Source organism: Delphinapterus leucas, chromosome 15, assembly GCF_059928025.1.
Source record: "Delphinapterus leucas isolate spDelLeu-1000000601 "Yukka" chromosome 15, BTC_Dleu_Yukka2, whole genome shotgun sequence".
In the NCBI taxonomy this organism is placed as follows: Eukaryota; Metazoa; Chordata; class Mammalia; order Artiodactyla; family Monodontidae; genus Delphinapterus; species Delphinapterus leucas.
The window spans coordinates 9,643,142-9,872,847 of record NC_143143.1 but is presented as its reverse complement, the minus strand read 5'-3'; the positions used below and the strand labels follow the sequence as shown (position 1 = coordinate 9,872,847).

General features: G+C 50.9%; 5 protein-coding genes, 2 non-coding genes and 1 pseudogene across 29 annotated transcripts; 3 read left to right on the top strand and 5 right to left on the bottom strand.

Moving 5' to 3' along the window:
- Nucleotides 1-26,319: 26,319 nt before the first annotated feature.
- Nucleotides 26,320-48,532, top strand: RFC2 (replication factor C subunit 2). The gene is made up of 11 exons (XM_022588091.3): nt 26,320-26,448; nt 29,096-29,165; nt 31,318-31,359; nt 31,659-31,765; nt 35,321-35,422; nt 36,718-36,818; nt 43,976-44,133; nt 44,383-44,448; nt 45,173-45,253; nt 46,449-46,562; nt 48,139-48,532. Exons 1-11 carry the CDS (start codon nt 26,342-26,344, stop codon nt 48,247-48,249), a joined length of 1,059 nt encoding a protein of 352 aa, XP_022443799.2. The 5' UTR covers nt 26,320-26,341; the 3' UTR covers nt 48,250-48,532.
- Nucleotides 48,455-66,162, bottom strand: LAT2 (linker for activation of T cells family member 2). Of its 5 annotated transcripts, none has more exons than XM_022588094.3 (13): nt 65,097-66,150; nt 60,592-60,720; nt 60,090-60,129; nt 56,490-56,533; nt 56,245-56,305; nt 55,979-56,049; nt 55,653-55,688; nt 55,542-55,572; nt 54,923-54,978; nt 53,786-53,848; nt 53,423-53,494; nt 52,844-52,964; nt 48,455-49,705 (listed from the first exon to the last, which is right to left on the bottom strand). In XM_022588094.3, the coding sequence occupies exons 2-12, from the start codon at nt 60,689-60,691 to the stop codon at nt 52,861-52,863; spliced, it is 678 nt and encodes a 225-aa protein (XP_022443802.1). In that variant the 5' UTR covers nt 60,692-60,720; nt 65,097-66,150; the 3' UTR covers nt 48,455-49,705; nt 52,844-52,860. The 5 variants fall into 5 exon arrangements, with proteins under 5 accessions (XP_022443802.1, XP_022443804.1, XP_022443800.1 ...); XM_022588096.3 differs by lacking the exon at nt 48,455-49,705 and adding an exon at nt 50,358-50,647 and having other exon boundaries at nt 52,844-52,928; nt 65,097-66,162; XM_022588092.3 differs by lacking the exon at nt 48,455-49,705 and adding an exon at nt 50,358-50,647 and having other exon boundaries at nt 65,097-66,144.
- Nucleotides 66,163-71,729: 5,567 nt separating this feature from the next.
- On the bottom strand, nt 71,730-96,617 carry EIF4H (eukaryotic translation initiation factor 4H). Of its 2 annotated transcripts, XM_022588089.3 has the most exons (7): nt 96,315-96,616; nt 80,857-81,044; nt 78,754-78,818; nt 78,574-78,670; nt 78,198-78,257; nt 73,747-73,884; nt 71,730-73,656 (listed from the first exon to the last, which is right to left on the bottom strand). In XM_022588089.3, exons 1-7 carry the CDS (start codon nt 96,371-96,373, stop codon nt 73,517-73,519), a joined length of 747 nt encoding a protein of 248 aa, XP_022443797.1. In that variant the 5' UTR covers nt 96,374-96,616; the 3' UTR covers nt 71,730-73,516. The 2 variants fall into 2 exon arrangements, with proteins under 2 accessions (XP_022443797.1, XP_022443798.1); XM_022588090.3 differs by lacking the exon at nt 78,198-78,257 and having other exon boundaries at nt 96,315-96,617.
- Nucleotides 82,359-82,431, top strand: TRNAR-CCG (transfer RNA arginine (anticodon CCG)). The gene has a single exon. It is a non-coding gene; the product is annotated as a tRNA-Arg (tRNA).
- A 266-nt stretch (nt 96,618-96,883) lies between the features above and the next one.
- On the bottom strand, nt 96,884-158,379 carry LIMK1 (LIM domain kinase 1). Of its 11 annotated transcripts, none has more exons than XR_016387764.1 (19): nt 158,216-158,379; nt 156,419-156,515; nt 149,846-149,984; nt 149,416-149,525; nt 147,722-147,928; nt 142,976-143,081; nt 142,722-142,888; nt 141,447-141,630; nt 140,525-140,611; nt 140,069-140,200; nt 138,695-138,754; nt 138,256-138,321; nt 137,749-137,905; nt 135,669-135,724; nt 135,290-135,447; nt 134,971-135,212; nt 133,383-133,492; nt 97,612-112,573; nt 96,885-97,209 (listed from the first exon to the last, which is right to left on the bottom strand). XR_016387764.1 is itself a non-coding variant. In XM_022588086.3 (16 exons), the coding sequence occupies exons 1-16, from the start codon at nt 158,268-158,270 to the stop codon at nt 135,050-135,052; spliced, it is 1,944 nt and encodes a 647-aa protein (XP_022443794.1). In that variant the 5' UTR covers nt 158,271-158,379; the 3' UTR covers nt 133,844-135,049. The 11 variants fall into 11 exon arrangements, 1 of the variants encoding a protein (XP_022443794.1); XR_016387766.1 differs by having other exon boundaries at nt 96,885-111,837; nt 112,346-112,573; XR_016387765.1 differs by having other exon boundaries at nt 96,885-112,154; nt 112,445-112,573.
- On the top strand, nt 116,198-116,270 carry TRNAG-CCC (transfer RNA glycine (anticodon CCC)). The gene has a single exon. It is a non-coding gene; the product is annotated as a tRNA-Gly (tRNA).
- A 12,548-nt stretch (nt 158,380-170,927) lies between the features above and the next one.
- On the bottom strand, nt 170,928-171,684 carry LOC149747386 (uncharacterized; annotated as a pseudogene).
- On the bottom strand, nt 171,678-203,425 carry ELN (elastin). 8 transcript variants are annotated; one of them, XM_022588081.3, is made up of 36 exons: nt 203,253-203,424; nt 196,981-197,031; nt 195,978-196,004; nt 195,094-195,126; nt 192,915-192,944; nt 191,027-191,122; nt 190,737-190,781; nt 190,582-190,644; nt 189,840-189,887; nt 188,778-188,849; nt 188,471-188,500; nt 187,909-187,980; nt 187,038-187,079; nt 186,570-186,629; nt 185,923-185,976; nt 184,463-184,543; nt 184,318-184,377; nt 183,567-183,749; nt 182,345-182,398; nt 181,648-181,758; nt 181,392-181,430; nt 180,914-180,991; nt 180,005-180,061; nt 178,934-179,029; nt 178,791-178,850; nt 178,135-178,239; nt 177,415-177,453; nt 175,940-176,011; nt 175,795-175,854; nt 175,407-175,490; nt 174,835-174,873; nt 174,569-174,622; nt 174,144-174,188; nt 173,728-173,757; nt 173,056-173,106; nt 171,678-171,919 (listed from the first exon to the last, which is right to left on the bottom strand). In XM_022588081.3, the coding sequence occupies exons 1-36, from the start codon at nt 203,332-203,334 to the stop codon at nt 171,876-171,878; spliced, it is 2,247 nt and encodes a 748-aa protein (XP_022443789.1). In that variant the 5' UTR covers nt 203,335-203,424; the 3' UTR covers nt 171,678-171,875. The 8 variants fall into 8 exon arrangements, with proteins under 8 accessions (XP_022443789.1, XP_089751900.1, XP_089751902.1 ...); XM_089895774.1 differs by lacking the exon at nt 195,978-196,004 and having other exon boundaries at nt 203,253-203,425; XM_089895776.1 differs by lacking the exon at nt 174,569-174,622.
- Between the last annotated feature and the right edge of the window lie 26,281 nt (nt 203,426-229,706).

Genomic DNA, 229,706 nt, shown 5'->3' with positions numbered 1-229,706 from the left:
CTGGCTGTGGTCGGCCTCTGTGCCTTTGTTCCCCCTTTTCCCCTTGATGAGCTAACCTCAGTTCCTTTGCCCTTGCTTGTTCCTCGCCACTTTCTCGGTTTGACAAATCCTATTTCCCCTTCAAAGCCCATCTCAAATTCACCTCCATCTCCCTTGCATATGGGAATGTGGGTGTGTCGTGGGAGGTGTGGTCTGTACAGTGAGACTGGGGAGGGCAGGCACCAGGCCCAGTCTTATTTATATGCCCTGTGAATAAGTGCACGGCCTGGCCAAGGGTCGACATTCAATGACACTTTTTGAATGGATGAATTTGCTAAGTTGCTACCAACCATCTCTCCACTGGTATCCATAATCTCTGAGAAATGAATGAACCTCTTTTTTTTTGGCCACGCTGCCTGGCATGCAGGATCTCAGATCCCCGACCAGGGATGGAACCCGTGCCCCCTGCAGTGGAAGCGCGGAGTCTTAACCACTGGACCGCCAGGGAAGTCCTCTTCACCTCTTGAGCTGAGTTTCCCCACTGATAAACTGGAGATAGTGTTTCCCTTCAGTTCAGCAAATGGGTCATGATATTGATGATGGAGTGTGGGCACTGGACCAGCCCTGAGGAGGTCTCCGCTGGTCAGGGGAGCCAGACCTGGAGACCAAGGTAGGAGGAGGGTGCAGAATGAGCTCAGTGGAGAGCAGGCTTCTGGAGGAGGTGTCAACAGGGTGGAAAGGGAGTGGAGAGGGCTGAGCTCAGGAAACATGGAGTGAATTGTTCCATGTGGCTGGGATGGACGGTCTTGATACTGAGACATAAGACCTTAGGCAAAGTGCAGTGGTAAGAATCCAGCTCCATCACCTACCAGCTCATGGGCAATCCTCTCTGGGCCTCAGTTTCCCCCATCTATAAAATGGAGCTAGTGACACACTTACCTCCTAGGGCTGTTATCAAGGTTGAATACGTTAATCTAGGTGAAGTGCTAACAACAAGTAGTGCCTGCATTCGCGAAATGTTAACTTTGTTTCAAGTGGCTGGGTTAGAAAAGAACTTGAGTGCCTATTAGGAGTTTGGATTTTCTCCTGTGGGCAATGTGTTCTAACAGGGACTTCTCTCACGGAGAGGAGGAAACACAAAGAGTAAAGGGGCAGGGCTTTTGCAGGTTACTCTCCTCTGAAGATTCTGCCTGGGAATTAGTGTGGGATAGGAAGGGAGCCCAGGATGGCTACAAAGGCCAGGGGGGTCCTGATGACAGAAAGCAGACAGGACTCAATCAGAAACTACTCAGAAAGTTCTGGGACTTCCCTGGTGGTCCAGTGGTTAAGATTCCGCACTTCCACTACAGGGGCGTGGGTTCGATCCCTGGTCGGGGAAGTTCCACATGCCTTGAGGTGTGGCCAAAAAAAAAAATTATTAAAAAAAAAAAAGGAAAGTTCTCCTGGCAGCCCATGGGAGCAGGCTGAAGCCCTAAGAGACCAGCTGGGAGGCTGGGAGGTTCCAGGCTAGAGCTGGGGGTCTGGAATTCTGTTGGGGAGGGGAGACAGCACAGAAAACAAAGGGAGAAGCCCAGGCCAGGGGTTCTTATAAGTTTTTAGGGCCACACATGCCTTGGAAACTCTGAAATCCATGGGGACTCTCCCCAGACACATGCAATATGCTTACACACATACACGCATGCACACATGTATGTGCACACGTGTGTGTGCGTGCACACACACACGGAGTTTTGCAGACATCTTCAGGCAGTTCACGTATCCCTGAAGCCCACCTGGTCTGTACACCCAGGTTCTAGGGCAGGAGAGAGAGCTCAGAACAGACAGGGGGTAAGTGGGGTGTAGCAGAAAGTGTGATTTGCCCGAACTGGGGCAGGGCCGGAGAGGGGGGTTGACCCAGATCAAATGGCACCTGGGCCCTGTGGGCACCTCTCCCTTCTTCAACACCTGAGTCTTCTGGAACCAGGAAACTGGATAAAGTTCCCAGGACACCAGCCCATCAGGGATGGGCTAAGAAGCTTCCTTGTTGGAAACAAAACCACCATTTAGTGCTGGCCCCTCCTTGCACAGGTGGGGAAACTGAGGTCTAAAGAGAGACAGGGATTTACCCAGGTGCTGCTGTGACGCACCTGAGCTCACCTGTGCCACCTGGCAGGTTCAGTCACCCTTCTCCTGCCCTCCTCCCACCCCAGCCCCCACTGGCCCCCCTCCCTCACTGACAGCTGTTCCCCCCCCCCAGTTATTCAGAGCAGCAGGGAACATCACAGAGTCCTAGCTTCCCCTCACCTGAACGGTGGGCGGAGCTGCAAAGGGGCAACTCACCTGAGAGGTTCTGCCCTTGCTACTGCCAGGCTCGTTCTACGTGAGAGAAGATCCGCTTCTACCTTGCTGAAGCTTGGACTGGGGTTTTCTGCTGTAGATGTGGAGGGTGGAACTGGGCACGATGCCCTGGGCATCAGGCCTGGGGATGGGGGGAGGGGGGAGGACTGGGGGAGGGGGCTGTCCCCATAGACCTCTCACCCAGCTCTTTTGTCTCCACAGAAAGTGCTGATTTGGCCATCTTCTTGCTGACACTGGCCACGACGGGCAGCACCACGGGAGGGGGAGTTTCATGGGAAGAGCACGTTGGGAACAGCTGGGGGGGCCGGGGCAGCGCTCTCGCGGGGGCCTGCGGTGGGGCGAGAGGCCTGGCTGCCCTGCAGGTTGCTGCCTCCCTGGGATACTTTTTATTGTATAATTTTTTAGGACCAATAGCACATTCACATGATAGAATATTTTATAGCTTCTGAATTGCTGTTTACAAGGAATTTGTAATAAATAACATGGGAAACACTCCTGGATTTATGTCAAATGAAAAAAAAAATGTACATATGGTACAATCTCAGCCTTGTAAACCGTCAAGGGGGAAAAATGTAACCGTGGTAGCCTTTGGGTAGGGGGAGCCAATGGGATTTTCCTCTTCCCTTTTCTGTGTTTTCCTACAGGCATGTGTTACTTTTAGAACTAACAAAAGAAATGTAAACCCAAACCCGTGTCTGTTCAAACGGTTGTTTGGATGTTGTGTCTCTGTTAAAAACACACAAGACATTGTTTGGATGTTGTTGTGGCCTTGAGCTGGGAGTCACATCACCATGGAGACAGGAGCTGAGGCCACATCACTCTGAAGGCCACACCCTTACTTTCGAACGCAAGGAAGATGCCTGAGCCCAGTTCTTCCTCAAGAGGAAGCCGTGCCCGCTCCCTCCGCTCGGTACAGGCTTGATACAGCCCGTACCCAGGCTCGCTGAGTGACCCAAAGTTGGCATTTCTGACTACTTATTACAGAGTAGTTACATGGATTATGGAAATCCACAAAGCCCACCCAGAAGAGAACCAGCCAGGGCTGTTTATGCAGCGCTCGGTCTAGCGAGGGAGTCAGATGCAACATTCGCATTTGGCAAAGACGCACAGGCCAGGAGTGAGAGGGCTTCAGAGAGGACCAGAGGGAAGGTTCGGATGTGGGGTTTGTTTTGTTTTTTTAATAAATTTATTTATTTATTTTTGGCTGTGTTGGGTCTTCGTTGCTGCACACGGGCTTTCTCTAGTTGTGGCGCGCGGGGGCTACTCTTTGTTGCAGTGCGCAGGCTTCTCATTGCGTTAGTTGTGCCTCGCGGGCTCTAGAGCGCAGGCTCAGTAGTTGTGGCGCACGGGCTTAGTTGTTCCCCGGCATGTGGGATCCTCCCGGATCAGGGCTGGAAACCGTGTCCCCTGCATTGGTAGGCGGATTCTCAACCACTGCACCACCAGGGAAGTCCTTGGGTGTGTTTTGATTGGAGGCTGTTGGCTGGGGAGGCTGGAGGCTGGGTAACTAGAGAGGGATGAATATCACCTCTGTGATTGGTGAGGGTAGCACATTTGGCTTTCGGGGATTGGCCCTAAGCTGGAAGTAGAGGCAAAAAACTCAGGAAGCCGGCAGTTCTTGATCGAGCCTTGGCCATTAGGGGCCCATTGCTCCGGGGGTTACCATTTGTCTTCCTGGACTGGAGGTTTCAGGCTGTGAGTCAGTTGCTTTTTATATATGGTCTGGCCATTGTCCATTTGTCTATGCAGCCTGTCAGTATCAACTCCTGTGATCCTCACCAAATATTCTACAGCTGGTGAGATTACTATATCATTTTAGAGAAAAGGAAACCGAGTCACAGAGAGGTTAAGAGACGTGCCCAAGGTCACACAGCTTGTGAGTGCAAGGTTAGCCAGGCCCCCGGGGTTCAGAGCCAGGCTCCCTCCGGCCTGTAAGGAAAGAGCAGGGAGATAGATACCACCTTAAACTCCAGCCTGAGCTCTGTTTGCTCCCCGGCTTTATGACCCTGGGCCGGTAACACAGGAATCCTGCCTGCTCCACAGGGCTGCTCGCAAAGTGCCAGTTCCAGGCGTACACTTTGAGTGCCTATTGTATATGCTGCATTGATGATTCGCTCCATGCCAGGCACCCTTCTAAGCACCTGAGATTCTGTAAACTCACGTAATCCTCAGGACGCCCCAGGAACAGGGGCTGTACCCGCCCCATTTACAGGTGAGGTTCTGAATCTCGGCCAGGCTCACAGGCAGGTAGGGAGAAGCACCCTGTGGGATCCAGGTGGCTCAGGGCCAGAGTCTATGTTTTAATCCCTGAATTTCCTGCCTTTCAGATGAAGCAGTGGCTGTGAATACGCATCGGGGGGGGCACCTGTGACCCTGGGGTGGCACAAGTCCTCCGCTGAGGCCTGATTGGCGGGGGAAGGCGCTTCTCCTTGGGCAACTCCTGAATGGGCTCCTTCAACGGGGGGCCTTGGAAATGGGGGACTGTGGAGGGAAGAAGCCACCCCCTGCGTGGATGGACAGCACCCACAATCACTGAGAATCGGGTGACGTGCGGCTAAGGACTTTGCTGCTGACGTGGTTCCCGCTGGGGTGGAAATCTGCCTCTGTGGGTAGAGGCCTTAGGTGCCTGTGCCTGCCTCACCCCTGGGGTTACTTCCTCCCTGGGTCTCCAGCTGGGCCACAAGCACCCAGCCTCCTCTCGCCAAGGGAAGCCTCTAGAAGGTGCTGCCTACAGGGCCGCTCTGCAGTCCCTTGCTTTCCAACCGAGGGAAAGAGCCTTCCTTCCCAGCTGCTATCCCTCATTCCTCTCTCCACGTCCCCAAGTTTGCAAATCTGTGCATTGCATCATTCGGCCGAGGTGGTAACACACCCTGGAATCATGTTTATTCCGTCTCTGTGAGCCTCTTGCCCGGGAAGACTGCCAGTGTCCTTCTCCCCAGGATGCCAGCTGCTGGCCCCTGCCCCCTCCCGGGCCGCCTGCCCCTCACAGGCTGCACCTTCTCCGCAGCCCCCGCCTAAGGGGTCATCTCTTTTGGTTTCGGTCTTTCGGGTCCTTCTGAGAAGTCACCCCGATCACCAGTCACCCCACCCCACCAGAAACACAAAACTTGAAACTGACAGAAGGTTACCAGTTTGTGATTTTACCATAAAAAGATGCTGGAAAAAAAACAACTGGGCTACCACCATCATTGCCTGCGAGAAAGGACATTTTAGCACCAGAAAAAGGTAAGAACGCCATTTTGGAATAAAAGACAGCCCTTTGAATTAAGTAAACCTGGCTTTCTGGAAAACTTGCATTCACTTTGCGGCAGATGGAGGTCAAAGTTGGCAGCTGTTCCTGGAATGTTTGGGAACCAGTGTCCTAAGGAGGCTCACGCTGGCCCAGGGCAGTGATGTTCCTGGTCCCACCCCTCCTGGGGCTCTCGGCCACCTTGATCGCCTGACAGAATTGCGCTGCCTAATCTGGCTTTTCTTAGACCAACCCACACACCCTTCCATCCTCCCCACCCTACCTTCTGGCACGCTCTGAGCTTTGGTGTCATTCCACCCCCAGTGTCTGTGAGCCAGATGTTTGGGGAGAAGCTAGGAGGTCATTTGTCCAACCCCTGTTGGTTTTCAGCAGGAAAGATAAAGTGCATTAGACAAAGCATCATTAGGAAAACAACTGGCAGCCTCCTTACTCTACAGCTCACCCCTGCAGCTTCATCATTCTTAAACATCCCACAGATGTGGTCCAGGTGTGCATAACATACAACAGTTAGAGCTCATATTCAAAATGCTAGTGTCCCAGCAACAAAACCCCTTTTACTGCTTTTAAATACTTTCACCACTTTTCTGCCCAGTGTGCGGCTACAAAATTCCTTTGAAAAGATGCAGACACAGTTTCTCAGTATAAAGTGATAAGAGCTCTGATGAAGTTGTGGGCAGAGTGATTTGGGCCACATCTAATTCTCAAGGGCAGCTTCCTGGAGGAGGTGACAGCCCCGATGTGTCTGGAAGGATAAGTGTGGTGCGCAGGCAGAGGGGGCAGCCCAAAAGTGATGTTGGGAGGAAACTTGAAGAGCTCAGCCCGCAGAGCACCAGGGAACTGGGACTGAGGTGAGGGTGGAGGGGCAGCCTCAGTCTCCTTGTCCGCAAAATGGGAATGACAGGCTCCACCTCCACCTGCATGGACAGACAGACAGACAGGGTTCAAAGCCTAAGTGCTCTGATGGAGTCATGGTAACGGTGCTTGGGGCCACGTCTCCCTCTCAGTTGTGGGGCTAAGAAGACAGGGAATTTAGGGCAGTGGGGCCGTGTTTGTAAAGCATTGCCACGCCTGTCTTTTCCTGTTGGTTGGGCAAGAAGAGGCAGAAGCAGCGATGCTGGCTCAGAGTGGGCAGCTCTGATCGAGATTTAGCAGGGAGGAGAGGAGGAGGGGACCAAAATGAGCATTGTCCGTGTTTGGCAGGAGGGAGGGCGTCTGTGAATGTCATCAGTGAGCTGGCTCCTCTCCTCCGCCAGCCTGGAGAGCCGAAAGCAGCTCCTGCACAAACCCTCCATGGGGCTCTGAGAAAGCCACCTAACAACTTCCTGCCTCAGTTTCCCCACCACACGCCACTGCTGTTTCTTCTCATGGCCAAGCTCCCCCAGCCCTCGCCACAAGGTCCCAGGGCTGGTGCCAGTGCAGGGAGGAGCCCAGGTCCTGCAGCCCCTCCGATGTGCTCCTTCTTCTCTCTGCAACTCCATCCTCCCAGCCAGCACCCCGAGCTGAAGTGTCCAGAGGCCCCAGGGCAAGTCAGAGGGGCTGTCAGAAATCAAGAGGGTGTCATTGACCAAAGGCTCCCCAGAATTATCCACCAAAGGGCCTCCATCTATCAAATCAGGAGGTGCCCGCCTGCCCACACCCGGCCTACAGCTGCAGTCTCCCCAAGTTTCTTATCCACAAGGATCTCTGTCTGAGGCCCGGCGTGTTGCTCGAGGCCACCCCTCCACCTCTTGTGCCTGCCAGCTCCCCGCAGGTGAGGGTACACTGGGGACAGATCACCCTCTAGCCCCTTTGCCCTGGGTTTGGGATCAGCACACTGACCCTGGTCTCCTCCCTGGAGCCTCGTGGAAACACCAAGATCAGAGTCACAGCAAGGCCCCTAGACTGGGGTGGGGGTGAGGGGTGGAGGTGGGGCTGTCTCTAGATCAGGGTGGGAGTAGGGTGGAGGGTCTCTAGGTAAGCGTGGAGGTGGGGTGGGAGTGTCTCTAGATCAGGGTGCAGATGGGCGGATGGAAAACAATAGAAAAAATATATTGGTCTCTGTCCCCCAGCCCCTGGCACAGAGCTCCTAAAATTCTTGCAATTTCCTAAGTGATAAGAGCACCAGGGGCATTTTTGTGCTGTTCTTTGGTATTTGACCCCCGGTTCCTGACACAGGGCTCCTGAAACCCTTGGAGCTTCCTGGGTGACAAGAGCATCTTCTGTTCTAATGAGCCAGCTCTGGGTGGGCTCCTGGATGGGGTGGCTGGTCACCAGAAAGAACAAACCATGATTAAAGGCTTAGAACTTTCAGCCCCACCCCCGTAATCCTCCAAGAAGGGGAGAGAGGCTGGAAACGGAGTTAATGATCGATGGTGCCTACATGATGAAACCTCCACAAAAATCCCCAAAGTATGGGGTTCAGGGAGCTTCTGGGTGGGCGAACACATCCGCATTCCAGGAGGGTGATGCACCCCAGCTCCATGAGGACAGGAGATTCTGCACTTGGGACCCCTCTGGACCTTCGGCTATATGTACCTCTTCAAGTGGCGGTTCATCTTTATCCTTTACCATATCCTCTATTATATAATAAACCAGTAAACATAAGTGTCCCCCTGAGTTCTGTGAGCTGTTCCAGCAAATGACTGAACCCAAGGAGGGGTCGTGGGAACGTCCAATTTACAGCCAGTTGATCAAAAGCACAGGTGACAACCTGGACTTGTGACTGGCATCTCGGGGTGGGGGCTGGGGGACAGTCTCATGGGACTCAGCCCTTAACTTATGGGCCAGATGTTTGGGGAGAAGCTAGGAGTGCTAACTCCAGGTAGAGAGCGTCAGAATTGAGTTAAATTGTAGGACCCCCGGGAATTCCCTGGTGGTCCAGTGGTTAGGATTCTGCACTTTCACTGACGAGGGCCCCGGTTCAATCCCTGGTCAGGGAACTAAGATCCTGCAAGCCACGCGGTGTGGAGAAAAAAAAAAAAATTTGCAGGACCCCAGCTGGTGTAGCAGAGAAAATTGCTTGGTGTGGGGATCCCACACATCGGGTATCAGGAGTGCCGTGAAGTATCGGGTGGGAATAAAGGAGACACATAGGGGGTTTTGCCTACAGTGGGGAGTGTGTAGGTCAGGGTGGGGCTGGGAGGGTCTTTAGATCAGGGTGGGGCTGTAATCTTGCGCTCTGCTCCCAACTCCCTGTGTGATTTGGGGGCAGAGTTCTTTTTTTTTTAAATAAATTTATTTATTTTTGACTGCGTTTGGTCTTCGTTGCTGCGAGCCGGCTTTCTCTAGTTGCGGCGAGCTGGGGCTACTCTTCTATTGCGGTGCGCGGGCTTCTCATTGTGGTGGCTTCTCTTGTTGCAGAGCACAGGCTCTAGGCGTGCGGGCTACAGTAGTTGTGGCATACGGGCTCAGTAGTTGTGGCACATGGGCTCAGTAGTTGTGGCGCATGGGCTCAGTAGTTGCAGCTCACGGGCTCTAGAGCGCAGGTTCAGTAGTTGTGGCACATGGGCTTAGTTGCTTCACGGCATGTGGGATCTTCCCAGACCAGGGCTTGAACCTGTGTCCCCTGGATTGGCAGGCGGATTCTCAGGCACTGCACCACCAGGGAAGCCCGGGGTCAGATTTCTGCCCCTACCATCCTGGTCCTTGGTTCATAAGATGGGAATAGGGGTGGGGAGGTGGGTGGTAAATTGCTTTTGGTTTTGATCATAAAATATCATGCATATAAAGCACATTTGTAGACATGGCTTAAATATAATAAAAAGAACAGCTATGTTAGGAACCCCTGGCTTAAGAAAGTAACGTTCCCTGGACCTTTGAACCCCCTACACCCACCTCTCCAGCCCATCCCCTCCTCAAAGGTACGAGATGCAAAAAGCCCAGAGCAGGCCTCCAAAAGATGAAGAGGTTCCAGGAAGCAGGAAGGCAGGGGCAGTGAACGAAGCCTCTCCACCCAGATGGGCTTCTCAGACCTGAACGGCTGCATGTCGGGGTGTGGGGGGCGGCGAAACTGATCCCTGCCTTGCTGGTGGGTAGCGCCAGCTCAGCCTAGGACCTGGGCTCCAGCGCCCCTAGCAGGGAGGTGAGGGACCCTGCCAGCCCCACCTGGTCTCCCCTTCCACCTGGGCCCTGTTCCAGCTGTCTGTTAAAATCTAAGTATGGCCATTTGTCCTCCAGCTGAATGGTTCAGACCCCAGTGGTACTGAGGCAGGTGGGCTGGGGTGGAGAGGGCATCGCCCTGGTGCGGGGCCCGCTTTCTGGCCTGGAGGCCCTAACTCAAGGAGCCTGGAACTGAGAAAGAATCCATGGATCCTATTTCCCCTCCCATGGCTGCAGCCCGTTCTCTGGTATATTCCTTCCTACCATCTAACCGGACTGAGGCCACAGACATCTGGGGCCCCTCATCCTGGCTGCCCCCTTTTTGCCTCAGAGAGGAGATCAGATGACACCTCGGACCCAGGTCCCGGGTACTTCCTGGGAAAGGGGACACAGAGGCGGTCCAAGGTGTCTAGACAGAGGCTGCGGGCAGAGGGGTAGGAGGGACGTCCGGGGAGCAACAGCCTCTCTTCAGATCCCGGTCCTGCCACTCACTGACTGTGTGACCCTGGATGACGGACCTTCACTGCTCCGTGCCTCAGTTTGCCTCTCTGGGAGAGCAAAATAAGACAGCATTTTCTCCAGGACTCTGCACGCAGCGCCTGGCCCTGGCACCGCTGCAGGTCCTCTGGAGGGGGTAGTAATTATGCTCTCAAGGAGCAGGGGTGCCAGGGATTTGTACCAGCAGCCCAGGGGGAGAGAACGACTCCAGTGCACTGCAAGGGCCCACCCAGCTCCAGCCAGGCAGGCTCTCCACACGCCCCCGAGGTTGATTCATCCCCCCACCAGCCCTGGCGTCTGCCCCCCCCCCCACTCCCTCCACACCTCCCCACGGCACTGCCTCCCCATCAGCGGCAGGACTTCCGGTGTTCCTGTCCTTCCCGCTTCTCTCCCGCGCCTGGTGTTTCAGCTCAGATGTGGCCACCCCCTCCCTGACTCCCACCCTCGTGGGAGGGCAGATCCGCCCAGGGCGGTTTGCAGACTCGAGCCCCTCTCCTCTCCTCCGAGCCAGGGGTGAAGCGCGCGCAGACTGGCCTCCGGCAGGACTAATTCTAGTAGATTCCCAGATGGTCCATTTAAGCCAGGAATGCTTGACTTCCTGTTTTGTTTTCGGTCAGCAGTTCTAAACCAGAACTTTCTTTCCCACAAGTAGTATTTCCTCAGGTTACTAACATTGTCACCCCACTTTGAAAACGGGGGAAATTTGGGGGACTTTTTACTTGGATCCGAATTAAAATTAAGGCCGTCCAAGGAAGCAATGTAGGTTTAAAGCCCAGATCTGGACCTGTGACCTGGGTTCAAACCCCACCCCCGCCTTGAGGCACTTGCTGGCTGCCAGGCTTTGGGCTAATTGAGCAGGGACTTGTTCAGTTCTCTCCTGTATAAAAATAGGAAGAAGGATTTCTCTGCTACAGACTTGTAGAGATTAAATAAAATGTTCCAGGAAATATCTTCTAGCACAGAGCCTGGCGTAGGAAAAACACTCCATGTCCAAAGAAACAAAACTTCTCCCCGACCCACTCCCAACTCAGGTTTTATAGAGAAGTCAGAACCGAGAAAAAGACCACGTGAGAGGCAATCCCGATGAGAAAGGCTGGCGAAGAAATTTTTTTAAAGAGAAGGTATCTGAAAGGCAAGGGAGAAAAATTGCTGAGGCTCAAAGAAGCAAGTCCAGGCACCAACCTGAATCCATCTCTCTAATTAAGGAAGAATTTTGCGTCATTTTCCAGGAATTTCCACATCTTTGGAAGGAGCAAAGAATGTGAAATATTCAATCAACCTATAAGATCTCTATTACTCATGAGGAAGTTTCTATGGGTATTAAAAATATATGTATATATACTGCATATTGCCAAGTGAAAGAGCCAGTCTGAAAAGGCTACATACTGTATGATTCCAAATATATGACATTCTGGAAAAGGCAAAACCACTGCGAAAGCAAAAATGTTAGTGGTTGCCTGGGACTGGGAGGGAGAGGGAGAGAGGAGGATTGAATAGGTGAAGCACAGGTGATTTTTAGGTGCTGAAACTATTCTGTTAGATACTGTAATCGTGAATACATGCATGACATTATGCCTTTGTCAAAATCCATAAAACTGGTGAACATAAAGAGTGAACCTTGTAGGAATTCCCTGGCGGGTTCAGTGTTAGGACTTCATGCTTTCACCGCCGAGGGCCTGGGTTTGATCCCTGGTCAGGGAACTAAGATCCCACAAGCTGTGCAGCGCGGTCAAAAAAAGAAAAAAAAAATCAAAAACCAAAACCCAAACAAACAAAAAAGAGTGAACCTTAATGTAAACTGTGAGCTTTACATAATAATAATGTATCCATGTTGGTTCACTAATTATAAGTAATGCACCACATTAATGCAAGATGTTAATAATAGGGGAAGCTGTGTGCCAGGGAATAGGGTATAGGGGAACTTCTCTGTATTATCTACTTAACTTTCTGTAAAACTAAAACTGTTCTGAAGAATACTGTATTAATTTAAATTTTTTGTACTTGCCGGAAGTGTGATGCAGTGGAAAGAACATCGGACCAGGTGACAGGGAACCGCAGCAGATTATCACCGATTCGTTGAATGGCCCTGAGCAAGCTCCTTGCCCTCTGAGCCTGTTTCCTCATCTTTAAAATGAGGGCTTTGGGCTAAATTATCTCTAAATACCCCCCTCTGGCTATAACATGCTCAGACTTTAGCATTTCTGAAGGATAAACAAGCAAAAGTCTTGAGTTTCCAGGGAACAGCCTTATGAAAAGAGTTCCGGGTTCCAGGAACCCTCAGATAGTATGGAAACTGCTAAATCTCCCGCTCCGGGTCACCTTGACCGGGCCAATTCAAATTTCCTCCAAATACCACGCGGGAGGCGACAGCAACCGAAATGCTAAACTGCCTCTGGTCCCTACCAGCTGGCGGGGGTTTCTTCCCTCCTTGGCTCGGCCTGGAAACTCATATTTTATTCATGAAAATTGAGGCCCTGGGAGGCCTCGGCATAAACAGGATGTAAATATTTGCGGGTGGTTGTGGAGAGGTGGTATTTGATAGGGACTGTCCAAAGTGGGGACCTCCTGGACAATGCTTACTTGGGACCCGCCCACCTCCGTCTCCTCTATAGGTTGGGAGTGGGGGGCATGTACAGGCTCCACCCCCTGATTGGAGACCGGGTTTGGGACTCCAGTGCCCTCCAAGTGAGTCGGGATGCCGCCTAACCTTACGGTGCATCCGGTTCCCCTAATCCCTTCATGGGCCCCTTCATCCCCTCTTCCTCGGTTTGAGACAGAATTGGCTTTCTGGCACTCGCAGAAGTGCATGGCCTCCTCTCCAGCCCCTCACCTGCCCTTCCTGCAGCTGGGCATCCTTTGTCTCAGCTACTTAAGAGTGTCCCTAACAACCGCCCCCACCTCCCCCGTCATTCCCCAAACTGTACTTTCTCAGGGTGCTGTCCCTTTGTTTTTTCCAATTGCTCCACCCGGTGCGAACTCACCTCTGTGAGCTTCAACTGATCTCTAAGGCACCCCCTCCAGATGTTTGCATGGACTACACCCTTTCCTGAAACCCAGGGCACCCCATCTCTTGGGCTCCCCCAGGAGGATAACTCCCTCTCAACTATCAGGTCCCGGCCTGGGTCCTGATGCTTCCCCTCCAAATCTGGGTTCGAGTCCCCCTCCCTGCATCCATGGCCTGGGATTTCCCTTATTGTAGCACTTGCAATGCTGAGCTAAAGCTGTTCCTCATCCGTATCCCACACTAATAGGGCCCAGACTTTTTGTTCCTGGTTCACTAAATAAATACTTGCTGAATAAATGAATGGATGGATGGATGGATAGATGGATGGATGGCTGAAGAGAACTCAATTACCACCTGTGTCTGTGGCCATATCTTCTTTTTTTAAAAAATTTTATTTATTTATTTATTATTTTGTCTGATTGGGTCTTTGTTGCTGCACGTGGCTTTCTCTAGTTGTGGCGAGTGGGGACGACTCTTCGTTGCGGTGCGTGGGCTTCTCACTGTGGTGGCTTCTCTTGTTGCAGAGCTCGGGCTCTAGGCGTGCGGGCTTCACTAGTTGTGGCTCGTGGGCTCTAGAGCGCAGGCTCAGTAGTTGTGACACATGGGCTTAGTTGCTCCACGGCACGTGAGATCTTCCCGAACCAGGGCTCAAACCTGTGTCCCCTGCATTGGCAGGCAGATTCTTAACCACTGAGCCACCAGAGAAGCCCTGTGGCCATTTCTTCTTGCTACCACCCTCAGGTGGAACCCTTCACTCCCGCGCATCTGCTCCATGGATGTCAGACCCTACTCTTTTAGGGCCTTACACACTGTGCACCAGCCTTTCTTGCTGTGTCTCCTAACCGCCTCACCCTTCAGCCTGTGTACTACACATCCCTGCACCCAGGACACTTCCTGGAGCATAAGAAGTTATAGTCTTGGTGGAATCAGGGTACAGAGGACTTTTGCAGTTACACCCTGCACCCAAGGGCCTCAGGTATGAAGAAAACATTTCCACCTGTGAGACACATCCTTCACGGAACTGATGCCCTCGGGGCTTCCCAAGGGATGTGGTGTGCTTGTGTGAGCGTGAGCGGGCATGCTGGGACTAAGCTTTGTTTAAAATGTACATGATGTCTTCTTCAGATGAGACCCATGCTTGGCTATTTCTGGGATTAGGGGAAACATAAAATATACCCCCCAAATTGGAGCACCAGCCAGCTAGACCGGACCAACATGAACCATTCGCAGTGGATGTGGTATTGAAATGGTGGACATGACCTCAGATTGAGAAATAATGTCCTGGGGAGGCTGTTACTGAAAGAAATGTGAAACTGTTTAGATGAGGTTTTTTGAATGCAGTTAATCAACCCCTAATTGATCCTGTGAGGACACACAGTTTTCTTCAGTATAGGCCTTTTTTTTTTTTTCCTATTAAAAAAAATTTGTGGGGGGGCCAGGTGGCTTGTGGGATCTTAGTTCCCTGACCAGGGATTGAACCCGAGCCCTAGGCAGCGAAAGCACAGAGTCCTAACCACTGGGTCACCAGGGAATTCCCAGGACTTCTTAAGTGGGTTTCCTGATCTGGCAGTCCAAATACCCATGCCACAGAGTGCCCAACAGGAAGCAAAAAAAAAAAAAAAAATACCCCACAGATCAGCCTAAAGAGCCTGCCCTGGCTCTCATGTTCCTGCTGGGAGAATCCCCCCACCCCTACTCACGCTGCTTCCCCCTCATTTATTGACGCCTTAGCAGAGGTTCAGCCCAGCTGCATGCCCAGGCCCCCAGACCTACTACATCAGAACCTCTGGGCCCTCTGCATTTGTGTAAAACTCTCTAGGTGATTCTCTGCAGCCAGGCTTGAGCAAAAACATGCTGTCTCATTAGTCATCCTCATATGTTAAAATGTAGTAATTTTAACATTACTGATAGGGACAGAGTAAAGGGACAGAGTAGGTGATTGAATAGTTAATCCCACTAGGGGATTCTAAGTAAAGAAAAGATTATGGGTGACCCTGTAAGTTAATGATCACTCAAGAAAGCAGGTTTGCTTAACCACAAAACCAAGCAGGCTTGCTTAGCAACAAAACCATGCAACAGAAGCATGAGACATGCCCCAAAACAATAAATGGTGGAATGAGACCCACATCCTGCCCAGGGAGCTCAGTAAGTTAATGATCTCTAGAACATGCTTCTCGGTGCCCAAGAAAAACAAAAATATAAGGAAAAGGTGACATTATACTGAAACCTGAGATGATTTACCATATTTTAGTATATGTTACTGCCTCTTGCCTCTTTTCCATTGCACCATGACAGTCCCGGCTTGACCACGTAGGGACCAAAAAACTCCCCTACCTGACGTGGAGGCGGAGCTGATGATGGAAGCTTGACGTCTACTCAAGAATGAGGGAGAGGGCTTCCCTGGTGGCGCAGTGGTTGAGAGTCCGCCTGCTGATGCAGGGGACGCGGGTTCGTGCCCCGGTCCAGGAGGATCCCACATGCCACGGAGCGGCTGGGCCCGTGAGCCATGGCCGCTGAGCCTGCACGTCTGGAGCCTGTGCTCCACAACGGGAGAGGCCACAGCAGTGAGAGGCCCGCGTACCGCAAAAAAAAGAAAAAAAAGAATGAGGGAGAAGGTGGTCTTCTCCCTCTCCCCACTTTTCCTTTGATTATAAAACTATAGCCCACTAAATTCTCAAGGTGGCACTCCCTTGCCCACCTGCTTGTATCTCTCACAAGTGTCTTATACTAATAAACTCTTTCCTTACTTGTCACTTTGCCTCTCGCTGAATTCTTTCTGCCCTGAGACAGAAGAACCTACGCTCTACTGAGCACTGAGACGCGTTCTGCCGGTTTCATTACTGGTGGAGAGATTCCTGAGAGCCTGCATTTCTAACCTGCTCTCAGCTGGTGCCCATGCTGCTGGACTCTGGACCACAGCTGATGTGGCAAGACTTTAGACAGAATAATTTTCATTTGAAATGAGATATTTCAGACACAAGTAGCTCACAGGTAATTCTTGCTGTAGGAGGTTACCACTAACAGAAGTCCATGAGAGAAAGAGTTCCTTCTCCAATTCACCAGCAATGCCTCCACACCACTGTCCTCCCCAGAGGGAAACACAGCTAACGTTGGTTGTTTCAGGCTGAGATATAGTTTCTTTTTAAATGCATTGGATTATGCTTTTCCTGTGAGTTTTTTTTTTCGGGAGGGGGCACACGGAGATCTTTCCATTTCAGTATACGTAAATGGCCTTCATTTTTAAGTGACTGTACAGCATGAATATACCATAATTTACCTACTCATTCAACTACAGATGGACATTTCTATCATTTTCTGTTTGTTTCCATTCTAAACTGCTGCAATGAGGGAATTCCCCGGCGGCCCAGTGGTTAGGACTCCATGCTCTCACTGCTAATGGCCCGGGTTCGATCCCTGGTCAGAGAACGAAAATCCCATAAGCTGCTCAGTGCGGCCCCCCAAAACAAAACAAAACAAACAAAAACCCGCTGCAATGAATATCCTAGTGCATATATCTTTGTGAATATGTGTATTTCCTTCAGACAAGTTTCTAGAAGCAAATTCTGGGTCAAAAAAATGTATAGTTCTAAAGCATTGGGACTTCCCTCGTGGCACAGTGGTTAAGAATCAGCCTACCAATATAGGGGACACAGGTTGGACCCCTGGTCTGGGAAGATCCCACATGCCGCAGAGCCACTAAGCCCTAGAGCCACAACTACTGAGCCTGTGTGCCACAACTACTGAAGCCCATGTGCCTAGAGCCTGTGCTCTGCAACAAGAGAAGCCACCACAATGAGAAGCCCACCACAATGAGAAGCACCGCAACGAAGAGTAGTCCCCACTCGCCACAACTAGAGAAAGCCTGTGCGCAGCAACGAAGACCCAACGCAGCCAAAATAATAATAATAGAGATAAAAAACAAAGCATCCCTAGAAACCGACACATTGCTCTCCAAAAGGGCCTTATAATTTGTACAGAACAGAAAAATGGACAGACAAGTCACAGAAGAGGAAATGTCAAGGGTCAACACACATATTAAAAGGAGCTTATCAAGGAAAAAACTAGGGAGTCTTCTTGCAGTCCAGTGGTTAGGACTCCACGCTTCCGCTGTGGGGGCTGGGGGCACAGGTTGGATCCCTGGTGGGGGTACCCTGCATGCCTAGCAGCGTGGCCAAAAAAAAAAGAAAAGAAAATGAAAATTAAAACAGTAATTATACATACGCATATGTTATCATTTATAGATAATATGTATATTACATGTAATATATGTGTGTGTGTGTATATATATATATATATATATATACACACACACCAGATTGGCAAAAAAACAAAAGTAATCTCTCTCATCTCTCATTTGCATAATGTTAAAATGTAGTAATTTTAACATTATTGGTGGAGGGATAGCCGGGACATAACTGAACGAACTTCATGTTCTGGTCTCCCATCCACTAGCAGATTGAGAGGTAGCCACACGGAGGCCAGGGCAGACAGACTGAGAGCAGGAAGAAGGGAGAGCTTGGATGAATAAACAAACAGAACAAAATGAGAAGTAAAAAATCTAAAGAGACTAACGAACCGGACTGTCAAGTGTGAGGACAAGTGGTCCAGCACACCCCCCAGCCCTGGGGTCAGCCCCCCACCACAGCACACAAGTCACGCAGCCTCTGTAGTGAAAACCCTAAGGCACCAGGAAACATGCATCCGCTTTTATTTTAAGAAGGCAAGGAAGTGTGTAAAGCAGTTTTCAAAATTTCCCGATTGTTAAAATGTAACGAAACGGTTAAAGTGAAAAATTTACATACAGAAGGCACTGAACTGGAACCGCATTTTTGTAGACTAGCTTGTTCTCTGGGAGGGTTTTTAAAGGATTGTTACTGGGGATTTGCCTAAAGCAGGGTGGGCTCTCTGAAATCCCCAGTCCCACTCCCTCTAAAATGCCATTTTTCCTTGTGAGGAAAAATGAAGGTCTTTTAAAAGGTGCATCTTAGGGTCCTGTGTAGGCATCTTCCCCCTGCCCCTCAAAATGGAGGTGTCTGGGGGCCCAGGACCCAAGACTTTCCTCTGAGAGGTGTAGACGTTTCAAAATCAGGCTTCCTCTGGACACTCTTGCTCAGGAGCATCGATTTAAACTTGAGCTGTGCTTCCTTTGAAGGCTGAGCTCACAGATCATCTCCCCATGGGGCCTGGGCCACTCCAGCCGCAAGTGCTCTCCAGGTGCGAGGACGTTCCAATCATGAACTTCTCGTCGGGCTTATTTTTGCATCTCCCACTGTGGTCAGAACAGTGCTCCCAGAACAGAGCTCACACAGGGCCGGCCCTTTGTGGACTGACAATGTGAGACTCACATCCTGGCTCAATAGCTAGGACTGTCCTGGAAAGATGGGCTGCCTTCTCTGGGGCGCCTCTGGAGAGAGCCGGCTGGAGGTCACTCCGTGACCTCGTTATCCGGAATGACAGGAGCAGCTCGCAAATTCAGAGACACCAGATTCAGGGAGAGACTCCAGGAGAGACAGAGGCAGGCACGGAGGGAGGGACTTTCAGATGGCCAGTGCACCTTCTCTGCGGGTAGATTGACGTTAACCCCAGGCCATCAAGGCCCCCAGGATGCCACGATGTCCTCAGAGAGGCAGACTGAATCTCAGTGACCCTTGTGGTTGTCTCATCTGTACTAACAATAGTACTCAAGCATTGATGAGCACTTAACAAAACTTACCTCCTGGTACTGCGGTAGGAGCTATGCTGGTACACACTGCAGGATACAGTGACAACACCCAGGGGAAATGGGGGTTTTCTGGTGGGCCCTGAGACAACTTCTGTGCACTGAAATTTTATTTGCAAAGTTACTTAAGTTTTTTTTTTTTTTTGATTTTTGGCTGCGTTGGGTCTTCGTTGCTGCGAGTGGGCTTTCTCTAGTTGCAGAGAGCGGGGGCTACTCTTCATTGCAGTGTGTGGGCTTCTCATTGCTGTGGCTTGTCTTTGTTGCAGAGCACAGGCTCTAGGAGTGCAGGCTTCAGTAGTTGTGGCACGTGGGCTCAGTACTTGCGGCTTGCCGGCGCTAGAGCTCAGGCTCAGGAGTTGTAGTGCACGGGCTTAGTTGCTCTGTGGCATGTGGGACCTTCCCAGACCAGGGCTCGAACCTGTGTCCCCTGCAATGGCAGGCCGATTCTTAACCACTGCACTACCAGGGAAATCCCCCTTAAGATTTTCCTGACTTGTGAAAATTATGCATTTGAAAAACCTTGTCCTTCCTTAAGCTTTCAAGTTCACTTTACAAATCTTATTTTTCTTTTTATCACTCTAGCTAATTTTTTGGGTTTTTTTGGCCTCACCGTGTGGCTTGTGGGATCTTAGTTTCTTGACATGGGATCAAACCTGGGCCCCTGGCAGTGGAAGTGCAGAGTCCTAACCACTGGACCGCCGGGGAATTCCCAATTCTAGCTCTTATTTATTATTTATGGCTGCATTGGGTCTTTGTTTCTGTGCACGGGCTTTCTCTGGTTGTGGCGAGCGAAGGCTACTCTTCGTTGTGGTGCGCGGGCTTCTAACTGCGGTGGCTTCTCTTGTGGCGGAGCACAGGCTCTAGGCACACGGGCTTCAGTAGTTGCAGCACGCAGGCTCAGCAGTTGTGGCTCACAGGCTTAGTTGCTTCGTGGCATGTGGGATCTTCCCGGACCGGGGCACGAACCCGTGTCCCCTGCATCGGCAGGCGGACTCTCAACCACTGTGCCACCAGGGAAGCCCTCCCTCTAGCTCTTTTTGACAGTGACTTTTAAAGGTCTTTATAGATACAATACATTTTATCTGTCAAACATTTGGAACTACATTTATAAATTCAACATATTTGATTCCCTTCTTAAGTATCTCAGTTACCTGACAAACCTTCCAAGTATTTAAATATATCTCATAAATCTAACAATTTGAACGTCTGTACTTCCGAAACTCCCTGAGATTATTCATTCTTTGGAAACAAAGTGCCAATGTCTGCCAAGCACCACTGGAGGCACTGGCAACAGCAGTGACTGAGATGAAGAGAAATCCTTGCTATCATTAAACATTCTAATGGGGGGAGGGGGGTTGCACACACAATACATACATAATACCTATTTATCAGCTAGAGTTAGGTTATAGAGAAAAAAGAAAAGCAGGGTAGGGAGGAAAGGAATTGGTGGGAGGAGGGAAGCAGGGAAGCCTTGGTGAGTAGATGACACAGAGCAGAGATCAGAAGGAACCAAGGAAGCAAGTGGACATTGGAGGCAATAGCAAGTGCAAAGGTCCTGAGGTGGATGTGCTTGGCCCTTTTCATCAAGAACTAGGAGGCCCATGTGTCTGGAATCGAGTGTATGAGGGAAGAGTGGTAGAAAGGGAAGTCAGAGAAATGGCTGCATGGAGGTAAGACATATGGGGCCCTACAGGGCTTGGGTTTTTACTCTAAATATGCTGTGAGGTTTTATCTGGAGACCTTCTCCAGAAAGTCATTCTAATGACTCTTGTTAAATTAAAGATGCCCTTACCCGGGGCACAGTAGTTCCATTTCTAGGTATACACCCTAGAGAAACTGTCTCAGAATGGAATACTCTGCGGCAGAAAACAAATTAATTCATTCAGCAAGTTTTCCTGAGCACCTACTTTGTTCCAGGCAATGAAAAGAAAAGAGACAACAATTCCACTCTCGGGGAGTTTACATCCTAGAAGCGGAAACAGACCTATCTAAATAAAGCTCAGAAACATAACGCTAAGTGAGAAAAACAAATTGCAAAATTATACACAGCATGATTCGATTTATGGAAAATTTTAACCCCCCCAAACAATATGTTAACAGAGAATCTATGCCTTAACCAAGTTCAAAAGCATATAAAACATCCAGGCCCTGGGCTCAGACCACCTAGTCTATAGTCTAGATCCAGACTCTACCCCCTCCTCATGGAGAGACCCTGGGAATCACAGCTTGACCTCTCCGTGCCTCAGTTTCCTCTTCTGTAAAGTGAAGGTGGAAAAGGGAAGAGGAGAGAACAGGATGGAGTGCTTTGGCTGTATCCATAAAATTTTCTTTCTTTTTTTTAAAATTTATTTTTGGCTGTGTTGGATCTTCGTTTCTGTGTGAGGGCTTTCTCTAGCTGTGGCAAGCAGGGGCCAGTCTTCATCGCGGTGCGTGGGCCTCTCACTATCACGGCCTCTCTTGTTGTGGAGCACAGGCCCCAGAGGTGCAGGCTCAGTAGTTGTGGCTCACGGGCCTAGGTGCTCTGCGGCATGTGGGATCTTCCCAGACCAGGGCTCGAACCCGTGTCCCCTGCATTAGCAGGCAGATTCTCAACCACTGCACCACCAGGGAAGCCCTCTTTCTTTTTTTTTAAAAGAAGGCAAAAAAAATTTTTTTTATACAAGATCATTTTATTTTATTTATTTATTTTTAATAAATTTATTTGTTTGTTTTTATTTTGGGCTGTGTTGGGTCTTCGTTGCTGTGCGTGGCTTTCTGTAGTTGCAGCGAGCAGGGGCTGCTCTTCATTGCGGTGTGTCGGCTTCTCATTGCAGTGTCTTCTCTTGTTGCGGAGCATGGGCTCTAGGCTTGCAGGCTTCAGTAGTTGTGGCACACGGGCTCAGTAGTTGTGGCACATGGGCTTAGTAGCTCCGCAGCATGTGGGATCTTCCCGGACCAGGGATCGAACCCACGTCCCCTGCATTGGCAGGCAGATTCTTAACCACTGCGCCACCAGGGAAGCCCAAGGCAAAATGTTAACATCTGTCTTGGCGGCGAGTACATGAATGTGGATATTATTTTCAGTCTATTTGAAATGTTTTACAGTTTAAAATTTAGAAATTGGGACTCCCCTGGCAGCCCAGTGGTTAAGACTCCACGCTTCCACTGCAGGGGGTGCAGGTTTGATCCCTGGTCAGGGAACTAAGATCCTGCAAGCCGCTCAGTGCGGCCAAAAATAAAAAAGTATCATCATTAGAAATTAAAAGATCACAAAAAACCACAAACAGTTCTGCACGCATTTCCTCCACATGCACGCTTGCCTCCCTCCAGACCACCTGAGGCACAGTAACCAGAGTGATCGAAACATAAACTGGGTCGTGTGGCTTTTACCCAGCCTCCTCCAGGGGCTCCCTACTCTTGTCCTGCATGCTCTGGTCCCTGCAGGCCTCATCTCTCTCCAACCCCAACACCCGCTCATCCCAGATCCATCTGTCCGTCACTCATCCCTTCAGGACAAATGGAGCACTTACGCTGGGCTAGCACTACAGGCAACGGGGAGAAATGATGACCAGGACAGACAGAGTTCCTGTTCTTAACAAGCTGTCATTCTAGGAGGGGAAACAAACAATAAACAAGGCAATAAACCCAGATAATCGTGGGTAAGTACAATAAAGAAATAAACAGAGTGAGAGGGAAGACAGTCATGGGAGAGAAGGAGGGGGTTAGGAGGTGCTTGCCAGGCAAAGCCAACAGAGATTCAGGATTCAGATCTCAGGTTAAATGCTTCCTCCCCAGCAAAGCCCTTCCCGACCTCCCAGGTGAGGTGGTACCCTAGGGCTGATATCCTAACAACCAGTCAGTGCTTTTTCTAACACATCATAATCACAGCTAAGTAAACGTATGATTGGCTGCCTGGTGTCCCTTTCTCTCCCTTCAAGCTCCTTAGGGACTGAGGCTTGCCCTGTTCATACATCCAGTGCCCATAACAGCGGCTGTAGGCTCTCAATCAATATTGTTAGACAGAAACCAAGAGTCAGGCTAAATGGTTTCCAGCTTCCAAATCCCGCAAATCTAATCAGAGCAATTCCCGAGAACAAATCCTTATACTGTAGATATGTTTAGGATGTATGCTTTTTCACTACATAATGAGCGTTAGTTTTAATATTGAAAATGCTAATGAGAATGTTAGAAAAACTCTACCGGTGATGGAAGACTGCGGTGTCTGAGGGCAAACAATTATTTCAGTGATAGTATCACTATTAGCTAAAATTCATAAGGAAATCCACTAGAAAACAACAAATGAATTTTTAAAACTTCAGTGTAAACAAAGCAAACAGCATCAGGTAGGTTCAACATTCTGGGCCAATGGAGGCTACAAGTGGGTGGAAAGCTGGAATATCTGGCAGTCCTGGTCCTGAGATGCCACCAGATTTCCAACCCCACATCCTGCAATGTCACGTGAGAAGTGAGCTGTACTTTAATGGTCAAAGTCAAGGTGTCATCTTGACCAAGACTTGTTGCCTGTCCCATTTGATAAATTTGACTGAAAGCTTCTGGCTTTAGGTAAAGGATTTTGTTTTCAATTTTATTTCCTTTCGACATCTTTCCTCTTTTCTCTAATTTTCGTCTTGTGATAAGAGTCTGGGAGCCTAGCCTATATGTGAATTCAATTTCCTGGGATTTCACAGATTTGTCAGGAGAGAAGTGGAAGATTTGCTTGGACTCCTCTTGCCCTTTTACAAGAGCCTGTGGTTTCCCCAACACTCCTTGGTCCCCCCATGTGGCTGCTGTGTGGCCCTAGGGGAGTGGCTGGAGCTTTTAAGATCTAAGCTCTGGGGCTTCCCTGGTGGCGCAGTGGTTGGGAGTCCGCCTGCCGATGCAGGGGACGCGGGTTCGTGCCCCGGTCCGGGAGGATCCCGCATGCCGCGGAGCGGCTGGGCCCGTGCGCCATGACAGCTGAGCCTGCGTGTCCGGAGCCTGTGCTCCGCGATGGGAGAGGCCACAGCAGTGGGGGGCCCGCGTGCCACAAAAAAAAAAAAAAAAAAAAAAGATCTAAGCTCTGTCTGGGCCCAAGTCCAACAAATCACAGAAGGCTCAGACTAGAAAAAAGAAAAAAATGTCCTGATGGTGCAGTTCTGCCTCAAAGGTCATCTCCTTCTGATTCTCCTGGTATTCCAATCACATCAATGAACGCGGGGTCCTGGGAACACCAACAAGCCCCCTCTAGAGTGGGGTTTTTGGAGAACCAGGAAAGAGGAAAGAATTATACACCACTTTCTGCATTTACTGAAAATGTTTAGTTTCTAAACTGTGTATGTGGTGGGACATGTGTGTGTGTGAGTGACAGCTGACTCTCAGGAAAATATGAATATTACCACATGGGAACAATCCCAAGGGAAAACCACAAAGAGACATTTCAAAAAACGTTCATATTTCAAGAAAATTTGTATTTTCTCCTCCAGAGAAATAAAGGACCTGTGAATAGTAACTCTAAAAATACACAGGATGGCTCTGTTAGTTTAAAGGGGAATGGATGAGATATAGCCAACTTCAAGTATTTTTTCCCAAATCATATAAAAGGGGAGAAGAAAAACACTGAGTTAGTTTTGAACCTGGAGACTTAAATAATTACCATCATTAAAACAAACTGCTTCAGAATCTGAGTCATTTGAGGTTCCTGCCCAACTGGCAATAGCTTGAAAAGAATGCGGAAGCACATGTTTTCTTCCAGCTCATAGAACACAATTGTAAATTGTGCCCACTGTCTTGAGCTTGCTAGCCCGGCTGCATACCTGGAAGAAGCAACTGGCAGACATCAATTCCATGCCGTTTATATACAAGGGAAGAAAATAGGAATCGAGGGGCAGGTCCCATGTCCTCAAGGAGCTAAATAAACACTCAGGTTGGAAAGATGAAGCACAGAGTTTACGCATGAAAAATGAATAGAACAGCAACACTGTCTTCCCCAATAAATTTCCATAATGGGCTGGGTTTCTTGAGGGAAAGAAAATTGAAAAATAAGGATAAAAAGAGAAAACGAACATTACTTGCAGTATATATTCTGGAGCACATATTTATTTGAAAGACCAATCAACTGCCTAGAAGAGAAGTCTTCTCCCTGTAATATATACATATTTTAACTGATGATGAAAGGAAAACATTCGTGGGGCTTTCATCAGTTCTCCGACGGAAGCAACCCAGTTCCTCACAGCTGACCCAAGCTGGTCTGGAAACATGGATCCCTACTGTTCATTAAAGATACTCATATTGAACACTTACAGAGCACCAGGCCTTGTGCTAAGCAACAGGGTAGAGATGAAGAGGTCCCAATCCTTGCCTTCAATTCAGACGTTTTTTTTCTTGGCAGCTTGCAAGATCTTAGTTCCCTGACGAGGGATTGAACCTGGGCCCTCGGCAGTGAAATCACAGAATCCTAACCATTACAGTCAGATTTCATCCCGAAATTATGATGCAATACGGTATGTGCAATAAAACAGAATTTTATATGAACTGTATTGGCAACATGGTGGGTTGGCTCCACCACTTACAACCCAAATGACACTGGACAAATTAGTCATTCTCAAGCCTGTTTCTTCATCTGTAAAACGAGGGTAATGTGAGTATCCACCTCGGGTCTAGTGTATAGTAGAGGATAGTAAATATAGTCACCATTCGTTATTTTTATTAGTTGTTATTATTATGTTAGCTAGGCAATGGGAGGAAAGATTAGTTCAACAGGTAGAAAACCAGCCCAAAGGAATACTCAAAGCACTTGTGAATATGCAGTATCTATTTTTCTGGAATGAAACTGATTCATATTTTACAGAGGGGCAGTTCCTCCTCTGCAAAATGAGAGTAATTCCCATTTTGTAGCATTATGAGAATTTCCTGATAATAAACGTCAAGTTCCAGGGTGCAGGAGCCCACCCAATGGGAGCTAGTGTTCCGCATGGGGACATTCTGAGCAATCGGGAAAAGTGGGCAAGGGCTCGGCTCCGGCCTTCCGCCGTCCAGGACCGCTGGACATCAGTCCCTGTCTGTGTCCGCCGTCAGGTCCTGCGTTTGGGCGGAATGTCCACAGGCTCCGGCTTCTCCCTGCACCGGGCAGGAAGCTCCTACCCTGCCAGGCCTGTCTGGCGTGCGGCCCCGCCTCCGTGCAGCGGTTCCCCACGGGCCGCACAGAGAGGGCCTCCCCGACAAATCTCACAAAGACGAAAACCAACAAACGTCCCTTATTGGAGCGACCAGCCTTCTCGGAAGGCGATGCGGTCCGGTCTCGCCTTCCACTCACTACCCAGACCGTACACCAGGTCTCCCATAGCAACTGCCGTCAATAGCAACTAGCGCCCCCGCCAGGCCAGTGCCCTCTGCGCAGGCGCAGAAAGGGGCGGGCAGAAGGCTTCCGCTCGCGCCCAGAGTCCCTCGCAAGCAAGGGGCGGTGCCTGCGTGATGGCGTCATGGGGTGAGGTCTCTGGAGGCGGGAAGAGGCGGCGGGAGAATGGAGGCGCAGGAGAGTGGCGGTGGCAGTGGCGAGTGCGGGGCCCAGGACCCTGACCCGGCCCCCAGCAAGGCCCCCGGCAGTGCCGGCCAGTACGAGCTGCCGTGGTGAGGATCCAGGCCATCAACGATGGGTTCTCTGGACATGTGGGTGGGCGAGTGGCGGGCCGTGTGTCCCGGGGTAACCAGGGGCGGGAGCTCATTTGGCGGTCACCTGAGAGGAGCAGGAGGCCCCGGGGTGGTGTCCAGTAGATTATTATTTGAAGAAGGCAAGGGATGTGGGTCGCTAAGCCCGCCTGGTGTGGAGAGTGACCAGTCTGAACTCTGGAAGCGGGGTCTTGGTCAGAACAATGCTAATTGTGATAATAGCCGCTCGCTGCGACCACCCACGGTGCACCAGGCGCTGTGCCAGCCGCGACTCTGATGGTCGCTCGGCGGGAAGTGTCGGACGCAGATCCGGAATCGGGATGGTGTGAAGGCACCCGCCTGTTTTCCGTGGCTAGCTCACTTTAAATAGCAACATCCTGGGCAGCTGGGAGGAAAGGTGACTTGGGAAGTCACCTGCCAACAGGCGCAGGTGTAGGGCAGGCTCTCCACTCGGTTTCCACTCCCTGTGCGCACCTCTCGGAACTCTCCACCGGGCGTGGGAATGGTTTCCTCCCTGTCCGCTGCGTATTCCCATCCCTCCAGCCCACCCCTCTTCTTGGCGAGACCAGATACCTAAATGATGGGCAGTATAGCTTACTGGAATATCTACGCTGCGCTATCCAGTCCCCCCGCCACTAGCCACATGGGTCTGATGCTAGTCCGAATTGAGATGGGCTTGTAAGTGTACAATACACGCCGTATTTCAAGGACTTAGTTTAAAAAAAGCTCATTAGTAATTTTTATATCGATTACATGTTGAAAATGATAATATTTTGAATATATTAGGTTCTCTAAATTATATTAGTAACATAACTTCACCCATTTTCTTTTTACCTTTTTAAATGTGACTGTGAGAAAGTTTAAGGTTACATATGTGGTTTGCATTATAATTTTCACACGACCCGATTTTAGATGCTTAAGATACTTCAGTGTGCGAAACAAATCCTGTTGTCACAGAGCTTACATTTGATAGAGAAAGACAAAGTAAAAAATGAACCAGTAGACATAGAATATATTTGATGGTGACAGCTTCTGTGGAGTAAATCGCTATGGTGGTCAGGGAAGGCCTCTGATGAGATGATATTTGAGTAAAGACCTGAATTGAGGAAAGAAGCCATGTGGCCATGGAGGCAGAGAGAGCTTTCAGTCAGGGAGCAGCTATGAAGGTCCTGAAGGAGTAGTATGTTTGCCTTGTTCAAAGTCTAGCTGAGAGGGACTTCCCTGGTGGCTCAGTGGTTAAGAACCTGCCTGCCAATACGGGGGACACGGGTTCGAGCCGTGGTCCGGGAAGAACCCACATGCCGCGGAGCAACTAATCCCGTGCGCCACGACTACTGAGCCTGCGCTCTAGGGCTTGCGAGCCACAACTACTGAGGCCGTGTGCCACAACTACTGAAGTCCTGGCGCCTAGAGCCCGTGCTCTGCAACAAGAGAAGCCACTGCAAATGAGAAGCCCGTGGACCACAACGAAGAGTAGCCCCCGCTCACTGCAACTAGAGAAAGCCCGTGCAACGAAGACCCAATGCAGCCAAAAATAAATAAATAAAATAAATTTATTTAAACAGAACAAAATCTAGCTGAGATTTCAGCTCCAAACATTCCCAGGTGGCGATTCCTCCCTCCTCTGGGCTTCCACAGGCCATGGTTTCCATAAGCAGTTTAGCATTGTAGTGGGATTTGCCAAGCTGTATCTCCCCTCTAGTGGGAAAGCCCTTGAGAGCAAGAACTATGTTTTGCTCATGTCTGCACCTTCTACCTTCTTCCCGTTGAGTGTGCTAACTCCTTACACACCGCTTGGCACCTGGAGGGGGCTGAGCATGAAGAATAAATGAGGAGGAACAAGCATGCTCCATCTGCAGACCTTGGAAGAGAGCTGTCTCTGTTTTCCGCAGTATGTGGCAAAAAAGCTTTGCATGCAGCTCCTTCTGGTGCAAAACCAGTACCTGGAGGGAGTACAAGCTAAGAGTAAATCAGGGACTATAATAAAGGCAGAGGAAGTCTGATGGTCAAATCATTGCAAATCTAGTTCCACTTCTATTCTCAGAGCCAGAGAAAGTCACTTTCTCTCATAGCATAGCTTGCTTAGTAGAAGTATTGGTCTGAAAAGGCCACTAGGCTGTCCAGTCCACACAGCCTAGTAGGATCACAGGATAGGCCTGCGGTTTCTGTCTAGTCAGCCATGCTGGGCACCTGGCACAAGTCTGCAGACACTGGCAGTTAAAGGATGAGAAGGGGCCCAGTTGCATCCATGTCTGTCAGAACAAATGGTTTCAGTGCTGCGTGCGCTGGACCTCTGTTGTGATGGGCAGACTGTGTGGCCACACAGTGTCACATTTCTCCAGATGGCCTGCTCTGGCCCTTCTCCAGCACCAGCAGGTGTTTCTCTGCTGTGGCGGGTTTGAAGTCTTTGGTGCACAATTCTCATGCGCTTGACTTTTCAAATGGCACTCGGGCATCTCTTTAAATTTAAAACCTGCAACCATTTGATGTATTTTTATTGAATGTATATCATCTTTTGACAAAGCTCCCAGAATTGCCCTTTAGTGCTTTCTTTTGGGAAGCGTGAAAATAGCCGTGCCAACATCTTTATGCATTTTCTTAAAAACAGGGTTGAAAAATATAGACCAGTAAAGCTGAATGAAATTGTCGGGAATGAAGACACAGTGAGCAGGCTGGAGGTGAGTTTTTAAAAGAGGATCTTACATCTCATTATTGTGACTTTGATAAGCTCAAGGCATTTGGAGGAAGACAGCCAAGGTAGCGAGCTGGGGGCTGGCCACAAATCCAGAAGAATTAAGGGAATGGGAGACATTCAGTTTGGAGAGGAATCTAGAAGACAGGGTGGGAAACTTCAGATGTTTGAAGGACTGGCTCATTGGAGAGGGCTTATCAGACTTGTTTTGTATTCTTCAAGAGCAGAGGTGGCAAACTTTGTCTGTAAAAGCCGATGAATAGATATTTTAGGCTTTGCAAACCATATAAAGTCTTTGTCAAATATTCTCTGTATTTTTTTTGGCCGTGCCGCGTGTGCAGCTCGTGGGATCTTAGTTCCCCTACCAGGGATTGAACCCGCGCCCCCTGCAGTGGAAGCGCAGTCTTAACCACTGGACCCCCAGGGGAAGTCCCTTTGTTTATTTTTTAAACAACCCTTTAAAAATGTGAAAACCATTCTTAGCTAGGGAGCTTATAAAAACAGGTCTCAGGGTGGACTACCCCCACTCCCCCCACCTTCCTCTCCATCATAATTGCTGAGCCCTGCCTAAAGCAACTAAGTGACAAGGCAACCGACTTCAGGATGACACAAACCGGGAGCAAGCAGAAACAGTCAGCAGTAGAGGAAGCTTTGAATTCCCAGCCCTAGAGGTCTTTAGGCAGAATCTAGAAGCCCAGCTATCTGAGACATGACAGAGGCGGTCTCTGTAGTAACTGGGGCTTAGACTTCAATAGCTACCAAGGTATTTATTTATTTTACAGACTTATTCATTTGGCAAATATTTGAATATCTTCTCTGGGCTAGTTACGGTGCGGTTTTAGGAACTGTTGATATAATGGTGAACAGACTAAACCTGAGCCCAGTTCTGCGTGGGATTTACAGTTGAACCGGGGCAGCATTAAAGTCGGCAGGCCATGTGATAAGCACTCTGCCAGGGGACGTACAGGGGCTTTGGGGGCATGTGGGTTAGTTCAGGGAAGAGTTAACCTGCTTACAGAGTCCTAATTCCCAAATGGAAGAAGTGACACCAAAGCTAAGTGAGTGGGAGTCAGCCAGACTTGGGGGGTCGGGGGTGGAGAGAGGGGAGGCAGCAGGAACAGCATGTGCAAAGGCCCGGAGGTGAGAGAGAGCATAGCTTATTCTATGGCGGTGGGGGGTGGGGAATGCCATCTGAGTGGAATACAGAGTAGTGCTTTACTGACATGGATGGCATACGAATCGCCTGGGGATGCTGTCAAAATTCAAGTTCTGATCTGGTAGTTCTGGAGTGGGGTCAGAGAGTCTGCATTTCTGACAAGCTCCCAGGAGATGCTGATGCTGCTGGTCTGTGGAGCCTACCAAGTAACGAGGCTGTAGAGCACATGTACTGGGGGGTGGGAGGGGTGAGCTGGTGAGGTGGGCAGGGCCTCGCGAGCGAGGTTTAAGGGTTTGAGTCATCCAAGAGTTCCAGTCAGGTAAGAGTGTTTTCAGAGATGTGTATTTTAGAAAATTGGTTATGTTACTGTATGGGAAATGGATTGGAGTGGGGCAAGATTAGATGCAAGGAGACCAGCCAATGGCCTGTTGAAAGCAATGCAGGCAAGAGGTAATGGGCTAAGAAGAATCTAAAAAAGAGTGGATATATGTACATGTATAACTGATTCACTTTGCTGCACACCTGAAACTAACACAACATTGTAAATCAACTATACTCCAATAAAAATTTAAAAAAAAAATAATTTTTACAAAAGAAGTCACGGGCTAAGAAAGTGGCAGTGGGCTGAAGAGAAGGAAGTGGTCTCCAGATAAAGGAGAAAGAGGGGCCCAGCCTTTGTCATTGAGGGGCTGCATGGGGTGAGGGAGAAGGCCAATCAGGGATGACGGTGACCTCCAGGTTCCTGGTGTGGGCGGGAGGGTTGATGCCGTTGACAGTGCATGGAAGGGGAAACATGGGGGGACCTCAGGTTTATAGGGGAAAGTGTTGAATTCAGTTTTGAGTGTGTTGACCTGAGTGTTCCACGGGGCATCCACATGGAACAGGTTGTAGCCATGTTTGCTACACGGGCCTGTGTGGTTGGGGAGACCTGGCTCCTCAAGTTTGCAGATGAACCAGTTTTAACGAGCATTTCTTCCTTCAGGTCTTTTCAAGAGAAGGGAATGTGCCCAATATCATCATTGCTGTGAGTACTGGGTCCTGGCCCTGTCGGACATCTTGGAGGCTCGTTTTCGCCCCCTCTTAAGCGCTTTCTCATGTACAGAGCTTCCTCCTCAGAGAAGCCCATGACCACCAGAGCCCATACCATTCCCACCTCCCACTGGTCAGGCCTGCGGGTTGGTTGCTGTACTGATTTGGTGTGTGCTATGGGTTGGGAGGGCTCTAGGCAGGGGCTGAGCACAAAGAGTGGTGAGCAGTAAATCGGGAGTTCTCGTTTCGTTCATTCTGTTGGCTTGAAGCACTTACTGGAGATCTCATTCCTAGGGCCCCCCAGGAACCGGCAAAACTACCAGCATCCTGTGTTTGGCACGAGCCCTGCTGGGCCCGGCCTTCAAGGATGCCGTTTTGGAGCTCAATGCCTCAAATGACAGGTACACCTGGGAGTTAGGCCTGAAGGGTGGCGAGTGTTTTACATTTTGAGCTGTTATAGAAACAACATTTTTCAGGTCTCTGTAGCACTTATAGAGCTTGTTTGGCTGGCTTTGTGTTTTCCTTTAATCTTTCCAATGAAAGAGAATGGGGATTGCTGGCTTGTTGATGTGGCATCGTAAGCACTTGACTTATTGGTTTAGTTTTTTTTTTTTTAATGGAGATTTTAAAAATTACTTTTAATTGTGCTGAAATACACATCGCATAAAATTTACCATCTTGGGACTTCCCTGGCGGCGCAGTGGCTAAGAATCCGCCTGCCAATGCAGGGGACACGGGTTCAAGCCCTGGTCCGGGAAGATCCCACATGCCGCGGAGCAACTAAGCCCGTGCGCCACAACTACTGAGTCCGCGCTCTAGAGCCCGTGAGCCACAACTACTGAGCCCGCGTGCCTAGAGCCCGTGCTCTGCAACAAGAGAAGCCACCGCAATGAGAAGCCACCGCAATGAGAAGCCTGCCTGCCGCAACGAAGAGTAGCCCCCGTTCGTTGCAACTAGAGAAAGCCCGTGCGCGGTGATGAAGACCCAACACAGCCAAAAATAAATAAATAAAATAAATAAATTTATTTAAAAAAAAATTTACCATCTTCACCATCTTTAAGTGTACAGTTCTGTGGCGTTGGGTACATTCACGTTGTTGTGCAACAGATCTCCAGAACTGTTTTCTTCTTCCCAAACAGAAACTCTGCACCCGTTAAACAACAACTCCCCATTCCCCTCCCCCAGCCCTTGGCACCCACCATGTGACTTTCTGTCTCTATGAATTGACTATTCTAGGAACCGCACACAAGTAGAATCATACAGCATTTGTGCTTTTGTGACTGGCTTATTTCACGCATATTTCAGGTTCCTCCATGTTGTAGCACGTGTCAGAATGTCCCTCCTTTTTCAGGCTGAGTGGTATATACCACTATGTTTTGTTTATCCATTCAGCTGACAATGGACACTGGCGTTGCTTTTATCTTTTGAATATTATGAACTGTGAATAATACTGCTATGAGCAGGAGTGCACAAATATCTCTTTGAGACCCTGCTTTCAATTCTTTCAGATATAGACTCAGAAATGGAATCACTGGATTATTTGGTAATTCTATGTTTCAATTTTTGAGGGACCGCCGTACTGTTTTCCTTAGTGGCTGCACCATTTTACATTCCCATCGACAGCACACAAGGGCTCCCTTTTCTTCACATCCTCACCAACACTTGTTATTTTCTGTTGTTGTTAGTAACCATCCTAATGGAGGTGGGCTGCTGGTTTACTTTTTTTTTTTTTAATTTATTTTTGGCTGCGTTGGATCTTCATTGCTACACGCTAGCTTTCTCTAGTCACATCGAGCGGAGGCTACTCTTCATTGAGGTGCACGGGCTTCTCACTGTGGTGGTTTCTCTTGTTGCAGAGCATGGGCTCTAGAGCGCAGGCTCAGTAGTTGTGGCACACGGGCTTAGTTGCTCCACGGCACGTGGGATCTTCCCGGACCAGGGATCGAACCTGTGTCCCCTGCATTGGCAGGCGGATTCTTAACCACTGCGCCACGAGGGAAGTCCCTACTACTTTTATTTTTTTTAACATTAAATTTACCATCTTAACCTTTTTGCTTTTATTAATTAATTAATTAATTTATTTATTTTCGGCTGCACAGCGTGGCTTGTGGGATCTTAGTTCCCCGACCACGGACTGAACCCCCGCCCATGGCAGTGAGAGAGCCGAGTCCTAACCACTGGACTGCCAGGGAACTCCCCCAGTTTACTTTTTAGACATGGGATAGTAGAGGATTATAAAATGAGGACCTGTTGAATAAAATGTCTGCAAAGTCTGCCTTTGGTTATTCCCTGAGGACGTGGTTCTCTACTCTGCAACGTTTTCCTGGTTTTGATGATGTATACAGACCTGAAATGGGCTCTGTCGTGTGAATACAACTAACAGCTCATCGGATGCCATGAACACGCCTGCAGTTGAGCCGTTTTGTAAATGCCGATTCCAGATAGCAGATACCAGCAGAAAATTTTGGTGGCTCTTAACTTTGTTGAAGAGAGAATGGCCCATAATTGCAAATATTTTCAATTTTAGATTTATTAGAGGGATCCATACAATGGCTTTTTTTGGTTCCTTTATCATCTATTTCCTTCCAGGAACCTTATTATACACACCTGCCTTCAGCTTTTGATCAGTTACAAACTGTACCCTGTAAATGTGGATGTTCGAATATCAAAGATGAACGAATACTGTCACATGTTCTTTTTTTTTTTTAATACAGTTATTTATTTATTGGCTGTGTTGGGTCTTCGTTGCTGCTCTCAGGCTTTCTCTAGTTGCGGCGAGCGGGGGCTACTCTTCATTGTGGCACTCGGGCTTCTCATTGCAGTGGCTTCTCTTATGGAGCACGGGCTCTAGGGTCATGGGCTTCAGTAGTTGTGGCACGCAGGCTCAGTAGTTGTGGCTTGAGGGCTTAGTTGCTCCACGACATGTGGGATCTTCCCAGACCAGAGCTCGAACCCGTGTCCCCTGCATTGGCAGGCAGATTCTTAACCATTGCGCCACCAGGGAAGTCCTGTCACATGTTCTTTTAGCAAAACAGGATGGTCCAAGTTCTTGTCACAAGACATTGGAGAGCTAAGTCCTTCCTGTTGAGTGACTAACTGGGTGAAAATATGTTTCGTTTTTGTCCTTAGAAATATGTTCACGCCTTGATTCTTAAGTTTGAGAAAATTCATGGAGGATTTTGGCATCTGAAGACTCGTAGTCTAAAATTTTGTTTATGTGATCTATTTCACCATCAGCATCATCAGAGTCTAGAATCCTGCTGTCTCTCTACTTCATTTTCTGACTTGTCTTATAATGATGAGACATCTTCCACTGTCATTTCTTTTCTCTGTGACATTATGGGTAGAAAATGAAAAATTTTTGAATTTTTGGCTGTGGTCAATGAAAGCTTTCAGATGGTGTATCTGAACTACTTTTGTATCTTCCAGAAAGATAATGTAGTACCTCACAAAACAATAAAAAACCGAAGGATGAGGCAGTAGTAACAGTTTTTCCGAATATTGCATCGATCTTCTAAGCATTTCCATCATTCTTTCATTTTATTATTTTAGTCTTTTTTAGCATAGTTGGGAATAATTGATGAGTAATGATGAAATAAGTACTAGGATGATGAAGTAGCAAACATTTTAAGATACAGGAAGCATAAGATTACTGAGACCCCCAAAATGTATCTTAGATTATAAAGAATCCAATGGACCCGTATGATAATTGCAAGATAAAATGAGTTTCATTCTGTTTTTAAAAAGTAAGTAAATTTTTTCCTTTGTTCTTCTGAAGACCTCCAAGAAGGAATAAAAGTAATGAATGACAATCCTTATAAATAGTTAGATTGCCCAAAAAGAAACTTAAAAACTAAAGTTGGGTCCATGATGGTGTCCTGAGGGTTAAAAGTCCCCGTGAAGGTGAGTGAATTGGTCTCAGAAGGTGACAATAATATTGTGGCTCATTGTTTCAGGGGCATTGACGTTGTGAGGAACAAAATCAAAATGTTTGCCCAACAGAAAGTCACCCTTCCCAAAGGGCGACACAAGATCATCATCCTGGATGAAGCGGACAGGTAGAGTGCTTCGCCAAGAATTTTTTACCTTGATCTCTAAGTCTTTTATCTGGCTGTATTAAATCAGGAGGAAACGCTCTCACCTTTGCACTTCTGTGACAGATTTGCTTATCACATCTTCAAAAGAGGTTTAATAGAGGCCTGAGCCCTAAACCTGATCTTAATTAAGTAATTTACAAACATTTGTCTAAGACAGTCAATGTGTTTGTTCCAGCATCACTTACATGCATAATTTAAATGAATTTTTTAAATTGTGGTGAAATATATCTAACAGAAAAGTTACCATTTCAGCCATTTTAAAGCGTACCATTCAGCGGCATTTAGTACATTCACAACATTGCACAATCATTATCAGTATAAATGAAAAAATGTTAAGCGCCGTTTAGAACAATAACAGTAACTCATGTTCTTTGAAGAAACTTTTAAAGGTATGGGTAATTTCTTGCTTTATTTTATCTCCTGTTTTTCTACACTGTGCATTTTTACATAGTTGAGATCATAATAATTATAATTTTTGTATCCTGGTTTTGCGTTTTAACGCAAAAAGCAGAGTTCCATGTTATTGTAATCTTGTTGTGAACATAGGTTTTGTTTTTTTTTTTTGCGGTACGCGGGCCTCTCACTGTTGTGCCCTCTCCTGTTGCCGAGCACAGGCTCTGGACGCGCAGGCTCAGCGGCCATGGCTCACGGGCCCAGCCGCCCCGCGGCATGTGGGATCTTCCCGGACCGGGGCACAAACCCGCGTCCCCTGCATCGGCAGGCAGACTCTTAACCACTGCGCCACCAGGGAAGCCCTGAACATAGGTTTTAATTGCTGTATTCTGTTCCATTTTGTTCCATAGTGGGGATACACCTTAACCATTTTACTGTAACATTATTTACAGCAGTAATAGCCGCTAACATTGATCCAGCACGTATCTGTAAGCATTTGCATTATGCTAGGTGCTCTGCTACACACTTTACATGTTACTGTTTTATTTAATTGTCATAACAACCCTCTGAGGTGGGCAGTAGCATTATCTCCTTATAGGCGATGACATTGAGGCTCAGATAATTTGCCTAAAGGTCCCACAGGACTGGATGAAGGAGCTTTGAGGTGAGCCCAGGCAGCCTGCCTGCAGGGCCTCTGCTCTGTCCGTGTGCAGCCTGTCTGCGTGAGACCCACACGGGGTCCCGGAGAGAGACTGAGCATGCCCAATCAGGAGTGTAGGCTTCCCAGGGTCCGTAGGAGGGGATTTGTGTCCTGTGGACCTTGGGTCCCAGCTGCAAACCGCCCCTTGTGTTTTTCTTCTCAGCATGACTGATGGAGCCCAGCAAGCCTTGAGGAGAACCATGGAAATCTACTCCAAAACGACCCGCTTCGCTCTTGCTTGTAATGCTTCGGATAAAATCATAGGTGAGGGTCAGCTCTGCATGGCTCGGGGTCCACGTGCTGTTCACGTTGGCTCTTTAGCAGCAGAAGAGAAGGGGCTTTTTGATCACCTGCCGTGGGCTGAGCGCTGTATAGTCCGCTTTCTCATTTAATCTTATATAATTCTATGAGGAGGTATTATTAGCTCCACCTTAGAGATGAAAAAAACATGGAGCTCAGAGAGGTTGAATAGTTTGCCCAAAGTCTCACAGCAAGCCGAAGAGCTGGGATTGGAACCCCAGGTCTGTCTGACTCTTGGATCACAGGCAGGTGTGATGTTTTGGTATCCCGTGCGCAGTGTCACGGTCACGGCCCCCGCGCAGATGTGCTCTTGCGCTTTCTGTGTGTCCGGAGCACTTGGCACACAGTGTGTCTGCATGCTGGGTTTTGTCGTTACCAGGAGTTGCCTCCCCTGTGAAACCTCGCACGCTCATCTTCCTGACCTGGCGTTGGTCCTTCCAGCCCCCTCCCTCCCCCCCTCCTTCCCTCCCAGCAGTCTGTCTTCTTCCTCACTGCTTTGAGCCCTCCCGCCTCAGTGTCTCAACTTCCTGCTGGTTTCACATCCTTCCCTTTCTGATACAGACTGTGAGCACAGCCCAGCTTTTTTTCACTCTCTCTGACTATTTCTCACAGCTCTCTTGTCCCTCTGTCCTTGCCTCACATCCGCCCCGCTAACCCCCAGCCTGTGTAAGCTCAACCGTCCGGCTCCTCCACCCAGACAAGCGTGGTACCGACCATGATGCCCCCCAAAGTCATTGACTCCAGCCCCAGTGGGCTCGTGGCCCTTGACCTTCCCCAGGTCATGAATCTATTCCACAAACATCTACTCTGTTCCTAGTAGGTGTCGGGCACCGGGCTAGTGCAGAGCAGACAGAGTTTAACAGGAAACGTTCTCTACCTTCAAGACACCCATGGTGCAGTGGAGGAAACTGTGCTAAAAGGTCTTGATTTATGGCCGCGTATGTTGCTTGTCTCCTTACCAGTGGTAGGACAGGTCTGGGAGGGCGGGAGCCGTGTTATACTTAAAGAACTGCCCCCACCCCCCAGTGCATTTTTTTTTTAATTTAAATTTTTATTATAAATTTTACTGTAAAAGTGAAATGAACAATATCCTAGAAGTCAAAATTCTATCTACAGGTAATGGCAAGAGTAGGGAAACTACAGAGTCCAGATTTTACCAAATAATGTTCAACTTTCCAGATCAGCAGCTTAACTGGAAACAACATGAACTTTGTAAGCAAACAGATTTCAAATCAAATCCCTGCTCCCCTAACTAACAACTGAGTGGTACCAAACAAGGTAGCTGTGCTATCTTTTTTTTAAAACATCTTTATTGGAGTATATAATTGCTTTACAATGTTGTGTTAGTTTCTGCTGTATAACAAAGTGAATCAGCTATATGTATACATATATCCCCATATTTCCTCCCTCTTGCATCTCCCTCCCACCCTCCCTATCTCACCCCTCTAGGTGGTCACAAAGCACGGAGTTGATCTCCCTGTGCTATGCAACTGCTTCCCACTAGCTATCTATTTTACATTTGGTAGTGTATACATGTCAATGCTACTCTCTCACTTTGTCCCAGCTTACCCTTCCCCCTCCCCGTGTCCTCAAGTCCATTCTCTACGTCTGCGTCTTTATTCCTGTCCTGCCCCTAGGTTCATCAGAACCATTTTTTTTTTTTTTAGATTCCATATATATGTGTTAGCATACGGTATTTGTTTTTCTCTTTCTGACTTACTTCACTCTGTATGACAGACCCTAGGTCCATCCATCTCACTGCAAATAACTCAATTTTGTTCCTTTTTATGGCTGAGTAATATTCCATTGTATATATGTGCCACATCTTTATCCATTCACCTGTCAGTGGACACTTAGGTTGCTTCCATGTCCTGGCTATTGTAAATAGAGCTGCAATGAACATTGTGGTACATGACTCTTTTTGAATCATGGTTTTCTCAGGGTATATGTCCAGTAGTGGGATATCTGGGTCATATGATAGTTCTGTTTTTAGTTTTTTTAGGAACCTCCATACTGTTCTCCATAGTGGCTGTATCAATTTACATTCCCACCAACAGTGCAAGAGGATTCCCTTTTCTCCACACCCTCTCCAGCGTTTATTGTTCGTAGATTTTTTGATGATAGCCATTCTGACCGGTGTGAGGTGATACCTCATTGTAGTTTTGATTTGCATTTCTCCAATGATTAGTGATGTAGAGCATCCTTTCATGTGTTTGTTGGCAATCTGTATATCTTCTTTGGAGAAATGTCTATTTAGGTCTTCTGCTCCTTTTTGGATTGGGTTGTTTGTCTTTTTGATATTGAGCTGCATGAGCTGCTTATATATTTTGGAGATTAATCTTTTGTCAGTTGCTTCCTTTGCAAATATTTTCTCCCATTCTGAGGGTTGTCTTTTCGTCTTGTTTATGGTTTCCTTTGCTGTGCAAAAGCTTTTAAGTTTCATTAGGTCCCATTTGTTTATTTTTGTTTTTATTTCCATTTCTCTAGAAGGTGGGTCAAAAAGGATCTTGCTGTGATTTATGCCATAGAGTGTTCTGCCTATGTCTTCCTCTAAGAGTTTTATAGTGTTTGGCCTTACATTTAGGTCTTTAATCCATTTTGAGTTTATTTTTGTGTATGGTGTTAGGGAGTGTTCTAATTTCATTCTTTTACATGTAGCTGTCCAGTTTCCCAGTGCCACTTACTGAAGAGGCTGTCTTTTCTCCATTGTATATTCTTGCCTCCTTTATCAAAGATAAGGTGACCATATGTGCATGGGTTTATCTCTGGGCTTTCTATCCTGTTCCATTGATCTATATTTCTGTTTTTGTGCCAGTACCATACTGTCTTGATTACTGTAGCTTTGTAGAATAGTCTGGAGTCCGGGAGCCTGATTCCTCCAGCTCCATTTTTCTTTCTCAAGATTGCTTTGGTTATTTGGGGTCTTTTGTGTTTCCATACAAATTGTGAAATTTTTTGTTCTAGTTCTGTGAAAAATGCCATTGGTAGTTTGATAGGGATTGCATTGAATCTGTAGATTGCTTTGGGTAGTATAGTCGTTTTCACAATGTTGATTCTTCCAATCCAGGAACATGGTATATCTTTCCATCTGTTTGTATTATCATTAATTTCTTTCATCAGTGTCTTATAGTTTTCTGCATACAGGTCTTTTGTCTCCTTAGGTAGGTTCATTCCTAGGTATTTTATTCTTTTTGTTGCAGTGGTAAATGGGAGTGTTTCCTTAATTTCTCTTTCTGATTTTTCATCATTAGTGTAGGGGAATGCAAGAGATTTCTGTTCATTAATTTTGTATCCTGCTACTCTACCAAATTCATTGATTAGCTCTAGTAGTTTTCTGGTAGCATCTTTAGGATTCTCTATGCATAGTATTGTCATCTGCAAACAGTGACAGTTTTACTTCTTCTTTTCCAATTTGGATTCCTTTTATTTCTCTGACTGTTGTAGCTAAAACTTCCAAAACTGTGTAGAATGATAGTGGTGAGAGTGGGCAACCTTGTCTTGTTCCTGACCTTAGAGGAAATGGTTTCAGTTTTTCACCATTGAGAATGATGTTGGCTGTGGGTTTGTCATATATGGCCTTTATTATGTTGAGGTAGGTTCCCTCTATGCCTACTTTCTGGAGAGTTTTGATCATAAATCGGTGTTGAGTTTTGTCAGAAGCTTTTTCTTCATCTATTGAGATTATCTTTTTTTTTTTTTTTTTTTTGCGGTACGCGGGCCTCTCCCTGTTGTGGCCTCTCCCGCTGCGGAGCACAGGCTCCAGATGCACAGGCTCAGCGGCCATCGCTCACGGGCCCAGCCGCTACACAGCATGTGGGATCTTCCCAGACCGGGGCACGAACCCATGTCCCCTGCATCGGCAGGCGGACTCTCAACCACTGCGCCACCAGGGAAGCCCCTATCATATGGTTTTTCTCTTTCAGTTTGTTAATATGCTGTATCACATTGATTGATTTGCGTATATTGAAGAATCCTTGCATTCCTGGGATAAACCCCACTTGATCATGGTGTATGGTCCTTTTAATGTGCTGTTGGATTCTGTTTGCTCGTATTTTTTTTTTTTTTTAATATTGACATATGTCGTGAATTTTTAAATTTATTTATTTATGGCTGTGTTGGGTCCTCGTTTCTGTGCGAGGGCTCTCTCTAGTTGTGGCAAGCGGGGGCCACTCTTCATCGCGGTGCGCGGGCCTCTCACTCTCGCGGCCTCTCTTGTTGTGGAGTACAGGCTCCAGAGGTGCAGGCTCAGTAATTGTGGCTCACGGGCCCAGTTGCTCCGCGGCATGTGGGATCTTCCCAGACCAGGGCTCGAACCCGTGTCCCCTGCACTGGCAGGCAGATTCTCAACCACTGCGCCACCAGGGAAGCCCTGTTTGCTTGTATTCTGTTGAGGATTTTTGCATCTATGTTCATCAGTGATATTGGCCCGTAGTTTTCTTTCTTTGTGACATCTTTGTCTGGTTTTGGTATCAGGGTGATGGTGGCCTCGTAGAATGAGTTTGGGAGTGTTCCTCCCTCTGCTGTATTTTGGAAGAGTTTGAGAAGGATGGGTGTTAGCTCTTCTCTAAATGGTTGATAGACTTCGCCTGTGAAGCCATCCCCCCAGTGCATTTTGCATAGGGCTATGCGTGGATGGGTCTGTTTTGTGATTTGAAACTGCAGTTATTGGTGGAGAAAGGTCTGGCCCTCCCTTTTCATGAAATTAATTTTTCTGGTCTATATCGGTAGCATTCTGATTATTTTTTAATTTCTAAAGGGATATAAGAACCATGTAAACCAAATCTCTAAAGAAATGTATTGCTTAGCTTTAGAGGAGATGGTTCATGATCAAATCACTGCAGAGCTGATTTTTGAAACTGTCAGTAACAACCTCACCTTAGCTCCTGGAGTTACACCAGTTAAGGGAGCGCTCTGCTTTCTTGGAGGAAGGCTGTGGCTGCTTTATTCTGACGTGTATCTGAATTCACAGCTTTTGGTACTTCTCCAAAGAGAAAAATCTATGAAAGGAAACTTCTAGTGTAGTTTGCATATTAATTGCTTTTAGATAAGAATTCCATTGTGGTTTTTTTGTTTTGTTTTGTTTTGTTTTATTTATTTTTTGGCCGCACAGCGTGGCACGTGGGATCCTAGTTCCCCGACCAGGGATCGAACCCAGGCCCCCCGCATTGGAAGTGCAGAGTCCTAACCACTGGACCACCAGGGAAGTCCCAAGAACTCCCGTTTCGAATTGGTCTTTCTCTTGTCTGTGCTGTTAAGCCAAATATGTAAATAAGGTTCTGTCATGAATCTTCCTGATTCCAGATAAATTGAAATGAGCTCTTAGGAAAGCCGTTCTTTGAAACGTCTCATCCATTGGATAGATGTTGAACACAGTATTTTATGTGCACAGCATCTCCTCTACCCAAGGCACAGTGGAGGCTACAGACCTGTATGAGGCTCTGTCCCTGCCCATCAGGGGCTCACACAAGGCGGGGGGTGCATCCCAAAGCCAGCAAGCCCTGAGCCATCTCAGGTCCTCCCTTTTCTGCTCACCACCACAGCCAGCCCCTCACCAGAATCAGATCCAAGGTCATCCCACCTCCCCAGTGTCTTGAGCCCCTACCCCTCCTTCCCTCACTCTAGGTCTGGCCTCAGTTTCTCCCCTTCACTGGTGCAGTGTCCCTGCAGCTTCTCTGCACCTGAGTCACCAGCTGGCTGCCGGGGTCTTCTCAGCACAGGTCTGACCCTGCCACTCCCCCACTGAGCCCTTCAGTGGTCCCTCATTGCCCACACAGCCACGCCCGCCCCCATCCTAGCACACAGGAGCCCATTACCCACAGCCTCATCTCCTTCTACCCTGTGTGATGCAGCTGCACAGTGCCTCACGGTTCCCCAAAGCCCCTGTGCCCTTTCATCACTCTTGCCTTTGAATGTGCTGTTCCTTTCGCCTTTCCAGCCTGGAAAGCTCGTCCCTAAAGGCCCAGCTCAGAACTCACCTCCACTGAGCTGATCGCTCTCTGGCTGGGCTCCTGGAGCCGTTCCTACAAACCTCTTCCATGGCCCTGTCCCAGGGTGTGGGAACGTCCCTGTTGATGCTCACTCCTCTACCCCGGCAAACCTAAGCTCTGAGGGGCCGGGGACTGGTCGTGGTGTTCGTCCACTGCATCCCTGGGGGAGGTAACTGGTTTCTTTAATGCAAATAAACGAACAGGAACATGTTCCTTGAAAGTGTATGTGAGAGCAAAGGAGGGGCGGTCACTTCAGTCTGGGGTGGTCTGGGCCGGCTCCACGAGGAGGAGGGTGGGAGAAGAGCTTTTTCAATGACGGTTGTGATTTAAGTGGGGAGAAGCTGGGAAAGGACATCCTGGGTGGGAAGAGCTGCCAGGAGAGTACAGGTCGATTTTTCCATGGGAGGCACGCGGGCTTAGGAGAGGAGAGACGGGTGAGGTTTGCGGAAGATTTTATGTAGGAGGGTCAGAGGTGGTCTGTACTGTGACCTTGGTGGGCAGTTGAAGGGTCTGCCTGGGCAGGCAGAGGTGATGACGGGTCAACACATTTTGAGGAAAGCCAGTGGGGCAGCAGAGCACGATGGATCAGAGACCCACTCGGGGCGCGGAGATCATGGAGATGCTGTTGTCATGGTCTGAACTGAAGGTCAGGGATAGCACCCAGAATCCGGCATTCGTCCATCTGGTGGTTCTCATGTGCATCAGAATCTCCCGTGGAAGCTTAAAGAAGCCACGCAGGTGCCCTGTTCTCACCCCAGACTGGCTGGGTCGTGACCTGCCCAGAAGGGCCCAGACGTGCCTCATACCCGGTGGTTCAGGAGTCTACCTGCGCGTGCACTGACTCTCCTGTGGGCTGTGGCACGTGGCTGTCTCTATCCTGGAGGATCTTTCCCCCTTCTGGAAGCCCTGGCCAGCCAAGGTCAGCCTGGGCAGTCCTAGCTGAGGCCACTATTGGTTGATATTTTGAAATTGAGCCCTGTTGGCCAAGTCTCTCTTGAGCACTGCTGGGCAGGGGTTGTGGTGCCAGCATGGCCGGGCCACGTGGCTCTTGCGGCTGCTTCCGAGTAACTGAAGGACCGACGGGGTCACGCCGTGCTTTGCTGGGGAGCCTGACTCTCTTCCTGTCTCGTGCAGAGCCCATTCAGTCCCGGTGCGCAGTCCTCCGCTACACCAAGCTGACCGACGCCCAGATTCTTGCCAGGCTGCTTTGTGTCATCGAGAAGGAGAAGGTGCAGTACATGGACGATGGCCTGGAAGCCATCCTCTTCACCGCCCAGGGTGACATGAGGCAGGTGCGTGCGCCACCGCTTGGGCGCCGGCCTCCCGGGCTTGCTGCACCCCTCGTCTGGGGGGAGAGGGGGGCGACTGCTGCCTGGGGATGAGTGTAGCCAGACTGGGGAACGTTGACCCGATACACTGGTGGGGCCTCGGGCCAGTGGGGAGCAGGCCTGCAAGTAGGGGGGTAAGTTCGGATCCCAAGACGGGAGGTGGGGCGGGCAGAGACTGAAGATCACCCTGGCCTTGTTTCTGTTCCTCGACAGGCATTGAACAACTTGCAGTCCACTTTCTCGGGATTCGGCTTCATCAACAGTGAGAATGTGTTCAAGGTAAAAGCTGGCGTGGGCATCACAGTCGACAGAGCATCGTGTACCTGCCGGGGCCAGCAGAGGAGGGCGGGTGGGCGGTGCTGGGAGGAGGGGCACAGGCTCGCCCCTGCGGAGAGCAGGAGGGGCTTGGCTGTGGTGTGGTGTGGGTGGCGGACGTGCCCCGCTGCTGCGGCAGGCCCGGGGCTTCCACGTGTGTCCTGTTGGGCCCTCACACATCCCTGCTCACAGACGTTCTCATCATTTTGGGGCTGAGGAAGCAGGCCCGAGATCACGCTGAGGCTGGGGGCCCTGTCCAGGGCAAGCCTGCTCCTATTCCAGGTGGGAGATTGGCCCCCAAAGACCTCCCAGTTCTTAAGTGGGTTCAGAGAGTCCACTGGGCAGGTCATCTTCCCAGTGATGTAAGACAGGTGACTCGTGGCTTTGAAGCTGCCCCTTGCGTGTACATTCCTCATTGGCTCCTGTGAATTCACCTTGTGTGAGAAATCTGTAATGATGATGTCAGAGGCTTTCCCTCACCGCACTTGGTCGACACCGAACTCTGTTTGGTGACGACTCTGGTGGTGAGAGAGGCATTCCCAAACCTGGTTCTGTTTGCTGGAGAATTCCATGTAAACAGCAAGTGAAGATGGTGGGTATCTAGGTTGCCCAGACGTGGGTCTGCCAGGGCTCCTCCTCGGATGGCCCCCCTCAGCCCCAGACCGGCCTCTCTCTTCTGTTTGGTCAGGTCTGTGACGAGCCCCACCCCTTGCTGGTGAAGGAGATGATCCAGCACTGTGTGAGCGCCAGTATCGATGAGGCCTACAAGGTGGGTCTCCTCCCCCTTTCCTGACGCTGGGGGGGAACCTCTCGCTTCTTGAGCCAGGCAGAGAGGGCGCTCCCTGTGCTGGGGACTTTGCTCCATCTCATTCTTAACTGATGCTGGGAGTTGGGTACCCTCTACAGGTGAGAAAACTGGCTCAGAGGCTAAACTCGTTGCTCTAAATCACACTGCTTGAAAGTAATAGACCTGGAATTCAAAGTCATGCCTTTCTACTCGAATTATATTCTCTGCAAGAGGAATTTGTCCTCCTAGGACATGAGGAAAGAACAGCCCAATTCCTTGCTTTGTAGAGAAAAGCCATCTTTCTCTTTGTGGAGGGGAGCCGTCCCCCTCTATCTTCCTGAAGAGGCTGGGAATGGGCATCCTGGGACCCAGAGCCTGGTCCTATGAGCAGATTCCAGTGGGCATCGTTGGGGTGTCGGTGACCCTCAAGTCCACATGGGGGGCACTGATGTGATCTGAGGCCATTGCTCTGATTGCAGCCGGTTTCCCTCCCCATGCTGCCAACAAACTAAGCTACAAGCTGAGTGGGTTTAGGGCAGAGCTCGACCTCTCGTGAAACTGGCGTGCAAGGCAGGGAGACCCAGGCACGTGGCCTGAAGGACGCAGTCAGATTTATGGATACGGGGCTAACCCCACCCCCTGCATTTGCCCCAGGGAGCCAAGGACTCCAGGCCCCGCAGTGGGGGTGGGGTGAGCGTTGGAACTGGGGCCTGGGGTTGAGAAGGCAGGAGGCTGAAACCACTGCGGTCATCTCTGCCCTGGCCAGGATTTGTTCAGGCCTAATCGTCCCGGGGGTGTTCATTAATAAGAGTGGCAGCCTAGAGAGCGTAGCAGACGCTCTGGGGTGCTTACTGGGACGATTAAAAAGTCTTTTTAAGAGCCTTGGATAAAGACGTTACAGGGTATGGTGGTAGACCGTCTTGCAGTATGGTTTAAAACATTTGCAATACTATCTCTGCCTGCTGGGAAGATCGATCACCCCACATGACCTAAAGGGTGCGGCCCACCAGCAGGGCCGCTGCGTTGGGCCGATTCTTAGAAGCACTCGTGCTGTCTCAGATGGCCTGTCTGCTCCCAGCTGTGTGACGGGCCTGAGACTGGTGTGGGTTTGACCTCACTTCCCCCAGTATCCTTGTTCACACAGTTACGCGGCCTCCGTGTGTTTTCTTTTGTCTAGATCCTCGCTCACCTGTGGCATCTTGGCTATTCCCCAGAAGACATCATTGGCAACATTTTTCGAGTGTGTAAAACCTTCCAAATGGCAGAATACTTGAAACTGGAGTTTATTAAGGTTAGTGAGAGTAGCGCAATGCTTCTCTCGTCAAGAATGTGGGCCACGCTGAGGTTTTGTTTTACTCACAGGCCAGGTGCCTGGAAGATGCTCAGTCAATGGCCGGTCATCCTGGGGGCTGGGGGTTTGTTTAAGTCAGTCCTGCCAGGCAGTGACCTAGTGTTCCTTGGAATGACTCTCTTTATGAGAGAGGTATTTATTTGTTTGTTGTTTAAGTGAGATTAATTGAGGTGTAATTTAAATAGAGTAAAATTCAGCCTCTTGGGTGCATTCTGTTGACAAAAGCATTCAGTCTTGTAAACACCACTACAGTCAAGATATGAACAGCTCTGTAATCTCCCCAAATGTATGGGCTGCTTTGTAGTCAGCTTGTCCCCCCTAGCACCTGGAAACCACTGATCTCTTTTCTGTTTGGGGGACAGAATTTTCCAGAAAGCCATACAAGTGGAATCAAGCAGAACGTAACCTTTTATGTCTGGCTTCTCTCACTTCACTTAATGCATTTTGGATTTGTTCACCTTGTTGCCTATGTCAGTGGGTCCTTCCTTTTCATTGCTGAGTCGTGTTCCCTTGTGTGGGCATCCCACTGTTGTTCACCAGTTGAAGGACACTTGAGTTTCCAGATTTTGGTGACAATGAATAGAACCACTATAAACATTTGTGTACATGAACTGGTGTGAACATGAACCCCAGTTTTCATTTCTCTTGGGTAATTTCCCAGGAGTGAGATTCCTTGGTTGAATGGTAATCGAAGGGCTAACTTTATAGGAAACTTCCAAACTTTTCCAAAGTGGCTATAGAATTTTGCCTTTGTATCAGCAATATGTGAGCATTCCAGATGATCCCCCTTCTGGTCAGCACTTGGAATGCTCAGTTGGTCTTTTTTAATCCCTTCTAATAGGTGTATAGTAGTATCTCATTTTGGCTTTAATTTGCATTTCCCAATAACTGATGATGTCGAGTACTTTTTCATGTGCTTATTTGACATCCATGATCTTCTTTGAGGAAGTGTCTAAGTCTACCCTTTTTTTTTTTTTTTTTTTTTGTGGTACACGGGCCTCTCACTGTTGTGGTCTTTCCCGTTGCGGAGCACAGGCTCCGGACGCGCAGGCTCAGCGGCCATGGCTCACGGGCCCAGCTGCTCCGTGGCATGTGGGATCTTCCCGGACCCGGGCACGAACCCATGTCCCCTGCATCGGCAGGCGGACTCTCAACCACTGCGCCACCAGGGAAGCCCTACCCATTTTTAAATTGGGTTGTTTGTGTTCTTATTACTGCGTTTTGAGAGTTCTTTATATATTCCGGTTGCAAGTCCTCTGTCAGATATGTGTGTTACAAATGTTTTTTCCCAGTCTGGCTTTTTTTTTCTTTTTCATTTTCTTAGCAGTACCTGTCAAAGAAATATCAGCAACCTTTTAGGAAATAAATTGAACTCCTCAGAGTTCATTTTCCAGCTGGAGTTTGAGTTCACTGCATCAATTTTGAGCAAACCGTTCATTTAGATGTTCAGATTTTAAAAACTAAACTTCTTCCCTCACTTATTAACCAGATTTAAATTTGATTTTTTTTTTTTCAGGAAATTGGATACACTCATATGAAAATAGCGGAAGGTGTGAACTCCCTTCTGCAGATGGCAGGGCTCCTGGCCAGGCTGTGTCAGAAGACAATGGCCCCGGTGGCCAGTTAGAGCAGAGAACTCATTCGCTGGGTTATGAGTCCTCGTCACTGAGAGGCAGGAGTCATAGCCTTCTGATTTGGAAAAAGTGCTGCCTTGGATGGCCCTGGAGTGCATCTTCCTTGCCGTCACCTTCCAGTACGTCTCCCCTGCTCCTGGAGCGTTTACCCTCAGCCTCAGACTCGTGGTGGGGTGACAGCATGGAAAGGCCCCAGAGACCCTCCAGGGCCCAGTACCTGATCTGTGCACGTGTTGGCATTTTAGTAATAAAACCGTACAGCTTTGTCAGCAGAAAGGTGGCAGTGCAAGGCCACAAGGAAAGCTGGCTTCCCGTCTCTGTGTATACGCCCCTAGCGTCCTACAGGTAGAAAGGTGATTTCGATAATAGACTGGACAGGCTAATCTCAATCTTTCTAGAAGCCTAGAGGACAGTCCCACAGGGTGAGGCAGGGTTTGTTGTAATTTATCAGCTTCTCAGAACAGCCCAGGGTCCTAAGCCCTTCAGAAAGGACTTGGCAAGAATCACAGAGGAGAATGGTACAGACAGGCATAGGGGACCCTCCCACCAGGTCGCCTTTTCTGTGCAAACGGGTGTACTCATTTGCTTTAGAATTTCCCAGTGAATTTTGCATTAATTTGTGGAATTGCTTTTTCTTTTTTGGCAAGGTGTTATTTTTTTCCATGTTTAAAAATTATGAAAAATATCAATTGTACGTAAAACAGAGAATGATACAGTGAACTTCCACATACTCATCATCCATCTTAGCAATCTTAACAACACGTGGCCAGTCTTGTTTCCTCTGTGCCCTACACCAGCACCAGCATCCTACCCCACTCCCAGATTGTTCTGGAGCAAATCCCAGGCAGGGTTAGACACGTGTCCAGACCACGTGGTTGAACGGATACAGGAAAGGCTCCAAGGTCACTGGTTCTTTGCGGTTAGGGTTTTGATTAAGAGGGGGGAAAAAAATTAAGGTCCTCAGAAACTGCAGGGTGAAGTTTTACAAAAATACTTTGGCATACCTTCTCAATTTTTTTTTTTGGTTTTGTTTTTTGGCACACGGCTTGCGGGATCTTAGTTCCCCAACCAGGGATCTAACCCAGGCCCCTGCAGTGAACGCACCGAGTCCTAACCACTGGACCACCAGGGGAATTCCCTACCTTCTCAATCTTATTTTTTGTCTGGAGCCTTGGGATCCTTATGAGGTGAAGGGATGCTCGTGCCCATTGTGCAAAGTGAGACCCCAGCTTCCCACACTCAGCGACAGCGGGGCAGGACCCCCTCCCGCTGGAGCCTCACTGCAGCCCCACCACACCTGTGCTCAGGCCTAAGCTGTCCTCTCCACGTCGTGAGGCCAGGACTGTGGGGTGTGAAGAGACAAGTGGCCAACAGCTGTGTTCTAGATGGTTTTTCTTCTAATTTCCTAACTTGCAGCATTAATTTCGTCTCATAGAATCGGTGCAGCATCTGGAAAGAGGGTTGGACTCAGGGACCAAGTTCTTGTCCCCAGCCTTCTCTCTCTCGAGGCCTCAGGGTCCCTTTCTTTGAAACAAGAAGCCTGACTTTCATTGCCTTAGAAGGTTCTACGTGAAGCAGGGAAAGCAGACGGGAGAATCACTGCCCTTGAACTGGAACGGTTTCTTGAGATGTTTCGGTTGGAGGAGGCATTTTGTTTCCCTGACTCTGGCTTCTCTGACTCAGAAGGTCCCTTGGACCCCGTCCTTCCCATGAGACGGTCCTGTTTCTGCCCAATCCGCTGAGGCTCCAGGCCACTGCACTGCACCTGCCCCCTCCCCAGAACCACGACGTGCTCTGTCCACAGCAGACACTCCTGCTGAAGGGTCGTGAAGGTGGCTGTGGCCTCATCTCTGATTCGGTCAACGGAGGGCCAAAGAAAGGAGCGCCAAGGCTCCCCGTAACTCTGCTGAAGTTAAGTACGTGTAATGCTTACAGGAGACAAGATGGACACAACCTCTACTCTGAAACGCAGAATATTAAATAAAACTCCACCTACATAACTTAACTGTACAAGCTTTTCCATCATGCACAAGGGTCCCAGCAACCAACATTAGTAAGCAATTTGGGATCAAAACCCAAAGCAAAAAAGGACACGAACACCCATGTAGTATGATGTTTTAAATGCGGTTAAGGGGATGCGACTGCCCTGAGTCCTGGGCATCTGACCACAGCGGGAGCTGCCCTCGGCCCCAGGCTCCTGCCTTGCCCGTGGGAGCCAGTCAGAGGGCGGCTCCATGCGTAACTGTCCTTTCCCGGGCTGGGTACCCCGTGGCCGGCTGGCTGGTCCTCAGGGTGCATTGGTGCCCCTCCCAGGAGTAGCCGTAGGGGGTCTAGAAGTTGAGCAGCTCTGGAGAAGGGACCCTGGGGAGGCAATATATGGTTCCCTGGCTCCTTCAATGAAAAGGAAAAGTATTTGTTAAAGAGGGAAAGGTTTGCCTGGCCTGACGCTTTGTCCCCTCAGCCCCGGACCAGCCGGCACGGGTCGGGGAGGATGCACATTGGTCAGAGTCCAGTGAGCAGAGAACCCGCCGTCAAGCAGCCTTAAGCATGTTTCTTACTCCAGGAGCGTCTGTTTTTTATTTGAAATCCTGACTGCTCGGTTCTGGCCCGAGGCCCGAGTTATTCTGACGTGCCTTGGGTGCAGGAACACCCTCTGCACAGCAGCTGGCGGCTTTCCCCCGCACGTGTCCTGGGACCAGTACCATTAAGCTGCGTCCTCTCCCCTCGAACCCAGAAGGGACCTGAAAGGGGTACCGGGCCCTAACTCCACTCCGCCTTCCCCCTTGCCTGGCGGCCCTTCCACCTGCTAGAATATAGGGATTGGGCCTCTGCAGTCTTGTCGGGCTGCTGTGGGCCCCAGCCCGTGGAGTTCAGTCCCTTCTGTGTGCGGGGTCCCGGGTGTGAATTCCAGCCAGCTGTAGCCGACCCAGACTCGAACCTCCCGTATCGTTTGTCAGCGTACAACATACTCTTAGTTTCTTTCGTCTGAAGAACCTGCACAGCCTCTCCACTCCTGCCTGTCCCTGAATCCAGGCGCAGATCTCTAACTGCCCATTTCATACATCCTCCTGCACGGCATCTCCAACTTAACAGGCCCAGAAATAAACCGGCCTTGCCCACAAAACCCGCCCCGCCTGTAGCCTCCCTGATCTCAGTTGCTGGCAGCGATGCCCTCTCATTACTCAGGCAAACGCCTGCAGGCCTCCTTGAGTCCTCGCTCTACCGGGCAGCCGACACGCCGCGCATCAGTGAGCCCCATCGCTCCACAAACACTCGCTGGATTCCTGCCTGAGGCCACCGGTCTCCCTGCCTCCACCGCGTCCCCTGTATTCATGTCTCTACGCGGAGGCCAGCGATCCTTTAGAAACAAGTCACTCTTCTGTTCCAGACCTTCGCCTGCCCCATCTCAGGAAAACCCAGGTGCTGGCCCTGCACGCCTCCCGCCGCCGCCCTCCACCTCTGCCGACGCTCCCCCATCACTCTGTCTGCCCACACACATTATCAGATGCAGATTCCTGCCGGGGGTCTTTACCAGTCCCTCTGCCTGGGTGTCCTTCCTGTCCCCAGAGGGGCGAGGAGCGGAGTTCAGAAAGGCTGCGCTGTCTCCCGGCTTGAATCACGGCACCGCCTCTCCCCACCCCACGTTGCTCCCTGCCCCTTCCCACGCCTGCAGTCCTAACGCGCTGCATTTCTCTCCTCTTCCAGCTGGTTATGTTCTCTCTCTCCCACCAGAACGGAAGTTCTAAGTGGACAGGGATTGCGTGTCTTCTGTTCATCACTGTGTCCCCAGCCCCTAAGGCAGGACTTGCCCTGGCAGGGGCCCTCTAGCTACTGGGTGAATGAATGAACCCTGGGCTCTGCCCGCTGGGCTTAAACTGCTGCCCCCGATCCTGCTGCTCGTTCTCAAATGGCCCAGACTGGCCGCCCGCTGAGAGGACTGCCCGTGTCCCCCAGATCGGGACCTGCTCCCCGTGAGGCAGGGCCTGGGCTCCGACATCTGAGCACCTGGGGGACCGTTCCCTCCTCCACTCACTCTAAATGGGACCTCGGGCAGGTGGCTTGTCCACTCTGAGCCTTGGGGGCGGCAAGAGATGGTGTGTGTGAGCGCTTGGCACCATTTCCTCCCGATCCCGCCCCATCCCTAAGTCCAGCTGGTCCTGCTTTCCGTGCAGTGCCTTGTGCGTGTTGTCTACGACACAGGTCCCAGTAGCTCCAGGTTGCAAGCGAGGAAATGGGTCGAGGGAGGTTAAGTCTCTCGCCCAAGGTTGCAGAGGCCCACCCAGAGCCCACCTTCTCACCCCATGACTCACCAGCCTGCCCTACCTGACACCCCCTGGGCCTGAGACTTGGTGTCCGCCGTGGATCTGTCACCTCCCCACACCAGCCACAGGAGCGGGGGGTGGGCAGGGACTGCTCGGGAGGCTCAGCACCCAGGGCGGCATCCCAGCGCCCCGAGGAGCCACCCTGTTTCAGCATCCATGGGTGCTGCCCCACGGTCCCTGCTGTGGCTCCTCCAGCCCCAGCTCTCTGCTTCTCCCTTGGAGTGCAGCCCCTTAGGCCTGTGCGGCCCCCCACCCTGGACCGTACCTTCCTCCAGGGCTTCTCTAGGCTTTGATGGCTGCCACGTCCCCATTCACGTAATCGGGCTCCCCGTCGTCCTCGTCTGGGCTTCCTACCGGGTAGGGAGGTGCTTCCCTCGGGACCGGCTCTGCGACCCGCGGGCAGATGGTCAGAGAGTTCACACGCACATGCCCAGCCCTGTTCCCGCCACCACACCGCCCGCAGGAAAGGCTCCACTGGATGGTGTGTCTGTCCCGTCCTCTCTGGGATTTGCCAGAGGTGTGTCCTGCCGGGAGCAGGGCGAGTGCGATGCCGTGCGTGCAGCTGGATGGGCAGCCGGCCAGGAGGACCCAACCTCAGGAAGCCATGGTGTTGCTGACGGGGGGTCCTGGCACAGTTCGAGCCTCTGCAGCCACTGATGTGCCAGAAGCTTCGCTGTGGAATCAGCTGGACTGGCCGTAGGGGAGCCCACCCGGCCTTATCCTCCCAGGCCAGATCCCCTAAGCTCCCCTCTCTCCCCCTCCCCTCGACTGTCTGTCCCAGGCCTGGCCCCTCTGAGCCTGCTGAAGGTGACCATTTGGAAGCACTGGGGCTCTGGCCGCATACCCACGACTCTCCTGGACTCCCGCCACTGCCGGATGGACGCTGAGTTCTGATAACCCTCAGACTCCTCGTCCCCTGTAGGGAGAACACCGGGAGAGGGGCTGGCAGAGGGGCAGCCACCATGACCAGTCCTTAGGCCAGAGAGGTGCCACATCCACCCCTCCAGAGGGGCAGCCTGTGTCCTCGTGCCGGGCAGGCCCCTCGAGGGAGGGAGGGAGAGAGTCCAGGACTGATGGGGACTCCTCCCGGGACACAGGGTCTGATATTGGTGAACCGTGCAGCGGGGACTTTCAGAGCTCAGCGGGGCAGGCGGGCCTGGCCTAGGAGGCCTGCCTCCCTGCCCTGCTCCGGGGAGGGCAGCCTCACCTGATTCGGTTTTCTTTGGCTCACAGATGAGCACGTTCTCATAGGAATTGGCGTCATCTTCATCTACCAGGGAGAGAGGAGAGGACGCAGGATGCTGGTGGGCCCTGCCCGACAGGCCTGGCCCTTCCTCTCTCCCTCTGCCTCATCAAGCCCCCAGCCCTCTGGGTCCCCCGGGGCCTCGAACATTCTCCTGGACAAGCTTCTTAATGGGCGCTGGCCTGGCTCCAGCAGCCTCCACCCTGGGCTCCTTCTCTGTCTTCCCCTGAATGCCCTGGGTAGGGGAGATTAGGGGGTGTGGGGGGGTGCGATCAGGCCCACGAGGGACAGTCGGAGAAGGGAGGCCCATCTCTATGGGGCAAAGAGGGGCAGGGAGAGCCGCTGGGGGCCCAGGGGACAGGAACCTGCCTAACCCTTCAGGCAGTGGGGTGGGCTGAGGATCCTTTGTCCGGGGGCCTAGGCTGGTTGTGGCATATCAGAGCCTGGTACCCCGGTATTCCCCCCCCACCCCCCAACGGGGAAGCTGAGCTCTAAACGCCACCCCACCCTGCGTCCATCTGTGTCGAAGAGGCTCTGAGAAGTGAGGGCCTCTCCCCAATTTAGAAACGCAGCGGGGAGAAAAGGACCCCCCCCACCTCTCACCCCAGCCTGGCCCAGGCAGGAGCCCAGCCCTGTGCACCTCTCAGCAGGCACTGCCCACCCTCAGTTCTCAGTTTCTGTAGAGCAAAGGTGTTAGGAGCACCTTTGCTCTTAACAAGGGTGCCAGCATCCTCGGAGCCTGGAGGGCTCAGCGTTTGTCAACAAGGCTGACCAGTCCAGGGCCTTCCTTCAAGGTCCCCTGTGTGCCCAACCTTGAGAGGGGCCTGGATGACAAGGGGACCAGCCTGCCCCCTGCCCCTGCCCTCAGCTCCCCTTCTGGCCCCCCTACCCCCTCTTCCCGCCCATCCCTTCCCTCCTTCCCTCCACAGGGCCAGCCTCCCCCAGGTCCCCCTGCCCAGCCTCCTCCAGCCACCTAAACCTAGGCCTGGCCTCCTGCTTTACATCCTCCCGCCACCTCTGGCCCCGCCCTGGGGGTGTGACTTCTGAAGCTGCACTCCCAGGCTACCGCCTCCCTCTCCCCTTCATCGACCTTTGCCTCACCTTCCGGGGGCTTCTGGAACTGCCCACAATCGAAATAGTCCGTGACGAAGGGGTGTCTGGCAAGAAAACATAGACACAGCACCAACTGCTGGGCAGGCCCATGGTCGGGCCGGGAGCTTCCTGAGCAGGCAGCGAGGCCAGGGCTGCTCCGGCCATCACTGCCCCCAGAGCCTGCGGGGGGCCCTGCCAGGGTCTCCCCCGATCCTCCCACCCTGCTTCCCTGCACCCCTGAGCTGCCCTGGCTCCAGCCACCTCACTGTGTGGCCTTATGCAAGTTACCTCCTGCCCTGGGCCTCAGTTTGCCCAACTGTGAGATGAGGAGACGTCCTGGGGGCCCTTCCTATCTGAGGGTCGGTGGAACTCGTCTCTGACCGGGTGGTGCAGGATGAGGCCCCCCGACGGCCTCCCCAACCCCCAAACAGAGCAGGGCTCCTTCCTGTCCCTGTCCTCAGCACCCCCAAAGCTACGGTCATCTGAGGGAAACAGAGCTACGGAGAGCCTGCCTGGGCCAGCGGGTTCCAGGGCAGGAGGCGTTTCTCACGTAAGGAGGCTGCGGGCAGGGCGGGAAGGGCGGGCAGCGGGGCGAGGGGGTGGCCAGGGCCCGGAGAAGCCCACTCACATGTAGGATGCATCTGATCTGCGTCTACTTCCTGCAGGAGGAGGCGAGAATCAGGCCTGAGCGCGGGCTGTATGCCCCACTGCGGCCCCCTCCTCCATGAAGCCCACCTACCTTTGCTGAAGTTCTGGTACCTGGAGGATGAAGAATCTGGAAGAAAGGCCAGGCCTGTTGGGTTGGCTCAATGCTGGTTCCCCAGCCCCCGCCCCCTCCCAGCTGTGACCACCGGAGGAAGAAGCCTAGGTGTTTCCAATCTTCACGCCCTCACACCTGCTCTCCGTCCCCTCCCCCTGCTGGGCCAGCCCCGTCAGGCCTCCCAGCCCAGCTCACAGCGTCTCTCCTCTGGGAAGGCTTCCTGCTCAGTACCTGTCCCACCAGGTATTCACCTGTCTCCGTCCCACCTCGCCCCTGCCCCCAACCCTGTGTCCCAGGGCACTCACCCTCGAGGCTGGGGGAGAACTGCAGCAGCTTGTCCTTCCTGCACGGGAGTGGGGCAGAGGCTGAGGAGGGGCTTGGGAGAAGGCTCCGGGTTTCCTGGGGGTCTGGAGGCCACAATCCCACAGCCCCCCGGTAGGGCCCTCAGAATCAGAACTGGGGCTCTGAGGTCCGAGGAAGTAGCAAGGTCGTGGCCTGGGCCCAGCCAGGTGGGGACCCTGGGGCCCACCTCATTGCCTCCCGTGGGGCTGGGATAGGGGCTCCTTCCTACCTTGCTGATGCCGCGTTGGAGGCCGTGTCCACCAGGGGCCCTGGCCAGGCCTCCCTGACCACTGCAAAGGTTGACGGGGTGTTGGCTGGGCCCCCCAGGCCAGCTGCCCAGCACAGGCCCCTCACCCCATCACCCCACTAGATCAGGCCTGGCCACAGCCTCAGAACAATGGGGACGAAAGGGACTTTGATGTGGACGCTCCCAATCCCGAGCCCAGCCCTGGACCCTTCTGTTTGGGGACTCACGGGTATAGGTCCGGGCCACTGCAAAGTTCTGCTGATTCTCTTGCCTGGAAACACATGGAGCTGTGCTGAGACAGGGCCTGGCCTCCCACAGCCCCAGGGACAGAGGGGCATGACAGACGGACAGGGAGGGACAGACCAGGGCAAGAATGAGGAGGGGCTACCAGCCCCCCAGGACTCAGATCCAGGGCTTCCTGATGCACCCCTTCTCTAGAGTGCTTCCCTGCCTGCCCACCGCGTGCCCACACTTCTCACATGGCCCTGTGCTGGAGCCAGCTGCCAGCCAGACATATGCCCCCACAGAGCCTCCCCAGGACCCCTGGAGATGCCCAGGAGAGTCTGTGGGCAGGGCTGGGGCAGCTGCTCAGGGACCTGGCAGTGACGTCAGCCAGGAGCAACAAAGAGACTGCTCCCACCACCTGCCATCCCAGGAGTGTTTAACATTCCTAAGAGAGCACGGTCCTCTTAGGCTGTTCACACACGCCATTTACTCCCCAGTAACTGGTGAGGCAACTTCAAGGCTTAGCAGACACAGCCAGGTATCTAACCATCACCTTCTTCCTTTGAAACAGAACGCTGATTTTTATTTAGACAGCCACATACCCATCCAAAGGACTGTATTTCCCAATAAATGGGACTACATCAAACTAGAAACCTTCTGCTCAACAAAGGAAATCATCGACAAAACAAAAAGACAACGTACCGATTGGGAGAAGGTATTTGCAAATAATATATCCAATACGGGGTTAATACCCCTTATAATATAATATATAATTAACTCAACAACAAAAAAACAACCTGATTAAAAAATGGGCAGAGGAACTGAATAGACACTTTTCCAAAGAAGACATACGGATGGCCAACAGACACATGAAAAGCTGCTCACCATCACTAATTATGAGGGAAATAAATGCAAATCAGAACCGTGATGAAGTAACACCTCACACCTGTTAGAATGACTATTATCAAAAAGACAAGAAATAACAAGGGTTGGCAAGGATGTGGAGAAAAGGAAACCCTTGGGCACTGTTGAGGGGAATGTAAATTGGTGCAGCCACTATAAACACAGTATAGAGATTCCTCAAAAAACTAAGAATAGAGCTACCATATGAGCCAGCAATCCCACTCCTGGGTATTTATCTAAAGAATACAAAATAACTAACTTGAAAAGATATATGCACCCGTATGTTCATTGCAGCACTATTTACAATTGTCAAGACAGGGAAACAACCTAAGTGCCCATCAACAGATGAATGGATAAAGAGGATGTGGTATATATACACACTGGAATACGATTCAGCCATAAAAAAGATGAAACCTTGCCATTTGTGACAACATGGATGGACCTTGAGGGAATTATGCTAAGTAAAATAAGTCAAACAGAGAAAGAAAAATTCTGTATGATTTCATTCATATGTGGAATATAAAAAAGAAACAAACAAAAAAGCCCAAAATAAATGAACAAACCAAACAAAAACAAACACATAGATACAGAGAACAGAACAGTGGTTACCTGTGGTTACCAGGGGTGGGGAGAGCAAAATGGGTGAAGGGGATCAACTGCATGATGATAGATGGAAACTAAATTTTTGTTGGTGAGCTCGATGTAGGGTATACAGAAGTAGAAATATAATGTCGTACACATGAAACTTGTATAATGTTATAAACCAGTGTTACCTCAATTTTTAATAAAGGCTATATTTCCCAGCCTCCCTTGCATTTATGTGTGACCATATAATTCTGGTTAATGACATGCAAAGCCAAGGTTGTTGGACTTTCAGGAAAACTCCTTTAAGGACGCACTGCTAACTGGGATGCCCCATTTCTGTCCTTCTCCTTCATTCTTACTACTTACTGCCTGGAAGGCAGAGATGAGGGCTGGAGCTCTAGCTGCCACTTTGGACCATGAAATGCCCTTGGGAATGAAAGCCACTGCTAAGGGTAGTGGATCACATTAGCTAATCATTAAACCATTTTGGGTTCCTCCCCTGGACCAGAATGGTGACCTGCCCCAGCCTTCCAGCCTGGGGGGCTGGGGGTCAGAGTGATCTGATTTAGGAATGATGCCCTAAAACCACAGAAGAGAGTCAGGCATGGCTTCCCAGAGGAAATGAAGCAGGAGCTGGGCCTGGCACACACAGGCTGATAGGACTGAACCCAAGTGAGGTGGGGAGAGCCCAAGTCTCCCCTCCCACCTCCTCCCACTTAGGCCTAGTTTTCCCGCCTCCCACGTGAGGAGGTTTAACTTGTGCCTCTGACTATCTTCAGTTCTAAGATTAATCAGGGGCCTGGAGTGGGCAGGGACTAAGGGAGGAGGGGAGAGGGAAGATACTGAGGAACTTGCCCTGGGGCAGGGGTGTGGGTGGGCACTAGGGGAGCCCAGCCCAGCCCTGGTGGAGGTTATGGGCTGGCGAGCCAGAGGACCAAGTGGCCCCAAAAGCCTTGGAAAGTCCAGCCCCGGCCCCAGGAGTGGGCATGGATGGGAAAATTCTATTTTCAAATCTCATTGTGGTTTTTCAGTTGCAAAAGGAAATGAGAGAGGGTGTGTGTGTGAGTTTGTATGTGAGTGCCTGCCCAGGCGTGCAAGCAAGTGCCGTGCGTGTGAGAAGTGCACGCATGAGCGAGTGCTGGAGGAGCCTGTGGGTGCGAGTGGGCATGCAGGCCTGTGCACGTGTGTGCACGCAGGTCTCAGAGCCCTCCACCAGGCACTGTAAGGACACCACTGGCGGCTGCCCTCCTGCCTCGAGTTGTTCTTGGGTCGCCCCCCGATCTGCAGCGCCCAGCACTGCTGACCCTCCCACGGCTCACAGAACGGCCAGCCTGTCCCCAAGGTGCCTGGAACTCCCTCCTGCCCAGGTCCTGCAACTCTGCCTGGGGTCACCCCCACTGCCCTGCTTCCAGCTCTCCCGTGGCTCCCTTTGGCCCTTAGGACAAAGGCCAAGGTCTCTCTCCACAGTCAAGACTCTTCTTCCTCCGCATTCAGCTGATCTCTCTCAAGACATGCTCACAGCGACCACCTCATCCCCAAGACAGTGTCCACCCCGGCCCGACATCGGCAAATGCCCACACCATTCCCTCTCTCTCTGGATGTCCCCTTTCGCCTTCTTTCTCTCTTAAAATCCCTCCCGCCTCCTCCAGGAGGCCTTCCCTGGTCCCCCAAGTTTCACACCCATATCCTCCCCTGAGGTCCTTTAGTGTTTTCCAGGGGAGACTCGGACACAGCGCCCGGTCTCTGTTCCCCTCACTGCCCCGGGAGGGTGGGATTCCTCTGTCGACCTCCAGCACCGGCACAGCACGCTCCCCAGGGCTGGGGTCACCGTGGGGATTTCTGGAGATGCTCCTGGGCTAGCTGGAGAGTGGCATCCCCTCCTCCCCTCCTGTGGCATCCCCAGCCCTCCCCGACCAGGCTGGGGCCGGGTCTGGATAGCCCCTGGGCACCCCCTCGCCCTCCCCTAACTGCTTAGAACCCACTAGAGCCCGGCACGGAGGAGGTGTGAGTGAAGGGTTAGGGGTGGGGTGTGGCGGTGCCCGAGGGGATGCCCACATGGACACCCATGCCCAGGGCACACAGCGTCACTGTGCTGGGGACACTGAGACACTCACAGGCTCCTCTGCTCATAGATTTTCTCGGACCTCTTTGCACCTGCAAGAACAGGACCAGATTAGCAAGCGTCCCGGGGCCGGGTGGGAACTGAGATCCGAGGCCCAACCATTGTGTCTCCCCTGTGCCCTGTGCAGACCTCAGACCGGACGTGCGGGCTAAGCCACCGATCACTGGGGGCCACCTGACACTGGCGGGGGTTGCTCACCATTTATTTAGGAACATGGAGCGTGGAGAAGGCGGACGCAGGCAGCCCAGCCCCCCTCCCCACGCTTGTCCAGCGCAGTCCATCGGCCCCAGACACATGCCCTTGACCCAGCAGAACCGAAGCCCCCAGTGAGCCAGACCCATTGTCTTCAGAGGAGAAACCCAGGCCCCTGGGGTTCACTTCTGCCTCCTGAGGCTTATCTGACTGCCCCTTCCGACTGCAGCCAGGTCTGGGCCTGAGTGGCTCGCTGGGTACACCGCATGCCCCTCCCTCGCACCTGTGACCCCAGCCTTTACCTGCGCGGGGGGAGCAGCGCACACACAGACCGGCCGCCGCCCCCAGCAGCAGCAGCAGTAGGGCCGCCCCCGGCCACAGCAGCTCCGTGTCCGCGCTCATGTCCACTCCTGGCCACTCTTCCTGCAGGGCTGCAACGTAGGGGCACTGTGAGCTGGGGTGGAGGCTGCAGGGCCGCCCCCTCCGGGAACCCCAGGTTTCTGGCCCCCACTGTCCCCTGCCAACCCCACAGCTGAGCCCAGCATCACCTCCCCTGCCTGCTCTGGGACCAGGCAGGGACAGAACCAGCCCTGTTCCCCCATCTGACCCCCAACCTGCACCCCGGGCTCCCAGGGCCATCATCAACTCTTGGTTAAGTGCTGGAAGGTTCTGGAGACCCGCCAGACAGCACCACATGTATGTGCACACTCCCACACATGTCTTCGCTTACCCCCCCAACTGCCCTTTGAGGGAGAGGCTGGAGCCATTTCACAAACAGAAAAACAAAAGCCAGAGATCCCACAGCTGCTAAAGGGAAAAACAGGATTTGAACTCCAGCCTCCAGACCCTAACGCTGGCTCCGCCCACTGCATCCTGTTGCCTCCTGCCAGCCCAGCTTTATTCCCCAACCTCAGAGTCCATGGCCCCTTCTGCCTGGGAGCCCCTGGCAGCCCCCATCGACCCTTGGGTGGTTCTCCACTCCCACCCATGGCCTCTGGGGAAGCTGGGGGTGGGATTTCCATTCCTAAAACACCCATCTGCCCAGATTCCTCCTGCCCTGGGTGACGGAAGGAGGGAGGTCAGGAAGGCTTCCTGGAGGAGGTGGGCCTGAGACCAGGAGGGGAAGAAGGGCGCCTGGGCAGATGGACCTTGGTGGCTGGTGGTGGGATGTGCTGGGAGGTGGGGCTAAAAGGCTGCTTCTTGGTCAGTGGCCGGTCCCAGCCTCGGGGCCCCGCTGTGACGGCCAGGCCTCAGCAAAGCCACAGGCACCCACACAGGGGGGCCTGGTGAGTACAGTCCTCTTGAGGGGCCCTCCAAGGAGAATCGTTACAACTATAAAGAGACTCAGCTCCCCCCTTGCAAATGCCAGTGACAGAGCTGAGGGCAGCCGGGGGTCCTGAGGGGGCGGTGCCCCGTGGTGGGCACGTGGAGCCCACGCTACTGAGTGTCCCCTCGGTGAACACCTGCTCCGCCTGCCGCGGCCCACCTGGGAGGAGGCTTCTCCCTGCTTCCCAGCTGGGGAAAGCAAGGCCTGGGGAGACCTGATCTCTGCGCTGTCCCCCTCCTGCTCCGGGCTCCCCAGAGGCCTGCACTGCACCCAGCCGTCCCCCTCGCCACTCTGAGCTTCCTGATTCCCTGTGGCAAAGATGACAAGGAATCTCCGTGCGGGGCTGAGCCCCAGTCAGGGGCCCGTCATGAAGAAGTCACCTCTCCTTCCCCCAAACTCCAAGTGAGTCAGCGGAAACATGACCATTCCCAAACCTCATGACCCGGCGGCCTCCACACGAGGAGAGAGGATGACCTGATCACCCCAGGAGGTTGTCCGAGGGGATCTACGAGCCTGGGCACTGCCCTCCCAGGCCACATACCCTCCTCCCCCCCCCCCACCTCGTTCTGCCCCGGGGCTGCCTCCCTCCCGGGCCTCCAACCAAGGCCCAAGTCCATCTCAGGCTGGTAAGGTTGGGAGCATCTGGCCTTGAAGCAGGGAAGCCTGCCTGTGCCTCGGGGTCTCTTGGCGTCAGTTTTCTCATCTGTAAGACTGGGATCAACCCAGGCCGTTCCTCAAAGAGTCGTTGGGAGGACAAGCACGTCCAGCCTGGACCACGGTTGGGGCTTCCGGAAGAGAAACTTGCTGAGGGTGTTATTTCCAGCTGGCTGGTCTGGACAGTTCCCTTGGGCTCCCACCCTTGACGTCTTTGTCCTTTGGTCAAGACAGAGACTCTTTCTGCCCCAGAGGAGGTTCAGGCACAGACACATGGGAGGGTTGCACCCATGGGACAATGGTCCAGTACTGGCCACTGCCGGGGTCTGCTTAAGACCCCAGGTTCAAGTCCACACTCTCAGCTTGGCATTCAAGGCCCTGGGACCTGGGCTGCCGACCTCTGCTGCCCTCCCTCCCAGAGGACCCCGACCATCAGAAAGCCCTCTTGCTTCCTGGCCCTGCAGACACTCGGGACGCCCCCAGCCCTGGTCCATCTCCACCGACCTGGCACTGGGTGAGGGAAGGGAGGGGAGCATGAGAACACAAATTCTGCCCCAGCTGTTGAATCCCAGTGTCACCGGCCTTCGGTCACCCCTCCGTTAAACGAGGGAAAGAATGACACTCAACACTCAGGTTGTCATCTGAGGCCCAGCATTGAGAGGATGCCTGTAAGGGGCTAGTGCCGGCCGGTGGGGCATGGTTGGCTGTGACCACTGTGACTTGCCATCATCACGGTCCCTGTGGGATGGGAAGAGACAGCCGCATCCTGTCGGGGCCAGAGCTGGCTGGACGGCCCGCACTGAGCAGTGTGGGTCAACCCTACCTGAAGCCCTCCCTGCTGGGTCCCCCAGACATGCAGGCCTGAGCCCCCCCTCTACTGCACCATGCAGGGCGTCGTGGTGGGACCCTGGGAGGGGCTGGGATCTGAAGGAGAGCAGCGCTGTTGCCCCAGCCCTTCGGTTGTCACAGACGCGGGTAGCATCACCTTGGAGATGCCAGCTCCTTTCTTCCAAGGGAGGAGAGGGAGGCCCAGAGAGGTGAGTATTCTGCCCAAGGTCACACAGCTGACCAGTCACAGAACCAAGATCTACACCCAGGGCAGGCTGACTCCAAGGCCTACACTCCTTTACGTAAATCCTTTCTTATATTATATATATACATATATATATATATATATTTGCTTATATTACATTTTTAAGAATCACGCAATATTTTTTAAAAGAGAGGCTCATTTGAGGAAAACTCTGTGGCTGCCCCCCAGACTGAATCAATCTGTCCTCTCTCCTTGCTTTCCTAACCAGGCCTGAGAACAAGTGGGGCAGGGGAGGGCGGAGGGAGAGGAGCTGGGCCCCTGGCGCAGGCAGGCCCGGCAGCCCCAGGAGGGCCCCAAGGGGGCAGGCAGGGCCGAGTCGGGTGGGGAGGGGAGGGGAGGCCGCCACAGCCCGTGGCCTGCAGGCCAAAATAGCAGAAAGGGAAGTGGGCAGTTTTCATATGAACAAGTTTTGCAACAAGCCGATGGCGGAAAAGCTCTCAGGGCTGGGCTGAGCAACCCTCTGCACCCAGCCTCTCACCCTGAAAGGCCCTTGGCAACCCTCCTGCCCAGCCTCCCAGCCCTCCTCATGTAGTACATGGGGAAACTGAGGCCCACCAGGGCCGAAGGTCAGGCTGCGGGGGTAGGGGTGGACCCAGAGGTCCCCGTCCGACCCCTGGAAAGGCTTATCTGCTGGGCTCTGCTCCGTTTTCCCAAATAACCTTGGCCTTCGGATGAGGCTGACCGAGAGGTCTCTAATGGAGGCTCTTATGCTCAGGCGGCCAGGGTAGGGACCGGGGCAGCCCTTGTTCTGGGCACGGGTGGGGGATGGTGAAGGCCAGGGCCACCCGTAGGCAGAGCAGGGCGCCAAGAGCACCCCAGGTCATTTGTAGAGACGTGGATGCATCTGGAGACTGTCACACAGAGCGAAGTAAGTCAGAAAGAGAAAAACAAATATCGTATATTAACGCATATATGCAGAACCTAGAAAAATGGTACAGGTGAACCAGTCTGCAGGGTAGAAATAGAGACACAGATATACAGAACAAACGTATGGACACCCAGGGGGGAAAGCGGTGGTGGTGGTGGTGGGATGAATTGGGAGATTGGGATTGACATGTATACACTGATGTGGATAAAATGGATAACTAATAAGAACCTGCTGTATAAAAAAATAAATAAAATTAAATTAAAAAAAACAAACAAAGAGCACCCCAGGGCCTACAGTTTCTCAGCCCCCCAGCAGAGAGCTGGTGGCCAGCCTGGGGGCTGGGTGGGGTGGCCGGGACAGCTTCTTCCTCCAGGCCAGGGGCAGGACCTGGCTCTGCTTGTCTGTAGCATCTCTCCCATCCTCCCACAGCCCTGGGGCAGGGTTGTTACAGCCCCGTTCTACAGATGAAGAAAACAAGGCTCACGGGTCTGGGCCTGGGGAGCTGCTGTCCTCAACCCTCACCGGACTCTGGAAGTGATGGAACCCGCCCTGGGGGGCTTCCCAGGGCTGTGCAGGCTGGGCCGGGGAAGGCGGGGCGGGAGAGGGGCCAGAGCCCCAGAATCAGCTGCCCCTCTAGAGCCACAGGGTCTGGGGCGAGGGCTTGCTAGCTGGGGGCGCCAGGACAGGGCTGGGGCCAAGGGAGGGGGTGCCGGGCATCCCGGCTTCTTCCCAGCCCACCCGGCGGGCAGCCAAGCGCTCCTGCTGGGACAGCAGGGCCACTCCCAACCCCGTGGGGTGTCGGGGGGACAGCCTCAGGACCCCTGCCTTGGGGGCCAGGCTCCAGGCACCCCTGGAAAAGGCTTACCTGAGAGCGGGGGGCTCCTCACTGCGGCCACCTCATCCTGAGCCCACACACCTGCCTGATCCGATGTCAATGCCACAGACACTGGCAGGCAGGATGCAAGGCGGCGAGCTTCCTGTCAGCCACTGAATCATCCCTCATACATCCGCTTCTCTGCTGGACAGGCTCTGCTCTTAACAGACAGAGGCAGAGAGACAGACAAACAGAGACAGAGACAGAGAGACAGAGAGACACACACAAACAGGCACAGAGAGAAAAGAAAGACATGGACACACAAACACACACAAAATTCACACTAAATACACACACACAAACACATGTCTCACAAAGAGGAAGAGACACACACTGCGGGACAGGGACAGAGGGAACGAAATGGGGGAGCGCACACAGACATGCATGGGCAGCGAGAGAGTAGGAAGACACGGAGAGACACACTGAAAACACACACACGCACAAAGAAATACACGTCCACAATGAAAACACACACACACACAGATATATGTGCAGGGAGAGAATGAGAAACACAGATACACACACACACACACACACACACACAACACGGGATGTGGGTGGATGGGCACAGACAGACATATATCAGGGCAGACATCACTAACGAATGGGCAGAGACAGAGACAGATGGACAGAGGAGTGGACAGTCCCTGGCAGCAGAGGAAGGGACCAAGCTGAAGGACAGAAGGAAGGACAACCATGACTCCTCTGCCAGGCCTGGGAGCCTCCGCACACCCATTTTCCAGATGAGGCTCACAGAGGCGTGGAGCCAGCCTTGGGCAGGGCGGCTAGAGCTCAGCCCCCACTCCCTCCACCTGCTGCCCTGGTGCCTGGGCCCTTCCCTCAGAGGTGAGGATGGCGCTAGCGAGACGGGTACGCAGCACGCACGCAGCAAAAATGTTCCCCAGTGCCTCCCGTTACTGGCCATTAAATAACTTGCCCAAGGCCGCTGAACTCTTAGTGGCGCCCCACCCGCTACAGACCAGGAAGTCCACAGGGGTCACCCCAACCCCCATCTGTCTGGCATCTCAGAGCCTGGGCTCCCCAGCTCTGGGCCCCTCTCTGCTGGGACAAGGTTTTTCTTTCAGCCCCAGTCCAGGGTCCACAGGCTTCCCAGACCCGGCCAGGCGACAGTGGAAGTGCCGCCAGGAAGCCCAGCGGCAACCAAAAGAGAAATGCAAGGGCTGGGCGCCCGCTGCTGCCCCCCCGCGGGGGAGAAGGGTGGTGCAGGGGCTGGAGCTTATGGGAGAGCCCGTGGGCCCTGAGCATCAGCAGCAATCCTCATCCCGGCAAGTGGTGGCACCAGGACTAAAGCCAACATCACGGTACTCCCAAGCATGAGAACCACTGCTGCCTCCCTCATCCCACGTGGGGCAGTGCTACGTTTAAGTCCCACGGCAACTCTTGGAGGGAGACCTTACTTTTCTTATACAGGTGAGCTGACTGAGGCTCAGAGGCTAAGCTGGATTTGAACCCATACTCCAAAGCCTCCAAAGCCTGTCGTCTTTTCACCACCCTTGAGCGCAGGTGCTCTCTGGGACCGCCTGCCTGGCTTCTCCTCACCCACTGGGACAAGCCTGTGTTGGTTTCCATCCAACCCTGGACTATGTACCTGCCCAGGGTTTCCTGCCCGCAGAGACGGACAGAAGCTCCAACATGTCCAGTGGGAATGGCATTCTGTTCTACATGCTGGCTTCTGTCGCGGCCTAAGCGATGGCAGGTGCTGGAGAAGTGACCGCCAACCACCGGCAAAGTCTCAGGGCCCATCTACAGTGGCACTCTAGGAGCCCTCTTGCACCCTGAGCCCATTTTCCATCTATAAAAACAGGGGCCTGTTGGGCTTCCCTGGTGGTGCAGTGGTTGAGAATCTGCCTGCTAATGCAGGGGACACGGGTGCGAGCCCTGGTCTGGGAGGATCCCACATGCCGCGGAGCAACTACACCCGCGAGCCACAACTACTGGGCCTGCGCATCTGGAGCCTGTGCTCCGCAACAAAAGAGGCTGCGATAGTGAGAGGCCCGCGCACCGCGATAAAGAGTGGCCCCCGCTTGCCACAACTAGAGAAAGCCCTCGCACAGAAACGAAGCCCCTACACAGCACAAAATAAATAAATTAAATAAATAAAGTTACTCAAAAAACAAAAAACAGGGGCCTGTCAACCTAAAGACCCTTTTTGGACTTGAGTGGAAGGAGGATCCTGCCCCCTTTTGGGCAATTCTCAAATTCCTCCAAGTTCTATTTCATTTATAGACCAGTTTTTTAAAAAAAAAAACAACCAAAAACCCAAATTAGATATATCGTGTCCGGTTGTGTAAATGCTAGTGCACTTGGGTTTTGTTTTGTGCTCGCAGCATGTGGAATCCTAGTTCCCTGACCAGGGATCAAACCTGCAACCCCTGCCTTGGAAGTGTGGAGTCTTAACCACTAGACCACAAGGGAAGTCCCAGGGTTTTTTAATTGTTTTTTTGTTTTCAATTCAATGGTTGCTGGTATATTACATTTTAAAAAGTTGTGACAAAACATATATAACATAAAAGTTACCACTTTAGCCACTTTTGTGTGCAATTCAGCAGCATTATTCACGTTGTACAACCATCACCAGTCTATTTTCAAAGTTTTCATCACTCCAAACAGGGCTAATTGGCTTTTCAGCTCACAGCTGAGTGTTAGTTATGTACACGTTACAGAAGCAAGATATCTAGGTAGTAATGCAGCAGTTCTAAGAACTCAACAACTCCAAGGCTGAGAATATTCTGGCATCATACATGCCTTAAAGGCTAGTGTGAAGTGAGGGATTTTCTTCAGAAAAATGCACCTTGAGAAGCGTACACAACATTCTAGAAGCCCCTGGAGCCTGTCTATAAAGCTGTCTGCCACCCTCAACTCTCAAGGTACAGACAAGCATCATTCCTGTCCCTCATCTCCAGCCATTTATGATTTATCTTTGGTCATGACCTCACTACCCAACGGAACCTAGAACATCCTCCCAATTCTTCTGCCTCCCCCGACCTACGTGACTTTTTTTGTCATCTATGTGTATTTCTAAAGTGTCTTTTATGTATAAAATTATCATGCTGCGTGGCTGTTACTTCTCTTGGGTACATATCTGGGAGGGGAACTGCTGGGCTAGAGTGTGGGAACATTCAATTTTCAGGTTAATGCTAATTTCAAATGAATTCCCACAGCGGCTGTACTCACAGTCTCATTTGTAACATGTTGAGAGACCCACAAACTTGCCAGCAACCAGTCTGTCAGGCTTCTTGCCATGTGGAGGGGTATAAAAAAGTATTTTCTTTGTAGTCTTGATTTACAGCTCCTTGATTGCTAATGAGGCTGACCACTGTGGGGCCATATTTCCTCTCCTGTGAAATGCCTGTTCATATGTTGCTTAGTTTCCTATTGTTTTTCTCTTACAGATCTGCGGGAAATCATCATATACCCTTCATGTATTTTTAGAATGTAATACCTCCGTTTTATCTATATTTTGATACATTACTTTAAAAAAATCTAGTGAGCATATTCTTAATTTCAAGAGTATAATGCATGTGAGAGACTTCTACCAATTCTGAGGAGTCTTGGTGCTATTTACAGAACCTCTGGGCTACCTGGAAAGCTTCTCTGATCTCCCTCCCTCCCAATCCCGTTTGGAAAGATAAGCTTCTAGGCCAGTAATTTTATTACCATTTACCTTGTCTCCCACAGTGAACGGAAGAACAGGTACAGGAAACAGATTTTTTCTAAGTGCCTGAACTGAAAACCAAAGAGCCTGCCGCTGCAAAGGAGTGCGCTTCTGTTTGTATATTTAATATTTTACAGTTAGAGTGTGGTTACAGATGGAGGAAGAGATTAGTAGGAGGCTATAATTAAGTACATAGCTTTCATTATTTTGGCTCATTTTTATGACAAAAAACTGCAAAAGGAAAACTCTCAGATACTAGATGTATTTATAACCCTGTGAACCTCTCCCAAGCGAGAAAGTAACTCAAACATCTCAATGTTGTTAAAGACTGGCCAAGAAAATGCAAAAGACAGAGCAAAGCTCCTCACCAACAAGGGCAGATGTGGCCAGGCCCAGGCCAGCTGTTCCTGGAAAGAAGCACAAGGGGCCCAGCCTGCCGTCCACACAGCCTCCCTTCAGGGGGACCTTTTAGGATGGTTCACTACCTACATGCCAGACAAACTGTTTGGGGAGGGTGGGGAGAGCCAGGAGACAGCCATCTGTGACATGCGCCACAGACTTCCGGTACAGATGATCCTTCAGAAAGTTCAGGACGTGACCCATCTCCCTTCCCAATTTCCCTACAAAAACAGTGGGGAGAAATCCCACTGTGCAGACATCAAGCAGCAGCTGAACTGCAAACAGGCCACTGACCCCATCCTCCACGGGACCAAGTAGCCCCACAGACAGCACTGGGCCCCCGCAGGTCCTACTGAGGTGGTCATTCCAAAGAGTGAACCTTGTCGCGGTACCAGTGACCCCGCATGACCTCAACAGCCATTTGGAATTTGAGAAGAGGACTGAGAGGAAGCAAAAGTGTATCTGAAGCATAACTCGTGAAGAGAGATTATAATAAGGTTGTTAAAAATCAGGCACAGGAATCTCTAGAGGCTGCATTGCACCATCTCAAGACATAGCAAAGCAATGCTGTTTCTAACGCATCTCAAGCCAGAGCGGCTTTAACAAACTCAAGTCAATCAGTTTTTCTTCTTCTAGACTTGATCTCTACCAAGTAACTTCCTTCACTGAGAAAACCAGGCTACCCCTAAGCAATCACGAATTGAAAGGGGATGCTAGGTAACAATGTCAACACCTTCCTTCCTCACCCGAACGTACGCCCCTCCTGACTACTTCCCCCTTTCTGCCTCGAGCTCGTCACCAAGACCTCCCTGAAGAAACAAGACATTTGAGTCATGATGGGAAACCCAGGCTTCTGGAAGCCTGCTGTGGAAACTTGTCCTCTCCCGGGACCTGGAGAAACAATCTGGCTTTGGACAAAATGGACTCCGAGGAAAGAACATTCTTAGAAACCTGAACCCCTTATTAAAAGGGCCTCACTTGGCACTCCACTAAAATGTTTCTCTGAAACCAGTTCAAGAATAGCAGAGAGAAACCAGATGTCAACTACCTGTCTAAACCTATCTCTGGAACACTCACATAGGTGGTACAAACTTTTATGAAAATGACCCTATTTATTTAGGTGCTTATTTGGAGAAAGACATACCTTCCCGTCTCAATTCAGTTACTTATGGATGAGACACAGGTACTAAAACACTGTGATGTCTTAATATTACGAATGTATTACAGGCCAAGGGAAGAGGTGCTTGTGAGAAGCAACCACTGCATAGTAACAGCAACATCTGGGGGAGGCAGAAAGACAGCTGCAGTCACATTTCAATCATAAGAAACCTCTGAATTACTGGGAGACATAGATGATCCTTCCAAGGGTCTGAACATTCCACAGGCCCTTTAAAACGGAATCCAAAGAACCTTTGGAAAAAAGGCTCATAGAGTTGGATTTCAAGCCTCTGACCACCAGCCCCAGGAAAACCCTCCAGGAGACCAAGTTCCAACTCCTTAACTTTGGGCAGAGGGTTTCCAGCCTCAGGAATGCTCCCACTCTTTTAAGGAAACACCAGTCGGCATCAAGTCCTCTCCTCCAAGCCCTCGGCTGAGGAGCAGCTGCAGTAAACAGTCCCTCACGCACTTGGCCGGAACAGCACCCATCCTCCCCGCCTTGTTTCTCCAGATTAAGCTGCAGTCAGGCTCTGACCGCAAGGTAAGCAACTTCTGCACCCTCCCCACCAGCCTGGCCTCTCCCACACATAGCTCAAAGCCCTGCCCCTTGCCCACTGGGTCATAAAATCACTCAACTACACAGCAGTGCCTCCTCAAACACACAATCTGCTTGCCATGAAGTAGCACCCATCATGCACGTGAGGAGCACCTAGGATTTCTTCTCAAACAAGCAGTTATTTCTAAAAGTTCCTTTACCCAACCAAAAACTATGACCACATCATGTAACATTTGTTAGAAAAATTAGTTTGGGGACTTCCCTGGTGGCACAGTGGCTAAGAATCCGCCTGCCAATGCAGGGGACATAGGTTCAAGCCCTGGTCTGGGAAGATCCCACATACTGCGGAGCAGCTAAGCCCGTGTGCCACAACTACTGAGCCTGTGCTCTAGAGCCTGCGAGCCACAACTAACGAGCCCACATGCCACAACTGCTGAAGCCCGCGCGCCTAGAGCCCGTGCTCCACAAGAGAAGCCACTGCAAAGAAAAGCCCGCACACTGCAACAAAGAGTAGCCCCCGCTCGCCCCAACTAGAGAAAGCCCGTGCGCAGCAATGAAGACCCAACGCAGCCAAAAATAAATTTTCAAAAATCCCCCCCCCTCCAAAAAAAAGAGAAATTAGTTTTTTAGGGAAAAAAAAAAAAACAGGAAGAAAGTTGGCATCCCATCTCTGATCATCACCAGCTTTTAAAATAATTTCACAAATCTTGTAACTTCCGAAAGCAAGACGCTTTGCTCACTCCGCAGTACATTCCACTAAATTTGGACACTACTTTCCAAATTTAAAATTAACTTCACAAGCAGCTAAAAAACAACTCAAAAATAAAGACAAGCATTAAATATTACGTAAGGTTTTCTTTTATTTAAAAGATCATTCACAAAATACCATATCCATAGATTTACTTTCTGTCATATAGCTGAATGTGTTAAGTGTTTGGAATTCCATTCTTACATTTAAAAGTCAACTGGATTGCCCAGAAGTTTAGATGAATTTGTTTTGTTCTTAATCTTTTCCACACTGAAGATGTAAGTAGGTCATCTGAAAGCATCAGGTTTGATTACAACCACATAATGCATGTCTTTCTTAAGGTAAGTATTGGTGTTACACAAATGGTTCTTATTTCAGAAGCAAACATGACAGGTGGAAGGAAGGAAAGGAGGGAGAGTTCTGTAAATTGCTGAGACCTGGTGACAAAGACAAAGTAAGAGGAGCCGAGGATGGCAGCTAGTGAGGAGCTACTTTCTAGGCACACTGCGTGGGCCAGCCTGCCCCCGGCCCTCCAGTCATGCTGGTGAGGGTCTCTCTTTTCCGGGGCTCTAGCTGACCCTGAACTGCTCCCAATTGGATGAAGTGGGACTCGGGTGCTCAAGAATTTGTTCACACAGAGGTGTTCAAGCTCAAAAGCCGCTGCCTAGCCTGGGTGAGTGCTGAACACTGTATGTGGCAGTGAACGTCCTAAAGCTGAGAACTAGTGACCTCAAGCCACCTACCAGTTACCTGACAGCTCTGCATAGTCAAATTCTCAATTCATCAAGTGAAAGAGAGTAATTCCAGGCCCATTCTTTCACTCTAAAATTAAGGGATGGTGGGAAGCGCAGTATCTCACTATTACTTGTATCAGGGAACAGATAAACACAGGGAGTGATGCAGAACACACGACAACAGGGGTCTGAAAGGAAGCAGCGACCGCACTAGGAAGTGAGCCCAGCACCGCGCTACCACCTGCAGTGCCCAAAGCACCTCTGCAGCCAGCAGAAAGGAAACCAGACAGCAGTTCGCTACATCCAGCCACAGAGGAGCCTCTAAAACGGCCAGTGAAAGAAGGGAACCAGTTTGGACACGGTATTGAAAGAGCAATAATAAAGCATGTGAACACAGCAGTGTATCCAATTTATCTCCTATGTGCACCCTGCCAGCAGTTCACATTATCCTTTTAGGTTTTGCTGTTTGAAATGTAAGCCTATTCTCCCATCTGGGGAGGGAGTAATGGAGTCAGGACTATCTATAAATAGTTACAGGAAGGAATTTGCAAAGATCAACAGATATTTTATCCTTGTTTTGAAAGCAATGTGTCCCAAATTCTGTACGTTGATAACAGCTGAATAAAAACAAGATGCTATCCAATTTGTGACTTGTTTTTTTTCTTGGAAGCCACAGCAATACAGAACTCAACATGCAGGTTGCTGAGAAAAATCAAAGGAAACGCCCAGTGTGGCTAAAGGAAAAACAGAAAAGCAAAGGAGAGAAATGAAGCAGCATTTCAATATAAAGAACTCCCGCATGGCAGCTGCCTCTGTCCCTCCAGAGAAACTCATGTGCTGGAAAGAAATAAGGAGCGAGAAGGAAAAAGGACAGAAGGAAAATAGGAAAGGAGTGGCAGGAAGGAAAAAAAGAAAAAAAAAAGCACAAAACAGGCACTAGGTAGATTCAGCAAAGCCAAGAATGTACTAAAAACCACTTGTTAACGGCTGACATGCACTCACGAGCTCTGTGTTTCCATTGTAAGAAAGGACAAAGGTCAGGCGCAGGAATGGTAACTGCAGGACTGCCGGTCTGGGGGACAGCCAGGCTGTGGTCTCGCTCGAACCCCCCCCACATCCCATTCCCCCCCAACCGCAAGCTCATTCTTGCTCCTTGTGAACGACTTCCTCTCTGGGCCTGGCTCCCCCGAAGATAGCAGAGTTGGGGTTGGCTACTTGATTGAGGGGCGTTGCAACTGTTCGAGGTTTAAGCTGGAGCCGTGGTCTCTGTGCTCTTTCCTCTGCGGGAGGGAAACACAACATGGCTTACAAATGTGTCACGAAAAGACACCCTTCAGAGCTCCACTTACACGTTCACGTTATCGTCATACCTTCTGTTGGTTCTCTGAAATCCATATTGGGCCCTCGAAGGGGAGGGCCATCTCTGAAACGACTTCCCATTGGGGGGCCTGTTCGCCGGTCACCTGGGCGACTCCCTCCCCTGCCTCCTAAGAAGTCATCCCTGAAGCCTGAAGGAGGAAGATGACATTGAATTATCTTTTAAACTACTGTCTCAAAGCTGATAACATAGCTTGTGTGAATTTAGTTTAATTTTAAATTCTTTAGTTTGTCCAGCATCAAAAGTGCATACAAAATGAGTCCAAACGTGAATCTGTTGGGTAATTTCAATGCTAACAGACTTCTAAAATAAAAAAAGAATCTTAGGAGAGAAAAATAAAACGAGCTGTAAATTCTTAGCTTGCAGGAAAAGTCCATAATATTCTAATATGGCTTAACACAAAAATGCTCAAAGCACGTTTTATTGTTTTCTAATACAATCTATACACTTATTAAAAAAGATAAACCTGAAATTTAGAAGTTATAATTTAGAACACAAAATCAAAAGGAAAAAGCTAGATATGAAGACAAAATAAAAATACAAAGTCACCTCTGGGTGACATTCCCCATTTTTCTGTTTCTGCTGCAATTCGGGTGTGGATCATTCTAAAAGCAAAGCACCTGTGTGTAAACAAAGCTGTGATCAGGCCCACTCCCTTCCCAGAGAGGGCGCCAGAGAGCAGGAACCGCAGACCCAACCCACACCTCCTCTGGCTGCAAAGGGTTCCCACACCCCATTCATTTGTGCACCGCTAAAATAATTACCAACAGAAGTAAATTGCATCTCATTTAGAATTAAAAAGTATGTTGCAATTTGGACTTCCCTGGTGGCGCAGTAGTTAAGAATCCTCCTGCCAATGCAGGAGACACGGGTTCGAGCCCTGATCCGGGAAGATCCCACATGCCGCGGAGCACCCAAGCCCATGCACCACAACTACTGAGCCTGAGCTCAAGAGCCCACGAGCCACAACTACTGAAGCCCGCGCGCCTAGAGCCTGTGCTCCGCAACAAGAGAAGCCACCGCAACGAGAAGCCCACGCACCGCAACGAAGAGAAGCCCCTGCTCACCACAACTAGAGAAAACCCATGCACAGCAACAAAGACCCAACGCAGCCAAAAATAAATAAATAAGTAAATTTATATTAAAAAAAGTTACAATTCTCATCAGTGTGAAGAATATCTCCTCAATGGACTTTAAGAACCTTAAGCCTTATTTAGTTTTGCATTTAACTGAAAGTCATAGGGGGAGGTTAAGATAATTAACCTTTTAACAGTATAACCAACTTAAGTTAACTTTCAGTAAAAATTTAAGCAATAAGACTATAATTAAACAAATGAGCTTGCCCCCTCTGTTTAAGCTCCTGAAGGTGACTATTTTTACTCACTCCAAGGACAGTGCGATTGCTCAAAGCTTTGCAGGAACTTATCCTTGAAGAAGGATCCTGAGCTTGAGAAATATTCTTCTACTAAATAGTTGATTCCCATTATTCATAGATTTCACGTTTGCAAATTTGTCTACTCACTAAAATTTATCTGTAACCCTGAAATCAATACTTGGGGCCTTTCGCTGTCATTCAGACATGCACAGAGCAGTGAAACGTCTGTCACCTGACACATACATTCCCAGCTGAGGTTGAATGAGCCAACACTCTGCCTTGTCTCAGCTCAAACAGTAAACAAGTGTCCTTTTCACAATCTATTTAGTGCCAGGCTTTCTGCTCTTTTGTGCTTTTTGTTAGTGATTTTGCTGTTAAAATAAAACAGCACCCAAACATCATGCTGAAGTGCTGTCTAGTACTCCTAAGTGCAAGGCTGGGATGTGCCTTGTTAGAGAAGCCTCACGCAGGCATGAGTTACAGTGCTGCTGGCCGTGAGTTCATTGTTAATCAATCAACTATATATATTAAACAAGGCGTCTTTAAATACAAACACATAAAGCAAGGTTATGTATTGAATGGCTGACAAAAGTATGACCAGCGGCTCACAGGAGCCCGTGTATTTCCTCTAAGAGCGATGGCTCCGTATCCGCCAATTTGCTGTTTGCAGTGGTTTAAAGAACTTCGCTGCCGTGAATATGCAGAACCAACTGTCTGCAATGGTGGGGTTCTTTCGTTCTTTAAGGGCAGCAAGGAATTTTTAATTAAATTGATCAAGTTATCTGAAACTCAGTTCAGAGACTAAATCGAACAATTCCAATTTTAACAAAACAAGTAATGAAAACAATTCTAAGAAGGTTTAGACCAACAGGAGCACTGCTTTGGGGGAAAACCCATTTTGGAAGCATATAATCAAGTATAAGTTTCTTTACAAAATCTTTTCTATCAACCAGAGAGGATGCACCATTCATTAAACAAGCTTAATTAGTATTCAAACATTTAACCTGACATTTCCCCCAAACTAAACTGTGTGTACCTTTCCACGCTGATTATGAAAGTAAAGTTACTTCCCTCTTAATGAGATTAGTTTTTGCTACCAGTGTTTAGCATAAAACAAATCAGCTCACACCCACACTGACAAGGCACATAAACACAACTGCTACTTTGTCCAGGTCCATGAGACAAAGTATAGTGGGGAAAAACCCCAAAACCCAGTGTACATTAACATCAAGTGACCACCTCATTTCAAAACTCTTATGATATGAGCGACGGGAAGATTATGAGGGGGGGAAAAAACCAAGGTTTGACACTAACAATGATCTTTTCATCAAGTTTGATGACAGATTTCTAGGAGGCACACTATTCATGAAAATCTTCTGAGCTTTCTTTACGAAGTTTAGTTTAACACACCGCCTAGGGACTTCCCTGGTGGTCCAGTGGTTAAGACTCCGCGCTTCCACTGCAGGGGGCGCGGGTTCGATCCCTAGTGGGAAACTAAGATCCTGCATGCTGCATGGCACGGCCAAAAAAAAAAAGATAAAAAATAAATAAAAACACACTGCCTATTTCTGGTTGACAGGGACTTTCTTATTTGTTTTCTTCTTTATATATTTTTTTGTACTGCTTGAAAAAAAATTTTTTTTACAATGAAAGTATGTCATTTAAAAAAAGGCATTATTCTAAAGAGTAAAAATGGTCTACCTATACAAATAATGTATATAGGCCGTACCCCACCATGTGCGCACTGCTGGTTTTAGATTATCACCAGAACACTGCAGTTTACACTGGTTGGTGGCAAGGTAGCTTCTCTGGCTATGTTCACTATATGTCTTGCTTCAGAGTAAAAAAGCCCAAGCTAAGCCAGTAGTAGAAAGACATCAGTTCCTTTGGTAACCTCCAAAGCTGTGAGCTCACTGTACTATTTCTACAGTACTAGGAAATGCAAAACTGGCAGATTGGAGACCACCACTCATCAAGTCACTAACTACTACACCTGAGGTGGCTTTGAGATGACATCTGTTGCATTTTTCAATCAGAGACTAGCTTATACATAAAATTACAGGTTTACTGGATTATACTGTACTTTTATGAATAAGCTCATTTCTGATTGGCTATAGGACTTCTAGGAATTAAATTATTCAACAGATATAAGCAGTAATCTGTTTAGCTAACGCAGTAGTGGAATGAACTTTTAAAAAATTTCGACTCACAAGACCAGTTCCTCCCATACTTACCAGTTACTTTCTACTGATTTTTGTTTTGATTGGGGGGGGTGATGGGGGGGGCGGGCACTAATGATCTCATCTTATGTGGTGGCAAATGCAGAGACAACCTCAAGTTTGTAGGAAAGAAAACAGACTTGTTTTTCATTCTCTACCTTATGGTTACAACGGACATTTTTACCATATGATTTACCTTGATAATTTAAAAAAAAACAAGTAAAGAGATGAAGAGATGTTTAGGAGATCAACCCTTCAAAGCCTGGCATGCAAACTGACCTCTTGAGTTGACACAAGGAGGCACCCACTGGTATGCTTTGATGAGTTAAGAAAAGCAATGATAAAGTGGATTATGTCCACTTAAGGGACAGGGGCTCCACGCCCTTTAAGAGACAAAGAGGTCATCAGGACTACCTATTACCATCTAAGAGGGAGCCACCAGGAACGATTAGTATGAGGCTTTCTGTAAGCTTCTAGAACCTTCAGACTTCTAGAAATAATAGTACTTCTATTCATGCCATACACACAAGCACCATCAAGGGGCTCCCCTGGGCTAAACCCTGAGAAAGACTCAGCATGAGACACAGGCACATATAAGAACAGTAGACTAAGAAAAGGTAACAAAATAAGGCGGATCAGTCCAACTTGCCCACGATGTGGAAGCTTTCAAGTCCTACCCCAAACACTGAGGTTCTAACAGAGGCTTATTGCATGCCTGGGTACCTTTTCGGAAAGTTTCATTTGTGAAAGGAACTAAAGTAGTCCGGCCAGGCGGGCTACTCACAAGAAATGTACAACAGCAGCAAGGCCACTGAAAAGGGTAAGTGGTGATACTTTAAATACTGATACCGGAATTGCAGTCATCCCGGGAATCCCATCCACCTCTAGATTCTTGAGAGCCACCCATTCCTGAGGATACACAAAAAAGATAAAGTTGAGGTCGTATCATTACCTTGCTGCACAAACATGGAAAAATTCATTGGGAAGACGTACAACTCATGTGATGGGAAGTTCAATGATATTATAAGAGTTTTTGCTGCCAACAGGAAGGAAAAAACCCAGGCTTGCAGAAGCATCATCCATTCTTTCTAAGATTTTACACATTTTTAAAAGCTCATAAACACCTATCAGACCTACAAGGTAAGAGTTCTTCTGGTAACCTTCAAGAGCTGTAATCAGTGGGCATACAGCAAGTTTTATGTTCAGTTGTAGAAGAGCCAATCACCTCTGTCATCTGGTCCACCTTTCCTGAATCCAAAGCCGCCTTTATCTTGTTTTCTGCCTTCTGCAATGTCCACACGAAGTGACCGGTCACCCAAGAGCTAATAAGTGGAAAACACTGTAAGTACTGGCAAGAAAAAAATCTCAACTACTACCACCACAGAGAAAACCTGAATATACTTACTGCACCATCGTATGTCAAGGCTTCCTTAAGGGAATCCACTTCATCAAATTCTACATAGCAGAATCCTGTAAGAGAAAACAAACCCCCAATTTCCTCAAGGAATTCCGGGTTAAAGATAAGGTGGAATCCCTGTCTGTACCATTTCCCTACATCATAACTACCACTTCTGTTGCATCTAGATGGTAGCAGACTTGCAGAACCTGAAAGAGCATATTTTACTTTCTAATAAATAGAACTTGACTGGTATTCCTCCCTCTTAATTATATTTTTTCCCCTCTTATTTATATTCTAACAGAAAGTGCTAATCAAATAGGTACTGAAATAGTAGCTGTGTTTTTACAAAGCTTTATGTTTTAACCATAATATTAAAACCTTCCTTGGGTCACTGAAGAGCTGTTAGTTCTGACTTCTGAATGACTTTAATATAACCTAACAGGGGCTTTAAGACACAGACTTCAAATTCGATACCAAACATGCTTTGATGGAACAGGCTGGGGGTGCCATTACTTACTACTCAGGTAGCTGGTATAAAATTTGTTTTACAAAGCTAAAAAACATACCCTCGGCCACAAGCTCATCCTCCTCAGGATGCTAATTAATTAAAGACAGATGGCCTCGGTGCAGCATGCTTTATTGACAACTTGAGTCTCTAACGCTAGATTCTGACACAGGCCTGTAAGCAGAGGACACTCCAGGGAGAAGAAACCACGCCCTCTCTCACACCTCCAACCTCTGAATAAGCTTTTCCTTCTAGCTGCAACACTCTTGTCCATGCCCTCTCGGTTATATCTGGGTTAAGCACTCCCCCTGCCCCGTATGCTCACACTGCACCCTGTATTACCACCCTCCCCCCATCCCCATCCTGTATGACGATTACACTTCACCTTCAAAGCCCACTAGACTGCAAATGCTTCTAAAGCCTGGGTCCAAACTTTTCCTGTTCGCCATTTGCTTACACAAAGAATGTACTGCTTGGCTGTAGAGTTCCCCGTCCTCCACCCCCAACCATACTCCACCTCCCCATCCATGCCTTTTCCCCTAAGTGGATTCAATGCTTAGAAGAACTGAGAAAACTACTTGCAAGTTCAAAGAGGCAACAAGAGCCTAGTCACTCCAGAGCTCCCACTCACCTCACACTCCAGAGCTGCCGAAACTAAAGATGCCCTTCTATGAGACAACCTCTGCTGCTACTGACTCAGCCCAAAGGCTGGCTTCACCCACACATTTTTACCTTAAATTTGCATTCCTAGCGCTTCCTAGCAGCGGGACTTACTGCTCCAAGCTTAACTGATACATTCTTTTTCACTGTTTGATCACTTACTATAACAAGGCTCCAGGTTCTTAAGTCAGAAGGCTTTCAGAACAACAAAACTATGGAACCGCTCTGCTGAGCGGCACCCCTGCTTCTTCTACAGCCCCACAGCCTCTGTGTGCCTTTCATGGATGTACTTCTGGGTAAATAAAGCAAACCAAATATGCCCTTGTATCTGGCATCACGCACTTAAATACAGGGCACATTTCCCTTTAGGAAGCCTTGGAAGTTGGATAATGCCCAGCTGGTTCCTCATTCTTACTCCTCTGCTCAAGAACCCGAAAGACTAACCTACAGACACTAACTTTATCTGAAATTTGAGCCAATCATTTCCCTAAACACATGCTCTGAAGTCACAAATGTACAGTGACAACGAGTACTAGGTTACCTCTTGGACTTCATAATAAACTAGATTACAGAAAAACTACCCCCTAAAAATGCAGGAGTCGGCCAAGGTGATATGCACCTGAAAAGTCCTGAGTTTTATCTGTTCATTTCTTTCCTGGTAACTCCTTTTCTGGCAGAGACAGGATTGCTATATAGGTCAGGAAAATGCCAGATTTACTTGGGCATATGCCACATATTTCTACAAACTAGATTATGTATAACACTTTCCCCCCCAAATAGAGCTGAAGGCCTATGCGTTAAAACGCTAATAAATGTTTATTTCAACTGCGTGGAGTAGGCAAACGTTCGGAACACTTTCATTGAAACACTTTCATAATTAGAGCCCTCTGGTTTAGACCCTCCTCCCCTTACAATAATGCACAGTAAAAATCTCCCAAACTCACCTTTAAATTTGTCTGTGTCTTTGTCTCTGACTAGCCGTACACTCCTTATGCTGAGATCCTTAAAGATAGCGTCTATGTCGCCCTGCACCGTATTAAAAGGTAGATTTCCTACATATGCTGTGTAGGGGGGCTCTGTGGGCAGCTCCTTCTGGCTACGGGAACCATGGCCACCAGCACTGCCACGGGACCTAGGAGGGGAAACAGACAGGATTCAACTCTGCCCCTGTGTACTTGCCCCAGAGGGCCAAGGAAAATGTCTCCCACTCAGCCACACCACCCAGGCAAAATAATCCTATATAATGTATACAGTAACAGCTCCTTGAAATAACAGAGTATTCCAAAATATTTATGAAAAACATGCTTATTTCTGGATGACAGAAATGTCCACAGAAACACAGAATCTCTGTGAACGTACATTTCCCTGGAGAATCGAATCCAAACATAACATCCTCCTACAGACAAGTGGTTCTCTCCTATTCACTAAGAATAGGAGAAAAGAACCTAAGCCAATGCCCTCCTTCACACCCGATAATACTAACACACACAGAAATGCAGTGTCCACTTATTACCCTGAAGCTGAAGTTTAACTCATTCACAATACAATTGTTTCTTGCTGATTATAGATAATATGCTCTAATAAAAATTTTAGATTTTGTGCAGCAAGTACTATGTATTGTACATATTACTCTCCACTCCCCCATGCACTACCTCACTGGGTCCTCAAACACAAGGTGCATATTACTAATTCATTTAAACGTCAATGTCATTTCCTCAGCTAAGTCAAGAGGTGTTTAGCTTGTCCATGGTTACAGAGCTTAAAAGTGGCAGGACCCTGACTCCACCATATCATGGCTAATCTGCATAGGCACTGGTTTAAATCCGAGCTCTACCACATACTTACTCCACCACATAATCTTGAGGAGTTACTCAATTTCTCTAAGCCTTATTTGGAAAACTGGGTTAATACTAAGAGAGACCTTGAATTATTGAGAAGTAACATATGGTGCGTCATACACTGCCTGTCACATAGTTCACATGTGTAGAGTAACAATGACCATAATAACTGCTGTCTAAGACCTGAGGTTTACAATGTTTTATAGATAATTTAAAAATAAATGGGACCAGCTTCCCTGGTGGCGCAGCGGTTGGGAATCCGCCTGCCAATTCAGGGGACATGGGTTCGAGCCCTGGTCTGGGAAGATCCCACATGCCGCGGAACAACTAAGCCCGTGTGCCACAACTGCTGAGCCTGCACTCTAGAGCCTGCGAGTCACAACTACTGAGCCCACGTGCCGCAACTACTGAGCCCACACGCCTAGAGCCCGTGCTCCGCAACAAGAGAAGCCACTGCAATGACAAGCCCGCGTACCGCAGCAAAGAGTAGCCCCCGCTCGCCGCAACTAGAGGAGGCCCATGTGCAGCAACGAAGACCCAACTCAGCCAAAAAAAAAAAACACACAAAAAGCAAACAAGCAAATAAATAAATAGGGCCACGGGACTTCCCCCTGGTGGTCCAGTGGTTAAGACTCCGCGCTCCGAACGCAGGGGGCCCAGGTTTGATCCCTGGTCAGGGAACTAGATCCCACATAATGCAACTAAGAGCCTGCATGACGCAACTGAGGATCTGCGTGCCTCAACTAAGACCAACTGCAGCCAAATAAATATTTTAAAAACAAACAAAAAAATAAATGGGGCCATTATACATTTGTCAAAACCCATAGCACAGAATGGACAACACCAAGAGTGAACCCTAATGTTAACTATGGACATTGGGTGATAAAGACATTGTCAATGCAGATTCATTGGTTGGAACAAATGTACTGCTCTGGTGCAGATGTTGGCAGCAGGGGAAGCTGTGCCCCTGTGCATTTGTGAGGGCAGAGGGCATATGGGAACTCTATACTTTCTGATCAATTCTGCTCTGAACCTACATTGCTCTAATATATAGTCTACTAAATTAATGAATGGGAAGGGGAGGTCTTCTTTACATCAATAAGGCTGTCAGCTAAAAAATGTAGGAGGAATCATGTAATTAGAAAACCACTACTCTGCAACCACCAACGTAGTAGTGACTGATTCAGGCAAGGCTCAAAGGATGCCAAAACACTGATAAAATGAATCTGCCAGTCACTATTGCAACCAGGTAACTGAACTTAGTATCACTAATAATGGGAGAAATTTAAATGTGCCTTCTATTTTGGCACAGATTCTTCAAATATGTAAAAGTCATGAAAGACAAAAAAGGCAGGGGAACTAATGAAATGATAACCAATGCTACATGTGATCTTTGGATCCTGGAACACACAGCCATAAAAGAAAAAGCAGATGGAGAAATCTGAATCTGATGAGTATAAATATTATTGTGAGCATTAAATTTCTTAGGAGTGATTAATTGGTACTGAAGTTAGTAGGATGCCTCTGTCCTCAGGAGAGACAAAGTACTTAGGAGTGAAGTGTCAGGACAGCCATTTATTTTCAAAGGGTTCAGCATAAAGCCATGTGTGCATGCACGAATATATAAAGATAAAGCAAGTGTGAAACTTGTGACATCTACCAGTGTCCATCGTATTGCATTCTTTCAACTTTACTGAAGACTTGAAAAATTTCAAAATAAAATGTTTGCAGAACACAGGAGAAAAAAAATTTAAAAGGGGGAGGTATTGTTTTTCTTTAAGAGACATTTAAAGCAAAAGTCTCCTCACATCAGTCAAAAATCTGCTTAAAGTCAACCTTCCTTTCTTTTGGCAGAATATATATTAATACCAGGTCTTCGAAAGTAACTTGATTTTTTTGAACTTTTTTTTTTTTTTTTTTTCGGTTTGCGGGCCTCTCACTGTTGTGGCCTCTCCCATTGCTCTGGACGCGCAGGCTCAGCGGCCATGGCTCACGGGCCCAGCCGCTCCGCGGCATGTGGGATCCTCCCGGACCGGGGCACGAACCCACGTCCCCTGCATCGGCAGGCGGACTCTCAACCACTGCACCACCAGGGAAGCCCGTAACTTGATTTTTAAAATTCATATATTGCTAGAAATATCATGAAAGAGATTCCACATCTTGCCTGACACAAATTCCAGATATCTCAAATATTTGATAATAAATACCAGTCTTTAAGACAACGCTTTCTTTTTTTTTTTTTTTTAGCAGAAGAACCAGGCTATGAAGTAATTATTAGATGGCTAAAAATTTTAAGTTTAATTAACTCAGAACTGCTGCTTCCCAACAGAAAAATCCTGCATTCTGTCTTAATACCAGAAAAATAGGCTTACAAGTGAATGTGACTTATTTTGCATTTCAATAACCATAAAACTGGGACTTCCCTGGTGGCGCAGTGGTTAAGAATCCTCCTGCCAGTGCAGGGGACTAGGGCTCAAGCCCTTGCCGGGGAAGATCCCACATGCCGCGGAGCAACTAAGCCGTGCGCCACAACTACTGAGCCCGCGTGCCACACTACTGAAGCCCGCATGCCTAAAGCCTGTGCTCTGCAACAAGAGAAACCACTGCAATGAAGAGTAGCCCCTGCTTGCCGCAACTAGAGAAAGCCCATGCGCGGCATCGAAGACCCAATGCAGCCAAACAAACAAACAAAAAAACCCACCACCAACAAAAAAAACCCATAAAACCTAAAATATTTTCAGTAAGATACTCTTTGGGACTGGGTACTGAACATATAAAATACAGTATAAACACTTGGAAAACTGTCAAAACAGGGGACCGACTATAATTAAAAACACTTTAAATTCATCCACTCAACATTTATTAAACATCTGGTGGAAAACAGCCCCTTGTCCTGGAGTAGCTTACACCTGAGTAGCACATATAAAACATAAATAACTGTAAATGCATACATGCATGTTTGTGTATATATTTACATAGATATGTAAAAAAGCAAAGGGCTACAATGATTTTTTAAAAACTCAACATGAAGGTGAGGATGAAGAAATGATAAATTTGGCAGGTGTCTGTTTGATGAAGCAAGAAAATGGAGGTAGGAAGGCTTGCTAAAAGGGCACATGAGAACTTCTGTGGGGTGCTGGACAGAGGACTGAAAAGATAGGGTCAACCGACCTCTGACTGAGTAGAGAAAGCCATGTAAGCAAGCCTTGATTAAGGACCGCTGCCCAGGTGAATGCTACTGAGGGGGGGGGGGCACTAGCAAGAATGCAGTAGGATCAGAAGCCAGCTCTGTCTTTGCAAAGATAGAAAAATCCTGCTTCAGGCAAGCAGTACTTTAAGAGCTGGAGATGTGGAAAGAGCTAACCCAAGCCCATCAACTTGCTCATTTCACCCTAGCCTCACAAAACTGCCAGTGGCTTAACACTCCAGATTTTTTCAAGACTAACCGATGCAGTCCTCAATATTGCCCTACCTGATCTGGTCAGTTCTACAGGACTTGAGTGGTTTTTAGCTTTTCGTTGAGTAGTTCACTGAAGACATTACAATGCAGTGGGACTGGGGCCAGCCTGGTAGATTTCAATTTATTCACTCTATGAAGAGTCTACAGTGTGCCAGCAACTTGAGAGACAAGAGTGAAGAAGACAAACCCCAGCGAATGCATATGGACATAATAAAAGGATACATTCTGTCATCAAATAAAAATGTCAAATGTCAGAAATTCTTTGAGCTAAAATTCTTATGAGATACTTCTGACACTAATTTAAGTTTAGAGGGGACTATTATCTAAATAAGCTATGTTACATGAAAGCACTTTCTAAAACAGGTTAAAAACACAGAAGACACACCTGGCACCTTACTTAGCTTGGTGTAGGACCTCTTCCAAATCACCTCTGTACCTCGGTTTTCTCATCTGTTACTTTATAAATATTTCAAATTTCTGTTATAAAGGAGTTTGAAATTGACCATAAAAACACTTCACAGAGACTGACTGCTTTATAAAAGTTTAATAATTCTAAAGTGTTATGGGTAAATTAAACACACTACAGGATACACTGCTTATACAGAAGGAGGCTGACTAACAAGCCATGGATGTAAAGCAGGCAACAGATGAGGCAAAGTTGCAGGCCTGGGCACACACCCCCACCTCCCCACCACCCTGCAATTCAGAATAGAGACCTGAAGGGCTGTGCTGCAAACTCCCAGGCCATATCGCTCCCACTGAGCAATGGGCTTGCCCACTCATTACTGGTGCACAAAGGGACAGTCTATTGATTAAAAAAAAAAATACGAGAAAGTTTTAAAGTAATAATTACATCCTCAGTCATTTAGGAAATCCAACTTTCAACTCCAGGTGTGACCAAAATCACACCTGGAGTTACAGACAAATCACGTTTCTTCACTCAAATCAACAAAGTATCTGAATGTCTATTAAATACAGAGCACCATATTGAGGGCACAAACCTAAGACTTGTTCCTACCCTCAAGGAGCTTATAATTCAGCTAAGGGGGTCCAGGCATCTAGAAAGGAGAAATCACATCCCAAGTAAAAGACTGCAGAAAATTCAGGAGACAGCAACAAGCACTGTCTCTGCAGGGTGGAGCAAAAGGCACTTGGACTCTATTTTCCAGGCAGCAGACAAAACACTGAACTCTTAAGATGATAATGTGTGAATAAGCAAAGATATATAGGAGTGAGAGGAAACTGGAGGAAGGGCAACTATAAGAAAAAAGAAGAGAAGAGATTATTAGGGCTGTGATTAGAGTCAGTAAGTGGATGAAACAAAATTAAGTGCTCAAGACTTGCTTCCAAAGTGTAAAAGATAATAAAAAATGAAGGCCACATGCTATTATTTCTGGACAAGAATTTTACGAAGATTTCTCGGTGCATTAGAAACTATACAGAATTTAAGTACTGTTGCTGTCATTCTTAAAACTTTAAGACAAGTGCCAAGATACCATGACTATAGAGTATTAACCTCTCTTTGGTATTTGGAACATTAGGTGCTCTCCCTCTATTACTTCTAGGTGATAACTGAGTTCGTTTCACTGGGAATGATCAACAACTTTGGTCTTTCATGTGCCACCTAGAAACGCTTATTAGCATATATCACATGGCCTGAGGCACTATCCTAGATCCTACATAAAATCACAGTAAGACTACCTTTATGAGAATAAAATCCAAGTAAGCAACAAAGACAAAATTCTCTGAGCATGCAGAAAGAAAGAAAGATCAAAATGTGTAACCTACTTGGTTTCTAGACAATAATCAAAAAAGGTTAGGCTCTCAAAAGCCAAGCCCTTATTTCATAAACACCCTTTTACACTACCTATTAACATCTTACATTAGGAAGATACACTGGTTACAATCACAGAAGCAACATCAATACATTACCAACTAATTCATTACTAACTAGTTCAGTTTATTCAGATTTTCTTAGCTTTCATCTAATGTCCTTTTCCCGTCCCAGGATCCCATCCAAGATGCCACATTACATTTTAGTTGTAACTTAGGTTTTAAAAAACTAGCCCAATGGAACTTGGATTAAAGACCCTTCAGTTCCAAGTAGATCTTCCTCTAAGTGTATGTATTTTCCAAGGCCTTCAATTAGCACTCAAAATTAAATCCCTTTATCTTGACAACTGTCATTCCTACAGGATGTACGTGAAAGCCTCTGAAAGTTTCTGGTAAACACTGGGGGTGGGGAGGGAGCAGTGTCTATGGTGAATTCTTCAATGAGCCCTATTTCAAGGAGCTCTTTTCTGCTGTGAATGGGAACTTAATAATTCAATCACATCTGTAAGATATAAAAAGCAATGCAGAGAAATGCCAAGTTGTTCTGAGGCAGGAACTCCTGTCTTGTTCACTGCTTTATCTCCAGAACTATTACAATATCTGAGACTTAGGGTGGAAGGAATGAAGCCACAGGCCTACCAACTACTTTAGGGTTGCCAGTAACTTCTTCACCAATGTGGGTACGCTTATTTGGAAAAAAATTAAGATTATAAGAGAGGGTTACATGTATTCAGAAGGCATCCCCAATTATGTACTTAAGTTTTTTGTTTTTTGTTTTGCGGTACACGGGCCTCTCACCACTGGGGCCTCTCCCATTGCGGAGCACAGGCTCCGGACACGCAGGCTCAGCGGCCATGGCTCACGGGCCCAGCCGCTCCGCGGTATGTGGGATCCTCCCGGACTGGGGCACGAACCCGCGTCCCCTGCATTGGCAGGCAGACTCTCAACCACTGCGCCACCAGGGAAGCCCTGTATTTAAGTATTTTTCAAAAAATTTTCAGGCTGTGTACAACAACAAGAAATACATTTTACATCACAACTTAATACATGCATACGTTCCCTGCATGTTAACTACACAAATTAATTTTAAAAAGCTTGCCAACAGTACTAACTCATAGTATAATGCACACTATTGTCTATTCTATTTCACCTTAAAAGATGCTTACCAGGACCCACACTAAGTTGATTTCATCATCTCCCAACAGGACACAACAGGCAGTTTGAAAGCCTTGTTTTAGATGAATAGTGAACACGAAAGGGACTTCTGGTTTACACAGTCTTTTAGGGAACTTTTCTTACTGGGAAAAGGTACTTATCATAATGAACTAAAATTCTGGACTCCTAACATGAAAGGAAAGAAATGCGCTTAGTAATTTAATAACTTCATATGGGTGAAGAAGGTTACTCAATCCAAAAGTTCCAGATTTGGGACTTCCCTGGTGGCACATTGGTTGAGAATCTGCCTGCCAATGCAGGGGACATGGGTTCGAGCCCTGGTCCGGGAAGATCCCACATGCCACAGAGCAACTAAGCCCGTATGCCACAACTACTGAGCGTGCGCTCTAGAGCCCGCATGCCACAACTACTGAGCCCACGCTCCGCATCAAGAGAAGCCACTGCAATGAGAAGCCTGCGCACTGCAACAAAGAGTCACCTCCGCTCACCGCAACTAGAGAAAACCTGTGCGCAGCAACGAAGACCCAATGCAACCAAAAATAAAAATATAAAAAATAATAAATACATTTATTTTAAAAATCTTTAACTATTAGGTAAAATGAGCAACTGGTAAATTCCAATCTAGACCATACTGAGGTTCCTCCATTAACAGAAAATCAGGTAAAGTAACAATTCTTTGCATTTTCAGACGGCCTCTAAAAGCACCAAAATGTACTTCCTTTGGTTCTGGCTCTGCCCCCGCAGAGCCAAACCTTTCTGGCTGTAGTATCCCTGTTAAGTCAAAGAGAGCAAACACATACACCGATCATGCCATTGGCCTTCACATGAATCAGGCCGGGGCACCAAACTGCACTATTACTCATGCATTTGCAGTATTAAAAAAAAAAGGGGGGGGGGTGGATTCCCTAATGGTCCAGTGGTTAGCAATCCACGCTTTCACTCAGGTTCGATCCCTGGTGGAGGAACAAAGATCCGACAAGCCTCATGGCGCAGCCAAAAAAAAAAAAAAGCCACCTTCTGCAAAGAATGTTTTTGATAAAGTGGTAAAAATGATTAATTTTATTAAATACTGACCCACTTTTAAAATATTCCGTTACAAAATGGGAATGAAGCACTTCTGCTGCTTACAGAAGTACATGGTTATCTCCAGGAAAGGCACTCCTGCAAGTGAGTTACAAGCTGAACTAGCTATTCTTTTCATGGAACACCATTTTTACCTGAAAGAACTGACAAACTATGGTTCAGACTTGGATGCTACATAGACATTTTCTTGTAAATGAAGTGAGTCTGTCACTTTAAGGAAAACAACAGTATTATCTGCTGCGAATGACAAAACGCAGGCTTTCAAGCAAAAACCAGAATTTTAGAAAACTTTTATCTATCAATATAAGCTTGACAGTCTCCCAATACCTGAAAATTTTCTGATGAAACTGATGGCGACATTAATGAACATGATTTTTGATACTGTATAGTGAAATGCTTCAACATTTGGAAGAGCTACATAACTCAGTGAACTGGTATTTTCCAAATGACCAAAGTATCATGTTACAAAAAAAAAAAAAATGTACAGCTGGGCTTCCCTGGTGGCGCAGTGGTTAAGAATCTGCCTGCCAATGCAAGGGACACAGGTTTGAGCCCTGGCCGGGGAAGATCCCACATGCCGCGGAGCAACTAAGCCCGTGCGCCACAACTACTGAAGCCCACACGCCTAGAGCCCATGCTCCACAACAAGAGAAGCCATGACAATGAGAAGCTCACGCACCACAACGAAGAGTAGCCCCTGCTCACCGCAACTAGAAAAAGCTTGCGCACAGCAACAAAGACCCAATACAGCCAAAAAAAGCACAGATCCACTCAAAATATAAGATAGATCTATGGATTTTAATGTAAGAGTATTAAAAGTTTATTGTTACAACTAACTTTTATGGAAATTACCACCTGTCAAGTTTTGGTACAGTCACAAGAGTATCTACAATTATCTGAAAAGGCTATTAAAAAGTCCTCCCACTTCCAACTACTTAGCTATGTAAGGCTGGATTTTCTTCATATATGTCAACCAAACAACCTACCTCAAGAGTGAATACAGAAGCAGCTATGAGAAACGAGCTGTCTTCTACTCAGCCAGATATTCAAAAGGCTCCAGGGGATTCCCTGGCGGTCCAGTTGTTAGGACTCCTTGCTTTCACTGCCAAGGGCCCAGGTTCAATTCATAGTCAGGGGAACTAAGATACCAGAAGCCCTGCGGTGCGGCCAAAAAAAAAAAAAGGGGGTGGGTGGGTGCCTCCAAAAACGCAACTGATTATTTCAATTAGAGAACAGTGTGCAGAGCGAGGGAGATCACCAGCTACATCTATCCTATACTGGAGTGCAATGAAGGTACTATGTTTTCAGTAGAGTATCAACATACTGAAGCACATCCAGAGGGTCCTATCAAGAAAAACATTTTAAAAACCATCATATGGTTGGCAAACTTAAAAAAAATAGGATGTTCAATTATTTAAAAAGACAACTTAGACATTACAGCTGCTAAGTGCAATCAAAATCAAGTGGTCACTTACTTCGTTCCCTGAGTATGCAGGTCTAACCAGCTGCACAAATGATGAAAAGGCAAAGATGCATGGCATGGTCTTTTGCCCAACACTCTTCCATTTCTAGCAAAAGCTGGAAACTGGAAGGTGGATCTGATCTAGGACTGACCATGCCCCCCCACACTCCCAGCCAAACATTCTGCTTTGTATGTTCCAAGTTTCTGGGAAGACTTCTTGAATTTGTGTAAAGTCTTTCCAGAACACTAAGGTTAATTTCAAACAAATATAAATTTTTAAAGTATGTGAAAAAAAATTTTTTTTTTAGAAATCTCAGAAGCATTTAAATATTCCAAGCATGAGTTCTGTTACAAACCAATAATGTACAAGAATGAATTACTTGGGCTTCCCTGGTGGCGCAGTGGTTGAGAGTCCGCCTGCCAATGCAGGGGACACAGGTTCGTGCCCCAGTCCGGGAAGATCCCACATGCCGGGGAGCGGCTGGGCCCGTGAGCCATGGCCGCTGAGCCTGCACGTCCGGAGCCTGTGCTCCGCAACGGGAGAGGCCACAACAGTGAGAGGCCCGCGTACCGCAAAAAAAAAAAAAGAAAAAAAAAGAACGAATTACTTGGTGGGACTTCCCTGGTGGCACAGTGGTTAAGAATCTGCTTGCCAATGCAGAAGACACGCGTTTGAGCCCTGGTCCGGGAAGATCCCACAAGCCATGGAGCAACTAAGCCCGTGCGCCTGCAGTCTAGAGCCCTCGAGCCACAACTATTGAGCCAGAGTGCCACAACTACTGAAGCCCATGCACCTAGAGCCCACGCTCCGCAACAAGCTACCGCAATGAGAAGCCCGTGCACTACAATGAAAGAGAAAGCCTGTGCTCAGCAACTAAGAGCCAAAGCAGCCAATAAATAAATGAATAAAAAGAATGAATTACTTGGTACTAATTTACCATACTTATGGTATTACATTATAAATGCTTTATGCCTATAAACTGAACAGCTTTCCCTTTATTGGCTTTAGAAATATAGACAGGAAAATAAAAACTCACTCCATCTAACCCTCAACAGAAATTTTCCCACTCTAACTCCAAAGGAATTATTTTAAGAATTAAAAAATTATAAATTGGACTTCCCTCGTGGCGCAGTGGTTAAGAATCTGCCTGCCAATGCAGGGGACACAGGTTTGAGCCCTGGTCTGGGAAGATCCCACATGCTGCAGAGCAACTAAGCCCGTGTGCCACAACTACTGAGTCTGTGCTCTAGAGCCTGCAAGCCACAACTACTGAGCCCATGTGCCACAACTAGTGAACCCGCACGCCTAGAGCCTGTGCTCCACAACAAGAGAAGCCCACGCACCGCAACAAAAGAGTAGCCCCCTCTCGCCGCAACTAGAGAAAGCCCGTGCGCAGCAATGAAGACCCAACGCAGCCAAAAATAAATAAATTTTAAAAAATTATAAATCAACAGCTATCAAATATTAAGCATTTTTAATGTACCAGATACTGTGCTGCACAGTTTAACATCTCATTGAATACTCACCAACAGCCCTATAGAGGAGTTTCTATCTTATATGCAGGAAAAGTGAGGCTCAGAGAGGTAAAGAAACTTGTCCAGATCATACTGCTCATACACAGCCAAGAGGACACTTAAGCTCCGGTCTGCCTGATTCTAAAGCCAGGGCTTCTGCCTGAACATCTGACATCTCAAAGATCTCTTGGTAAAACCAAGTATTTGTGGTAACAACACTTCGCAAAGAGGACAATGACTTGGAATCAAGCACTGGGAGACTGAGTGGAGAGAAGGATGACAATAAACCCAAACAACTTGCCATCTGATAGGTAAACAGGATTTTAGAATATGCCTTTCAACACCTTTACAGATCCTGTTATAAGTGAAACTAGCTAGCTTTTATACACTTTCTTCCCCATTTTAAGGCTTAAAATATCCTTAGAAATTTACACAGAGATGCCAAGCTTAAATCCTATAAGACTCAAAGATTAGAATTCTAAATCCCCTGACTGGAACCTAATAAAGAATATTTAATTTTGTAGCTTAATCAATTTTTAGCAGGTACCATTTCAGCAATATCAATTCTTGCTAATTCCAAGTTCCAATCTAATTCTCAGGATTGATGCTACTTTTAGGTTAAGCACTCAAAAGGCCTTTTGCAGTTAAAAATGTAAGATCAGTGTTACTCTCCACTTTACTGTCAATAGCAAATGAAAAACTGGAACCCCACAAAGATAATTTAGCAAAGTGAGAAACCAAATACATTCAAGATATGGTACAATCAACCCCTGATAATTTGGAATTTTGTTTTGACTTGCTTTCTGAGCAACAATGCAGTCCCTGGTTCTCTCCTCTGCTGCAGGGGACATGCCTTTATAGGCTGGGGAAATAAAGCAGTTGTTCAGTATTACTTCCTGACAACCGTACTGGTTATCACACACAACTACAAAATAAACTTACGGGGAATGTATAATTATTAAAACCCAAGTTCTTGGTTTTTGGTTTTTTTTTTTTAATGAGAAGACCCTTCTTTTTTTAAATTAATTAATTAATTTGTTTTTATTTATTTTATTTTTGGCTGCGTTGGGTCTTCGTTTCTGCACATGGGCTTTCTCTAGTTGCAGTGAGCAGGGGCTACCTTCCTTGCAGTGTGCAGGATTCTCATTGCGGTGGCTTCTCTTGCTCTGGAGCACAGGCTCTAGGCGTGTGGGCTTCAGTAGTTATGGCTCGCAGGCTCTAGAGTGCAGGCTCAGTAGTTGTGGCCCAAAGACTTAGTTGCTCCACGGCATGTGGGATCTTCCCGGGCCAGGGCTCGAACCCATGTCCCCTGCATTGGCAGGTGGATTCTTAGCCACTGCAGGGAAGCCCCTTGACTCTATATTTCAAACCTGCCATTCCTTTCACCTGTGACCCAAGTTGCTTAGAGTTGAGACATCTTATCTAGCTAAGGTGTTTTAGACTAGAGAGAAGTTGCCTTACAAAAGTACCAAACAGGGACTTCCCTGGTGGCGCAGTGACACGGTTTCGAGCCCTGGGCCGGGAAGATCCCACATGCCACAGAGCAACTAAGCCCATGCGCCACAACTACGGAGCCTGCACTCTAGAGCCCTAGAGCCACAACTACTGAGCCTGTGTGCCACAACTACTGAAGCCCACGTGCCTAGAGCCCGTGCTCTGCAACAAGAGAAGCCACCGCAGTGAGTAGCCCACGCACTGCAATGAAGAGCAGCCCTCACTCGCCGCAACCACAGAAAGCCCACGCGCAGCAACGAAGACCCAACGCAGCCAAAAATAAATATATTAAATAAAATAAATTAAAAAACAAAAAGCACCAAACAAAGCAATACAAGACCAGCTTTCCATAGGTGGTAATCGTCTATAATGCTTAAGCTTCTATCTGAACATAAACAAACAGCACTGAGACATGTACTGATGTGAACATAATTCAAAAGTCAAAATTATCATTGAAGAATATCTGGTCAACTATCCTATCACCTTGCTAAATTTCAAAGATTCCAATAACTGATAACTTTCGACCTAATGAAGTTAAAATAACATTAACTATCTGGAATAGGAAAGCTTTGGCACAGATCACACCACTACATGTCTAGTCCTCTGTGAAGTTTCCTGACTCACCTGTGACACCGCCTCAAAGAACACACAAATTCACCGACAGGTTCTAAAAACTACTTTTTGGCAGTCTGAGCAGTATTTCCTACGTACTCTTACATGAAGATGAAGTGGAAAATTCTGAGAAGGTAAGATATAGAAGGTGCTTAATAGTAAAAGGACTTTTTATGAGGAAGCTTAGGAGATGTATCATGCCAGCTACTATTCTCTTATACAAGTTTTTGGAGTACATCTGGGTAAATGGCTAACAGTGTCCTCGTCTTTTGATATTCTGATAAATAAATGGCATCTTAAAAGAGAATTTTACTTTTGATCAACTTCTATTGTTCAAGGTACTCCAACTGTCAAAATTTGATATCCACCGAAAGTCTAACTCGAACACCTCTAGTCACCAGAACAGCTGGTAAATTTGTCAAAAGGCAGAATTAAAAAATAATAATAAAAAAAAATCCCCAGGCTCTGTATAATATGACTAACACTGTAGTTCCAAACCAACTAAAATTCCTTGGAGCTGCCTTAATCTGAACTACTCTGTTTAAGAGTTTTCCTGGGTACTTCCAAATGCTTTTTGAAACTAGGAAGGAAAAAAAAATCCTAGTTATTAAATTTCGAGATGACTGAAGTACAAATTTGATGTCTAGAAACCTACCCCAAAAGCATTAACTTTACATGTAATCCAACATCTATTTCTTTTTTATTAGTAAATAAAGTATTCTCTGAAGTAACAGGTGGCTCCACCTCCCCCAACTTCCATGTCCCCAACTTTCATGAATGATACTGGGTACACTCCCGCACCCAAACAAGCTTTTATTTGAGCCATTCCCAAACCAAGGTATTAAAAGATCATTCTTCACCAAACAAAGATACTTTTAGGATTGAAACCCAGGAGACTGGACACCTCAGTAGGTACTATTGTGGTGTTATCCTGGGAAAGTAATCCTTTCTGTAAATCACACAAAGGCCAAGTGTGCCCTTGACAAACAACAAGATGTTTATAGCCTATCTTCTAAATTCTGTATGAGGTAACTTGTGGCTAAAAAGAAATAATCTAGGGCGGGTTCCTGGAATTGAACACCATAAGCTTTTCCTTCACTAGTCAGGGATCTTTCTTTTAAACAAGGTGCCTCAATTACATATAGCCTGTGTATGACCAGAATCAGAACGAAGCTAAATGCGATTCCTTCTCCAAGTCTGGAGAAACCAGGGAGAATAACATTTTCTGCCAGTAGGCACGTAGCACTTGTCAACAAGGCACTCTGATCTAAGAAAGGATAAATACAATGCTATGATGTGTATGTTCTGGTTGGTCTCCCCCGACCCCGGGGTGAATCGAACTATTCCAGGGCTCCAGCTGCCAAATCCCAGCCTCACACCCGTAAAGGGATGGGAATCGCCCCTCTCTCGGCTTTCCGATCATACCAAGCCCGCTGGTCTCCTGGCGAAAGGGGCCAGGGGGCCTGCAGCGCAGGCTGACAACAGGAAGCCGCGGCCGGGACCGGGACTGGAGCGGGGCAGGCCGCGGCTCCCACCCCCGCGCTGCAGCACAGCCCCGCGCCGGCCCCGCCGTACTGGGGGATGGGGCTGGAAGCGGGAGCTCGTCCTACCGGGCACTCAGCGCCGCTGCGGCCTGGCCCTGCGACCGAGGCAGAGGAAAGACACATCGTAGGCGGCGGGGGAGGGGTGGCACAGAGAGGGATCTGTCCTGCGAGCAAAACCCGGGGAGCCTAACCGCCGCCGCACCCTCCCCGAGCGCGCCATTTCCAGACCCCACTCCTCCCGGCGCCTCTACGAGGCCTCAATCAGCCCAGCCGGGCCCCTACCGCTCGCCGCCCATTGCTGTGCGCGCGAGAAGGCCGCGGCCCAGGGGCCCCTGACTCCGCCCGCCTCCCGCGCCCGGTCGGGGCCCGCGCACGCCCGCCTCACCCTCTGCCGCCGCCGAAGCTGCTGTAGGCCCGATCGTCGTAGGTATCGAAGTCCGCCATTTGCCGTCTCCGCTCCGAGAGGAACCAGGGTGAGCGAGGAAGGACCCCGCAATATAACTCCCCCCGCCCCGCCGCCGGGGCTGTCCGCCGCGCCGCCTGATCGCAAATCGCACGCACGCACGGTCGCGTGCGCGCACGTACGCCGCGCCGGGTCTGGGCTGGCTGGCCTTTGGCAGCCCGGCGCGTTTTGCGGCCCACGTGGTGCGGCGGCGCGTTGGCTCGGCTCCTGCCCTGGCGCTCCGGCCCATTGTGTGCTAGCTCTGAGGCTTCACCCGCGGCCGCCTCTTGCCCCTGCCCCGCCCCGCCCCGCCCCACCCTTGGACGTGAGCCTTGCCCTACCAGCCGAACCTCCTGTGGCTCCCTCCGCGCGCTGCGAAGGCCCCGCCCCGGGCTGGCCTTGGAATCTGCGCCGGGCTCGCGGTGTTTTCTGTCGCCTAGCTTCCGAACTCCAGACCTGGCAGGGACGCCAGAGGTCTCCTCCGCTTGGTGGGGGTGGGGGGTGGGGGTCCCACTCCGACACCTACACGGCCAGGGCGTCGCTTGCTAACACCAAAGAAAGGGCTACCTCCCCCAGGACGGAGACCCCGCAGAGCTGAGCATTTGTTGAGAATGCACAGGGGGCGAAGGGCCTGGAAGGGTGAGATTGGGGTCAGCATCTGAGCGTGCGAGGCAATGGGGATGCCCTTTTGAATCCTGGCTTCAAGGATCTACTTGCCGCCTGGGTATTGGTGGTGGGGAAGGGGTGTTGAGATTGGAGTATAGCTTGTCGTTGAACCTGCGAGCGAGTTGGTGCATCTTGCTTTTGGAAGAAAATTCTATCCTGACGTGAAGTCCATCTAGCAATCGCAAAGAATGGATATGCAATGAGAATTCATTACACTGGTAATTTCTCCAGTTTGTGATTGAGATTGTGGTAATATTGGATGCTCCAAACCCTTCCATGTCTAGGAAGAATTTTAGAAGAACCTCAGAATTTTTGCAACGTATGCCCAGTACTGTTATATTTAAGCACTTCTGCTACTTTATCCCAGTGCTGGCATTCACAGGGCAGCTGTTAACTCGGTGTTTGCTTTTCTGTCTCTATCTTTAAGTATTGATAATAAAACCACTTTACTATCCAATAGACCCAAAGTAATCTGGGCCCTGCCTCTTACTAGTTGTGTGACCTCAAGCAAGTTACTTAACCTCTTTAATGTCTCAATTTTATCATTTTATCATAAGAGGAGGATATCACCCACCTCCTCAGATTGTAAAGATTAAATGAGAAGCAAAGTCTCCCAGTCCAAAGTCACCCCAAGGTGAGATTCTGGAGGATAGGAACCCGTGTTGAGAGAGGTCTGTCATCCTACAGGGCCCTGCGTGAGGGAGAAGAGAGTGATTTATCATGAATGAAGTAAAAGGAGGGAAGACTAATAGGAAGGTGTATGTCTGGGGCTTTCCCAGCACCAGGCCCATCCATGGGCCATCCCCTCCCACCAGGCTTAATGGCCTTTTCTCTACTTGGGCAACACCCGGGGCCAGTCTCAGGCCACACTCTTAAGCCTTACTATCCATAGGCCCTTTCCCCTTCTGTTGGTCTCTAGCACACAACCTGTGTCCCACACAGGATCCAGAGGATTGAGACCAACCCTAGAAAGTTCCATAAATGTGCTGACTGCCTCCATGGCAAAGCTAGATGCCCAACCTCTCCTGAGATTGTCCTCATGAGCTTTGATCCTAATTTGTTCCCTAACTCCTTCCCAAGAGTGGATATCCCAGCCTTTACCAGTTCTCTTTAATCCTGGGAGTTGGGGGTGTAACCTGCTAGAGGACCCATCTCAGATGCCACTTTCTTTGAGATACCTATAGTGTAGTGAAGCTTGTGGGTTGCATTTCAAACTGCCTGTGTTTAAATCCTGGCCAACCCACTTAACTACTAGCTGTGTGACCTCAAATTGTTTAAATCTGTCAATTCTTTGCCTATAAAAGAACGATAGTCCTTGTGATAACAGTTTTCAGTATTCAGCTGTTTTTAAGTTTCGAAACGATGTTTTGTTGGTGAAATGCTGTTAACCTATCTAAAATAACCTCAAATATGAATCACTTTTATGTTGAGATTAAGATCAATGACTTAGTCAATTTATGTGAAAAGACATACTGATACTCTACAAATCTACGCAGATCTGGCCCTGCGTGAATCTCAGTAAGCATCTGTATTGAGCTACTGCAAAGCTTCTGTTACAAGCACGTGTTACTCTAGGTCAAAGGCTTTCCAAACAAGTGAATGTGAATATGAGAAAAATTAAAAATGAAATCTCTATCTATACATGATGAAAATAAAGAAGAAAAAGAGTACTGAATATGCTTTCTTTGTAACCAAAACTATAGCTTACTAGCACTAAAACTGTGCAGACTTTGTGAAGTAACTCAAAAAACTGTTTAAAAAGATCTCAAATATATCAAATAAGCGGTAAAACTATTTGAAGAAGAAGGATGCTTCAACTCTGCCCCCTTGGTCCATTTTTCACAAAGCAGTCATAGTGTTTTTTCTAAACCCTAAATCAGGACATATCATTTTCTCTGCTCCAACCCTCCCATCTTCCTGGGTAGGAGCCAGTGCCCTTACTATGGCCTAAAGGCCCTATTCTGTCCCCTCCCAGCCCCTCCTCCCTGTCTTTCCCATCACTTGTCTGCCCAGCCACCCTGTTTTCTTTCCTCTTCCTCTAGCACCCTGATCACTGCACCACTTCAAGCCTTTGCTTTGCCTGTCCCCCTGATACCCACATGGCATGCACCTTTGCTTCCTTTGGGCTTCTGCTTAAAGGAGCCTTCCTAACTGCTCTGTTCGAAATAGCAACAGCCTCCAGTTTTCTCTTTCCTGCCCTGGTGGTTCTTTCTCCCAGCACTTGTCGCACCTGACTTCTTATCTATTTATTGTTTTCTTATTTAAAGTCCATCTTCCCCGAGAGCAGGGAATTTGTTTTGCTGGCTGATGAAGTCTTGGCACCTAAAGCAGGGACTGTCTCATAGAGGAAGTTCAATAAATACTGGTTGCTTCTATGAAAACTGGGAATCAGATGAAAATATTTGGAGTTTGATTAAAACCCTTTCTTCATCATCCCATTTCCTCCCATGCCTCAACTTGGGTAGCATTGCAAAGAGCTTCCGCAGCCACTGGTGCTCTGTGGACAAAAAGACCCTGTGATTCAACAATGGCACCATTCATGTGCTTCATTAGTACTATTTTTAATAGTTTTATTGAGATATAATTCACATACCATGCCATTCACCCATTTAAAGTGTATGATTCAGTGGTTTGTAGGATACTCACAGAATTGTGCAACCATCAACACTATCAATTCAGAACATTTTCAATACCCAGAAGAAACTCTGCTCCCCTTAGCCTAACTCCCCAACCCCCATATGCTCTCCCAGAGTCAGAGACTAACTAATCTACTGTCTATAGAGTTGTCCATTCTGGACATTCCATGTAAATGGAATCATTCAATATGTGATCCTTTGTGACTGGCTTCTTTCATTCAGCATAATATTTTCAAGGTTCATCCATGCTGTATCATGTAGTACATCCATGCAGTACTTCATTCTTTGTTATTGTGAAATAAAATTCCATTGTGTGGGTATGCCGTATTTTATTTATCCATTCATCAGCTAATGGACATTTGCATTGTTTCCATTTGGGGTCAGTATGAATAATGCTGCTATGAATATTGTGTACAAGATTTTGTGTGTCTTCCCTTCTCTTGGGTATATGCCTGGAAGTGAAAATGGTGGATCATATGGTTAACTCTACGTTTAACTATTTGAGGAACTTGTGGACTGTTTTCCAAAGTGGTTGCACCATTTCACATTCTTACCAGCAGTATATAAGGGTTCCGATGTCTCCCCTTCCTCCCCAACACTTATCTTTTTGATTATGACCATCTTGTGGTTATGAAGTGGGATCTCGTTGTTGTTTTGATTTGCATTTTCCTGATGGCTAGAACATCTTTTCATGTGCTTATTGGTCATTTATATATCTTATTTGGAGAAATGTGTAATCAGAGCCATTGTTTTTAAATTGAATTATTGGTCTTGTTATTATTGAGCTGTAAGAGTTCTTTATTCTAGATACAAGACCCTTATCAGATATGATTTGCAAAAATGTTCTCCAGTTTTGTGGGGTGTTTTTTTTTCCACTTTCATTATGGTGGTGTTTGAAACATTAAAATTTTAATGATGTCCAATTTATTTTTTTTCTTTAGTTGTTTATGCTTTAAATGTCATATCTAAGAACCTGTTGCCTAAGCCAAGGAGTTTTCTTTGGGCAGAATCTAGGCTGCTTCCAGGGTGGCTGATCTAGCCTGTTCTCCCCAGAGCTCCTGTTCAAACCCAGACCCAACTTCTTGTGGCCTGGGCCAAAAGCCAGAAACTGGGGGGGGCCATAGACCAAATGTGATCCTCCTATGGAAGATCCCCCCTCCCCAAGTTCAGCCTTTCAAAGAATTGGAACATAATTCACATAAATGCCTTGATTTCTTGTTCACTTTCAAAAACTGGGAAGATCTGGTGACCCTGGGCCTTCATTTCTCCATGGTACCAGGCACTGGAGCTGAGTATGGACCCCCACCAGGCCAGCTGGGCCCCCAAGTCCTCCTGGCCTGCAGACTCTCACCACTTGCCATTGACTTAACAGTCAATCCCTTCATCTCTAAGGAATAGATATGATTATTGTTTGTATTTTACCATTTTATGAAATGTTATCAGACTTTACAATTCCTTTTGCACATGATTCCATTCCAAATTGTTTCTTACTTGTATTCGTGTGGACGTTTGTGAAACTAGTTCATTCTTTTTAGCACCTCTATGGTATTCCATTATGTGCCTAAACCTCAATTTATTTATTTTCCTATTAGGACCAATTGGTGGTTGGGTATTAAACGACCCATTTAAAAAATGGCTATAGGGGGCTTCCCTGGTGGCACAGTGGTTGAGAGTCCGCCTGCCGATGCAGGGGACACGGGTTCATGCCCCGGTCCAGGAAGATCCCACATGCCGCGGAGTGGCTGGGCCCGTGAACCATGGCCGCTGAGCCTGTGTGTCTGGAGCCTGTGCTCCGCAACGGGAGAGGCCACAACAGTGAGAGGCCCGCGTACCGCAAAAAAAAAAAAAAAAAAGGTTATAGGTTTATTAGGGGTTTCTATTTCTTCTTCAATACATTTTTGAATACATTTTGGTAAGTTATATTTTTAAGATAAATTATCTATTCCATCTAAAATTTCAAATTTAATGTTATAAAGTGGTTCACAGTACAGTCTCTGCTGTATCTATAATATGGCCCTTTTTCTTTCCAATAGTTTTTCTCCTCCCTCTCTCTCTCTTTCTTTCATCAGGGGATTTATTAGACTTTTAAAAGAACCAGTTTTGGGTTTATGGGCTTTCTATCTTGTTTCTTTGTTCTCAATTTTATTGTTTCCTTTGGGGTTTTTCTATTTTGTTTTTTTCCCTCTAACTTCTTGAGTTGGATGCCCAGCTCACTGACTTTTGGTCTTTATTTCTAACATATACATTTAAGGTTAAAAAATTTCCCCTAAGTATTAGTGTATATTTTTATAGCCACATCCTACCAGTTTTGTTACATGGTATTTTCATTTCTTTGATCGGTAAAATACTCAGAAGTGTATTTTAAAATTTCAAATGTGCGTGGACTTGCGTATGTTTTCTCTTATTGATTCCTCATTTTATTGTCATCAGAGAAGATGGTATGTATGGTATTAAATTTTTGGCATTTATTAAGGCTTCTTTCTTTTTTAAAAAATTTATTTATTTATTAATTTTTTGGCTGCGTTGGGTCTTCGTTGCTGCGTGTGGGCTTTCTCTAGTTGCAGCAAGTGGGCGCTACTCTTCATTGCAGTGTGTGGGCTTCTCATTGTGGTGGCTTCTCTTGTTGTGGAGCATGGGCTCTAGGCGCGCAGGCTTCAGTAGTTGCGGCATGTGGGCTCAGTAGTTGTGGCTCGCGGGCTGTAGGGCACAGACTCAGTAGTTGTGGCACACGGGCTTAGTTGCTCCGCGGCATATGGGATCTTCCCGGATCAGGGCTCGAACCCATGTCCCCTGCATTGGCAGGCGGATTCTTAACCACTGTGCCACCAGGAAAGTCCCTAAGGCTTATTTCTGACTTATCATGTGGTCAGTTTTTGAAAATGTTCCATGTGTAGTCTCTAATTGTTGAATATGGAGTTTTGTGAAGGTAGGTTAACTCTTCTGTGTCCTCACTAATTTTTGTCTGCTTCAGCTAGCTCTCAACTAATGGGAGACGTATATTAAAATCTCCACACTGTGGTTGTGGACTTGTCAATTTATTCTCTGTAATTTTGGCACTGTATATTTGGAGACTCTTTGTTGCTACTGCATACGAGTTTAAATAATCTTATCTTCTTGGTCTGCTAATCCTTTTAACATTATGTAGTGAGCCTTCTCTCTATTCCTAATTTTTTTGAGGGGGTGGGGAGGGCTCAAAGTCTATTTAAATGTCTTTACTAACGTGTAGGACAAACAGAAGCACACCAGCTTTCTTTGCCTAGCACATTTTCTTTCATCCCTTTATATTTAGCCTTTCTGAATCTTTATATTTTTAGGTGGGCCTCATAAATAGTATATGGTTAAACAGTATGAATAGCATGTAATCAGGTAATGTCTACCTTATAATTGGTGAGTTAGTGCATTTTCATTTATTGTGAGTCCTGCTATATTTGGATTATTTATGTCATCCTATTTTGTGCTTTCTATATACTGTGCTTTTTCTTTGCCTTTCTTTGGTTCTATCTTCTATTAAATTGGTCAAAATTTTTTATTCCTTCCCAACTTATAATAATTTTATTTCAGATATTTGGGAAATTGTCATTTAGTTTCCAGCACACATATTTGATTTCACAAAGTCTAAAATCAATCCAAAACAAAACAAGGACCCTACAACTCTTTAATAACTCTCTAGCCATCTGTAGTAAGTTGAACAGTAGTCCCCCAAAACAAGTCTTAATCCTCTGAACCAAGTGAATGTGATCTTGTTAGGAAAAAGTGTGTTTGTAGATGTAGTTAAGTTAAGGATCTAGAGATGAGATCATCCTGGGTTTAGGGCGAGCCCTAAATCCAATGACAGGGATTCTTAGAAGAGAAAGGCAGAGGGAGATGTGAGATAGAAACACAGAGGAGGGACTTCCCTGGTGGTCCAGTGGTAAAGGATCTGCCTTCCAGGGATTCCCTGGTGGCGCAGTGGTTAAGAATCCGCCTGCCAATGCAGGGGACATTCGAGCTGTGGTCTGGGAAGATCCCACATGCTGCGGAGCAACTAAGACCGTGCGCCACAACTACTGAGCCCATGTGCCACAGCTACTGAAGCCTGCGCACCTAGAGCCTGTGCTCTGCAACAAGAGAAGCCACTGCAATGAGAGGCCCGCACACCGCAACAAAGAGTAGCCCCCGCTCGCTGCAACTAGGGAAAGCCTGCGCAGCAATGAAGACCCAGTGCAGCCAAAAATTTAAAAAATAAAAATAAAAAAATAATAATAGTAATAAATAATTGATAAAAAAAAAAAAGAATCCGCCTTCCAACACAGGTTCTATCCCTGGTTAGGGAACTGAGATACCACATGCCGCAGGTCAACTAAGCCCATGTGCCACAACTACTGAGCCCACGTGCTCTGGAGCCCACACGCCCTGGAGCCCCTGTACCACAACTAGAGAGAGAAAATCCGCACACCACAACTAGAGAGAACCCTGGTGCGCCACAATGAAGAGCCCGTGCCGCAATGAAAGATCCCACATGCTGCAACTAAGACCCAATGCAGCCAAAAAAATAAAGAAAATAAATAAATAAATATTAAAAAAAAAAAAAAGAACAGAGGGGAAGGCCATGTAAGGATGGAGGCAGAGACTGGAGTGATGCAGCTACAAGCCAAGGAACGCCAAGGAATGCCAACAGCTACCAGAAGCCAGGAGAGAGGCGTGAAGTGGATTCTCCCTCAGAACCTCCAGAAGGAATCAACCCTGCTGACACCTTGATTTCTGGCCTCCAGAACTGCAAGATAATAAATTTCTGTTGTTTTAGGCCACCCAGTTTGTGGCACCTAGGTTAGGACACACCTAAAAAAACAAATACAGGGGCTTCCCTGGTGGCGCAGTGGCTGAGAATCCACCTGCCAATGCAGGGGAGAGGGGTTCGTTCCCTGGTCCGGGAAGATCCCATATGCCGCGGAGCAACTAAGCCCGTGTGCCACAACTACGGAGCCTGTGCTCTAGAGCCCATGAGCCACAACTACTGAGCCTGTGTGCCACAACTACTGATGCCCATGCGCCTACAGCCCATTCTCTGCAACTGAGAAGCCACTGCAATGAAGAGTAGCCCCCGCTCACTGCAACAAGAGAAAGCCCGTGCACAGCAACAAAGACACAACTCAGCCAAAAATAAATAAATTAAATAAATTTATAAAAAAACAAATACAACATCTCAAAAGTTATCAATTTCCAGTATTTTATTTTCAACACCAAAATTAGTCTTCTTAAAAGTCCATGCTTGTTTAGATTTGTCCACATGTGTACTAACCATGTCTTTGTTCTCATCACTTCTTGCAACTGACCACTTCGTTCTGAATTCTAGTTCTTTCTTCCTGGAGTACATCCTTTATAATACTCTCAGAAAGGATTTATGAGAGAGGAATTCTCTGAGTCGTTTCTGAAAAAAATTTTATTTTACTTTCAATATTGAATGATGACTAAGCTGGGTATCGATTCCACGGTTGGGAATTATTTTCCTGTAGAATCTAATGATGATGTTCCATTTGCCCTTTTTGTCTTCTGATGTTGCTGTTGTTTTGCTGTCAATCTCACTGTCAGATTATCAGCATTTTCCCCTCTGGTAGCTTTAAACAGTTTTTCTTTCGGCCTTTGTTCTGCCTTTTCACTATGATGGTTCTAAATGTGGACTTATTGGGAATTCCCTGGTGGTCCAATGGTTAGGACTTGGTGCTTTCACTGCTGCGGCCTGGGTTCAATCCCTGGTTGGGGAATTAAGTTCCTGAAAGCTGCAAGGTGTGGCTAAATAAATAAAATACTTATTAAAAAAATTAATGTGGACTTATTGTTTCTGAGCAGGGGTAGAGTTTCTGCTTCTTGAATCTTTAAAATTGTGTCTTTGATCAATTCTGGAAAATTAGTAATCATTCTCTCTTTAAATATTGTCTTCCCCACATTCTTTCTTTCTCCTTATAGAACCTATTAGACCTGTGTCGAATTTGTTATTCTCTTTTCTATGTCCCCTAACTTTTCTTTTATATTTTCCACCATTTTGGCTTTCTGTGCATTCTGGGCACATTTAATCTGTTCCTCAGATATGTCTCCCAGGTCAGTAATTTTCATTTCAGGTACATTTAACCTGTTACATAACTCATTTCCCTTATAAAAATTTGTTTCATTGAGTGCATTTTTCATCTTTATTTTTAAAATTTATTTATTTTAATATTTATTTATTTTTGGCAGTGTTGGGTTTTCATTGCTCTGCGTGGGCTTTCTCTAGTTGCGGCGAGCGGGGGCTACTCTTCGTTGCGATGCACAGGCTTCTCATTGCAGTGACTTCTCTCATTGCGGAGCACGGGCTCTAGGTGTGCGGGCTTCAGTAGTTGTAGCGCATGGGCTCAGTAGTTGTGGCTTGCGGGCTCTAGAGAGCAGGCTCAGTAGTTGTGGCGCATAGGCTTAGTTGCTCCGCGGCATGTGGGATCTTCCCGGACCAGGGCTCGAACCCGTGTCCCCTGCATTGGCAGGCGGATTCTTAACCACTGTGCCACCAGGGAAGTCCCCATTTTTCATCTTTAAAAATTCTCTTTGATTCTTCTTAAAACCTGCCTCCTCTGATTCCACCCCCATAATGTCTTATTCTTTAGAATTCTGATTCCTCATATTTTTCCTTTAATTATTTATTATGTCATTTTATTGAATTATAACATACATCCGAAAAAGTACACAAATCATAGGTATGTACCTCAGTAAATTTTCAAAACTGAACAAACACATGTAACCAGCACTTGGGTCGGGACACAGAACATTCAGTACCCCCAGAAGCCTCTCTCATGCCCACTCCTTCCCCCCAAAGGCAACCACTCATCTTTAACAGACTTACTTTGTGTTCTCTGTCAGACCATTGTTGTGTGTTCTGGAGACCCTGGGCCTGTTATCTTGTATTTGTTGTGTCTTCTGACTTTCAATCCTCATGGATTGTTCCCCCAGGGATTTTGACATTTCTTGCTATGAGCTCACCCTTAGGGTGGTGGGTTCTTTTATTTTTTTTCCTCCAATAGAGCCTGTTGCAGCCTGGGTCTTGGGAGCATGGCTTCAAAGCTTTTCCCTTTTTGCTTATCTCCCAAAAGTATCACCAGACTATGTTCAGTGTTTATGTCATTGCTTAGAGCTGGGAGTTTCTGGACCATTCCTGTCCAGTAAACTGACATCCCAAACCATGCAATGCTGAGTTGGGAGCTTTGGATTCTCAGGCTGAAACAGACAGGCTTGCTTGTCACCTCCTTGTAGATGGGCATTTTTTCTCCAGTTCGCCCTTTTGCCAAGAGTGCGGCTTTTCAAGGGTCCAGCTTTATACACAGATCTCAGGACCTGCCCTGACCTTAAGTGTGCTCCCAAGGCTGTCTTCTGTCCCCACATGCGCTTAAGCACAAGCCCCTGCTTCTCACCCCATCCTCACCCCAGAAGCAGGGTGAGCTCATTAGCTGTCGTCTGTCGGGGTCAGTCCCCTCTTGTTTCTGGCATTTGGGATTTCGCTTTCTTTCCTGGGACCTCAGCTGAGCATTTGATATGATTTCTGTTCTGTACACCTTGAGGAGGTATTGAGCATTTGAAAGGCAGCTCGTGTGGCTGTGGAACTGATTTTTAAATTTTATTTAATTTTAACCAGTTGACGTTGAGATTTAAATAGCCAAATGTGGCTGGTGGCTCCCATATTGGACAGTGCAGCCTTGGAAAGGAAGCAGGAGCTCACCACCTCCCCAGGCTCAGGTCAGACTAATCCTAGGGCATGGACAACCTGCATTCCAGCCTTGGTCCAGGTCTCTGAGGACCTTGATGGAGGTCACATGGGAAGCATGTGGGTTGGCCTGGATTCCATTCTGTGAATTTGGACCCATACGTGCTTGATGAAAGAGCCAGTCAGCCTGGAGGACAGGCCCTAGGGGGTGCCTCAGGGGTCTGTATTAGGCCCCATCTATTTATTTATTTGGGGGGGGTGACACAAAGTTGAGAAGGATCAGGGACACCTTAGGTGACAGGACCCTGGATGATCTCTTTTGCCCCTTAAAAGCTTCAGCTTTCCTTCTCCATCCCCTCCCCACTCCTCCATTCTGTCCTCAGCCCTTTCCTGACCCCAGACCCTCCCTGGAGAGCTCTTCCTCCAGGGGCTCCAGCTCCCCTGGGTGCCTCCGTTACAGCCTCACGCATCTTGGGATTCCCCAAACTCTTCCCGCTTTCCCAAGCCTGAAGGCCTTTGCCCATGCTAGCCATTCCCCCTTCCTCGCAGGCCCTCTCTATCACCCCCAACCCGCTTTCCTGATGGGCTCATTTTCTTTAAAAGCCAAAATCTCAAATGTCACCTCCCCTAGAAAGCCCGACGTCTATGTTCCCCAAACACTCTAATATACGTATTCTATGTGTATATGTACACACATGTATAACATTTGTTTTTAAGAGTAAGCTTTATAGGACTTCCCTGGTGGCGCAGTGGTTGGGAGTCTGCCTGCCGATGCAGGGGACACGGGTTCGTGCCCCGGTTCCGGGAAGATCCCACATGCCGCGGAGCTGCTGGGCCCGTGAGCCATGGCCGCTGAGCCTGCGCGTCCGGAGCCTGTGCTCTGCAATGGGAGAGGCCACAGCGGTGAGAGGCCCGTGTACCGAAAAAAAAAAAAAAAAAAAAAAAGAGTAAGTTTTATATGCATGACACACAATATTCAAAATTCATCCAGGGGTTTAAGGTGAGAAGTCTGTCCTCCCCGTTCCCCGCACTTCTGGGCTTCAGGCCGCCCAATTCCCCTTCCCAAAGACAACTGCTGTGCCTCAAGGCTGTGAACGCCCTTCCTCAAGGGCTATGTGGGTTTCACAGGGAGTGCCTGGAGGGCAGGATAATCTTGTTCTCTGCAGGCTCTCTGGGAACTACAGAAAGACTTGATGCTTGGGTAAACCACGGCCGCCTGAGGACAGGGATAGTAAGAGGGAATATAAAGGAGCTGTAATGAGGGGTCTGGGCCGAAACTCAAACTCATGGACCCCTGCCACAGGAATGAATGACAGTGCAACTGCAAAATGCACCCACCAGCTTCCCCAGGGCACCAAGGGTGGGAGCTGGATTTGTTCCTGGGCAGTGCCTGATCCACAAACAGCACTATTAGGTACAACCTTGGAACACACCCAGAAGCCCAGCAACAGTAGAATAGATGAATAAATAGTCACGTCATTCAACAGAGTAGCTCACAAATGTGAGAATGAATCAGCTACAACGACACACGCGGTGTGGATGAATTTCACAGACGTAATGTTGAATGAAAGAAGCCAGACACAAAAGAGAACATACTGAGTCTATTTCTATAATAAAAGTCCAAAAGCAGGCAAAACGAAACTCCAGTGTTAGAAGTCAGGATAGCGGTTACTTTTGGGGTAGCACATGCTGGCGTTGGGAGGCTGGAATCTGCCTCTTCATCTGGGCGCTGGTCTCTTGGGTGTGTGAAAATTCATTGAGCTTTTTCCCTTACGTTCACCTTTATATATGTATATTATACTTAAAAAAAGAAGTTACAGAAAAGGAATGAGAAACCTTTCCATGTAACTGGAATGAAATGATCTCTGAGATTTTGAGATGGAAAGAAAAACACAGAGGAGTACATGCCCATTAAAAAGAAGTGTGTGCTGGCAAGAGCATTAACCTCCATCCGCTGGGGAAGCCACAGTATAATTGTGTGTGCCTTCTGAATTTCCTACCATGTGAATGTATTTCTTATTCAAGAAAACAAATGAGTTTCAGATTAAGCTTTAACAAACATTATGGAGCCCCCGCCACAAGCCAGGCATTGGCTGGGCCACGCTTCCTGCAGTCCTTGTAAGGGCAAGTGGGCACTGCTGTCCCCTCACCTGAGCCTGAGAGGGCCAGCACTTGCCTGCAGGTACCCACAGCGTGAGTGATGGTGGCCATGGGGCCTGGAATGGACCACCCCGCTCCTGTGATAGAGAATTTCAGAAGCATCTGGATCTCAGGTTACCCAGCTCTGTGGTTTTCACATGTGTTCTTTGGTGCCTTAGGGTTCTGGAGAAGGGCCACAGTGCAGCCACCCCAGCTTTAAGCACCGTGATTCTATTCTGTATACTCAGTTCTGTGAAGCTATTGTTTGAAAAATAGCTCCATCGCTAAAAGTGGTTCGAAAGCCCCTTTTCTAACCAAGCCCTTGCCCAGGGTTCTCAACAGCATCTGGGGTACACAGCTCTTTTTATGCGACTGTCCCACAAGTTGCAAGGCTCTCAGCGTCCACTGTCTATCAACAACATTTGCAGTCATTGTGACGAGCAAAAGCACCCCTTAAAGTATCCAGCGGGTGAGGGGGTCTGGCACTCTAACCAAAGCTGCAGACTCCTCACCAATGTACTTGATGGTCCACCAGCGCCTGCTGGGATGCCCCTGGTGATGAGGGCTCACCACCTCACAAGGCAGCCCATGCCACATTCAGCAGCTCTGATGTCTGTACACAGCTCCCTTTTTCCCTGTAATGTCCACCAGTTCCAGACATCAGTCTAAACATGGAGACTTGGGACTTCCCTGGCAGTCCAGTGGTTAAGACTCTGTGCCTCCACGGAAGGGGGCATGGGTTTGGTCCCTGGTTGGGGAACTAAGGTCCCACATGCTGTGTGCCACTGCCACAAAAACAACAACAACAGCAGAAAACCATGGAGACTAAATCAAACTCCTTTCCCCTATTTACACCGCATCACCCATGAGATGTTCCTGTCAAAATGTTTAACTGAGCCCAGTCAAGCCTTTATATTTAACCTCCCTCCCCATTTACAGGAAGTAAAGGGGATAGAGGAACAAGTTAAATGACACCTCAAGGAAACATGACAAATCCAGAAGGTGGGATTTATACAAGATGATTGGCCTGGGACAAAAAAATGTCAGGGACAAAAGGATTGGTGGGGGCACAAGAACAAAGAGACACAACATGCAAAGTTGCCCTAAAGCCTCAACTGAATCCTGATGTGACCAACAAAACAACAATGACAACACAGCTGAGAAATGCTTAGCTGAGAAAACTGGGGAAACTGACTATGGACTAGATGTTAGATAATACTGGGAATTATTGTTAATTTTCTTGAGTCTAATAATGGTTTTGTGGTTTTGAAGAAAATGTGCTTTTAGGAGATGCATGCTTAGGTATTTGATATATTCAGGAAGTGAGATGTAATGATATTTGCAAACTGATTTCAAATAGTTCAGCAAAACCAACCAACCAACTAGCTAACCCTATACATACATCAACAAATGTTAACGATGTTGAATATAGGTAGTGGGCAGAAGGGACTCATTAACTTATTATTTCTTAGTATTTGAAATTTATCCTAATGAAAAGTTTGCCAAAAAAAAAAAAAAAAAAAAAAGCCTTTCCTCCAAGACAGCTCTCATTCATTGAGACAGTGTTTCATACTCAGTATACTCACTTTTGTGTATATGGTCCAGTACAATCATTCTTAAGTAAACTAAGTAGGAACAAAAGCCCAATTACAGGCAGAAAGGTTTGGGAAAGCAGCATGTGTATGGGAATTGTGAGACGGGTAAGCGGTGCTTCTCCAGGGGAGAAGGACTGGGGTGAGGCTGGAGGGTTGGCCTGGGTGGACCGGGGAAGGGACTTGAACGCCAGGTTAAAGAGGCTGATTTCCTCTGCAGGACGTTGGGCAAACTGCTGAGTGACAGTGTCAGCTTTGAGCTTCGGCTGGGAGCAGTGAGGATTATTACAGACCCGAGAAAAGCCTTCATCTCAAGTGCCCTGAGGGGCAAGGCAGACCGGTTAGGGGTCTGTGATCATCAGGGAACAGCTGCCACTTGGGGACAGCTAATAGCCCCTCCAAGGGGACAGCATGCATTTGGGCCCCGCAAATTACTCAAGAGCAGCCAGAATTCTTTCCTTGTATGTGAAATCTTCTAGTTTATAGTGTTAGCTCATTTAAAAGCAGAAGCAAAGCAAACCACAGTTGGAGGCAGACAAAACAAGTCTGAGGCCCTGGTCAGGCTCAGGGGCCACCAACCCCGGACTAGAGGCTGCAGGTGAGTTAGGAGGTATGATGATCCCGAGGGCCATGCTGGTGACTGACCTCAGGTGATGGTGCGGAGGGAAGGTGGAAGGCAGAGGCCTGATTGCAGACATACCCAGAAGTGGATTCCATCCAGGAGACTTGGTCTAAACAGATTTGGAAAGAGGAGGGTGGAGTCCAGGGTGACTCACAGGTGCCTGCGTGGGTTGGATGACACCCTGGAGTTGGGATCACAGAAGGAGGGTTTGGATGACACCCTGGAGTTGGGATCACAGAAGGAGGGGGTTGGATGACACCCTGGAGTTGGGATCACAGAAGGAGGGCAGGATGCTGGGGGAAAGGGGAGTCTGTGTCTGTGCACTTGGCCTTTGAAGAGCCTTTGGGTCTTCCTGCAATGGGCTGGTGACCTGGAGAGATGAGCTGGAGGCGCTGGTGTGGGCAGCCCTGCTGAAGGAGGAGTCGTCTGCAGAGAGACAGAGTCAGGAAAGGGCTGGGGACAGATTGGAAGAGTAGGGAGGGGATGGAGAAGGAAAGCTGAGGCTTTAAGGGGCAAAAGAGGGGATCCAGGGTCCTGACTGTCACCTAAGGTGTCCTGATCCTTCTCAACTCTGTGTCACCCCCCAAACAGATAAGTAGGTAGGGCCTAATACAGACCTGTGAGGCACCCCCTAGGGCCTGTCCTCCAGGCTGATTGGCCCATTCATCAAGCGCATGAGGGTGAAAATCCACAGAATGGAATCCAGGCCAACTCACGTGCTTCCCTCGTGCCCTCCATCACAGTCCTCAGAGACCTGGACCAAGGCTGGAATGCAGGTTGTCCACCTTGAGAGTAGTCTAACCTGAGCCTGCCACGCCCATGGGGTGCTGGTAAACTCCTCTTTCCTGTTTTAGGGGAAGGGAAAATGATCTTTATCGAGCAGTTACTATCTAGTTTAATCACATGTCGGACCTGCACGATGGGCGTTATGCTGAACACAAGTATCAGTCAGTAATCAGTCATGCATTCACGTATTCAGCATATCTTTACCCGGTATCTCCCGTGGGCCGTGAAACTGCTTTAGGCACAGAAGTCTAAGACACCAGGAACTGAATCAGAACACTAAGGAAGTGAGTTGTGTTGTTTTTGAAATTATACAGGAATGATCCCCACCGCCACCCCATTTCTGGTCCCAGCTCCACCCAGATTTTGGCAGACTCTCTAGGAGGTGGTATCAGAATTTTGGCAGGGGAAGAAGGACTATGAAACATGTTCTGAAAAATCTCCCCATATGTTTCTGATTTGTCAGCTAGGATAACCAGAAAACTCTACTAGCAAAATTGTTTGAAATGTTTGATTAAATTAAAAATGATTTTAGATGCACAGCTGAGTTCCCATGGAAGAAAGAGAAAACTCAGGAGTCCAGAAACAAAGAGGGGACTAAACAGCATAGATGACAGTCGATGAGTTGATAATGTGTCTTCCCTTAAGTGTCAGTGAGGGTCAATAACCAGGAGTGACAGGAGATGAGGCCCTGCACTAGGGTTACAAGAAAAAAAATACAGAACAATACAGGATGCCTATATATATATATATACATGTATATAGGCATCCTGTATTATGTGTGTGTATATATATATATATATAATACAAAATATATATGTATAAACAAGCATATATATATATTTTTTGGGGGGGGGCTAAGTATGGCAGTTGGACCCACCTACAATGGAAATTGTACCCATTATTACAATTAAAAAATGTCAAAGCCCTGACACAGTTTTTCACATATGAGACTAAAAATTACAATTAGGACAATCAGAGCCCCTAGATCTTGAGATTATACAACAACAGCATAGAAGAGAACATAAAATTCAATGTTAGAAATCCAAACTCTAAGAAAACGAACAATAAAACTCCCAGAATTTGACAAAGAAACAGTTTCTAAAAACAGAAAATGTAGTCACTAGAACAAACAGCACAATAAAGCCCTCAAGGGGTGGATTTAACAGCAGATTGAACACAGTAGAAGAGAGGATTAATGAACTGGAAAAGAGAGTTGAAGAAGCACAGAGAACTGAAATGGTGAAAAAGAAGTTAGGAGACACAGATAATAGAATCAGAATATTCAACATATGTCTAATAGAGATTCCAGAAAGAGTATGAAAAGAATGAAGTAGAGATATCTGAAGATATAATGACTAAGAATTTTCCAGAATTGTTGAGATACGATTCTCAAGAATGAAGAAACACTATGAACACTAAATATAATTTAAACTAGGTCCAAATAGATTCCCATGGTAATAAAAAGCAGACAAAGGTTAAAAAGAAAAAAGATTTTATTTCTCACAGATCCTTTCTGAAAGAATTCCTAATGGATGTACTTCAGGAAGAAGAAATTTCTACTTAGAGCATTATAAGAAGCAGTGAAGAATGAGGAGGGGAAGTGACAGAGGGAAGTGACCTTGGCAAATCCTCTCCTCAGAAAAAGCAATGATAAAACTGGCAAAATTATCCAATACAACTATTTCAGTGCTCTGGAAGGTAACTAAAGGCATACAGCAAATTGAAAGGCATTTATTCAAGAAAAATTGAACCTCAGTAATAACAGTGGGTCTGTGGCATTTTATCTCCAGGCTGCTTCCATTTCCCTTCCCCCACCCACAATGCCAAGACATGGTAGCCATGAAAACTGGTAGCCTCACTTCTGCTGCTGGAGGAGCTGACCTGATTTGGAGCTCTGCAAAAAAGCTCATGGTGAGGGGTGATGTTGAAAATAATATCGATTGGTGGCAAACAACTGGGAAAGGCCACTGTCACATTTGCCTAAGGCTACAGTGCTGCCTGGGGCAAGCAAGAGAGCAGTCAAAAGTTTGAAAAGGAGATGTAGGGCACAAGATAGCCACAGGGGGCTTTGAGAAGCTCTGACATATTCTTGGGGATCTAGAGGTGTGCACACACATGTGCGTGCAGTTGAGGACCCCCACTCCAGATCCCTGGCTGAACATCAGGCCTTGTGCAAAAGCAGAAAGTAAAAACCAAGGCAGACTTGTAACCTGCCTGAACTTTGTGTGCCCCAGTCCACACACAGACCCACTTGGCAAAGGGCGGAAGGCACGGGCTCAAGGTGTTTAAGAAAAACTTCTGACCAACCACTGGCTGGCCACTAAGCTATGCTGACCCAGGGGTGATACCTAGGAAGTCAAGCTTAAAAGTAAAAACAAGATGAAAAAACAACAACAACAAAACACCACACCAGAATAAAACTGAACAGAGACCGGTGGCTGCACACTGTGGGGAAGACAAACTATAAAGAATTAGTCCAGACAAGTCACTAAGTCAACCAACCAGCCAAGCAGCAAACAACAACAACGATAGAATCAACAACAGCAGCAAACAACAAAAACGATAGAATCAACAACAACAGTCCCTGGGAGATCAGGATCCAGAGTTACAATATATTCTCTAAAATGTTCAGTTTTCAGTAAAAAATTATGAGGCAGATCTCATTTAATCCTCCCAACAGAGCTATTTCTAACTTACATTTGTGGAAAATGAGGCTCAGACTGATAAAGTAGCTTGCTCCAAATCACACAGCTAGGATGCGGCTGCACTGACACACAAATTTCACACAGCTAGGACACGGCTGCACTGACACACAAATTTCACACAGCTAGGACACGGCTGCACTGACACACAAATTTCACACAGCTAGGACACGGCTGCACTGACACCCAAATTTTGGCCTGACTGACATGCAAAGGAACAGGAAAGTATAGCCCAAACACAGGGGGAAAAGAGGTAATAAGAAACTGTCTGAAGAGGCCCAGACACTGCACTTAGCAGACAAAGACTTTAAATTAGCTATTATAAATATGTTCAAAGAACTAAAGAAGACATGTTTATTGAATTAAAGGAAAGTATGACAATTACCAAATAAAGAACATCAATAAAGAAGTGGAAATGGCTTAAAAAGAACCAGAGAGGAATTCTGGAGTTGAAAAGTACAGTAACTGAAATAAAAAATTCACTGGAGAGACTCAACGACAGATTTGAGTTGACAGAAGAAGGCATTAGCAAATTTGAAGATACATAGGTCCATACAGATGATCCAGTCTGAAGACTAGACAGAAAATAAAGAAAAACTGTTGAGTGGAACGTTATCGAGTATATCAACATACATGTAACGGGAGTCCCAGAAGCAGGGCCAGCTATGTCATTTGTGGATCCCAGTGCAAAATGAAAATGTGAGGACTTTTTCTTTATTCCATGAAAATGTGTCGACTTTTCATGGTGTTTTTTAATTTGCTATTTAATGTTGTGCACTTACAGGCTTGGAGATGCTTGTGGGATTTGTAAGTGTTATACGGAAACCTGCTGACACCCTGATTTTGGCCCAGTGACACTGATTTTCAGATTTCCAAAACAGTGAGAGAAAATATTTCTGTTGTTTTAAGCCACCAAGTTTGTGGCAATTTGTTATAGCGGCCATAGGAAACTAATACAAACACTAAGTATCTGTAGGGACTTCCCTGGTGGTCCAGTGGTTAAGACGCTGCACTCCCAATGCAGGGGGCCCAGGTTTGATCCCTGGTCAGGGAACTAGATCCCACATGCTGCAACTAAAAGATCCCGCATGCCACAACTAAGACCCAGCGCAGCCAAATAAATAAATTAATTAATATTAAAAAAAATAAAAACTGTAGGATGTGGCTATAGGAGTTCAATGTACAACCATAAATACCTGTATTTAAAAATAAATTATATGTAAAATAAGAAAGAGCAAATAATCTCAGAAATGTAGAAAAAGAAAAATGGAGCAAATGAAAAGAAATCAGAAGGAAGGAAGGAACCTAAACAAGAGCAAAAATTAATGAACCATCAAATAAATAATAAAGAAGATCTATAAAAAGAAACCTGTGGGAAAATTATCAAGAAGAAAAAGAGGCACAAATTAACATTTTCAGAAATGATAAAGAGGACAGAGAGATTTAAACTATCTATCATTTTCTAACAATAATTTAAAATCTTAAGTCGAATGGTGAGTTTTCTAGAAAAATGCAAATTATCAAAACTGACTCAAGATGATGTAGAAAATCATCAAAGTGTAAAACAAAAATGTTGCATACCATACAGTTTTCCAAGAATCAAGTCGTTAGCCACTGCAGTCGCTGACCTACAGCGCAGCCTGAAAGGAATTCAAGACCAAGAACAGGACGAGGCACTTTGTACTTTGGGAAAACAGGAAAAACAGGCCCTTAGATACTTAGCTATACTTCGGGAAACATTTTTATGAACCCAGATTCTTGCATCTTCCCATACTTAGAAAAGCACTAGAATCATTAACTGGGATATCTGTTCCTTGTGACTAGCAGTAACTTCCTACTGAGATGTATGCCTGATTGCATGTGCTCCTTAGCCAAAATTATATATATACTGGCTTCTCCCCCCACATCTTCAGAGCAGTTTCTCAGAGCTGTCTGAGAGGCTGTCTCCTGGGCTATAGTCCTCAGCAAAACACTGAATAAAACTCAACTCACAGCTCTTAACGTTGTGTGCTTTTCTTTCAGTCAATGAAATAAATTGAACGGTATGTTAAGTCTTTAAAAAATGACAACATTCACAGCAGCCTTATAGGTGACTTCTGCCAAACATTCAAGGAATTCCACAAGAGTGTAATACATAGTCTTCTAGAGAATAGAAAAAGAAAAAACAAAAAGAATAGTACCCAAATATTATATGAGGCTAGTATAAGCTCAATGCCAAAACAAAAAAAGGATAACGGGAATGGAAAGCTAGAGGACCATCTTCCTCTGAATTATGGGTGTAAGTATGATAAAAAAATCTTAGCCAATAAAATCCAACAGTATGTACAAAAATGAACACATTATAGCAAAATTGAGTTTGTTCCAAGAATGCAAGGATTTTTAACATTTAAAAAAATTAATGTAGGGACTTCTCTGGCAGTCCAGTGGTTAAGCCTCTGCGCTTCCACTGCAGGGGGCGTGGGTTCGATCTCTGGTCAGGGAACTAAGATCCTGCATGCCGCGTGGTGTGGCCAAAATAAAATTTAAAAAATAATCTTAAAATATTAATGTAAGTTATCACATTGTCAGTTTTACAAAGAAAAACCATAAGCACCCCAATAGATGAATAGGAAATATTCCATACTTTTCAAAATCTGTTCATGTTACAACCTCTTAGCAAACAATGAAAGCAGGGAACTTCTTTAACTGGATACAGAGTATTTACCAAAATCCTATAATAAAAATAATTTTCAAAAGAGAAATATTGAAAGTATCCTTTTAAAATTAGGAACAAGAAAAGCTTGTCCAATATCCACTTCTGTTCAACACTGTAGAGGTGGTACTAGCCAGTACATCGAAACCAGAAAAATAATCTAAGGATATTGGGCTTGAAATAGGTCATGTTGGTTCACAATTAAAAAAAAAAAAACTATATATGTGATCATCTATCATTGAGGGTTTTCCTATTTATGGAAGAATTAACAATATTTGCAAAATTAGTTATTGGCATGTTTGAGCTTCTTAAAGTAGAATTTTAAACCTTTTCATGAATGGTTTTGGGCCAACCTCAGAAGGAAACAGAGCCCATTTTACATACATGTGATTGCTTTGCTGTATTAACTCAGCAGCTTACAAGAAGGAATGCACTCTAAAAGAAGGAAAGTATATAATTTTAAAAGCCATATTAATCTATATAAAACAGCTGGTTCTGCTATAAACTCTGATAAAAAGACTTAGTAATTTGATTTCATACTTAAATAGTATTTTTGTGGTGGGAATTATCGTTAAAGTGATATATGATTCCAACAAATACAACACAGTTTTACTGTATTACAAAGTACTGTATTGATTTGCCAAAATTTTGTAATTTGGAAAAGTAATTCCCTTGTTTATATTTGTATTTCCAAAAGTCTTTATGATTTAGAAGGCTGTATTAGAGGCTGATTATGTTAACTGAAATCTATTACCTACATTTTGAAGCACTCTAAGCTTAAACAGAACAGCTGTTCACATCTTTTAGCATTTTACATTAGCCTAAGTTATAAAATTGCCGTGTGTCAGAAATCACACTTCTGTGATTGCTAGAGCATGAGATATCAATTATTTGAATGTAATCACATTTTGAAGTAATTGTGAACACAGAACACTCTTTTTAAAAGGAGACAGGCATTATTTGACTTACCAGCTAACCGCAGCATCATTCCTAGGTGCATAACGCTTTTAATAATGTGGTGCCACAGCTGGGAAGAAAACAACTGACTTAACCACTAGATGCACTGCAGTGGTTCTTATTTACGGGAAATCCTTATTTCTGATTCTGCATGTATGTGTGTGTGTGTATACATATATATATATGTATATATATATGTATGTGTATATATATATATATATATATATATATATTTTTTTTTTGCTGCACCATGTGGCATGTGGGATCTTAGTTCCCCAATCAGGGATCGAACCTGCCCCCCTGAAGTGGAAGTGTGGAGTCTTAACCACTGGACTGACAGGCAAGTCCCTATTTCTGATTCTGAAGGCCAGGGGCTATCTGAAAAACAATACAGTAAGTGAATTTTGTTTCCTATTTCAGGGCATGTAATTGACAACCACTAAATAGTATTTCTGATATTGGCAATTGTTGCATACAGAGTAGTTTGCTAATAGGCAATTAGCTTTGCCTTTATTTATTTATATTTTTAATAGTTTTTTTAAATTAAAAGTTCTTTTTATTTTTTTAAAAATTTATAAATTTATTTATTTTTGGCTGCGTTGGGTCTTAGCTGCTGCGCGCGGGCTTTCTCTAGTTGTGGCGAGCGGGGGCTTCTTTTCATGGTGGTGCACGGGCTCTAAGCATGTGGACTTCAGTAGTTATGGCTCACAGGCTCTTAGAGCGCAGGCTCAGTAGTTGTGGTGCACGGGCTTAGTTGCTCTGCAGCATGTGGGATCTTCCCGGACCAGGGATCGAATCTGTGTCTCCTGCATTGGCAGGCAGATTCTTATCCACTGTGCCACCAGGGAAGCCCACTTTGCCTTTATTTTATAATGCTTAATGTAAGTGATCAATTTAAAGTTTCTTACAAAAGAGAAAGTTAATATATGCATGTAAACCACAGAAACAGATACTAACTTATTTGAAAAATAGAGTTCTTTCTACTTAGAATATTGGTTACAAAACCCGCGTGATCATCTCAATAGATGCAGAAGAAGCATTTGACAAAATTCAACACCCTGTCATGATAACACTCAACAAACTAAGAACAGCAGGAAACTTCCTCAGCCTGATAAACGGCATAAACCCACAGCTTAACATCACATGTAATGGTGAAAGACTGAAAGCTTTCTAAGATCAGGAACAAGACAAGGGTGTCTGCTCTTGCCACGTCTGTTCAACATTGTACTGGAGGTTCTAGTCAGGGCAATTAGGGAAGAAAGGCAGATAAAGGCATTCAGACTGGAAGGGAAAAATAAAAACTATATTTGCAGATGACATGATCTTGTATATAGAAAATCCTGAGAAATCCACAAAAAATTAGTAGAGCTAATAAAAGAGTTCAGCAAGGAAACAAGATTGATATACAAAAATCAATTGTATTTGCATTCACTAGCAATGAACAACCCCCCCCAAAATGAACAATTTCATTAAAAGAACAAAGTGCTTAGGAATAAATGTAACAAAAGAAGTGCACAACTTATACAATGAAAACTTCAAAACGTCACTGAAAGAAATTTAAGACTCAAATAAATGGAAAGACATGTTCATGGATTAGAAGAGTCAATATTGTTAAGATATCAATACTCCAATACTCCTCAATTGATCTACAGATTCAAAGCAATCTCTATCAAAAACCCTAGCTAGGGGACTTCTCCGGTGGCACAGTGGTTAAGAATCCACCTGCCAATGCAGGGGACACATGTTCAAGCCCTGGTCCGGGAAGATCCCACATGCCACCGAGCAACTAAGCCCTCGAGCCACAACTACTGAGCCTGTGCTCTAGAGCCGAGGAGCCACAACTACTGAACCCAAGTGCCACAACTACTGAAGCCCGTGTGCCTAGAGCCTGTGCTCCACAACAAGAGAAGCCACTGCAATGAGAAGCCCACGCACTGCGACCAAGAGTAGCCCCCGCTCGCCGCAACTAAAGAAAGCCTGCGCACAGCAATGAAGACCCAAAGCAGCCAAAAAAACACAAACAGAAAACCCCCAAAAAACAACAACAAAAACCCCAAAACAAAAAACAACCCCCCCCCACAAAACAAACCAAAAAACCAAAACAAAAAAACCCTAGCTGGGTTTTTTTTTTGCCCCAGAAACAGACAAGCTGTTCCTAAAATTCATATGGAAATTTAATGGACCCCAAATAGCCAAAACAATCTTGAAAAAGAAGAACAAAGTTGGATGGTTCACCTTTCCTGATGCCAAAGGTTACTACAAAGTAACAGAGATCAAGACTGTTGATACTGGCATAAAGATAAACATATTAATCAACAGAATAGAATGGAAAGTTCAGAAATAAACCCATACGAATATGGTCAATCGATTTTTGACAAGAGTGCCAAGATCATTCAATGGGGGAAGAATAGTCTCTTCAACAAATGGTAGTGGGACAACTCACTATCCACATGCAAAAGAATGAAGCTGGACCCCTACCTCATGTCATATACAAAAATTAACTCAAATCACAGGTCTAAATGTAAGATCTGAAACTATAAAACTCTCGGCACTTTGCAAAACAGTTTGGCAGTTCTTCAAAAAGTTAAACATAGAGTTCCCATATCTGCCAGCAATCCACTCTTAGGTATATGCTGAAGAGATCTGAAAATGCATGTTCATACAAAAACTGGTAACAGATGCCCACAGCAGCGTTATAATAGTCAAAAGGTGGAAACAATCCAAATGTCCATCAGCTCATGAATGGATAAACAAAATGCAGTACATGAATACAATGGAACATTATTCAGCCCTAAAGAGGAATGGATGAATCATGCTACAAGATGGATGAAACTTGAAAACATTATTCTAAATGGAAGAAGCCAGACACAAAAGGCCGCATACTGTATGATTCTGGAATGTCCAGAATAGGAAAATCCATAGAAATGGAAAGTGGATTCGTGGTTTTCAGAGGCTGTGGAGCGGGGGAATGGGGAGTGTCTACTAGTGTGGATGGGATTTCTTTTAGGGGTGATGAAATGTTCTGTGATTTGATCGTGCTGATGGTTGTAAATATAACTTTGTAAATACATTAAAAACTGCTTGAGGGACTTCCCTGGTGGCACAGTGGTTAAGAATCTGCCTGCCAATGCAGGGGACATGGGTTCAAGCCCTGGTCTGGGAAGATCCCACATGCCGCGGAGCAACTAAGCCCGCGAGCCACAACTACTGAGTCCACACGCCACAGCTACTGAAGCCTGTGCACCTAGAGCCCGTGCTCTGCAACAAGAGAAGCCACCGCAATGAGAAGCCTGCACACCACAAGGAAGAGTAGCCCCCGCTCGCCGCAACTAGAGAAAACCTGCGTGCAGCAAAGACCCAACACAGCCATAAATAAACAAACAAATAAAAATACCGATGGAATTTTTAAAAAACATGATTCACTTAAAAAAATGCTTGATTATCTGTAGAAGGATGAATTTTATGTGAATTATATCTTAATGAAAAATACATGTATAAAATCTTGTTTAGCTTAAGGTTTATTAGTCCATTTGTAAAAGCAGTTCAGATACATGAAGTATTTGATTATTTTTGGAAACAGAAGATTGGTTTTACAACCAAAACAACTTTTTTTTTTTTTTAATTTTTGGCCACACCTCGCGGCATGTGTGATCTTAGTTCCCCGACCAGGGATGGAACCCCTGCCCCCTGCAATGGAAGCACGGAGTCCTAACCACTGGACTGCCAGGGAAGTCCCCAAAACAACATTTTAACTAAACAAAATGTGAGTATTTATATTTGGAAACAAGTTGGTTTGTAGAATATGTGTAAGGTAGATTTGTTCCTGAAAAAGTGTTATGTTCTAATGATTATACATTTCTTAAAAACAGATAAATAGGTTGAACAACCGGACAAGCCTACAGCCCCTACTTTCTCGGGGAATTTGCTGGGTATGGGGTGAGGCTACAAAGCAGAGAGAGGTGGCACAGTCTCGTGGTGCTTAGATTCTAGGACACTACTAGAGTTAAATATAAAAGTGAAGCCAGGGCTTCCCTGGTGGTGCAGTGGTTGAGAGTCCGCCTGCCGATGCAGGGGACACGGGTTCGTGCCTCGGTCTGCGGAGCGGCTGGGCCCGTGAGCCATGGCCGCTGAGCCTGCGCGTCCGGAGCCTGTGCTCCGCAACGGGAGAGGCCACAACAGTGAGAGGCCCGCGTACCGCAAAAAAAAAAAAGAAGTGAAGCCAAAGTAACCAAGGCTACAATGCAACTCCTTCTGAATTCAGTTCCTTTTTTTCCCTTTTTTTGGCCTCACTGCATGGCTTGCAGGATCTTTGTTCCCCGACCAGGGATTGAACCCAGCCTCCCTGCAGTGGAAGCGCGGAGTCCTAACTGCTGGACCACCCGGGAATTCCCAAATTTTTTATGTTAGATATTTTATTTTTAAGTTCTAGAATTTCAATTTGCTTCTTTTTCATAGTTTCCATTTCTCCACTAAGATTTCCTAATTCATCATGAAAAAATTTTCCTTTACTTCATTGGCATAATTATAATAGCTACTTTAAAATAAAATTCCATAGTGCTAATGTCGACATTTGGATTATTTGGGGATTGGCCTTGGATGATTGACTTTCTTTTCTGTCGAGATTGGTCACATTTTCCTATTGGTTTTATATTGAAGATTTTGGATTTTATCCTGAACCTTGTGAATATTATGTTGAAGAGATTCTAGATTCTTATTTATTTACTTTTGGCTGTGTTGGGTCTTTGTTACTGGGTGCGGGCTTTCTCTAGTTAAGGCGAGCGGGGGCTACTCTTCGTTGCAGGGCATGGGCTTCTAATTGTGGTGGCTTCTCTTGTTGCGGAGCACGGGCTCTAGGCGTGTGGGCTTCCGTAGTTGTGGCTTGCAGGCTCTAGAGCACAGGCTCAGTAACTGTGGCTCACGGGCTTAGTTGCTCCGTGGCATGTGGGATCTTCCCGGACCAGGGCTCGAACCTGTGTCCCCTGCATTGGCAGGCGGATTCTTAACCCCTGCGCCACCAGGGAAGCCCCTCTAGATTCTTTTATATAACCCTGTGTTGGTTTTTTTTTTTTTTGCGGTACGCGGGCCTCTCACTGTTGTGGCCTCTCCCGTTGCGGAGCACAGGCTCTGGACGCGCAGGCTCAGTGGCCATGGCTCACGGGCCCAGCCGCTCCGCGGCATGTGGGATCTTCCCAGACCGGGGCACGAACCCATGTCCCCTGCATCGGCAGGCGGACTCTCAACCACTGCGACACCAGGGAAGCCCTTGTGTGTAGATTTTATCTAAAAATTATCTTGGCAGTTCTTTTCCCTACTTTATGTTTTAGGTTTATTAGGTCCCTTCTGTTTTTCGGTGCTAATTAATGGAATTCTGGGGAGTAGGTTTGAAAATGCTGCTAGTAAAGAAAACGTAAGAGAAGTATATGTTGCCTTGTCCTACAGCTGCAGAGATGCAGACCATCACTGAGGATCATAAAGCTCTTTATGATAGAGCATTCACCAAAGTATCAGTTCTGCACTCCTATCTGATGTGACAGCTTGCAAATGTATAATCTTCTTCTAGAAATGGTATTTGTTCGAATGAGTTTTTTTTATTTTTATTTTTAAAATTTATTTATTTATTATTTTTGCCTGTGTTTGGTCTTCACTGCTGTGCACGGGCTTTCTCTAGTTGCAGCGAGTGGGGGCTACTCTTTGTTGTGGTGCACGGGATTCTCATTGCAGTGGCTCCTCTTGTTGTGGAGCACAGGCTCTAGGCACGCGGGCTTCAGTAGTTGTGGCACGTGGGCTCAGTAGTTGTGGTGCATGGGCTTAGTTGCCCCACAGCATATGGGATCTTCCCAGACCAGGGTTCGAACCCATGTCCCCCTGCACTGGCAGGCGGATTCTTAACCACTGTGCCTCCAGGGAAGTCCCAAATGAGTCTTTTAAGACACTCAGACTTCAGGGTCTTTCACTATATTATGTGAACTGTAACCAATAATCCCTGAAAGTCTACATTCTGGTTACCTTTTTAAAATAATTAATTAATTAATTTTTGGCTGCGTTGGATCTTCGTTGCTGCGTGCCAGCTTTCTCTAGTTGCAGCAAGGGGAGGCTACTCTTCATTGCGGTGCACAGGCTTCTCATTACGGTGGCATTTCTTGTTGCGAAGCACAGGTTCTAGGTGCAGGGGCTTCAGTAGTTGTGGCACGTGGGCTCAGTAGTTGTGGCTCGTGGGCTGTAGAGCGCAGGCTCAGTAGCTGTGGTGCACGGGCTTAGCTGCTCCATTGAATGTGGGATCTTCCTGGAGCAGGGCTCGAACCCGTGTCCCCTGCATTGTCAGGTGGATTCTTAATCACTGCGCCACCAGGAAAGTCCTCTGGTTATCTCATTTAATAATTTGTTGCGCTTATAATAGTGTTTAATTTGATGTATATGCTTTCTGAAAGATATACGTAATTAATCTTTTTATTAAGTCAAGAAAGGATCATTGGCAATTTCTTCCTTTCCCTACCTGCAAAAATTTAATAAAACTCCAAACCTATTGGATTTCTTATTCAAACAGAGGGTTGCAGAGTCTGAGTCTTATTTAAATTTATTGGGCTAACCAGAAATAAACCGACTCACCTGTGGTCAATTAATCTTCAACAAAGGAGCCAAGAATATACTATGGAAAAAAGGCAGTCACTTCAGCAAGTGGTGTTGGGAAAGCTGGACAGCCTCATGTAAATCAGTGAAGTTAGAACACTCCCTTATGCCATACACAAAAATAAATTCAAAATGGCTTAACGACTTAAATACAAGACATGACATCATAAAACTCCTAGAAGAGAACATAGGCAAAACATTCTCTGACATAAATTGTACCAATGTTTTTTTAGGTCAGTCTCCCAAAGCAACAGAGATAAAAGCAAAAATAAACAAATGGGACCTAATCAAACTTGCAAGTTCTTGTATAGCAAAGGAAACCATAAATAAAACAAAAAGACAACCTACAGACTGGGAGCAAATATTTGCAAATGATGTGACCGACAAGGGCTTAATTTCCAAAATATACAACAGCTCATACAACTCAACAACAACAAAAAACAAACAACCCAATCAAAAAATGGGCAGAAGGGCTTCCCTGGTGGCGCAGTGGTTGAGAGTCCGCCTGCCGATGCAGGGGACACGGGTTCGTGCCCCGGTCCGGGAAGATCCCACATGCCACGGAGCGGCTGGGCCCGTGAGCCATGGCCGCTGAGCCTGCGCGTCCGGAGCCTGTGCTCCGCAACGGGAGAGGCCACAGCAGTGAGAGGCCCGCGTACCGCAAAAAAAAAAAAAAAAAAAAGGGCAGAAGACTTAAATAGACATTTCTCCAAAGAAGACATACAGATGGCCAACAGGCACATGAAAAGATGCTCAACATCACTAACTGTTAGAGAAATGCAAATCAAAAGTACAATGAGGTACTACCTCACACTGGTCAGAATGGCCATCTTTTAAAAAATTTACAAATAACAAATGCTGGAGAGGGTGTGGAAAAAAGGGAACCCTCCTATATTGTTGGTGGGAATGTAAACTGATGCAGCCACTATGGAAACAGCATGGATGTTCCTCAAAAAACTAAAAATGCAGTTGCCATATGATCCAGCAATCCCATTCCTGGGCATATATATGGACAAAACTATACTTCAAAAAGATACCTGCATCTCTATATTCATAGCAGCAGTATTCACAATAGCCAAGACATGGAAACAACCTAAATGTCCATCGACAGATGAATGGATAAAGAAGATGTGGTACATATATACAATGGAATACTACTCAGCCATAAAAAAGAGTGAAAAAATGCCATTTGCAGCAACATGGATGAACCTAGAGATTATCATACTAAGTGAAGTAAGCCAGACAGAGAAAGACAAATACCATATGATGTCACTTATATGTGGAACCTAAAATACGACACAAATGAACATATCTATGAAACAGGAACAGACTCACAGACATAGAGAACAGACTTGTGGTTGCCAAGGGGGAGGGGGGTAGGTGAGGGATGGCGTGGGAGCTCGGGATTAGCAGATGCAAACTATTATATATAGAACGGATTAAACAACAAGGTCCTACTGTAGAGCACAGGGAGCTATATTCAATATCCTCTGATAAACCACAATGGAAAAGAATATGAAAAAGAATGCATATACATGTATAACTGACTCACTTTGCTCTACAGCAGAAATTTACACGTTGTAGATCAACTCTACTTCAGTAAAATAAATTAAAAAAAATAAAGTTATCGGGCCAAGAGGCAGAGGCAGAAAGGCGTTGATGGACTCATTTGATGGAGTGGTAAAGAGGTTAACACAAAGAGCGGATGTTGAACGATTTAATTACTGAAGGAATAATTTAGTTGCTCCTCCTGAGAGTAAGATGGCAGCTGGGAGTCCTAGATCTTACAAGCTCAATTATTCATTATTCTGTTCATTTATCCAGCAAATATTTCTTTTTCTTTTTTTTTTTTTGCGGTACGCGGGCCTCTCACTGTTGTGGCCTCTCCCGTTGCGGAGCACAGGCTCCGGACGCGCAGGCTCAGCGGCCATGGCTCACGGGCCCAGCCGCTCCGTGGCATGTGGGATCTTCCCGGACCGGGGCACGAACCCGTGTCCCCTGCATCGGCAGGTGGACTCTCAACCACTGCGCCACCAGGGAAGCCCTATCCAGCAAATATTTCAACCCCACTCCAGTACCAAGTACTATATCAATCAGGGACTAGTCAGGATAATGGCAACCAAACCTTATAATTTACCAAGACCTAGGAGCTCTACATTGTATCTCCGTGTAGCTGGTATTCAGAACCCTGAGGAAAGGGAGCCCTTGGGTGGTACCCAGACTACTGAGGAGGCTGTGTCATGTGGCTGGTACTCAGACCTGTGAAGAGAGAGCTATGGGCAGCCTGGGCTATGCCTGCTGCAAGTAGCTGGGGGCAGAAGTCAAGTGTTTGCTGTTGCTTGAGAAATACAGACAATCCCTGGAAAGCTGGAAGGAGTCCTTTTTCCTCTTTGTCCATCTTCCAAGGTCCCTTTAGTGATTCCCGTTGTCAGAAGTTAGAAGGAAGCCAGCTGGCGAGAGAAGTAGACCTTAAAAGGTGGGACCATGAAATTGATCTGGTTACGCCCCTGACCTTGAACTGAGTGCTGAGCACCTTGCCAACGTAAATGGAATTCTGATGTCCCCTGGCATAAACAGACATCTCAGATAAACTGATTACCACTCGTGGTTGCTTGAGAAGTGCCCAGTGCCATGTGAAAACAAACAGCTATGGAAAACTATAAGAATGGTGAGGTGGGCTGGCTATTCCTGACTGCACTGCAGAGTTACAGGAAGAAAGGGACTAGCTTAGGGCTTTAATTCTCAGCTTAAGTCATGGTCAAAGAACCAGAGAGGCTTTATTAGGTATCTATTGCTGTGTAACAAATTCACTGAGAAGTTAGTGTCTTAAAATATTAATAAACACTTATCAGTTTCTGATGGTCTGGAATTCAGGAGTGACTTATCTGGACAGTTCTGGCTCAGGGTCTCTGATAAGGTTGCAGTCAAGATATTGACTGGGACCACAGTCAGCTGAGGGCTTTACTAGGGCTGGTGAATCCACTTCAAAGGTACTACTTCACATGGCTGTAAAGGTGGTACTTCTATAATATCTATTTTTCCTTTCAGTTCTAGGAATTTTTGCTTTATGTATTTCAGAACAATGTTTTTAGATGCATACACATTTTGTCTTCTTGGCTAGTTGATTCTTTTATTATCCTGTAATTCTCTTTATCCTTAATCATCTTCCCAGTTCTGAAGTCTACTTTGATTGATATTAATCTAATCTATCTCATCTAATCTAAATATAGCCAGTCCAGCTTTAAAAAAGAAACTAGTGTTTGTGTGGTGTATCGTTTCATCCTTTTACTTTATCTATATAATTACATTTCAGGTTGGTTTCTTGTAAGCAGAATATAAATTATTTTTTGAATCCCATCTGACAATCTTTTTTTTTTTTTGTAGGAACACTTTATATTCAATATATTATCGAATTCTTTGACTATTACACGGTTTGCAAATATTTTCTGTATGTTGTAAATATTTCTTCTGGCTTGCCATCTGCTTTGGTATGATTTTTAAAAAATTATTTAAAAAATGTACACAGAGTAAAATTAACTTCTTTTTCCACTTACAGTTCTAGGTGTTTTAACACATTTATAGATGCATATAACCACCACCACAATCATTGTATTTTACAGAGGAAGTGTTTTAATTTTGATGAAGTCTAATTTATCAACCTTTTTTTTTTTTGATTGTGCTTTTGGTGTCACATCTAAGAAATCTTTGTTTAACCCAAGTCATGCAGATTTTCTTCTTTGTTTTCGTATAAACATTTTATACTTTCACATTTTACATTCAGATCTATGATGCATTTAAAAAATATATTTATTTATTTATTTATTTGGCTGTGCTGGGTCTCAGTGGGATCTTCATTGCTGCATGCGGGATCTTCATTGCGGCAATGCGGGATCTTTAGTTGTGGCATGTGAACTCTTAGTTGTGGCATGTGGGATCTAGTTCCCTGACCAGGGATCGAACCCTGGGCCCCTGGCATTGGGAGTGCAGAGTCTTAGCCACTGGACCACCAGGGAAGTCCCTCTATGATCCATTTTGAGTTAATTTTTCTATAGAGTTTGAGGTTTAGGTTGGGATCTTTATTTAGGATATTATGGATGTCTAACTTTTCCAACACCATTTGTTAGAAAGACTATCCTTCCTTCACTGAATTGCCTTTGCATCTTTGTCAAAAGCAACTGGACTTCCCTGGTGGTGTAGTGGTTGAGAATCCGCCTGCCAGTGCAGGGGACACGGGTTCTATCCCTGGTCCGGGAAGATCCCACATGCCGCGGAGCAACTAAGCCCGTGTGCCACAAGTACTGAAGCCCGCGTGCCTGGAGCCTGTGGTCTGCAACAAGAGAAGCCACTGCAATGAGAAGCCTGCCTACCACAATGAAGAGTAGCCCCTGCTCGCCACAACTAGAGAAAGCCCGCGCGCAGCAACGAAGACCCAACACAGCCAAAAATAAAGAAATTAATTAATTTTAAAAAAAAGCAATTGGCTATATACACGTGGGTCTATTTCTGGACTCTCTTCTGTTCCATTGGTGCACACGTCTATCTCTTCACCAAACCTGTCATGGTTACTATAGTTCCTACAGGTCATGAAATTGGGTAGTGTGTGTCTTTCAACTTTTTCTTTTTTCAAAAGTACTTTAACTTTTCTGGTCCTTTTGCTATTGCATATACATTTTAGACTCAGCTTGTCTATTTCTACAAAAAAATGTTCTTGGGATTTTTATTGGAATTGTGTGAAATCAACAGAGCAATTTGGGGAGAATTAACATCTTAACTGTATTGAGTAATCCAGTTCATGAGCACTATGTCTATTTATTTGAGTCTTTGAGTTCTTTCTTCAGCATTTTACAGTTTTCAGCATACAGATCTTACACATATTTCGTTAGATCTGTAACTTTTAGATTTTGTTAGATCTGTTTCCTTTCGGAGGGACTATTGTGAATGGTGCTTTAAAAATATTTTGGAATTCCCTGGCGGTCCAGTGGTTAGGACTCCACGCTTCCATTGCAGAGGGCACAGGTTCGATCCCTGGTTGGGGAACTAAGATTCCGCAAGCCACGTGGCACGGCCCAAAATAAATGACAAAAAATTTTTTTTGGTTTCCAACTGTGCATTGGTAGTATGTAGACTGATTTTTCAGGCTGACTTTGACATTTTTATTTTCTGACTTTGCTGAATTTAGTTCTTAGGAGGGTGTTTGTTTGTTTGTTTTGGTAGATTTGTTAGTATGGTCTACCTAGACAATCATGTCTTCTGAAACAGGAACAGTTTTATTTCTTCCTTCCCAATCTGTACACATCTTACTTCTTGTCTGTTTCCTTCTCTTCCTGCAGTGACCAGGACTTCAGTTCAATGGTGAATAGCAGTGGTGAGGCTACACCTCCTTGCCTTTTTTTCCTGATCTTAGGAAGAAAGCGTGCATTATTTTACCATTAAGTATAGTGTGAGCTGTGGGGTTTTTTTGTTTTTTGTTTTTTGTTTTTTTGTAGCTGCCTTCACTCAGCTTAAGGAAGTTACCTTCTATTTTTAGTTTGCTGAGATTTTTTTTTTTTAAACCAGGAATGGATGTTGAATTTTTGTCAGACTATCAACATCATGTGATATGATCTGGTCATGATGGATTTCGTCGACTGATGGATTAAAAATTGAGGTAATTCACGTACCTTAAAATTCACCATTTTAAAATGTACAATTCAGTGGTTTTTAACACGCTCACGGAGTTGTGCAACCATCACCACTGCCTAATTCCAGAACATTTTCTTCATCTCCCCAATAAGCTCCATACCCATTAGCAATCACTCCCTATGCACCCTTCTTCCCCCCAACGAATCTCCTTTCTGTGTCTATGAATTTGCTTATTCTGGACATTTCATGTACACAGAATCATCAACACGTGATCTTTTCTGTCTGGCTTCTTTCTCTTAGCATAATGTTTTCAAGGTTCATCCATGTTGTAGCACGTATCAGTATTCCATTCCTTTTCAGGGCTGAGTAATATTCCATTGTACGAACAGACCAGGTTTTGTTTATCCAGTCAGCAGGTGGTGGACATCTGGGTCAGTCCCACTTTTGGACTGTTATGAATAATGTTGCTATGCATCTTCATGTACAAGTTTCTGTGTGTACGTTTCCATTTCTCCTGTTTATATACCTGAGAGTAGAATGGCTGGGTCAGAACTCTGGTTAACATTTTGAGGAACCGCCAGACTGTTTTGCACAGCAGCTGCACCATTTCATATTCCCGTTAGCAGAGAATGAAGTTTCCAATTTCTCCACATCCTCACCAACACATTTTTTTCTTTCTTTTTAAAAATTATGGGGACTTCCCTGGTGGCACAGTGGTTGAGAATCCATCCGCCTGCCAATGCAGGAGACACGGGTTCAATCCCTGGTCCGGGAAGAGCCCACATGCTGCGGAGCAACTAAGCCTGTGCGCCACCACTACTGAGCCTGTGCTCTAGAGCCCGCACGCCCATAGCCTGTGCTCCACAACGAGAAGCCACCGTAATGAGAAGCCCTGAACACTGCAACAAAGAGTAGCCCCCGCTCTCTGCAACTAGAGAAAGCCCACGCACAGCAACAAAGACCCAATGCAGCCAAAAATAAATAAATAAATAAATAAAATTTAAAAAAAAATTACTGCCATCCTTGTGGGTGTTAAGTGGTATCTCACTGTGGTTTTCCATGGATTTACTTTTGAAATACTGAAACACTATTACATTCCTGGGATAAACCCTACTTGGTCATAGTATATTATTCTTTTTAGATATTTCTAGAATGATAATGGTGTGTAATTTTCCTCTTCTTGTACTATTTCTGATTTCAGTATTAGGAAGAGAATGACACATCTGTGTACAAAGGATACTTGCGTCTTGTTAGGTGGAGGCACGAAGCTGTTAGAGTTGTAGGGATATCAAATATGGTAGAAAGATGTGCATGGGTGATGAGTAGCCAAAGGGGTGGGTTGTGCTGCTTGCTTGTGGTATCTCAGCCTCAAGCCCACTCCACTTTCTGTTCTGTGATACAGTTGCTGGACCACTGAAAACTACATTTCCCAGACTCCCTTGCAACTGGGTTCCTGTTGAGGTGGGCCTGCTAATAGGGACCAGCTGAGGGAGACTGGAATGTGAACGAGGAGGGACTTTCTACTGCCCTCCAGTCCAGCAGGAGCAAATGTTTAGCTCTAGCACTATTTCTGCATCTACCTTCTTAGAAGTTCCAGCACCAACTGGAATCCAACCCTTCCCCCCCATAAAATCAAAAATCCAAGCACTGGTCTCCCGGGGCTCCACCCTCCACGTCTCTAGCCAGTGTCCAAGAAGACCCCAGTGGTATCTCCTGGACCGTTACTTGTGGCCTTGTGTAGACACTTCCCACGTTGAATCAGGGTTGGTCTGTGTGACCAGTGAAGTACGGTGGAAGTGACCCTGTGTGGCTTCTGAGAGCAGGTCCTAAAAGGCAGTGGAGCCTCTGCTTTCGTCTCTTGGGACGCTCACCCTAGTGGATACTCACGCCTAGAGGATGCTGTAGGGACATTCAAGGAGCCTTATGGCGAGGCTCCTGACAGGGACTGAGGCTTCTCATCAACAGCCAGCATCAATTTCCGGCCATGGGTGTGAGCCACATACACAGGGCCCCTGGAAGTGGACCCTCTGGTCCCACTCAAGCCCTCAAATGTCTGTAGCCCCAGGCAGTATCTGACCACAAACTTAGGAGAGACCCCAGACCCCAAACACCAACACAACCCTAGGAGAGAACCCAGACCAAAACCACCCACCCAAGCTGCTCCCATATCCTTGACAGAGCGGTTGTGATCCATGAGTGATCACTGTTATTTCAAGCCACCAAATTTAAGGGGTGAAGTGTTACCCGACACCAGATAACTAAACTAACCTCCTCTTTCCTTAAGTGCCCCAGCCAAGGGGTAGCAGCTGCTCCCTGCAGTTCATCAGAAATGGTTATCTCAGTATCCACCTTTCGCCCTTCCACTGTGGTTTCGCCACCTGTATAAACAATTCCCTGGATTAAATGACCTATATTTGAAATAACTAGTGTGGTTTGTTTTCCTGATTGGACCCTTTACATTTTAGAAAAAAAGCAAGCATGATATAAGAGCAATCCATTCCCTAGTCTCTCCCACTCTTCCCCAATCCTCCCCCCACCACCAAACCCAGCTTTGGAAAGTCCTCACTTGTCCCAGCTGGGCCACCACCTCCAACCCCACCCTCTATGCCCTCCGTCCACACCTCCATTCCCACACCTCCATTCCTGTCTTCCCACAAGGCTTCTAATCCAAAAAGTTCCTCTCTCCTCCTGTTTCCTCAGGGCCCCCAGACACATGTCACAAAGCGGGATCTGGTGGGGAGTACAGAATTTATTTTATTATTCTGAGTCTGGGTTTTGTTCCTTAGACATCGTGATTCCTGGATGGAGGTGACTGTGTCCCACCTCCCTGAGTCATAGTTCCATGGGCCTGTTTCAATTGCTTTCCAGGTTCAAAGTGCACTGAGAAGGCTTCACAGTCTTAATACTTCCTAGATGCTCAACTGAGGCAAAGTGACAAAATGGCCCCCCCACCCCCGCCCGCCAAAAAAATAAAACCCCAAGCCCCCAGCAGCTACTGCTGCTGCAGCCGTATGAAAAAATAATACAAACTCTTCTTAAAAAATAGATTACACAGAAAGAACCCAGAGGACAGAGGGCATGGGGAGGGGCAGGGGCTGCTCTGGCCACTGGCAGGGAGCCTCGGGGAGAGGCCCGGGATGGTGCTGAGATGAACTTCAGGGGGCTGGGATGCTGGTGGACACTGCCTCGTCCACTCTGCCCAGCCTCCCTCTGCTGCTCCTCCCAGCAGCTCTGGCCCTGGGACCACGGCTCCCCTCTCCCTCCAGGGACCCACCCTTCACCCTGAGGCCTGGTACCTGCTTCTCACTAAAGTGGCTTCAATAAAGAAACAAAAAGACCCAAAGCGAGGGAGGGCTGCTGCCCAGCCACGGGGATTTCCACTCCACAGGAGACGACCTCTCTCTGCTTTGGGGGTTTGGATAATTATCAATACCTGACGCTACCTAGACACCCCCTGGGGGGGTGATGGGCCCCAGACTCCCTGTTTGGCTCCTGGGAATACAGTGATGAGCCACGGTCTGAGGCTATCTGTCCTCTGGCCCAGCCTCGGAGGAGCTGCAGACGGGTAGAGTGTGCATAGGACAGCCGGGGCAGCGGGTGTGGGATAGGGTACCGGGTAGGGGATGGGGTACAGCTCACACGGGTCCTCCAGCTCATGCAAGGAGAAGCGTGAGGGGGTGGCCCCACCAAGACAGAGGTAAGGCAGGGTGAGGTGATGGTGTCTGTGCAGCCAGGCCAGCTCTGGGGCCGGGGGCAGAGAAAGGGCAGGGGCCACGGCCCACAGGGTAGAAGGCAAGTTAGGGCCTGGCGCTGGGGAGGGGTCTGGGTGTCCGCTGCCCCGCTGAAGGTGCCACACCTGGCCACCGCATACAGAGGAATCTGGTGCAGGGTGGATTCTCCCGAGTCGGGGACAGGGGCAGCTGGGCGGGCCGGTCTCAGTCGGGGACCTCGGGGTGGGCGGGCAGTCCACTCTCGCCACGCCGGTAGGTCTCCCAGAAGCCCCTGTCTAGCTGCTCCAGCTGTGGGCCCAGTGGCAGGTGGCCAGCCAAGTGCATGCGGAGCGTCTCCAGCCACTGCTCCAGCTTCACGAAAGAGGGCCTGGGGAGACAGGCAGGGGGATGGTGGGTTCGAGCTCTGCTGGGGACCACCCCACCCTAAGCCCCCAACCCACTCACCTCTTCTCAGGGTCCAGATCACAGCAGCACACAGTAATGGGGAAGAAGCTTGGGGGGCAGTTTGGAGGGCAGTAGCGGTCCAGGAAGCCTCGCACATTGAGGCCAAAATCCATGGTGCGCGGCAGGTAGTCTGGGTCAGCGTTCACCCGCCCGATGATCTGTCCAGCACGAAGCCCAGCAGTTACCCAGGGCCCCTGGGACTGGGCATCACCCAGGTGGGTTCGAGGGCAGGTCACACCCGGGCCTGGCGCCCCCTGGACCACCACACCCCTGGGAATGCAGGTGGCTGTGGGCAGCCCCGTTCCCAGAGCCTCCCTGGCCTGGGGCCCCTGCAGACTTCAGCCTGCAGCCTGGGACTGTGAGCCCACCCCGGACCTACCTCACACAGGACGATTCCAAAGGAAAACACATCCACCTTCTCATCGTAGCTGCGGCCTGGATGAAGAGACCGCTGTCAGCAGGTGCACGGGGCCAGGGATATCAGCTGGTGAGGGTGCCGGGCCAGGGGCCCGCCCACTGGGGGGATGCCCTGGCCAGCAGGTCAGGACAGGAGGCAGATGCTGGAAACCTCTGTAGGATCAGGCCTTAGGCTCTGACACTACCCGAGCCCACCCAGTCTGAGCCAACCTGTTGGCGGGGGTAGGCAGTGGGTAAAGGTGAAAGCCCTGGGCAAGGGGTTCCAGGCCCAGCTCGGTCACTAACCAGCGATGTGACTCTGGGCAGGTCATGGACCTAGTGGTGACTCCGAAAGAGAACTATGTCAGACCCCTGGAACCTGTGAATGTTATTGGAAAAAGCATCTTTGAAGTTACGATTAAGTTAAAGATCCTGAGATGAGACAGTCCTGGATTATCCGGGCGGGCCCTAAATGCCATCACAGTTGTCCTTATAAAAGAGACTGAAAAGGAAAAGACACAGAGGAGGAGGCAGTCACATGAAGACAGAGGCAGAGATTGGACCGATGTGGCCACAAGTCCGGACACGCCAGGATCAGAACCTATAAGCAGCAAGGAATGGATTCTCCCTTAAAATCCCCGGAGAGAGCACGGCTCTACTGGATTTCAGACTTCTGGCTTCCAGAACTATAAGAGAATAAGTGTCTGTTGTTAAGCCACCTGGCTTGTGGTAATTTGTTACAGCAGCCTCAGGGACTGATACAGACTCTCTGAGCCTCAGTTGCCTCAGCTGTAAAATGGAAACAATACCCTCTCTCTAACGACGTTAAAAATAATCAGGACAGCCACTCTCTATTGAATTCTGACTAGCTTACAAACCTTATCTAATTCTCACATTACTCCTTAAAGATAGGGAATATTAACCCCAATTTACAGGTTAAGCTATTGAGGGGTGGGTTAACTTTGGTCAGAGCTGGCGTTGAGATGACCCTGGCTCTGCGGCCCTGACCCTGTGTCTGCATGTCCCCTGCCTGTGGAGAGGCTTTATAAAGCCCCAGTCTGGGCACACATGGGACCACTGTGTAACAGGCCTGAAAAAAAAAGAAATGGAGTGGGAGAAAGGGGATCTGTGGGAGGCTGAATAATGGTCCTGGAGGTGTCCCGGTCCTAATTCCTGGACCCTGTGAACACGCTGCCTTATACGGGACTTTGCAGGTGTGACTCAGTTAGGGATCTCGAGATGAGATTATCTTGGATCATTCAGCTGAGCCCTATGGGATCACAAAGGTCTTTATGAAGGAGGGCGGAGGGTCAGGGTCAGGGAAGGAGATATGACAATGGACACAGAAGTCAGAGAGAAGAGGCTACGTTGCTGGCCTTGCTGGAGGAGGGACCAGGAGCCAGGGAATGAGGCAGCCTCTAGAAACTGGAAAAGGAAAGGAAACAGATCCTCTCCCCTTGAGCCTCCAGAAGGAATGCAGCCCTGCTGACACCAGACTTCAGACTTCAGTGAGCCTGATACTGGACTCCTGACCTCCAGAACTACAGGATAATTTGTGGGGTTTTTTAAATAAATTTATTTACTTATTTATTTTGTTTTTGGCTGCACTGGGTCTTCGTTGCTGCGCGCAGGCTTTCTCTAGTTGCGGCGAGCGGAGGCTGCTCTTCGTTGCGGTGCGCGGGCTTCTCATTTGCGGTGGCTTCTTTTGCTGCGGCGCACGGGCTCTAGGCGCGTGGGGTTCAGTAGCTGTGGCTTGCGGGCTCCAGAGCGCAGGCTCAGTAGTTGTGGCGCACGGACTTGGTTGCTCCGCGCGGCATGTGGGATCTTCCCGGACCAGGGCTCGAACCCGTGTCCCCTGCATTGGCAGGCGGATTCCCAACCACTGCATCACAGGGAAGCCCTAATTTGTGTTTTTTAAGCCAAGTGTGTGACGACTGGTTGCAGCAGCACAAGGAGACCAACGACAGGACTCGAGGAGGGGCGGGGCAGGACCTCCGCCTCCTGCAGCTCCGCCTGGGACCGCGGGGCCCTGGGGGATGTGCCAGGCGGGGCTGCCGACTCACCGTGGATCATCTCGGGCGCCATCCAGTAGGGGTTGCCCACCACCGTGTAACGCTTTTTCCGGTCTGGCTTCTTGAGGCTCCGCAGGTCCTCGGGCTGCGTCTTCTCGTCCACCATAAGCCGCGCCAGCCCGAAGTCGGCCACCACCACGTTCTTGTTCTGGGGGACCCGGAAGCAGAGTCACACTGAGACACGCCCCTGGCACCACCTGCCCACTCCCTCCTCGACCACAGCCTGTGGTCCCTCAGTCACTGCCCCTTAGAGCCGGGCTCCCTGGGCCCACTTGTCCCCCATTGAAATACATCCCCCACCAAAGCTTCTTTCAGGAAGCCTGCCCTGACCACCCCAGTCCACACACCCGGGCCCTCCTCCGGGCCTGCAGCCCCTGGTGCAGCCTGGTGTGGGCGGCTCTCCGTCAAGGCCACGCTCACAGCAGAGCCCCCACCCCCGCACATCTAGTGGCGTGGTGGGCGGGGCCCCCGCTGTCCCCTCCCGGCCTGGCTGCTCACCTCACGAACCAGGCAGTTGTGGGAGTTCAGGTCCCGGTGGATGATGTTCATGGAGTGGAGGTAGGCCTGAGGGTGGGGGGCACCGGGGTCAGGGGGCAGCCATGCTGAGGGCCCCCAGCCCCGCCCTGGTCACCCCAAGGCTCCCACCTTCCCCCCTCCCACTGGATCCCCTCTGTCCTCTCTCAAAGCTTCCTGTGCCTTCCATTTCTAAACTTGTGAAGTTTAGGTGAGCGCTGGAGAACGTGTTTTGTTTTCCGTTTTTTGCCGCACCGCGTGGCCTGCGGGATCTTACTTCCCCGACCGGGGATGGAACCCGCGCCCCCTGCAGTGGAAGCGCGGAGTCTTAGCCACTGGACCGCCAGGGAAGCCCCGAGATGCTTTTATAAGTGGGGCCGGATAATCCAGCCCACACGCCCCGCGGCAATCGGAGCCTACTCACCATCCCCGAAGCGATGTCCTTGGCAAAGCTCACCCTCTGACTCCACGGGTACTGGCTGTCCTGGAGGTGGGGAGAATGACCAGGATGAGCCAACGGGGCCACAGTTGCAGGACATTGGGTGAGAGAGACAGGAAGGGGCGACTGTCCTGTAGGGTCTGATGACGCACCCCCAACTCTCTTCTACACCCACAACTGTCCTTTTTTTTTTTTTTTTTTGCCATGTGGCTTGTGGGATCTTAGCTCCCCAACCAGTGATTGAACCTGTGGCCCCGGCAGTGAGAGTGCTGAGTCCTAACCACTGGACTGCCTAACCACTGGAAGTCCCTCACAACTGTCCCCTCTAAGGGCTGTGGGTGAATAATTCAAAACAATTTTCTAACAGAACTGGTTCCAAACAGTGACGGGGTGGGAGATACTCTTCTATAGTTCCTGACCCACCTCCTCTGAGAACAAAAACTCTCTCTTCTACAACATCCCATTTTTTCGAGTTTTTAAAAAACCTGAACCTGCTTTCATGGCCCAGCAGAGGCGGGCCTGGCAAGGTCGCCTGCAGAGAGCTGCGGTGAGTCACTCTGGAGAACAGGGCTCTGGGCTCAAATCATTTGGGGAAACACCCCATTCTCTCCCCCCATCTCCTTGGAGACCTCAAGTGGGAGAGCAAGGACATCAGAACGTATTAAAGATTCAGGTGCAGCCAGGAAGCCTGCGCTGGTGCAGCCCAGCATTTCTAAGTTGCACTGGACCATAGAATCCCTCTGAGAAGTTACACCTGTCCGGAGCCCGCAGGGACCATACTCTGGTGACAGCAGGTAATCCAACCTAAGGGACTGAGGACTCAGCGGCGACAGAAGGGAACAGGGTCTCCGGGTCTGAGGGTGATGCTGGGGTGGTGATGCTGAGCGTCGGATCCCGGGGCACCGTCAGCATCCCAGGAGAGCTAGAAGCTCCCCTCCAAACGCTTCTTTTTTAGAGGAGGATCGGTAATTTCATCCAAGCTGTTACAGCAAGTTCTGAATTTTATACATCATGGCAAACAGTAAGTGACTTGGTTTTGCTTAGAAGCAAAACAAAGACCCTCTGGGAGAGGTAACCTATGGCAGGTGCACGGGGTTAACCTGACAGCCTGTGCATCCCCTCAGCAAAGCTGCCACCCTTCTCTGGGCCCCAGCTTCCCCCCCCCCCCACCTTAGATGGAGTCAGTTGCTCCCATATTTGATTCAGAATCAGGGTCTGGAGGGCCTTTGACACCAGAGGCCGATCCCCAGTGAAGAGCCTGGGAGGAGACTGGGACCGACAGAGGAGCCGCTGGGCCCAGGGTCCTAGGGCAGGAGCGGCTGGGACGGGTCTCAGGCAGGGGCTCTGCCCGGCACTCACCATGCCCTTGATGAGGCCCCGGAGCGTGCCACCCTTGATGTACTCGGTGATGAAGTTGAGCCTCTTGTCCTTGTAGAGCACCCCAATGAACTTGAGCACGTTGGGGTGCTCCAGGCATCGCATGACCTTCACCTGGTGGGGTGCAAACAGGCTGGGCCCACGTCTCCTTCTCCCCGTTTCCCACCAGAGGCCACCACGGACAGTTCCAAAGATGGAGGAGCCTTCAAGCCCCCGGGGTCACACCTGCCGGCTGCCGTGCTCTTTGCTTGGGCTGCTCCCACCCCCAGCGACGTCCTTGCCCCTCTCGCCCTCCTGGCAGACAGTTTCTCTTCTTCCAGCGTGGGCTTGAGCGACACATCCTCCCGGAGCCCTCTGCCGCCCACCCCCTCTCAATGGCGAAGGGTGGGGCAGGTCCTAGGAGTCTGGTGGAGAGGGTGCAGCAGGCCCCTCACCCACCTCCTTGAGGAACGTCCGCTGGGTCTCCTCATCGAAGCGGATCAGCTCCTTCATCACCATCACCTCGCCTGTCTCCCGGTGTGTCACCTACGTGGGGACGCCCAGGGCTTGAGACTCAGCACAGGCACGTGCTCTGCTCTAGGCCCGCCCTGCAGGAGGCCCAGCCCCACCCCAGGCAGACGGACAGACGGCTTCAAGCCCTTCGCAGACTTTTCATGGGATGCTCCCAGCCCCCGAGGGGGTGGGACTTAGGTCCTTTACAGGTGAGGAAACTGAGACTCAAGAAGGTTTCCCACCAGGGCCCACAGTCACCCAGGTGGCAGGAAGGGGGGTGGCCAGGGCTTGGGTCCAGGATCGCCAGACCCAGAGGCCAGCTCTCTTTCCTCTGCTCTGCTGGGCTGTCTCCTGGAAGTCAAATGGTAGCTCTACCACAGATTCTGACCAGGGACAGGGGCTGGGGCCTGTCTGCACACGTGGACAACCTGGCTGGTGCCTTTTGTATAACTCTGAACCTTCCAGTCTGGTCATAGCCAGGTGACATCAGAGCCAGGGAAGGGCTCGTGTCTTGCTGGGGGAGAGTGTGAAGGGGGTGAGCAGCCCAGAGGCCAGGAGGGGGCTGGTATTGGGCTCAGTAAGGGGGCCTGGGGGAGGGAGCCTTCAGGGTCAGTCTGGGCTGCCCTCCCATCCCCCACCCTGAGGAGCCACTTTTCGTGGTCTATGTATAGTAAGTCCCCTCCCCCTAACTAGCTCAGGGAGGCCCAGGTGGAGGAGAGCTCTGGCCAGCGAGTCTGGAAGCCAGATACCCGTCCACTGGGGCTTCCTGGGGACACTGGTGGGAGGAGGGTGGAGGACCAACGGGTCACACACAGACTGCCCCCCTGCTCCCACCCACAGCCCCATCCCTGCCTGGCGTGCCCTGTACCTTGATGGCCTGGCCGAAGCAGCCCTTGCCCAACACCTCCCCGTGGATGAGGTCCGAAGGTCGGAAGATGCGGTGCGGCCGGCAGACCACACGGAGGGACTCGGAGCGACCCAGGTCCTTGCGCTGGGAGGCCGGGGAGCCCAGCGAGCCGGCGCCCGGGGACCTGTCGATGCTGCAGCTCCTCCTGGGGGGACACACCCAGTGCCCGCTGCCACCAGGTGGGCACCTGGACGAGGCCCCCTTGGGGGGAGGCCAGGTCTCAGCCCTGCCCCCTTCCCCCTGCCTGCCATGCCCCATCGATGCCAGTCTATGTACAGTCACCCGTACAGCCAGAAAGGGCGGCAGAGGACAGCTCTCCCGGGGCAGTCGTAAGGCTCTTGCCCCATCCTGATGCCAGCACCCAGTGCCCTGTCTGGCTTGGACTTCCTGTTAAGGTAGGAATGTTTGCCCTAGGCCTTCTCTGCCTGGTGACCCTGGATCAGACGCTTTGTCTCCCAGCATTTGAGTCCCAGGCCTTGGAGTGCAGAGGCAGACTACCTGCCCAGAATGCCCACAGGTGGCCTTGCAGGGTAGCCTGAGCTCAGACAAATGCAGGGGAGGAGGAAACACATGCCTTCAGTATCACTGTTTCTTAGTGTAAAGGCTGTCATCCCAGGTGTCCCCCTCAAAGCCTTGACCAGGAGTCCTGAGCAGACCCCCTTAGTGAGTGGCACGAGGACCAGGCTGCTTCTGGGCTTCTTCCTGGTGCCCCCCCACCTCTCTTTAAGAGGGTACAGGGCACTTGGCCCCTCTGGCCTGGACCACCACAACAGTCCCCCAGCTGTCTCTGGTCCTGGGCACCTCCCCGCAAAGGGGACCAGAGTGGTCTCTGTGAAACACGTCACTGTGCTGCAACACCCTTCGGTGGCGCCCCGGGATGGGCAAAGCCCGAAGACCTCGGCCACGAGTTTCTGCCTCAGAGCCCATCACTCCCCAACACATCCGATGCCCCAGCATTCTGAGCTGCTGGCCAGCTGCTCCTCGAAGCCAGGGCGCTGGTCCACCCTGGAAGCGCTGTCATCCCCAGCTGGGGGTGCTGCTTTCCCCGTTTGCTCCTCATTCTCCTTCCTCTTTCTAGCCCCCTGCACCCCTTGCCGGCCTCCTTCTTTTTGCAGGGCTGACTCCCCCATCAGACTGTGAGCTACCGGAGGGTAGGGACCAGGTCCCATGCCCCCTGAGGCCCAGCGTCAGTGAAAGTACCAAGATACAGTACATCAAGGTGCAGGGCTGACTTACAGGACAGGCTTCTGCCGGCCAGAGCTGCCCGCCTCCCCGCTGGGAGTGTGAACCGGGGAGACCAGGGGGCTGGACTCAGGCCCGAGCCCGTGGCCCAGTGCGTCATGGGGGTCATGCTCAAGAGTCAGCTGGAGCAGGCGGCTGGTTTCCTGGATCAGCAGATCAATCTGGGGAGAGCAGGAGTGTGGACAGGTGAGTCTCAGGGGTGGTGCTCTCAGGGGAGCACCACCTCCAACCAGACTCAGGACCCATACCTCGTCCAAGGGCACATTCCGGATGGGTGTGCCATTGATTTCCAGGATCCGGTCTCCAACGTGGATGGAATTCTTCACATCTGGGCTCATGCAGCCCGGGTCCACTCTGTGGGCATAGAGCGGTGGTCAGACCCCTGCTCACCCCGCTAGGAAACCAAGGCCAAGGGGATCAGATGAGGAGCGTGGGGCAAACCATTCTATCTTGTGTGATCGGCAGGTGGCAACTGGCGGGAACACCGAGTTCTGGTTTGGTGGGAAGAGTTCTATACTAATTACAATGCTTGCCGTGGGTGTGGAACTGGAGAAAAGTGGCATGCCCTCCAGGTGTTTGCCCCCCTATACTAGATGCTCAGGGGCTCCTGTTCAACAGAGCGTTGTCTCTGCCATGGAGGACAGACCTCTCCTTCTACCTGGCTGGTACGTGTGGGGCAGACAAGCGTCAAAGAGTCCTAAGAGGGTCTGGACCCACTGCTTCCTACCTGACCCCCAAACTTGCCCTGCAAGATGAAGCTAAGGCTCCCACTCCTCTGGGATCGGCGGGAAGGAGCCAGTAGCCTGGGCTGGGCCACAGCTGCAGGGTGGAGATGGGGCTGGTGCCCTGGATTACTTGGCCATAAACTAACTCACAGAATGGCCAACTTGCCAAATTTACTTGCTTCTTTTAACTCCTTGGTGTTAACTGTGATTGTCATTTTGTCTTTGTAAAAGCTTTTCAAAGAATGGTCACTTTGTCTCTGACCTGAGATGGGGAAGGGCTGGGGGAGGGTGGGCAGGACAGAAAGGAGACTGAGAGCTTTAAGAAAAACAGATTGCTAGCAATTTTTCAATTATCGAGAGTATATTCTCACATGGGGGAGAAATGCTTCCTTACACAGGAAAGTCAGGTAATAAATACAGCAGGAAGAACACAGAAAATCACCACTTCGTAGCCATCACAGAATTATCTGTGGATGCTAGAGTCAGTGACAGGCTGCTGGAAACAGGATATTTACAGACTCATATCTCACAGATGACTCAAACTGGTTACATTGCAAAGGGGAAAAAAAATCCTTTACAGCAGAGAGAGTGGACTGCACTTTAACCAAATAATCGAAGTTGACATCCCCAATAAAGGGAGCACTTCACTGACATCCTGTGTCTACCAGTAAGATGCACAGAGAAGGACACAGCATCAGTTATCTGGTTAAAATGCATGACTTAAACCTAAGGAAGAGGAACCCTCTGTAGAACCCCAATGGAGGGCTTCCTTAACTGACTTGCACTCTTCACACATGTCAAGGTCATAAAGGACAATGAAAAGCTGAGGAACTGGCACAGATGAAAAGACACTGAAGAGACATGAGGATTCAATGCAATGTGTGATCCCGGATTGGATCTTGGATCAAGGGGGAAACTGCCATAAAGGACAGCGTTGAGACAACTGGCAAAATTCGCATGTGGATTGGATACTGAATAAAAGTGTCAATGTTAAACTTCCTCAATGTCATCATTACACTATAAGATACAATGGATAATTATGTAAGGGAGTGCCCTTGTTTTTAGGAGAAGGTCTGAAGTATGTGGGGGAGGATGGGTCAATGGTGCCTACAACCTCCACTCAAATGATTTAGTAAAAGATAGCAATATGTACGTGTGTGTATATACAAATAAGTATATATATGTACATACACACAAATACATAGACAGAGGGAGAGACACACATGCCTCAAGTGTGGTAGAAAGTTAAAATTGGTGAACTTAGGTAAAAGGTGTATAGGTATTCAATATACTTTTAATTTAGTAATTCTTCTGTAAATTTGAAATTTTCAGGATTAAAAAAGTTAAAAAATAGTGAATATATTTTCATGGATAAAGACTTCTTATGGATATAGCCTTAAAAATATATTCCTGGGCTTCCCTGGTGGCGCAGTGGTTGAGAGTCCGCCTACCGATGCAGGGGACACGGGTTCGTGCCCCGGTCCGGGAGGATCCCACATGCCGCAGAGCGGCTAGGCCTGTGAGCCATGGCCGCTGAGCCTGCGTGTCCGGAGCCTGTGCTCCGCAACGGGAGAGGCCACAACGGTGAGAGGCCCGCGTACCGAAAAAAAAAGAAAAAAAAAAAAAAATATATATATATATATATTCCTTAGGGAACTGCCTGGTGGTCCAGTGGTTAGGACTCGGTGCTTTCACTGCTGTGGCCCGGGTTCGATCCCTGGTGGGGGAACTAAGATCCCACAAGCTGCACAGTATGGCCAAAGGGGGAAAAAGAAGCAGGAAAGAATGCTCACCCAGTGAGGGAGGCAGGGAGGAGGTGCCATGGACCCTCTACTCCTAAAATTCTGCCCAGTTGTCAGGGACCAGCTGGTCTGGGAGTTTCCCCATCTCTCTCACCAATCTGTCTGTTCACTTGTGTATGGAAGGCAGCTGCTGGCCTGGCTGATGCTCAAGATGGGGGTGGAGATGCAGAGTCAAGCCCAACCTCCTCCTCCCCGCCCCAGTACCACCTTCACTTCTCACCAGTGCTTAGGCATGGGGCCTGGTACCTGGCAGGTATGTGAGAAACGTTCACTGAATCCAAAGAAAGCTGGCACGTGGCTCCCACACCCAGACACGCGGAACGTTTAAAACTATTTCTCAAGGGTCCATGAAGGCCCAGGAGAAATCTTAGAAGGCCCCAAGGTATCTGACTTCCTCGTTGTTCAGACAGAGACCCCAAAGACCCGAGAGGACAAGGGAACTGCTCAACATCTCATAGCATGTTATCAACTGCGTCAGCCCCTTAACCTTCATTTCTTCTTACATCTCGGACCTTTTCTACAACCTTTAAAATTTTCTTTAGGGATGATCTGCTAGTATCAAATCTCATTTTGTCTGCCTTAACATGTCTTTATTTCACCTTCATACATGAAGAATATTTTCATCAAGTATAGAATTCTAGGTTGATGGTTCTTTTTTGCTGAGTGCATTGAATATATCATTTCACTATTTCTGGCTTTCATTGTTTCTGTTGAGAAATCAGGTGTCAGCCTGTTCTGTTTTTGAAGGAAATTTTTTTTTAATAAATTTATTTATTTATTTATTTTTGGCTGCGTTGGGTCTTTGTTGCTGCTGCACGCAGGCTTTCTCTCTATTGCGGCGAGTCGGGGCTACTCTTCGTTGCAGTGTGCAGGCTTCTCATTGCAGTGGCTTCTCTTATTGCGGAGCATGGGCTCTAGACGCAAGGGCTTCAGTAGCTCTGGCACAGGGGCTCAGTAGCTGTGGCTCGTGGGCTCTAGAGCACAGGCTCAGTAGTTGTGGCACACAGGTTTAGTTGCTCCTCGGCATGTGGGATCTTCCCAGACCAGGGCTCAAACCCGTGTCCCCTACATTGGCAGGCGGATTCTTAACCACTGAGCCACCAGGGAAGTCCTCCCTATGGCTACTTTTAAAGTCTTTTCTTTTGCCTTTGGTGTAGTAGTTTCACCAGGTGGGGGAATCTACGGGTGAATTTCTTTTTAGTTTTCCTGTTTGGGATTCACTGGGTTTCAGTCTGTGGACTGGTATCTTTTATCAGCTCTGGGAAGTTCTCAGCCATCATATCTTCAAATACTGCCTCTCTCCCATTCTCTCTTCTCCTGTGATTCTAGATGGATGATTAGAGCTGCTCACTCTGTCCTCCGTATCTCTTAACCTCTCTTTCCCTATTTTCACCTTGCTGCGTTTTTGCTTCTCCCTTCAGCTGTTTAAAACCCTCCTCTACTGCTAAACCCATCTTTCACTTCTAGGGGTTCTATGTGGTTCTTCTCCAAATTCATTTGCTCTTTACTCACTTTTCCCAAGGATCTCTTTATTTATTAAAACATATGGAGCATAATTATTTTGTATTGTTTCTGATAATCCTACGATCTGCAGGTTTTGTAGGTCTGCTTCTGCCACCTGTTGTTTCCACTGGTTCTTGCTCACAGTGCCTTGTTCTCTGTGATTTTTGACCAAATGGCTCACCTTCCTTGGGACGCTTATCTCAGAGAAATTCTGTGAAGCCTGGAGGTGGGTTCCTCCAGAAAGGATCTGCATCTGATTCTGTCAGGGCCTGAGGACATTACCCCTAGCGGAGAAGTGCTTTAAACTTTTACAATTTTGCCTGGAGGTTTTCTGAACCACCCAGGCATGTGAACTTGGTTGGCAAACCCAAGTGTATGAATTCTCAGGGGAGATTCCCTCTCCCCTTCCATTTAGGTTCAAATCAGTTTATCTTCTAGTTCTGGGAGTTGGTTGCCAGGGGCGGCTGGTGGAAGGTGTGGTTTATTTCTTGTTCTTCCCCACCCTGAGAGCCCTTTGGGGGTTGCAGCTTTATGGGGTGGGGAGGCGTTCTCTTATTAGTCTCACTTTCCTTGAGCAAGTCAGGGCTTTGAGAGGTTCAGCCATGAGAAGACTCGAAAACTGAAGCCTAATTCACCCAATTCAGATTTGCCCTTAAGTCATGGCTGCCTTCCGTGCTCTGCTGACACCCCTGGGCTCCTTCCTTCATTTATTCCTGACCTGGTTACTTCTCTTTCTTGTTGGGTCATGCAGGGATTAAAGAAAACATTTAAAATATTTTATCTAACATTTGTTATTTTTTTTGGAGGAATGATTGGACCAGGCATCTGGTATACCAGTTGTCAGAGCTGGGTTCCATCTGGGCCCATGTGCTCACCCATTCTCAGGGCCCCCCTGCCCCAGGGTCGGCCACCCACCTAGAGCATCCGTGCCCACAGCTGCAGCCTCGGCAGGCCAGCCACTCACCCCTGGACGCGGACGGTGTGGGAGCGCTCTGTACTGCAGCCTGGCGGGCCGTGAGGGGGGTCGATGGAGACCGAGAGACCACGTTTGCCATGAGCCGAGGCTGGGATGGATACGAGGGTGACTGTGTGGGGCAGGTGGGAGCTGGGGGAATCAGGCAGGATCTGCTCAATGACGGGGGTCACCACGGTCTGGTAGTAGCAGTGTCCGCTGCAAGAGCCACAGGCAGTGGGGACCCAAAGAGCGGGAAGAAAAGTGTGTCAGGACAGTAACCAGCATCACCCCCACCCTGATCCCTCAGCCCCAGGCTCTCTTCTCCTCCCACCCTCCCCTCACTGCTCCCCAAGGGAAGAGTAGGATCTTGGCTGCCTGATGGGCTGGGAAGCAGGAACTGGGCATGCTCAGCCCAGCCTTGCCCCTCTCCGGGGCTCACTCTAGGTTGTCTATGCTCTGTCAGCTGGCCAAGATGAGGCCTGGGGATAAGTCCAGTTCAGCAGGAAGTCATTAAGAGTCCATTTGGGATCCTCAAAATTCATGCTGCCCTCAAATCCAGCTTTATCAGTGTTGCCATAATAAAGAATTTGTCTGGTCTTTGTCCCTTGGCTCTAAATCCTTGGAACAGGAGTATCTTCCTTTTTCTTGAGCCCTTCACACACTTGAGCTAATGTTAATGAGATGACTCAGGCAGCAGGGAGGTGGGTGCTGGTCACCAGAAAGACTGACTACGTGATGAGAGGGCTATGGCTGACCCAGCCTGACCTCGAGGAAACTGAGTTCAATCCATGCCCAGTGATTCAATCAATTATGCTACATAATGAAACCCCAATAAAAACTCTGGTGATGCCAGGGAGGACAGGTCACACGTCTTGATTCCATGGGTGGAACGCACAGAAGCTGTGCATTCGAGACCCTCCCGGACCTCGCCCTTTGCGTCTCTTCATCTGGCTGGTCCTGATTTGTAGCCTTTAGTAAAAAACTATAATTGCGAGTATAGTGCTCTCTTGAGCTCTGAGTCATTGAGCGAAGTATCAAAGCTGAGAGAGCTGTGGGAATCCCTGACTTTGCAGCCAATCGGTCAGAAATGCGAGCGGCCTGGGGACTCCCAAACTTGTGGCCGGTGACTGAAGTCAGGGCGAACTTGCTGGGGACAGGTCCTGAGCTCACAGGGTTGGTGCTAACTCTGAGGGTTGGTGCCAGAACTGCACAGCAGTGATGTCAGTAAGAAAGCTGATGTCTGTGGGACCTCCCTGGCGGTCCAGTAGTTGAGAATAAGCCTTCCAAGGCAGGGGATGTGGGTTTGATCCCTGGTCGGGGAACTAAGATCCCACATACCGCAGGGCAACTAAGCCCGTGGACTGCAACTACTGAGCCCGCGCGCCGCAACTAGAGAGCCTGTGCACCACAACTAGAGAGAAGCCCGCACGCCACAACAAAAGATCCTGCATGCCGCAACTAAGACCGGACGCAGCCAAAATATTAGGTAAATATTAAAAAGAAAAAAACAAAGAGAAAAGAAAGCTGATGTCTGAGGCTTTCTCCACCTGATTGCTGTGTCTTATATTTCCCAGTGGTTTCTACACTGTCACTATGACTGCCCCCCACATGGAAAGGGGAAGGGCCCTGGTGTGGGAGACGTGTGACACGGGGGGGGGGGGGGGGGGGGGCACGCCAGGCGCAGGGAGGGGCAGGGCACTCACCAGTAGAGCTTGGAGTGCTCCACCAGAGTGTACGTGTCTCCATCACCGATGAAGGTCCCACATGTGAGGCAGATGAAGCATTCGGGGTGGTACTTCAGCTCCCCGGCCACCTGGAAGGGGAGTTGGGGACAAGCCACCTCAGCAGCCCCTTCAGCCCCCATAGCTCCTCCCCTCGGCCTCCTCTCAGAAGGGCAGCCCCAAACCAACTTCGGGGCAGACAGAGTTGCCTCCATAACAGCGGGCTGAGGGATACAGACAGAGAAACAGGCTCAGGAGGCACAGAGGAATCAGAGAACTAGTGAAAAGAAGAACAAGAGAGATGATGGGAGAGAGATCTGGAGCAGGGAAACCTGTGAAAACACATACACATGCACGCGCGCGCACACACACACACACAGGTGAGGTGTGTGAGTGGGGGAGGGGTGCTTACCATGACCAGCCCCTTGGTGATGTGCTCTGAGCACCCGTGGCAAGACTCGCCATAGCGGGCCCAGTAGTCCTTCTTGCAGAAGAGCTGCCCATCCTTCTCATAGTACTGGTGTGAAAGGGAGGCACTGCATTCGCAACACCTGGGTGGAAGGGGAGCTGGGGCTCAGAGGGGCCCACCCCTCCCGCACACCTGGGCCCTTCCAGTCTACAGGCAGCACTAGAGAAAGGTGTACCCTCTGGACGGGAGCAGCCTGTGTTGGGGCACAGGGCTTGGCAAGTGGAGCCGGGGATGGATTCAGCGCCCACCCCCACCCCCTCTGCCGTGGCCCCTCAGCCCGAAGCCTTGGTACTACGTGCAGCCTGAACGCCCGCCCTCGGCAGTTCTGCACCCAGGGTGTCTGGCCCACTTGCTAGACCTGGACTGAGAGGTGTGACTCATCTGAGCCCCCTGTCCCTTGTCGTGAAGGAAGATGGCCAGCGAGGGCAGGCAAGTTACTCTCAGTCACCCACCAGTCAGGCCCAGGGAGGGCTGGAACCTGGGAGCCCAGGATTCAGGTCGGGGGGGGGGAGCGGGGCTGGAACAAACTGTGAGCCCCACTCTTCCAGTCTAGTCGGATTCCTCTCCCTCCCCCTCCCCCCACTCCCAGCAAAGCAGAGGCAGCTCTGGCGGCTGACATAGATGGTGGTAACCTTTCGGCGCTGTGAAGACCTACTAAGTGCTGGCACCTTCCCATTTTCTTGCTTAATAAATTTACTAATCCTCACAGGCCACCATGAGGCAGGCATGGCTATCCTCGTTTTAGAGATGAGGCAGATGAACTTAGGAGGGTCTACCCTGCCCAAGGTCACAGAGATGGGCACCATAGGCCCCATGAAGATACTCCCAGTTCCACCAAGATACAAGGCAGGAGTTCAGCTCAGTATAGACCAGTCAGTCAGTTAAGAGAGGGGATCTCCCGGCTCCCTAGGCTTCAGCCAGCCCCACGAGTGCTGCCAGTCACAAGAACGGGGTTCAGCATAGGCAGCGGGAAGGCCTGGCTGGTGGGGCCCCTGAAGGGCAGATGGGGAGAAATGACGTACAGGCTTCTTTCTATGTGCCACCCCCCAGGCCAGGAGCTGGACCTACATGCCTGACGTCTTTCCCGTCAAGTGTCCTGGTCGGGTGGGGACCAGCAGCTCAGCTAAGCCAGGGTAATAAGCAAATGCAAAAATGTGGGACCTCCAGTGACTGACACCCTCCTCAACCCCGGGCACAAGCCCCACTGGGTTCTGCAAAGCCTGACCCAGGGTCCTGGCATGCACAGGTATGTTTGGGCCGGAGTACACACTGCGCAGAGAACGGCTAGGGGACCCGTCCAGCTCTGTTGCTGTCTGGGTGCTCCGGGTGATGTACCAAGGTCGCATAGGGATAGGAGGGCCCAGGCTCTGAGCTCATGATTCAGTGGGGGAACAAACCAGGAGACAGGAGGGCAGGAAAGACTGGGGCTGGGTCAGAGAGCACTGTGCTCCAGGCAGCCGGGAAAGCCTCCACTCTACCGTAGCCTGCACAGGGCAGCATTCATTGACTGCACTCAATGACTGCTCCTGAACTAGGGAACTGGGGAGGGGAGGGGGGAGGAGGAGGGAGCGCATAGCAGCAAGAGTGCTGCTGGGACACTGTCCCTTTAAGAGGATCCAGCCAGTTCCCCATTGTCTGGTAGCCTGAGGGGAGGGGCTGGGGACCACAGCTTGGGGCTTTGGGCAGGGGGCGGGCAGGGGAACACAAAATGCCCGGGTTTTGGAAGCCAGGAAGGCGGGGTCTGATGAGCTTTCTCAAAAGGGATGGCGAGTGGGGAGGGAAAGCCTCTGGAGGCAGCGCTGGGATGCGGGAGGCTGCAGCGGAAGCAGCGGCTGGACGGGAGCCATGACGTCATCTGTTGCCCCTGCAGCCCTTCCTGCCCCCACAATCGCTGCCGACTGCAGTGGGTGGGCATCTTACCACGGGGCGGGCGACAAGGCAAGGAAGGCACCGAGCCAGGAGGGAGGACACCCGGGGACGGGGAGGTCCCCGGCGCAGCCCCCAGGGGGCTCTAACCTAGCAGGAAGGTGCGCAGCAGGAGAGCAGGCTCCGCAAAGAGGCGGGGCGCAGGCAGCGCACGGTGACCTTGGGGAGATACCCCACTCCCTGTGCAGATCGGTGATTCGCTTCGCCCTTCCGCTGACCAGACCCGCCAGACACGAAGCGCGTCACCGCGGGAGTCTCCCCCACAGCCCCAGGCTGCAGGAAGCAGCCCCCCTCCCCCACCTCGGTGGGCGGGTCAGTCGGGGCTCTGGAGCGGCAGCCTTCCTCCCGGGGAGAGAATGCTCTTCTGCCTGCAAACTCCTAGTCCTTCTCACGCACAAACATTCGTCACTGTAGCAGCCCTGGAAGACCCCACGTTGCTTCACTCAGGCTCTGTGAGTGCAGTCAGCTCCCTGATAACCACTTCCCTGAAGCCTGATCAGATGCGCCCATGGCCCCCCACGCAGCCTGCACCGCCAGCCTCTGCCATTAACCTGCCGGCTCCCCGAGGTCCCAGACCAGGCACCTACAAACGCTGGTGCCCGAAGAGAACAGAAGTGCTTCCTGCCGGACTGGCTCACTCTGTGCACTCAACCAGGGGCAGTTCCCACCCCCAGCGTCCTCAGAACTGCTCCAGGGCGCCCTGGCTCAGCCTCCATCTCAGATAGGGGATCTAGCCCAGGCTCACATAGTAGTTTGGTGGCTGGCGCCTGGGGCCTCAGTGGACCTTTGCCGATGGAAGGCACACAGGAGCCCCTGACTCTGTGCATCCCCTCACCCCTCAGGCCCGCATCGGGCCAGGAGCCAGAGGAGGCAGGTGGGGCAGGACATGCCTGGCTCTTGGGGTGCCCCCCAATGCCCCTGCCCCTACAAAGGGTGTCAAGAGAGTAATACCAGGTACAGTGTAGCCCTCTCCCAGAGCAGCAAAGGCAGAGCCAGGCTTGAGCAGGAGACGAGGGCACTGTGGGGCTGGAGGGGGGATGAACAGGCCAGGCTGGGAAGCAGTGGAAACCCCTACGGCGACAGGTCCTTCCCTCCCAGGGGTGCCCTCTGCCCAGAGCCACATCCCTGGACACCAAGGGTGAAAAAGAGCAGCTGGGGGACCAGCCTCAAGGGAGACCTGTACCAGAAGAGCCAGGAGCCTCAGCGGTGGCCTGCTTCCCCTCGACAGGCAGCCAACAGGGACCAAGGAGTTTCAGTTCTCCTGCCCCACTGCCCAGCCTCAGGTGGGTCTGTCCCACCATGGCCTCCAGCCCCAGCCCTCACACCAGGGGCCCTGCCCGAGGCCTGGGACAGGTGGGGAGGGGGCTTTCCACTTACTTAGCCCCTCGGAGGAAGCAGCATCTTCTCAGGTTCGAGGCCAGCATCCTTTATCCTTTGCTGCTACCTATCGCAGGGGGGCCCCAGAGGCCAATGGGGAGTGCAGGGGTGGGCCGGACAGGCTGTTTCCCTATTCTACTCCAGGCACTCAGGATTGGAGGCTGCAGAGGGAGGGGCCAGCGTGGCCATACGGCAGGGGAGGAGGATGCAGTGATGTGGGTGCAAGAGGACTTGGTCTTAGCTCACAACAGGAAGCAGCTGAAGGGCCTACTGCCTGGGCTCTGGTGCAGGCGGGGAAGCTTGGCCGGCACTGTGTCCTCAGCCCTGCACACCCGAGAAAGGCACCCTCCGTGCCCCCCGGCCTCTGCTGTAACAAAGGCACTGGAGCCTCTCTGGGCACAGGGAGCAGCTGCTTCTTCTGGCGCTGCCCCCGAGGGAATAGAGCTTGACTTCCATGGACAGTCCATCCTCTTTGCCTGCAAGTCCCCCAAAGAGGGGGGCGTCCCAGCCCAGGCTCCGGCCCCCAGTGCCAGCTGTGCACTCAGCCCTCCTCATCCAGGGTCAGCCCAACCAGCCTCCAGGGAGATGTTACCCGAGTTACGGCAGCCCCAGGGCTCCTGAGCTGCAGGCTTCTGGGAAGGGACCTCCCAGAGGCAGCAGCTAGGCAAAGGGAAGCCTGGACCCCCCCGGGCCTGGCCACGACCTCCCAGGAGGCTGGAACAGAGAAAGGGGCTGGCTCTGCGGTGACAATGGGCCCACAGCAACTCTGTCGCTGCAAGGCTCTCGGAGCCCAGGGGCTGGTGGCAGCCCCGCTTCACGGCACTGAGATGCTTTCAGGGGCCCAGCAGGCAGCGACTCCTCTCTGAGCTGCTTTCCTGACTGTCATGGGAGTGAGGACACCGTTGGCCTCAACCAGGTTTGGGGGCTGTTGGGAAGACCACACGCCGCGGGGCCAGAAACACTGTGTAAGTCGTGGAACCATGTGGAAGCCATGGCTCTTACTGCCTGTGGTCCCTCCCTCACTGTGGGAGCCTTCCCTGTGTCCCCACCGCCCCAGGGCCAAACCCAACGTGCCCCTCCCTGCCGCCCCCTCCCAGGGCCTCAGCCCTCTGCTGGTTAACAGGGCAGGGACCCCTCCAAAGCTAGGTTCCATGCATCCTGCCCCACTGCTGCCCTTCTGTGGCTTCTGTGGCTGCACGCCTGGCCCTCCCCCATGTCTCCCAAGGCTCTACCTCCCTCCCCACCCCATGCACCGGGGCCGCCAAAGTTCTTCCCTGGATTTCTCTTGGCCTCTTCTCAAATCCCATCCCCCAGCACTGAGTAGGCTGTTGTCTCTGCCCTTCCCACCTCTGATCGGTCTCAGATCACCTCGGCCAGCTTTCGGGAGAGCACTGCCTCCCTGGCTAGCCTACTGCACCTCCACCTCAACAAGGACAGGGCACAACTCCTCACCAACATGGCCCCCAGCTCCACCAGAGCCGACAGACCACTGGCCTCCCCTGCACCCGGGGTGAAAAACCAGACTCTGCTGTAGATTCTGCCCCTCCCACTCACCAGCCGCCAGCTCCACCCCACAGCCCCTGACTTCTTCAGTTCTGCAGTGACTTGGAGTGAGACAGACATAGGTTCGAGTCCCAGCTCTGGCTGTTCCAACTTCCAGCAAGTTACTTGACTTCTCCGAGCCTCCATTTCTTACGTGGAACTCGAGCGAATAATGGCACCTCCTACGGTTATGGTGAAGGTTTAATGAAATGACATTACAAGAGTCACCAATGAATAGTGGCTAATATGACTAATCCTTGCCAAATATCGTCCCTTCTAGGTCTGAAACTCTGTCCACTCTTAGTCACTGTCCTATGTCAGGTCTTATGGGCGCAGAGCCCCGAACTATTGACAGTCCCTTCCCTGCCATGTTACCACCATCTGCCCACTGGGATGGCATTTTTCAATAGCACTTCTGCCCACATCCCTCCCCTGCTTTCTGACCCTCTCTGCTGGCTCCCTACTGCCCTCAGAAGCTACTGATCTTGGCATTCAGGGCTCTTCACTGAATCGATCCTAACTTTGCTTCATCATCATGTCTCTCGACTCACTCTGTTCCAACCAGATGAGCTGATCCCGGGCCTTCAACGGTTTGCACTGTCCCACCTCCCTGTCTCTGCCTGTTCAGAGGCCCTTTCCTCCCTGAAGGCCTCCTTCTGAACACCTGATTGGGAACCCCAGGACACGGAGCCCGCCTCTCCTCTGGGCTCCCCAGCCAGTGCGCGTACTGTGTGTTCATTTCGCTCACTGGCTGTGTATCTTTGGTCAAGAGAATTAACCTCTCCGTGTTCCGATCCACGGAGACAACATGTATCCAACTATAAAAAGTCCTTAAAACAGTGCCTGGTCCTTCCTAAATTGTAGAAAATGTTAAGACATTTTTATAAAAGAAAAAAAAAATCCTTGTCGGAGCCTCCCACTGCCTAAATTAAACTCCTTCGGTCGGTGGTTGATGCCCTGACCCCAGCTGGGCCTCGCCACTTTACCTTCCCTCCTTTTGGGTGCTTTCCTGCCTGAACTCTGCCGTTTACTGACTGGGCCAGGCCCTGTCACCATTCTACCCTTTGCACCTGCTGGGCCCTCTGTCTGGAGCTGCTTCCTACCACACTTCTCCATGTGGGAAATCTCACATCCCCAGCTCTGGCCCTACAGAGCTATCTAAGGCTACCCCCTGCCCCTGCTTCTCAGGACGGTGCTCCTGGATTGCTGGGCCACCTCTGGGTCCCCATGTGCTCCACCACAGCTCTGGTCCTACTCTCCTACACTTGGGAGTTGGTGTCCGGAGGGAAGGGACTGGTCTTACTGGATATGCATCTTCCAAACTAGCCTGGGGCCCATGAAGGAGGCCCAGCTCCTCCCAAGGCCTCTCTCTGGAGCACCAGCACCCAGAAGGCAGGGGCGCACTACCCTCCACTCCTCCCCCAAGGAGCCAACAGGCCTTGGTATTACGAGCATAAACGCAAGTCTCGCCTTTTCTCTCCTTTTCTGTCTAGAATGACAAAAAAGAAAGGCCTCCAGGGATCTTCTAGTCCAAATGCTTCATTTCACAGATGGGGAAAACTGAAGCCAAGGACTTGCTGGAAGTCACAACCAGAGATGGCACCAGGAGGGATGGCCACGTCTCTGGCAGGCCTTGCTTAGGGCACCCGAGCTCAGGTCAGCCTGCCCTACCTGAAGCAGTCTGCGTGCCAGTCAGCATTCAGGGCCTGGAGGTACTGGCCATCGTAGATCCTCTGGCCGCAGCTTGCACACACGGGCAACTCGCTTCCTGCAGGGGTGGAAAGGGCGTTAGGAACCATTCTCAGGAGGCGCAGTTTGCTGCAGGCCTGGAGTGGCCTGCGCCAACTCCACATGCACCTCCACAAATCCTCCTGTACACACGCAGCGCCCAGGCTGAGCAGTCGCTGTACAGAGCAGGAGAGAGAATGCAGGTCTGAGAGTCTTGCTGAGACCACAGCTGAACTACCAAGCTCCTCTGGGCCTCAGTTTCTCTCTCTGTAAACTGAAGAGGAGGAGCAGATGTCCGCCAACCCCCAGCAATGGCATCCTTCAACTCAGGCACGGTAAATGCGGAGAAAGAAAGCAGCACGATTTAGAAATAAGGCAGTGGGTGACACTCTTGTCACAGCCCCCCTTCCTCTCCTGCCTGCCCAGTCCCTTCAAAGGGCAGGGACTGGACAGGGCTAGGTTGGTGCGTCCTGTACTGAAGCCCCCTGGAAGGCTTGGCTATGCCATGACCTAACATGGGGCCAGGGCCGTAGGACTGGGCTCCCAGACACCTGCTCCAGGGAGGCCCGACACCTCTTCAAGACAGCCACTAGGCATGCTTAGTCATCCCTGGGGCCTGACACCCTTGGAGCTGGGTGGGCCCTGGAAGATCTCCCAGCCTGCCCCTTCCCATTGTACAGTTGGGGAGACTGAGCCCTGGAGAAGGTAAGGCTTGCTGGGTCACCAGCCAAGCTCCAAGGCCACAGTCTGCCCCTCCATGAGGACCCAGGGACCTAGGAGCTACCATAAGGTGGGCCCCTGCTCCAAGTGGGCCTTCAAGGACCTGGGGGAGGGTTGGCAGTAGCCCCAGGGGAGGGCAGGGCTGGAGGAGCTGACATAATAGGACTTTTGTTGAACCTGGTGGACCTATGAGATTGCTCGGATAAGGAAACCCAGGAAAGGAGACCCCAGGGAGAGAATCTTGGGGTCTTCATAACCCTAACTGTCCTGCAAACCCAAGCCTTGGGCCCCAGTAGGGGGAAGGGGCAGAAGAGGCGGCTAGGATGAGAGTCATCCTCCCAGCCAAGACTGATGGCAGGCACTGGGTTTGGTGCAGGGAGAGGGGGTGGGGGCCCCAGCATACATCCAAAGGTTCCCCAGAGGCGCATCTCTGCTCTGTCCATTCTGCCCCCAGGCTCCCAACCACCAGCACCACGGGCCAACTATGTGGCCCTCAACTGTACAAACGAGGAAACTGAGGCCCAGCAGGTAGCACCTGGCTCAAGGTCACGGAGCCGGCCAAACGCTGGGCTGTGAGTCAGGGCTGAGGCTTTCCCAGCGACTCTTTCTTCCAAGGCCGGTTAGAGACGGGATAAGGGCGAGCCCCGGGTGGACACAGCACGCGGATGGAGGCCAGGACTGGGCGAGCTGTGCCTGGGATTCCTCCCGGGTGGTCGTCGGTCGGGGTATGGGAGAAGGCGGGGATGAAAGGGAGGAGGGGCCCTCCGACTGCGGGAGGGCAGCCCACCGGGGCCGAGGAGGGGGAAACAGGGTGGGAGCTTTTCAGGGAGGGGCCTGCGGGCTTCGGAAGGACGAGCTCATCCCGGAGGACACAGGGGCGCGGCCTCGCGGCAGACCCAGCCTCCGCGGCGGCCAGGCCCGGCCCCCACCCGTGCTCCCCGCTTCCCCTTCTCCCCCAGCGCGGTGCCCCCGCCCGCCCGGCCCCTTGGTCGGCGCCCCGCCGGCCCGCACCCCGCGCACCTTCCTCTCCCATACGTTCTTCCCTCCAGGTGCAACAAAGTAGCGTCAACCTCATGCACTCGGCGGGGGGCGGGGCCCGGCGGGGCTGGGGCTGGGGGCGGCCCGGGCCCCGCAAGCTCGCCCGCAGTCGCCGCCGCCGCCGCCGCCGGCCCGGGAGGCGGGGGCGGAGAGCGCGGGCCGGGCAGGGATGGGCTCGGGGCTCGCGGTGCCGCCGCCGCCGCCGCCGCCGCCGCCGCCGCCTCTCAGACACCGGTTCCGGCACCGGCTCGGCGCCGCGGCGGCCTGGGGAGCAAGCGGAGGGGCGGGCCGGGGCGGGGCCTCGGAGCTGCGGCACGGGGGCGGGGCGGGGCGCGGGCGAGCGGCCGAACTGCCCTGCGCGGCCCCGCCCCGCGCCCTCGGCGGCGCCCCACCCCGCTCAGCTCCTCTTTTCATTCATTCTTCCTGGAGTGACAACACTCTGCTCCGCGCCACTTGGCCAAGACGCCTAAGCCCAAAGCTGCGGCTTAGGTGGAATGCGTGCTCTGATGCGGCAACCTAGGGGGTGTAGAAGCGACAATTAGGGGCCTCGGTTTCCCTGCGGGGAGCCCTTAGACCCAAGCCTGCTGGATGGGGGCCAAGAACCGAGACCCGACCCGGAGGAGACGTTGTGGATGGACCCTGAGGACCATAGTGGTTGCTTTGGGCAGGGGCGCCGGCCAGGTCCTCTCCCTCTCTGAGGCCTGCAGGGAGGGCAGGCCCCAGCAGGATTGGGGGGAGAAGGCGATGGCCCACGTCTCAGGCTCTCACCAGCTAGGCAGGGCGCTAAAGGAGCAGCCTCTGGGGGAGACTGTAGCAACCTTGCTCAGGGATTTGCTCCTCCCAGTGCTGGAGGCCTGGAGCTGGCGCCGCCCTGCCCGGCGTTCCGGAGGAGGCGCGGCTGAATGGGGTTTTGGCTGAGGGAAGTGGCCAGAGGAATTGGGTGGTCCCCAACGCACAGGTGCTCAGTCCAGCACTGGAAGCGTGGAGCACCCTGCCAACAAGTGGAGAATCCTATCTCCGCGAGGCCCACCGCCCACTTCGTCGTCCTACTGCCTGGGAGCCTATTCGGGGAGAGGTTGAGCCACATGCTTAAGTTCACCCAGTGAACAAGGGACAGAACTGCCCACACTCCAGCTCCAGCCATCAAGTTTGTATAGATTTTTCTCTAGTCAGGGCTTGGGTCCAGTGGCTGGCCTACAAGGTGGGGCATTCATCCCTGGGTGCAAAACAATTACCTGGGGGAGGGAACAAAATATAATTTTTCTTTCTTCCTCCCTCCCTCCCTCTTTCTTCCCTCCCTCCCTCCCTCCCTCTTTCTTCCCTCCCTCCCTCCCTCCCTCCCTCCCTCTTTCTTCCCTCCCTCCCTCCCTCCCTCCCTCCCTCCCTCCCTCCCTCTTTCTTCCCTCCCTCCCTCCCCCTCCCTCCCTCCCTCTTTCTTCCCTCCCTCCCTCCCTCCCTCCCTCCCTCTTTCTTCCCTCCCTCCCTCCTCCCTCCCTCCCTCCCTCCCTCCCCCCCCTCCCTCCCTCTTTCTTCCCTCCCTCCCTCCCTCCCTCTTTCTTCCCTCCCTCCCTCCCTCCCTCTTTCTTCCCTCCCTCCTCCCTCCCTCCCTCTTCCCTCCCTCCCTCTTCCCTCCCTCCCTCTTCCCTCCCTCCCTCTTCCCTCCCTCCCTCTTCCCTCCCCCTCCCTCCCTCTTCCCTCCCCCTCCCTCCCTCTTCCCTCCCCCCTCCCCCTCCCCCTCCCCCTCCCTCCCTCTTCCCTCCCTCCCTCCCCCCTCCCTCCCCCTCCCTCCCCCTCCCTCCCCCTCCCTCCCCCCTCCCTCCTCCCTCCCTCTTCCCTCCCTCCTCCCTCCCCCCTCCCCCCTCCCCCCCCTCCCTCCTCCCTCCCCCCTCCCCCCTCCCCCCTCCCCGCCCCCCCTCCCCCCTCCCTCCCCCCCCTCCCCGCCCCCCCTCCCCCCTCCCTCCCTCCCCCCCTCCCCCCTCCCTCCCTCCCCCCTCCCCCCTCCCTCCCTCCCCCCTCCCCCCCTGCCCCCTCCCTCCCTCCCCCCCCTCCCCCCTCCCTCCCTCCCCCCCCCTCCCCCCTCCCTCCCTCCCCCCCTCCCCCCTCCCTCCCCCCTCCGTCCCTCCCTCCTTCTTTCTTCCCTCCCTCCCTCCCTCCTTTTTTTTTTTTTTTTTTACGGTATGCAGGCCTCTCACTGTTGTGGCCTCTCCCGTTGCGGAGCACAGGCTCCGGACGCGCAGGCTCAGCGGCCATGGCTCACAGGCCCAGCCGCTCTGCGGCATGTGGGATCTTCCCGGACCGGGGCACGAACCCGTGTCCCCTGCATCGGCAGGCGGACTCTCAACCACTGCGCCACCAGGGAAGCCCCCTCCCTCCTTTCTTAATATTCAGATTGATGCTGGTGCCCTCATTCTGTCTGCTGGTCAGATGGCCCTAAAGCACGTATAGTAAAGTGTCCCAGGGAGGTGTGGAGGTCCTTGGAGGCTGGGCAGCAACGTTTTTTGCTTGTTTGTTGCTTTCCTATAGGGTATATATCAGGCAGGGTCCTGGCAGGAAACAGAGAAGCACTCAGCAGGGATTACTGAGCAGAGTTTAATAAAGGGGATTTTACAACGGACTGGGCAGCATTAAGGGAAACCCATGAGGACACTCACGGCCTCAGGAGGTGGCAGCAGGTAGCACCCCTGGGTGAAGGGGCTTGGGAGAGGGCCCCAGTGCAGGGTGCAGGGGGATACTGAGTGGACCTAGAGGGGCTGTGGGCCTGTGCCTGGTTAGGTAGAGGATCTCACCCAGGTTTCTTTTTGTTTTTAAATTTATTTATTTTTTTAAAATTTATTCATTTATATATATATTTGCTTCATGCGGACCCTCTCCAGTTGCAGTGAGCGGGGGTCACTCCTCGCCGTGGCGCGCGGGCCCCTCACCGCGGCGGCCTCTCCTGCTGCGGAGCACAGGCTCCGGGTGCGCGGGCCTCAGCAGCCGTGGCACGCGGGCTCAGCAGTTGTGGTTCGCAGGCTCCAGAGCGCAGGCTCAGCAGCGGTGGCGCACGGGCTCCTTTGCTCCGCGGCACGCGGGATCCTCCCGGACCAGGGCTCGAACCTGTGTCCCCTGCATTGGCAGGTGGAGTCCCAACCACTGCACCACCAGGGAAGCCCCTCTCACCCACTTTTATAACACAACTAACCCTTACAGAGTAGACCTGTGGCTGCAAAAGAGTCTTGAAAAGAAAGCAGGTTGAAGATGATGCTGATACCGCAAGACGAGCGAAAAGACAGAGCTGGCACTTCCCTCTCTTGTCGGAGCTCCTTGTCAGACACGTTTCCCGTTTCCTGGTGAAACCAAGGACCAACTCATCAGATCTGACATATTCGGTCACATTGCTCATCCAAGTTATTAAGTCTTTTTTTAACTGAAAGCAAAAAAGCAATTTTGTACTTTTAATAAATAAAAGCATTCAACTGTTGTTCATTTCATCTTTCGAACATTCTTCTTAAACACTGCTTTTGCATTGTTATGTGATGAACATTTTTTATTATTTGTATAGTCAATTATGTATGTAATTTATAAGTGAATGTGTCTATGTGTGTGTTGGGGAACAAATAATAATTTGGGTGCGGGCTTCCCTGGTGGCGCAGTGGTTGAGAGTCTGCCTGACGATGCAGGGGACACGGGTTCGTGCCGCGGTCCGGGAAGATCCCACATGCCGTGGAACGGCTGGGCCCGTGAGCCATGGCCGCTGAGCCTGCGCGTCCGGAGCCTGTGCTCCGCAATGGGAGAGGCCACAGCAGTGAGAGGCCCGCGCAACGCAATAATAATAATAATAATAATAATAATAATAATTTGGGTGCAAATTAAGAGCCCTGGCTTGGATGCATTGAGTTTTAGGTGCCTGTCTGCCATCCAAGTGGCAAATATATGTGATATTTGCTCAAAAATATTTTACTGATGGGGTTCGTGATACAAGTTTTCTAGATGAGGGGTCCAGAGCCCTTTGGGAAAGACTCACTCCAGGTCAATGGTTAGGATTTGTCCAAATTGCCAAATTAATACCTGGCTGAACACAGGCTGGTGACAAGAGGTTCCGTGGGGATACTCACTGGATTAGCCCAAGACTGTGACCCAGGGCAGGGGCCAGAGCCTGAACTGTCCTAGCCTAGGGAGGAAAAGAGAGCTGGCATCATGGGATCCCTGCTGTCAGATGCAGCCTGCCCCCTCCTTGCCCACTCTGCGTGACATCACCCAGACACGTGGCTTGTTGACTCCCCTGCCCTCTCCTTGAGCTGCGGATGCAAGAACCCAAATATCTATTTGGCATCTCCACTTGGATGGCAAACGGGCACCTCAAACTTAATGCATCCGGATCAGAGCTCTTAATTTGTGCCTGGATCTGCTCCTCCCCCAGTGTTTCTCATCTCAGTAAATGACATCCCCATCCTTTAGTGGCTCAGCCAAAATTTGAAGGCATCCTCAACTTCTCTCCTCTCTCCTTATTCCTTTTCCTTGCACTTGATCGATCAATCAGCAAATCCTACTGGCAGATCCTATTGGCTCCCTGTACAAAGCAGATCTAGAATTCTACCACTTCTCCCTCCAATCTTCTCTCCTCCCTGGTCTAGTTGGGTATGACAGCCCCTGAGTCATGCACCCCTGTCACCCTCCAGAGCCTCTGAAGGGTCAAAGTGTGACATTTCCTTGCTTTCAAACCCAAAGCCCTTACTGCAACCTTTATGTGACCTAGTCCCTCGCTACTTCTTTGCTCATATTTCTTCTCTCCTTTGCTCTTTCTAGTTAACTACGGTGCACCTCTCTGCTCTTCTAACTTCCCAAGCATGTGTTCATCACAGGGCCTTTGACCTGAGATTAGGTGTCCCCAACCATCCCAGCTAACTTAACATCCTTTCTCACTCTCCGTCTCCTTCCCTGGCTTTTAATCCTCATAGCACTGATTCACCTGACGTTAGAATTATTCATTTATTCACTGTGTTCGTTTCCTGTGGCTGTGGTCACAAATTATTTTGCTCACAGTTTTGGAGGCCAGAAGTCCTAACTCAGTGGCTTTGGGCTAAAAACAAGGGCTGCATTCATTCTGGAGTCTCTAGAGGAGAAATCAGTTCCTTCTCCCTTCCGGCTTCTTTTTTTTTTTTTAAACTGTGTCATCAAAACACATAATATAAATTTATCATCTTAACCATTTTTAAGTGTACGTTTCAATAGTGTTAAGTACAGTTGACCTTTGAATGATTCAGGGGTTAGGGGAACCAACACATGCTCCCCTCCCACTGCTGCCCTCAACACACACACACACACACACACACACACACACACACACACACACACACAGTGGAAAATCTGAACGCTGCTATCTCTGCCTCAAAAACAAAGGAATTGATAAATGACTCACCCAAGACCAGGAAGCAGAAACCGTTTGGAGGGAATCAGGACTCAACCCCCTGTTCTTTTGATTCTACATATTGTGATCTCTAATCACACACAAACTTTCTCCCACACTTAAAGACCTGTAAAATGAAAATACAAGTGTTATATTTATTGGAAAAAAAATCTGCATATAAGTGAACTCTCCCGGTTCAAACCAGCGTTGTTCAAGGGTAAACTGTATATTCACAGTTGTGAAACAGATCCCCAAAACTTTTTTTTTAACCTTTTCTTTAGTTCTTTCTTTATATGGAATATAGTTGCCTTACAGTGTTGTGTTAGTTTCAGGCGTACAGCACAGTGAATCAGTTATACATATACATTATCCACTTTTTTTGTGTGTGTGTGGTACGCGGGCCTCTCACTGTTGTGGCCTCTCGCGTTGCGGAGCACAGGCTCCGGACGTGCAGACTCAGCGGCCATGGCTCACGGGCCCAGCCGCTCCGTGGCATGTGGGATCTTCCCGGACTGGGGCGCGAACCCATGTCCCCTGCATCGGCAGGCGGACTCTCAACCACTGCGCCACCAGGGAAGCCCCATTATCCACTTTTTTAAAAGATTGTTTTCCCATACAGGTCATTACAGAGTCCCTAAATTTTTCATCTTGCAAATCTGAATCTCTGTACCCATTAAACAAACTCCCTTCTTCCCCTCCCCCAGGCCCTGGTGACCACCATTCTACTTTCTGTTTCCATGAATTCGACTACTTTAGATGCTTCATATAAGTGGGATCACACAGTATTTGTCTGTGACTGCCTTATTTCACTTAGCGTAACGTCCCCTAGGTTCATCCATGTTGTAGCATGTGGCAGGGTTTCCTTCCTTCCTTCCTTCCTGTATTTATTTATTTATTTAGGATTTCCTTCCTTTATAAGGTTGAATAATATTCCACTGTAGATATACAACACATTTTCTTTATTCATTCATCTGTTGTTGGATACGTAGGTTGTTTCCACAGCTTGGCTATTGTGGATAATGCTGCAATAAACACAAGAGTGCAAATATCTCTTCAAGAGAGTGATTTCATTTCCTTCGGTTATATACCAGAAGTGGAATTGCTGGATCATATGATAGCTCTATTTTAGTATTTTTGAGGAACCTCCGCACTGTTTTCCATGACGGTTGTTCCAACTTACATTCCCACTAGCAGTATACAAGGGTGCCCTTTTCTCCACATCCTCTCCAATGCTTATCTTTTTTTTTTTTTTTTTTTTTGATAATAGCCATTTAAACAGGTAGGGGGTGATATCTCATTGTGGTTTTGGTTTGTATTTACATGAGCTGGTGACTGGTGATACGGAGCACCTTTTCATATACCTATTGGCCCTTCATACGTGTTCTCCTGAGAAATGTCTGCCCAAGTTCTTTGCTTATTTGAAAATTAGTTCTTTTTCTTTTTTCAGTGTTGAGTTTCTTGAGTTCCAGATATGTTTTGGATATTAACCTGTATCAAATGCATAGTCTGAAAAGATTTTCTCCCATTGCATAGGTGGTCTCTTCACTATGTTGGTGGTTTCCTTTGCTCTGTGGAAACTTTTTAGTTTTGTGCTGTCCCACTTGTCCATTTTCACTTTTGTCATCTGTGCTCCTGGAGTCATATGCAAAAAATCATTGCCCAGACCAATGTCAAGAAGCTTTTTCCCTGTGCTTTCTCCTAGTAGTTTTACAGTTTCAGGTCTTATGTTTGTCTTTAATCCATTTTGAGTCAATTTTTGTGTTATGCTGTGAGATAAGGGTTTAGTTTCCTTCTTCTGCATCTGGATATTCAGTTTTTCCAGCACCATTTATTTTTTTTCCAGCACCATTTATTGAAGAGACTATCCTTACCCCATTGTGTGTTTTTGGTACACTTGTTGAAAATCAGTTGATCGTAAATGCATGGATTTACCTCTGGGCTCTCTATTCTGTTCATTGGTCTCTCTCTCTCCTTATTACTGTAGCTTTGTAATATATTTTGAAATCAGGAAGTGTGATGCCTCCAGCTTTATTCTTCCTGTTCAAGATTGTTTTTGTTATTTGAGGTCTTTTGTGGTTCTACATGAAATTTAGGATTGTTTGTGGGAGGATATGGACTGAAGACCTCCTATACTGCCATCTTACTAATGTCATTTCTCTGTAGTTTTCTCTTTTTGTAGTGTCTTGATTTTTTTTCTTTAATTAATTTATTTTATTTTTGGCTGTGTTGGGTCTTTGTTGCTGCACACGGGCTTTCTCTAGTTGCGGCGAGCAGGGGCTACTTTCGTTGCAGTGCACAGGCTTCTCATTGCAGTGGCTTCTCTTGTTGTGGAGCACAGGCTCTAGGTGCGCGGGCTTCAGTAGTTGTGGCTCGTGGGCTCTAGAGCGCAGGCTCAGTAGTTGTGGCGCACGGGCTTAGTTGCTCCGCGGCATGTGGGATCTTCCCGGACCAGGGCTCGAACCCATGTCCCCTGCATTGGCAGGCGGATTCTTAACCACTCCACCACCAGGGAAGCCCTCTTCTTGTAGTGTCTTTGTCTGGCTTTGGTATCAGGGTAATGCTGGCCTCTTGGAATGAACTTGGAACTGTTTCTCCTCCTCAATCTTTTGGAAGAGTTTCAGGAGAATTGGTATAAATTCTTGTTTAAATATTTGGTAGAATTCACCAGTGGAAACCATCTAGTCCTGACTTTTCTTTGTTGGGAGGATTGACTACTGATTCATTCTCCTTTCTTGTCATTGGTCTCTTCAGATTTTCCATTTTTTCACAATTCAGTCTTGGCAGGTTGTGTGTTTTTAGGAATTTATTCATTTCTTTAGGTTATTCAATTTGTTGGCATACAATTCTTCCAGCTTCTTTTAAGGATACTTGTGATAGCATTTAGGGCCCAGCAGGATAATCTCCCATCTCAAGATCCTTAACTTAACCACATCTGCAAAGACTCTTTCTCCATATAAAGTAACTATTAGGGGCTAAACTGCATCCCCCCTAAAATTGTACGTCGAAGTCCCAGCCCCCAACACTTCAGAATGTCACTGTATTTGGAGATAGAATCTTTAAAGAGGCAATCAGGTTAAAACACGGTCATCAGAATGGGCCCTAATCCACTATGACTGGCGTCCTTATAAGAAGAGGAGAGTAAGAGACTTATATGCACAGAGGAAAGACCATGTGAGGACACAGGGATAAGACAGCCACCTACATGCCAAGGAGAGAGCCCTCAGGAGAAACCAACCCTGTGGACACCTTGATCTTGGACTTCCAGCCTCCAGAACTGTGAGAAAATAAATTTCTGCCACCCAACCTGTGGCAATTTGCTATGACAGCCTGAGCAGACTAATAACGGTAATATTTACAAGGTTTCAGGGATTAGGACCTGGATATCTTTGAAGCTATTATCAGCCTAGCACATTTGCTTGCCATTACCATCTTTCTACCAGAGTGTATAACTAATGAAAGCAGGGAGTTTAAACTTTTTATTTTTTTGCGGTACGCGGGCCTGTCACTGTTGTGGCCTCTCCCATTGCGGAGCACAGGCTCCAGATGCGCAGGCTCAGCGGCCATGGCTCACGGGCCCAGCCGCTCTGTGGCATGTGGGATCCTCCCTGACCGGGGCACGAACCCATGTCCCCTGCACCGGCAGGCGGACTCTCAACCACTGCGCCACCAGGGAAGCCCTCAACTATTTTGATCTCAAAACAATGTCCATCCTTAGGGAGTTGCATTCTGGTGGGGAAAGTCAGACAATAAACAAAGACGCAAAGTATACTGCGCTATGTGGTGACATGATGGGTACTGGTGATGGGTGCTCTGGAGAAAGAGAAGGCAGGGCCAAGTCATTGGTCTCCCAAGTGGGGGAGGAAGGTGTAGTTTGTAATTTTATTTAATTATTATTTTTATTTTTGGCCGCACCACACGGCTTGCAAGATCCTAATTCCCTGACCAGGGATTGAACCTGAGTCCTTTGCAGTGAAAGCTCGGAATCCTAACCACTGGACCTCCAGGGAACCCTCTATAGTTTGCAGTTTTAGAAAAGGGGTCAGGGAAGGACTTTCTGAGAAGGTGACATTTGAATCAAGACCTGAAAGAGGTGAGGATGCCAAGCACGTTGATAACGGAGGGAAGAGCTTTCTGGGCAGGAGAGACAGCAGATGTGGAGGCTGCAGAGGGGTGGCCTGCTGCCTGCAGGGAAGGGAAGAGGGCAGCGTAACCACACGGCCTGGTGGGGGGCCGAGTAGCAGGGTGCTGGTCAAACAGCTGGGCCAACTCAGGTAGGGGCTCCTCGGCCATTTAAAGGCCTCTGGTTTGGGCCCCGAATGAGACGGGAGCCATAGCAGGATTTTGAGCAGATGTGTGACCTGAGCTGACTTATGTTTTAAAAGGATTGTTTCGGCTGCTGTGTGGAAAGAAGGCTGAAGGGGAGCCAGGGCAGAATCAGGGAGCCGAGTCTGGAAGCTGTGTCAGTCCCCCGGGCAAGAGCTGCTGGTGGACCAGGGCCTGGGGGTGGGAGGAGTGGTTGAACTCTGGTTATCTTCTGAAGGCAGTGTCCCAGGATTTGCTGGTGAATCTGGTGTGGGCAGTGGGGAGAGAAGAGGGCTCCAAATCTGCTGGCCTGAACCACTGGAGCTGCTGTTTACTGAGACGGGGAAGGTGGGGAGGAGAGCAGATTTTGGTGGGGGTGGGCGGACCCACGCTACGCAGGAGTATGAGACTTCCAGGTGGAGATGTTAAGAACTGGCCTTGAACGTGCAAGTCCAGAGTTCAGGGGAGAGGTCTGCGCTGGGCGTGTCAGTTTGGGAACTGCCAACGCATACGTGGTATTTAAAGCCATGAATTATGAGAAATAGAAGCAGGGAGGCGCCAGGGCTGAATCCTGGGGCTGGCCAACTTTCAGAAGCTGGAGAGCTGCAGAGGGATGAACAAGGGATCTTTTGTTTTTTTTTGTTTTTTGATTTATCTTTTCTATTTTCAGGACTTTCTCCCATAGACCTGCATCATCCAATACTGTGGCTATTTACATTTAAAAATTTAAACTAAAAAACAAAATTCAAAATTCAATTCCTGGGCTTCCCTGGTGGCGCAGTGGTTGAGAGTCCGCCTGCCGATGCAGGGGACACAGGTTCGTGCCCCGGTCCGGGAAGATCCCACATGCCACGGAGCGGCTAGGCCCGTGAGCCATGGCCGCTGAGCCTGCGCGTCCGGAGCCTGTGCTCCGCAGCGGCAGAGGCCACAACAGTGAGAAGCCCGCGTACCGCAAAAAAAAAAAAAAATTCAATTCCTCAGTCTCACTAGTCATATTTTTAGAGCTCAAGAGCCCACGTAGCTAGTGGTTACACACCGGACACAGCAGATAGAGGACATTTCCGTCATCACAGAAAGTTCTGTGGACGGTGCTGCTATAGACCAACTCACACTGACTTGTAGGAAAGATACGTGCACACAAATGTCCAGGACAGCATTGGTCATAATAGCAAAGTGATTAAATAAATACAACAGATATAGTTACTGGTATGTTAACTCCATGAGGAAAGGGATCTTTGCCCATTTTGTTTACTACTGTATATTCAGCTTCTAAAACAGTACCTAGTGCATGGTACGTAACTCCATAAGTATTCGTTAAATGAATATACAGATGATAAGGAATGATCTTTGAAACATAGTTTTGATTAAAATAACACCAAGATGCTGAGTAATGCAACTAATACGTGTATATGTTTGTGTATGATGAATAGATGTCTCTGGAAGGCAGGGTGACCGACTATCCCAGTATGCCTGGGGCTGAGGGGTTTCCCAGGATGAGCAAGGGATCTTTTTGCTGAACAAGTGAATGAATGAATGAATCTGGTTTGCCACTACTCTTGGGCAGGCTGTCACTCCTCACTGACTGTCACAGCAGCCCCCCACCCCGTGGTCTCCTTTAACCTACCCCCTACCCGCTTCTGATCCATCCTTCGCCTTTCCTCGGCTCTGCTCCCTCCCACCGGGCACTGGGAACCTTCACAAGGCTGCCCTTCCTGCTGGAAAGGTCTGACCCTCCCTACCCTCTGCTCTATTCTCTACCTGGTAGATTGCTTCCTGTGCTCTGCTGTCCTCTGGGAAGCTGTCCCTGAGCATCGCCCCACCCCCTTGCTCTTTCCACAGGGTCCTTGTGCACAGGTGCACGGATACCCATACTGCCGTCTGCTGCTGTCTGCACGGCAGACTCCACCCGCACTCCCAACAAACAGCTCCCTTGCCGTCCTTCTGGCCTCCACGAGAGCCCACTGGCCATGGGGTTCGCTCTGATGCACACATGAGGCCATGTGGGCCCTGGAAGTGGACTTGGTGGTCTGGGGAGGAAATTCCAGAATCTGGTACCCAAGAGTGTGCTCTAGAAGGGACTTGTGGGCTCCAGGGGGGGCACATCCCCATACTCTGTGGATTTGTAGCCCTGCGGGGAGGGGGACAACCCTGGGGAATTGGTGCATCCAAGGGTAGTACAGAGTCTCCTGTTGCCACCCACAGAGTGTCATTTGCTTTGTTTTGTAAAGAAGTAGAGTGGTGCCCTAGTGGCCATGTGTGACAGTGAGTCTTCCTTAAAGGGGACGTTTAGAAGGAAACATCCATCTGTTTGTCTTAGGTCGGGCCATTTCTTTTCTCTCTGCAAGGCTGTTCACCAAGGCCAAGCATTTGGTCTGGACAGAAGGGTCATTTTTGTTTCCTCCATCTGTCCAGCTATACTCTCAGCATCTAGAGGCCAAGGATTTGGGCCCAAGGGGTGAGGGCTGGGGAAGGAGTGTCCGGGTGAGTGAACCCACATCCTCAGAGGAATGAGACCCACTGTGGGTGGACGTGTGTAGGGCTGGCCGCTCTGCTTCCCCTACAAAGGGATTATCATTATTAAAGGACAGGCTGAACTAGGAGAAGGATTAATTCACCAGAAGCCAATGGCAGGTAATTGGCAGCCCCCTAAATACATCTTGAACAGGTTCCCAAGGCCGAGCCCTACCCCGACCAGGAGCTGAAGGCAGATGAGGGATTACAAAGGAGGCCAAGACAGTTCCCTTAAAAGGTTTTCATTTATTAGTCTTTTCTGAAGCAGTTAATTGTCTTTTCTTATTTAAAAAAAAAATGTGTGTTTCACTCAGAGTTATACCAAAGCGATTAAAATGAATCTTCTACTGGGGATGTAGCTCCCCAGATCAGAAAAAAAAAAAAAGAAAACTTTTTTTTCCCCATAAACCACAAAAATAAAACCAAAGGAGAACATCAACAGTCAAAAATAATCCCCAAACATCCAGGACAAAAAATAAAATATTTATTGATCTATCACAGCGAGACACAAAGAGATGGGCGGGGCAGGGGGGGATATGCTCTGAAGTACAGTGGCTCCAGGGGGGGGACTGGGGATACAGTACTGCGTGGGGGGAGACCCAGTATGCGAGGGAGATTCCTGCTGCCCCAGTCGGGACAGCCCCTCACAACCTGGGCTCGGGGCCCCTACGTAGGGGTGTATGTGGTAGGGCAGAGGCAGGGCACAGGCTGCCATGACAGGTTAATCGAGTTGATGGTAGAGGCGCCCAGCCAGCTAGCGGTGCCGGGCAGCCAAATGGGGACCAGGACAGATGGACGGATGGGCATATGGGCGGATGAATTCCACAAGAGCAAGAGGGCTATTCCCAATGGGGGGAATCTTCCGACCTGAAGGTGCCCCAGACATGGGGAATAGCCATTGGTAGGGGAGAGGGGGCCAAGGGGGCCAAGAGATGGTGTGGCCGAATCCAGCTTGAGGGTTTCGATGTTTGGGTACCAACTGGACTGCAGCCAGAGGTGGGTCCTGGTGGGCAGGGAGAGGTGAGACTGCCCAGGGAGTGTCTGCACCATCTTCAGAGGAGCCCCAGGGAAGGGGTTCCCTGAGGGACTGTCCTTCCCTCCTCCCTCCCCACAGGGAGAATGAGAGCACCCGTACGTAGCACCAAGTTCCCCTGGAGATGGAGTGTGTGGAGGGAGAGCTCCTGGTGGGAAGGGGGTGGGGGCAGGGGCCAAGCCCACCCACCCCTTGCCTCTGAAGGAGGGGGCTTCCAGGAGCTCACTTGGCCACCACTCTCTTGTTTGCTTGCCCTGTGGATTTCCAAGGCCACCCTGCCTGCCCTGTTCCCTCCTGGGGTGGGAACTTAGGAGGGGGCATGGGATGGGGGGGGTCACAAAGGGTTTACATTCTCCACCAAGCAGTAGCACCAACGTTGATGAGGTCGTGAGTCAGGGGTCCTGGGAAGCTCACTTTCTCTTCCGGCCACAGGATTTCCCCAGGCAGGCCCCAGCTGGGTGCAGGGAGGCACACGCAAGGGTCAGTCTTGGTTGCTTCTCAAGCCCTTGCCCACTCCCCCCAACTCCAAGCTGTTCTTAACACCCACATCATCACAGCGGGGAACAGAGGCTCCAAGAAGCCACGGGAAGCCTGGACACGACCCCAGGCCACTCTCTGAGCTCTTCGGCTGTACAAACTCCCACTGAGCAGGTGGGTGGTAGCAGGACTCCTGCCCTCTCGGGCGGAGGGCCTGATTGGTCAACCTTATTTCAAATCATCAAGGCACAGAAGTCTGGTAGTAGGGCCTGGGGTAGCGCCTACCCCTGGGGGAGCTAGATGTGGCTCATTACTGCCACCTGGTGGCAGCGAGCACCATCTTTTTCTCTCTCTCTGTGAAGCTCATCCAGGGTGTTTGTTGGGAAAGAAAGCCAACAAAAAGAGAGCTTGTGTGACAGGGCCACAGGCACCAGCTGGTGCCTGGCTGAGAGCTGGGCGCCGTGGACGAGGTCAGGCTGCTCTTGCCTCTGCCTCTCCCTGCCCTGGCCTGTGCTGTCTCATCTGCTCAGTGGGAAGCAGGTTGGGGGGGTGGAAAGGGGATCCGCAGCCTGAGCTGGGCACAGGTGCAGAGCTGGGGCTTCTCTGGGTCTCTTTTGGGCATCATTGGGAAATGCCTGGGGGGTGGTGATCAGACCCCACCCCACACACTGCCAGAGACACATCTGCGTCTTGGAGCAAGGGTGTGGCTCTGGGCCGCCTCTGCCCATCCTGCCGGGTCCACCCCTCTGATCCCCTGACTCCAGGGCTCACTTTTTTGTCGCCTCCATCCTCTCTCTCCTTCTCTGCCCCCCCCCCCAGCCCCTCGCTCCTCCCGCAGGGGCAGGTGTGGGTACCAGGGAGGGAGGGGCGGCCAGGCCTGGCCTGGATGAGCCTGGAGGGTCCTGGGCCCACTCTTAGCTCTGCGTGTCTGTGTCGCAGGTAGAAGAAGGGGTGGGTAAGGTGTCCAGCTCTGCCCCAGCCTCCCCACTCCCTGCCAGGCCTCGTCTGACGTGCTGCCCTCTCTCCCAGGCTGATGGACCCCATCACTCTGCCTCTGCCCGACACCCACCCCCTCACCCCCCGCCCACTTCCAGGGGCTGAGTCTCTACTCACCTTGGTATCCCAGGGCTCCCAGGGCCCCTCCGTAGAGCTTGGGAGGTTTGCCTGTGGAGGGAAGGCCGGGATTGGGGAGGAGGCCAGGCCTTCCCTCCTCTCCCAGACAACCCCGCCCCCGGCCCCTCCACGCGCCTCCATCTTGTAGCAGCGGGTTCCAAAGGCCTCTCTGACCCCAGCCCGACCCTCCTGTCCAACCTCGCTCCTTGCAGATGGCCTGCTGCCTGTGGAGGACTGAGCAGCTCTGCGGCACCTTCTCCCACCACAGTCAGACCCTGGCCACGCTTCCCGGGGGCAGGCTTACGCCCACTGACAGGCTCCAGCTCAGCCTCCCTGACCGCCTGCTTGAACAGGGCTTGTGCTTCCCTACAGTTTCTTTCCTTTTCTATGGGACCTTGTCAACCTCTCTGGTTAGACCTTGAGACCCGGGCTGACCCAGGTCCCTGTCTCACTCCTGGTGCCCAGTCGAGTGCCCGGCTGGGAGCCCCAGGAATCAGGGTCCCCATATCCCCACCTCCCAGGGCTGACTTCAGCTTCTGTGATTCCCCGTGGGGCTCCCTCGGGTCCCCATGCCCAGGGCCAGCCCAGGGCCGTGGCTGCACTAGCCGCTCCCTCAGCAGGAGCTCAGAGCCCTGCTTGAAACGGGGCCCCTTGTTCTTATGATAGACTCACCGCCAACTCCCAGGCCCCCGGCTCCGCCACCTACAAGGCAAGGAGAGAGGTCGTGAGTGTGCCCACCTCTGGGGTGCCCGCCAAGCCCTCCCGAGCAGCCTGAGCCTCGTCTGAGGGGGGGCCAAGTTCTGGGCTTGGCTGTTGGAAGCCCTTGGCTCTGCCTCTACCAGTGACTGTGTGACCCTGAGCGTGTCCCTGGCACTCTCTGAACCTCAGTTTGCCTCATATGAACGTGGTGTGTTGGAAGAGCTGATGCTCCCTGGCTTGGCACAGGAGGGAGAGGAGAAGGGGAAACCCAACTTTGTGCAATCTGAGGGCGCGGGGTACCCTTCGGGTCCTGGCTCAGCCCTTCTGAGCAGGAGATGAACCAGGGAAGGAGGAAGGATGGGGCCCAGGGCGGGGGAGCCTGGTCATACCTGGGAAAATAGGAGACAGTCCGAAGCCAGGCCTTGCTGCGACACCTGCAGGAGGGGTTTGGGGTTGGTGGGGGGCAGGGCCCACCCCAGCCTTGCCACCTATTGCCTCTCTGACTAGAACCACCTCCTCCCACTGCCCCCTACCCCCTGCCGAAGCAGCTTTCTTAACACAGCTGGTCCCCTCCTGGCATCCGGGGATGCAGCTCCATAGCCTCAGCTCGTCGGCCTGGTGTCTGAGTCACATGTGTCCACCTGACCCTGAGGCCTGCCCCTCTGCCCAGGATGCCTCCTTTCCTGGACTGTCCCCTCCACCCTCTCTCTGTGTCCCTGTGCCAGATGCAGCTTCAGAGCCCCAGCTGCTAGGCAGCCAGGCCTCCTCCAGGGCCAGCCAGAGCTGAGGATTTCACAGCAGAGGTGGTCCCTACCTCCAACTGGGAATGGCCTGGTGGCACCTAGGAAACCTCCAAGGCCAGCGGCACCTGAGAAGAGGCCAGATGTGGGTGAGGACGAGCCACAGTTTAAGGGACCCTGAGCATCCCCTCTGGCGTCTGGGGTCAGGGATCTCCTGGATGGGCCTTCAGGGGTATTGTGAGCAGGACTGAGGCCTGTGCCGGGGCGGGGACAGGGCAGTGGGGGTGGGGTCTAAACAGCCTGCAGGCCTGGGCAGGGGGAGGCATCGGGAGCAACTCACCAAATTTGGCTGCTTTAGCAGCTGCAGCTGGGGGCACACCTGGGGAGATGGCGAGCGTGAGGGCCCAGGAATATCTCCTCCCTCCCCACGTCATGTCTCCCTCCTGACCTGCTCACCGGTCTGCCATTAGCCTACTGACTCATCCTTCCGCCATCCCTCCACCCCACCTTCATCCGTCCATCTTTCCAGAAGTCTTTATTAAGCTCCTACTGTGTGGCCAGTCTTGTGGAGTACACGGGGTAAGAGACTTCAGGCCAGGTCAGGTAGGGAGACACAATGATGACCCAAGAGAGAGAGAAACGTTAACATAAGGTCCACCATGATGGCAGAGACTTTGGGAAAGTAATTTCCCTCCAAACTTTGCTTTTTCTTCTCTGGAAAATGGGCATAACCATCACTATCCTAATGAATTCCCACTTGAGGTGGTTGGGTGAATTGAAAGAGAGGGAGAGTACTGGGACACCCAACTGCAAGGGGCAGCCCTCGCTAAGCCTGCTCAGGCCCCTGCAAATACTGCAGGAGCCCAGAGAAGGGGGCGGCCACGCACTCACTGATTCCAGAGCACCCCTTACCTCCAAGGACCCCGGCCCCTGGGACAACTCCAAGCCCTCCAACTCCAAGTCCTCCGACTCCGAGCCCACCGACTCCCCCCAACCCTGAGGAGAGAGCTGTGCATTAATCCCTGCAAGTGAGGGCAGCTGGTCTGTCCGCGGTGGGGTGCGGGAGGAGGTGGGGGTGGGGGGTGGGGAGATCATCCCAGGACCCAGGTGGAGCCTGAGCCCCCAGGGCCTTGGAGGGTTAGTGGGGCCAGGAGGTGGGCTGGGGCCCTGGGAGACGATGCCCCTGAGGGCCTCAGGGACAGGTCAGGGAATATGCGCTCCGTGGTGCGTGGTCAGAACCCCTCCCCTCCCGTCAAATCCTAGAAGCCTGGCGGCAGCCACCCCCCAAGCCTGTGCTCACCAAATTGGGCGGCTTTGGCAGCAGCTTTGGCGGCAGCAGCCACAGCATCGAGTCCGGCTCCTGGGGACACAGAGGGGGCTCAGGGAGGGACTCTCCATGGGTCAGTCTCCCTCCATGCCCAGCCTGTCCTGGGGTTTCAACTCACCTGCCACACCACCTGGGACACCGACTCCACCAAGATCTCCAAGCTCTCCAAGGGCCCCGACCCCTGCTGGTCCTGTGCAGAGAGGACAAAAAGTCAATCCTCCCCTTTCTGAAGGACGGGGTCTCCCGGCCCCAGGGCTACTAGGCAAGTAGACAGGTGGCTGCGGCCACGCGACCTAGTGGAAGGAGTATTGGACAGAAATCCATAACCAGACACCCGGGTCTGAGGTCCGGTTCTGCCCTGACGCATCGGGCAAGGGCACACCCCTTGAGCCTCAGCCTGCCTGTCTCCTCTCCTTCCTCCCGGGCTGGTGCTGGGAGCTGCAGGTGGTCACAGTGGTGGCTGTGGCCACAGGCCGCCAAGGGTGGAAGACTAGTCTCAGGTCCTGACAGCCCTGGGTTTGAATCTGTTTTCACCACTCATCATAGCTGTCACCTCTCTGAGCTGCAGAGTTGCATCTTTATAAAGGAGATGATGATCCTTACTCCTGCTCACCTATAGGTGTTTGGATAGTGAAAGGACCTCTGAGTGTGAACCACTGTCCAGTACAGAGCTGCCAGTAGCAGCAGCAGCAAGAGTTATAGCTAGCGCTTTAGGGGGACACTCATGGTCCGTGTGTCACACTTATCAGACTGCTCCGGGCAGCAGGAAACGTAGGCACTATTAGCCCCATTTCGCAGATGAGAAAACTGAGGCACAGCAGTGGTTAAGCAATGTGTTCACGGTTTCATGGGCAGGAAATGACTTCGGAGCCAGAGGCCTTAACTGCTCTGTTTCCCTGGCAATGGCTGACGAACTCAGGCCAGCAGAGCCGCCAGCGAGGAACAGGAGAGGGGCCTGTGGGTCATCAGGCCCGCCGTGGGCGGGGGCTGAGGAAGCTGGGATTTTCCGAGGTGGAAACTGGCCCCACGTGGACCAGCCAGGCCTGGTTGGCAGTTCCCTGGCAGAGGCCCCAGCCCAGATCCCAGGAGGCCGGGAATGCAGGGGGACATAGACAGTGTGGATCTGGCCAGGCAGGGCTGCCCGAATGCCAAGTGTGGGGGGAGGGCAGGTCTGCCACGTCCTCGTGGCTCGTGGCGGGCGCAGTCATGCTGACAGGGAGGCAGGGGCCCAGATGAGGAGTCCTGGCTTTGCTGGGACAGCAGCCCTGGCCCCTCCCTGGCCTTGGGCCCCATGAAATGGTCAGGGCCTGAGGGGTCTTAGGGACCATGGTCCTCACCAAAGTGAAACTGCCCCCAGGGGGGCTGGAACTGTGAAGGGCGGTTTTGGTTGTCCCGGGGCTGGAGGCACGCTAGGCATTTAGTGGGCAGGAGCCAGAGTCTGCTGAACCATCATTGATGCTTCCTAGAAACTGCCTTTTTCCATCCTGACCATCCCAGCCCTGCGCTGTAGGCTCCAGGCATTGGGCCCTGGCCCAGGCAGAGGGGAGCCGGGTGACCAGGTGCTGTCAGGGATGGTGTGTGGGGTGCACTCACCATACTTGGCAGCTTTAGCTGCGGGCAGGGCTCCGGGTACTGCGGAAAAGGGCAAAAGGAAAAGTGGGGTGGTCAGCAGCTGAGCTCTGTGCCTGGGGATTCTGCTTCCTCCAGGGAGCCCTCCTTGACTTCCTCAGCCTTCTTTGCTTCTCTCAAAGCCCTGAAGCTGTGGCTCTGCAGCCAGGAGCTCACCCAGCCAAGTACAGAGCTTCAGTGTCTAACTGTGCCTCTACCAGTCTGGTCTGTGGGTGCTTGAGGGCTGAACTGTGCCTCCTCCTTCCATCTGTCCCCTCCCGTCTCCTCTAGGCCCGGCATGGTCTGCCTGAGGGTGGACACAGAGCAGGCTCGGTAACTAGCAGACGAAGAGCTAGAGTTCCTAGTGGCCCCCTTGCCACAGCACACTGGTGAAGGGTAGCCAGGCTAGCCCACACACACCACTGACCCCAGGGACCTCCAGCCTCCTTCCTTGGGTGGTGGGCTTCTTCTCAGTTTGGAGCCCTGGCACCCTTCCACTGAGGAGACAGAAACTCTGAAATCTGGCAGAAGAGGACCTTTTGCCTGGCCTGCCCGCATCTGTTACCCCAGCTGTCTCTAACTGCTCAGGGGAACATAACGGGGAATTTATTGCACATCTCTGAGTGGAGGGGGCATGCTGGGAGGAGAGGTCTCCCTCCTCTGAGGTCAGGGGCGTTTCTGTTCAGCCCCTAGAAGGCCCCTCACCTGCACCTGCCCCAAATCCAGGAACACCAACACCAACTCCAAGTCCAGGAACTCCAACACCGGCTCCAAATCCGGGAACGCCGGCAGGAAGCCCAGCGGCGGCCCCTGGGGGAGATGGGGAGTGGGGTGGCGGCAGCAGGCAGGGAACAGGCCCTTTTGGGGGTGTCCGGCTCAGGGAGCTGAGTCAGACCCCAAGGAAGGGGCCCAGACCCCCTTAATCTGCCCTCTACGCTGCCACAAGAATGGTCTTCCTAAAACTCTCATTGACCACCAAGTCCAGCCCTTCCCCAGGCTGGCATTCAGGGATACACACTCTGGACACCACTGCCCTTTTCAGCCTAACCTCCTGTTCCTCCCTTTTGGATGAACTCATTTGATTCTCCTAACAAGCCTCTGTGACAGGTGCCATCGGTACCCACACGGGAGGACAGGAAACTCAGAGGTCACTCAGCTAGTGTGTGGCTCACGACTCGAACCCATGTCTCCCTCAGGCCAAATCTGCACTTCCAATCCCTCTGTCTGCCGCCTTGGGAGCCTCACGAGGCTGCAGGGCAGGCCTGAGATATGGCATGTCCTGGGGTCCAGTTTAGGCTTGGATCATGCCGGGCCAGGCCTGGGCTTGTGGGGTGAGGAGAGAAGGCAGGCAGGGCACTCACGGAACTGGGCTTTGGCGGCCGCCTTAGCAGCGGATTTGGCTGCAGCTGGGGCCCCTGCTCCTGGGAGGAGAGAGAGGGGGTTCAAGGACGGCACCCATGGAGCATTCAGAGGCCCCTCAGGCCCACTTGCTCACACTGCTTACCTATGACACCACCGGGGCCAATGCCAACACCGGGACCCACGCCGACTCCGGGACCCAGACCGACACCGGGACCCACACCGACACCCGGGACTAACCCTGCAAGACAGAGAAGAGCTCATCCTTAACCAAGTACTGATCAAGGAGGGCAGGAGCTAATGGAAGGAGCAGTGGGCTGGAGGTCAGGAGCCCTGGGTTCTTAGCTGGGCACAGACTTGCTGTGTGACCTTGGACAAGTTACTTTCCCTTGATGGGCCTCAGCTTCTTCATCCCTAATATGAGGTCTGGGCAGGATCAGGAGTTCTTAAACTTTGGAGTTACAAGGGCCCCTTTGTGACTCCTGAGGGTGATGGAGGCAGACTTATGTAGTAAGGGGAGCTCTGCAAGACAGGCAGGACTGGCTTCCAAACTCAGCTCAGCCACCATTTAGCTGTGTGACTATGGGCAAGTCTCTTAGGCTCTTGGAGCCTCAGTTTCCACATCTGTGAAATGGGCATAAGGGTACCAATTTCATAAGGCTGGTGTAATGATTACCTCAGCAAATGATAGTTTTACAAAAAAGGGTTGTTTGTCATATGTGAGTTTGGGGGTCAGCAGACCTGAAGTTAAGATTTCTCTGGCTCTAAAGTGAGCTGTTTTGCTATGCCATGCTCAGGAAGGTATGGGAACCTGGGGCTGCCAGGGTGGCCCTCAGATGAAGCAGGACATGGAGAACCTTGTCAGGGAGCAAGAACATGGCTGTCCCTTGGGGTGGGTGGGAGCCCAGAGGAGCCCAGCATTTGTTCCAGAAGCAGGGCAAGGCCCCAGCTGGACTGGGAGGCAGCAGTGGCTTTGGGAAGGGTAGGGGGTGTGTTCTGGAGGGCTCGCCAGCACCTGTTCTCACTTTGCCTTCCTAATCAGAAACTTCATCCACACCCCTCAGAGTGGTCAGATGGGCCAAAAGCTGTGAGGGAGGCCCACGCCCAGAACATGACAACCTAAGGAGGGGGGTCTGCCAAACCCCAAAGCAGGGACACGAGAGAGCAGTGCTCTAGGCTGAGGGTCGAAGACAGGACTGGCAGGGGGCTCACCTACCGAACGGGGCTGCTTTGGCGGCTGCTTTGGCGGCTGCAGCTGCCTGGATCCCTGCCCCTGGAGATGTGAAGAGTGAGGAGTGGTCCCCAGCATCCCTTCCCCCTCTTACCCACCCTCCACGGTGGAAAGGCTTCTCAGAGACCACCCCTAGGGAACTGTCCCCTCACCCAGGAAACCCAGCGTGAGGCAGGCCCGCTCTCAGATGGCCCACCGGCCGCCCTGGACACGTCCCTTCCCTGAGAAGCAGCTCTGAGACTGTGGCCTTCTAGCTCTGCCCATGGTGGAGGGCAGCCCGAAGCTGTCTCTCCCAAACCTCAGTCTAAAAGATTTCTGGAGCTTTCTGCTGAAGGTGATGTTAGTTTTTAAAAATCCTAATCACGCCTGTATCCAAAACTGTTAGAGGAAGCACCACATTTCTTGGGGGGAAACTCAAAAGGGGAATTTCCTCCCAGAAAGAAGAGGAAATGCAGAAGAGAAATCTTCTGGTGGGAAAAAAACAATCAAGGAAGGCTGTAAATTAATCTCATTGTAATTCTTAATCTCTTCCCCTTGGAGAAAGAGTGCTGGGGAAACAAAGGCTGACACAGGCCCTCCCACCTGATCAGAAACCAGAAAGGCCCCGTGAGGGGTGAATGAGGCCCCCCAACCCTGGTAAAGCAGAGTTCCACTGCCTATTGGGCTGACATCCTGAGCGTCCCCGGGGCGGGTAGGGGAATTGCCGGGTTCACTCAGCAATCTGGAATCCCATGGGGGCTCTTCCCTCCAAACTAAGGGAAATTGCTTTGTCTCTACCCTTGTCTCTGGGCTCAGTCTTGTCATCTGTAAAATGGTACACTTTACATAGGCCACCTCCAGGGTCCCTTCCATGAGATAAGCCAAACCCATGTCTGGGTTGGGGACACAGCTCACCTGGTACCCCTTCAGCGCCTGGCACACCTGGTATTTTTCCGGCACCGGGCACCAGCCCTCCCAGGGCTCCTGCAGCACCTGGAGGGGTGAAGAGCATCCAGCTCTGCCCTTGAAGTGCCCCCTTCTTGGGGGAGCAGAGGGTGGAGGTAGGGGTTGCATAATGGCACCGTGGTTGTGTATGGACGGGCACCTTTAACGCGCTGGTCTGGGGGTGATAAGCCAGGTACCAATGATCCTAATGGTGCGCAATTGAAAAGCGCAGAAAACTTCACTGTGGCTTTGGAGGATGGGCCCAGGGGCTTCCGACCTTGACCCAGGCCATTTCAGCCCTGGAGGCCCTAGTGTGACGTTGCTCTGCCCTCGTGTTGGAGAATTGCTCTGAGCTTTGAGCCTGGGCCCTGCAGGAGAGCAGGGCTGCGGTGGGGAGGAGGGAGGGCATGGCCCTGGGCGTGAGGACAGGCAGGGCTGGGGCACTTACCGATCTTGGCTGCCTTGGCGGCCGCTGCCTGGGCTGCAGCTAAGAGGAGCCGAGAAAGAAAGAGACTCAGAAACCTTGCTGGCTCTCAGCCAGACTGTGCTGACAGCGCTCCTGCCCCAAAGGCACTGGAGACCCTCCCTGTGCTCTCCCCCAACTCGTCCCTGAGCTCGGTGGCAAAGCCCAGTCTACCCTCCCCCACCCCATCCCCCAAGCCCCTGCCCCATCCCTGTTTCCCCTGCATGGAACTAAGGCTCACGGGAAAGGCCAGCCCCAGGAACACCTCCGACTCCGACACCGTAGCCAGGAAAGCCCGCAGCACCAACGCCGTAAGTGGGAATACCTCCAACTCCCACTCCGCCTCTGGCCCCTGCAGAGAGAAGAGACGCAAGTGGAAAATGATCTCAATGAGAGAGGCTGGGAAGGGCTCTGGGGGACATGCTGGACTGGAGAAGAGGATGCGAGCTTCCCCCAAGTCTGGTCCATGAAGGACAGGAAACCATGGGATACCTGGGTCCCCCACCAATTTCCTCCCTACTGACACCCCGCAGTGTGTCTCCAGCCCCTCTCTTCTCTGAGCGCTTGGGGAAGGGCCTCTTTGTTGAAGATGGAAAGACTGCGCGCAGGTCCCCTATCCCCAGCCAGGCTTGGGCTCCTCTGAGAGGGTCCTGGCCAGAGCAGGGCGGGTCAGGGACACTGTCTCCACTGGGAATGCCGTACTGGGACTCTCCTATCACCTAGTCCCTTGGCCACACGGTGGGAGACAACTGGGGGAGACATGGTCCTGGGGCCCAACAGGGCCAAGTCCCAGCTCTGCCAGTGACTTGCTCTGTGACCCTGGGCAAGTCACTCCCCTTCTCTGGGCTGTACAACGGGGACTAGAAGATGACGGTCCTTTAGTTCTGGCAAGTAAAGGCCAGAATAGGGTGGGGTGGAGCTGTCAGCACAGGACTCACCGAATTTGGCCGCTTTGGCTGCTGCTTTAGCAGCTGCAGCTGGTGGCACAGCCCCTGGAGAGATCAAGGGAAACACAAATGCTCAGGACAGAATGGAGCAGAGATGCGCTATATATATCCCTCTGTCCACCCATCTGTCTTTCAGTCCATCTTCTTTCTATCTGTTGAGCCAACACAGAGTTGTCCATCCATTTACCCATACATACCTCCATCAAGCCATCTGTCCATCTGTCTAACCAGCCACCCATTCATCTATCTGCTGACCTTCCCATATGGCTGCCCATTTGTCTATCTTTGGACCTCAATCTACCCACTCAACCACTTATCTCTCTGTCCACCCACACATGCATTTATCCATCCACCTGTCTATCTATCCATTCATCTAAATATCTCACCAACCAACCATTTTGATTTTCTTTTTTTCGCGGCGGCACGTGGGATCTTTGTTCCCCGACCAGGGATCAAACCCTCACCCCCTGCATTGGGAGCGTAGAGTCTTAACCACTGGACTAACAGGGAAGTTCCCCATCCATTTTGTGTTTGCCTTCTACCCACCCATTCATCTGCTCATTAACCCACGTACTTATCCATCCATCCATCCATCCATCCATCCATCCATCCATCCATCCATCCTTCTAACAACTTATCTTGTCCCCCACCTGCATATTCATCTCTCTTTCCATTTACCCATTTATCTCACCATCCACCATTTTACCTATATCTATTTATCCATCCATGTAACCACCCATCCTTGTATCTGTCCCTTCATCCACCCACGACCCACTCTCTCATCCATCAATTTGCCTGCTCATCCCCATGGCCATTCACCTACCTCTCTAGCTGTCCCTCTGCCCATCCACGCCCCCATCCATCTATCCACCCATCTACCTACCCACCCATCTATCCACCATTTACTGAGCACATATTCAGCTAAGGGCTGGGAACACAGAGATGAAAAAGACATGGCTCCTGCCCCCAGGAGCACACTGACAGCCAAAAGGTGAATTCAAGATGATGCTGGCCGTAGTTAATTAGGAGGTGGTTATATCCCAAGGGAGAGAAGATGACCAACGGTGTGGAGAGAAGAGGATAGGGTGGGGAGGTGTCAGGGAGAATACAGAAGTCTTGGCAATAATTTCAACATCTCTCTCTTACACACACACACACACACACACAGAGCCAAGCTCACCTGGTCTACCCATGATGCCCGGGCCCCCAATACCTGGGACTCCAACACCTGGGACCCCAACACCTGGGACTCCAACACCAGGGACTCCAACACCTGGGACTCCAACACCAGGGACTCCAACACCTGGGACCCCAACACCTGGGACTCCAACTCCTGGGATGCCGACTGCTCCTGGGCCAAAGCCTGGCCCACCAGGCACTAAGCCTCCAGCAGCTCCTGTGGCAGGAAAGGATTGTTCCCCTGGCCTGGACCCTGTGGGAACCTCAGAGGGCCTCCAGGGGCACGACTCTGGGGAACTATGGGAGTGGCAGGTCCTGAGTGCAGGATCCCAGGTGAGCGGGCATTGCATCTGCATGGATCCAAGTCACCCGAGAGAAGGGGAGGGAAGTGAGGGAACCCCGACAGAGCTCTAAGGGTTTGGATCTATGGTTGGGAAGAGCGCGATCTAGTTCTAAAGCAGAGTCAGAACGCTCCACTGGGCACCCAGGCAGTTGGCGAAGCAGCTCTGGCTGGCCCTGGGGGTAAAGTGGGAGGAGACAGATGCTCCACAGGGTCCCCGCCCTCTGCTGAGTCAGTCAGTGGAGAGCACTGGAGAGAGTCTCCCAGGCAGAGTGGCCAGAACGGGCAGAAGCAAGGAGGCATGACGGTGATGCCTGGCGAGGGACGGTGCCCCAGATGGACAAAGGCCAAGTCCATCCAGCCTTATAGGACTAGGGTCTCCAAGGCCCATGCAGAGGCCAGGGCTGGCCGGAGCCCTGGTCCTGCCCCCTGTGGGGACACTCACCATATTTGGCTGCCTTAGCGGCAGCGGCAGCAGCAGCAGCAGCATCTGGGGCCCCGACCCCTGGAGAAAGAGCCACAGAAGGTGAGGCCCTTCCCCTACAGCATTCTCAAGGACACCCTCCACACCCTGCTGGAATGGACACGACCTGCGATGCCTCCGATGCCAGGAATCACGCCGGGCCCGCCAGGAATGCCACCACCTGGGAGAACTCCGGCTCCTCCGGCACCTGTTAGGAGGGGGATAGTGCAAATGTGGCTCCCAGGGGCCCCTCCCGAAGCCAGGCAGGAGGCTACTTGGATGCTGGTGTTTTTCACAGCACAATCTCCTCTGGGAATGAGGCCCAGGCGTCTCCAGCTGGGCCGTCTTGGGAAGGCCCCCACCCCACTGTTCCTTGACTCACCCCCAAAGTGTCCATTTCAACACCCTCATTAAGGGACTTGTATGTTTTCAGACAAATCCCATTCTAATCACTGCCACATACTGAGAAACCACAAGCGGCCACTCCCCGGGCCAGGGGGGCCCCTGCAAGAATGTTCAAGACTTCCTCTCCCTGTGTTCCGAAGACGCGGCCAAGTTTGTAATCCAAGCGCCTGGCTGCCTAGCTCTGGCAGCCCCTTGCTGTCCCACTCTCCTGCTCCCACATTCCAGCCATCCCCTCCAGCCTTGGGGGCTTGGAGGGAGGGCTTGTGGGGCCTCCGTGGGGCAGGCCTCCAGCTCAGTGCTACAGGCTACAGGAAGGGCTCCCCTGGGATTGGGGTAGAGGTGAAGACTTCACCACCCATGATCTGACTCTGAACTGGGGAATCACCTGGGACAGGGGGACAGATGCCCACTTTGCTTCCCATGTGGGCATAGAGAAGGCCATGCCACATCTACTAACCAAGGGATCATGGGCTTGAGGAGCTAGTTAAAAGTTTTATAGTACATATTAAATTGATATTAAACTATTAAATTGTTTAAATGCTCATATAGGTACCACCTAAAATTATCATTCTAACCACACCTTTACCCATTCCCTCCTATTTTAACCACATGGCAAACTCCACCTATATTTTAAGGCCTGAATCAAATATTCTCTCTGAGAACGCTTCCTGATTATCCCCAGGTAGAAACAACGTCTCCCTCTTGACTCCCGCAGCAGTGCCAACATTCTCCAGCAGAGCTCTTATCTGTCCCCGGTCTCTGAAATGGATGGATGGAGGGAGGGAGGGATGGATGAATGGATGGATGGGTAGATGGATGGATGGAGAGATAAATGTGTGGATAGATGGATGGAAGGATGGATGGATGGAGGGAGGGACAGAAGGAGGGAGGGATGGATGAATGGATGGATGGAGGGATGGGTGGATGGATGGAGAGATGGATGGAGGGATGGAGGAATGGAGGATTGGAGGGTGGAGTGAATGGATGGATGGAAAAAAGAATGAATGAATGGATGCATGGAAGAAGAGAGGAACGGGTGGCGCTGCAAAAGTTGGATAAATGGGGGTGGAGTGGGGAGGGGCCCCCTTAGTTAGTTATCTGTGAGGAAGGCTCTCCGTGGTAATAGGGATGGAGAGGCTGGGGGGCTGGCAGCTAGCAGGCAGGGACTCCAGGCGTACTCACCAAGCTTTGCTGCTGCTTTAGCTGCTGCTGCTGCTGCTGCCTGTGCGCCAACCCCTGGGGGAGAGGAAGGAGAGAGACTCTGGAAAATGTGCCCCTGCATCTCCAGAGTCCACCTATTCCAGCCCCAAGAAAACCAACTGGTTCAGGGCTTCCCTGGTGGCGCAGTGGTTAAGAATCCGCCTGCCAATGCAGGAGACACGGGTTCAAGCCCTGGTCCAGGAGGATCCCACATGCCGCAGAGCAGCTAAGCCCATGCATCACAACTGCTGAGGCTACGTGCCACAACTACTGAAGCCCGCACACCTAGAGCCTGTGCTCCACAACAAGAGAAGCCACCGCAATGAGAAGCCCTCGCACTGCAATGAAGAGTAGCCCCCGCTCGCCGCAATTAGAGAAAGCCGTGCACAGCAACAGAGACCCGACACAGCCAAAAATAAATAAATAAATAGATTTATAAAAAAAAAAAAAAAAAAGAAAACCAACTGGTTCACATCTGGGTGTGGATGTGGGGTTTCATAGCATGCAGAGGTTGAGGATCCTTCTCCAGGCTCAGACCGGGGTCTGGATGTAGGGCGGGCTGGCCTGCTTTATGGAGGCTCGGTAATTAGTGCCCCCTTTGGCTGGCAGTGGGGTGAGGCTCTCCTTACCTGTCCCCGTCGGGTACCCGGCCTTGCCTGCGGCACCAGCTACTCCTCCAGGCCCGTAGCCTGCGAAACGAGAGGCTCTGGGCATCCACGTGGACCTCACTGTGGCTGCCCCCTCCCCTGCCCTTCAAGGGCCAGGCCACCCAGAGTCTCCACCTGTCTCCCACCCAGCCAGAGTTAAATACAAATGTGTATGGCATGGTTATTCCCATTTTACAGACAAAGACACTGAGGCTCAGAGAAGAAACTGGTTCTCCCAAGACCTGGTGATAAATGCGAGGGCCAGGATTGAGAGTGAGGCTCTCTGAGTCCAAGTTCCATGTCCCCTACTTCGGGGACTCCCATTCCAAGACTCCACACTCCCCTCCCTCCAGCTGGTGCTCTCTTAGCCCTGAGCTGGGGCCACAGCTCCCTTGCCAGAACCCTGCAGCTGGAGAGAGCCAGAAGCCCGCCAGTCTAAGAGGGCCTTACCAAAGGGCAGTTTCCCAGTGCTGTAGGGCAGTCCGTAGCCACCTGAGGAGATGGAGTGTGGGATCAGGGGCTGCCCCATGGCGGCCCCATGCCTCACTGGGCCCCCACTACCTGGGTAGACAGACCTATTCCCACAGGTACTGAAGCCCAAGACTGCGCCGCCTCCACCAGGGCTGTGAGCTGCTCTCAGAGGCTCTCTGGAGAGCAGAGGCCTTGGTGGAGGAGGGAGAGGACACCCCTGCCCCAGGGCATGATGGGACACCCGTTCTTCTACCAACCCAGGCCCTGCCATGGCCCCAGAGTCTGCGTATCTTCCTTACTCTCCTCCCCATCAGGAAACAGCTCATCATGTGAGCTGATTGCTGGGGTGGAGGTGGGTCGACATCAGAGGAGTCTTTCCAGTGAATGGTGTTTCTTACCATCAACACAAGCGGTTTCCCATCAGGGCTATGGGTCTCTGTGCATGTGTGTGCACACTTGTGCATGTGTGTGCACACTTGTGCATGTGTGTGCGTGTGTGCGCACACTTGTGCGTGTGTGCGCACACTTGTCCATGTGCGCGCACACTTGTGCATGTGTGTGTGCGTGTGCACACTTGTGCGTGTGTGCGCACACTTGTGCGTGTGTGCGCACACTTGTCCATGTGTGTGCACACTTGTGCGTGTGTGTGCATGGGAGTGAGACCAACACTTGCAGGATGGCTTCCCCCTGCTTCCCTTTGCTGGCGACCAGAAATGGGCTTTAATACCAGGTTTCCTGTCTACCCTCGTCCACCCCAAGACACAGGTGGCCAAACAAGTCCCCTCTCAAGCTGGCTTCCCAGTAGGGAGGCCCAGCGAGTGGTGTCTCTCGAATCCTCCTTCTGCCTTACCTGGCAGCTTGGGTGCCTTGATGGGGTACCCCAGAGGGACTCCAGGCTGCTGACCTGCAAAGGGTCCAACTCCTGTGGGAACAAGGAGAGCAAGATGAGGTCCCAGTCACTCGAGCCAGCAGCCCCTGCAAAGCCCCCAGCCTCACGCTCCACCTTCTGCTCAGACAGAATGAGCTCCCGTGGCATCCGGAATCCGGAAACCATCCTAGTGCCTAGAGGGCCTTCCTGCCTCTTTCTCATCGGCCAGCAGAGCAACCCCCAATGATGGGCCACTTCCTTCTGGAAGCTGCCGGACACTCTCCCTCCTGGGGCTTGGGCCACACTCAGGGCCTGTAGCCCTTGTGGCATCTGGCACAGACTGCTGGGCTTTCTGGGCTCATTTGGGCTCCCAGACAGAGGGTGGGGACGGGGGAAGCAGGCCTGTGATTGACGTCACTTTGTGCTGAAGCCAGTCCGAGGCCTGGAGCAGTAGGTACGCCCAGCCCCTCCCAGGGGAGGATCTCCTGCCCGGATGGCAGACCCGTTGGCCTGCCCACCCTCATTGGACCCGGCCTTGCCTTACCTGGGATTCCAGCAAAAGCTCCGCCTCCACCTGCAGTGACAAGGAGCCATCACTGCAGCCCTGCCACCACGGGCACAGGGCCTACGCACCAATGGCAGTGCTGAGGGGCAGGCTGACCCGAGCCGTGGCCACTTCTGCCCAGGCCTCCCAGCTCATGCTGCCTCGCACACACTCGGGGATTTCTGAGAGATGTGCCGCCCATCTCAGCCAGCTGAGCCCAGGGTCCCCGCCCCTCACCCCAGGACGGAGGGGACTGAGGGTGAATGGAGATTCCCACCATGGGTCCCCAGCCCAGCTGGCAACATACCTGGGGCCTTGGGCTTGACTCCTGCTCCAGTGGGAACCCCAGGGAGCACCCCTACACCAGGGAACCGAGCTCCTGAAGGGGCAAAGAGGGGGCTCGCAGTGGGCGTGGGAAGGCCGGCCTGGAAGGTCCAGCCCGGCACCACACCCGTCAGTGACACAGCTGGCCTCCTTCTGCTCTGACTGTCAGCTACTGGCATGGCTCACAGGGCGGGGGGAGGGCCTCTTTGGTAGTGACTTTTCTTCCCCATCTGACCCAAGGTCAGAAGTTTTAATCCTATTTCCTAGCCATGTGCGTCTGTGTTTCTGTTGGCCTGTCTCTAAACTGGAGCTAATTTCCCGCCGCCCTGCTCACCCTCATCAGAGAAGGCAGACGGTAGAAGCCTGCCAGAAGTGGGGAGAGCCTGCAGGTCGGGGAGGCCTGTGACCTTGGGGGGCTCTCACTGGATGTGACTGACAAGCACACAAAGCAGTCATCTGCTCTGGCTGCGTGACACTCCATTTGCCAGTGTCCAGTGCTGTCACCTCTCCTGTCTCCCCTGGGGCTGGGCCACCGTGGCAGGGAGGGGCCGAGGGAGGGACACTCTGCCAGCCAATCCCGCAGAGCAGCCCGAGTCTGGGCTTTTGGGGGAATTCAAGAGGTCACATGTTGGGTGGGGTGGCCGGGCCCTGGTGGGGAAAGGAGGTTGAGGGGGCAGCTCCGAGGGCCTCCTGCAGGGCGGATGCACTGGGTGGGGCCCCTGGTGACTTATGGCTTTTGGGAAACAGCTGGCCACACTGGGGACTTGGTCTGTCCTTGGGGGCCCACTGCAGGCTGTGATGACGTCTGGGTCTGGGCCTGGGCTCAGGGCGCTGGGGGGCCAGGGGAAGCTTGTGGATCTTCGTAGGGAAAAGACAACCAGAGATCTGGTGCCTGTAGCCTGAGCTTTGATGCTTAGGGAGAAAATGCCGGTCAGGACCCAAGGTCTCTGGTGGCCTCGGCTTCGGGGGAGGTGGGGGGCCACCGGGGAGGCTGCCAGGGTCTGCTCTCCTTGCTACAGGGTCCCCTTCTCCTGCTTGCTCTCACCTGCGCCTGGGAGCACTCCACCTGGGTATACACCTGGGAGCCCCACACCTGTGGCCAAAGAAGGAGAGTGAGTGGCAGCCTGGCCTCCAGGGGCCCCTCCAGGCCCTTCCCGCCGTGGCAGCTCTGGGGCTCCCGAGCCAGCCACCTGGGTGCCCGGCGGGAACGGCGAGGGACACATGCAGTGGCTGCAGCCCTCCTCCTGTAAGTTCCGGAAGTCATCTGCAAACCCTTCTGTGCGTGGATTTGTCCCATCTCCTGGAGCCTGTTTACATGGCCGGCCCAGCCCACCTCTGGGTTAACAGCTTCCAGATGTTCCCTCCCTGCTGTGTGGACTCAGGCAGCCTTTTGTTTAACCTGAAGTCACTTCCTCAAGGGCTTGGTGCAGAGGAACAAACACCGGATGGGGAGTCGGCCCACCTCGGGCTCACCCCCTGCTCCGCAGTGACGGGCGGGCCCTTCTGCGCCGACTCCCTATTTTGAACCTCAGCGTCCCCATCTGTCGCCTGAATGTGGGTGCCACAGAGTCTGTCTCTGAGGTCTGCTCCAAGGTCCTGGAAGAAGGGCCCGGGAGGTAGACCAGGGCCCCTCGCCCCTATCTGGGACACGGCACCATGCTCTGGGCCTGGCTATGCCCCCTGCCCTGCTGCAGCCGGGCCCTGTCCTTCCTGCCCTGTGGGCCTTAGAAGCTCTCGCTCCTCCCTGACCTCTGCCCTCCACCCCCAGGGACTCCATCCACACTGACCTGGCACCTTCCCGGGCTTCCCTGCAGCTCCAACTCCTGCTCCGAGCTGAGGTACCACCGCACCTGGTAGGGAAGGGGCCACCACAGAGTGGGCTCTACCCCCACCCCCCACCCCCACGGCCTTCGCCGGGGCCACCCAGGTCTCGCCTCCATACCTGCAGACACTCCTAAGCCACCGACCCCACCAAGCCCCGCAGCACCTACAGAGCCAGGAGTGGGAGAGGAGAGAGGTCACACCAGGAACAGTCACAGGCAGGAGGGCCCGGGGCTGAGGTCTGGGTCTGCCACCACCTCTGAGACTCGGGCACAGCTGGCTGCCTCCCCACACCCCCAGGAGATGGAGCTGAGGCTCCCGTCTGCTTGCCCCTCAGGAAAGGTCCTTTGCCAAGTGGAGAGCCTGCGGAGGCCAGAGGGCTTATGGCACGTCCCAAAGGGTAACACTCACCGGCCTTGGCAGCGGCTTTATAGGCTGCAGCAGCGCCAGCCAGGCCGCCGGGCACCAGAGCTCCTGGGTAGGCCCCTGCAGGAAAGGCCCCAAGCCCTGCAGAGAGGAGGACGGGGTGAGGTCCTGCCCACAGCCCTTCCCCGGCCCGCGCTGCCCACGAGGTACATTTGAGGCTCTTCTGCTCCACGCAAAGCTGTGACTGCTGCTTCCAGGACGGGGTGCGGTGTCAGTGGGCACTTTGGGGCAGGCTGCTCCGCCCGGCCTGACAAACCGCAGGGATCTTTCGGGGTCTAACTTCCACACCTCCCTCCTCCAAAAAGCCTTCCTGAAGCCCCTCCGAGGTGGGCGACTCCTTTGGGCTCCTGGGGCTGCTTCCCTCCAGCTCTTGTTACTAGGTTATAACAGCACCCAGGACCCAGCTGTGATTCCCTTGTGCCCTGGACAGCGGTCTCAGCACCACCCCTTACACCAGTGCCCAGGACAGGCCCGGTCTGCATCCTTGTACCCCCAACTGCCCTCCATACTGGGCAGATGCTCTGGCCCCCAGAGGGGCATCTTGCCTGGTGTCAACACTAACCTGCCCCAAGGCCAGCGCCTACGAGCCCTCCGGCACCCAGGGAGAAGAAGACAGAGCCAGGTGAGGGGCTGGTGTGGGGCATCGTTCCTGGGCTCAGGGTGGAAAGGGTCTCGTGGAGTAGGGGCAGGACCCTGGCCATGCTGTGGTCGGCGTGTGGCCGCTCAGGGCCCTAAGCTGGACTCAAACCTTTAGTACTCAGGGGCCAATCTGATAAAGTAGCAGCCACTGTTTAGCAACCAACAGCTATGTGCCATGTGGACTGACTGTGTTGACTCCGTACAACACGCCCTGACCAGACCTCACTTCCCTTAGAAGGCCCGCCACCTAACGAGGGACCCAGAGGGGCTTTCTGTGAAGGCTGGGGCTGAGCACGAGCTGCCGGCAAGATCTCACCCAGGCCAGGCCCTGCTCTGCTCCCACGTTAGCTGCCCCACCCCGGGCCTCTCACTGGCTTCCTCGCAGGGGTCCCCTGCCTCAGGCCACGCCCTCTCCCCTGTATCTGGAGCCCCTTTTGTCCATCCGTCTAGCCTGCCCTGCAGTCTGGGAGCCTCCCTGCCTGCAGACAGATGCTAAAATGTTTATGAACAGCCGAATGGGTCCCTCTGGCTCTCTCCTTCCCACATCTGGGCTCAATCTCTCCTTTTCCCCCTCCAGGAGACATTCCACGGCTTTGGCCAGGACCGATGGGCAATCAGGTTGGAGTTCACAACCGTGCTGGGTTTGTTTCCAATTATGTGAGAATCTCTCCCACAAGCACCAGTCCTGGCCACCAGGGTTCCAAGCTCAGGGGCGGCCCCTCTGGGGACCGACCTCAAACATGCAGGGCTGCTGAGCCCTGGAGAGTCCACCTAGCTTTCACTGGGTGTGGTCCCCCGACCCCATTTCCTACTTCTGTGAGCTGGCCTGTCTGAAACCCAGCCAGCCCCTCTGTAAGATGGGCCTCTGACTCCGGCCAGTCTCCCTTCCGGGCAGGTGTGGTGTGGTCTAGCTGGGCGTGGGGTGTGTCTGGGTCCACTTCCCAGGGCTGCAGGCCCTGCCCCTCCCCAACTCTGGCAGGGGTTTCTCTCCAGCCAGGCCTGTGTCCTGAGCTCCAGCAGGGCAGCGGACATGCTCGGGCCTTTCCTTACCGCAGAGGGGCTGGGATGAGAGGATGGGGACCGAACAGGAAGTGAGAAGAGGCTGGGTGCGTGGAGTGGGGCATGCAGCCCCTGTGCGGCCATCTGCCCTCGTCCCGTGCTCCCCCAGAGTTGTCTGGTCCCAGGGCCACCCTGTAGCATGACCAGCTACATGCCCTCCTTCCTGTGGACTCACCTGGCCCAAATGCCCCAAGGAGTCCAGCCCCTAGAATGGAGGAGAGAGGGGTAAGGAGAGAGGGGCTGGACTCCCTGGTTGCCCGGGGGCCTGGCTTACCCAACCATCTCTCTCCCCTGGAGTCGGAGAGCCCTGGATTCAAATCCCACTGTCCCAAGCTACTCCTTGCATGAAAGAGCAAGTCACTTCACCTCTCTGAGACTCAAGTTTCCCCACTTACAAAACGGCCAGCATGTTCCCCACCTTCCTGGGACCAGAGGGCTCGTGGGCAGAGGGTGCAGAGCGTCTGCAGCCTGCCAGGGTGACCGGTGGGTGGCCCCTCTGCTCCCCCCTGTCCTCTCACGTGGGTGACTGGCCTCCAGCCGGTGCTGGGGGTGTAGGTGGGGCTGGCTCCCAGCTGTCTGGTTCCCCACTGAGAGCCCAGGCAGGGCCACCGGCCGAGGCCCAGGTGGAGCAGCTGCCAGGCCACCCACCCTCCACTCGCCAATGGATTAGTTGTTCCCAAGCATGACATGCATTGTCTGTGCCCAGTTCCATCCCATCTGGGTAGGCCCAGGCGTCCCTGTTGCCCGGATGTGGGGAGCTGCCCTTTGTGTGTGTGGGGGGGGGGCACTGTGGCCCTGTCCAGGCCTTTGTAGCTCAGAGTCCTAAGGCTGAAAGATGACCTCAGGGAGGTCGTGGAGTCCAGCCCCTTTTCATGAGCAGATGCTCTGACTTTCCTCTCGGTCTACGCCTTCACCCTGAGCCAGAAGTTCTTTTGGAAGTCAAAACTAAATCTTTCATCAATAAAAGCTTCACTTTATCAACTACAACTGAAGGCAGTTTTCACAGTCTTCTCTTCGGTGTTTCGTCGCAACCCGCCGTGTGTCCCCTGCTGCCAATGGGATCAATGAATCCCTGTTCTAGCTCTGCAGTCACGACCGCTACCATTTGGGTCTTCACAGCTAAGCATGATCCTAATTCCACACCTTTGTTTATCTAGCCTTTCCCTGTTCTCTCTCTGCCGTCAAAGACCCTGCTAAGATCACCCACCACTCTGAGAAGGTAGGAAACAGGTTCAGGCGGGATAAGCAGTGAATCCCGAGGGCTCCAGCCTTGCAGACCCCAACAGACCCCAGCAAACCCCTTGCCCAGACCTCCTGCCCTCCTGCATCTCTCTCGCCTGGCCCCAGCCCTGTAGTTTCATAACCCAGATGGGCTTGCAGGGAAGGGGAAGCTGGGTCTTGTAGATTCACTTGCACTTGAATCATCGAATATCTGGATTTCGTAAGAGCTGTTGGACATGCAAACTGTCCTGCAGTCCCAGGCTTCAGAGCCAGGGAGACACAGATCAGGGTGGGGGGTACCAGGGCGGCATGTGAAGCGTCTCATGCTCTTAGGGCCATAAATCCGGACAGAGACGCCCCTTCCCCCACCTGATCCTTATCCACCAGGGCCTCCTGGAGGAGGAAGCCGCCCTCCCTCTTTCCTGGGGGTGTGTTCCCTGGAGCTGATGGTGGACCCTAGTGGCAGATCCAAGCCCCATGGGCAAGGCCGGGATAGATCTGGCCACATCTTCATACTGGAAAACTCCTTGGTCTGGACACAGCTGGAAGGGGCCTGGGAAGGAAGCTCATCTGGGGCCAGGGTCAGGGTGAAGCCTAGGGTTAGGTTCAGGGCTTGGTCTGGGGTCAAGATTCAGCCTGGGGTCAGGATAAGGGCTCAGATTGTCATTAAGGACAGGGACATCTAGGATCTTGGCCTGGAGTAAGAGAGGGCTTGGTTTGTGGTCAGAGACCATTCAGGCAGAGTATGGGGCCCACCATCTGTGTCTGAGCCCACAGGCTTGGTGGCCACTGGAACATCAATTCCTACCTTTGACTCCAGCGCCAGGGCTGTTTCTGGGACTCTGTGCACAGGGGACAGTCAGGGCAGCTGGGCACATAGGCACCGGCAGGGTAGGTGCCAGACACCCCTCACACATGGAGGACAGCAAGCTGCCTCCAGCCTCCTGACCCTGGATGCCCCAGAGCTTGGCCCTAGCCAGGTCATAGGTGGGGTTGACTAGGGGGCAGAGGGGCTGTTGCTGCCCACCACTTCCCTCCCTCCTCCGTCCATAGGCTGGGTTCACAGCTCTGCGGACCCTTCCCTCCCCTACCCCGTCGGCACTCACTCAGTGTTCTGAGGCCACCGGTCTTACCTGGCTTGGGTGGTTTGCCTCCAGGGCCCAGTGCTGCAGAGGGAAGAGATGGTGGTAAATGGGGAGTCCCAGCCCACCTGACCTACCACGATCCCCCAGGGTACTGCGGGGTCTCACTGTGAGGTGAGGAATGATCCTCCCCTCTGCACAGGGAGCTGCTCGGAGCCCAGTGTCCACATGCCTGGGTGGGAAGCCCAGCTCTGACCCTGATTGGGGGTTACCCTCTCTCACACTGTTTCCCAGCCTCTGAAGGGGGTGATGCTTCCCGCGCAGTTGGCTTTGCAGGGATATTACTGAGGATCAAAAGAAATATGAAAGAGGGACTTCCCTGGTGGCGCAGTGGTTAAGAATCTGCCTGCCAGTGCAGGGGACATGGGTTGGAGCCCTGGTCCGGGAAGATCCCACATGCCGCAGAGCAACTAAGCCTGTGTGCCACAACTACTGAGCCTGCGCTCTACAGCCCGCGAGCCACAACTACTGAGTCCGTGCACCTAGAGCCCGTGCTCCACAACAAGAGAAGCCACCGCAATGAGAAGCCCACGCACCTCAATGAAGAGTAGCCCCCGCCCGCAGCAACTAGAGAAAGCCCGCACACAGCAACGAAGACCCAACGCAGCCAAAAATAAATTAATTAATTTGAAAAAAAAGAGAAAGAAATATGAAAGAAGGCAGGGCCCCCAGGGAAAGAGGCCAGGGGGAGGGGCTTAGGGGACTCGTGAGTTCTAGTTCTTAGACAAATCCCTCCCCAGTGGATGCTCGGTCTGTGAAATGAGGGGTCCCTTAATGTCTGGGCCTTCTGAGGTTCTCAGATCTGAGCACGTATGTGGACTAGAGTGAGACCCAGACCCCATCGCTGAGGAACCAAGTTTGGTGTCTGAGCTCACCTCCTCCCAGGCCTCCGAGACCAGCGCCTGTGTTGAGGGGAGAGAGAGAGAGAGAGAGAAAGAGAAAGAGAGAGAGAGGACCATCAGGGTCCCTGCCAGGAAGCCATCCATTGACCCTGGTCAAATCCACCGCTGCCTAGCCATATGACCTCAGGCAAGCCTTGACCTCTGTGAGCCTCTGTTTCCTCATCCATCTCATCGGGGAAACAGCTGTGTGCCTGTGTGTACCTGGGAGTGCGCTGGTAGCTGCCCTCATTTCCACGTTGGTTCTGAACACTCAGACCCATTGTAAGTATTGAAAATATTAGGTTTGACGTTTCAATCTACTTTAAGACATTATGCTTTTTTCTAAATTAAAAGAAAAATTGTAAAGCAATTATAGTCCAATAAAGATGTTAAAAAAAGAAAATACGCCCCCCGCCACCCCCCCCATGCCATTGAGTTAATATTCTGCCCATTTTCTTTTTTTGGAGGGGGCCCAATCTCCATCTGCACCTAGTCCTTGCTTTTATATTGTTTTTACTTGAAAATCACTTTACCATGTTACCTGACAGATAGCATATTCATAATTTTTAGTAGTTGCATCATATAAGTTTATTTAATCACACCCTCCAGTCAGGTGGGTTTCTTGTTTGCATTTTTGCAAGGAACATTCCTACGAACCTTGGGGCAGATGGTTCTTTTTCTCTTCTTTTCAATTATTTCCTTTGAATGGGTTTCCAAGAGGGAGGTGAATGGTTCGAAGACTAAGACAGCAGGGATCGGTGAGGCGGCCACTTTCCGACAGTCTCACAAGCATTGCGTTTCATCTTTCAGAAAATTTGTGCTCTTAATAGTTGTAAAATAGCATCATGTAACTGCTTTTTAAAATAGGAGTAACTTATGGGTCCTCTGGGGTAGGTGTGCCAATGTTCTTCCCTTCTGCAGTGTCACAAAGTGCACCTCTCACAAATGTGATCACCATCTGTCTTACCTGGGAGTGTGACAATTTCATGTACATTACCTGGGAAGAAGACGCCTCCAGGCACTCCGCCGGGAACAGCCCCTGGGACCCCTGGAATGAAGTAGGTAGAGTCCCCCATCAGCCAGAATGAATAAAAGCATAAAAACGATAGAGATAATGGTGATGATAATAATACTGCGTGTCTGCAAAGCAATTTAGGTTGACTAAGCAAATAATGTTTACAAAGCATTTTCTCATTCATGCTCCTCAAAATGGCCTGGTGAGGCTGGAAGGGCAGGGGTTATTATCTTCATGTTAACAGATGTGAAGTCAGGCTCAGAGAGGTTAAGGGATGTGCAAGGGGGGGGAGGTCACACAGGTGGAAAGAGATTGAGCCTGGATTCAAAGCCAGGCTACTCCTCTGAGCATAACGGTTTGCACTGCGTTACCTGGAGAGAGCCTGGCATGGGGCTGGGTCTGAGCACCTTTTGCTGGGCAGCCAAGCCTCTCCAGCCCTGAGCGGCACGGGAGGGGGCCAGAGCTGTGTGAGGGCAGGCTGGACTGTGACAGTGAGCGGTAAGGAATTGTGGCTGCTGCCGACAAAAGTGCAGCCATTCCCACGCTGAGAGGACGGCATGAGGTCTGCGTCCTCAGCCACCGGGCAGCAGTGGTTGGGTGGTGCTCTGGCCGTCTGACACAGAGCTGTCTAAGGAGGCGCCGGGGCCCAGAGGGGGACACCATGAATGAGCAAAGTGAATAGTTTCCGAAGGAAAAGCTAATTCACTGGCCAGTCCAGGGGCTGTCTGCCCAGCCCGGATCACGAGTTCAGTCCCCACGGACCAGTGAAGCTCTCACCGGGGAATGCTGTGATGGCCCCAGACCCAGCCTGCACGTAGTCATGGCAACAGACAATCCTGGTGCACACCAGGCCCCGACTGCACCGCCACAGAACGGCCTCAGCCTTGACAAGCCGCCTTGCCGGTGCCCCAGCCCGGGCCCCAGCACCACCCTGCCGAATGGGGCGCGGACTGGGTTGGGGGACAGTGTCGGGCAGCTCTGCAGTGTGCCCAGCAGACATCTGGCCTGCTGGCCCCAGGGCCCTGTCAGCCTAAGCCATGGCCCAGCAGGGTGGAGGATGCCAAGCTGTCATGGCCACCCCGTGCCAAAGTCCCGGCGCCACCCCCCTACCTCCCCCCCGGGCCTGAGGCCCCCCAGGCACTGCAATCCAGGCCTGGAGTGTCCAAGCAGTCTGCTCAGAGCCTCAGGGGCTCAGGGCAGTGGCCCCAGGAGGCTGGGCCTGCTGGGAATGAGCGCCTGGGTCCTGTCATCGGCTGCCAAGTGCACACATGGTCCGCCCCAGGCCTTTGATGCCTTCTCTGGCTCTGGCCTCCGGCTCCGAGCTCTGAGCTCTGTCTCTAATGTGCCTTGCCCTGTTGTGCTCCAGGCCTTTCTCTGCCTCGGCCTCTCTCCCTCCTCCCCTTTCTCTCTCTCTAACCCTCTGTTCCAGGGCAGACTGCAGGAACGACATGGTGGTTGGAGGGAGCAAGGGGCTCAGGATAGACCCATCTGGCCTCTAATCTTGGCTGTGCCACTTCTTACCATCTGTGTGACCTCAGGCAAGTCACTTAACCTCTCTGAACCTCAGTTTCCTTTGTAGCAACGTGGGGCTGATAACTGCTGCCTTGCCAGGTTGCTGCGAGTTGTCAAAGAGTTCAAGAGACTTGTCCTACCCTGGGCCTGGCACTCGGTAACGCTTAAAAAAAAGGTGACACTTTGTTTCTACTTCACTGCACAGTACATGGCCTAAGGCCAGGTATACAGTAGGTGTCCAATAAAGGATGGGTGGGGGCTTCCCTGGTGGCGCAGTGGTTGGGAGTCCGCCTGCCGATGCAGGGGATGCGGGTTCATACCCCAGTCTGGGAGGATCCCGCATGCCGCGGAGCGGCTGGGCCCGTGAGCCGTGGCCGCTGGGCCTGCGCGTCCAGGGCCTGTGCTCCGCAATGGGAGAGGCCGCGGCAGTGAGAGTCCCGCGTACCGCAAAAATAACAACAAATAAAATAAATAAAGGATGGGTGAGTTAGGTGGAGGGGAGGCAAGGAGGTTGCCTGTGGGTCTGGTCTGACCTGTTCCATCCCCAACCAGCCTAAGGGTCTCCCCATCTCGGGCTGGCCTGGCTGAAGCCCCACTTCCTCTCCTGGGGTTCTGTTCCCTGACCAGTGGCCAGGCCCCTCCTGGGCCTGCCAGCTCCTTCTGCTTCTTCTGTCCCAAGCTCTTTCTTTTCCCTACTCTCCACCCCTATGATTCAGATCCCAACAGTGTTTGCCAAACTCCGTGCCTGAACCATGACGGCCTGGGGAGCCAGGGGTTTTGATCCCCATTTTGCACTGAGGAAATAGGGAAGGCTTAGTGGGTGTAAAGGATCCACGCCCGGCCTCTCTTCAAGTGCAGGAGAGGTGAGAATAGACTAAGACAGTAGTTGATCAAAGGCCTTCGAAAGGCAGCAGCCTCCTCTCCTGCCCCATCATGGGAAGGGGCATCCTCCTTCCCACCTCCCCTCCTTGGCCTGAGAAGTTCCTCCTGCCAGGAATGCCCTCTCCTCTATCCAAGTCCTACCCTTCCACCAAGACTGGGCTCAGCTTCTCCCCCCTGCCGTCTCTGAGCCTGTGGTTCTCACTGCTCATCTGGCCCAAAGCAGTTGGCCTGGAGCATACTTGTCTTGTTTTATGTGGGTTTGGCTTGTTTCACCGGCTAGCCCAGGGTGGAACTTGTCTCTTGCATCTTAGAATCATGATCCTATACTCTCAGGGATCGTAACTGTCTTCTGGCCTGGGCTGAAATTCCTTCTGCAAACATCCCATTGTGTTCCTGCTTGCACGCCTCCAGTGACAGGCAAATTCCCACCTCCCAATGCTGTCTGCTCTACCTGCAGAGAGATCTTCCTCCTACTGAGATAGAATCTGCCTCTCTGTCTCTCTAGTTCTGCCTCCCAGAGCCCCAAAGACTGAGGCCCACCTCTCATCCACAGAAGCTCCTCTAACATTTACCTTTTTTCAAGGTCTAACTCAAATGTCACTTCTTCCGGGAAGCCTTTCCGGATTTCCTGGGACTCCTCTAGGCCACCCCCTCTCCCAGTCTTGTCAGCTTCCTCCATTACTGCATCTCTGTTTACACACGGGCTGCCTCCCCACCGGACAAAACGTGGCGTGAGTAGCAAGAGGGAAAACTAAACCTCATAAACGTGCACGAATTACAAGGGTTGATCAGTCCAAGATAGCAAATTCTGAATAAGAGAATATACAGTTTTTAAAATTTGCATTCCCACAGTCCTCTTACTTGATACTTTATTTATTTATTTTTTTGCAATGTTCATTGCTGGAGCCTCCCACTGGCCCTAGGCAGTAAGTAGGGCAGGGATGTTTCTCCCCATTTTTCAGCCAGGGAAACCAAGAGTCAGAGAAATGAAGTGCCTGGCCCAGGAACCACATCTGACCCCAGTCACACGCAGGGCATTCTGCGTTCCAGATTCTTTGATCTGGGTTCAAAGATCTGGGAGATGGCTGTTTGGGAGCAAGCAGCAGGCCAGCAGGCCTTGGCAGGGGGCTTTGCCAGTTCCAAGTCCAGGGGGCTGGCCTGGGGCGCAGATAAGACCACACGAAGCTGTTTGTCGTTTGCACGGAGAAAGGCCGCCAAGTGTTTTCAAAAACAATCCTCCAGTGACTGACTCTGTCCCCTCCCTCCCCCGGACACGTCTGCCCTCCTGCCTTGGCCCCAGCAAACTTGGAGCAGGATCAACCCCTAACCCCAAGGTCCAGGGTCCCGGAGGCGCCTCAGTCACCTGGGCAGCTTTTTACAAGACCTACAGGTCTGGATCCCTCCCCAGACCAAATAAAGCAAGAATTCTTGGGTGAGACCCCACATCAGAATTGTTTCAAGTTCCCGGGTAACTCCAATTATGCAGCCAGGACTGAAAAATTCCTGTTGCAAACCGTCTTCAGTTCCGAAATAAGAAAACAAACAAACACCCAAAACCAAAATGATAAAATTTCTGGGGGTTTGGGGCAGCTGGTCCCAATTATAACTGATGTAATTTCTCTCTCTCGTGGCAGCTGATCTTCAAAGCTACTTTTGACCCATCTTAAATGGGTCTAAACAACTTTTACCATCACAGAGGTTTCCCGGGATGCCCCTTCCTTGTCTCCCCTGGCAACACGGTTCTTTGGAACTGGGGAACGCATGAGGGTAATATCTTCTTGGGGTGGGGGGAAGCTGGGTTCCCTCAGGACAGCCAGGCAGGTGTGTGCGTGTGTGCGCATATGTGTTTGGGTTGGGGGCCCCTCCCACGTCCCATCTCTCTAGACTTCCTTTGGGAGGCTCTGGGCACAAACCCCAGAACACATCATCAATTCACACACCCCTTATTTGGACCCAGCTACTCTACCACCTGGGACAGAGCTGAGAGTTATGTTTGCAAAGAAAGAACAGGACCAACGGAGCATTTAGCCCGGTCATTGAGGATGCATTCTTCTTAGGGCAGGCCCACCCCAGAGTACTTGGCCCCCAGCCTGCCCCTCCCCAAATGCTGCTCAGAACCTGGATCTTTGGCCAACTCATCTTTGGCCCAGGGCAGAGAGCTGGCTGGTACTAATCCCCCTGGGGCTGCCTTAGCCTGTCTGAGCCTCAGTCTCCCCATTAGAAAAGCGTCGATAAAAATCCTCTACTCCCAGGGCTCCTGTGGGGACTAACCATCATGCTCTAGGTGGGAGCTCTCTCTGGGAAGGCAGATGTTCGGGGGCCAAACTCCAGGGAGGAGGATCAGACAGGACCAGCGCTGCTACTCTCGGGCACGGGTGCAGCTGCTCCTCTGGGATTGTCTTGCTGCCCCCCATGGGCCCCAGCTGAGGGTGCACACCATCCCTTGGCCTCGCCCAGACCCAGGAGTTGACCTCTGCAGGAAGCCCCTGATCCCAGTGGTCCTGCCCAGCTGGTCAATCTCACGGAGGGAGCCCTTGCTCCTGCCCAGCCCCCTGCTCCAGCCGTCCGGCCTGGCCCTGCTGCAACCGGTGCACCTCACCACGCTGGCCGCCACTGAAGGGCCGGTTCTCATGGCGAGGAAGACTCTCCCGGAAACCAGACCCCACCCAGGCTACCCCACCAAAGGCTCGTGAGGCTGCCTGCACCTCTCTTTTCCCGTGGCCAGGAGCACCGTCAGGGACCCCTGGTAGGCCACTCCCAGGGTCCCCCAAGCTGCTAGCAGCCCTGGGGGGGGCACCCTCGGGACCCAAGGCCAGGTGGTCCAGGAGTGCCCCGAGGTCCACTCAAGCCCCTGCCACTCACCACTCTCCCTCTGCCAGGAGACGGATACCTTCCCTAGCTTCCTTGTACTCGCTTGTGTTCCATACCACACATATACACACACACTCACATGCACAGTGACAAACCACACCCAATGACACACCTGGACACCAGATCTCCCACGTATACATGCCTGTTGGGTGGTAGACTTTTACACATGCTAACAGGCACTTTCACGTACCTACAACACCCCTCCTCCCAAACACACACACATACACACACACACACACACACACACACACACACACACACACCTGTCCAAGGATGAACCTGTGAACATTCATCCCCTCGCAGAAACCTCCTCCTCTATTTGGTGACACGTCTGGGCATATACACAACATGCACACCTGTGCAAGAGCATGTAACACACTCACACATACACACTCACACGCCTACACGCGTGCTCCCAGCCCTCCTCACCAGGGACAGACCACAGCGGCAGCTTTCCAACTCGCAACCCTATAATCAGCTTAACCCTGACTTTGCTCCGAGCGCGTCCTGACTTCCCAGGGGACAAGGAACCTGTGGTCAGAGAGCTCACTGCCGCTGAGCTGTCCTCCAGCCCAGGTCCCCTGCCCCCAGGGCACACGCGCACACCCGGCAGGTCCACAGGTGTGCAAACTGCTGGTGTCCACAGACCCGACGGGACCTCGTCAGCCCTTCCCCAGCATGCTCGCGACCCCCATACCGGGAGACCCCCCAGGATAGAGCAGGGCCCATCAGCCCTCTTGGGGCAGCAGAAGCCGGTGCTGGTTTGGGGCCACCCTGAGTCATGGGGCGATCGTGTGACAGGTTTCTGCTCAGCACGGCTGGCTCCCGGGAGGGGCAGTTCCAAGGATCCAGTGGCTGAGGGGCTCCTGCCTGGGACCCCCTGGAGGATGCTGGGGGTGAAGAGCTTCCTCTCGTCCGTCCGTCGGTCCAGCCACCTGAGCGGGAGGCCCGAGGGCTGCGGGCACGTCAGGGAACAGGGTGAGGCCTACCTCCGGGCTGCGAGGGGTGGAGGATACACAGCAGAAGCAGGAGGGCTCCGGGCCACAGGGCTGCAGCTGTCGGACCCGCCATCTCGGGGAGAAATGCCCCAGCCCGCTCTCTGCGCCTCGTTTTATCCCCAAAGCGTAATTGTTGCCTTGTCGGTCTGCGAGGGAAAGAGGGAGGGAGAGAGGGCGGGCGGGAGGGCGGGAGAAGGGGGAGGCCTCGGGGAGGGGGCCGCGGGGAGGGGGCAATTACGAAAGGCCGGCTCACAGCCTCCCAGGCTGGGTCTGACTGGACTGGACTGTGCGCTTTTTTCCTTAAAACACACGTGCGTGCGCACACACACACACACACACACACATACTCTCTCTCTCACACACACACGCACACACACACACACACACACACGAGTTTCCCCCATCTCTCTCCTGCTTTCCCTCTGTGGCTGTTCTTTCACTGCTGGCCCCGTTCCCCGCCAGAAAGTGCGAGGGGGGCCCCTGCCAGGACAGCCCTCGGGAGAGGAAACGGGAGGGAGGGCCCTGCAGCCCGGCCAAAGATCCGGCCCCAGCCAAGGCCTGAGTGGCCAGGCCCCCGCCCCTGCGGCTGGGCCCCGGGCCCAGTGTGGGGAGACAGGCCAGCTGTCCCGTGCCTCTGCCCTTACCCCAGCCTCCAGACTCCCTCAGCACTCCCAGACCTGGCAAGAGACAGCCCTGCCCAAAGCTGGGGACAGGGGTGTTGGTGGATCTGGGGTCCAGGGTCCAGGCCAGTATCCGTAGAGGTCGAGGGCCTGTGGGCAGAATGGCCGGGAAGGTGAGATCATGTCGGCACTGCCCCGTGGGGCACCTGGGGAAAGGAAGGGGGACCCTGAGGCACTGCAGGGCTCCATTCTTTGTGGGCTAAGGTCACAGCCTCCTGCCTGAAGCTGGGGAGGGTGTGATGGGTCAGTCTGGGATCCATGGCTGCAGAGGCCAAGGGGCTGTGGGCAGAATAGCCTGGGAGCTAAGACTCTGTTGGTGTCATTCCCCAGGGCATCTGGGGCCATGTGGGAGACTCTGACACATCACAGGGGCTCCATCTGTCAGGGATCGAGGTGCAGCCCCATGCAGGCCTGTGGAGGCCACAGTGTGTGCTGAAGGTCAGGCTGGACCCCAGGTGCCCTGCAGAGAACCAGGGGGCCGGGGAGCCCATCCAGACTGATAGGTGGCCCAGCCCCCCTCTATCACTTGGCCCCCACCTGTCCCAATGCTGAGCATCCCTAGCACCCAGACCAGACTCAGGAGCCCCCAGACTGCCGGTTCTCTTCCTGCCCCAGAAGAACTCCCCGGGCTGACATTCCTTTGGTGGCCAGGAGGGGGCGGCCCTGAGCTAAAACAACAGGGACCAAGCATTTCCAGAAGGACTCGGGCTGTTCCCGCCTGCCTGTGCGGTATGGTGACCCTAGGGATTTGGGGGATGGGGTGGGGTGGGAAACGAGGGGGTCACGCCGCCTCACCCAAGTGGGGAAGAAATTTGGGAGCCAGAGGATAGGAGAGGGAAACTGGTACCTGCCCTCATCACAGCCTGTGAGGGGGAAAAGTCGAGGCCATGAGTTCTGAGAGCTTTTCCCTGCGCCCAGATGGAGAATGAGAGGAGGACACAGCCGCAAGTCAGAGGAAAGGGGTTAAAGGACCCCTCTTCCAGCCAGGAGCACTGAAGCAGCCTGCAGGGCCTGCAGGGGCAGCCCGGAGTGCAGTTGCCAAAGGCCAGGCACTGGACTCGGTAGGACCTAGGACTAAATTCTTGTTCTAGCACTTTCTAGCAGGTTAACCTCTCCAGAGAACTTCAGCTTCCTCGTCTGTCAAATGGTGATAAATATTCCCGCCTAGGAGGTTATTGCAGAGATGGATAAGATGTGGTCATATATTTCTGTACTGTGTCTGCAGATCCAAAATGCTCTGTACACTAGTCCTAGTCCTATAGTGCTACCGTAACTACATTAGTTCTGCAAGAACCACTCCTGTGTAGGTATTAGGCTTGGCTCTATGCTGGGTCACCTTGGGACCCTGGACCTTCCCTTCCTCTCCCTGGTCTCAGGCGGCAGCTGCTCCAAGAGTTTGGAAGGGCACGCATGCTAGCAGAACTGTCTTGAAGCTGTGCGTGCACAGCAAGTGTACAGCTCTTACTTCCTATATGTGTTATTTGGTGGTGATCTGGGGGTGGTTCATGGAGATTATGAGCCCAAGCCAGCCCTTGTTGTTGCGGGTGGCGGTGCTCAGGGTTAGGGTCTGAGGCTCAGGGCCTGACTTGTGCCTGCTGGGGGAAGGGAGGGGAGGCGGAGGGGTGGGGTGCATCTGCGTGCCTGCCCCCTCCCAGGGAGGGGGGAGGAAGGGGGTGCTGGGGAGAAGCTGGGCCCCATTTCTCTCGGAGCAGTGACGTGGGCAGGAACCGGCTTTCAGACTTTCAAACCGCAGTCTGCTCAGTCTTTATTAATTCCAGGACTGGGAGAGAGGCTGGTGCCAGCGGGAGAGGGCTTGCTGTGGGGATCAGGAGAGGTGTGGAGGGGCGCTTGCAGGGATAGACTTGAGGCTGTTGGGCCAGGTCTCTCCCCACAGGGCCAGGGCCCCGTGTCCTGTCCCCCAGCTGCATCCCCCCTTCTCCTTAGCATCCTGTATTACAGGAGCTCCATGAACTCATATCCAACAAGGCTTCTGTACACCTCAAGAGGGGGCCTCAATTCAGAATCAAACCCAGCAGACTGATTATTCAGTGCAATTTAGCCCAATGCATTCAATGCATAATGTAAGGACTGGGGGTTAGAATTTAGACCAACATTCATTCATTCAAGAAATGCAACAGTCCTCAACTGCTCAGTGCTCACCTTCCTGCATAGCTGTACAGATTAAATAAGGTCATAAATGTCGAACTGCCTGGTGTACCAAGTGCTGGAGGAGCTTGGCTTTACTGTTGTCACTGACAAGCATTACCCACCCACTTGCTCCTGGGCATCCAGGTGAGTCACTGACAGGCTCTCCCTGTCCACCAGCATCTCCAGGTGTAGCCGTTTAGAAAAAAAAGGAGCCCCAGCCTCCACTCGGCTCTCAGCATGTCATTGCTTTGCTCAGAAACCCTCAGTTGCCTCTCAGATAAAGTCCAGTCTTCTGAGTACGGCCTTCAAGGCCTTGCCTGACCCGACTCCACTGCTCTGCTGCCCTCCTTCCTTCTGGCTGGTGGAGCTGCTGGACTTGTCCTGGAGGGCTAGGTGCTAGACTTTTGTTGCTGAGGTTCCCTGGTCTCAGCTTCCTCCAGGTCTGTGCCCCTCAGCATCCCTGCCCCTGGAACCTCTCTGATGGTTCTTGAGTTGAACTTCGTGCTTCATCTTATCCCCCACTGACCGGCCTGGCCATCACTGAAGGCAGTTTGAGGACAGACCCATTTCCGTCTCCCTCGTTGTCCAAGAGTATGGGATGACAAACACAGATGGGCACGCCAGGAGACGTGGGCAGAGTTCTGGTGGTATGGACAGAGCTCCAGAATCCCGGGAGGTGTTGTTTCTGTTTTCTTCCTTGTCTTCACATGGTCCTTTTATCCGTTGAATGCAGGATGCGCTGTGTGCATGGGACCTTGGACCAGAGAGAGTAAGCGTGCGCTGCTGGGCTAGGCTGGGAAGAGCTGGGTGTCATCCAGACCTGGGACCCCTACTGGGGTCCCTCCCAGTGAGGGGGCCACTTTTGTCAGTCATTTACACCTCTGTGTGGGTGAGTGTCCCTCCAGGTGGTCCCACAGGAAATAAGGTCCAGGTTATACCAATAGGGGAAAAACATGAATTTCTCATATGGACCCAAGTGAGATTTGGGAAGGAAATGCATGCTGGTTGGGTAGTGTAGGTTCCAGTGTAGATGCTCCAAGAGAGAATTAGCAGGAAGGCAGAGTGAAGGACCTCTGGCCCGTCCCCTCTCATCCATGAGACACAGCTGCGGACATTTAAGTCCGAGCTTTCCCCTCTGATTTTAAACTTTCTAGTAGCCACATAAAATGAAAGAAAACATAAGTAAAACTAATGTGAATAATAAGCTATGTTTAACCCAATATATCTAAAAGATTATCACTTGAACAGATAACAGATATAAAAAATTATTCATGATGTATTTTGCATTCTTTTCTGTATTAAGTCTTAAAACTGGAGCGTAGCTTAACACTCAGAGCACATCTCGATTTGCATTAGTCACATTTCAAGTGCTCAGTAAGCACATGTGGCCAGTGGCTGCAGGGTGGACGGTGCAGGGCGAGACCACAAGGGGTCTGGTGGGGATGAGCCCGACTTGGGACAAGTGAGGAGGGAATATCGAGGGTGGTTCCTGCTACTAAAAGGTTACAGGTGGGATGGGGCATGAGGGTGAGGGACAGAGGGAAGAAGGGAAGTCCTTGAGGGCCCGCAGGGGGAGGCCTGAGGCGCACACACCACAGGGGAGAGGCCACCATGCTGATGACCGAGCCAGAGGGGGCGGCCTCCTACTGAGGGGTACCAGACAGCCTCGGCCCAGAGCCAACATTTCAGGCAGGAGAGGAGAAAGGCCTTAGCATCTCGGCCTCCCCAAAGGCGACTGGGCCCTCCTCAGCAGACCTCACTGGAGGTAAAGATGCTGCAGATCTGGGCGACTCACGGAATCTCATTTCATCACACGGGATCAGCCCAAGGGAAGTACAGGCTGTGCTCAGAGCGGGGTTTGGAAGTTGGGGAGGCGGGCTAGAATTTCTGCAACCCCCAGGCTGGGGTGCCGGGAGCAGGCTGGGGGTGCAAAGGGGCCAGAGGTCATCATTGTGACATGGATTAACGCTGATTAGAGTGTGAGCTTGGATGGATCACCTTGTAATTAATACCTGATAACGGTGACATTAATAGGAACTAACCCTCAGCAGCCCTCACTTTCTCTTATGGAGACAGGGGTCTTCACAAGCCTTTAAGATCGATGACTCGTGTCCATAAGAGTCTGGTATACAGCAAGTGCTCAAAAGTGGGACGGGGTCCGTGACACCATTTCAGGCAGCTGAGGCAGATGTTTGAGGCTGGGGGAGCCAGAGGCCCAGGGGGAAGGCCCCTCTCCACGAGCGCCAGCTCCACCGCTGGCCCAGGGTGTCCCAGCTCCCGAGGCACGCATCTCTGATCCAGACACCTCTGCCCAGGCCTGGGTGTTTGTGTGTCTGAGTCATTTGTCAGTCTGGGTCCTTGACCCGTGCGAGCTGGGAGGGGGGTGGGTGTCCCAGACGGGCCGTTCTGCCCCGCGCTGTTCCCACATTGCCTCACGGGCTGTCTGCTGCAGTCTGGGGAGAACATTGTGAGCCAGGTGATTTCTGCACCCCTCCCCAGGGGACCATGACAGGGGAGTGCAGAACACGCCTCTCATTGCTTTCACACTTGACAGCTTACAAAGCACATCTCCATTTTCAATCGGAGATATTATTAGCCAAGTTTATAAACACAGGGTTTAGGAGCCCTGTCTACGAACTCGGGCCACCAGAAAGAGCACTCCTATCTCCTTTAGATCTATTTAATTTTAACTCAGAGCCCTTGTCACGTGGGCGGGGGCAGTAAATTCCATCCCAGTTACTGGGTCTCTCGGCCTCCACTGTCCGTCCCCAACCAAAATCCAGGAGTCTCCTCTAAGCCCTGGCCTCAATCACTCCCTTGTGGGAGCCTCTGTGCCTTCATGCACCCTGACACAGTGCTGAAGCTGGGGAGCCTGGGGCCTGGGCCGCCTCTGGGGATGCTTGCAAGGGGTGATCCACTCATGGGACTCACAGGGGACTGTCCCAGTCCCAGAGCAGGACACCTTTCCTCTGGGTCTCCTGCTCCTCTGGGATTCTGACTCAGAGAGAAGATGACTTCAGTCTGCTTTGGCGGCAGCCTGGTGAGCTGCAGGAAGGGAGGGATACAGGACTGACACACACAGGAATCCACGACCGAATAAACTATCCTGCTCCCCAGATGGGGAAACTGAGGCTTGAGGAAGCACACCCCTGGCCCAAGGTCACCCCAAGGCATTGTGGCCTGGGGCTGAGGCCTTCGGGGTATTTCACTCCACCAGCCACACCATTCTCTGATGGGGTGATGGCGGCAGCTTTGGGGTACACTCAGCAACTGGAGAGCAGGGCCTTCTCTTCCCTGGGCTGGGTGCAGAGTAGGGCCTGGGGCCGAGCTGCCTGCCCCAGGGGGTCCCACGGGGCTCTGGGAGCTGGTGCGCAGAGCTGTCCGGGCACCCCTCCGCCCTCCTCCGTGCTGCCTCTGCCTGTCTCACAGTAGTGCTCGCTCCTGCACGTGCCCTTATCGCCCTTATTGCCTCACCTCCCCCAGCCCGCCATGCCCAGAAGTCCTTCCAAGAGACTGACCCAGGAACACTGCCAGGCAGGGAGTTCTCTTCCTCCTGGGCTCTGCCAGTAGCCACCCCCTGCCCTAGGCAGACCCCTCCACCCATGCCCGGAGCCCTCAGCTGGCCTGATCCCTGTGGCTCCGGGCAGGTCCCACGGGGCGGCCAGGGCAGCTGCCAGGGTGCAGGGTAGGAGGCAGGCGAGACCAGGCCAGGGGCTCCTGCCGGGCCTGGGTTATCTACTCCCTCGTTCATTCTGTCCTCCACATTCCTGAGCTGCCTGCTCTGGCTGAGCATCAAGCCTCGGGAGTGGGGGACACACAGGACACCGGCACCAGCAATCCTGGGAAAGAGGAGCGATCTGGAGGCTGGAAGTCCAGGAAAGACTTCCTGGAGGAGATGACGCCAGAGCTGCATCCTGTTCCCTTCTCTCAAAGGGAGATGCGCTCTGGTGGCACCTGCAAAAGCAGGAAGGCTGAAAGCCCTGACCAAGGCCTGTTCCTTCCAGCGCACCCACAGGCCGCCTGCCTGCCTGCCCGCAGTGGGGCCACGGGGAGGGGAGCTTCCGAAAGCACCGATTTCAGCTGGCCCTGCCCTGCTTCTAGCCACCAGTAACTGACTCCGCGAGGACACTGGCCCTTCCTGCTCAGCCTTTCACGCTCTACCAGCACTTTTCAAATTGCAGGCTGTGACCCGTTGGTGGGGTATAAAATTGATTTAGTGGGTCAGGAACAGCATTTAAAAACGAGAGAATAGAGACGCAAGTGTAATACATGTGACCAAATCGACCTTGTGTACTAAATCTTTTGTCTGAGTTTCACGTGTTTGCATGGGAGTACTAGATGAAGATGAACTTTTTTCTTGCACGTCACAGTCAGAAAGTCTGAGAGACACTGTTACCATGAGTGTTTACAAATTGTCCTCACGCTCTGCGCTGGGGGCCGTTCTCCTGCTCGTGGGAAGGAGGCACCCACGATGTGGCTGAGTGATGTCCGGGTGGACAGGTGAACGGTGGGGAGGAAGACCCCCATTCCTACACACCTCCCTGACCCCCTTGTCTGGCCACAGGTTAGGCTCCTGCTAAGCTCATAAGAACTGAGGTCTTGGGACTTCCCTGGTGGCACAGTGGTTAAGAATCCGCCTGCTAGTGCAGGGGACACGGGTTCGATCCTTGGTCTGGGAAGATCCCACATGCCGCGGAGCAACTAAGCCCGTGCACCACAGCTACTGAGCCTGCGCTCTAGAGCCCCGTGCTCCCCAACAAGAGAAGCCACCGCAATGAAGAAGCGTGCACACCGCAACGAAAAGTAGCCCCCGCTCGCCGCAACTAGAGAAAGCCCGTGTGCGGCAACGAAGACCCAATGCAGCCAAAAATTAATTAATTGATTAATTAAATTTTTAAAAAAGAACTGAGGTCTTAGCCTCCAAGCTTGGGTCACCATTGTTCTCAGGGGGGCGCTATGCTGGCTTCTGGCTCCAAAGCCCTCCAGACTCCCCAGAGACCCCCAAGAGGATATCTTGGAGAGCTCAGCGATCTTAGGGTGTGCTCTTCGGAACCTTGAGGACAGAGGTGGGGCTGCTGGGGGTTGGGGGTGGCAGGGCTCCAGGCCCCACCCAGCTGGTTCCAACCAAGACAGACCTAGTTGTGTTTGGTTTATATACTAAGGTTCTGAGTAACATTTCATTTGAAGAAAGCCTTCTGGGGCTTGAAAAATCATGAAAGCCACCACTCTGGTGGGAAGGCAGGGTCCCCAGGAGACTGGCGTTCCACTCTCTGACCTGCCCCAATCGCTGTGTGATCCTGGGTGACTTCTCCCCGCTCTGGGCGTGAGGGCGCAGGGGGTGCAGAGCAGTGGGCGTGTAGACTGGAGCAGGGCCTCTCAACCCTGGCCGCACATTAGAATCCTGGGAGTTTCTAAATTCCACTGCCCAGGCTGTACTCCAGACTGGAATCTCTGGGGGAGGGTGCAGGTGTTGGTATCTTTAAAACCTCTCAGGTGTTTCCAATGCACAGCAGACTTTGAGAAACATTGGGCTAAATGGCTCTAAAAGTGACCCTCCCGCAGGGGCCTCCTGCTGTCAGGCCAGTGGTTCTCAGAGTTTAATGGGCATCGTCATCATTGGTTCTCAAAGTGTGGCCCCTGGGACTTCCCTGGTGGTCCAGTGGATAAGACTCCATACTCCCAAGGCAGGGGCCTGGGTTCAATCCCTGGTCAGGGAACTAGATCCCACATGCCACAACTAGGAGTTTGCGTGACACAAATAAGACACGGCCGGGTAGATAGATAGATAGATAAATTAAAAAACAAAAACAAAGTGTGGTCCCTGAACCAGCAGCACCACGTGAGAACAAACTTGTTAGAAATGCCGATTCTCAGGCCCCGCCCCAGATCTATCGACTCAGAAACTCGGTGGGTGGGACCGGTGATCTGAGCTTTACCAAGCCCACGAGTGATGCTGATACACATTCAAGTGTGAGAACCACTGGCCTAACCTCGACCATGAGAGTCCTCGGCAAAAAGGGTCACCTGTCTCCCAACTACAGCTTCTGCTTCTGGAAAGAAGGTAGAGCCACCAGAGGTTTCTAGAGGGTGTATGGGTTTTCTCAGGCTACCCTGACAAAGTGCCACAGACCAGATGACTTCAACAAAAGGGATTTATTTTCTCACATTTCTGGAGGCTGGAAGTCCATGATCAAGGTGTGGGCAGAGTTGGTTTTTCCTCTTTCCTTGGTTTGTAGGCCGTCTTCTCCCTGTGTCCTCCCGTGGTCTTTCCTTTGTGTGTCTGTGTCCTAATCTCCTCTTCATATAAGGACACCAGTCATACTGGATTAGGGCCCACCCTGATGACCTCATTTTAACTTAATTACCTCATTAAAGACCCTGTCTCCAAATACAGTCACCTTCTGAGGTCCTGGGGATTAGAGATTCATCATAAGACTTTGGGGTTGGGGACACAAATCAGTCCATAACAAAGGACTTGTGGGAGCCGGCGAGGGGGCCACCTTCTTCCTCCCAGGCCCCAAGTACAGTGAAGGAACATTCTGGAACTAAGCCCTCCAGATGCTCACTGCATCAACATGTTCATTGCACCCCCTCCTGAGAGCAGAACTTCTGGTTCTGATTCTTGCCTGGGTTTGAGGAAGTGTGTGTACCTCCTGACACAACATTCAAAATGTCCCATACAGGAGGGAAGTCCCCTCCCCTGTACTGACTTCTCCAAAGGGTCTTTCCTGGTCACACTGTGTTACCAGGTGGTCGAGTATCCAGGCGGGTGTATGATTCTTCTCATCCATTTCTTTTAAAATATCCCTGGATTCAGGCTGAGCTGCCCACTCTTTCCTCATCAACCCAGACTGGTGAGAACCCTGGTCTCCCAGAACCATGTGTGTGTAGAATTCACTGGTATAGAAAAAAAAAAATCTGATGGCACTAATGGGGAACTGGGGGCCATCAAGCAGAAGAGATGTCAGGTGTGGTCAGCTCGGGAAGGCTTCTCAGAGGAGGAGGGATGTGGCTTTGGATTCCAGCCTGTACTGTGTTCCTGTCACCCGTCAGGCACTATGCTGGGAGCTCCAACAACAGTAACTCGTTTAATCTCCAAATGAATGAGGAGCTGCTGTGATTCCCCTGTATTAATCACATCTTTTTATTCTGTATTTTTGATGCTTTGCCATCTCGGGACCTTGCTGACTCTGCAGGGACCACCCCTCCCAGGGTTAGCGAGCTTCTAGAGGTGATAAACAAGTTGCCTGGGAGAGGGCCTTTCATATATAAACCAACCAATCGAGAGTTCACACCTCGACCACCTCCCTTATGGAGCTTTCACACTCAGGGCTACTGCCCACTGACCCTCATCACCCCACGCCAGGTATCAGACAACCAGGGACAGCCCTATGCCCCAGAGCCTGCTGAAATTATTCAAAGTAGCCAACCCTAACCCTGCTCACCCTGCCTCCCATCTTCCTTCCCACAAAAACCACAACAAAGGCTATTGCTCATGCGTCTCCCTCCCTCTGCCCCCTGACTGGCCCTGGTGCTTCCCTGTGGGGCCCTGAATGGCATGTCTTCTTCTCTTGGGATCTCTGAGTATTACACACTACCTTTTCTTTCTTTTTTTTTTTTTTTATATCTTTATTGGAGTATAATTGCTTTACAGTGTTGTGTTAGTGTCTGCTGTACAACAAAGTGAATCAGCTGTACGTATACATATATCCCCATATCCCCTCCCTCTTGAGCCTCCCTCCCACCCTCCCTTTTGCACCCCTCTAGGTGGTCACAAAGCATCGAGCTGATCTCCCGGTGCTATGCGGCTGCTTCCCACTAGCCATCAATTTCAAACTACCTCTTCAATGGCACTGGTCTCCTGACCTGTTGGCCTCACCATATCTGAATAATAACAAAACTTATATTTTAAAGCATTCTCTTCCCATTTTTCAAATGACTAAACTGAAGCCCAGAGAAATTAAGTGACTCACCCAAGGTCCCAAAGCCGATAATAGCAGTTGGCCTTTGAACCTTATTTCAAGCCGAGCATCTGTCCTTGGCCCCTGTCCTTAGACAGAGCAGGCCTGGGAGGAAGTGGGGAGGAAGAAGAGTGGGGATGCAGAGGGGGTTGAGACACATCTCCTGGAGCTGGCCCTTTGCCGTGGGGGTCTGTCCCTGCTGAGTCTGTGGTCCTCTCCAGGCTGGCCCATCACTTCCACTGCTCTGTGGGCTCCGTCCCCTCTCTGGACTCTTGAAGAAGGGGTGGAGGGAGGGGGAGGGGACACAAAGTCCCTTGGGAAAAGAAGGAGGCTGACCTGCCCTAAAGCCTTCCCCACTCCCTTTGGTCAGCTGGAGTCTCTATTTCACAGCCAGGAGCTCCTTGTGGGTAGTGCTATGTCTTGCCCTCTGTGTCCCCAGCACCCATCATGGCCTGGCCCAGAACACATGCTGGGGGTGGCTGGGTGGGAAAGAAGTGAATGAATGAATGTCCCCTTCTCTCCATCCCGCTCCTTCTATGTCTCTGTCTCACTCTCTCTGTGTGTCTCCGCCTCTTTCTCCGTGTGTCTCTCTCTTTCTCCTGCTGGTTTCTACATGTTCCTGTCTGCATCTTTCTCTGCCTCTCAGGGGTTTACTCCTACGGGACCTGAGGCTCTCAGGTCCCTGGGTTTGCATTAAGTTGTTTATCCTGAGCAGACCTGGCTACCTGAACTCACCTTCCAGGCCCCAGAATGATGCCTGGTGGGGTGCTCTCCATGACCCCCAGAATGGGTTTTGGCTTTCAGCTCTGGGGGAGAAGCATCCCCCTCCGCCTTGGGCTCCACACTCCTGCCAACCCGTGCTGATGACAGACGAGGAGACTGAGGCCTTGGGGGAGGTATCAGTGAGGATGAGTGGGTCTGTATGTGTGTCTCTGTGTCTGCCTGTCTGTGGTTGTGTAGCATTGTGTGTGCGTGTGTGTGTGTGTGTGTTGTCTAACCTACATAATGACATCTGCTCACTCACCCAACAGTTAATTCAGCTCCACAAAGGCATTTTATTTTTTATTTTTTTATTTTATTTATTTATTTTTGTTGCAGTACGCGGGCCTCTCACTGTTGTGGCCTCTCCCATTGCAGAGCACAGGCTCCAGACGTGCAGGCTCAGCGGCCATGGCTCACGGGCCCAGCCGCTCCACGGCATGTGGGATCTTCTCAGACCAGGGCACGAACCCGTGTCCCCTGCATCGGCAGGCAGACTCTCAACCACTGCGCCACCAGGGAAGCCCCCACAAAGGCATTTTAAAGTGAGAATAACGCATACAGACTCAAGTGCACAGAGGGTAGGTGGGTAGCTTGGGTACATACCCATGTTACCACCACCCACATCAACATGTAGAACACTTCCAGCCCAGCAGCTTCCTCTGTGTCCCTTCCCAGTCACTACCCACCAGAGATAACCACTTGGCTGATGCCTCTCACCACAGATTAGTTCTGCCTGTTCTTGAACTTTGCAGTGGGCTAAAGTGTGTCCCCCAAAAGATATGTTCAAGCCCTAATCCCTGGTACCTGTGAGCATGACCTTATTTGGTAAAAGAGTCTTTGCAGATGCAATCAAATTAAGATGAAGTCCTATTGGATTAGGGTGGGTCCTACATCCAATGACTAGTGCCTTCATAAGAAGGTCACGTGAAGATGCAGGGACACAGAGACCCACAGGGAGAAGATGGCCATGTGAAGACGGAGGCAGAGATCAGAATGAATCATCTTCAAGCCAAGGAACTCCAAGGATGGCTGTCAACCATCAGAAACTAGAAAGAGGCATGGAAGCATTCTTCCCTAGAGCCTTCAGAAGGAGCATGACCCTTTCAACACCTTGAGTTTGGACTTCTAACCTCCAGAATTGTGAGAGAATAAATTTCCGTTGTTTTCATACCAAGTGTGTGGTAATTTATTACGTCAGTCTCAGGAAGCTGATACAAACTTCATATAAATGGAATCCCACAGTGGGTACTTTTTTGCATTTGGTTTCTTTTGCTCATATTGTGACTATGAGATTTATCCTTGTTGTTGTGTATAGTTAGGGCTCGTTCTTTTTCATTGCTATGTAGTATTCCATTTGAGAAGTATACCACAGTGTATTCACCTATTGTAATGTTAATGTACTTTTGGGCTGCTTCCATTTTTTTGGTATTATGAATAATGCTGCTAGGAACATCCCCATCTTTTGTAGAAATATGTGCCCATTTCTCATGGGTGTAGAGCCAGGAGTGGAATTGCTGGCTTCTCTGGTAAGTATATGTTTAATTATTTGAAGAACTTCTGGACCATTTTGTAAAGTAGTACCATTTTACATCCCTACCAGCAGTCTAGGAGAATTCCAGTTGCTCCTCATCCTGCCAACACTTAGAATTGTCAGTCTTTAAATTTTAGCCATTCTGGTGGGTGTATTGGGTATCTCATTATGGTTTTAACTTTCATCTCCCTGATGAGTAATGATGGTGAACACTTTATCATATGACGTTTGGGCCTTTGAATATCCTTGTTTGTGAAGTGCCTGTTCAAGACTTCTGTTCACTTTTTAAGATTGAGTTGTTTGATATTTTCCTATTGATTTGTGGGAACTCTTTATATATGCTGATACAGTTCTGTGGTTAGTTATACGTATTAGAAAGATCTTCTCCCACTCTGTGGCTTGCCTTTCTTTTAATGTTGTCTTTTGATGAACAGAAGTCCTTGATTTTAGTGAAAGCACATTTATCAATCTTTTCTCTAGTGGTCAGTGCTTTTGCTGTCCTGTTTAAGAAATCTTTGCCTACTCAAAAGTCTTAAAGATATTCTCCTATGTTTTCTCTTAGAAACTTTATACTTTTACCTTTCACTTTTAGGCCTCTGATCTACTTTGACCTAGAGCATTTGAAGTCTCAGCAGGGCCAGGCCTCAGCCTGCTCACCTAATCCCTCCCCAAGCTTGGTGGCCCCAGCATTTGGGAGAACTCCTTCCCTCCTGAGTTGCTGGCTGCACTGCCTTTTTCACAAGCCCCTGACCTTCCCCCAGCCCCTGGATTTAATAAAAGCTCTGAGCTGCCTGTGGTTTTCAGGCTGAAGGCTGCTTCCAACCTCTGTCAGGATTCAGGCAGCAAGTGGGGTCCCCCATCCCCTCTCCATGTGCATGTCTATTTCTACCTGGTGTGTGATAAGCTCACCAGTTTCTACAACTCTGGGAGTCCCCAGACTGGGATAAGTAATCTCCAGGGAGGAGCGTCCTTACCTGATCCTTCCTTACTCTTCCCTAAACCCACCCCACAGCCTGGGCTTTCCCAGAAGCTTCTTTCCACTTGTTCATAGATTTATGGGCTGGAGGAGCTTGTCCTGTCCCAGGACAGCAAATATGTTCCATCGCCAACTGCATTTGACAGGCAATGGCTGCCTGAAATGGTGTTAAAAAGGATTCTCAGGATATCCAGTTTCAGCAGGTGAGAATCATACATTTGCTTGGTAACATATGCCTGGGAGCGAGAGAAGGGTGCTGTGCCCTACACGTTGTGTCTTTAATGCCTCTGATCTAGTCTAAGGCTCTAACTAGGATTGGTCAAAAGTAGAGTTTAAATGATTCATTCAGGGACACTGAACTCTTAATTAATAAAGATGGTTTGGAAGCTCAGGTATTATCCATTCAGCAAAGAGGCCTTTTCTCATTTATTTAGCAAATATTGATTGAGCACCTACTATATTTCAGGTCCTGTACTGGGCATTGAGGATATAATGATGAATAAGCCCTACTCTGGTATATCCCTAGTTCCGTGATTTCCTTGATGCCAATATTCAACATACAGAATTAATGAATCAGGGGTCTCATGTGATGGTCATCTGCCATCCAGCAAGCCCACAATTGCTCACTCTTTCACCCTCCAGCCCCCAGTCCCCAGGGTGGGATTACAGTACAATTTTTTTTTAAATGGAACTTGGTGGATACCTGGGGTTCCACGGTTGAAGTGCTTCTCTCCAGATAACTTTCAGGAAAGTGATCCACAGACGAGACCTGTAACAAAAGGATGTGAAATTGCTAACAAGATGGACCAGGGGGACTTTGGGGTTTCTAAAACAGTCCTCAGGGAATGCCTGGGCACCATTCTATGACAAATCCCCTAGTCCTGCCCTGCTGGACCACATTTCTCCCTCTGAGCCAGCCTCAGGGCTCTCCACTCTTCCCCGATGTACACACACACGCCTAGACATGTACGCAGACACACACACAACACAAGGACACACACACACAGAGGGACACACAGACACACATGGGGACATATATATAAATGTACGCATAGACACACATTCTCTGCCCCACAAGGTTCTGGGCTCCCATATCTCAGGTTCAAGTTCCCATTATCCCACTCTGAACTATTTGACCTTGGGCAGGTTAGCCTCCGGAGCCTCAGAGTCCCCATCTATTAGAGAGGGGAGTGGTGAGATGTCAAGGAGCGCATTGCACATGTCAGGCATTGGGTAGCTGTTCAGCAAATGTTCGCTGGAGCGCTGCCCCAAGCCCCGCTCAGATCCCTGGCTCAGGGCTATTCTGAGAAACTGCGGCAGTGGGGAGGGGCGTGGTCCAGCCCTCGGGGCTCTGTAGCAAATTCATCCCTGTGCCCCCCATGCAGAGTTTGGCAGTGAGCTGGGAACATGGTAGAGATGCAATCAAGGCCAGTTACAGGAGGGAGGAAGGGGAGATCAGGGTTTTGCTCTCCATCTTCTGGTTCTTTCCCTCTGGGGAAGCTCTAATTTGTTTCAGAGGCAAGAAGGAGCAGGGTCTGTCTGTCTTCTGTACCAGGTAAGCTGGGAAATGACCACTGCAGCCTCCACCGGACGAGAGGGGTCCCAGGAGGTGAGACCCAACCCTGCGGCGGAGCTGCTGACCAGAGCCCAGCTGGGCCCCTGCCGCCCGCCCGGGCCCCATGTTCTGTGCTTTCATCATGTCCACCGCCCTGGCTGGGCCCCCGCCAAGCCCTCACTCGCTGGTGAGGGCCAAGCCGGGGCCGTGCCAGGCTCAGCAGAGGCCCTTGGCCAAGAACAGCAGAGCTGTTCTCAGGAAAGCTGGGGGATTAAGCTGCAGGCCAGCGGGGACTCAGGTATCCGTCTCTTGTCCCGGCTTGGAGATGAGGGGCAGGATGACCTCACAGCTGCCACCCTCCCAGGGACGTGGGGACAGAATTCCCTCTCGACCGGCTTGCTCGGGAACCACCTTCAAAGAGGTGCCAAGGCCTGCTGTCTCCTGCCCCTCTGCCCCCAACAGGCCCGCGTCTCACAGCCTGGAGCCCCTCTCCTCCAGCCTGGGCTGAGGCCTGACCCCGTGCCAGGCTGGACCCTAGATGACAGCGGTCTAGCTCCTGTCCCTGATCCCAGGCTGAACCCTCCCCCGGACTTGGGATCTCACCTCTTCTAAGTCTCCAGGGGTTGGGGCCCAGCTGGAGGAAGGTGTAGGAGGATGTGGGCGGCTCAGGGCAGACAGTCCCTTCTGCTGGGGCCGCCTTTGAGCTTGGCCGGGATGGTGTGGGATCGACGGCCCTGCCGTGCCTGCTGGGTCATGGTGTGAGGGGCACATTCTGGTTAGAGGGCCGGGGCAGGGGTTGTCTTGGGGTCCCTGCGTCTGCCTGCTGAGGGGTGGAGGTACCCCACTTACTCTGGGATGAGTCCCCCAGTGCCCAGGGCTTCTGCTCATTTTACCCCCCTGTCTGCAGTGTGTCTCCCCCCTTTCTGTCCTGTCCAGATCCAACTCATTCCTCAGGGCTTGCTTGCCTCTGGGAGCCTTCTCTGACCCTAGGCTGGGAGCCCTCAGCTCCCTTCTGTTTCCTCAGCCTCCTACTTCTCCCTCTTCTGGGACCGTGACCACACTGGACTGCCATCCTCTGCAGATACTCTGTCTCCCTCAGACAGGAGCCCCAGGACAGGGCCCCGTCTCCCTTCTACTCCCCAGCCTCTCCCTCTTGACGCTAATGGTCTTGCTGCCCTCTAGGCTGTGCCTATCACTGGCTGGGTCCCCGCTGGAGCAGGTGGCCGCTTGACCTGGCCCAGTCCCCTGTCTGGGCCGCCTCCCTGTGGGCCCAGGTGGGTGGGGGCGTCTGCAGAGATGCTGACTCAGATGTTATTTTGGGCTCCCCTTGGGCCCGGCGGGCTCTGGGGCCTCAGGCCTGTTTAGACGGCTGGACCGGATGTGACCGAACTCCAGGCGCTTGGGCCTCCCTGGGGCTGGTGAGAGGCATGCCAAGGCAAACGGCAGCCGGGCAGGGGGCAGGCAGAGAGGACAGGCCTGGCAGGTAAAGGGATCCAAAGGTTGACCTAGGCCTGGTTCTCAGTTCCAGGGGTCCCAGCTGAGGCCCTGAGCTTCAGGGTTGGTCACTCGGCCTGGAAAGGTCATTTTACACACCCAGAATCCCCCAAATCAGAACGCCAGTCAGAGAGGGCCAGGCCTCCTAGGGCATAGCCCTGACACCCCTCACGTGGACATACACCTGTACCCCCCATGCAAGGGCCTGAGGCCCAGTTCAGATGGAGACGCCCTTCCAACCTGGGTCTCTGGGTCCCAGCAGACACACCTCAGAGGCTGCTCAGCCCAAGGCTGAGGCGGCAGAGGCCCCGGGCTCCGTGCCTGTGCCCTGTGGGCCTCAGCCTCCTCGTCCATCACCCATGGGACCCCAGTGCCCTGTGAGCCCGGGGCCAGGACAGCGTCAGGTCTGCGGTGCTGATGTGGGCTTCCGGGAGGGGCAGGTAGTGGCTACCGCTTCTCCCTGAAGTCTCCGTCCTCAGTCCCTGCCCTGGGCCCCAGCTCAGAAATGTTTAAGGAAACGTGCAAATCCTTAAGCTCTGTCCACCCCATCCGAATTGAAAGCAGAAGGGGCTGGAGCGCTGCTGTTAACTCCAGCAGAGCCGGTGACGGGCCTGGGGCTGTGGGCTGGGGCCCAGGTGCACATCTCTACTGCAGGCTCCATCGCTGGCACATTCAGGACTTGCTGGCAGGTGGCCGCTCCGTGCCAGCCAACCTCATGCTCTGGGCCCAGTGACCCCTGGACCCACTGCCTCAGTGGGAGGCCTTTCTGAGGGAAGGCGGGGGCGAGGGAGGGAAAGGCTGGCTGCTGGAGGACTTCTGGGTCCCTGACACTTTCTCCTGCCACCCTGGGTTCCCCAGGGTAGTGTACCTACCCCAGGGATGTTTCAGAGCCACCTGAGGGCTGGGTCTGGGTTCTCCATTCGAGAGGGGAGGAAGACAGACAGCACGCCCCCCGTCATCCCCGCTTTGCTTTGTCACTCGCAGCACAAGGGCAGGGACCAGTGTGAGACTACAGGACCCTGTGGCTGGCTGGCCTCTGCGCTCAAAGCAGGAAGAGGGAGGGATGCTTTTGCAGGTAGGATGTCCGCAGGACCAAAGGCTGGTATGTCCCTGCTGTCGTGGGGTGTGGGGATTCTAGTGAGCCCCTTTCTATCCTCTTGGTGTGAGCTGTCCAGGCCAAGACCCAGGTTCTAACTTCAGACCCCTCAGAGTTGAGAGGGCCTTGAGGGAGCCCACTGTCTGGAGGGTAAGACTGAGGCTCAGAGAGGGGTGTGGCTTGCTCAAAGTCACATGGTTGTGGCAGTAAGGCAACTGGCACCCACGTTTCTGTCTCCCAGACTCAAAGACAGTGCTTGGCCAGCAGGGCCCAGGGCCTGGGTGGGGGGCAGTAGACCTCCGTTCCCTGCCAACTCCTCTTCCTCCCCCCGACCCAGATCCCAGCCCCAGGGGTATTCCCACCTGGTCTCCAGGCAGGTGCGGGGTAGGGGTGGCCTCTCAGGGGCCCATCCTCTCGGGACTGAGGACAGAGCTGGCCCCGGGCAGCCCAGCTTTCCGGCAGCTGCCCAAGTATGTGGACGGCAGTGTGGACAGCCGTTCTTGCCACGTTCCCAGAGCACACACCAAGGAAAACATGGAATGTTTCTTGGATGACATAGTCTCCATTCAAAGTCACGCATTCCTGTGGGAGGGCTGTGAGGAGGGGTCTCGGCTGGCGGCAGGAGCGGGGCCTCTGCTGAGACACGCAGTCCTGTCTGCAGACTTGGGTCCCAGGGCCATGCCCACAGCCAAGGGAGTCTGCCGGCGGGTGGCTGAGCCGTGGGCCGACAGCTGTGGCCCGCTTGTGCAGGCAGCCAGAGGACACCAGCCGTGTCACGCAGCTCACTCCCTGTTCTGTGTCCTGCCCCCGGCACTCAGCTGGTACATCTCCCTGCCCCACGTGGGTGACCGATATGACCCTGCCCACGTGAGTCCTCAGCCCTGAGCCGGCAGCCGGGGCAGCCTCTGCCCTTGCACCCACTGGCCTTTCCCCATCTGTGTGGTCCTGCCCGAGTACCAGCTGTGTGTCCCCTGCCCTGTACCTGGAGTGGGTGTGTCTTCAACCTGCTCTGGACAAACCGGCCATTTCAGTCAACCTGCATGGGCTGGTTCAAGTGCAGCTTGGATAAGGATGTGCCCCCAGCCCCTAGCCTCAGTTTCCTCCTCTTTAAGGGGATCTCATCATTCCCTTCACATGACCGCTGTGATCAGGATAAGGGGAAATGACCAGAACAGTCTTGGTCTCTGGCCCAGGACTGGGTTGAGGGGAACAACAGAGAGAGTGTGGGTGGGTATGAGGGGGGATTATGCTGGGTCCTCATCCTTTTGGCCTCTTTACAAAGGGAGGGAGCCTCTAGCCTTGAACTTGGAGATTCTGAGTCCTCAACAGCCCAAGATGGAGCTCAGGGACCCAGAGAGGGCATGCCTGAGGCCTCTGCCTTAGAGAGAGCCCCACTGAAGGAAGAGCAGCTTGGCAAGGGTACTGAGTACTGTGACCAAGACGAATGGGATGGGGTTGGGGGCTGTGGAAGCTGAGGGCAGCCCCTATCCTACCTTAGGGAGGCAAGAATGACTCTGAAGAAGGGGACCTATGGGATTGGTTTTGAAGGTTGAGTAGGAGTTTGCCAGCAGATCAGCATGGAGGACTTTATAGTCAAGGCATCATGTGTGCAAAGGTGCCGAGGTGGCAAGAAGTGTGAGGCACACCCAGGAAGTGCAGGAAGTCGGGAAGGCTGAGTTTGAAAAGGGCCATGATGAGCCGTGAAGGAGGAGAGACTGACCTGACCAGGGGACAGTGATGAAAGAAAGCCTGGAGAAGTCAGGGAAAATTCTGGAGCAGGTTTGCTTTGAGAGGGAATAAAGGGATGTGTGGAGCCACGATGAATGAGAGGCTCGTGGGGAAAGGTGGGCCCAGCCCTGGAAGGTCCTGATGCCTCCTTTCATCCAAGATGTTCTTGACCTGCCCCAGTCTCGGTGTCTCCGGCTGGTACGGGGGAGCTGGGGTGCCCGCAACCCACTGTCTACCTTGCTCACATACTTTTGGGCTCTTATCTCCAAGGGTCTGTCGTGCATGCCCACCTCGCCAAGTGGTCCCATCGCTGCTTGTCTCATAAATCAGGCCTGCTTCTCCCCAACACCTCCCTGCCCCTGCCACACCCTCCCCTGCTGCCTGCCCTGCCCTGAGTCCCACCCAGCAGGGGAGGCAGAGGAGGGCCCAGAGGTGAGCCTAGGACCTGCCCAGAGCTCCTAGCTCTGCAGAACAGATGTCCTGGTGACCTGGCTCTCAGTACACATCCCCACAGGTCTCCAAAGACTGCTCCAAGGGACCCTCATTTTCCTGGCTCCTGGAGGACTGGTCAAGCCTGCTGCTCTCTGCAGGGGACTGATCTGGGGTGGGACGGGGGGAAGGCAGATGCTAGAGGCTGGAAACCGGCCCACACCCTCCTAGAAACTCAGAGGCTGGGACTTCCCTGGTGGTCCAGTGGATAAGACTCTGCACTCCCAATGCAGGGGGCCTGGGTTTGATCCCTGGTTGGGGAACTAGCTCCTGCATGCTCCAGCTAAAATATCCCACATGCCTCAACGAAGATCCCGCGTGCCGCAACTAAGACCCAGCGCAGCCTAAATAAATTAATTTTTTAAAAAAAGGAAAAGAAACTCAGAGGCCTGTGCCTGCATGCCACAATGCATCAGAGCCCCTGTCAGTGCTCTACCGGGCTTCAAGCCCCTTGTCTATAAAATGGGTGCATTCACTCCTTCATTCAACAAACATTTACTGCATGCCAGGCCCCAGGCATGGAGTTGCACCAAGCAGCGCCTTGGCCCCAAGGCTACAGTCTAGAGGGGACGATAGACAAATACAGAGGAGTTCCCCAAAGTGCCTCAAGGTCTAGAACAGATGGTATGGGGGGCGCAGGGAGAAAAAGGCAGAGCGGTCAGTCCTCTCTGGAAAGAACAGGATCCATTTATAGAATACCTGGGGCCAGTGGGGTGTGGAAAGAGTGCTCTGGGCAGAGGCAGTGTGGTGGGCAAAGGCTTGGGGGAAGAGTTGGGGACCTGCCCATGGTCTAGCTGATGGACTGAAGTGCTGGGGATGAGGTGTGGGTGACAGACCATGGGAATCAGGCCAAGACTTTCCACTAAGGCACTGGGGTGCCATGGAGGGTTTGAGACATTGAGCATCATGGTCAAATCTGGATGTGGGCAGGTGCCCTCTGGCTGCCATGTGGAGAACTAGCTGGGGCAGGTGGAGAGTCCTGTTAGGGGACTGTGGGATCCTGGGGGGCAATTGGGGGAGTCACAAGAGGCCTAAATCAGAGGTGCTGTCCAAGACTGGCTTCTGTGACCAAAGGGTCACACCGCCTTCTCTGCTGCCGAGCCATCTTGGAGGAGAGGCCAGCTCATCCCTGGGGAGATGTTTCTCACTTGGGCTGCCTGGCCAGGACCCCCTGACATCTTCCCACTGCCAGATGCACCAAGTCATGCGGACTGATAATATTGCATTGGAAGAATGGGATACTCTGAGGGGAGCATGAGGCTGTGGGAGCCCAGAGGAGGCACTGACCCTGCCTCAGCAGTCAGAGAGGGCTTCCTGGAGGAGGGGATATTTCAGCCAAGTCTTCCAGGACGAGGAGAAGTTTGCTAGTTTAAAGGGAGACAGGGACATTGCAATTAGGGTGACCACAATTCAGAAATCACACAAGCCCGAAATCCAAGGCTGGGTCTTGAGTAGGGTGCTTGAGAGCGGACAGTGGAAAGAAAAAGGTGGGGGGGTCAGTGGGACTGGATCTCTCCAGGCAAGAAATGCCTGATGGAGGAGTTTGAATGCTTTTATAGAGGTAAGTGGGAGCCATAGGGTGCTCAAAGCAGAAGGGTCACACGACCAGATTTGCATCCTAGAATGACCCTCAGGGCATCGCATCCTACGTGCAGAACACCACCCATTGGTACCAAGGAAAGCGGTGTGGGCTCCGGCAGGGGCCCCAGCAGTGGGTCAAGGTAGCTTCAGAGAGGAGCTGTCACTCAGTCTGGGCCTCGAGGAGGAGAGGAGGGGCATCTGGAGAGTGCATCTGACCCACACCTGTGACCCTGTGCCTGGGACAGACACAGGGCTCTGGGAGGGAGCATTGTTGGTTGAATGGCCCACAAGCACAACCTTTCTTGGAGAGAGGCAGCGAATGGCTGGGGTCTCCTGCTGTGCCTAGGATGTGCCTCTCTCAACCCCGGCTTGCTTTCCCACTGCACATTTCTGGAAAGGGCCAGGAACGGCTTGGGGCCATTCATCTGACCTCTCAGTCCCTACTGCCCAGCATCAGGGGCACTGGTCTGGGCAGCTTGGTGGACGCCCCCAAGGCCACCCCCGTCTCTGGGAGGACAACAGCTTCAGGGGTCCCGAGGTATTGTTTGTTCTCTCGAAAAGGCTCCTTCTGGGATCTTCCTCACAGGGATGGGCTCCTGAGAACTCAGGTGGGGGTGAGGGCAGAATGCAGGGGGGCATAGACCGTTGCCCACATCAAACAAACACGCAAAAAATACACTGGCAGCTACACGCGACAGCTTTGACGGACCTCAGACGTAAAAAAGGACATATTCCAGGATTCCAGTTACATCAAGTTCAGAAACAGGCAACACTCATCTATGGTGAGAGAGGTCAGTAGAGCGGTTATCCTGGGGAGGTGAGTCGTGACTGGAAGTGGGTGTAAGGTGGCTTTTGGGGGAACCCAGCAAAGGTCTATATATTGATCTGGTCAATCTGTTGTCAACACAAAGGTGTTTAGTTTGTGAAAATTCACATTTGATTTGATGAGTGTTCACACATGATTTTTGTGCATTTCTATATAAATAATACTGTGATGAAAGAGTTCAAAAATCAGTCACAGTATTTTAATATACATGTATGTATATATGTGTGTGTACATACAAATCTAATGTCTGTTTATCTATCTACTATTTATCATCTATCTATCTATCTATCATTGTTTAGCCACATGTATTTGGGAAAACTTGGATAATACTTTTTCTCTATGCACATTGGGTTCCCTGCAGGGGGGTGGGTGGAGGGAGGTAAGGGCTGTGGACCAGGTCCCCCCTTCCCTGCTCACCGTGGACAGAGACCCCCAGATCTGGCATCCCTCCCCCAGAAGGGGAAGGGGTCCCGGGGGCCCTCAAGCTGTAGAGGCACAGCTGTAGAGCAGTGCTGGCCAGAACGGACGACTACATCCCCCTTCCAGTCCCTGCAACTGGCAGACAGAGGCAGACCAGGCTGTAAGCCCCTCATGTCTGAGCTATACACCCCTGAATAAATATTTGTTGATCCACTGGCTGCCCAGCTCACAGACTGCTGTGCAGTAATGGTCAGGATGCCCAGAGGCAGGTGGAGGACACACCATCTTGTCTCACTTATCAGGGACCTTCTGGGAAAAAGAGTGGTCGACACAGCCGGCATAGACGCACGGACGAAGGAAGGGGGAAAGACGGCTGGACATTTGCACACACATGGTCACAGACACACGTGGACCCGCACACACAGGCTTGGACACGGGCACCCACATGTATGTTTATCCTGCTGCTGAGAGGGACTCAGCCCACCCTGGACTCAGAGTGCCTTGGGGACAGGGCTGGTGCTGGTGCTGGTGCTGGAAGACCAGAGGGTGAGACACAGATACACAAAGTGCCCCAGGAAGACACCCAGGTGGAGCACAGACACACATGGAAGGAGGGAGACACACCCTTGCTTGTTCTCAGTCTGGCTGAGTCTTGGCTGGAAGAGCTGGTCCCGAAGAGCCATTGGAGAAACCAGAGAAGATGTTAGGAGGTGAGGGTGGTGGTGCAGAGAGATTCCCAGATTGGGGATCCGAATCTAGGGCCCTCTGCTCCACTAGGCTGCCACATGTGTCCCTGTTCCCCTCACCCCTGCCACCCCCTGAGGACATGAGCCTTGCACTGTCCCTAGCCCCAGAGGCTGTCGGGGTCCCTCAGGCCTGCTTTGTTTTCCACTCCCACCTTGAAAGGGCAGTGACAGCTTTGCCAGCGACCCCTGACCTCTCCCTGTCCCCCCGTTGTCCCCTGCCCCCCACGCCACCCCCCCCCCCATCGCATCCCCAGCCCTGACCTCATGTCTGCAGGGCCTGGGCGAGGGCGAGATAAGACAGGCATTGCACACTGCTCCCTCCTGGGGGCCGACGGGAAGGGCGGGCCAGGCTGCCAGCCTCGAGAGCGCCCGTGACTCACTAGGTGGGCAGGGCTGAGGCTGGCATCCGGGAGGAAATGCCACTTCCTCTGGATAAGGCGGCAGGCCCGCCGTTTTCGCCTTCTGGTTTGTGCTTTGGGGGTTTTGTTCTAAGTCCTTCCCCACTCCTCTGTTGCAAAGCTATTCTCCAACAGTTCATTCTAGCAAATTCAGCCTTGCTTTTTACGTTGAGGTCTTTAATCCATCTGGAGTCACCTTTTTACGAGATATTAAGTAGAGATCTGGTTGTAATTTTTCTCTGTAAAGTGAGCCCCTTTCCTCAACCCTATTAAGCGCTCTATCCTTTCCCGGTGGACCTGTGGTGGGTTAACCTCCGTCCTTGAGTTTGCTGACCTGTTCCGTCCCCCATGTGTTTGTCCTTGCACCCACACCATAGCATTTTCCTCCCAATGGCTTTGTTGTATGTGCTAATATCCGGCAGGCAAGTGCCCCCTTCTGCTCTCTTTTTCAAAGTCACCTAGCCATTCATGAATCTGTTTTCTATATAAATCTTAGAGTAAGTTTATCAAGTTCCTCAAAAATATCCAGCTGGAATTAGGGATTTGGGTTCAATGAAGGATTCCCTGGACAAAGTGACAGACAGGAGGATGACGACATATTGTGGCTTCTTAAGCAACAAGGAACTGTGATCTGGAATATGCAAGGAATGCCTACAGAGCAAGGAGAAAAAGACTGCAGCCCCAGTAGAAAAATGGGCTCAGGGTATGAACTGCGATTTGGAGAGAAAACATAAACAACTAGAGAACATAGGAAAAGAGACTCAAAGTCACTTATAATCAGAGAAATGCTAATTAAAACAATCATGAGATATTTCTCAACACCCGTCAGACTGCCGGGTGTTAGAGAGCCAGGTAATGACAAATATTGGCAGAGGGCCGGGGTGTGGGCAGGAGCGGCCGCTCTGCTGCAGGGCCATCTAGCAGGGCTTCGTTAAATTAAGTGCACATGTGGGCTTCCCTGGTGGCGCAGTGGTTAAGAATCCGCCTGCCAATGCAGGGGACACGGGTTCGAGCCCTGGTCTGGGAAGATCCCACATGCCGCGGAGCAACTAAGCCCGTGCACCACAACTACTGAAGCCCGCCTGCCTAGACCCCGTGCTCCGCAACAAGAGAAGCCACTGCAATAAGCCCATGCACCACGACGAAGAGTAGCCCCCTCTCGCTGCAACTAGAGAAAGCCAGCGCACAGCAACGAAGACCCAACGCAGCCAAAAATAAAATAAATAAATTTATTTTTAAAAAAATTTAAGTGCACTATATCATCAAGACACTGCCACCCAGGCCCACAAAGGGACGTCCATAGCAGTATTGCTCGTGGTGGCAGGGAGATGGGCCCCCTCGGTGCCCATCACTGGAGTGTGGGTATATAATGTGGCCACCGCCCACCCCCCGGGGGGCACCAGGTAACCGTGCAAAGCGACCAGTCCAATGGAGACAAGACTACAATATTAGATCTTAAAAACAGAGCACTGAGTAGAAAAAGTAGGAAAGAAATGTAGCCCATAGCCCAATTCCACTCATGTAAAAAAAGATCCCTTCAAATAGTGACACACATTTTAAAAAGATCGAGCTGAAATTCACATAACATTAACCATTTACCATTTTAAAGTGTGCAATCCAGTGGCATTTTGTCCATTCCCGATGTTGTGCAATGAACCATCCCCTCTATCTAGTTCCGAGACATGTCATCCCCCCAAAAGGAAATCCCATACCGGTCAAGCAGTCACTAGTAGTCCACGTTTTACAAGAACACACATGAATAAAAGGACATTCGTTATAAAGATGACTGTAGGGGTAGGGCCGTGGGGCTGAAAGGGACAACGTAAATGAAACTTCTATGCCTGAAGGCCAAAAAGATATTTAAAAAATAAAATATAAGCTGGAAGTTCAGATTGCCTCTACTCCAGGGACCCGGGGAGCAGAGACCCTGGAAGAGAGAGAGAGACTCTGCGGTCCCAGGTGAGTGTCTGCCATCCCTTCCTCACTCCTGGCACACGTGGAGAACAGGCTGAAGGTGGTACCTGGGCTTGGGAAGGAGATGGTGGGGAGGAAGC

Coding starts and splice junctions, on each gene's coding strand:
- RFC2 (XM_022588091.3), top strand. CDS start 26,342: ATGGAGGCGCAGGAGAGTGGCGGTGGCAGTGGCGAGTGCGGGGCCCAG. Junction 31,360..31,658: donor TGCCCAATATCATCATTGCT/GTGAGTACTGGG, acceptor TCTCATTCCTAG/GGCCCCCCAGGAACCGGCAA. Junction 44,134..44,382: donor CCCAGGGTGACATGAGGCAG/GTGCGTGCGCCA, acceptor GTTCCTCGACAG/GCATTGAACAACTTGCAGTC.
- LAT2 (XM_022588094.3), bottom strand. CDS start 60,691: ATGAGCGCGGACACGGAGCTGCTGTGGCCGGGGGCGGCCCTACTGCTG. Junction 56,306..56,489: donor AGTGGCCCGGACCTATACCC/GTGAGTCCCCAA, acceptor CAACCTTTGCAG/TGGTCAGGGAGGCCTGGCCA. Junction 53,495..53,785: donor GCCAAAGAAAACCGAATCAG/GTGAGGCTGCCC, acceptor TTCTCCCTACAG/GGGACGAGGAGTCTGAGGGT.
- EIF4H (XM_022588089.3), bottom strand. CDS start 96,373: ATGGCGGACTTCGATACCTACGACGATCGGGCCTACAGCAGCTTCGGC. Junction 78,258..78,573: donor AGGTGGACCAGATGACAGAG/GTGATTGGCTCT, acceptor GTGTATCCTCAG/GAATGGGTGGCTCTCAAGAA. Junction 73,885..78,197: donor CCGGGATGACTGCAATTCCG/GTATCAGTATTT, acceptor TTCCTCCTTCAG/GCTTCAGGGATGACTTCTTA.
- LIMK1 (XM_022588086.3), bottom strand. CDS start 158,270: ATGAGGTTGACGCTACTTTGTTGCACCTGGAGGGAAGAACGTATGGGA. Junction 149,526..149,845: donor TCACCAAGGGGCTGGTCATG/GTAAGCACCCCT, acceptor CTCCCCTTCCAG/GTGGCCGGGGAGCTGAAGTA. Junction 140,612..141,446: donor GCTTCGGCCAGGCCATCAAG/GTACAGGGCACG, acceptor GTCCCCACGTAG/GTGACACACCGGGAGACAGG.
- ELN (XM_089895780.1), bottom strand. CDS start 203,334: ATGGCGGGTCCGACAGCTGCAGCCCTGTGGCCCGGAGCCCTCCTGCTT. Junction 195,127..195,977: donor TCTCGGAGGCCTGGGAGGAG/GTGAGCTCAGAC, acceptor TTCCCTCTGCAG/CACTGGGCCCTGGAGGCAAA. Junction 187,080..187,908: donor CAAGGCACCCAAGCTGCCAG/GTAAGGCAGAAG, acceptor CCATCTCCTCAG/GTGGCTACGGACTGCCCTAC.